The 284,775-nt window shown below is 41.4% G+C and overlaps 20 protein-coding genes across 31 annotated transcripts in view; 8 read left to right on the top strand and 12 right to left on the bottom strand.

Annotated features, from left to right (window-relative positions):
- The window catches only part of aspn (asporin (LRR class 1)), an 11,661-nt gene extending 8,966 nt beyond the window's left edge, over window positions 1-2,695 (bottom strand). Inside the window, exon 1 of the mRNA XM_084347715.1 lies at window positions 2,424-2,695. The gene's annotated coding sequence lies outside the window, so the exon portion shown is untranslated. The remainder of the gene's footprint in view (window positions 1-2,423) is intronic.
- The window catches only part of cenpp (centromere protein P), a 90,760-nt gene extending 51,275 nt beyond the window's left edge, over window positions 1-39,485 (top strand). For both annotated transcript variants that reach the window (XM_084347716.1, XM_084347717.1), the window contains exons 7-9: window positions 37,141-37,220; window positions 37,316-37,407; window positions 39,258-39,485. In XM_084347716.1, coding sequence (XP_084203842.1) covers window positions 37,141-37,220; window positions 37,316-37,407; window positions 39,258-39,388 — 303 coding nt within the window. In that variant the 3' untranslated portion in view covers window positions 39,389-39,485. The remainder of the gene's footprint in view (window positions 1-37,140; window positions 37,221-37,315; window positions 37,408-39,257) is intronic.
- Window positions 9,983-31,950, bottom strand: ecm2 (extracellular matrix protein 2, female organ and adipocyte specific). Of its 4 annotated transcripts, none has more exons than XM_084347709.1 (12): window positions 31,829-31,950; window positions 27,708-27,839; window positions 26,687-26,839; window positions 22,518-22,706; window positions 19,041-20,171; window positions 18,403-18,518; window positions 18,152-18,287; window positions 16,880-17,037; window positions 15,875-16,014; window positions 15,620-15,732; window positions 14,522-14,735; window positions 9,983-12,269 (listed from the first exon to the last, which is right to left on the bottom strand). In XM_084347709.1, exons 2-12 carry the CDS (start codon window positions 27,835-27,837, stop codon window positions 12,101-12,103), a joined length of 2,649 nt encoding a protein of 882 aa, XP_084203835.1. In that variant the 5' UTR covers window positions 27,838-27,839; window positions 31,829-31,950; the 3' UTR covers window positions 9,983-12,100. The 4 variants fall into 4 exon arrangements, with proteins under 4 accessions (XP_084203835.1, XP_084203836.1, XP_084203837.1 ...); XM_084347710.1 differs by having other exon boundaries at window positions 19,041-20,132; XM_084347711.1 differs by lacking the exon at window positions 22,518-22,706.
- A 2,000-nt stretch (window positions 39,486-41,485) lies between the features above and the next one.
- ippk (inositol 1,3,4,5,6-pentakisphosphate 2-kinase) lies at window positions 41,486-58,341 on the bottom strand. The gene is made up of 14 exons (XM_084347713.1): window positions 58,111-58,341; window positions 54,511-54,570; window positions 52,448-52,543; window positions 50,371-50,437; window positions 49,079-49,197; window positions 48,831-48,920; window positions 48,532-48,590; window positions 48,171-48,243; window positions 47,214-47,366; window positions 46,831-46,951; window positions 45,565-45,700; window positions 45,355-45,457; window positions 44,604-44,695; window positions 41,486-44,223 (listed from the first exon to the last, which is right to left on the bottom strand). The coding sequence occupies exons 1-14, from the start codon at window positions 58,189-58,191 to the stop codon at window positions 43,980-43,982; spliced, it is 1,494 nt and encodes a 497-aa protein (XP_084203839.1). The 5' UTR covers window positions 58,192-58,341; the 3' UTR covers window positions 41,486-43,979.
- A 1,272-nt stretch (window positions 58,342-59,613) lies between these two features.
- On the bottom strand, window positions 59,614-71,155 carry rbbp5 (retinoblastoma binding protein 5). Of its 4 annotated transcripts, none has more exons than XM_084349491.1 (14): window positions 71,020-71,155; window positions 68,062-68,087; window positions 67,792-67,964; window positions 67,422-67,562; window positions 67,107-67,269; window positions 66,631-66,740; window positions 66,394-66,513; window positions 65,955-66,108; window positions 65,777-65,848; window positions 65,458-65,575; window positions 64,797-64,866; window positions 63,612-63,847; window positions 63,028-63,252; window positions 59,614-60,024 (listed from the first exon to the last, which is right to left on the bottom strand). In XM_084349491.1, the coding sequence occupies exons 1-14, from the start codon at window positions 71,036-71,038 to the stop codon at window positions 59,969-59,971; spliced, it is 1,683 nt and encodes a 560-aa protein (XP_084205617.1). In that variant the 5' UTR covers window positions 71,039-71,155; the 3' UTR covers window positions 59,614-59,968. The 4 variants fall into 4 exon arrangements, with proteins under 4 accessions (XP_084205617.1, XP_084205618.1, XP_084205619.1 ...); XM_084349492.1 differs by having other exon boundaries at window positions 59,614-60,021; XM_084349493.1 differs by having other exon boundaries at window positions 63,175-63,252.
- A 2,430-nt stretch (window positions 71,156-73,585) lies between these two features.
- On the top strand, window positions 73,586-80,834 carry LOC311253206 (transmembrane protein 263). Its single transcript, XM_084347006.1, has 3 exons — window positions 73,586-73,900; window positions 77,762-77,849; window positions 79,443-80,834. The coding sequence occupies exons 1-3, from the start codon at window positions 73,892-73,894 to the stop codon at window positions 79,727-79,729; spliced, it is 384 nt and encodes a 127-aa protein (XP_084203132.1). The 5' UTR covers window positions 73,586-73,891; the 3' UTR covers window positions 79,730-80,834.
- A 1,364-nt stretch (window positions 80,835-82,198) lies between these two features.
- On the top strand, window positions 82,199-88,077 carry hgh1 (HGH1 homolog). Its single transcript, XM_084349315.1, has 10 exons — window positions 82,199-82,332; window positions 83,310-83,432; window positions 84,293-84,431; window positions 84,618-84,755; window positions 84,927-85,078; window positions 85,207-85,307; window positions 85,672-85,770; window positions 86,430-86,521; window positions 86,611-86,733; window positions 86,950-88,077. The coding sequence occupies exons 2-10, from the start codon at window positions 83,323-83,325 to the stop codon at window positions 87,169-87,171; spliced, it is 1,176 nt and encodes a 391-aa protein (XP_084205441.1). The 5' UTR covers window positions 82,199-82,332; window positions 83,310-83,322; the 3' UTR covers window positions 87,172-88,077.
- Window positions 88,078-99,095: 11,018 nt separating this feature from the next.
- LOC311253411 (uncharacterized protein) lies at window positions 99,096-100,903 on the bottom strand. Of its 2 annotated transcripts, XR_014621678.1 has the most exons (2): window positions 99,710-100,903; window positions 99,096-99,333 (listed from the first exon to the last, which is right to left on the bottom strand). XR_014621678.1 is itself a non-coding variant. In XM_084347356.1 (1 exon), the coding sequence occupies exon 1, from the start codon at window positions 100,465-100,467 to the stop codon at window positions 99,775-99,777; it is 693 nt and encodes a 230-aa protein (XP_084203482.1). In that variant the 5' UTR covers window positions 100,468-100,903; the 3' UTR covers window positions 99,361-99,774. The 2 variants fall into 2 exon arrangements, 1 of the variants encoding a protein (XP_084203482.1); XM_084347356.1 differs by lacking the exon at window positions 99,096-99,333 and having other exon boundaries at window positions 99,361-100,903.
- Window positions 100,904-104,418: 3,515 nt separating this feature from the next.
- On the top strand, window positions 104,419-128,537 carry nisch (nischarin). Its single transcript, XM_084348166.1, has 28 exons — window positions 104,419-104,620; window positions 105,635-105,718; window positions 106,429-106,611; window positions 108,514-108,562; window positions 109,224-109,387; window positions 109,492-109,587; window positions 110,320-110,415; window positions 110,800-110,952; window positions 111,095-111,163; window positions 111,418-111,603; window positions 111,881-112,009; window positions 113,225-113,338; window positions 115,085-115,265; window positions 117,444-117,562; window positions 117,886-117,974; window positions 118,366-118,665; window positions 118,903-119,189; window positions 119,990-120,201; window positions 120,537-120,982; window positions 121,114-121,298; window positions 121,409-121,472; window positions 122,458-122,596; window positions 122,898-123,048; window positions 123,178-123,297; window positions 123,425-123,586; window positions 123,672-123,844; window positions 124,274-124,464; window positions 125,836-128,537. The coding sequence occupies exons 1-28, from the start codon at window positions 104,540-104,542 to the stop codon at window positions 126,158-126,160; spliced, it is 4,548 nt and encodes a 1,515-aa protein (XP_084204292.1). The 5' UTR covers window positions 104,419-104,539; the 3' UTR covers window positions 126,161-128,537.
- Window positions 128,538-134,297: 5,760 nt separating this feature from the next.
- Window positions 134,298-188,374, top strand: stab1 (stabilin 1). Its single transcript, XM_084349317.1, has 70 exons — window positions 134,298-134,816; window positions 135,503-135,630; window positions 135,770-135,885; window positions 137,573-137,658; window positions 137,873-137,942; window positions 138,091-138,186; window positions 138,325-138,444; window positions 139,320-139,507; window positions 139,706-139,842; window positions 140,609-140,736; window positions 141,389-141,465; window positions 143,252-143,374; window positions 147,523-147,663; window positions 147,866-147,937; window positions 148,409-148,522; window positions 149,008-149,061; window positions 149,412-149,492; window positions 149,589-149,747; window positions 150,288-150,350; window positions 150,565-150,657; window positions 150,807-150,893; window positions 150,992-151,103; window positions 151,407-151,593; window positions 152,663-152,756; window positions 153,239-153,397; window positions 153,620-153,715; window positions 155,065-155,160; window positions 156,013-156,060; window positions 156,239-156,372; window positions 157,191-157,302; window positions 157,638-157,715; window positions 158,086-158,187; window positions 158,290-158,394; window positions 158,577-158,711; window positions 159,818-159,946; window positions 160,051-160,104; window positions 160,391-160,504; window positions 161,207-161,402; window positions 162,233-162,328; window positions 162,434-162,479; window positions 163,294-163,373; window positions 163,476-163,601; window positions 163,914-163,987; window positions 164,729-164,800; window positions 165,005-165,124; window positions 165,225-165,272; window positions 165,594-165,674; window positions 165,945-166,091; window positions 167,586-167,720; window positions 167,817-167,876; window positions 168,144-168,320; window positions 168,918-169,007; window positions 169,804-169,950; window positions 170,427-170,483; window positions 170,576-170,747; window positions 171,172-171,321; window positions 172,709-172,813; window positions 173,593-173,709; window positions 174,816-174,948; window positions 175,073-175,133; window positions 175,452-175,596; window positions 177,486-177,619; window positions 178,695-178,860; window positions 180,331-180,437; window positions 181,787-181,906; window positions 182,467-182,601; window positions 182,742-182,846; window positions 184,244-184,393; window positions 186,110-186,214; window positions 186,978-188,374. Exons 1-70 carry the CDS (start codon window positions 134,763-134,765, stop codon window positions 187,044-187,046), a joined length of 7,668 nt encoding a protein of 2,555 aa, XP_084205443.1. The 5' UTR covers window positions 134,298-134,762; the 3' UTR covers window positions 187,047-188,374.
- On the bottom strand, window positions 143,734-146,193 carry LOC311255122 (E3 ubiquitin-protein ligase TRIM35-like). The gene has a single exon (XM_084349318.1). The coding sequence runs from the start codon at window positions 145,970-145,972 to the stop codon at window positions 144,569-144,571; it is 1,404 nt and encodes a 467-aa protein (XP_084205444.1). The 5' UTR covers window positions 145,973-146,193; the 3' UTR covers window positions 143,734-144,568.
- Window positions 188,375-200,624: 12,250 nt separating the features above from the next.
- ccdc71 (coiled-coil domain containing 71) lies at window positions 200,625-217,757 on the bottom strand. The gene is made up of 2 exons (XM_084348189.1): window positions 217,507-217,757; window positions 200,625-202,928 (listed from the first exon to the last, which is right to left on the bottom strand). Exon 2 carries the CDS (start codon window positions 202,916-202,918, stop codon window positions 201,854-201,856), a length of 1,065 nt encoding a protein of 354 aa, XP_084204315.1. The 5' UTR covers window positions 202,919-202,928; window positions 217,507-217,757; the 3' UTR covers window positions 200,625-201,853.
- A 5,839-nt stretch (window positions 217,758-223,596) lies between these two features.
- kctd6a (potassium channel tetramerization domain containing 6a) lies at window positions 223,597-232,871 on the bottom strand. Of its 2 annotated transcripts, XM_084349319.1 has the most exons (6): window positions 232,765-232,871; window positions 229,310-229,412; window positions 228,249-228,418; window positions 225,720-225,972; window positions 224,816-224,974; window positions 223,597-224,401 (listed from the first exon to the last, which is right to left on the bottom strand). In XM_084349319.1, exons 2-6 carry the CDS (start codon window positions 229,334-229,336, stop codon window positions 224,291-224,293), a joined length of 720 nt encoding a protein of 239 aa, XP_084205445.1. In that variant the 5' UTR covers window positions 229,337-229,412; window positions 232,765-232,871; the 3' UTR covers window positions 223,597-224,290. The 2 variants fall into 2 exon arrangements, with proteins under 2 accessions (XP_084205445.1, XP_084205446.1); XM_084349320.1 differs by lacking the exon at window positions 229,310-229,412 and having other exon boundaries at window positions 232,765-232,852.
- Window positions 232,872-233,260: 389 nt separating this feature from the next.
- LOC311255087 (uncharacterized protein) lies at window positions 233,261-240,935 on the top strand. The gene is made up of 5 exons (XM_084349269.1): window positions 233,261-234,428; window positions 235,523-235,690; window positions 235,793-235,971; window positions 236,085-236,325; window positions 238,054-240,935. Exons 1-5 carry the CDS (start codon window positions 233,796-233,798, stop codon window positions 238,573-238,575), a joined length of 1,743 nt encoding a protein of 580 aa, XP_084205395.1. The 5' UTR covers window positions 233,261-233,795; the 3' UTR covers window positions 238,576-240,935.
- A 389-nt stretch (window positions 240,936-241,324) lies between these two features.
- pdhb (pyruvate dehydrogenase E1 subunit beta) lies at window positions 241,325-246,946 on the bottom strand. Its single transcript, XM_084346894.1, has 11 exons — window positions 246,842-246,946; window positions 246,689-246,748; window positions 245,183-245,290; window positions 244,940-245,002; window positions 244,795-244,830; window positions 244,406-244,596; window positions 244,080-244,174; window positions 243,647-243,757; window positions 243,227-243,318; window positions 242,996-243,137; window positions 241,325-242,392 (listed from the first exon to the last, which is right to left on the bottom strand). The coding sequence occupies exons 1-11, from the start codon at window positions 246,878-246,880 to the stop codon at window positions 242,247-242,249; spliced, it is 1,083 nt and encodes a 360-aa protein (XP_084203020.1). The 5' UTR covers window positions 246,881-246,946; the 3' UTR covers window positions 241,325-242,246.
- A 972-nt stretch (window positions 246,947-247,918) lies between these two features.
- Window positions 247,919-269,338, bottom strand: pxk (PX domain containing serine/threonine kinase). Of its 2 annotated transcripts, XM_084349246.1 has the most exons (19): window positions 268,995-269,334; window positions 265,478-265,528; window positions 265,210-265,257; window positions 263,603-263,789; window positions 263,330-263,407; window positions 262,071-262,144; window positions 261,709-261,783; window positions 261,247-261,351; window positions 261,028-261,129; window positions 260,768-260,929; window positions 260,472-260,589; window positions 259,714-259,792; window positions 259,321-259,369; window positions 259,118-259,195; window positions 258,157-258,243; window positions 257,758-257,821; window positions 257,279-257,338; window positions 256,568-256,596; window positions 252,595-252,660 (listed from the first exon to the last, which is right to left on the bottom strand). In XM_084349246.1, the coding sequence occupies exons 1-18, from the start codon at window positions 269,094-269,096 to the stop codon at window positions 256,580-256,582; spliced, it is 1,536 nt and encodes a 511-aa protein (XP_084205372.1). In that variant the 5' UTR covers window positions 269,097-269,334; the 3' UTR covers window positions 252,595-252,660; window positions 256,568-256,579. The 2 variants fall into 2 exon arrangements, with proteins under 2 accessions (XP_084205371.1, XP_084205372.1); XM_084349245.1 differs by lacking the exon at window positions 256,568-256,596 and having other exon boundaries at window positions 247,919-252,660; window positions 268,995-269,338.
- Window positions 269,339-270,037: 699 nt separating this feature from the next.
- rpp14 (ribonuclease P/MRP 14 subunit) lies at window positions 270,038-273,520 on the bottom strand. Of its 2 annotated transcripts, XM_084348261.1 has the most exons (6): window positions 273,435-273,520; window positions 272,110-272,256; window positions 271,813-271,897; window positions 271,389-271,465; window positions 271,223-271,301; window positions 270,689-270,876 (listed from the first exon to the last, which is right to left on the bottom strand). In XM_084348261.1, the coding sequence occupies exons 2-6, from the start codon at window positions 272,199-272,201 to the stop codon at window positions 270,820-270,822; spliced, it is 390 nt and encodes a 129-aa protein (XP_084204387.1). In that variant the 5' UTR covers window positions 272,202-272,256; window positions 273,435-273,520; the 3' UTR covers window positions 270,689-270,819. The 2 variants fall into 2 exon arrangements, with proteins under 2 accessions (XP_084204386.1, XP_084204387.1); XM_084348260.1 differs by lacking the exons at window positions 271,389-271,465; window positions 271,813-271,897; window positions 272,110-272,256; window positions 273,435-273,520 and having other exon boundaries at window positions 270,038-270,876.
- Window positions 273,521-274,054: 534 nt separating this feature from the next.
- Window positions 274,055-281,138, bottom strand: LOC311254229 (monoacylglycerol lipase abhd6-A-like). The gene is made up of 9 exons (XM_084347869.1): window positions 281,060-281,138; window positions 279,096-279,208; window positions 277,282-277,441; window positions 276,947-277,060; window positions 276,167-276,299; window positions 275,914-276,074; window positions 275,673-275,727; window positions 275,124-275,224; window positions 274,055-274,792 (listed from the first exon to the last, which is right to left on the bottom strand). Exons 2-9 carry the CDS (start codon window positions 279,197-279,199, stop codon window positions 274,613-274,615), a joined length of 1,008 nt encoding a protein of 335 aa, XP_084203995.1. The 5' UTR covers window positions 279,200-279,208; window positions 281,060-281,138; the 3' UTR covers window positions 274,055-274,612.
- A 617-nt stretch (window positions 281,139-281,755) lies between these two features.
- LOC311254713 (nuclear factor 7, ovary-like) lies at window positions 281,756-283,826 on the top strand. Its single transcript, XM_084348623.1, has 2 exons — window positions 281,756-281,843; window positions 282,012-283,826. The coding sequence occupies exon 2, from the start codon at window positions 282,029-282,031 to the stop codon at window positions 283,418-283,420; it is 1,392 nt and encodes a 463-aa protein (XP_084204749.1). The 5' UTR covers window positions 281,756-281,843; window positions 282,012-282,028; the 3' UTR covers window positions 283,421-283,826.
- Window positions 283,827-283,960: 134 nt separating this feature from the next.
- The window catches only part of LOC311254712 (nuclear factor 7, ovary-like), a 2,139-nt gene continuing 1,324 nt past the window's right edge, over window positions 283,961-284,775 (top strand). The window contains exons 1-2 of the mRNA XM_084348622.1: window positions 283,961-284,083; window positions 284,252-284,775. The exon at window positions 284,252-284,775 is cut by the window's right edge and continues 1,324 nt beyond it. Coding sequence (XP_084204748.1) covers window positions 284,269-284,775 — 507 coding nt within the window. The 5' untranslated portion in view covers window positions 283,961-284,083; window positions 284,252-284,268. The remainder of the gene's footprint in view (window positions 284,084-284,251) is intronic.

Raw genomic sequence — 284,775 nt, 5'->3', positions numbered from 1 at the left:
TTCTCTAGTCAATATTGATGCATTACCATGTAATCATGCAATATTTAATGTTGTAGTCGGTTGAGATGGAGCTGCTAATAACTACTTCATATTTGCTTGTGTATACCTCACCTGAAAGGTAGTTACTAACTAGTAACTACAGCTGCCAAATAAATGTTGTGGAGAAGAAGTATAAACTAGCATGAAATGGAAATACACAAGTAAAGTACAAGTACCTCAAAATTTTACTGAAGTGCAGTACTTGAAAAATATAATGACTTTCCACCACTGGTGGTCACAGTGGTTACATCATGCAAACATTTCAGCAGTGATTTTCCATGTAGTCAACTAAGTAACAACCACCACACAACTTCCAGTTAGACAACTGGTGGTTGATTTGCATTGTGGAGATACTTTATGTGCAATAAGCAAACTTGTTTATTTCCACTGTCATTTTTAGCTGTAACTGTGACCTTTAAAGATTTATCAAACACAGTGGTCCGACCTATCTGACGTTTCTGCTATGCTTACTTCATGTACTGCATTGCTTTGCTAGTATCTTTGATATCTACCCAACAGCGACATCTTGGATTAATTGCTAGTTTTAGGTAAATTTAAGCTGTCGTTTTCTTGTCTGTGGCCCAACAGACAATTAGATCTCCAACCTTACTTCAGTGAAGGTAGGTACAACATTTACATTAAATATGAAAGCATCAAACATGCATTTTAGATGAATGAGATGTATAGACTTTGAGATAACGTCATGAAAAAGACAATTAAATAGTATGTAAGCTGATGCACAATGCAGGGTTTTCTACCTGGAAACAATTGTAAATAAACTTTTTGATTGGTTTTATGTAAAACTATAGCAACCTTTATGCTCAACAGTGCCACCTCAGACCCACAAAAACTGATCTTAGTGCTCCACATGAGTTTCAGTTTGACAGCCCCAAATTAGCCTGATTTAGGAAGGTATTGCTAAAACGTGCATGGTGAAAGGGCATACAGAGTTCCTGGAGTGATCGGTTTCAGTTAGTGCTGCTCTTTTTTCTATCAGTGTTTCCATGAGGCTCTGAAAACCTCTACTGGAAAGGAGTTCTTGTTGCCAACATAAATGTTTCTCCAGCGCTCACCTATTCAGCATCTGTGGTGATTCACAAAATGATTTATATATCTTCCTCTGTTACACATTCAAACAGCCAGCAGAGAGGCTGAGATCGTTTGGTTGCGTGCCTCTGGCAATCTTGATGGAGTCTGAGTCCTCCACTTGAGCAGTTGGTCCACCCACAAATATGTGGTGGTGGTCGCACATCCTGCTGCGACAGCAAAATATCACACAGCAAAGACCCTTCCTCTGCACCCACACTGCCTTTTGTTCCACATGTGCAGAGAAAGGGCTGTTTTCTTGATGTTTGTTTTACAACTTGGTGGTAAGTTGGAGATAATTCTGCTATTATTGTGTGTTCCTTTCATGTAATCAAACAAGCCTTGCAATGCGATCCAGTCAATCTGACTTCACTCCAGTCAGACTGGTGCTGTGAAAGTCTTTTGTTCACAGTCTTAAATATATTCAGTTCTCTAGAAGTTCAAGCTCATAAAACATCCAAACGAGGGATGTCACCAGCATTTATCCCCAGCTCATCCCTACTGTCTCCATCGGGACTAATTTACAGTTACAGAGGAAATGCTTTATTTACCAACAGCTCAAATAGTGTCTCACAATATTCAGTTTACAATGATAAGAAAAACAGTGAATCCTCACATTAGGCACCTGGAACCATCAAAATTATACTTTTCTGTTGATCAACTAATCAATTAATTGTTTCAACACTCACACTAGTGTAACATCTGTCTGCTTTGTTGAAGTAATTTTTAAAATTTGGGGTGATTCAGATAATTTCCCTCACCTGTTTGTATTTACAAGTTTGTTCTGACTGAACTCCATGGAAAATTACTTAACATTTTTGTCAAATGAGATAAACTTGAACCAAGACTCCAAGACAGTAACACATAAATGACCACAGCATTTAACATAAAACCCCACTATTAAACACCAACTTCCTTTCAGATTATGCTCATTATGTAGTTAACTTACAATGTGAGCCAAAGTCTTATGAACATTCCTAAAAAAATGGTCTTGTTGTGTTCCACAATTTGCATGCAATCTAACTCACTCACAAACAATTGCACCTTCTTAAAATCCATCAGTTTTCCTGACAATTAAGACCCAGATCTGCTGGTAAAGGGGAGTTTTTCATGCTAAAATTTGCAGCCTAGTCCTGTTGCTCCACTACCTGTGGAGGTGTTCAGCAGAAGTCATGTAAACTGACCTAAAGAAACATGATATTCTGCATTCTCTGAAAATAAAATATGCCAGATCCACTAGTTGAAAATTGAAAAAGTCAAGGTAGATGTTTTGCAAATAAATCCAGGGTGTGTCCTACCTCAGCCGTCAGGTGTGTTTGTGTCCTGGTTTAAACCCCACGCAGTGAGCAGAGCAGCAGCAGGGTCCAGCTGGAAGGCTGAGAGTTGGATCCTCAGTCAATACATTCCCAGTGAACGGAGAACAGCGTCACTCTCTCTCTCTCTCTCTCTCCAGAAAAAAAAAAACAGACCCCAGAACACCCCCACCAACGGAAAAACCTCTTCTGTTAGGGTGAGAGGTTCAGTTTCAGTTAGGAGTTCTCGACTCTTTGTGTGATCACACCATGTGTACGTCTCCGAGGCTACAGCAGGATTGAAAAGGCATCGTTAGGACATTAGTCATGTGCTTTTCATCAGGAGCTTTAAAGTGATGCCAGGATAGTTAGCTTCAGACTCCTTAATGCTGAAGTCTTTATATAGAACATAATGATAGGTCTGTCACCTCCTCTCTCTCTACACGGCCGACTGCCATATTAAATATTTTACATCAACATGAATGGATCCTACATTAAGGCCTATTGGCACTGGGTTAAGCAAGGATAGTGGGGCCATACAGCTGCTCAAGCTGTCTGGGTTTTCTCAGTGAAACATCAACAGGATAGAGGTGAGCCGACCCTGCCAGGGATTTTATGGATGATGATCCGTCGTTTTGTTTGAGGAATTCCTTCATCTGGCTGCTCCATAATAACTGAATTCCCCAAACAAAAAGCAAAGGCTGCCGTGTTGACCCACAGTACATTTGGATGGATATCAGTGAAATGATCAGCAGGGGGATGTTTGAGATGTAGTGATGCTTGTCCTAAGGTAGCAGTTGATCTTCATGGTTAAGAGTAGAGATGCTCTATTTATATTTATATATATTATTGGCCGATAATGACATTTTAGCTCATAAATACACCCGCTACTACAAAGCCAAATTGCTTTCATTGACTCAACAAGTGCAGCATCTACACGCTCCGATACAGTAGGTGGTGGTATGTACCTTTTAAAGTTGGTTTTTGATTCACCAAATGTCAAAGAAGAGGAAGAGGCAGAAGAAAATGAAGAAGAAGACTAAGAAAAAAGACAAAGAAGAAAAAAAATGGAGAAGAAGACTAAGAAAATGAAGGAGAAGAAGAATACAAAGATTATGCAGAAGAAGAAGAAGACGAAGAACAAGAAGAAAGCGAAGAAGCCACGTGTTGAAGACCACAGAGCCAAACAAGTCATGGTCCGTATGGAAGTTCTTTGCAGTTTGAAAGAAAGACAACATGACTGAAGTGTTCAGAGAGGACGGAAAAAGAGTTTTACCCCAATAAATCTGATTAGAGCTATGGACTATTAAATCATCCATCTTTGCTCACTACATTGTTGCCCTCAGGTGTGCGTAAACTACAGCTTAGGAACTTCTTTTTGAAATACAAACCTGCAACATTTAAGTTACACCTCCATCTAATCTCAAATCGTGTTTCAAAATACTGACACTTATTTCTAGAAAAGTCTTAGTACCCAACTAGGAATAACTGGCATTATCACACAGGATGATAAATGTTATCTTGTGTTATAGATGGCTTCTTTAAATGGAAAGCAGAGACAGGAGAGACAGAGGATAAACAGAAGTGATGCTGTGCAACATCCAGTCATCACTGTATGTTTAGTGTTGTGTTCTGCATGATGTGTATCCTAACAAGGCACAGCAGGAAAGCCTGAAGCTTTACGTCTGAGGCAGAAATGAGAAATACCTCCCAAGAATGGAAAAGCTAACAGGAGCTTGCTCCCTCAGGGGTTCACGTGTTAAACTTTTCCTTTTTCCATCCAGTGCTGGTATTTTCTGCTGAGCTGAGCTAGAACTGCATTCTGAGGCACAACTTATGGCAGAGCCAGACCATCCAAATATGCCATGGTTTGGCAGGCAGACCAACCAAGCTGGGAGCGGGTCTGTGTTCTGGTTTTAATGCATCTTTGTGTTGAGGAAATCATATTTTCCAAACCGACAGAGATCTGGTTAGATGATCATCTCATCAACAAGAAGCCTGCTGAACTCTCCCATGTTCATTGGCTCTTTGAAGTTTCCCATTTTTTAAAGCATCTTAAGTTTGTTTTTCTCACCAGCACTTTCCAGCTGTCCCAGAAAACGTATAGTATTTCAAGTACAATATTTGGTTCAGATTGAATTTCATTTACAGACTTGTGTTTACTGAACGACTGTTGTAACATTGACATTGACACCCATTTATTGTTCCATACCACAGCAAAACTATTGAATATGTCTCCTCAGGCAAATATTTAGGAATCATTCTTAGATGACTCATGTTCTACAGCTTGTGAAATAACTGAAGGTAATATTCCATTTGTATGTATCCATGTATATAACAAAGCCTTCTCCCTCTAAGCGAAAAAACATATCATTTTACTACTTTCTTCCTAATGCTGGGCTCTGGGAATGTCCTGTTCCAGCATGCGAAGTATATTCTCAGTGCGTAACTACATGCAGGCAATGGCAGTGACACACATTGTCACTTATGCCATATAACCATAAAACAATATCCAACGTCTGAGATGATATCGTGATTCATAAAGGTCTCAAATGCCATCAACAAGTGACCATGAACACTTCAGCACATCTTTGTAAGTGAGCTGCTTGGTCACCAACAAAGACAGACACGGTTTTAGTTGTTTACCTGATGATTCAGACATCTTACCAGTCACAGCCAAAGTTTGAAAAGCACTGCACTGTTGCTGAAGTTCAACACTGAGCTGAGCTTTACATCAAGTCCAGTGTAAGCTCACTACTAATTGTCTGATATGTAAGTAAAGCCACATTTATGGTTCTCTCGTTAAAAACCTCAGGGTTAGTTTCCAGTGCCTCGTAATCACGGTTTCATAGCTCTGCTGAAACAATACTCTGTTATGAGCCAGATTTTGAGATTAAAGCATACCATTTTCGCAAACATTGCAGCGATCTGATTAGACCCTGATGTAAACTTGCTTGAGAGTTTTATGCTTTCTGTGAACTTTGAGAGGACGCAGTCTTTGTTCTTCCACAAATCTAACCGTGAATCCTATTGTATTATGCATATAGTATAGCCTGTTTGTCTTTTGTCTCACTACGTGTCCAAGTACAAAAGCATCCTTTAAGATGTTTAACTTTTGTTGTTGTGGATCTTTGTTGTGCCGTCATCTTCTCTTCTTTCCTTGTGCATGAAAACCTCAGCTGACTGGTCTGCCACAGAGAGATTTAATTCAGTTGCTCCAATAGTCCAAAGAGGGAAATTGCTTTGTGGTTGTGAAAAAAATATATGGCGTAATTGTTTGAATTACAGTATTCCAGTATTCAAACTGCAAATTAAATGTTAGAGATTATTTCCTGATGGGAGCTGGTCTGCGTTCCTGATGGGAGGCGGTCAGGATGTCTCTTGTCTCTCAAAGCCTCATACTTTCCAACCCATCAAATGTCTGTGACGGCTCTGCACTGTCTGGAGCTTGTTGTACTCTTATGTAGAGGAGAATTCCTCCAGCTGAGCCTTTAAAGCTGTGAGTCATCGGGGCAACTTGCAAGGCGACGGTGCCAAAGAGTTGCCTCAGCGCTGCTGTTGGTTTAGTGCCACAGGAACATCTTGATTCCAGGAAACATTTTAATAGAGCGACAGGGTGACAGGGTCACAGCGCAGCATGTTACCTGCTGCTGGGAGTGTTCACCATCCTCAGACTTATCCATGACCTCACCTCAGCATGAGTCCACCTGATGCAGGAGCTTTTGAGGCTGATTCCAACATTGAAAAAATCCGATAATTTATAAATATTTCGACATAGGCTTGGATTCCTTGAGTCCTGGGGAGCTTGAGCGCCCACAGATGACTATGTGCACCCACAGCAATATCATAAATTATTGGTAGAATAGTAATGTTATGCAAGTCACATAAATAGTTGTTTTTTTGCCTTTTTTTGCATTTTGTACTTAAATTGCTCTGTGATATACATTACGTTGTTATACATTAAACAAGCACACAATTCCTCTCAACATGCACAATCCTACACCTCCTTAACAACTCATTAGATAAAGTTAGGATTGCAGTGTTAAGGGCCCTCAGTTTTTTTTACCCTCAAAAAAAAAAATGTATAAGATCAGTGGTTTCCAACCTTTTTTAGCTTGTGAGTCCTTAAAATATAGTTCTACTTGTGGTTCATGGTCTCTGTTTTATTTGAATATCTTTCAGAGGGCTGCTAAAATAAGAGAATCCAGTGCATCCAAGATCAAATCAACAACTGAAAATAAAATAAATAAATACTTTTTTTTTTTAATTTTTCATTCATTTAAGTGATGTCACTAAAACTACAATAATAACACCCATGTTATAATATACTGACTTTTATCCTGAAATAATTCATCCTGTTTTGAAGGTGAATGAAGTTCCAGCCTTAGACCAATTATCTCTACCTGATGAAATATCTGCTGAGCACTTGAAGGTTCAGTATGTAGGATTTAGTGGCATCTAAAAGTGAGGTTGCAGATTGCAACCACCAGAGTACTCCCCACCTCATCCTCTCCAATGGGGCCAGTAAAAAACGCTAAAAACGTGAATGGCCCTCTCTAGAGCCAATGTTTTGTTTGTCTGTTCTGGACTACTGTAGAAACACGGTGGTGCAGCATGGCGGACTCCATGGAGGAGGACACGCTCTGTAGATACATAACGTTCATTCTCAGGTAAAGAAAATCAATGATTCCCCTTAATTACAGGTGATTATACACTAATGAATTTCTTTTCTGCCCCATAAATCTCCCGAAATCCTGCACACTGGAGCTTTAAGACTGAAGTTTTGAGTGAATTTATCAGCGACATGTCCTCATCCTGAGGAGCACTGAGGAGGTCATGTGACTACTAATGACTATTAGATTGCTCCTTCCTGTGTTTCCTTTGTAAGACTGATGACTGCAGCAGCTGTACATGTTGGCAGCCGAGAAGAATTCTCTCTTTTCAACAGGAAAAACTTTGATCTCTGATCTTCGGCTCATTGAAAGTTTTCCAGCTGAAGTATGATGAGACGATGATTGCCAGCTACTAGAAACTGTACAGACATACTGATTGTTGTTTTTATTGCTTTTCTACTTTTAGGTTTATTTTTGTCTGCATTTAATTACCTAATATTTCCAATTTGTCTTACCAAAGACGGAGCTGAGGTTTTGGTCCTCTTCACATTTTAGCTTTTCTGTTCCAGTCGTCCTTTAGATCCGTCTGCTACTGAAGTAAATGATCCTCAACCTCCGGCTTTCAGGGGAAAATATTATGATAAAGTTGGCTTACAGCTCTGATAATAACAGCTTTCACTGAATATGTGTTGCATAAGGGTAGACGACATGTGATGCAAAGACCACATTTTATCATGACTCATTCTTAAATAGTCATTATGGCTCCACCATCGCCCTGAGGACTGAGGTGCTAATTTGATAACACGAAAGCAAATGAATGAACTCCTCAACGTGCTGCATGTGCTGGCAGTGAAAGGGGATCAGGGAAACCAGAGGAATACAACCGAAATTCTTGTTTGGATTTGTGACTCATACTGTACACCTCACAGGTTGAATATTTCCACTCGTTGTCAACATGTGTCTAATCCTAAAAAGCCTCAAGAAGTTGTACAGTGTTCCAGATGGGAACATGAGGCTTGTGTAGTCTGATTCCAGACCTCTGAATCATCACTCTGAATTTTTCATCAATTCAAAGAGAAGTCTGGCGTTGTGATCATTGACAGCAGTTCCCAGATTATCAAACTGTGGCTTCTACAATTCATGATTCATGAAATCTTGCATTTTTGTTGTAAAGAAGGAGAAGAAGGTTAGAAAAATTTCGAGACAATACGATTTATAAAGTAGTTATTGCTGCTCTAATAGTCCATCAATTTATCTTATTAGGGGCAGCAGCGATTGAAACAGTTTGATTTTGTGAAACGGATCATAAACACCTGTGGAGTTTTTATGACTGTTAGAAACTGTCAGAAAGCAGTGGTTCTGTACTATTTTTGGTGTCTGTGTCTGTGTTCCTCACACTAGAAATCAAAATGTTGACCTACAACAAGAAGAACCCTTTGTGTAGTCCTCATGCATGTAGGTGTAGGCCTATTGTCATAAATTTTAGGTTAGAACCTGAGCGGCTGCTGAAATTGAATTCACAGGAGCTAAAGCTGTCCAATAAATCCGTCTATCACAGTCATACAGTGTAGCCTTGTTTCCACCAAGCAGTCTACTTCAGCTCATTACACATTACACATTACAATGGGTATATTGTCATTTCTATTATCAAAAGTTGTGGATGGTGATAAAAGAGCCATTCTGTGCCGTTCTGTTTTTCATCAGCCTTCTGTTGAGGTACCTAGCACACTGTCCTGAAACTAAGGGGTGGAGTTAAAACACTGCAGACCACTGACTGGCAGAAAAGAAACGGGAATTGAGAGCCGAAGTCACGCCCCTCATGGGACCTTATTTCAGGAGACTTTGTGTAATGGTGAATGGAGACAAATTATTTTTTGATCCCGTTTGAGTTGTGCCATGAATCACACATATGTTTGTCAATTTAAAAGATCATTTTCCAAGTCAAGAAAGTCACGTAAATAAAGAAAAATACCATCTATTGTTGTATTGTACCGCTCTGTGAACTATGTCGTCTCACTCGACATACGTCACCAACACCAACATGACCGCCAACTTGGCACAGAAAAGGTACCAAACAAAGATGAAAATCACAATAAAACTAGTCATATTGACAACTGAAGTTAAGTGAAAGGAGAGTTAGTCAGTGCTGTACGATGCTAATATACAGGAGCAGCTTTATAATGTTTAAGTTACAGGTTTCGGTGAAAAACAAAGTTTTTCTGAAATAAGGTCCCATGAGGGAAACAGGAAGGGACGTGACTTCAGTTCTCTATGCAAGTAGATCAAAGGACAAAAAGAGTTACCAGTTTGTAAATGTTGTCAGTTGGACAGTAATGTACAGTATAGGTCACAGTGTGACAGTTAATAAAGAAAGTGTTTTTTTTAATAGGAGTCATGAATAAATTTACCAGAAAAAATTATGTACCGGTACTTAATTTGTCCACCAGAGAGCACTGACAAGTTCATTATTACACTGTAAAATGTCCTGCTAACTACATATGTTGGTCCCAGTATGCATTTATTTTTACAAATTTATATCGACACAACATGTCTATCAGAGTTTCCAAGTATCAGTATCTGTATTCAGCCTCAAAAACCGAGCTTTGGTTGAGCTTTACTTATGTTCCACTCACATGCACGGCAAATCAAAATGGACTTCTCAACAACAAGAAGGAGCTCATATGCAGTCAATCGCAGGTAGACACGTACAGTCCCAGTTACTGCACAGATGCCCTTGCAGACCTTCCCAGTTACAAGGATGCCTTGTTGCTTTATATTTAAGTTTACATGGTAATGCCATTTGAAACATAATGAACATGACTACCAGTGCTGTGCGTGTCATGATTATACTTTTATCTTAATATTATAGTGACCAGAAAATGTGACGTGTTAATCCTGAAGTGTTTCAAATGGATAATGAATATAGAGAGTGAGACTTCATCAATAAGGCAGTAAGGAACATTGTAAAGTTTATTTGAGTTTTGCATTGTAACATTGTGATAATCTATAGTGTATATAAAATCAGATAAACATTTTTTCGTATGATTTATGCTTGTTGGCCAGCCAAGAGCAAAGTGAAGGGCAGATGTATTTCAGTTCAAAAGTTCAAATTCATGTTTTCAAGTCATTTTTGGTATTTGTCATAAAACAAAAAAAAAAAGTTCTTCACTGTAAATTTAACTTTTTTTTTTTTTTGGGCAAGCTGTACCTCTAGTCAATACTCTTTAAAGCAACAGTATAATCTGCAAGTACTGAAGGAGCATTTAATCAATATCTCTGCACATACATAAAGAATTTACTCTCCCAAGCTGCAGAAGCCTTCTTTCATCCACTGTCAGTGCTGATGTTGACTTAATAATACATGCCACTACAGTTACACAGGTTGTTACACAGGTTCATCGAGCCACAGTCTGGTTAAATTATGTTTCTGTGTTGAGGTATATGGAGCAGATAATTGAAAGAAAACTTTTAAAATAGGAATTTATAGTAGTGAAAATACTTCCAGAGCCAGTGGTTCCTCCCTCAGCTCACCTCTGTTCTGCTTGAGGAGAGTTCTTGGAAAGACCTTCACTATAAAAAGACGTTTGTTAGAGAGTTAGAGAGTCTGAGTTTCCTCAGACCTCATAGTCCACATACTGCAGCTATACTCACCTCCAATGACTCTATAGCAAACTCTCTGCTAACTGTGATCCCCACTCAACAATGCACGTAAGGCACGTAAACACACCAGCTGCACAGAAATCGTCTGCTATTCAGTAATGGGGCGTCAGCTGAATGTAATAGTTATTCAAGTATGTGTGGCCCACCGTCACTCTACAGTATATTACCAAGTGAGTATGACCTGATCATGCAAGTCCGATACCTGCATTTATTGTTGTGGAGCCATTAATAGGTAAAAAATGACACTGTACTTTAAAGAAAAACCTATGCCATATAGTGAGACCCCCTTGCATCAGGAATAAATCTGTTTTATTGCGCCAGAGGAAGTTACTTGTGTACACAAGTAGACAGAAACTAGTTAGAAATGTAAAAGTGCAGATTAATCTATAGAATAACATATACAATTTGATCTCACTCCAAGAAACTCACTGTTGCACCAACTACGGTCCAAAGAGAGATATGTCTGTGGTCAGTAAATTAAGTTTAACGGTATAAGACCTTAATTTAGTTACTCTCTCCTTTTTGTTTTTTGCCTTTGTATAGACATTATTCGCATTAAAAGATATTCAAATAGTTCAAACCAGTGGGTTTCTTTAAAAGGAATAAATGAGCTTCATTTTTGGCAAATTTTGTCTCTTTATCTGTAAGAAGGATGAGCTTGCCAACAACTCTCCTTTAACTGGTTTTAATCTTTAACACAAAGTCCTTGAACGATGTGTCACATGCAATCTCACTGCTTACAGTCCTTTTCGTGTCAGGGTGAAAGAAAGCACTGGAAGAAACAGAGCTGAGAAATGGAACATAAAGGTAGTGAGGTTGTTAAAAATAATGTGTTGGGCTTGCGGTCTCACTTCATAGAATTCTTTCCATTTCTTTATTAGCATTTTCATTTTACTGTGTATGGTGCTGGAATTCTTTCCGTTTTAGAGAGTTTAACATTTCATTAAAGAAGACAGATGTGTTTAATTTTGAAGTCTGAAGGTGTTCTGTCACCTTCACACCAGTTTAACTTGGGCCAGGCAACACTGCAAAACTACTTACCAGACCTTAAACGGTGTACTGGGGCTAGAGAAGATAAAGTCTTACTTTATGAAGCTCTTAATGGTTCAGTCCAAGGATATGACACTGCAGTACATTCCCATAAGGCATATTACATCAGCAGAAACTGTGTTTTGACAGTTTAATTCCTCTTTTTTTTTTTTTTCCATGTTTAACCTTTACATCAGACACGTGAGAGCCTCTTTTTTTTTAGTGTGATTTAAAAAACATAACATTTGAGGAGAGGCTAGTGAGAAAAAATATATCTTCTAGGATTTGACTTTTCTTGGCACATTAAAAACCAAAATCTTTGTCCTCATGTTTCTGATGGTTTCAAGTGTCTTTTATTTTTTCGTTTCGTGTGAACTCAGGTCACTTGGTTTTCTGGGGTTTTAAGATCACACTTGAGGAAGAGCGTACACAGGAAAAGGCTGTCGGTGAGATCTTCTGCGGGTCGATGTAGTTGTTTTCCAGCCTCAGGGCCACCAGACTGGCATCTCCATTGTGGTTCGGGTCGCAGATGCTTTCGTCAGGGATACTCCTGGCAGACACAGTATCAGGATGAAGTTAGATATACATTCTGTTATTATATCTAGAATTAGTTATTATTTCAAATGATCAATTAATCATTTGGTCTATAAAATGTCAGAAAATTGTCAAATTATTGTCATAATTATGTGAATCTCTTTAGATTGCATTTCCTGTCAACAGTGTCCAAATGTGTTCAGTATACGATCACATAAGACAAGAAAAACTTCACATTTGAAAAGCTGTAACAAAGTAATGTTTGGCTTTTTTTGCTTGAAAAATGACTCAAGCTATTAATTGATTATCATAGTAGTTGGCATTGATTGTGTCTTAAATGACTATCTGACTAATCCTTTCAGTTCTATCTAAGACTGCAGCCTCAGCTAATGAATTTTAAAATTCAATCAGAATTATTCTTGTCAGGGGCAACATTTGTTTATCAATCTAGCCAATTTTGTATCGCAGACAGTTAATACTGACGATGGAGTTCCAGACAACATTATCAGTCAACATAATGCCATTCACTCATTCATATCATTTATAACCCCAGCTCTTATTGCCTCTCACTGATATTAATATTTGGATGTGAAAAAATAAAAATAAATGACTAAGACACAGAAATTCTACTTGTTTAACGGAAAACAGAAAGACATATTCTGCACTGTAGGTTTGGCTATCTGTCAACACAGATTAAGACACAAATTACTGATCTGGTAATGATATGGACTAATATGTTTTACTTATTTTAGAAAGGTCACTAAAACATCTGTGACTTTTATGTCATAATGACACTGAAATGCTGATAGCTGCTTTTAGTACAAGTCATAGATTACTTCAATCCTCTTTTTACCAAACTACCTAAAATCAGTCAGTAGCATTCAAGAATTAGACAACACACTCCAAAATGTGTTCATAATTCCCTACAGGTTGTGCAGTGGCTGTATTTTTAAGAACAGATTTTAAAGCCATCCTTCCTGTTTTGAGGCGTTACATTACCTTATACTTTTATTTTATTTTATTCTTTGCTACTCATTTATTTTCCTATACACTGTAGGTTATTGTTCCTGTTTTGTACAGTACAACATATGTTAAAATAATCTGCAGAATTAGCTCAGTGGCTGGTTAGTTTACTACCTGAAGAGACGGCCAACTTGGCAGCGCAGATGGAGCTTAGTGCAGTGTTTAAATTGTAAAACTGCTTTGACATAAACCCCTGCTACAACCTGGACCGCTGTGTGTACCACACATGGACCTGTGAGTGAGTAAGAGGTGATTCAGGGTGACTCTCAGGTGGAAATATGAATCAACTTGTTTTGATTCCTCGTTGTCAAGACAACTCTCCGTCCAGTGAACTTTCAGCTTTAATATTGTCTGGCGGACTGTGATGAATGAGTCAGTCGTCTGGTCAGGCTCTGGTCTGTTGTGGGACTCTTGGTTGTTCCTTGTCTTCTGTCTTTCATCACCTGGTTTTATTGTTTTTCTGTATGAGGCTTCTGCTACTTAAATCAAAGGTCCTTTTTTTTTTTTTTATTCTTGTCTTTTGAGTTTGGGGGAGAACATTTCTGTCCTTATTCTCATTGTGCAATAAATAAATAAGATATACCAATATTTACATTTTTGTTTGATATGTTTATTGATAATTCCTGACCTGTTAATGACTAATTATCTACCAATTAACTTTGGTCTTATTTCTGTAGTTTTTTTTCATCATTTCTATCAGCAGTGATACTATTATACTGTATATAATATCAAGTTAATACATGAGATTTATGAATACAGTATGATCCCAGATCTCAGCTATTAATTTGGTCAAATCAAGTCATCACTTATACAACCAAAATCACTAATCAGTAATCTTCTTCTTCTTATACAATCTGTACAACATATGAAAACCTCTATCCTGAGACTCGTGTCTTGTGCATATTATGATGACTAGTAGAAATGATGGAAATGTGAAAATGGGATTCAAGTTCTGATAAATTTGGAATTATCCTTGAGTTGTGAATCCCCTGTGATAGGTTGATGACATTCACAGAAACTACAGTGCCTGTGTGTTGGGATGGACTTCAATCCCGGTGACCCTGAACAGGATATGTGGGTTGGAAAACGTGATGGATGAAAAATACTTTAACTGAGATCCTGATATTTCCCAGAAATCATAATGCAAATCTACATGCAGGAACATGGAAATTTTAGTCTTGATATCTTGCCTGGAAGAAGAACTTTTGTCTGTTAGATGGATATTTGTGGATGGTGACTTCATACCTGATCTTGTTATTGTTGAGTCTGAGAAAGTGTAAGTTGGTCATCTCGTTGATGCCAGACGGCACAGTGATCAGCTGGTTGTGATCCAGGCACAGTTCCACCATGGAGTTGTACGAGCCGAAAAACGACTCGGGTTCGATTCCCTCCCCATCCAGTTTATTGTAGGAGAGGTAGAGGTACTCTATACCGGGGTCCATGTGGGCAAAAACATAACCTGCGGAGGGATGGAAGGAAACAATTTCACTACATGTGTGTTTTTGTACTGTCTGCCAGCAATTGATTTGATCATCTGATTGATGGGCTATTGAAGTAAGAGATTTTGGGACAAAGATGATGGAACTGATATTGTTGATAATTATCTTTCACATTGCATGAAAATGAGATATGATGTCTGACAGAGAAGCCAGTTCCCCCTGGGACTGGAAAAATCCAGTCAGTTTCTGAAAACTGTGTCCAGCTTTTCAACTCACATTATTTGCTCCACTGCACTCTGATTTGTTATTTTCCTATAATCTTTTTTTTTTTCATATTTATAATGTTTCTTGTGCTGTTTGACTGTATTTCCCCATTTCTACAAGACGATAAGAAATCTTCTCATTATCTTCCTCTTCAATCTTCTGACTCAGACTTGGCCAGTTGAATGACCTTCTTGCCCGTTAATTAAGAAGATGAAAATGCTAGTTGCCCAACTGGCATTTTCTGTTGTTCCTCTTTACTATTGGTTGTCCTGCTCCGTACACTGTAGTTTGTGCTGTGTTGTTGGAGTCATCGTTGTATTGTGAAGTGACATCGTATCAGCTCAACCAATCACAGTCAACAGCTCAGCAGCCAACTCCAGAAAGTACCTTGAACTTTAGCTTGAGTTTAGTGCCCAAATTTAGTTCTAGGAGGAACCCATCCGAAAGCATGCAGTGGAAACAAAAACAGAATCAAAGAAAGTGAGTATTTAATAAAAGTTATGTTATATTGTTATAATTATCCTGTCTATCAACTACTACTTGATGTGCAGATGGAATTTTGTTTGGGCCTAAAAGTTGTTGAAGAAGTCCTCCAACATTTAAACCCCTCCCATTTGCTACGTATCAACACTTCCTTTACCTGGTATCCTCTCTATGTTGTTTCCCACCAGCACCAGATGCACCAGAGATCTGGGCAGGTAGGATGGAACCAGGTAAAGGTGATTATGTGAAAGGTCGATGGACTCCAGATTTCTGTACAGAAGCAAAAAGATAAGGGAAGGAAGGATTTATTAGAAATGGAAATGATACATACATAGTGATTGTTACATTGTTGGTAAATTTCTGTTACCCTGAAGAATAATGGGTGATAGTGACAGCTCTCTTTTTGACTGACCTGTGGTTGAACCAGGCCATCGGGGCAATCCTGGTCTCATCAAGCCTGTTGTGTCTCAGAGAAACTACGTTCAGACTTTGGGTCTGATTGAAAACTGTCTCTGAGATTTCCTCAATCAGGTTGTTCTCCAAGTACAGCTCCTGAAAGACAGCCAGAGCAGAAAAAAGAAACCAAATGTTTGATATCATGCGAGGCAAGAAAAATGTTAGGATTTGTGGAAACTGGTGGACAATTACTAGAATGGAATTGTTCCCAAAGTGTTGTACGTTTTCACTTTTTAATGAAAGCAATAGTGGGAGGTTACGAGTTTGTCATTTAAAAGTCGTGTTAACCGAGTGCTTTTGGTTAAGAGATCTTGGCGGACAAGTCAGTGGTTTGTTGGGACTGTTTCAGGTTGTAAACCTATAATCCACCTCAAAACTAAATTCACGTTTGTTCTACCTGTCTTTGTTAAAACTGGTAACTTAATCAACAGACAGGCTGGGAATGAACACCAGACACATACTGAGACATTCTGGGTGTTACTCTAAATCATCCTTAAATCATGATCATTATCACTGTGGGCTTTACAGTCCAATAAATCCTGAAATCCAAGACCTAATTAGGACTTCACATAAACTACTGCTGACAAGAAAAGTTTTAGATTTACAGGGTGTGTAGAAACTCTTCAAGGTCATAACGTAAAGTTGGTTTTTAGGGTGGATTTACAGCAGCAGCATGTCGCTGGTGTTTTCCACGTTTTGTGGTTAACCAGAGGCCGTAATTACAAGTTGGGTGGACTGGTTTCCCACAGGTAAAGGCAGAGTTTACTCAGTGGTGAAGTCTTAAACATCAGAGCCAAAAGGAAAATACTAACGCATCAGCAAACCTAAAATTCCTGACTGAATGACTAACTGCTGCTCAGAAGGCCTCTGATAATGTGACTGAATGCCTGATAGATTTTATTCAAGTCTATATGTTGTGGGTGGATGTACTGTATAAGAGCCAGAGAGATACAGTTCATACCAGCAATGTCATGGGAAGGCCCTGTGGTATGGTCCGGAAGTGGTTTCTGCCCAGTCGGAGGTAAGAGAGCTCGATGAGGGGAGAGAAGGCCAGAGGATCTACATTCCCCTCACTCAGCAGATTTGCCTCCAACTCCAGAATCACGAGGCTGCTCAAATCTGAAAGATTGAAAATAAATAAACGTCACTGTCACACAACTGGAAACTTGTCAGTGCAGCCAAGACACATCTGTTAGACTGTAATAGTCAAACAGCTGATCTGTCAAACAGACCTGCAGATTCTCATTTCAATGTGTAGAGCTGAACAGTTCAGACCCTCTGCAAATGATCAGATCAAATGTATTTAATGAACAAAACAATACATCTAAAGTAAAAAAAAAGAGAGAAGAAAACGACCATTTGTGAGTTACGTAACACAAAAGATGATTGAAGAGTAAAAGCCTGAAGATCAAGGAGCGTTTGGGCTTCATCCATCATGGGTCTCCTACATGTTTCTTCACAGACAGCTGTCTTTTTATTGGTTGTGCATTGAAAGGTCACCAACAAACAAGATCAAAGTTGAGCTTGTTGAGTTTGTTTTTCACCCAAAAACAAAAAATGCCCAACACAGGGTTTCCAAAGCCTTCAACCAAATGACAAAGTTGAAACTGATCAAGCTTTTAGCAAAACTTTGAGGTGCACAGTTCCAGCAGCGCTGAAAGTAGAGCTGCCACCAGTTTCTCTCCAGAGAAAAACAAAGCTATTCTGCTGCTGATAACACATAGAGCTCCTAATTGGTTCGATGTTGAAATTACACTTTGAACATTTGCAATTTTCAAATATCAAGAACCATGATTGTAATCAGGCCTTTTCATCTTAAGAGAGCAATATTTTAGTTGACAACCTGGGATAAAGACCAGATGAAATAATGATTGTCACTGCCAACTTTAGTCAGCTGTATTTAATTAACATTATCTCAGGGAGTTGGCCAAACTAAAAAATTGAACTCCCTAGCATCGCCTGGTTAATGTCTCTGCCTGCTGTCCGTCCTGCACTTGGACAAATAGGGTTTCCTGTAGAAAGACACACTGATGTGTTTCATTTAGACGTTTGCAAAAATCAAGTGAACTGTAAACAATTCAGAAAGACCAACCGAGTTCTGAGTCTATAAAAAGGGGATTACGTCATATCATTTTGAGGCAGGTTTTGTGTTAATGACTGGCAGCTTGGCTGAGTGTTTTGTGACCTTAAAGCTGATGTCAGTATGTTGGTGTATTATGGGATGTTGTGGTACCTCGGAAGCTGTTTTTTTTTATTTTTCTCAGTTTGTTCTCATTGATCTTCAGCTCCTGGATGGTGGGTGGAAGGCCAGAAGGCACGGCTTCTAGGAGGTTCCCATCCAAGTACAGACGCCTTAGCATCTTCAGAGGCTGACACACACACATACACACAGATACTGGTGATACTGGAAAGTATTTAATGGTTGTGTGTGCAAAGTTGCTGTTTCTTCATAAATTTGTGTAAAAGTTGGCTTTTATGTCTTACTTTAAAGGCTTTGGCATCAATGCCGGCAGAGGTGAGTTTGTTTTTCTTCAGGTTGATCCATTCCAGGTTGGGGATGCCATTAAAGGCTTCAGCTGGGATGCTGCTGATGTTGTTTCCTGCAGGTTAGAAGAAACTAAGAAGTCAGTTAACACTAAGAGTAGTAAAATTTTCCTACCTCATATGTATTTCAAATCATTGACTGTGTTTCTCAGTTGGTTTGTGTTTCCTATAGGATTTGGCCTCAGTACTTTTTTTATAATTCTGATTCCAGGTAAGCTGCAAATCTAACAAATTTTTAGTTTGGTCCGTTCTGATAAGTAATGATCAGTCAAACAATCATGATTTGACATTTGTTGGAATCTGTACCAAAAAAACTTGTTTTTTGTTTTTTTTTAATTTGTGAACAAGATTTTTATGCGAGGGCATCTCTGCAGCATTTAAGTAGTTCTTTATCATATTGTTTTGGCAATTTGGATATTGCACTTGATTTGATAATATTTCGATTAATTGTGCAGACCTTATCTAGTTAATGATTAATATGCACCCTCACACTACTGGTGTATGTGTTAAAGTGCTAAATATTCTTCATACACTGGGTGGAGCTCTTTCCAGCTCGTCTTGTCGTTGTCTTAACTTACCCTCCAGACTGAGAGATTTGAGCTCAGGTATGGCCAGAGGAGGAAAGTAGATTAGTTTGGCGTTGTCACATGTCACAGTGACATCAGAGATGTCGCAGCCTGGAGGGAGGCCTCTTCTGTCCTCTGCCACCACCTCATCCCCATCCTCCTCCGCCTCCTCTGCCTCTGTCTCCCTCAACTCATCCTCAGTCGAAGCAGGAGGTCTTGGGATCGGAGCAGGGAAGAAGTCTGGTTCCTCAGGTTCTTCAAGTTCTTCTGTGGGCATCTGAAACACATCTCCTCTCAGCCATACCTCTTCCTCCTCCTCCTGCCGCTCCTCTACCTCCTCCAGCAGCTCCTCCAACTGCTCCTCTACCTCCTCCAGCCGCTCCTCCTGCCGCTCCTCTACCTCCTCCAGCCGCTCCTCCTGCCACTTCTCTACGTCCTCCTGCCGGTCCTCCAGCTGCTCATCTACCTGCTCCTGCTGCTCCTCTACCTCCTCCAGCCGCTCCTCCAGCTGCTCCTCTACCTCCTCCTGCCGCTCCTCTACCCCCTCCAGCCGGTCCTCCAGCTGCTCATCTACCTCCTCCTGCCACTCCTCTACCTCCTCCAGCCAGTCCTCCCGCCGCTCCTCTACCTCCTCAAGCAGCTCCTCTACCTCCTCCCGCCTCTTCTCTACCTCCTCCAACCACTCCTCGTCCTCCTCTTCGACGAAAGCCAGTAACCCTTCCCTCAACATCTCCTCCTGCCTCCTTCTTTCCTCCTCTAGCTTCCTTTCCTGCTCCCATGCTTGTCTCTCTGCTGCCTCCTTTTGCCTTCTGTCTTCCTCTTCCAGTCTCTTCCTCTCCAGCTCCTCAATCTGCCTCCTCCACTCCTCCTCCTCTTTAACCACCTGCAGCCTCAGTGCTTCCTCCTCCTCCCTCCTCTTCTCCTCTACTATTTTCCTTTGTCTGTCTGCCTGCTCCTTCCTTTGCTTCCTCCTCTTTTTCCTCGCCTCATCCTTCCTCCTCAGGCGCTCCTCCTCCTCGTGGTGCTCCACTTCCTCTCGCCAGAGGATCTGCTGGATCTCCTCTTGGGTCAGTGGAATCACGGACTTGTCAGGGTCGTTGTGAACTGGGGAGTCACCAGAAATGTCAAGGCTGAGGTCAGGGTCTGGGGTGGGTGTAGTAGGGTGATGTGGGAGCAGCCAATCAGGGGGCAGGGGGTGGTCAAGTGGAAAGAAAAAGGTGACAGTGTAGAAAGATGGAAGACAGGAAAGGGGATAGAAATAAGCGAGTAGAGAAAATGACAGAGGGAGAAGCAAGAAAAAGGAGAGGAAAAATAAAGAAAACTAAAAGAAAGTGATTGAGGACAGAGATGGAGGTTGGTGAGGACAGACAGACAGATAAGAGGTGGACAGACAGAGACGGCTTTGTGTTAGTGTTGTAGACAGACAGGCACAAGACCAGCTTGTTGTAGCTACAGAGCAGACTGCTGCTGTAGACCAGTCTGGACTAGATCCCATTGAACACTATTATGAGCACAGTCAGGTAAAGTTGGTCTTTTTGTGTTTGCCCATGTTTTTTACCATCTGATATTGAACGTAAATTTGATATTTATTTGATTGAATTTGGACCAACTTTAGCTCACGTGTCTCACCAAATGCTGTTTTATACTCATAGAACTATGTCATATGACTACGTCCAGCAAATATTACACGAAAAACACTGAACGTGTCTCGTCTTTCATGAATGTGTTACTTATATTATATTTTTGATCCATGGAGGTTTTGTATTTGTGAAACTGTGGGGCCCTGGCCCTAGTTCTATTTTACATCTTATGGATATTGTAAGGTCGTAAGCATGCTCATCATTGCTTTGCTGAACTTTTTCTTACTTCCTTGGTGATTATTAATTTTACCTACAAAACTCTGATTGGCGCGATTGTTTTTTCAACTGGTCAAACGACTGTCAAAGAGCAGAAGACCAGACCTAATTGAATAACTGAACAAATCAGACATGTGAGCAGTGATTCAGAGGTCCTTTCGCAAAGTTGTTTCCTGACACTGAGGTATTCTCAGTGTCACTTAATAACAAATCTTTCTGAGTATAAAACAGCTTTTAGTGTTTTACCTTTACAGTTAACTCCATACATACACAAACATCATTTATACACAGTGAACAGTTTACAGATACGTATTTGTTTCTTCAGGTTAATGCTGTAACTATTGACATACAGTGAAAAGTCCTCAACAAAATGATTTTGAGGTTCTCTCCTGCTTCACCTCCATACATGCACATAGTGACTGTGCAGTGTATGACTGTGAGCAATGAGTCAGTTACTGTCAATTCAACTGCTGTAATTTATTCCAATAATTTCACAGTGGTTGTACAGACAGGTTTCCTGTTTACAATAAAGGATGCACGCACAGCACGGAGCGAGAAAAGTCAGTGCCAGCAAGTCATGATTGGTTATAAATGGAAAATTGCAGTATTCAAAAACTATTTGGAGGAAAATTATGCGTAAAACAAGTAGTGAGAAATTAAATGAAGTTCCCACTTTTCCCCATCAAATTATGCCAGATGTCTTAATGCAAAAACCCAGAAGGTTAGATGACTGGAGTGTATGAACTCTACACACCTGTTGGTGATGTTTTTCTATGAGGACGTAATGCATTTTCAATCCAAAACCATCAGTCTGCCACCTCTTTCAGCTGTCAGGAAGCCCCACAGTGAAACATTAAACGTATAAAACAGAGGCTGACTAATGTTTGCACTGCTCAGCTCCTACACAGCCATAAACACAGAGTAACAGTATGAGCTGTCTGACTGTAAAACAGGTGTTTCTTCTTCACCTGGTTTTGTACAAAACAATCTACCACCTTATTAAAATCCAAGGTCAGAGCCCTGGACTTAAGGTGGGCGATAGATTACGAGATGATAATAGCTATTATCCACGCTGAGCTAACAGGGGGGTTTCCTTCTTGGAATAGTGAGCAATTACTTTGTCATTTGTGCGGATCATAGCACAAAACAACGTCCCCATAAACTCACACTGATTTTGGTTTGTTTTCTGCCTCCAGCATGTGCACACATCTCACTGTAATGTTGCTCTTCAACCTTTCTATACGTCTTTTCAGATTCAGGTGTGCATCCAGTCTTAATTTTGCTGAGATTGAATTGACAGTAAAGTGAAACCAACTCTGGACATTTTGAAAACATGTGGTATCTCCCAACATACAGACATGTTAAATCTTGCACAACATGTGTGTTGATCTGACCAAAAATGTGCTAAACACATTTTTTTAAAGCCATGATGGAAACAGGAAGCAACATGCTGAGGCCTCAGAGATGGAGACTGTTCCTTTGATTTTTTTCCAGGAGGTTAAATTTCAACGTTATTATGATGTAAGGTGTTGAATGAAACCCTTCAACTACTGGTACTGATTGTCAGAAACATTGCTCATCTGTGTAGCCTCTCGATGTTGCGCCATGGCATTGCCACATGTTGTGTTTCTACCTGACTCCATGCAGACGGGGCAGCACTCCCCAGCGGGGGTGAAGGGAAAATGGCAGTGCGTTATGGGACAGGTGATCTCATCACAAACAACCCGCCCTCCGGCACACAGACAAGTCACACAGGGCTTTGGAGACCAGACGGCCAGGTCGAACATGGTCAGGCCCTGGTACACACACTGGCCCTCCTTACCTGAAACGACACACACACATTACACTTCACTTCAGCAGTTTACAGTAGTTCAAAACGTTTTTAATTTAGGATTTAGGACTGCAGGATAATTTTTTTATTTCTGTCTATACGATTAAGATGCAAACAAATTAAACATCAGTAATATGGCAGTGGGTCTGATGTGGGTAAAATCTGAAACAAACAAAGATTTAAACTGTTTACAGAGCTTCATATACTCAAAAAAGACACAGACAGTGGATGCCAACACGGTCCTATTAAGTGCTGATCTTGAATAAAGTTGTATTATTTCATAGATGTAGGTCTTGTTATTAGCCTAGCCCTACTGTAGTCGTACTACAGCAAGAAGAAAAACCCACCAAAGCTGCTACATCTAAGTCCAAATACTTAGATTATATTTTTTAATTATTAATATGGCCAACCACTGTTTTGAGTCATGTTTAATCCTCACATTTAGCTGGCTGAGAGCAGCTAAACTGGTTAAAAGTGGCTAAAATCGTTTCTGGCAGAATCAAGTTTTTCCCCCAAATGACGAGGGGAGTCGGAGGGGGATTAAGCCACACAACAAAAAGAAAACTGGGGTCATCCTCTGGCTGCCTTGAGAACATTTTGCTTAGACCAGTCAATGTTCAGATGTCTCAAACAAGGCAAATTCAACCCATCAACGGGTGGGTCACACCTTACATGTCGACCCTTGTCATCCCCCTCAGCAGCAGCAGCAACAACAGGCCCTGCTGAACTAATTGCTGTGTGCGTAAAGTCAAATCTGAAGCCTGTACTTTATCATCAGAACCAGACAAAGCAGTGGTTTGTAGCATTTCCACTCCTCCCTCTGCATTAACTCCACCTTCTAACAGGACAAGGCTGTGACTGGTAGTGAGTCAGTAGAAAAGACCGTAAACCACTATGATACAGCAGGAAGAGGCTGTTTGTGTCTATTTTAGGTCTGCCCTGCCTGTCATCTATCCTTTCTAATGGTATGCTCTTTGTTACGTCCATAGAAACACAGGTAGTTAAAAGGCTCAGTTTATTTCTCTTAAATACGGTCTCCTTTATCTCTGTCCTTTTTACTGAGACTGTCACCCTGTCATCTCTGCTGGAGCACACACAGCATCATACTTTAGAGCTTTTCTTTTCTCTCTTCATTGTCGAGTAATTGTAGGGTTTTATATAAATAATACAGCAAGCATCAGACTCTCCTCTGGCACCATCTTTCCATTGTCTTAACTTCATTTTTCATGTGTTTTTACTAGCAGTGTAACAATTAGTTGATTGAGTGGCAAACAATGAATTGAAAGCAGTTTCGATAATCTTTGAATGATTTTCAAGCAAAAACATCAATCGTTCCAGCTCCCAGCATCTCCAGTGAGAGGATTTTCTGCTTTTTTTTTCTGTTTTATATGGCTGTAAAAAATGTTTGTGGATGACGTAATCTACAATTACAATTTAGGTTAATTTCACTGAGGTCTGATGCAGAGCATGATGAAAATAGGTATTTCCAGTAAATAATAATTAAGGTAGAAGGTTGATGGAAACGCGAACTAAATTGCCAACAAAAATGTACCCTGTATCTTAATCTCTATAATCAGATATCTGCATATGAAGGAGACGGAGGATTTTTGTAATGGACGAGTTCTGGTTTCTGTTTGTAGTCTGATTGTAGTTCAAGTATTAATGACCAATCAGGTTCACTTACTAGCTTTTTTCTTGCAGCTGACAGGGATTAAAATGACGCTTTCTATACAATCACCTACTGAGGTTGAAAGCTACGGTGAAAGACTAGTAGGTTGACCAGCAAAATTTTGAATTAGATAGTCGAAATTGAAAGCTGGTTTTGATCGATTTTTCGATTTAGAATGAAAAACCGTGACACCCCCAATGAACTTCTGTTGCTCAGTTGTTAGAGCGTGCATCCCACGTGTAGAAGCTGTGTCCTCGTAGCAGCGACCCTGGGTTCAATTCCTATCGCTCATCGCCTGTCCTGTCCTTCAAATGACGCCATTAAAAGGCCAAACAAAAGTAAAGAAATCATGTCATCCCTACTCCACAGAGACGAAAGTGATTACTGGAACGGACGCTCCACCCAGTAATTGCGCCTCAGAGAAATACAGCATGCACGTGTTGTCTGCTGGCTGTCAGTTTTCACTTCAACTGTACTTCACAATATGATGGTCAAATTTTCCAATAATCTGGGGTTGACAAGTGTGCCGACCTGAGCAGCTTTAATTATTGGCTTAAAAAGACGGTCGCTTGTCATGTTGATCCGACATCTGTAACTTTCTGTAAACTGGCCTGTGGTCTGTTTGGTTGTTGTTACGTCAGTTTTGCCAGCTTGTCTGAACACAGAGGCATGTTCTCATACCCCAAGCAACAGCGAAAACTGAGCCAAGTGGTTTACATCTACATGAAAAGAAAATCCCCCTGCAGCTCCAAACAACAGACATCCACCAACACCACCTTCTCCTCTAATCACATAATGCTGACTTTATTGTTGGAAGCTGAAGGGCTTCCACGTGGCTTTGAGGTTCCTCTTTGGAGTCTCTGTCCTCATCTCTGCGTTGGATATTTTTTAGGACTAATTTTCTGACGAGTGCTTTTCCCACAGATGGTTTTCCCTTCTGTTCATGTTGGAATGTGATGATTTGTCATTACATTACTGAGCTGCAATAACAAGCAGCCTCATTATGAGAACAAGGCGAAGCCTCAGAGCTCAGCTGTTCTCCCACTGCGCTCATACATCCTGTTTAAATGAAATGTCCTGTTTTTTATTCCATTAAAGATTTTATTTTCTTGTATTAAGATTTTATTGGCTAGAAAACTCTCATGTAATGTACCACTTAAAAGTGTGAAATGCAAGTATACAATCTGCCTTTTTTTTTTTTTTCTCTTTACACATTAAGATCGTACGAATACTGAGAAAACCTTGTTAAATTGTGTTTTAAAACTGGTCACATTTGCTGCACAGACAACATTTAATCTAATTGAATGTTCAAAGTTTAAACCATGTTTTTATTTCCTAGATTAAAACAGGCTTTTGGAGGATTATTGTTGGAGCTATCAAAGATTTAATATGTACACAGAGTAAAATCAGGAACACGCTTCTCCATTTGCACATAAACAGACTCACACTGGTGTTACTCAACAAACTTTCACATGATTATTTTCTTTTATACTTTGGGTGTAACATTAATATATACACTTCATTTCCATTGTTCCATTTCAGGCTCTTTTCGGTCCAACTTGCCTTGACAGGGAGTTGGATCGGTCAGCTTGTTTGATTTGTAGCAGTGCGTTGTTATAAACTATTTTTGAGAAATCGATTGGCCTGTAAACAGAAAAATGATCTGCAGCAACTTTGATAAACAGGCTAAATCATTTATCAAGCAAAAATGACAAATATTTGATGGTTCCAGCCATCAAGTATAAGGGTTGGCTGATTTTCTCTGTGTTATATAACTGTAAATTGAACCTTTGGGTTGGTCCGATTTGAAGAAAGAACCTTGGACTGGAAATTGGGAAGGATACGTCCCCTATTTTTTAGGATTAACTGGAAATGATATTCTTGAAAGCAGTCATTGTTGCAGCTCTGTTTGGGAGGAATGTTATTCATACGACCCGTCTACCCAAATATCTGTAGTCACGTTAACATGTGTTGCAGTATAATTCCCACATAAAACAACACTTCAGGTTTCTCATCCAGAAATGTGACCACAAAAACCAACAGAGCAAAATGGGATCTTCATAATGATAGGTGGATCAATGGCAAAGCAAGCTGTGGTCATCCCTAGGTTTTCACTTTTAGCAGGTGTGTAAACCATCTAATGACAGAGAAACAGGCATGGTTTCTGCAGGCTAAAAAACTACAACATGGTCAGGATGTCACAGTGACATTAAACTGTAATTGGGATTAACCCTAAAAAGTCTGACGAGAGCATCTGTAGTAGTTACTGGTCTCACTGGGCTCAGGTATTGGTCTCACTGACCTGGGATAACGTTGTAGCTGGAGTGCTGTTCTTGCAGGTTCTCCAGGTACAAAGACTTTCCTTGGTTTTTTCTAGGCTCCACTGGGATGCCGGGACCAGGAAAACGTTTGATCTTCAGTGGTCTAGAGTGCCCCGCTTTGGTCTTCCCCTGACCTGCAACACAGTCACATCAATTTTCATCAATCTAGAAACTGCAACACGGCAGACAGATAGTCGCAAGATTCAAGGGATGGTCTTGTTATTACCCAGTGAGCAAAAAGTGGTCTAGATCACGTCTTTTAGATGTCATTTATGGACATCCAAGACGTCTAAAAGATGTCCTCTGGGGCGCCAGAATGAAAGTTTTTTTATACGTCTTTTTATATGTTTATATGTCATTTGTCGACTAATTCTGGCTGTCCGTGGACGTCCAGATCATAGCCAGTGTGAACGTCTATTCTCAACTAATTCTGGATGTCAGTGGATATCTAGATTATGGCCTGACTGGACGTCTTTTCTCAACGTCATTTACCGACTAATTCTGGCTGTCAATGGACGTCCAGATCATGGCCTGGCCCGACGGACATGATATCAACCTGTTTTGGACGTCCACAGACGTTGCCTGCTCAGTGGGTAGTTTACAGATACATTTTGTCCTTGTTTGTGCCAGGTTTTAAGTAAAAATAAATAAATACATTCTGTTTCAGCCAAATGAAGTCACAACGTCTACAAGCCGTTCTTGATGGGACTGAATTTCTCTCTTGAGACTGACGATAATGTATTCACATTTTTATGCAAAGCCAAAGCAAAAAAAGTTGAATCAGGCATTTAAAAATACATTTTCAGCAAGAAAACAAGATTGTTCTTTGAGTTGTTGGAAGGCAGTTGTTTTCACTTTCAATGGAGCTCTGCTAACATTTTTTCCTTCCTGTCTTTGTCCTGGCTAAACACATCCTATCTCTGTACTGGACACTGATATGAAACTGAAATCAGTCTTCTCAAATAACTGCACAATGGCTAACAAGAAGAAGCAAAGTTTTACCATGTCCGTCCTTCCTCCTCTTCCCCCGGCGAGTCGCGTCCTGGTTGCGAGGTCTGTTCCCGGCCTGGGCGTCTGGGACGGTCAGGGTCACCACCAGCCACAGACTGGCCACCACCAGCCACCACCTCATCCCTGCAGTAATGATAGAAAGTTTTTTAATACTGGTATCGATACAATACCTCTATGTACTGATCTTTACAAATCTACTTTTTTCAGTACCTCAGAGATTTTCCTCGAAACCAAAAGCCAAAGTTCTCAAATGTTAAATGTAATTTAAACTCCAGCAGAGATGCAGTTTTTAATACCCGATGCTACGAACACATTTCAGTAGCGAGCCCTGGACTTCACTGGTTCCTCAGAAGGAGACCAGCAGGTTAATCAGACAAAAGGAACATATAAAACAATTAACCCCTTTCGATAGCCATGGTTGGATATTAAACATTCAGAAACGCAGTGGCACCCCATGGCGTTGGGTTCGAGGCGCTGACCAGGAACCAATATATCCAGGATTTGATTCCGATCGGAGACCTTTACTTCCTGTCGTTCCCCCGTCTCTCTTTTTCGTCGTTTCCTGTCACCTCTCAATAAAAGCATAAAATCCTGAAGAGAAAAGATTGGTTTTCATGTTTCCTTTTGTTATTAGTATAACAAAAGCTAAAATGACTGGAACCAAACATACAGATCCACATTGATACTCCACCTGCAGAACAATAGACAGAAGACAAACAGAGATTTTACCTGCAGCAGCTCTCAGACAAAAAGAGCTGTTATTGCTGCCGCTGACACTCATATAGCTCTCTGCTAAGGTCCTAATGGACGGTTCCCTGTGGGTGTGTGTATGTGTGTGTGTAATGACTAGTCTATACACAACAGTCCTGTCATTATTACAGCAGTTATCTGAAGCTAGCACACACCTTCACACACCTGATAGTTTGTCTTCTGTATGATTCTCCCTCTGAATGCAGCAGATTGAACTCTTTCTCTATATAAGCCTCTACAACAACAACAACAACAACAAAATCATATTTTGTCACCTAAAGATAATTCTCTCCCAGCTAGTTTTCTTAAGAGATGGTGGAGACCAAACCAGAGCTAAAGAATGAGTAGATGTTGGACAATTTCAATAAGATGATAATGTTGCTCTGTGTCTGATGGATGTAGAAGTAGCAGTGGCGGCAGTTTGCGTTTACCATAATAATGTTATAAGTTGATATCAGTGAGATGATGTCCCCCTGCCCTCAGATCATGTTGATCAAAGACATGTCCGTTTAAGATTTGTTATTTCTGTCAGGCGACTTTAATCTTATCTATGGTTGTTTTTATTCTTCTTCTATTGTTTTTCTGTTCTCCGCAAATGTCTGATCATGTGAGAGAGAAAATGTTTTCCTCGTAACCTAATCCATGAAAACATAAAAACAATAGTTAAGATATATAAAAATAACCTGTATGTAACCTGTAACCTTTGTGTTGATACAGTTTAATAACAGGCTGAGCCTCAGTTTACTATTTTTATTGTTATATATTTCACTCTCAGAGCACATTTCCACATAATCCTAGATCCTGTGTCTGGTCCTGACTCTGCACTCAGACCTTTAAATAAAATTAAAGCACATGAAATTATCCACAACAGACTGTAATAACTGGTCTCAGATCAGTTGATGGTGCTGACATCAGCCTTCAACTAAAACTTGCTGTAATCCAACTCCAAACATCAACACTGACCCAAACAGCAAACACCTACAGTACTACTAGTCTGCCTTCTAGTGTTTTTGGAAGTTACCAAACAGCTTCAGGTGCATTACCACCACCTTCTGGGCCAGAGTAGAGTAGAGCTGCAACGATCAATCTATTAGTTAGTTATTAGTTGTCAACTATTAAATTAAGAGCAGTGCACATATCACATGTCAGGGTCCATGACATCCGCCTACACTGTCATCACATTAATCACATTAATCATTCACATTTTCTTCTGGATGAAAACAAAACTGAAGTCTGCAGCTCCACAGACTGGAGGTCTGAGCACAACATCAGCTGGCTCTGAGACCCGACCCCCTCAACTCAGCACCAGCCAATAAGAAACCAGAACTCAATGCTGACTGGAGACAGAGAGAGATCCAGTCCTGAGACAGAGGAAAGAAAGCAGGAGGGAGGGGATAGAAATGGAAAATATTCAGCAGTTCAGTTTCTGGATGAGCAGGCTCAGACGGAGAGACTTCCAGCAGGAACACAGAGGATAAAAATAACCTGGACTCTGTTAAACGAAACCAAGACAGATTTAAAGTTGAAGTTTCTTCTGCTGCTGTTTCTGTTTGCTTCCCTCAGTATTTCACTTAATGACTGGATTCCAGCAAATAGTTCAAATTACTTCTGAACACCACCAACTTCCTCAAGATATGTGTGTTTGTTTTACTTGTCAGTGACAAAAATAAGCCCCAAAACTCCACTTTTTGCACATTTTCTTCACAGTTAAGATTTTTCTACTCCACACATATTCTTCTTGTCATTGGTGTTTCAAATGTTGCTGTTCTCCCACATTTTTTGGGCACCACCCTGATGAAGACAAGATACAGAGAACAGTGAAGCAAAGTGATTTGGTTTTGATGAACTTGCACTGAAGCTAAACTAAGTCTCGCTTGGAGAAAAAAAAAGCTTGTTTGAAATGTTGAAAATAGTCTTGAGATGAATCTGACATCCACGTTTATCGTCACGTAATCTATCTGGGGTTCTGTAGATCCTCGACCTCTTCAAGGTCCGTTACCTCTTCATGTAACAGGCGGACAGTTTAGTTGCTGTTTATCCCATGTATCTTCACACACAGTTTCTGTCATGACTCCTTTAAACAATTGTTAAACAAATTGCACATAAAACTGAGTATCTCCAGAGATGTTTGCTGTTAAGACCTTTAAACCACTTTGTAGTGTTTCAGTTTGCTCTGCTGCAGCATTGTGATCTGTATTTTCTATCGTCTTGTTTCGTCTTTTGAATATTTCCCGCTCTGATCAACCTTGTGTTGTATCTGACTTCATCTCCACAAACAGTAGTGACTTCCCCAACATGTTAGTCCAGTGTTCTTCATAATGGCTGCTTGTCCTGCTCCATACAAATGCAGTGGTAGTGAGAAGGTGATCACTCTTGTGTTCGTTGTAGTCGTCTTTGTTGTGATGTAATGTCACATCTGCTTGAGGGATCATGTCCAGTCATCCAATCCAGCAGCGAACAGTGCAAACAGAAACAGAGACAACTGATAGAAGTGATGTTCCTGACAGGGCCAAGCTGACCTCAAAGAACCAGCGCCGAAGTGTTCGGGCCATTTTGTTTTTCGTAAAGCTTTGGGTTTCGGGTCGGTTTATGTATCAAATTTGGCAGAAGCACTTGGGTTTGGTCCGGTCATGTCTCATAGACGAGGGTGCAGATCAGACTCAGGAACTCTTCAGCGCTGTGAATCTAACTCAATGATCTCATCATAGAAAATGCAACTGACTGACTAACATTTTGCTTTGCTTTGGTAAACGTGCACATGACCAAAGCCTTGAGGAAGCCACTCTGTTGAATGAGGTCATTATTTTCAGTTGAATGTTTTTGAAAAAATCTAAAAAATGATTCTGTTTTTATTTATTATGATTACTGAGAAATTGGGATCCAGGCTATTTTTGCAAAACCTGAACAAAGATTTAGTTATTGCACTCCTCGAATGTCCTTCTTGTTCCTTGTCTGATGTTCTTACATAACAACAGAACATCATCAGGGAGCTAAAAGGAAAGTTTGAGAGCGCTGCATCAAAACCAGGAAGAGAACAGACATACTGATCATTTTAAAAGTTAAGAATCTGCTTCCTTGAGTTCTGTTCTGGTTCGGTTCAGGTCTGGTCTGCGTTTAAATGAACAAATCTTTATCAGGCTTTGTTCAGATCCTTTGAGTCACCGGGAGATTATTTTCTTTCCTTTGTTTGGACCTGTGAGGAAAATCATTTACAGCAACTGAACCAACTGATTACAAACCATCGCAACACAGACAGACAGACAGACCGACAAACAGACAGACGTAGCGACAGACAGACAGATGAACAGACAGGAGGGAGGAGCTGAATACAGACAGACAGAAGGACATTAACTCTACTTTACCAGAAGTTTGAAGGCGGCTGCAGGACTTGAGGCCAAATTCTTCCACCCTCTTTTCTCCTCCTCTGGTTCTGCTGGAGCTCCAGGAGAGGTGTGTGTGTGTGTCGCTGTGTGATGAGACTAACTGTGTGTGTGTGTCTTGTCCTTGGTGTGTCTCAGAACGTGGAGCGGTTGTGTGGAGCAGAGCGAGCTAATAGAGCTGTGAGGAAAGCCAGGATTTGTACGGCAGCTGGGACAAAACGATAGAGTGAGAGAGAGAGTAATAAACAGACAGAGAGAGAGAGACAGGTCTGACATCTGTCTGAAGGAGGACACGGCCAACACGCTGCAGGATATTGAGGAAAGACAGTGAAGCGAATCATCACAGGTTAAATATTCAAATGTTGCTCAGTGAAGGGGACGAAAACAGGAGGAGGGTTATTAAAACAAGCTGAGACAGATTATGAAACATTACGGCTGCTGCAGTTCTGCAGGGGAAATAACTGGAAGGTCTCGGAGGAGGTGAAGAAGAGGTGAAGTTTACATATGGGTCAGAGGTCAACCAGAGACCAAACATCCCAATCCAGTGTCAACTAGAAAGACTTCTCAGGAACACGTTTGAATGAAACCCTGAAAGATTAAAGTCCTGAAGTCATTCAAACCCTGAAACTACATGACAGTAAAAAATCAGCTTCCTTTTAATGAGTAAATGTGATAAAGCAGTTTGAAATAATTCAAGAGGAAGCTCAATATTTAGTGTTCAGACACAAAACCGTTAGTCTACCTGACTCTGACATTGTAAAAGAATAATAAGAAACATAACATCACCACGACAATGGCGGTCCTAACAAATACGATAAAAGTACAAATATTTCAGTATTTAGTTGCAGACTTCTGCTACAGTCAAACTGTGAATGGACTTGTACTGTACTTTATGTTTTATAATTAGAAATAACTAACAGAAAGGCAGCAGTTTACTTACTTTACTTCACCTTGGTTCCAGAGAGGATTCAGTATTTTACACAAATGAATCACAGTTGGTTTTAACTTGAAATCAATCGTGAACTTTTAGTGCGTACCAGTGATGAAACCGTTAGCTTGACTGATTCTGGAAAGGCTTAACGTCTCAGACAATCCCCGAAATTAAGGTGAAATGACACCTGAATGATTCTATTTGAGAAGTGTTTGTTTCTGAAATTACTCCCATTTGCTACCTGGCACACCTGGAGCTCATAAATAACCTCTTTAAATGTCCTAATTTGTCCAACAAACAGTCCAAAAATATTCTGTTTACAAGGATTAATGTCAAAGAAGAGCCGCAAAATCCTGACGTTGGAGAAGATTCAAACAAAGAATGATCAACTTTATTCACTGTTTTTGTGTGAAAAATGTTCTGTTGATCAACTAATTGATTAAATAACTAAACATTTCAGCTGTAGATGCATCGCTGTCCTGTTTCCCAGCATCAACACACATCAGCTCTCATTAAAAGCAGCATATTTGTCCCCCTGGCCGGCACGTCTGCTACTGTAGGTCTGTAGTTTGTACTTTATTTGTTGTTGTAAATAAAACTCTGTTAACTGCTCATGAACACATACGTGATTTTACACCGCTTTGCACCAGAGTGATTCTCATGTACCACCACCAGCAATGATAACTTTAGCATGTTAGCGAGCTAATTCAACATTAAACTAAATGTAATGCCTGAGGATGAAGCCCAGCTGAGACTGATGAAAGTTAATCAGTGTCTGACATCAGCATAAATCCACATTAATGACAACATCTGTCCGACATTTAACATGACTGATCAAACAGAGTGCTTGAGGCAGCAGGAAGTTTTTGTTTCCTCTTTACTGTCACTCGGCTCTGACCGGGCTTTCACCATCACTTCAATAAAGATTTTGTTCACCTTGTGTCAGCTGTTTGATATCAGCTCTCAGCCCACCTGTACGGTAGAAACATAACGCAAGCGAGACCCTGCAAGTTCGTCAGGTTGACTTAAGTAATGTAATGAGATGGCTGATTCTGTCTCGGCTTGTCTGCATCGACAGTGAGCTGCATGTGTTTAACACAGTTACCTCACAGACGCCCGTCTGTTTTCTGTTGAAGCTTAACAGGCATTCAAATCCATCAGTGTTACTAATGAGGTTGCTAGTTAATATGAGAGATATTCATTAAATTAAATTAAATAGTTTCCAGCAGAATTTCCAAATATCTAAAACTAGTTATTGTGTTTGGTCAGTCGCTAAAATGAGTTTAACCTTCTGGAGAACGTCTGTTCATGTCTGAAACACTGAGTTTTTTTGTTTTTTTTAACTTTAACACAACTTTATTTATGTTTTGTAGAGACAAGCTTTCTTCAAATTTGGCACAAATGTCCACTTGAACTTAAGGATGAACTGACTGACCTCATAAAACACATTTTTGGGCATAAGTCTAGAATTTATATGATAATTATGACAACATTTTACACAACTGTCAAGTTATGACATTTGATATCCAAACGCTCAGAGGTTAAATGCACTGTGACATCATAATACTCCTGCGAAATATGTTTCAGTCACTATTCAACGCCACAGCTCAAGAACAGCAACTCGACTGGAGCACTGAGGCACACAGCTTCAAGGCAGTAATCCTAGTTTAAAGATGTTTCTTAAACTATTATTAATAATTTCAGTGATTTACAGGCATACGTGAAGTTTTAATGAAAAAACGACACAAAGACGGGTTGCAATAAAATCACTTTATTAAAAAAGACTGGGTTGTAGTTTTATTTCTTGCATCGTTCTTCTGTGTTTGTGTTTAGATTTAAGATTTTTACGCTTTCATCAGACTTACAGCTGCATTTGTGCTAATAAAAGATACGATGCATGTGAGATGAGGTCAGATTAAAAGCTGCTACATAAAGACAAAAATGAGGCAGAGAAAGTCCGCAAAATCAACCTGGATTTGAGATGAGGGGTGTTGCAATATGCCAATGTGGACAATAATTGTGATATGTAAAAAATAAAATGATGATATTTTCGTGTAAACAATCCAGTGCCTGTTAAATCATTTCTGTTACTTTCTGTTCTCACTTTGTCACGGTAGGTGGCAGTAATGCACCTTCATGCTGGTTTTAAAAGAAGCCTTCGAGTAAAACCAAATAAAAAGAATAATGCAGTAACTGGCTCACTACTACCACAGTGTGTGAGAGCCAGACACCTTACCTGTAGTGCAGGTAGATATCACTGTACTTATCACAATAATCGTGCAGTGGAAATCTGATATCTCAACAGCTCTGAGATTCATTTCTGATGAGCAGGACGAAGACTTCATGATATTTATGCACCTCATCCTGTTTCATTGATCCCGTGTGAATCGGACAAACGTGGACAGAATAGAGAGAAAAAAGTGTGTGGGGTGGAGGTGGAGTCACTGCTGCTGAAAAATGAACATATGTTTGTTTTTTTATATCAAGTATGACGAATGTACTTTCTTTTCTGTCATTGTGATTTCTTCATGTGGCAAAAATCTGCTGCTTTCATTAAAGACAGGAGACGAACAAAACTGCTCAGTAGAAAAACCACAGGACAATAAAGACCTGATTCTGGTCTGATCTGGACTCATTCAAGGAGTAAAAACTGACAGCAGTCTGGAGCTGATTATAGACGTCAGCTAACACACACACACCGCATCACAGCTGCAAATGTCTCGAGGCTAATCACCTGGACACACCCCTCACCTGTTGAACACGCCCACAATGACTGAAGTATACTGGAGAACAGCCCTGTGTGTGTGTGTGTGTGTGTGTGTGTGTGTGTGTGTGTCTGTCCAGGCTGTAAAATAAATCACATTAACAGGTTTGTTATCAGATCAGATATCGCCTCCTTCTGAATGTTGTTTCAGATCATAAACTTCACAAACTGTTTCTTCATGGAAAAATAAAGAGAAGAGGTTTTTTTTTGTTTTGTTTTTTTTGGTAACTGGAAACTGAAGCAGCATTTTCATTTATCATTTAAAGTTGATGAATCTCAAACACGACCTCACACTACAAATATTCACTCCCTCTGTCTTCTTGACTCCTCATTACAGTTTAATGTTGTGTCTCCGTGTACAGACTTGTGTATTTTGTTTTGATGGATGAGGCCTCAGCATTCAGGTTACTAAACAGATGTTGTAGCGCCCCCCGCAGGCCAACTGATACAACCTTGACAATGGTGGAAAACATCAGTTTCCATGTCAGTTTGGCAAAAACTAACACTGAATCACAAGCAATTTGTTTGTTTGTTTGAGAAAAAGAGTAAGTTGACGAATGATTTGGTACAAAATGTTTCCTGAAAATCAAAACAGCTGGACTGAGAGAAGCTGTTTATCTTCTTTGATTAGGATCAGTAACTTCCAGCTCAGTGTTCTGAATGAAAGTATTATTTATCCGGTTATTGCTGTGATATTAAGTGCACATTTTCAGCATAACAAGTGTTTACAATAAGAGAAAAAGATAACACTTTTATATGTCAGAGAATCACAACTCAACGAGACGACAGCTGCTGGTTCTGACGGTGGGTTCATCTTCCTGCAGATGTGGGAACATATTGTTGCTCTGAAAGGAAGTTGTTGTTTGGTCAGTAAAAACTGATCATTAGAGAGTTTGAATAGTTTGTCACTAAAGTTGGCCTGTTCCCTGTGCTCTGTAGTCTCATTACACTAAATGATAACCACCGTTTTTAAGACGCGTAAGAGCTTTTATTCAATTGTGGGACATTTAATGATGTATTTTACGTCACAGAACAAAACGTGTAAATATTTTAAGCCTGTGGTAACCACAGTCCTTAGTTCAGACATTTAACCAATAACCAGTTCAAAAATCTCAGACTTTAAGACGAGAAAACCAGATGTGCAAAAATGCGAACTGATTTCTGGGTTTTCAGACTAAAGCTCTGTCTTGTGTTAACCGATTTTTGTTGTCCCTGTTTTTAGCTGTATGTCTATTTCTGTCTTCTGTAAATTGTTATTTGAACTGTAAGTAATTCTGATTAAATGTGAACATTTTCTGTTTTCCTTCCTATGACTGTAAACTGAATATCTTTGTGTTGAGGACAAAACAAGACATTTGAGGACGTCCTCCTGGACTTTTGGTTTTTTTCTCCATTTTCTGACATTTTATCGACCAAACAACTAATCGATGAATCGAGAGAGTAATCAACAGATTAATCAACAATGATAAATTGCAGCTCTGCATGCACTGTAATGTGAACTGGAGGAAGTTACAGAGATCTGAAACATGTACATGTGGGTGTGTGAGTGTTTAAATGTGTCCTTTAAGTGAGAATATCTCTCTCTCCGTCTCTCTGCAGGAGAAGTATCCGTCTGTCGTCTGTCTTCCTGGAGGCTGCAGGTCAGAGGTCATGACCCTGAATCATCCTGAACTTCCTGGGTAAATAAATACTGATGGATCAGAGGAACTGAGAAATCTGAAATCTGTCCAGTCTCCTCTGCTGACCGCTGACCGCCTGCTTTTATTGCTTTTAGCTGCGTCTTGTTCGTTCATTGGTCGGTCGAGGTTTCCAAAGAGGGCGGAGTCACTCCAAAGATTGACCTGGTGACAAAGATCCCTGAGAGAGGTGAGATGTCCCACTCTCCCATAGTTTACCTGAACTCTACAGACAGGAGGCTCAATACAAACCCTGACGGCACTTTAACACTACAGGCTGTTTTCTTGTTTTCTGTAATGTAGATTCAGTTTTAGACTGGAGCTGCAACAATAAATCAAAAAATCAACTATTAAATTAATTACCATCCTTTTTGAAAATTTTAAAACTTCTCTGATTCCTTAAATGTGAATTTTTCCTGGTTTATTTCCTCGTCTATGACAGTAAAACTGAGTATCTCTGGATTTTAGGGAAAACACTAAACATTTTCCACCATTTTCTGATATTTTACAAACTAAATTGTAAATTGCAGCCGTAGTTTGGACGTGAGACAGAATGAAATCAGAGAATCTTCAACTAAAGTCAATAAATCGAGCAAAAAACACATGATGATGAAACTGGTTGTTGGATTGTCAACAAAAATTTAAAAAACTACATGTAAATGTCTATCATTAATGATTAGTTTTGATTAGTTTGAGAACCTGATAATTGATGAGTTAACTTTGAATCTGTATTTCTAAAATCAGCACTGTACTCATTTCTGCATCTTTCACTCTATTGTATCTTTTTAGGAAAATAAAAATTTAAATATTGATTAAAAAATTTTCTCCATATAACAACATGCAGACAATGTCAGCCGAGTAGTGACTGACTGAAGATAGTTACACTGTAAAATCTACCTGCTTTTTCTCACACTTCCTTTTTTTTTTATTAAACCAAAGACACCAACGATATGTTGACACAGTTCTGACACACACTCAACAAAAACAAATTGTTTTTGCTCCCGATTCTCACAAGATGATATAAAACATTTAGGACTTTTTAGTGTTTTTTTACGGAAACCCTGAGGGGAATGGGAGAAAAAATGTTTCTGGTGCTCCTTTTTCTAATTTCTAAAATATTTTTTCATGCGTGAAACAGAGTGGGAAAAAAATATTTTTGTTAAAAAAAAAAAAAAAAAAAATTGTATGTGTTGATCCGAGTGAACTTTTTTTTTTTTCCATGTGTCAAGCCGAGAGAAAAAACTTTTTTTTCCACGAGTGAATTTTTTTTTTTCATGTGTTGAGAAGAGTAAAAAAAAAAGTTCACTCATGAATTATTTTTTTTCCAGAGTAACAAAGGCTCAAGTGTTTCTTTCTGTAATACTCATTTTCTGGAAAAATATTTTTTCCACTGGGTTTTTTTCACTCAGCTCGACACATGAAATAAAAAATGTTCACCCGTGAAAAAAAACATGTTTTCACTGTTTCACACATGAAAAACATATTTTAGAAAAAAAAATTTTCTTCATATTTTCTAATAATTTTAACCCACAATAAACTGTTTCCTACAACTCTGACCTAATTTATAAACAGTTTAGGAATGTTCTTGATACACAATACAAGCAAATATTTGTTAGATTTTTTTATTTTTGTCAGCATTATTGTCCATTTTGTTGATTTTTTTTATTCTTGTCTGCTGACACATTTTATATTGACCAGCAAAGAGTTGATGTATTAGTTTGTTTTATTCAATCCAAAATGAAAAATCCAAACTGATTTTCAGTTTACTTGTGTCAAGACTTTGCCTTTGTGGGTCTGGATCCAGCACATGAAAAATGACAACATTGTCAAAGATTTATCGCTGCAACGCTTCTAGAAATTTTTTGGAATTGATTCATTGAAAGTGTTCAAATTAACCTTAAAACCATAAAATAAATCATGACCAAAAAACACACTTAATGTTAAAAATCTTGTTTTTATGACATCACAGGTCAAACTGACTGTAGATTTGTTCTTGAATGATCAATGTGAACTGATTTTTTCCCCTCCATGTCTCTGCAGCGCTGCAGTTCTTCCCCTCTCAGCCTGTAGGCGGCGCTGCTGAGGCCTTTCAGAGCCTGCTGAGGATTCTGGGACCTGAAGCTGCCATCGAGTCCGTCATCATGGCAGTCAGCCTCTCACAGGACGCATAACTCACATCTTTGTCTCTAAAATGTAAATCATGAACCTTTTGTATGTTCTCACATGTCAAACCTGAGCTGATGGATAAATAAAGCAAACAAACAAACAGTTTAGTCTCTTAGAAATCTTTATTCAATATAAAGAGCACGACTGTGACAGCTGTTACAGCAGAGCTCATCGGTCAAAATCTACAAAAATAAATAATTTAAATACAAAATGCCAGACAGCAGTGTCGCCTTTGTATTTTCAAATAGTTTTCTTCTCTCAGCTATTTACACACACGCAGTTATTACAAGTCTGTAGTATCACAGTGCTGTGATGTTTCTGCACGCCGACGCTCAGGCAGCAGGCAAACGACCAATCAGACTCCAGCTCACCTGTCAGAGCTTCGACTCAATGTGAGGACGAAGTTTGTTTTCTTGTGATTACAAACAGCTGTTCTGTAATCTTTAACATAATCTTATCAGTGCGGCGTTTCGCCACAGTTTGTGTCCGTCTTGTGTCTTGAATCATGTCTGATAATGTTTCAGAAGCCTGCGAGGTCGATCTACAGACTATCTCCATGTGAAATAGAACTTGACTTAAATCTTTGTTGAACATTATTTCTTAAACCAAACAAAGATGGTATCTGGATATTAAATATGTCTTCATTTATATGCTGTGAGCTTAACTTTGAAGAACTGACAGAACAATTGTAACTCAGGGTTCTGTCACCGTCTTGTTCTGGAGCTTTTGACCGAATCACTCAGTTCTCATAAAAATGCAGATGTTTGAACTTTCCATGATTGTGAGCACCTCTACAACTTCTCACCCTGTTTTGACAACTAGCAAACCCAATCTGCTGATGATGTGTCAAACAGTTAAAAGCTCCACAACAAGAATTTCATCTTGAATTTATCTTCATTTACATTTTATATTTGGATTCACAATAACTGGTTAATGTTTTTTTTGTGTCTTTGTCTGGGTTAGGAAATTAAGTTGCAACTTGGGAAACAATGGGAAAAAATATACTTTTTAAAAATCATAACAGACTTTTTGAAGAATATTTTTTATCCAGATCAATCGATCACTCTGTCACATCTATCACAGTCGATCAGTGACTGATAGATGTGAGAGTTTCAAGCTCAGAACGAATGTTTGTGGTTGAAACGTCGTCATGTCCATCGTAGAACGTAATTAAATTGGTTATGAGATATCATGTGTGGTATTTTTCTGTCTTCACATGTAGATTGTTGTACTTAAGTTATCATAATAACAGTTTTCAAACTAAAAGTACTGTTTTCAAACTTAGAAACAGATCTATCTGACTTGGAAGTACCTGAAAAGCTGATGGCGTCAGAGCTGCAACAACTTACAGATCGAAAACAAACAATTAGTTGCCAATTAATTTGATAATTGATTAATCAATTCAGTCGTGTTTCGAGCAAAAAATGTCAAACATTTGCCGTTTCCAGCTTCTTAAATCTAAGAATTTGCATCTTTCGTGAGGAATTGTCTAAATTTTGGGATGTTTCAAATATAATCCACAGATTAATTGACAATGAAACAAATCGTTAGTTGCAGCTCAAAATAAGATGGACGCCTCATGTCGGCTAAAGGTGTTAAAGATACCTGATCACTACTTTAATGGTTATGTTACGTTATTAATGCACCGTATTTTTAACCCGACACTGCGGTCAACTGTCCTAAGCTGAGCTGATGCGATAACGAACACTTGTAAATCAAAAACGTGGGTGTTTTTCCATCTCGATCGTTCATCCAATGTGGCGTTAACACAGCTCTATCTTGAATGTGATGAGACACAAACTGCAGCTACGTGTCCTCGTGATCACACTGACAAGATTATTAAATCAGAATCCCGCTCGTGTCACAGCTACGACTCAGACGTAGCTGCGACATGGTGATCGGATGCTTTGGTGTAAAGTCTGTGTAGCTGTTAAACTATTTAGTATTTTCATTTAGTAGTAACATCAAATCTTCGACGCTACGACTGCAGAGGTATCCCCACCCTCCTTCCTCCACCTCCCATGAGCCTCTGCTCTCCTGTCATGCTGCCTGTCGCGTCTTCATTTCAACAGTTAGAACGATCAGTGGTTGGTTCAGTTCCACTGCCGTCCACTCTCCAGCCTTTCAGTTGAGAAGGGGTGATGTGATTGGTTAAAGGTCAAGTGTTAGGGAGAAGTTGGTCTTCTGAAATCTGTCTTGCTTCAAACCTTTTTAGTGTTTGGATTTAACAGAACTACTGACCCCATCACCCTGCTGCTGACTGGGTGGACAGACGTCTTCATCAGCTGAGGTTTCTTCATTGCCTGATGAAGGGAGATCAGATTTTCTGTCTTGCTTCAGTTTTGTAGTGTGATTTGATTACGTGAGTTTGATTGGCTGATGGAGGTCGTGGAGGTTGGAGAGTGGACAGTGAGCAGAAGAACTGAAGTCAAGTGTTACCAGTTTATCTGAAGCCTCCGTGAGCGCTGCTGGTTTGAGAGCACGATGAGAGGAAGTCACAGAGTCCCAAAACAATCCAAACACAAACATCTGCTCATGGTAACAAAGACTGGGCACAAGTCTCTCAGTCGTCCTCAGAAACCTCGCAGCGCTCCTGAACACATCGTTTTTCAAACATCAGACGACCATGTTGAGCTTCTGTTCGGGTCGTCAGGAGTTTGAGGTACTGAGAGTTCACGGCTGCGTCCACAGCAGCTCTGAAACTGAGCTGATGTCAGTCTGAACAGAGACAAACCGGAGTGGGTTTTGTCTCAGATCCGGGCTGTGAATGCAGCCTGTAACAGAGTGAGTTTTCTCAACACACACGCACACACACACGTGCACACACACACCCTTCTCCAGCCCTACCAGAACATTTAGGCACATGTACAAACATACAACAAGCCACTTATGGCACAAAAAACCAGCATGAAGCTCGGCCCGTCTGAAGAGGACTGCTCTCTGTTACCCAGCAGCCCTTGCTCTGGTGGGTCAGATTGATCTACAGCGGGCCGACATGCTGACCTCTGGCGAGGAGACAAAGTCCCTGTTCTGTTTCAACCACTTTAAAATCCTCTGCTCGACGGACGACTGGTCACATCAGCTCATGTGATGATGACACCGTTATCTTCCGTCATCCATCAGCTGATCACAAATCAAAGGTAAAGTCGGACCCGTGGGTGAATTTGTGTCTTGGGCCTCATTTGTGAACAGGAGACGGAGCAGATATTTGCAGGAAGTGTAACCATATTTTTACAAAGCTACGCGTCGCCAGATAAGTGAACGCGGGAGTGTTAGACAACGACTGAAACAAATCTTAATCTGACAACAACAGTTGTTAAAATAATTTGCTTCAGTCAAACACAAAAGGAGATTTTGGACAGGAAACCTTCCATGGAGTCCAGCAGAGAAACTGAAACTCCATGTGTCTGCAAAGGATTATGGGAACAAGAAACATCTCCTCCATTCAGCTGCTGAGATTCACACAGACCGATTGAGGATCAGATCAGCCAAAGTCTACCAGAGGCCCTGCGTACATTCAGGAAGTGACATCATACGTACATCACAGCTCAACGACGTGCTTTTCTCTTCTTCACGTTCAATCTCCTTCCTTACTTCTTTCTGATAGGAGCCGCATTTCCACCGCAGGAACTTTCCACAGAGACGAGGAACTTTTGCAGGAACTGTATTATTTTTAGAGCCTGACCAATATTATCGGCCTGTCACAGATACATCGTATGGCTGTGTATGTTGTCCGATATGGAAACTTTTTTTGAAAAGATAATGCCGACGAAGATGCTTGGGACAACTTAGAATGACTAAATTCCCTGTACAGTTTACTGTTTCAGTGCAATTATTTCATTTTAGACAATAAAGTAAAATGAAATACCCACAAATGTTTCATTATCTGCGAAAAAATGTGCATACATTGCCTGATATCTAATTTTTTTACAGCCCAATATCTGTACGGCATATGCCCCAAAAAACGACGATGATCATTGCTGTCAACGTTAAGTTGCACACAAACGCAGCAGTCGCTTTTCCATGTGTCAGACTAATTTGCCTAATTTAAATTAAATTAGCGCAAACTACAACAAGCTGAAGAATCTTTAGTTCCTTGAAAAGTATTTTCTGGGACTACTTTGTGTGGAAATGCGGCTCGAGCTTCGCTGTCAGCAGAGAGCGGTCAGAGGTCGTTGCTACAGTCCTGTCAGGAGGTTAATCTGTTGTCACCAAAAGAAAGAACGAAGCTCCCTGTAAGTATTCTAATAAATATGAATTATGACAGAAGAGAGCGGTGATGTTGGGATTAACCTCCTGATAGGAGCGAGGAGTCGCTCACAACGACCACACAAACACTCTGGAGTCAGTAACAAACATCTGGAAAGTCGCTCAGACGTGTGGTGATTTCGTGGCGACTTCCTGCCTGGAGATTTTAATTTAGCTGAGCAGCAGCAGCAGTCGGAGTTTGTAACGGTTAACATGAATAAAGAGAAGGTGCTGCAGGAAAGTCTCGATGACCCACTCTGGTGTTAAGTGATCCTAGACCTCTGCATCAACATGGCATCCCTCCTCTCTTTGAGGCATCAGCGTGGCATCAGTTTGTCTTCAGGGCGTTCAGACGGGGTGGAAGAGCAGCGTGCAGTCCTCTCTCTCTGCAGCTGAGAAGATGCCGGGGAGCGGCGGCAGAGAGCCCTTTGGCAAGGCACCGCCAGTTCTTAGGTAGCAGGAGACAATCTTCTGGTCCAGGCGCAGCTGGCGGGGGATGCTGTCGAACGGCTTTGGGTCCAGATCCAAGATGGAGACCGAGTAAGAGAAAGCAGGAGGTCTGGAGGAGAGGAAGTCCCTGAGCCGCCTCTGACTGGAGGGGAGGAGAGGAGACGAGGAGTATTAATGATCAGGGAGAGGGAAGTCTGATGGTTCAGTTTTAAAACATGTGGCGCTGATGTCTGGCTCCACCTGCTGGACTTCATCAAGCGCTACAGACCGACTCTAATTAATGGTTTACTTCATGAAGTCTTATTCTCCAGAAGTAAATGAACATGATTGTTCAGTTTGGACCACAGCAACAATCACATCTTCATCACTTTTGTATCGTTTCATTGAAAAATAAATGTTAAAACTCCCATTCATACTCAAATTGTGACTCGCTGAAATATCAGACTAAAAACATCAACCTCACATCATCGAATGTGGTTTGTCAAACATCTTAATAACCAACATGACTTTCAAAAGTCTTACCCATCATCATCCTCCTCTTCCTCACTGCTAGGCACCAGGGCGACCATGATGGAGCAGTCCTTGGCAGTCATGGCAACACAGTACTGATGGACCTGAGGTCAAAATACACAGAAGTTAGACGTGCTGCCATCTTCAGGTGTGTAAACACCTGAGCAGAGATAATATAGGCATCATATAATGTTCAAAGGAAATCTGCCCCATTTAACAATGATTGATAAAAACGTAATGAGCCACTGTTGTTAACGGACTGGTAGATTACTTTCAGGTTTCAGTATGAGGCTTGAGCTAGACGGTGACATCACTGAATGACCCTGATTGTTTCCTTCTTGATAAAGTTAGTATTTCTGATTGACTGCATTGCGGCCAATGAACTGAAACAAATTTCTGACCTGGATCTTTTTTTGACAGCACTGCTCTCTGGGACTTTATATACATCTTTGTTTTTTTTTCAGTGAAGCAGACTGTTCCAAGGCTGTACCGAGAAGTTCGAACATTATTTTGCACGTCTGTTCAATCTGTTAAAAACCTGTTATTGCTGCACAGCTGCAGATAAAGTTCAGGCTTAGAATGTAGACATTCAAAATTAATTTGAAAATCTCGATTGAAGCTTTGAATGTAAAACAAATTAAATAAAAAGACATTTGGCACAACTCCAGATTTTTGTCTTTGGCAGCTCAGTGTACCGAGTACTGATAATTCAACCAGCGTCAACCTGAGGTGAGTTTCAAGGAAACTGTGGAGCGAGACTGACCTTGGCGACAGCGTACTCCACAGAGCCGTCATCCTCAGCAGGACATTTCTGCAGCTTCTCCAAGAAGGCCTCGTTGTACGGTCCGTCGATCTGAAGACGAGTTCTGACAGACACAAACAGGAAGTGACGTCAGAGGCCAGACAGTGCCCCTCATAGGTGACCGATTAATTAGATTACGCTCCACAGACACAGTTACTGCAGATGTGTTACCTCTCCTTGGGGAAGTCCTGCAGGTGTTGCTCCACCCGACGGTACAGAAGGTAAAGTCCTTCAATGTCCTGTGTGTCCAACATCTGAGTCTGAAGAATCCTGAACAACACACTGTCGCTGGGCAAACCCTGAGAGCCTACACACACACACACACACACACACACACAGAAAGAGAAAGAGAAACAGCAGTTTAGAGAGGAGAGGTCAACATTCTGGTTTATACTTTTACTTCAGATGTGTAAATATAATGTAGGAGTATTTAATGAGTTGTTTTTCAGTTTCACATGTTTACATAATCAGATTCAGATGTTATGAGCAAAGTGTTGAAATGACACAAATGCTTCTTTCAAACCACAAACATTTCTGAAGGAGGCTGCGACACAAGAAAAACCTTTGTGAGAGAAGAAAAACAGGCCGACAGGCTGCACACAGATCTGTAAACTGCAGCGCTACAGTTCAAACTCACACCAGAATAAAATCTGTGTTGTCATGAAGAGAGAGAGAGAAGAAAACCGAACAAAACAAGAATAAAGTAAAAAATGAAAAAGATCTTTCAATTGGGGAACAGATTCTGGATGGTAACTGCCGTCTTTAAAATGTGATTGATTAGAACTGGAGCTGCAACTAACCCTTATTTTAAATATTAATGAATCTGCCAATTATTTTCTTAAGTAATCGATCGATACTTTAGTCTCTAAAAAAATGTCCATCAAGAGTCTTGGGTGAGGTCTTCAAATGTCTCAGTTTATAAGAGCAAGAAAATGATTTTAAGGAAATCACAGCGATTAATCAAATTAAAAAGATTAATTTTCTGTCGATCAACCAATCAATTTATTGTTGCAGCTCTATTAAGGACAAGAAACTGGTGCTAACAATGGTTTCTTCTGGTGTCATAGTCTGCATGTGCAACTTAAGCTGTTAAAGCAACATTGTGTAGTGAGCTCCCCCCACAGTTTTAGAGTGCAACACAACTGTTGTTGTCGTACAAATCCCAGGTATGTAACGACTAGTCAGAGGTAGCGTAGGTGCTGACCACAAACAAAACTCATTACATCATAACAATGTTGTGTGTTGAAAACTTAATAGCGGGGCGGAGTGGCTGAGACAGAGACACCATTCATCCTGTTACAAGACACTGTACCTTCAAAATGATTTAGAAGCTATTATTTTAAGGTAAAAAGTTACACAATGTTGCTTTAAATGATCGAAGGAATCACTAATTCCTGTCGGAGGGAAAAACAGACTTGTAGACAGGCGTGTCCTCACCATGGCGAATCCTTTCTTTGTTGAACAGACTCGCTTCACAGAAGCTTCGCCCTTCTTCTCGTCTGTCCGTCATCACCCCTCCATCTCCTCCTCCACCACTCAGCAGGGCGTTCACCAGAACCTACAGAGAGAGAGATTTCTCAATGAGGCTTCACCACAGCGTGTTTTTGTGTTGATCAGTGTCAGTTTCAGGATCTAAATCCTCCATCTTAGATTAATAAATGCAGAATAATTTAAACTATAGATTACTTCATTTTTTTAACATTACAAAGCTAAGTCAAACAGTACCTCTTGTCAATACAACTTGTTTCTATTCAACTCTGGTCCAATAAGACATTTACACATACTGTGTGGCTGCATATTTGTGTGTGAGCTGGTTTTACCTGAATGAAGTCGTTCAGGACGGCTTTGCTGGTCATGTGACTGTTGATTCTGTTGTTTCCATACAGGAAGTAGGGTCTGAGATGATGCAGCAGAGAGTTCAGGTCTAACGAGTCATCACTGCCCTCCTTACTGCTGTAAATACACTGACCGCCCTAAAAAAAAAACCACACAAACACCAAGGTCATGTGATGAATCTCATGTTTTTATTTTTATCAGTTGCTACTGAATTTCCACGTTTGAGGGGGTTTTTCTCAGAAGATCTGTCGCAGCTTTGGTTCAACCGAACTGAACAAAATGATAAGAATCAGCCCAGTGAATTGTGATTTCCTTCCTGGTGCCCAAAATTCACAGACCGGTTCTGAGCAAAAATACATTCTTCAGTCGATGTGAAGCTAATCTGAGGCTCCAGCAGTCTGAGTTGGACACACAGAGTTGTTATCTTTGACAGTTACGATCTTTTTAGTACAAATCCAGCCTTTGTGCTTCCACACCGGTGTTTCCATGATGATAACACCGTGGAGATTTTGTACTAAACGAACTGTAACTTCAGAAGAAATCTAATTGATTTTATAACCTCAGACTGGTGAAGCTTCATATTAGTTCCAGTTGAACTTTGGATTTTGTTTTGCACAGAGCGAAGAATGTGGACTTCTCTCCTCCTCGTCTTCCTTTGAAACTACTGTCAGAAGGAATCTCTTTGCTTTACTCTCCTGCAAATACACCACATTTAATTCAGATTGATTTTGTATCTAATTTGATTTAACACAATTTGATTTCGTTTAAATGTTCAAATGAAAACCTGATTATCATTTTAAGACCGACTTAGATCACAACATCCAACTGCGTCAACAACACGGTCGATGCTACTGGTTTGTAAACCCACGTACTAAGTAAACAAACGAGGTTGTAAATCATGTAGTGTAGCGGAGAGACAGGCGGGTGTGGTTGCGTCTCACCTTGAAGATTTTGAAGTTGTTCTGAGGTTCTTCTATCAGGTGTCTGATGGCAAAGTGCATTCTCTGTCTGTTCCTGAACAACACGAGAGAAACCAGACAACATCAGCTAAACAACAGTGAAGAGCTTCAATAAGACTGTCTGAATCTGCAGTGGCAAAGAAGAAATGCTCTGAGAAACATAAACAAAAACACTACACAGAGGCTGGTGTTTTGTATTAGACTAAATTACACTGTGTATAGTGTTTTCTAATGCTCCGTGGTGTTGTGTTTTGTTTGTATTGTATATACATTACTACAGTATAACTTTACATGAGTTCAACAATAGTAAATGCAGCCGTGGTGATGGCAGCAGAAATCTCACCCTGAGAACAGGTCGAGAGGACAGTACAGACTGCGTCTCTTCCACTTCCCATTGGCCACCTGAGACACAGAGAGAAAATATAAAGAAATAAAAGAAAGAAACGTCAAAGAAAAGTCAGAAAGTAAAAGAAATTCTATGACTTTGTGTTGTATAGTTGAAGGAATCAACTTTCTTTTTCTTCTGATCCCAATCCAGGTCCTTTTAATAGTCTATCGATACAGACGCTGATAATTTACCAGAATGTTCATTAGAAGTAAAGAAAGGACCCCCGACCCCCAAATGACTGTGGCTGTAATTACCTTGTAGTGTTGGTGCATGCAGAATCGGCACACTTTGGTCTTGATGTCTTTGCTGACATGTTTGGAGGACGGCAGGAAGCCACATTTAGGCTAAAAAAAAACCACACAAACAGACAAAAACACAGCAGCTGAGTAACGCTCACAGTCACACTCTTGTGATTTGCCGTTTCTGCTCAGTTTGTCTGGAACGAGAATGAATCACCGGCAAATATTTCTGAAAATGTGGCTGCGTGTTCCAGCGTGTTCACCTTGATCTCGATGCAGAGTGGAGGAGTGTGTGTTGGCTGGTGGAGGACTGGAGAGGTCAGGTTGGGCAGACAGAGAGCACAGCCGCTGTAGATGTCCATCACCTTATCACAGCGCCAGGCTGACACACACACACACACACACACACACACACACACACACACACACACACACACACACACACACACACTGTTATATTAGACATTGTCAGTTCACCTTCTGTTTAGGTGGATAAATGCCTTCCTGGTGTTGGATATTTACTGGCAAGCTACAGACTGACCACCGTCTATATTTAAACTTTTTCTTACACCACATTTTGGATTTCTCATAAATTATTTCAGCGTATTTGTAAACTTGCCTCAAAAGTAGTGCAACTAATGATTATTTTTACTGTTTACTGTTACCATTAATTAACATCAGAAGACAGTAAAAATGCCAGTTACACCACCCCCTTCATTTCATCTTCATCTTGTCTCAAACCTCAAAATATTACATTTTGTGTCACGTAAGACAAAGAAAAGGAGCATTCTGTCATTTTAACCTGGATCATCAAGTTTTGTCATTTTAGCTTTTCTACAATCAGATTTTTTTACAACCCTGATTCCAAAACAGTTCAAACGATGTGTAAAATATAAATAAAAACAGACTGCAATGATTTGTAAATCCTTTTAACAGCACCACGACAAGTATTTGACATTCAGACTGATAAACTTCATTGTTTGGTTTTTTGATATACACTCATGAGTTTGATGCCTGCAACACTCAAAGTGAGAATTATTTAAAAAATGTTATCTGTGTTGAATTAGAGCTCTAAGAAAGTAAACAGAGTTTTTAAATGTATCTACATCCCTGTGGACGTAACCTCACAGTAAACCGCTAAACGTATACTCGGAAGTTAAATGAGTTCATATCAATGAAAAGAGACGAGAGCTAATATCATGTTGATGCTGACAGGAACAATATAAAGTGACGCGAGCAGGAAGTTCACTCTGTATTAAAGTGTCTACTCTTGTTTGCATTCTTGCAGAGTGAGATGAGATGAGATGAGATGAGTGACTCTCTCATCGCTCCATCCAATATGAAATGTTCTATCTCAGGCACGATATCAGGGAAACATGTAAATTATCGAGCTTTATCGCAGGCAGATTTTATTACCTGCAGGTAGAACGAGGCTATTAGTTCCCCCGTTTCCATTCTTTATGCTAAACTAACCGAACGGCTGTCTGTAGCTCCATGTTTACATTCAGAAATGTGCAAATGTCAAACTGTTTAATATCATGTGTTTTGGTCTTACCTGGTCTTTGATGTTGAACTTTGATTGACAGTTGTCGCACAAACTCTAGCGGCAGTTTGACCACTTCCTGTAGAGAAAATAAAGTCAGTAACGTGCGACCAGTTCTGTTCAGTTATACTTCTGTTTCTGTTATCTACCGTATGTAACGGGCTGTGATCTGCTGGCAGCGTGCTCCTCATCAGTTTATTACGAGAAACAGCAGCTGTAACCAAATCAGCTTCAATAAACACCTCCATACAGTACTTTCCTTGTTCTGATTTTGAAGACACTCACAATCAGATTCATTCAAAGATATTATTTACAACCTGGTAGTTTTAATTTTAAAACGGAAGTTTGATTTATCTGTGAAAATGTAGCACTGCTAAAACAAAGTACCACACACACACACATCAATGAGCGTTGGCCTCATTTGTCTAATGTGTCACTCAGACAGAAGATTAATCCCCTGATCAGTGAATGAGACAAAACTGGTTATTTTCTGGGTTGGTGAGCTTTAACAACAGGATGCAGGTCATTGGTGTGTCCTGATGATTGACACCTGTTCACATACCACCACCAGTGTGTCAGGAAGTGTGTCCTCATTTGTGTTGCATTTTTTTTTTAAAAGAAAACTGGCTTTTTCAACTCTACCTGAAATGATTCGACAAACCTGTTTCGTCAGCGTCGGCTGGGTCTAAAGACTAGACAGTAAGTTTGGAGGTGGAATAAATCTGGAGGCGTCTATTGAAGTATATCACGGCCGAACTGTTGGCAACGGGTTTGCATTCTGGGTAATAAAGGCACCAGATTGTGTCAAGGAAGAGGAACGTGTGGAAAAACAAAAATACTTTGACCCTTTATGTCCATCGTGACTCTGATAATGTTACAGGAGTGCGATGCTCAATTGGCGGACTACTCTTTTAATGTTTTGTAAGATAAAACTTACAGGTGATAAACATTCAAAAGTCCAGAGCATGCAGAAGCAACAGTTTTGATGTAGTGTTGCAGAAATATCTACTCAAGCATGCTAACCAGCTAGCCCGCCCTGTCCTGTAGCAGTCTATGTAAACACCAACACACCCCAAGCTCCCACTCTGCTAACTAGCTAACGTCAGCTGCAGTTAGCGGCAGTTAGCGGTTACTTAAAAGTTGTTTTGTGTATTGAATTCAACAGGTGGACAGTTCTCACATGTTGCACCTTTAAATAAAGACAAAAGTGATCAAAGGTGTAAAAATGAGCGTACTGGGGGGCGTGGTCACTGTGGGCGTGGTCACGGCGCTGAACTAGGCGCACGTTTTTTTGTGAGCTCCGGCTAATACCTGAGTAAAATCCCGTAAATGATCCTTCAGCCTCAGGAGCAGTGATACTAAACGTTGGTGGCGACTGATTACAGCATACCAGCGACAATATGCCGACGAAGAAAGTACAACACAAGCTTAAAGCAAACTCTTTCTCCGACTGAGGAGGACGTCTCGGATGCTAACAGCCTAGCTAACTCTCCAGGCGATGCTAGCCCCGGGCTCCGAGCAGAGGGCGTGGACGCGGGAATGACCCAGAGACGATGGCTGTTATTCAGGATCAGAAATGACTTTGCCACGAAGATTGATGTGGTCTGTATACCGAGTCAAGACGTTAAGAGGGATGCGCAGGACTTCTCGGCACGCAGGGATGAAGCAGCAGTGCGCGTTAGCAACGTGGAGGACACAGTTAACTCAGAGCAGCCAGGGCCGAAGCGGAGTACTGTGAGGCGGTCAAGAGATCATGTTCTTCCCGGAGCTGTCCACGGAGCTCCACCGGTGACGGAGGTGTTTGGACGGGGTAAGACATCAGCTGAATATTCGCTACGGAGGCTTCAAGTGCCGTCTGATGGACAAACACGTGAGTTTTAAACCCCAGCAGGTTTTTAACTTTATTTAATTATTTGTTTTTATTTAATACTCTTTTCACAGTAAGTTAGTGACTAACTGGTGTTTTTTTAGTCCTTCTTAGGTATTATTATCATCATTATCATCATTATGTGTTGTTCAGAGTGTTGGATGTTAATGTATAATTGTAAAAACCAATAAATATATGTTTTTTAAAAATAAAACGACTTACTCCGCTGTGGATGAACTTCTCTCCCAGCAGGCTGCTCATCACGTTGGAGCTGAAGTCAACAATGTTCTGAATCTGCCTGTAGGCCTGCTCCACCGTCTGGAGGACAAACACACACAGTTATGGGTGGGATGCATACATCAAGATTTTATTGACTTGAAAAATTATCTTTTTAATTGACAAACATCATATATGTGATTCATGGCAGGTTTCCAGCAGGATCAAACACATTTTTTTCTAAAATAAAGCCCTATGAGGTCTGTGAGATTCAGGGTCTCGCCTATCTTTTCTGCAACAGTAGACCTGAAATCGATCAGTGGACAGACATAGACACCACACCAGCGTTTCACTACAGTTTTAATATCTTTATCTGTTGAATATGTCACAGACATTAAGAAATATACACAACAGGTGATGGGCAGTATTTTTCTGCTCCTTCCCGCTCCCCCTCTCTTTCAGTGAAGGTAAACGAAAATCACATCATCCTTATTGATAATTATCAAAAGACAAAGATGGGCTGGCGTCAGCGCTGCAGCAGTTCAGGATATGCGTCTCAGCCTGTAGACCAGCAGGTAGGTAAACACACAGGTAAACACCAAGTCGTATATCCTGTTCTAAGACATGAAATGTCGACAGAGCAGTGGAGTCATTTCTTCTCTTTGTGCTCAGAGAATAACAGTCAACTCAGTTCATTATTTGGCTTCCCTAAAAAGAAATAAACCAACATGTGATTCTGGATAACCAGCTGATCACCATCTGACTCTGTTTGCTCTGAGCATATTGCCAGACTGCAGACCTCTCCCACAATCTCAGTTTTCCTGTGACAGTAGTTCCACTTGTTGGACAAACAATCGAGCACTCAGGAGGTTTGTAGACAAGATTAAGAATATAGTCATCCTCCTACATAGATAGCTACCAAACGTCATTAAATGTAACCACGTGTGTTTTTGTTCATTCTGGGATCCTGACGCGACGGTGACTCCATTTTTCCTCCATAGGGCATTTGAAGCAAATATGCTATTCGATAGTCACTGGGAATTTTCAAAATTTTAATGCTAAATTGTTTATGTATTATCTTAAAGAGGTTAAGTTATGCTAGTCTGTTTTCCTGTCGCGTCTACAAATGATCAGAAATCAGAAAAAGTTATTGTGGAGTGTTAGGTCAGTAAATCAGCTTCAGAGTGATAGCAGCTGATGAGCAGCCCCAGGTAAATTTGAATTTGCTGATGGGGTGGGGCAACAATTTGGTTTACATTTGGATCAGGGTATGTGCCGAGTCTTTAATCTGACCAGGATGTAAAATCAGCAGCTGCTCCACTGACGATAAACAGAGCTGTGACTAAATGGAGCATTGTACTGTGGCACAAAGCCATTACACTAAATTAAGTTTCTATTTTAACCCCGCTGACAGGTATGAACCAGAGCTTAAACCTCATCGACAGCTCATTCAGCGTCTGTTTTCTGCTTCAGTCTGACAGACATTATCAAGACGACTGACACCTCTATTCTCTACTTTTACACAACAGAGCCAGCTTTAGTTTATTTCCTACAAAACCAGCTCAACAGTTTCACATCTGTGTGTTTTCAGGTGCAGAGTGGGATCACACTGTGCAGCTGTGAGACTGTTTTTATAGGTTGAAATTATTATTTGATTTGGTAAGGTGTTGTTTTATTAAACTAGAGTGGCACTGAGTAGAGTGCATACCTCCTCCTTTTGTACTCATTCATAAATACCAGCCACCAAAATACACCAGATTTTTTTTAAATCAAGATCCATGCAATGAGAAATTAACAAAAGTGTCCTAAAAATGCCTTATCAATGTTAAAGAAAGGGAGGAAAAGTTCCTGGATCCTTCCTTTTATCCGTATCTGCACCAAAAGTTAACGTGGTCTTCTCCGGGCTGACACCCTGTGTGTTATGTTGGTGTTTCTCTAAAACATGCACATTGCAAAAAATGTAAAATGCTTTTGTGCTTTTCACAACGCACTTAGCCATCTTTAGCCCTTGGATGGCCCTGGGCTAAGAACGTGCAGTGTGAAACGCCCTACAGACACATATCTCATACCTGTGGGGGGTTTTCAGAGTCCTCTGCAGGATACTTGAGCAGGCGCAGAACTCTGGAGAGCTGCAACAACACAAGAGAAGTTTAATTTAAACACAGGACAGAACTGGACAGACAATTGAGGAACATCTCCCAGATTTTCCTGAGGTGGCGGCTCAAATTACTGACACAGTTTTCCCACGGTGGAGCAAGACAGTAAATCCATCCTGGACGGCTTGGGGTGAGTCAAAAACTGCAGTAGGCCATCAACACTAGCCTGGGAACGTTTGCGTCAGACCGCAAGTTGGGACAAGTGTCTCTGTTTGTCCAAAGAACATCCAAACCCCATACTTAACATATATTAACTGTTATAACACACAACAGTGAACATCCATCTACCTGAGCATTCTGCTAAACCTGTTTGCAGGGTATTCTGCACAAACACTGCGATATGGGACTATGAGTTGTTGTAGTGCAACTATGGTGCCGTGTTTTTTGGTGAATGAAGTTTAGAGTGTGTGAATAAATGGCCATTGAGGCGTGCAGCCACAGGGAAAACTTGTCGGTCTCGTTTATCCGAGCGTCGTCCACAACTGCAACAATTTAATCGATTAGTTGTCAACTATTAAATTAATCACCAAGTATTTTTAGTAATTTATCAAGGGGGAAAAAATGAAAAAATTTAGATTCCAGCATCTTAAATATGAATATTTTCTTGTTTCCTTGCTCCTCCAGGACAGTAAACTGAATTTCTTTGGTATGTGGACAAACAAAAAATACTGGAGGCCGTCATCGAAACCCTTCTGACATTTTTTTTTTAAACAACTAATCGATTAATCGTAAAAATAATCAACATGATAATCGATGATGAGATTTTGGAGTTCCTCCATAGAAATCAGGTTATACAGGACACCAGACAGTGAGTTTACATAAACTGTAGTATTCTGGTTAACATAACAATCAACACTGAATTTAATTTTACTGAGCTGCTGCATGTCAAATTTCTCTCCTCACCTGACTTTAATTTAGAACAAAGCCTCGATTATTTTATGTGTGTTAGTGAAACACTTGTTTGGGACAGAGGCTGCAGTGAGAGGACAAGATTTCCCTCCAGTTTAATTTGTCTAAATTTAACAGTCAAATGTGGAAGTGGTGTAAACCAAATTAGACTTAAAGAGGTAACTCAGAGTCTGTTTCAGCTTCAGACTCTAATTAACTCACTGTGAATAAGAGGATGTATCTTACATGTTAAAATCTCTCCTTTTATCCGGCTACTCTGCTGTCACAGCGATACTCTCCCTGTCTGTGTTTTGTCCTGCGTGCTTACATGCAAAAAACATATTACAAACACGTTGCTATGACAAGAAATCGGCTTTCTCGGACAAATCTCGCTGCAGAAAACAAGGTTTTTGGTTTACTTTAAGTTTAAGAAATCAGATTACTGCAGAAATTTTTTAGAAACCAGGTTACTAATGTGCAGGTAAGATCACTGTATGACATGCATGGACAGATTACCACAGTATCTCTGACATTATCATAACTCCATTGGAAAAATACCAGGACACCAACATAACAATGTCTCGCTTTACGGTAACAACAATACTAATCATTGCATCACTCGTGTCTCAGAGTTTTTTCTTCTGTGACGCTCCCTTCTTACATAATCACACCTGTTGATGGGAGCGAGTGAACCGTTGGGTTTCGGGTTGGGCAATAATGACGATACATACCGGAAAACGTTAGCTTATGTTGTCATTACCTTTTGTTGTATTAGACCACTGTGAGAAATGTTCCAGACGGATGAGCAGGACCGATTATTGCAAATATTATAAGAACTTTGGTATGTCAGATATGTAATTTCCTGGAATGGCCAAAAACACCCAAATCTGTCTGGTTGTTTTTATCGCAAGCGTTGACACCATTTTCCAGAAATCCTCCCACCCATAACATCTAACATCTGTTGATTTCTCTCTTCTTCTCCTCCTGGAGTCACATCAACGTTTCGGTAGCATCAACAACTGAATGTCTGACCAGTTTCTGAACAAATAATCACTTTTTTAAAATCACATTTTGGTTGAAGAAAGGGCTGTGCGAAACAAGACTGCAATATTATTAGGCTATTTCATGATACACAATATAAATCTCAATCATTTCAAATCTCATAAAAGCTAGAATATTGCAATATTTTTAAACTAGATACTTTTATATTAACATTGTGACAAAATTGTTGGGATGACTGTTGGTACTTTCATGAAATATTAACACAATCAGATCTTATATAAATAATCATAATGTGGATATAATGACTAGGTGCATATTAGCACAAGTACAACAGTCTGAAAATGACGTCACTTAAATCCAATGGAGCCTTTGAAAGCAGGAAAAGCCAATATCAGGATATAACAACAACAACATCCAAAATCGAAGGCAATAAATAGGCTCATATCATGATAACAATATATATTTCATCATCTAGTTTTAGACTGTATCTTATTCTGATGAAGTTTTTGTACGACTACTTGTGTTTCTACAACACTGAACACTTTCTATTCAGTTTCCGTCTCTTATGTTTAGTGTAGAGAGGGACTGTGGAAAACATTAACAGTGTACCCTATTCAGTGCTCTGTTGGTATCAGGGCTAAAACTCTGGTATTACATCTGCCAAATGTGAATAAAACAAAATCTCTGTTGACCTGTGCCAACTTTGAATCACTATTTTTTGGGACTCACTAACTCAGCAACTTAATATTGTAAAGTGATCATACGGTCAGTAAACAAACCATTACATTTTTTCTCCAGCTCTAGAGTAAATGCATGTACTACATTGTAAACAGTCAAAACCACAGAGGAGCTTGACAGTTCCAGGCCTGATTACAACACCGCTGCTGTGATGTCTCGCCTCCCTAACATGAGCAGACCGGTCCCATGAGTGAGACTTTCCCCGCAGTCGGTCAGCGGTGTGTCAGTGGGTGCACCGCCCTGCTCAGGTCACTCCAGTGCCTGTCAGCACGGATTAACCTGCATATAAATCAACCCAAAAAGACCAGCCATCTGCCTCCGAGTCAGCTAACAGGCACGTCCGACTCAAAAGCAGCTTTGTAAAGTGTTGACTTCAACCAGCAGCTGGATGACAACCCTGAGGAGATGCTAACGGCTAAATTAGCTCCCCAAGCAGCCCGTTAGGATCGTAACGTTACTTCTATTAAATGACTCCACATCACAGAGTCAGTCCGTTAACTTCACTTAACACGCATATATGCGTTATTTCTGACTGTTTGCGGTGTTTTTGGTGGTGTTGTTCCAGCGTAACAATCTTTTTTCCATTGGTTGTTGGACTAATGTGAACTCTTAGCTGTTGGCTAGCAAGCCGGGTAAACTAGCAAACAGAGGCTAACGGTAACGATGATAAATGAAATCATGGCAGTTGACATTTCAACCTTTTATCATAAAAATGTTTTCCAGAGAACTACTATAAAGTTTCCATCAGAAACGACACTGAGCTGAAGCATATTTGACGTTAGAAAAAGTGTGAAGCGGGCGATGTGTGTCCTCTTGGAGCTAAATTTAGACTCCTCCTGCTTTAGCCGAACTTGGGTTAGCTTCATGTTAGCTTAGCCTACTCACCTGTACGTGTGAGACCACCAGGCTCTTGTTTCCCTCTCCGTGATACTTCCAGTCGTTCTCGTCCATTTTGTCCAGTTCCATTACACCAACGACGACGAAGTGAGCTCCCGTTAACGGCCAGAAAGTAACACACAACGGCACAGCAACATACAAGAGCTCCGACTGGTGCGACTGGCTGCTAACAGTAATTGAGAAGTACTATAGGGTGACTGCCGCCGCTCGGGCCGGCTCACCCACCTACACACACACAGATGCTACGTCCGGTTAGCCCTTCACAATAAAAGTCACATTGGGTTATTTTTATTTTTATTGAACGTTTGGGAACACACAAAATCACGTAAACGATATATACAAATAATACAGCCAAAATGAACCAAAAATGAAAGTTAAAAAAACATAAAGTGTATTAACAGTTGCATGAGGGTAAAAAACAAACAGCAGCTGTTCGCCTTGATGCTTTTATTTTTTAGCCGTTTCCGGGTGTATTTCTGGTTGACTCTCATCAGCTTGATTGGTTATTTGATCGACAGGTTGATGGACCACTCCCTGTCACCGCTATCCACTGATGTCCCGCCTACTCCGCTGTGATTGGTCCGCAGGAGAGACAGGTGGGAGCGAGACTTCAATGTAAATTTGACAGCGTGACAAATGACGTGAGAGAAACGCACAGTACATCATGTGAGTAGTGAGTAATGCCCGCATGTATATGGGAGAAAGCTGATTTAATCCTCAAGAAGATGTGGAAAAGTACAACTTTGTGTTCACACTTTGGGAAAAAGCTTAGAGTTGATCAAAATACCTGTAAACACTGATGGAAAGTAAGTGTATTTGCACTTGTACTGGAGTTTTTCCATTGTATACTACTTTATTCTTCACTTTAACTCAGAGGAAATACTGTAGCTTTGACTCTACCTCATTTATTTGACAGCTTGGGTTTTAAAACATGATATGCTTATAAAATATAATGCGTTTACAGATCAAACTTCCCAACAGTTTATACATTTGTAAAAATAAACTCCACTTTTACCAACAGTTAAGCAACAGGTGTCGGGAAGTATGACTGCATATGTAAAAAAAAATTGACATAGTGACATAATTACCTCCAATTATGTCACTCAATGGCTAAGTTGCATTGTGGGTAATGTAGGCACCAGGTTTTAAAAAAGGAGATGAATGAGTGGAATAGTAAAGGTGGCATTTCTGATTCTGCTGTATCGATTATGATCATTTGTTTTGTGCCACACCAATCGACTGCGTTTCAAAACCTGCTTTATTTCTTTTTTCTGTCTCTTTATGTATTTTTTCCTTCACTCTCTCCACCACTTACATACCATACTTGCTTACTTACTCTTGGACCAAAACTCAACTTTTTTTTTTTTTCGCTCTGATTTTCTTTATCCAGCTTTCCAATATCTTAATTTTCCTCAGAAATCCCTCATCTGTCAGGATCTACAGAATCTTCAGACATGTTCAGGCTTGCACACAGAACCACACAGCTGCATGTAATTTATAAATCAAAAATGTTTTAATACGTATAAAAACAACAAGAAAAACATCACCCACACGCACACACACACACACTATCAGGACGCAGGCGTTCTATACACGATGAATCCTACAGAGACGGAGGACATGTGATCTCTACTGCGACGACTCGACTGCTTCACGCTCTCCTTGTCGGCTCCTGTCATTCACACGGGCTGAGGAGTTTTCCTGTGACGCTGTGCTCTGATTGGAAGAGGAAACAGTCTGCACATCGAACAGGCTGCTCACTAACACAGTCTGTACATCACTTCAGGCTTCGTGTCTCTTGGTTTAAAGCCTGTTGGTGATTCCTCACAGCTGTACACAGCAGCGATCAGTCCATCCCTCCGATGTCGTGCTGTTTGTATGACTGCGAGACCAGACTCCCTGCTGAGGAACACAGATACAGTCAGACAGACACATCGTGGACAATAAAACTCCTTAGCTTCTTAAATAATGATCGAATCTCAAGAAAGTGGCACCAAAAGAAAAAAAAATACGAGTAGCTAATAAAGGCCGGTTAAAAACACTGGAGGAATTAACTGTACACAGATGTCATAGGACTCAGCATTCTGCTTTCATTTTCCCTTTTTCATTTACTGTATGTGCTTCTGCTAGATCACACCCAGGTATTTAATCATCAGCACTAAACACAAAGTACAGCTGAGGATGATTGTAAAGTTTTAAGTTTTCAGGTATGACTTTAAATGCAATCCTGTTTTCATTTACTAATTAATTATAATCACATAAATACTATGTCACTTTTTGTAAGCTGTTAAGTCACTATTAATAAAACCGTTTAAAGAAGAAGACATGTTTTAAGTAAGAAACATCTAATCCTTGATATGATTATAGAAATGGAAGAAAGAAACTAGTGGCTCTTGATATGCTCTCATTTTTAAAAAAGGGACAGTTCACCCTGGAGACATCTCTATGTCCTAATATCTCCAAAACTTGGCGACTCGCACCAAAAACCATCTAGATGAATAAATAGAACTTCAAGTAAGAGGAAAAATATGTATTTTTGATTTGAGGGTGAACAGTTTCATTTAATTTATCTGACAGACAGAAAATTGTGTCTCAAAATTTGGGAGTAACTACAAATTTGTGATTTGTGACAAAGGTTGAATCCAGGATTTTTAAACTTAGGCCCTATATTAACATGTTTTGGTGTGTAAATGATTCATACTTACCAGAAGTTTTGGATTCAATCCATTAGTTTGCCTCAGCTGCAATATAATCCTTTGGGGCAACTCTGACAATCAAAGCTATGTCCACTTAAAGTCCTTGTTCTTGTCACTGACAGGCTGAGGTTGTTACTCATATTCTCTGACAACATTTCCTCAACCATGCCTCCAGAACGGTACCTTTTGTTAAAGTGTAAGATCCTCTTTTTAACCACAAACACAAGTCTTCATGTTCAAGGTAAAGTCTCGATCTGAAATCTTGTGAGGTGAGTTGTACATACCGATACCTTGACTTTGATACCAGTTCAAGAGAGACATTTTTTCGATACCAATTCTATGAAATCCATTTTCCATGCTTCAAGACAGCCAATCACCAGCACTATTAGATTCTGGTAAAGAAATTTGTTGCCGAATGACAAGACATTTTACAATACTCGATACAAGTATAGTCGGCCATAGAAGTATAGCCAGCCACACCTCTCGCCAATTCTGACCAACATTTCCCCCGTCAGTGGCAAAAAACACTTGTAGTGGACATAACTTTGACGGCCCCTCAAGGAAAACGTTGCAGCCATTGCAGTCGGCTACAAGCTGAGGCAATGTACGGGACCAAATCCAAAACATTTAGTGAGTATGAATCAGTTAGACATGTTAATACAGTGCCCAAATAAAAAAATACCAGGATTCCCCTTTGATCTAACTGTTGGGGATTTTTTGATTGACGTTCAAAGTAAGATGAGACATTAACACCGACTGAACTTGTCATCACACATGTCTCCGACACACACAGAAACAGAAAAGACAGGACCTGAGCGGCGCTGCTACAGACACACGTTCATGTCACATGGCAAGCCCAAGGAGCGAGGTGGGAGCGGGAGCAGGAGGGTCAAAGGCCAAGCAGGAAGTAGATGTAGACTAGCCAGCTAGCCCGCAGGGAAACAAGCTGCACCATCCCAGTGTTTTCCACGTCAACACCCATCTGCCAACTACAGTCCAACTTTACCACAGTTTACAAATTAGTCAAAGTGAGGCTGAGGTTAGCAGAGGTTAAACAGTCATAAAGCCACAGTCTGGGAGGGATACAACTATGTATAATTTGATCATTAATAATAATGTTGTGTTTCTCCCACTTTTCTGTTGTTTCTGATTTCTAGTTTTGTAAAGATTATTTTGTAAAATTTGAGTAGAATAACAACCTCTCTAAGGATCATTCTGGTGTTATTCAATATTTTCCTCACTCTTGACTGGTTCGTCTGTGTCTCCTATGTCTGTTCCCCGTCCTTGTGTGTTCCCTGTGATCCTGATTTGTTCCTGGCTTTATCATTTGTCCTCCATTTTGGTATCACTCTTTAGTTCTCTTGGATTCTCCCTGTTGTCCTCATGCTGACCACTTTTTTGTCGCCTGCCTTTTCATTGCTTGTATTTTGGAGTTTTGGGACTTCTGCAAATTTATAATCATTGGTGCCTTCTTGTTAATTTGGTTAAATACACAACATTAAGATGTTTCTTTCCTGTAAAAAGCGTCAGTTTGTCGCAGCATCGTTGTAACAGCCTGTCTGTTCTCATGTCTTATAAGTGCATCTTTCCTCCCAGCCGCTGTTTGAACACACTGTTTCAACTGATTTCACCATTTACAACAAATTTACTAAAGACTACAACATATTGACAGTAAGCATTTTGCAGATACAGTAAAAATTAACTAATGAAGCTACTTCTCTGATGCCTGAGGAGAAAGTCCCCATCTCCCTTAAAGGACTGCTAGATTGTGAGACTTGTTGCATTAGGAGACAATTTAATAAACGCTGTCTACAACAAATTCTTAACTTATTTCTTTCTTTCTTTGTGTTCCAGTGTAGGTGTATATTTGCATATAGAGCAAGTGAAATCCGATCACAAGAGGTCACTCAAGATGCATTTAATGCCTGTGACTGGATCACCCCAGACGGATACTAAAACCAAACTTGAACAGCCTCTGTGTTCTGACCTCCAGACTGTGGCTTTACAGCAGGCGGGCCTCTGTCAGTGAGCTGAGGGGTTGGGGTTGGTGTGTGGGGGGGGTTTCACGTGAGGTTGAAGCAATACAGGAGGTAGGGTGGGGTGGGGTGGGGAGGTGCCTTGGAGACAGGCGGTGTCAGTCAGACTAGCAGGGCTGCAGGACTAGCAGAACTCCCAGACTCAGCAGCAGCAGGGGCAGTGGCGTGCTTACCTGTGGCCAGGCCCCCCTCTGCTCTGCCCTTCATCCCTCCTCCTCCTCCTACTCCACCTGGGCCAGAGCTGCCCAGGGCCTCCACGGGGAAGGAGGGCCGTTCGCCCCTGTAGGGCTTGGGCCTGAAGGGGAAGTCTTTGTCTTTACCTTTGGAACCTTTGGGCCGGCCTGCTGTCTTCTTCTTGGACTTGCCATCGCCTTTCACACCTAGCAGGGGGTGCACCTCTGAGAGGAGAGACAGAAGGTGGACTCTTGGTCAAATTTAATTTAAACACCTGAACTAAAACTCCCTTACATGCTAAATTCATCATAATGTACCTAATCATGTCATACTCACCACTCAGCTGCTCTCAGTTTTAATTTTTAACAACGACAGTGTTGATTTTGAATTTGGGACGGCGCTACGTCTTACTAAAACATTACAAGGGACAAAAACTTAAATTGGCTGTTCTCTTATACAACACTGTCTCTTATGTCCTGTATTGTAAGAAAATGAAGTCTCAGGGTTGGTATGGTGGGAACATTTTCAGTTACTGGCCTGACATTTCTCCTTGTCGGTGTATTTATTGTTGTGTTCCTCTCACCGTCACTGGGCACCCCCTGCAGTTCGATGGTGGTGGTGCGAGCCTTCTTCTTGGCCGGGCCTCCTTCAGATGAAGGCTGCCTCTGCTTCTTGTCGCCACCGGCCACCGCTTCCTCTGGGGCAGTAGTCTGGGCCGAGGCATCTGGCGGGGGGCCGAAGGGGTTTTCCTCTGGATCTTCCACCTCAGGAGCAATTGGCAGGTACAGCAGGGCCTTATAGTCCTCCAGCTCCTCATCACTGAAGGACACAAACACAAGACGGTCAGTAGTTGAATTAAGTTGAAGGGCTAATCAGAACTGTTCTGATGAATTTACAATTAATTAAAAGAATTGTAAATAAATAAATAAAACAAACTGTGGGCTAGTGCAATGATGCTAAAATCTGAGTAATGTGAGCGAGCCACTTATGATGTTTGTAGGGAAATCTGGGAGGAAAGTTTTGAACAAGCTGGAGTCAATTAATTGAAGACTTGCAACATTACTTGATATTACAAATATATGGATGACTTTCTCAGTGTCCTGAGGTGAACGGACTCAACTAGTTTAGATGTGACTGTTAAAAAATGGACATGAGTCAAAAGAGAATCCTAAATTCTTAGAAACATTGCACCGTGAGATAAGAAACTCGAGGAATGTAGCGATGTTTTGACAATAGAAGTAAGTTTCATATCTGTTTTGTCAACATTCATGTGCAGAAGTTTGTAATGTCATGAAGATATTCATAAAGAATCCTAGTCTGCTGGGATCGCTAAAAGAAAGGTTCAAGTGGGTGCCTTTCCTTTACTTAGATAGGCAACCTTTGAAGGAAAGAGATGACGTCAACTCAAAGCATGATAATGAAAGATCGCAGTCAGAAAATTGAGATTATAATACTGAACTCTAAATATTTTTCTTATTTTTCCATTTTTTTTACTTCAATAAAAATATTTAGAAAAAATCTTTAAGAATCTTAACTGAAGATCCACTTTTTTCCAGAAAAAGCTAGTAACTGGACCTTGAAGGAAGATTTATTTTATTGATTTGGCATACTGCTTTTAATTTAATCTCATTACAGTATTTGTGAAGACACGGTTAAAGAGTGCTGAACTAGTAACAAGCTGGTTTTCAGTTAGGATAACGTGACACTTGTCAGATCAGAGAGGGAACTTGTTTCACAGATGTTGCTGAATTGTGTTTTCGCTTCTCACCTGCTACAAAAAGCAACTATGGGGTCAACGGTGGTGACATCCACTTCTTCATCCTCTGCAGCGTCTGCGCCTGTAACATGAGCACAAGTTCTTGTCTGAGACATCCAGAGAGAAGCAGTGAGAGCAGTAAAACCAGCAGAACAGGTGATGGTCAACCTTCAGTCTGCAACTGGGTCACATTGTGATGGCATTACTCCAAATGTGTTTGATAATAATGAGGTTGTGTATGACATCAAGTAACTGATGTCTCAACAACCACCCTAATAATAAAAGAGTATACAAGGAGTTAATGTTCTTTACTACTTCCGACTGAGAGGAAATGCAAACAGACTTTGGATTGGCACTACAAAATAAATCTTTGAGGACAAAACTAAATGTTTTTCCAAAGATTTTAAAGAGATAAATGTAGAGCCATGTAGATTTTGCTTTAACTTTATTGCTTGTTGTTGATGAAGGTTCTCAGTCATCCAGCTCATGGTAAATCTGGGTGCCGTCTCATAGGCAACCTGAAACAAGTCCAGTTGCCTACGATACAGCACCTAGATGTATTGCTTGTTGTTTTGGTGTTTTGAAACCTGCCTAAGGATAATTCCTTGTATTTGGCAATTAAAGTTATTTTAATCTTGATTCTGATGTGGATGTGTGTGTTCATGTTGTCTACCTGTCTGCTCAGGTTCACTCTTGTCTTCGTCCTCGATGTCAAATTCAGACTCTCGCTCTTCATACTCCACATTCTCATCCAGCTCTTTAAAGTCTGGAGCAAAAGCACTCCAGTTTTCCTGCAGACAAAAAGAGCAGTCACACATCAGTCACACAGTTTTAACATCAACTCAGCTGGCAGATGTGCTTCATTAAAAGGCCAAATTCAATCGTTTTTTAAACCATAATATCGAACACAGAGCTGAATCTCTGAATATAAGGAGCATGAGAGTTTGACACAATTCATGTTCAACCTGCCTTTACTGTCACTGTCTACTTACCACTTGGTTCTGAGCCCAGATGGACACCACTCCACTGGAGATGGACGCAATAATCGGACGGACAGGATGCCACTGGACAGAGGTTAAAGTGAGATGGGTAAATTAGCTGTTTGTAAACAAAGGGAAAGACAAATCAATACAGCTTAAAATATGTAGACAGATTTATTGACTTCCTTACAGCGACATCAAGCAGGAGCTCTCCTCTGGTTCCATGCAGGATTTTCACCAGGTTGCCGATGCTCTTCTCCCAGATGTAGAGGGCGTGCTGTCGGGCTGAACCAGCCACAATGTACTCACCATCACCGGAGAAACAGCAGCGCTTCCACGGAGTCCTGAACACAGAAAACACAGTTGGAGGACATCAGGGAATCAGAGGAAGAGACAGATGCAGTGCTACATAATGTAACACTTTCTCAGCAACTGTTAGCCTCACGAACTTTGATTTCAGACACTGAAATTTCATCAGACCACGCAATATTTGCTGGTGGTTGCTATACTAGAAGAAGCTTGCCAATTATATCACTGCAATTTCTGACATAAAAATATTCCAATATAGCAACAGCATAACAATTTCCCCAATAGCACATGTCCTCTGCTCTAGTCATTTGGTAAAGTACCTGTTGACCAGGTCCTGTAGTTTCTGCATGGGCTCAGGTTCACCGTCTCGGCCACAGGTCAGTATCTCCCTGCCGTCGTACACCCTGATGATCCGGTCTGCTGTGTTTATGAGGAAACAACTGCGCAGAAAACAGGACAGATGGACAAAAAAGAGGCAGAATTAGAGAGAGATTGATAGTCCAGGCTGAGTTTATTCATCCAGGTCTAGATACAAAAGACATTCTGTTGCCTCTCACCTGCCCTTGCGCGCAAATTCAATCGATTTGATGGCAGTGGTGTTGCTGGTGCCGGTTGTCACTCTGAAGGAAGCCACCAGCTCCTGAGTGTTTGTGTTCAACACCAGAATCTGCAACAACAGACAGAAAGATATATTATGATGAAGGAAAACAGAAAAAACACTGGGCACCATTCCTAAAACACAAGGCCAGGTGTTTAGTAAATGATTCTGTTATTTCATCTGATGAAAATTACAATTCAGGGGGAAATTGGAGCAGTCCTTGTGGAGGGGTTTTAACCTTCATTGATATCCGCCACTTTTTAGATTCTACCAGTATAGGCACCAAAGGCAGTACATTTCTATTTCTTCTCAAATACCTTTAAGCACTGATGTTTTGTCACTGTAAAATTAATATTAACTTGTGTCGTCTTGAAGTACAATGGTGTGATTGAAAGGTGCGCTGTGGGTAAGGTTTTGTCTATCAGAGATACTGACCTTTCCTTTGGCATTGCCTGTGTAGATATACTCCCCCCTCCTGTCAAAGGCCGCCACAACATTCAGGTCTGAGTCGTCGTCCACAGGCAGGACAACATGTTTGGAGTCTGACAGAGTCAGAAGGACGGGGGCTGATTTCATGGGACACACCAGAACCTTGTCCCTAAGACAAAAAGATAATTTCTTGTTATTACAAAATAGGAACGAACAAGACAAATTTCATGTGAAGTGACTTTTCATGGTGTATCAGACCCACAGCTGAACCTCAGCACATCAGATGCATTATGTACAGACAGATGCTATCAGGTCACTCACATGTCTCTGGGGTGGCACTGCAGTTTCAGGATGGGTGATGGGAAGCGGAACCTCTGGTCACAATCTCCAGTCAGGACGTCCCACTGCGAGACAATGTTGTCTGTGGAGGCGCTCACCAGCTTGTGGCCGTCTCGACTCCAGCTGCGCACACACACAAACATATGGCAATCTTTAATTCATCATAAAAAGTGACAGAAGAAGTAGTGTGAAGAGTAAAAAAAAAAAAAAAGAGTGCATGGTAGGGACGTTCAAATCCCTCCAGTGTGGACAGGTAAAAGACGGATGTTTCTAAGTGTGCTGGTACATAAAATGGGACATGACCCAGGCAGTGATGCCCACACACCCTGCAGGAGTGTATGATGAGTCTCACCATAAAGAGCAGACTGGGTGGATGTGTGCACTGATAATTTTAGCGATGCCCCGTGTGAGGAAGTCCCAGATAACGATGCGGCCATCGTTGCAGCCCACTGCCAGCAGGGTACCCCAACGGTTGAAGGTGCAGGTGAGGGCCATGCTGATACAGTCCAGAGTGCCATCTGCCTCCTGACAACACAAACAAACACACAATTTATTTTCAGTCCACAAATATCAACCATGGCTTCTATTAGGTTATAGCATAAATTAATGGCTGGTGACTTACCTCTGGATAGTTTTGCCCGAACGATTCTAGGAGAAAATAACAAAAGAGACAGTGATGAGAAACCGTTAACAACATTCATACAGGACTATGTACTACAGTGACAGCTGACTCAGAAACACAGCCTGCAACTTATCATTATTTCATTCTAATCAACACAGTACATATATTCTGTGTGGTGCAGCAGAGCACTACAGTCAAGGACTTATTTCATGTGGAAGGTATTCAGAAATGTATATGGGAAAATTAATCTGAGATTTAAGTCACAAATACAATAAGATAAAAGCTAGAGTGTATCCAATATTAAAACTGGAATTAATTGAATTTTTCTCAGAAAAAAGCACATTCTCCATAAATCAAGTGAAATATTTATGAGGATAACAATTAAAACAGCCTTCAAAGTCTGAATCAATAATTCATAAGAAAGATCTCTGAATTTACCCGAGGTTAGAAATGGATATTTACCAGGGGAAAAGATATCTATTTAATATTTTAAATGTGAATATAAAAGTAAAAGTAAAAAAATAAGTATATCATGCAGTGTTCTTATGTCAAAATAATAACAGAGCACTAATGTAAGTGTTCATGTTGTCTGAGAACATCTGGAGAACAAAACAGGTGTGAAACAGATACTACTCAATCAATTTTCACATAGAATCGTGGTCAAAAGTTTACATACACTTGTAAAGAACATGTATATCATGGCAGTCCCCAGGTCCAATGATTTCTACAGCTCTCATGTTTCTGTGATGGAATGAGTGGACTTTCATTTGTCACAAAAAAACATCCATGAAGTTTTGTTCAGTAATGAATTTATTACAAGTCTTCTGAAAAATGTGACCAAATCTGCCGGGTCAAAAATATACATACAATAATTCTAATATTTGATTAAATGTCTCTTGGCCATTATCACCTCAATTAGGTGCTTTTGATAGCTATCCACAAGCCTCTGGTTGTCCTCCTTTAACCTCTCCTCTTAACAGAATTGGTCAACTACAGCTAAATTTGTTGGCTTCCTGGCACGGACTTGTTTCCTCAGCACAGTCCATGTGTTTTCGGTTGGGTTCAAGTCAGGACTCTGGGAAGAAAAAAAACCTCTCAATTCTACTCTGAGTGAGCCTGATTGAACTGCACCCACGACCCAAATAATCTGGCTTCTGGATGATTTGAGGTTTTCCTAATGAATTTGGAGATAATCCTTCTCTTCATTAATCCATTTAATTTTTTCAGAGCACCAGATCCACTGGCAGCAAAACAGCCCCACAGCATAATATTTCCTAAAAAGGCCTCACCTTCTGTCCACCAAAGATATCACTGGTCATTGTGGCCAAAAAACTAAATTTTTATTTCATCCGTTTTCCTCCGGGTGGTTTTTACTTTGTCCATGTTATCAGCAGCAAACTTTCTTTGACTTATAAGGTGCTGCGTCTGGAGCAAGGGCTTCTTTCTCACACTGCAGCCTCTCAGCCCATGGCAACGCAAAACACGCTTGACTGTGGACACTGACGCCAGTGCTCCAACAGCTTCTAATTCATTGCAGACTTGCTCTTTGGTGGTTTTGGTTGACTCTTAACCATCCTGACCAATTTTCTCTCAGTAGCAGGTGATAGTTTGCGTTTTCTTCCTGATCGTGGCAGTGACACAACTATGCCATGCACTTTATACTTACAAACAATTGTTTGCACAGTTGATCTTGGGACCTTTAACTGTTTTGAAATGGCTCCAAGTTACTTTCCTGACTTGTTCAAATCAATAATGGGCTCTTCCAGATCAATGCTGAGCTCCTTAGACTTTCCCATTGCAGTGTTTGTGGCTGAGTCTAGTGGGTGTCATCATCAGCCGTTATCAATCATAATCACTCAAAGGAAAATTAAGAGGCCTACTAAGAAAATGTGATCAAAACAACTTCCTATTATTACCAATATTGGTTATTCAAATTGCTGTTTGTATATTTTTGACCCAGCAGATTTGGTAGCATTTTCAGAAGACCTATAAAAAATTCATTATTGAACCAAACTTCATGAAAGCATTTGGTGACAAAGTATTATGTGTTTCACTGATTCCATCACAGAAAAATGAGAGTTGTAGAAATCACTGGAACTCAAGACTGCCATGACATACATGCTCATCACAAGTGTATGTAAACTTGTGACCACAACTGTATGTAACCCTCTTATTTCGGTCTAGCTCAACTAAAGAAGCACAGTACAGAGACTTGTCAAATCTGACCCACATTAGAAAATAAGCTAAACTGACTGGTTAACACTCAGATTTAGATATTATCCTACTACTCAAAATTGAAATAAAAAAAGTAAGATCTAACTGATTTTCATTCATTCACTCACACTTTACAGACTGTAGCGTTTTTTAAAAACATCTCTATATTTAGACTCATTAAACCTGGACGAGGTTAGCACAACAACTCTCTTTAGGTCTGTGAATCATTAATTTATTTGTATAGTTATTAGTACATTATGTTTCCTAAATAGTAACGTTGCACCCTATGGACCAGCTGTGTAATTACCCATGGTCCTAATAACGTTAGGATCTAGCGGTCCATAGGCTTGGTGAAATATAAAAATATCATGACATTTCTGATACAACGTATAATACCGGCATATCTTTTCCAGTTAAGAAACGTTTAATTCAAACACAATAAGAGACCGTGTAATGTATGGGGGCTAACGTTAGCTGACAGTTATTATAGTTGCTACCATTTCTATAACCAGCGCTTATATACAGACTCGGACGAATCCTTCGGAACCAATTTAAGCTAAACAACTTAACAGAAATTGCGAAAGTGCGATTTCAATAATACATGCATTTATTTTATTTGACTCGTATCGGTTGCTAGTAACATGCTAGGCTAACGTACAATGCTAACCATAACAAGTACACCGCGCTGACGATGTACGGAAAGTCAAATAAATTGAATATAAAAAAAACATTTTTGTTAATTACCGAGCAGTTCGAGATTCATTGTTCCACGACAGAGGATCCAAATTTCCTTAACGACTTGATTTCTCGGAGTATTTTACTAAATTTCGCTCGTATTTACTTCAGCTGCGACTGCCCGAGAGACTGGCGCCGAGCGTTCTCTGAGGACCCCAAACAATGCGACCTGGAATATGCCTGAACCAAATAAAAGGTGCATTACTGCCACAGATAATGCCTGATTAGAGAAATAAACCAGTCCTATTTCTTTCAAGTAGACAACACTCTGTTATAACCTCCTTTAAGAATACATAAATGTATTATGTCAGTGCATTTAGATAATACCTGGACTACTGGCAATGCTCACATAGATATGGATGTTTACCTATTAGATGTGTAATGTCTTATTTAGTTTAATGTGTCCCAACTCAACCTTGTTTTTATGTATTCCCTCTAGTTGTTCTCCCAGTTTTGGAAGAAGTATTCTACTTGAGTAAAAAGTAGTAATTCCAAAGTGTAAAAGTATTTTATTACTGCATTCAAGATCTTACTCAGGATAAGTAATAGTAGTATTAGATGTCATAATCAAGATATAGAAATACCAACAGTAAAAGGACTGAATGGGAAGATTTTCCAATTTCAGAATAACATGTATTGCATTGTTGAATAATAATTATTCATGCATTTACATGTGCACGAGTTTCTAATGTTGCAACTGGTGAAGGTACAGGTGATATCAAGTACTTCATACACTGCTTCTTAATGAGTTTTACTCCAAGGATCAATAAAGTCTCACTGATATACATCATAATATATTGTTGATTATATTTTGTATAATTTATCTGAATCAGAGTAACTATGGTTATGAGATCACATGAATTGAAGTAAAAAAAAGTTAAACATTATCCTCTGAAATGTAGCAGAGTCAGTACAAAAAGTACGAGTACTTCAATCAAGTATCAAGGACATATTTAGCCGTGGGGGTTCCTAACAGGTTAACCCTGACACTTATTCTGAGTGGGTAAAAGCTGCTGCCAACATCACCATGCAGAACCTGACCCTTGACTCTTACCCGTGCACTATCTTTATGGCTTCAGTGTACATGTAACTCTTTACAGGCCTTAATGTACATCCATGTGTGGGAAACATTCAGATGTCACACAGAGACTTTACACACTGTCCTATATTCTGAAACAACCAGCTGTGGCTGCTGGTGCTGCAGGATCCGGAGCTGGAGCTGCAACGACCGCCCACAAGCGACTTCCTGTCTTCACAATAAAGGCCCGACAGAAAACACTGAGTGGCTTCTTTTACTGTGAATCAAGCACCAACCATTAGAAGATGACAATTTTAATGATTAAAATATTGAGATTTTTATTTCCTGGTTAAAGAACAGGTGTTATTTCTTTCAAAATTGCTCCAAGTTCTTGTTGTGTAAATTCAGAGTTTGTCTTGAAGTTTGGTTTTCCCTGTAAATGTTAGATAAGATAAGATAAGACAAGATAAGATGTTCCTTTATTGATCCCCTTTGGAAGAAATTCCCAGGTAACACAGCAGTACAGAGTACTAATAAGTAGCAAAGAATAAAATAACAATTGGATAAATATAATAAAAATTATTAGAATAAAAATAAGCATACTTTATACAGTAACTGTCCTTGATGTGTGCAATATATAATAAATGTGAAATAGATGTGACTGTGCAAATGTGCAATGTGCAGGGATCTGAGATATTAAATTAAATAATAACAATGTACAAAAATGTGCAGGGCTCCTGAGATAATAAATAACAACAGAACAAAAAACAATCAGTCTTTAAGTGACAGTGAAGTGTATGGCTGCGTTGTTAATCAGTGGTTAATCAGTGTGTTGTCTGATCGCTGATGGTATGAAAGAGCCCCCCAAGCACTTTGAGGCACGTGGCTGGATGAGTCTGTGGCTGAACGTTATGTACCACATATACAACAGTGTAGCCCCAGTTAAGTACTCAGATCTTGTACTTGAGAAAAATACCACAGTGTAGAAATACTGTGTTACAAGGAAAAGTTCGGTGCACTCCAAGGATGTAGTAATGGCAGAGACCGTAGGCTCTCATAGCTGCCAGTCGCTCCCCTGACTGGATTTAAAGGAACAGAAGAGTCGACTTTATTCTCGATACTTCGGTTTTTTATCCACAAAATTGTATTTCAAATTTATTCAAGACATTTCGACTTTTTTCTCGAAATGCATAATGAAAAACACATTTTTACTCATTTACTCATTTACTTTCTCACCCCTGCTCTCCTGCAGACCTGTACTTGTGGAGATGCAATAAAATCGAATCGAATCGAACCTCAAACAGAAATAAAACAAAAGAAGGCAAAATAACAATAACATATGTAAAAGATGGGAACACAACAGAGGAAGTCGGCTGTTCAGTTAGAAGCGACGCTGAATAATTAACTTTTCAATCGTCGTTTAAAATATTCACAGAGCTCTTAACCCCACGTCATCAGGCCACCTCGCCACTGAGAGGGATTTTATTCTGAAGGTCGTAAACGGAAGTCCAGTGCGTGTGTGTGTGTGTGTGTGTGTGTGTGTGTGTGTGTGTGTGTGTGTGTGTGTGTGTGTGTGTGTGTGCTGAAGGCGCCACGTCGGCAGAACCAGCAGGGAGAAAAGAGAGCTGCGTAGCTCCGCTGTGTGAGGAGAAGTTAGGAAGCTGCAACATTAAAGCGATAAAAGACGCGAAGAGCGAGAAGAGACAGCAGCCGCTGACATCGAGAACCCGAGCGGCAGGCGTCTGTCCCGCATTTAGATCCACTAACATCCACAGCAGAGTTTGGTTCCGAGGCTGAAACAGAAGCTGCTCCTGTCTCAACTTTACTCTGCCAGGTGTGTTTGTGGGAGAAGCACTCGGAACAATGGTGAAGGTAAGGACCGACCAGCATCCTCATTCATGTTTGAATATGTGGGTCACAAGCAGCGTGTGAGTTAACTGCATGAAAATCAACATGTGTGACTCAGTTTTTCCGCTGCAGGCTCCAGGAGTGATGATGTGGAGTTTGAATATAATAACACGTTATGTTAGCAGCAGTACTGTGGCCTCTTTTCTCTTCTTCTCTGGAAAAAACTGTCATTTTCCTTCCAGTGTCGTTAAAGGAAGGTGTCACAGCTTCCTGCGAATGTTGCTCAAACTCTGATCCAGCTGTGCCAAATCCTGATTAAAAAAACCCTCAAGTTCCTGCATCAGATCTGACTTTTCACACCCAGCCGTGCCAACATTTATCAGATATCGTGCAGCTGTGTTTCTTATCTTTGGGATCTGGGCCTGTTTTGTGGGGCACAAGAAGAAGAAGAAGAAGAAGAGAAAAAAAAGGGGGGGGTGGGGAGATGTTTTGCAAGATGATTCAAATTATAGGACAGAGAACGGCTATTTTTGCAACAAGCATGTGAGATATGCAGTAATTTAAAGTCTCGTATGCTTTAGTTGCTTACAGGGTCATAAGTGAAAGAGGTTAAGATCACGATGACCTACATTGACGTGCACACCAGTCAGGTGGATCTCCTGCTCGTGCTCCATGTGGCAGATACCCATCTTTTATACTTCATCTAACTGTATTTTATCAAATAACTATATAAATCACGAGCAAAACACTGAACTGTATGATTATTTCATCATCAGTGATTTAGAAAAGACATGGGAGGAACACATTTAATAAGATATGGAAATAGATATATACACGAGGCATAAAAACAAGCTATGTCAGACACGCAAGTGTGAAATGTATACCTATTAAAATATATATATATACTCTTTAGAGTGTGATAAGTGCAGCTTGTTAGATAATTACAGGTTTGAATCTGAGCACAGCTGCCGAGACAGAGATTCAAATCTGTAATTGAGCTGAAATAAATAGATTTTCTTTCACGGGATGGCAGGGCGTGAAAGACATGTACAAATCTGGGTTTATCCTGCTGAGCAATGGGAATAGATGATTCAACCCAACATCAACACCCACAGTCGCAATTAATTTCTGTGAGATTTGCAGTCTGAAGTTCATGTTCAGGACTTAAAGATCCAATTTGTAAGAAAGCTGAAATTTGAGTTTCATTCCCACCGTGTCAAAAACTGAGGCTTAGGTGTCAGTATTTGATGAGTCTCTTACTAATACGACCTTTAAAGGAGACATATGCTCATTTTCAGGTTCATGATTTTATTTTGGGTTACCAATAGAAAAGGTTTACATGCTTTAGTGCTTCTGTTGTAGCTCCTGTCTCTTTAAGGCCCCCCACCCTCCTGAATGCCCAGTCTCCTCTGATTGGTCAGCTCACACACGCCTGAGCCAGCACCTCAAACGACAACAACAGAGCAGCTGTGCTAAATAATTTTTTTTGTGCCAAACTAGCCACTATGCATAAATTATGCAACTGTGTGACAAGGTGACATAGTGTGAGGTCACAAAGTCATAGAATAAAGGCGGGACTACTGACGAGGCGTTTCAGGAGCCGTGTTTTCTGTGGGAGAGAGGAGCTTCTGTTGCTGCAGACTTTGACCTTTTGTACTTTCAAGACCTTTTACATAACAGGACAAAACTCTGAAGGAAAGGAGAAAAAAGCACATAGGTCTCCTTTTAATTAAAATGAATCTTACTTTGAGAAATATAAACATGTTGCTCTACAAAACCTTTCATTTGACCAAAGGATTCACAGAGCGAAACTTACCCACCTGTGGATCAGCAGGTGCGTAGGAGAAGATCAAGGGCCGACAGAATCAGATAAAACAAACTCCTGCGCACCGTTCACCTCACTTGAGATCAGGAATACATTTTTAATAGCAATGTTTCGGTACAAAGACCTTCATCTGACTATTTTCCAAAATAACCTGAAACTAAAATCAGCCTTATGTTTTATTATTTTGGAAAATTACTTGATGAAGGTCAAGAGCAGTCTGCAGGAGTTTTTGTTCCGTTTCACAAAAGAAACCACAGCTGTCAAAAGTTAAATGTGCACAAATAGTTATTTCTTATTGCACTTAAGTGAAGTTTGGGAATTCACAGGAGACATATTAAAACCAAATTGGCCAAAACTTGTGCAGCAGAGGCTGAGATATGCTGATTTTTAATTCCTACTATGAGTAAACACTCTATCCTACATTTCCCATAATGCACGTGGGCATTATCCTTAAGGGTTATTTTACAGGTTTGAAGAAGCTCCTCGAGACAGTTGCAATAGTACTAACTGGCCAGGGAAGTAATGTGTAAAATCAGTTGAGTGCCCTTTAAATGTTGTCTAAATGAGAAAAAGAGGAATTCTGGCTGCAGTTTAATCCTTCAGGGCAACTGTGACCTACAAGGTACGTCAGGCTGGGGTTGTTATTCTAAGTGTCTGTAAAACATTACAAAAATGATTCCTACAAAGACAGACCTTTCTGTTCAATAATAAGATCCTTTTGTAACCAGAAACAAGTCTCGTTCTTGAAGAAGTCTCACTCTGAAATCTCGAGAGAGGCGAGTTGTTGTCGCATCGAGATTGTCAATATTAGTTCAGTTAAATTAAACTAATAAATTAAAATGTCTTCCTCCAACAACACGCCTTTCATGAGATTTCTGAACGAGATTTCTCCTTGAACAAGACTTGTGTTTCTGGTGGAAAAAAGTATCTCATTCTAACTAAAAGGTGTCTTTCTGTAGGAATTGTGTTGTCAATGTTCTCAGACACTAAGAATAACAACCTCAGCCTGTCAGCGACAGAAACAAGCACTCGGTGGGCGATTGCAGTTGCCCCAAAGGATTACATTGCAGCCACTGCAGCCCTGTCGTGGCTGATTCCATAACTTTTGGTTAGTATTAAACATTTACACACCAAAACATGTAAAAATAAAGGGTCCAGGTTTAAAAATACTGGGATTTCACTTTTAGGTACAGTTTTGGAGGTCCTTTAAAAAAAAAAAAAGGCTATAATCCAACAATCCAAATCTTAAAATGTCGGTGTTCTCAAACTTGATTTGAATTACGAAGTTAACGTTACTTTTTTAAAGTTGCATTAACTTAAGTTTCGCTTTTAGATGCGTTTTAGGGAAAAATTGTATTGATCAAAACCTACGGAAGAAATAAAGCATGGAGCCAATAAGCTATAATGCAAACTGAGCAGCCCGGTCAGAATTGATCAGAGTACACCCAGCTAGAGTGTGGCAGTGTGGTGTGTGGGGCTAACATGGCATCTCCTCGTCAAAAACAATATCTATTTCTAGAAATGATAAGATATAATGTGTAACGTTTCTGCATCAAAATGTCTAAAAATAACTGGACCTTTGTTACATATTTTGTTCCGTAACGGTGCGTTTTATTTGGTCACCTGTTGCTGTAACTTACAGGGAAACACCAGATGATACGTCAGAGAGTGACACACAGTTGATACAGATGAATATTCATGTTGAATGTGAATACATTAGTTTACCTCGCAAGTAATTCTGGGACTTTTTTTTCCCTTAATATCCTTTATATTTCTATTGCCAGTATGGACATGACAACGGTATTAAATTGCAATCATGGTGGTCTCAAAAAAGGTCTTAGAAATGCTTAAATTTGACTCAAAATACAGTCTAGAAATTGCAAAATTGTTATTTAAATCAGCAACTGTCTGATCAAAGAAGTCAACAAGATCATGACTGACATGAAGACATGTTTAGTTTACTCAGTGATGAACACGTATTAAAGGTAGAGATGTGTTGTGCAGGTTGTTTTATTCAGAGTAAATAACAAGCTGGGGGGTTTTTCTTCTGTGTTTTCCAGAATGTGAACAGCGTTAACGTGGAGCCCCAGCCTGGGACCAGCCTGGCCTCGGACGAAGCCGAACCCGCAGACAGCCAACCCACAGAGGGTAAGCGGTGACCTCCCGAGGCTGTGGCTAAATGCTGAAACATCATCGGGGAATATGGTGCAATCTGTGCTTAACCGTTGCGCGCTTCTATTTCAGAAACAGTTGGTCTGTCAGGGGAGTTTGTGTGTTTGTGTAAGAGCGGCTGCAGCTCCAACCTGCTATTTGTGTCCAAACGCTGAGACACTTTGCACCAGTTTGGTCCCCTGCTGCTGCTCTCAGTAAACATCAGTGTTTGTCATGAGATGAAACATAAGTCTGTTTTCAACATATCAGACCTGATGACAGTTTACCCACCAGGTGAATTATACATATCAGACCATCAGAGGGTTGTTAAGCCAGCTCAGATATAAAGATACACTCCTGGTTAAATGTTAGACTGTAGCACCTGATAAAACCACAAAGATCAAGATTTCATCTTAGCTCACAGTTGTTTTTTTGTGTGGTTTTTTTCAGGAAGGGGAAGACTAAAATATCAGTTACAGATTTACCATTTAGACATTGCGCACTCTTTGGTGAATCCACTGAAATATTTCAACATCTACAAGAGTGTTTTCTCCATGTTTTCATGTTGCCCAGACAATGTAATAATTGAATACTTTGTTGTCTGACTTTTCATCCACTGCCCCGAGGTCAAATATTTTAATTACTTAATGTCCTAATACCGGCAAAACTAATGATATTCCCATCTGCTTCAGCTGTACTTTATATTTAGTGCTAAATAGCAGGGTTTAAAAAAGCAAAGATATCGTACAAGGATTACTTACAATATCTGAAATTTAATTTTCAGTCAATAAATGTATTAAAGTGGTAGTTTGGGTCTTTTGTTGTCGGGTTGTATGAGGTACTTTTCCCTGGTCAGTGTGTTACCTGCAGTAGATGACTGTCAGCTCTCCACCTGTGTGGATAAGCAGAGCGATGTGCTGGCAGAGCATTGTACTGCTGCAGACTGAACCAGCAGCAAGACGTATTTTAGCCACCTGAAGTCCCACCTAAAGAATATATATTGGTTTTAGTATATCTATCTCTATATTTTGAACATTTTTGGAGTTTTACGTTGCCGTCAAACAGCCTTTTCCTTTAGCACCGCATCCCCTCAACGGTCATCTGCTGCAGGTACACACTGACTATGGATAAGTACCTCATGCAACCCCACATCAAAAGACCTGAACTGTCTCTTTAAGTATCAAAACTATAAGTAAAAGTAAATTCTACATATTTGTATTTATGTATACACTGTATACGTTTCTTTAAAAATGCGGCTGCTTTTGCTCTGATGCAGCATGTGATCTGCAAAGCAACTAGTGACTAAAGTTGCACTGATGGTTAAAGTCAGTCTTGTGACGTTGTGAAGGCGGCGTGCAATGACACAACGAGGAAATTAATCGATAATTCCTCTCAAATGCAGACCCCCTTCCAAGTAAATACAGATATTTGTGTTAAAATTTAGGGAGTAAAAGTTCAGATACCCAAACTATCTACTGAAACACAGTAACAAAGTATTTTTTCTACTTTGTCCAGCTGTGCAGAAGTACCTTCATGGCCCGTAGAAAACTGCATATCGTGATGCTTCATGTATGTTTGTTTTGTTTTCAGATTCTGGGAAAGACCACGTAGCACCTGCCCCTGGCATGATGTGGCGAGTGACCGGAGGCCTCTTCAACGTCACAAAGGGAGTCGTGGGCGCGGCGGTGGGCGGCGTGGCCTGGGTGGGCGGCAAGAGCCTGGAGATCACCAAGTCGGCCGTGACAACGGTGCCCTCGATGGGGGTGGGGCTGGTGAAGGGCGGGGTGTCCGCTGTGGCCGGCGGCGTCTCCACGGTTGGCTCGACGGTAGCCAGCAAAGTCCCGTTCACATCCAAGAGGAAAGACAAGGCCGAGTGAAGAGGAGGAGGATGGTGAGGAGGATGATGATGATGATGATTGATGATGATGATGATGATGATGGACTTGCCCCGCCCTGAGCCAACAGAGAGAGGCTGCCAGCTGATCTCTCTCTGCCAATCAAACTCCACAGTGCCTTGAATGTGGTCACCATACAGAGATCCAGACTTTGATGCAAATACTCCATTCAGTACCGCAAATATTCAGTAGAATCCAGAATTACAAGATACTTTGAGTCGCTGTCATGCTTCATAAAAAGTTACTCATGTGACTCTCGAGTGGGATTTGTATGTCTGGAAGTGAATATCTGGCTCCAGGCTGATCACATGGACCAGGATCCACTTCAGCACGCGGTGGACGACTTTTTATCTGTTTACAATCCAGACTGATGCTGTCGCAGTTCTTTCATCTCTTCACTCTTTACAAACTACACATATCTGGTGAAGTGTTTCTGAATTAAGATGCTGATTTTTTTGGTCTTTTTTGTTTTCGAAGTTATTGAAGTACTATTGAAATCTGTGTGACAAGAATAGTTTGTGGTAAGAAAAATAAAAAAGTGAAGGATCAGCAACATTCTTCAGCCCACAGCCTTCACTGCGTCTGACCTCCTTTTAATCCTTTGGAAGAGCCCAGGGCCGTGTTTTCCCCAGCAGCCTCGGATCTGCATCACTCCTCTGATATGCCTTTCTGAAGACTGTAGACACAATCAACACTGGGCTCACGCCTTTTTTCACAACTACATTTTTGCTGACATTTTCTGTGTGAAATGCTAAAATCGCTGTGTTCGACCTCGACTAGTCGACTTTTTGTAAGATTTAAAAGAAACAGAAAAAAACATTCAATAGCATTTCATCGTGATGATTGTTTGATAGGAAAAGTGCTCGCTGTTGTCTGAACTGGTCAGTCAGTGAATATTTGAACTGCTCCTTTAATCAGAATCACTGTACTGTAGTGCAGGCAACAATCGTGAACGTTTGTGTGCAAATATCAGCATTTCAATGCAACATGTGGAGCGAGTGGGATCTGTTGCTGATGGGTCTAAACTATTTGAATGTCTTGTATGTGTTATTTTGGATATATCAATAAAGTAGTTTGAAAGGTTAAAGGTTGTTGTCTTTCTGTGCTTATGAAACCTTAAAAGGCAGAATTGAAAATTTTAAAGGTCCCATACTATGCTCATTTTAAGGGCAAAACTTTTATTTAGGGTATCATTTAGAATTTTTACATGCTATACTATTAAAAAAATACATATATGTTGTATGTATACGTAACATACATGTTTCTGTATCAGCTCTGCCAGTGTTTTTGCAGCCACAGGTGTGCTGGGGATGTGGCCAAGGACTGTGGCTTTAACCTGTAGACTTGCGGCTTGAGCCCTCTCAGATACCATGACGTGTTCACTGTCATCACGTCAAGTTTGGGAGTATGTGAGACTGCAAGACAAATGTAATAATACAATAATAAAATGAGTAATGAAATGAATTTTGATTACCTCTACAGTCTACACTTCCAAATATTTCTGTATGATGATATGGTTAAATATTTCCAGACAAAACGATTCAAGTAACGTTATAATAAAGCCATTGTTTCAGACATTCATAAAAAGTTCTACAATGTCATGTCCGTATTGCAAGGAATTGTGGGTAATTAAATCAGTAAAGTCCATTGAAGTCTGTGGAAAGTCCCCTCGAGGATGAAATATTGGTTTAGACAGCCCTCAAGACTCGTGCGAAAGTCTGCAATCACGATGAAGTCCAGATATTTGGATGCAGCCTTACAGAAGTCTTGATGGCTCATTTGAAGGCACAGTTTCTGAATGTAGACTGTGTGCATTTTGATACTCTCACAGTATTTTACAGCACCAAGACCTGCTAAAAAAAGATTTGCCAAATTTTCATTATCTTGCTGAAAAGAATGCTACATACTTCTGTTCAATTTCCAGGCCACAATATCTGATGGCTTTCATTCTTATATGGTGTTTTAATGGTTTTATTCTGTCTTTAAAGAAGGAAAAAGAAATACCAAGTACCTGATAATTGCTGGATGCAGTAGTACAATTGTAGGATGCTCAGGCTGCCTCTCTCGGCTGCCTGTGGTCAAAGGTCAAAAGAAATCAACTCTATGGCCGATAATTATTTCACACAGCACACTAGAGACAGACATTTCATCATTCATGTGCAGACAAAAAGTTTGAGTGACTTGCGTTTGTTTTGATGGATGTGGTTTAAGTTCACCCATAATAAAATACAGATTATCAGAGTTTCGTTAAGTTTGTTTCTGGCTCATTCAAATAGTACAGAATGTCCTCAAAGCGCATTTTTGGACTTTATCCAGCTTCAACCAGTTCCAGCTGTCTCACCAGAGCGCACCACACGTGGCTGACACTAGGGGGCAGTCGCGTCCAATCAGCGGCGTTTAAACTGCTGAAAACAAAGAAGAAGAAGAAGCTAACCCGGAAGAAGGGCGGGCTGTAGCTTCAGCCTGTAGTGTCCACATGTATCCACACACCGCTGCGATTGCTCCCATGCTGTCTGATTTAAAAGCTGTATAGAAAGTGTTTAAGATCGAAATGAGACAAAGACAAGTCCTGTAGCTCTTTTAAGGTAAGATTTTTATACCTTACGGTCATTTTCGAGAACAGACATCAGTATCAGTGAGCTGACGAAATATTTCAGCAGACGAGTTTGTCAAACTGTCAGAAAATGTCTGTAAACTTTGTCCTCATGTGTGGACAGTTAAAACATTTTAAAGTAATTTAACTTTAGCTGCTGTCGCTAGCATTGTGTATAACATGTCAACAAGCTATCGTTAAACACACTTTTATGCTAACGTAAACAACAGCCCTGACCTGGCACTGATAAACACACATGATCACTTACAGTGTCGTCTTTATTTAATCTTAATTGTAAAGTCAGCTATGTTAAAATAACAACGGCTAAAACGTTGATGTTTAATGGCAGTAGTCAGGTAATTACACAGATCTGCAGTGTAATAACAATGTAGATAATGAAGCTGATCACAGCCTGAACATGCTGGAGACAAACACTCAGTCTATTACAGATCACACTGTAAGCGTTTTCTGTTTAAAATCCTAGTTTCACCTTCATTTGTGTTACATAACAGCTGGTTTAACAACAATCATAATAATAATTGAATACATTGAAATACATACACTAAAGAATAATCTATTTATTCTTATTCATTATACTATTGTGATTTTCTTTCATGTGGAGTTTAAATTTACTGATATCAGATCAGTCAGTGAGGCTTGTTTATTTGACAATACATATAGGTATTGTTACATATGATTAAAATGCAACATATGTAAAGCGTCCAGTTGTTACTAATTTGCATTCCTCGTCCCTGGTTAGGCTTCTGAGGAAAAAAACACATTATACAACACTAATACTGACATAAAAACTAACTAAACATAGACATAGACAGGCAGCCGCTACAGACGGTGATTGTAACAACAGTGACAAAGAACAACGACTCAAAATAATGACGAGAACAGACAAAAGTAGTAGTTAAATGTGCTGTTGTTTGAACGGGTGTTTGTGGTTTTATTTCTGTTCATCAGACGCTGTTAAAAGATGTTGAGTGATACTGAGGCTGCAGAGCTGCTCTCCTTCCTGGCCCGCGACACACGTCCTGATGTCAAAGGTCAGGCCACAGAATACATCCTGGGACTGTCTGGAAACAGGTAGGAGGAGGAGGAGGAGGAGGAGGAGGATGGTGATACCGTTGATAATGTTGATCTCCGCTCCAATACAAATGGTAGAATATTCCTCAACCAGACCAGAGTAGGGCTGCAACTAATATTTACTTTATTTTCGATTAACCTGTTGATTATTTTCATAATTAATAGCTTAACTGTAAAAATTGTAAAAAAAAAAATGCTTATCACAATTTCCGAGAGCCCAAAGTGACGTCTTCAATTTGCTTCCTTTGTCCAACCAACGGTCCAAAACTCAAAGACTCGCGTTTAAGAAACTGTTTGACATTTTGTTTGAAAAGTGACTGAAACGAATAATCGATTTTTAAGATAGCTGGTGGTTAATTTTCTATCAACGGACTAATCAATTAATTGACAAATCGTTGCAGCTAAAGACCAGACTCTGATTCCACCACAGCCCGATGTGATAAATTGATTTTATTTAAACTTGGAGCAGGATGCACCTTACAGATGTGTGTGTTCACAACACAGATGATGATCAATGGCAATATAATTAATACATTAATATATTACTGTTGTGGTGAACTGTAGACTAACTGGGCAGTGGTTATGAATAACTTAGAATTTAAAGCAATTATTGGTAAAACGTATTGTAGAAAATGCATCACTAATAATGTGTAGCACTAAAAGACTAGAAGTAAATTATCAATAAAAGTGTTCAGAAATAAATAAGTGTTTTCTATGTCAGCTGCTAACTTGTGTGATCAGACACACAAGGAAAATCATTTGTAGGATTTATTTGGACAGATTTACATCTTTGTGCACCGTCACTCAGCTTAAAGTTGGCAAAGTGACTCTCTTTTTCATTTGTGTTTGTTTGTTTTCAGGGATGGCTGCCGCTTCCTCCGCACTAAACCCGACGTTCTTGCCGCCCTGTTTGCTCTGACCTCTGACCCCTCCATCGCTATTGTGAAGGACTGTTACTACATCCTCGTCAACCTGTCAGCTGACGAGACCCTGCACCAGGTGATCAGTGAGCTCTTAATAAGTCAGCTGTCTGAGAGTGAAACACTGTTGTCAAAACAGACATATGTCAAATAAAGCAAAACAAAAACAACAGTACATCTAAATGGATGTGTTGGATTTGGTGTTGATTTCCTCCTTGAAGACAAACATGTTACAGGTGTCTGTTCTTGCTTTTGTCTCATTCAGGTTTTGGTGGCAGATATCAAAGTTCTTCCAGTGTTGTTGAAGAACCTTGAGGATCCGGACTATCCGTTCTCTGACCAGATCTGCACCATCCTGTCCAACCTGAGCCGCCATGACAAGACCTGCAAGACCGTTTTCAAGGTGATCGATCTAGAAATGGTACAGGGATTGAACAAGGTTTTGACTCACACAGCTTGACTCGACATATATAAGTGAGCTGCTGAACCTGTACAAAGACTCTCAGGTCATGAGAACAAGGCTCAGGTCAAAGTGCTGGATAGTGAGAGATGAGGTGTTCCTTTGCCGTTTCAGGTCCTCCAGGAGGGAGTCGGTCTGGCTCAGCTGGTGGAAATCTTCTGCACTGAAGATTTCAACAAGAAGGCGAAGCTCCACTACCTCGGCCCGCTGCTGTCCAACCTGACACAGCTGCCCGAGGCCAGGAACTACATAACGGACAAGGACAGGTGACTGATTACACAGAGGAGAGATCTGTGTCTCCCAGTTTTAGTAATTTATTTCAAAACTGATTATTCACAGTAAGTTCAATAGAAATGTGGACGTTGACATCATGTTGTAATCGCGTGTGTTGCAGGTGTGTAATCCAGAGGTTGTTGCCCTTCACTCAGTACCAGGCATCAGTGGTGAGGAGGGGCGGAGTCATTGGCACCCTGCGCAACTGTTGCTTTGACCACAGTGAGTCACACACGGAGACCTCATTCACACTTGATCACTTCGTATGATTGGGGAGTACTTATTACACTGGGGGCTCTCTGAGACACACAGACAATATTTACTTCTCCTAACTGTGTCTAAAAGTCAATAAGCCCTCTGGGGAAGTAGCATCTTTAGTCCCAGGTGAAAACACCAGTCAAAGTGAACCTGAAATCCGAGACATTAGATCCTCTAACATTTTGACTGAGCGCTAAAATCATAATAATAAAACAGAAAGAATAATTTAGAGAAATATTAGAGATGTTGCACCATGTTTGTCCTCCCCGATCTGTAGTCTAACAGTACTACGAGTTTTCTTATCCAAACCTCTCCTCAACCTGTCCAGCACATCACGAGTGGTTGTTAAGCGACGCTGTGGACATCCTGCCCTTCCTCCTGCTGCCACTGGCCGGTCCAGAGGAGCTGACAGAGAAAGAAAATGATGGTGAGTTTTTGATCTGATAGTAACCTGATTCGTTAATTCAGTCATTCAAATTTCAGAGGAGTCTGATGATGTTCTCTATTTTTCTGTTTTGTCAAAAAATCCAATTAACAGACAAAAAAACAACAATGACTTCATCCCACGAAAAATGTATTATGTGTTTATCTATAGCCTGGTACATCTTACAGGGATCCCTTGAACGTTTTTGGTAATAGACATAAATAGACATGGGTCATTGAAAGTGCTTGAATTGAAATATTTTGCAAGAAAAGTCAATTTAAAATTCTTTTGATATATTTTTAAATTGTCGTCTGTGATCTTCTGGAAAGCCTGCTCCTTCTAAATTCTCAGCTTTGTTACAGTAATTAACTTTGAACTATGCCATGTTGGGCCCTCCTGATCTTCCTCCTGCACAGAGCTCCATTTTTGTTGTGAAAGTATGACACAGTAAAACTCATTAATGAGTCACACTGTTTCACGGGTTTATTATAAATGAAACTTTATATTTTTGACAGCTTAATTAAGGTTAATGTCTTCAGCAGGAACCATTGTTGGTTCTGCTCGATTCTTGTTGAGAGAAAATGTTTTTAATGAGCACAATTTAAAAGTCCAGATGAAGTAATGCTGGTTCTGACTCTAACAGAAGTTGATGTGATGTTCAGGTCTGCCTGTGGACCTGCAGTACCTCCCAGAGGACAAGAAGAGAGAAGAGGACCCTGACATCAGAAAGATGCTGCTGGAAACACTTTTCCTGGTACGACACTGCAAACAAACACACATGCAAACTCAGTCATGTTTTCATGTTGTGTTCTTGACTGTTTTGTCTCTTGTGCACTTGTGCAGCTGACAGCGACCAAAGACGGCCGGCAGACACTAAAGGACAAGAACATTTATTATATCCTGAGAGAGTACCACAAGTGGGAGAAAGACGTCCATGTTTCAGCCGCCTGTGAGAAACTGGTCCAGGTAGGAATCATCAAACAATCTTCTCTGCTTAACCTACGAATAATGAAAAGTACTACATCCTTCAAAATTACCATTAAAGTAAATCGACACCTCCGTAAAACAGTCTCAAAAAAAGCTGAATTTTGTATCCCTCATGGGGGCAGGTGTTACTGTTTGATTAGACCTCATTAGTTTTAGCTTGGTGGACCTAATTACCTGGAAATTGTGTGTTTCCAGGTGCTGATAGGAGACGAGCCGGAGCAGGGGATGGAGAACCTGATGGAGGTGGAGATTCCTGAAGACGTGGAGCAGAAACTGAAGGAGGCTGACATCAAAGAAGAAGAAGAGCTGCGGAAGGAAGAGGAGAGGATGAGACAGGAGGAAGAGGAGGAGAAGAAGAAGAACAACAGTGAAGCAGAGGGGGCAGACAAAAAACAGGAGGATGGACTGATACGATAAATCCTGTGTTTGAATCTGGAATCTGTAACATTTGTCACCCAGACATGACTTTCAGTTGAATGTTCATTACAGTGTCATGCAGATGTGAGAGGACATCTACAGAAATAGACACAATGCTCCAGAGTGAGCTGTGTCACTGCTGGAGAAAAAGTAAAAGTAAGTGTCACAGGCTGCAGCTGTGATGGATTTTAAAATGTAATCTTCTGTTGAAGCATGAAAGATACTCACCATACCCCTCACATTGAATCCACTGATACATTTCTGTAGTTCTCTCAGTTTGAACAATGGCTGCACATCATGAAATTGATTGTAAAGGGTGTTGTTACTGTCAAGCTGTTTTTGATTGACTGACCAGCAGGGGGTGTCAGAGCATTTACTGTTTCTGTCATTTCTCTATTCTGACATTCAATCTAAAACCATTCAACAGTTGCACCGCTGCTCTCCTCTCTGCGGTTCAACTTTAACTTGAAAATAAACAGAAGAAAAAAAATTTAAGAATGATACAGATCTCACAAGCACCTCACGAGATGACTTAGTAGTAGGTCAAAAAGCTTAAAGTTGAATCATTTTAACGTAGAGTAAAGCATCATAAATAATTTTGTGACTATGTGTCAGAATTGTAATATTGATATGTGCTCTGATAACCTTGGGTTGAAACAGACTGATAGAAAACACAGACAAAAGAACAGAGGACACACACATAGGGTGGGGGCCGTTCTCCATCAGGGATAATAGCTTAGCTATCGTCCTCGTCGCTCTCTGGACGCGAACCTGCCACCTCCGTATCTCAACGGCTGAGCGCATGCGTACTGGGGACATTCGAACTTACATCTACTTAAACCGCTCGGCCATCGCGGATAAGCGGTCTGCCGCCGTAAAAAAAGGGGTGTCACGTGGTGCGCTCTTAGTGTCAGTGTCTCTAATGTGTCTAACGTACATGATGAATTAGATGCGTCATTTTTCCAACCTCCCAAATAGTTATTCGCTCCTCTGAACCGTTTACACATAAAGTGAAGACACTCAAGGAATTCATGGTTCAGCCTTATTTCAAGGTCAGGATGTGGGAGAAAGCAAAAAAAGTCAAACAAAATCAAAACGAAATAGGCTACTGATAATTGATTGCTGCTGAGACGGTCTCAGATGATGAAATCATCATTTTCTCATTTTGTCAAAGTCTTCAAAAATGACTTCTCTGTCAACCTCATCGCTAAATAACTCCACCGCAGCCACTCTGGTGGCCTCCGGCTGTCAGCCAGGACGGGTGTCCTGGGTCCGCGACTGGCCCCACGCTGCCCTGCAGGTGCACGCTGCTTGGCAGAGAGTGACTGTTGACGGGATCTGAATGCCAGTATGGATACCTACGCACGGGTGAGGGTGGTTGCCCGTGTCCCGGCATGTTTCTCAGCATGGCCGGGCTCGTGGGCACCCTCTGGGGGCCATGGCCGCGCCATCTGGTATATATCTTTGATAGATATCTATTGATGACGCGTCGGCCCCTCAGTGCGTGAAGAGAACTGCGGTGGATATCAATTCACTTCAGACTATTAAAGAGTTCCTGAGCTATTTAAAGGCCTCCAGCGTGTCCTCGTGTCACTCATGGTGCCAACTTTAATTTTTTTGCTCATAATTTTTTTATGCCTGACGCACAGTCGCAAACAATACTCCCTCATCACACAGTTTTCACATTTCAAATTGCTTTACTTTTCAAATGATCGGCCTCCATTTGGCTGAGATGGTCTGAGAAGAATCCTCATGAAGCAGATGCATTTTTTAAATTCAAACGTGTCTTTGTTTGTTGTGAATCTTATTTACGGCATTTTATCACGAAAACATCAAATGTCATGATGCTGATGATTTATTATTGATATTATTGCGATGATTATTCATTTTTAATATTATTATTATTATTATTATTCAGTCATGTTCTGATTGGTGAAGCGGGCTACAGCCTAAAGCACAGTCATTCAAGCCAGAGCACGAGGCGTCTGTCTGTTGTATGTGCACACATACAAACACACTGAAGGCGGTGAGGGAAGGCCTTTAGATTTACACTTGTTTGACTTTGGTGCCCTCTGGTGGCAGCATCAAGGAGACACTGTATGAACTACGAAGGAACCACATTTTATAATGTATTGTCATGTCTGAGATGGAGAAAGTGTTGCAGATTAGCATTATAACACCAACATTGTATCTATAAAGATAATTAGCCTCATAATAGCGTAAACTTGAACATAAAACTTGATACAGTCACTCAGAACACTTTAAAGTATCTTGTACACCTTCAAACCCAAAAGACCTTTCAACACAGTGCTGGTCAAAATGTACATAAATGATAACACATTCACGTTTTTAAAATCCTGGTCGGTATCTGTAGTCGAATAAAATGAATTTCTGCTCACTCAACACATACAATGGATAAGGTGTCGACCTGTATGTTCGTTTTTCCTGTGTTTTATTTTTTTTTTTCAAGCCCAGTACTGATTATTAGTGATCAAGCAGACAGATAACACATATTTGGAACCACGAAACCAGTAGAAATGTAAAAATCAGTGTCAATATTTACAATTTGGAATAACTCAGACTCCAACACAAAGTTCAGAAAGCGAGAACAGTTTCTGACAGTGTTGAAAAGTGAAGACATTTCGTTAGATGAAGAGTCAATTTTGGACATTTTTAAAAGTGAGGAAATTTTGTCCTTACAAAAAGAGAAGTGTAAACCTTTTTTTCCAGTTGTTGATTCACTTTCTGTGAGGTAAAAAGGTCAAGAAAAAACATAATTTCAAACAGCGACCTGACAGGTGTAGAGGTTAAACAGTGTGTGTGTGTTTAAGTCTAACACACTGACTGGCATCTGTCCTACAGTGTGTGTGTGCTGACCAGGTGTTTCTTTATCAGCGTCTCTGTGAGTTTTTCCACCTCGACACAAGGTCAGATCCTAACAGTGTAGGAACGTCATAGTTCACACTGAAAACACCGTCAGAGTCAATCTAACCTTCTGTCGAGTGAGGAAATTAAGAGAAACAAAAGTCAAACACCTCAGTTAACCATCAGCAACAGACACAGAGGAATGGCTGTTACATAAGTTAGTGTCCTCTTTCAAGTAAAGTCAATCCACATTGATCAGATGTCCTGTCGCCTACATATAAATGGTTTGACTCTGGTAGTATGTAATCTGCTCCATTACAGATATCTGATGAATGAGGACACCTCACAGTCAGTTGCTTTATGTCACTTCACCTCAAGAACTTCTACAGAACTTCTCTTTAATGTGTAGATCGGTGGTTTCAGTTGAGCCAGTGTTCGCCAGGAGAGCTGCCCTAGAGCCTCGAGTACATGTTGAGACTGAACACACTGCTGCATATTTGCTCGCTGGAGGGTGAACACAGGAAGGAGAAGAAAAGAAGACTTGTGTTGAACGGATGAGTTCAGCGTCACCAAGCTCTTTGGTAACTAGGCAGATCTGTGTGTCCCAGCCAGCCAATCGGAGGCTGAGGTTTCCTGTTTCACTTCCTTGTGTGTATCCTCTGCGCGCACACACACAAGTGTTACGTGTCAGACGTGTACCACACACCAACAGTTGTGCGTGTTGTTTGTATTGTCAAACTTCTGTCACAGCTGGAAATGAATGTACTGTGCTACTTTTTACTACACACGTATCAGACAGCTGGAATTACTGAGCGCTTTATCACAAGCTTTAACATGTAAAACATGATGCAAATCTTTATTTCAATATTTATCGTTGACTACGTGCCTTCACGACTGACAGCACCACTGTTCTCAAAGAATGAAAGACTTTGTAATCGTGCTACAAGTGCAATAACTTCATTTCCATGCTGATAGCGCTGTAAGCTGCAGACACAAGACACTTTGTCAACCACACAAATGTTACGACTCAAAGGACATTTTATCCTTAATGGATTGACCAGTTTTGTGATTGTTGTGTTGCAGCAGTGCAATTTTATGTTATACCTCTATGACCCAATCACATTACGGCAAAAAAACAGAAAAGTTCGAAGTCAACTTTGCTTTATGTTCCAACTTTACCTTTGTTTATATTCAATTTTCTATTTCTCTCTTGTCATAACGCTGCTGTGCTTATGGTCTGGTTAGGTTTAGGCACAAAAAACACTTAGTTGGCTTTATATTGCGGCCTGAAACCCCTAACCCTAATTTACAGTAAAGTTTTGTGCAGTGATGGAATGTTAATCAGCACGTTTACTGAAGTACTGTACTTAAGTACTTGTACTTTACTCGAGTATGTCCATTTTCTGCTTTCTGAGGCAGATATTGTACTTTGACTGCACTTCCTTTCTCTGATAAATTTAGTTACTAGTTACTTTGCAGATTACATGCTGTATCAGAGCCAAAGTAGCACATTTTTAAATTAATCCATTAGATTAAATATCAGAATATCAGATATGACAATCAGTCAACCCATACTATACAGTATAAATATCTTTATTTACTTGGAACAAACCGAGGGTTGAGTGAAAGAGTGTTGTCAGGAACATACTGTAGGCAAAAGCCAATATGTGCATCAGTGTTAAATGCCCTTAAGGTGCACAGTCGACAGCCTGAGGTGAAGCAGGTGTATGTGGACTGACTCTGTTGTCACACAGAGTGCAGTTAACTATTGTTGCGGTCCAGGAAGTAGCCGTTTTATGATGAGGCAGTGTTGGATTACTAGTTTTATATCCTGTCACAGTGTAAATATATGACCAATATATGACGCACACCATATACAGCCCTCGACAAGCTTTGCTGAGAACTGTTGCACAAATATCAAAATTATAATATGATCTGACGAGCCGTGGAACTCAGCACGTCTCTTCTAAAAGTAAACTAACTTTTAATCAGGGTCGGACCAGATTACTTTGAAATGTAGTTGGTTAATGAAATTTTTTATTTAATCAGTTACATAATCCATTAGATTACAAATAAATGTAATCAAGTAACCCATGACGATGTAACTAATCTAAAACGAAGAATCACACTGTACATTGCAGCTTATTGTAGCATTACTCCCTCACATGACTCCTGCTCTGCTTTCTCAGTCCAAGCTCATTACACACAGCCAGTGGAATCTGTGTGTGTGTGTGTGTGTGTGTGTGTGTGAGTCTTTGAGTGTGTGTCTGTACCTTGAGAGGATTGTCAGTCCTGTGAAACATTCACCACACTGCTGAGAGGATATCAACTCCCTCACTCTCTCTCTCTTCTTGAGTTGAGCTTGTGTGTGTGTGTGTGTGTGTGTGTGTGTGTGTGTGTGTGTGTGTGTGTGTGTGTGTGTGTGTGTGTGTGTGTGCGCGCAGTGCAAGCTGTCAGGTCAGTGGAGCAGCAGGATCACACACTCACACCGGTGAGTAGAGCTCAAGCGAGATCTGTGAGACTGAATTAATATGAATAAATGAATTTGACACACAGCTGAAGCTGCCCGGCTCTCACTGGTTACAAGACACTCGACTTCAGAGGCAAGAGAAAACAAGAAGAAAGCAAGAGGATATATGGTACTGCACGTATCAGATATAAACTTAAAGTGGCAACAGACAACCTCTCCACCCGAGCTTTTCCAAGTTATATTATTATTGGTGCTGCTGTTGCACAGAGTCACAAATACTGTTGCAACAACAACACAAGACGTCATGAGTTTATTCAAACACTGAGTCTGTAGTAGAAATGGATCTCCAATTAATCTTCCTTTACCCAGTTGACTGTGTGCCCGGGGGCAGACAACATCGTCCAGCGGTAGCAGAGTTTATAGGGAACCAATGTTGGAGACAGAGGATTTCATTATTCTGTATCCATTATCTGTCAATCAGTCAATCAATCTTTATTTGTATAGTGCCAACTCACATAATCCTTGATTTATTCATTTACAGTATCTACTTTTTCTGGTTTTATTTCCTTTTGTCAAGCATTTTGTAACATTGTCAAGAAAAATGTGGATAAATAAAGTTTATCGTGAATATTGTTGTTATTATTATTATTATTAGTAGTAGTAGTAGTAAGTGTCTGACAAACACGTGATCACACGTGTTCATTAACAGCAGCAGTGGTTCTTGTTTAACGAGAGCATCAGTGCTGCTGTGATTTAAACAGTCACACTTTTGTTCAGTGAATCTGTGAATGATCAACAGCTGCTGTGTTCTCTGTTGCTGGTTGACGGGAAACACCATCATGAAACAGGAGTGTTTCAGATTCAGTTGAACACCGAGGGGATTTGATGATTGGTTACACATATTAACGAAGGGGGACTGGTATAATCCTCACACTTTTGTTCTTGTGTAGGAAGGTGAGACTCACTACACCCACAAACCTCTTTGTTTACTTCCTCTGAGTGTGTCCACCTCACCATAGCTCCATGAACCACACGTTAACATGCTGGTGAAGCCAAATCTTGACATGGGGGGGAGGGGTTAGTGAACGGTTATTAATGATTCAGTTCTGATTGACTTTTTAAAGACTTTTTTTTAACTGTTTTAGTAAAGTTGCTTTAACATCATCACAGTTCAGCTCAAGAAAATATAAACTTTATCACAGAAAAAGCTGTTTCACTTCACTGGATGATCTTTGAGACCGAAGCTTCTCACTGGAAACACTAATCTAGAGTTTACATGAAGACAGAGTTCAGACTGGGAGCCTCACTGTTGGTTTGTCATGCTGCTGAGCATGGCTGTCAATCAATGTGTTTTTCTGCCTTCTGATTGGCTGGCTTGTGTATTCAACAGAGGAGTCTCCGCCTCTGGAGCGGACAGCTGTACTTTTCCACTCCAAACTGAGATAGCATCCAACTCCATCCACTCCTCCTGCTCCTCCTCCCTCCATCACTTCATGTATTCATAACACACACCCCCTCCCCAATCACACACACACACACACACACACACACACTGAGGTAACAGAGGTTTCTTCCAGGATTAACCACAACGGCTGAGTTTACTCTCTGATTGGTTAAGAGTTCTGGTCGAAAAACACAAACCAGTATGCTCCATTTCAGTCTGGTTCCAGTGCAGATGTTTCTTCAACGTGACAGTAATTCTGTCATTTGCTTGTCATGTCATGTGACCTTGTGAGGAAACACCAGGCAACGACCACGGCTTATCTTTCCAGGCATTTATAAAAACGTATAAAGATCACGGTCTTCATCCTGTCACATGAGAATGTGTCTGTTTCCTCAGTCTAAGCAGGATCCGGTACAGTCTTGTTGCGTTGCTGCAGCAGGTTTCATGTCAATATGTCTAAAACCCACAGCGGATCCAAGCAGACTCTATCAGCTCTGATCACGTGGTGCATCATCACCATCATCATCATCACCACCGGAGATGTATCTATTTAGTTATGTGGGTGTTTTCTTTTTATTGGACAGCCTTTAGTAGAGACGGACAATAAAACAAGTGTAAAGAGAAATCCTGACGTCACGTCCAATTTCCTTCTGGTTTTCATTCAGCACTTTTTTCATGTCTTTGTGAAAACATGCAGTATTATCTGTGTGATGTTATCACAGGCTGGCCTGAACCAAGAGCATCCTCTTCCATCTTTGGTCGGCTCTTCTGACGCACTGCGACTTCAAAAAGGTGCAATATGTAGGATATGGCTTTTGTGTTGTTTTATCAACTGAGCTAACCGAGCTAACTGGCTAACAGCAGCTAGCTCCAGCCACAGAAAGCTAGCTAAGACAATTGTGACCAGTGGTTACTTTGATGTTTTCCTGCCACCTACATTTTTGGTGCTAACTTTGAATTCTGGCCATGTTTTACACTTTGGCCCCTTTAAATACTTGATTTTAGTTTGCAAGTTGAAAGTTTCAGTAATCTACAACTCTGCAGTCGACCTATATATCCTAAATATATGTTGTAATAAATGTTCTATATTACCATATATTCCTCAATACTTTGGAAATGTATTTCGGGGCAGCCCTGAGGTCCTGAGGGGGTTAAGACAATAATATTGAACCACATTGTCTTCAGTTTGGATTTGGCTGGGGACTGTTGCATCTGTCTCTCTACTGGTTTCAGTCAGTATCTAATAAAAATATAACTAAAAGAGAAGATTTTGAAAGTACTCAGGCTCTAAAGCCTTCCCAGACACCTGCAGGCTGTCAGCATGACCAGGGTTTTTCAATCACATGTTCAACTCTCACACGCCAGCTTGATATTCAGTGTATTTCTGTTCTACTGTTTATCTGATCATTACCAAATCAGCTGCACAGCTGAGCTCCCTGGGAAAAAAGGTTTCTGGTGCATTCACACGCAGTGACCTGATTATAAAAGACAACAGATATAAATAAAATATCAAACTTTAAAACTCACATGGTGGAGTCTTGTCAGCAACAATTATAGGGCATTGTACATGTGTGTGTGTGGGTGTGGGTGTGGGTGTGTCAGTGATTTCTCTAACCGTCGTCAGACTATAGCTCTGCCTCTACTTGTTGTTGGACGGCTGCCCTTTCACTAACAATTCACACTTTATACGTGGTGATGGTCGTGTGTGTTTGTGTTTAAGAGTGTGTGTAAGAGTGTGTGTTTTCTTGTCCTTCTTTGTGAGCACCAATTTAGGTTAAAGATTATGAAAGGGAAAAAGATTTTGGGGTTAAGACTTAGTTTTAGTGTTAATCAGGTTTATATAAAAGTCTGGATGAGGAAGTGTCAGAGTGGGTCCTCACAAGTAGAGACACACGAACGCATTTGTGTGTACACAGATTAGCATTAGCGTAGCTAGCAAAGGAAGTGTTCTGAGGCTACTGATCTACTTTCTGTAATCTTCCACACACACCATCTTACTGCCATGGTGCGTCTCTGTCCGTGTGTGTGTGTGTGTGTGTGTGTATCAGCTCACTCTCTCTTCCTGTTTGGCAGAATCAGCTGACCAATCAGAGGCAGCATTGCACAACGACAACTCACACTCAAAAGCAGAAGCTGCTGCTGACTGATGACTGCAGCAGAAAAAATAGACTCAAGAGCTTCAGCAGGCGTTTTCTTCACAGGGTGGCAAAGTCACGGCCTGCCCTACTCTGATTGGCTAATACTGGTCCCCTTCCTTGGTTAGGTTGGTTAGGTTTAGGTACGATTAGTGACAAAGGCAATCAAATGCAAGGACAGGCAATGCCTTAGCCATCCTGGGAAAATAAATTTTTAGTAGAAAAAAGAAAGACATTAAAAACAGAAGAGCTTTGACCTGCCGCAGTGTCCCTGAGCCAGGCAATGAGACCTCTGATAAGATAAGACAGTACAAACACACTGTTTGGTCAATGTGTCTGAATGTATGTGTTCTTGGTTAACACGCCCTGATCTAAAGGTCAAAGGTCAGTCTGAGGAGGTCAGACCTGTTTCAAAGCCTGGTTCAGATGTTTGAATCAGCCCTGCCTTCAGGCAGTGGAACAGGTTGACGGTTCTGTCTGACGTCAGACGACCTGCTGCTGTCATGAGGTCACTTACACAGCATGTTTACTTTCAGGCGTGTCTTCATTGTGACACGTACTGTTGGATTTCTATCAACATAAGGTTGTAGGAGTTACTGTAATGGTATTCATTTCATATATGTATTTATAAGGACAATGAACATTAATCAATATCAATAAGACGTCGTAAAGTAAACAAGAGCAACAAAATTAAATCACCCAAAACAAACACTTATCCAAGACCTCCGATCTGAAGCTCCTTCCAATTTCTTTTTAATATTTCTTTAAAATATACTTTGTATGTTGATTGAAATAGGCGGTATTTTCTTTCCAGTTTCAAGTTTTGATTATTCTGTTGTTTATTCTCTGCCTGCTCAATTTTGCCCCAGGGCCCCCAAACTGCTCATCCCAGAGTCAGGTACTAAATTTGGTTGCACCACAATTACTCGGGGCATGAGCTGACTTGTTTGGAGATAAAGGCGTAAGCCAAGTGGCCAACCAAGAGTCCTAGCATCAAGTGTGCACGAGCTTTCAGGCTGGCAAGAGCAACTTAGCACATCGTAGCATGAGCTAGATCAATATTGAAACATCCTATCAATAAATTTGGTCTAGTGTGTTGCAAAATGGCATATAATTACTTAAGAAATGATGCTGTGGGCAGAGAAAACTGCTGTGTTGTGTGTAACTATTGTGTAACTTTTTAGTTGGGGCTTAGAGTGATGTTGTAATCTGTCTCTGGTGCAACCACTTTTATATTAGTTTATAATAAATAATGAGAAATGAAAGCCAGGCTAAATTTGAAGTTACACAGCTAATGCAACAGGCTGCTGCTCTTTTCTTACTTTTGAACTTTAATAAAAAAAAGCTCTCCACATTTTCAAAATTAAATAGACTATTATTGTCTTGTAAATCCTCTTACATCACTGTAAATCTGGTTTAGAGGATGAAAACTGAACGGAAACCTGCTCAACTGTCCAATTACAAAAAATATTAAATATAGCCTTAATATTCTGCACTACAAAGCCAAACACAGCAAGTAGGCCTATTTTGTGACATGTGTTTCCACAGGCTATTAGAAGTTGTTATGTCAAATAAATGTATAATTTAAGTAAAAGCAAAAAAAACAAACCTCTTCTACAGACAAACAGCCAACTAAAGCTAATTTTACTTTTTTCCCGATTCATTCATTTATATATATATATATATATATATATATATATATATATATAGATAGATAGATAGATAGATAGATAGATTAATAGATAGATGGATAGATAGATAGATTAAAGTTAATTGTCTGATAGGCTGCTAGTTCAAAGGTATAATAACATTCAGTTTGTAGATACAGCGTTCTCCCCTCACATGCCCTGATGTCTAAATGTACTGCGAGACCTCATCTGCATTATGTAGGACAGTCTATCCCACTGGGGGGTAAAATAATCTGGCATAAATGTAAGGCACTACAACATTTCTCTCTATCGTCTGCAGTTTACCAGCCAGCCTGAAATCCTACAAAGAAAAAATCCCTGATTTTCTTCACCATTTCTGCTGCTTTCCCACACTGAAGGGCAGAATAATAGATCTTATAAATCAGAGCAGAAACATTTACAACCTGCCCGTTCCTCACACTTTGACCCGCTACCATTATTAGTTTATGACACACCAACACAAAGAGGCTTATAACTGCCGGCCTGCCCACAGTGGGTGTGACCAGCCCACTTCACTTCATGTAATCCACTTCATCCACACAGGAACACAGTGTTCCTCCTGTCTCTCCTGCTTAAATGCCTCTAACATTCCTGAATAGAAAAATACAACTTTCACTACTGGTAGTGACAAGAAAATGTTGGATAAACATTGCCAGTTGCATTACTGTAAGTGTTTGGCAGCAGGGCATGTGTGTGAATGTCTAAAAAAAGTTTTATATATATTTGAAAATCTGTACATTTATAGATCTGTCTCTGTTAAAACACATTTCAGTAAATGGGGACCGAGAAAAAGACCAGCTGACTCGTTGATTTAAGCTACTGAGAATACTTTAAAAAAACTTTTTATCAAAGAAAATAGAAGGAGAAGACATGAGTATGTATGAATGACTGTATTCATTATGTAAGGGATCACAATGGAAATACGTTATATAAGCAAAAATTAAAGTGTTTTATCATGTGCCGTGCAATTTCATCACCTCATTTGTGTTACATGCTATTATGTGTTTGTGTTGATTTATTGCAGGATTCATTTCAAAATGTATTAAATTTAACCATTAAAAAAGTTTCGAAATGCTTATTTCTACACTTGTGTTGTAAAGTTTATATTTATTGAAAATGTTTTTCTTCACTGCTCGTCTCTGTTCCTGCTTCTCCTCTTACATATTATCATGTGAGTATTTACTTTTAAATAGTTTAACTGTTTAATTCAGTCAGAGCTGCCCTGGTGACTCAGTGACACACTGCCCCTGATAACACAACACTTCAAGGAAAACTCACTCAGTTAAATCCACAAAGAAACAATCCATACGCCCACATTACACCAATGAGATATTTATTTGTTTTTTATATTTTTTATTCTGTACAGTAAAGGTTTTCTTTTTTTCGTTAATGACAGTCTGCATCAGCCAATCATCTGCAGCCTAATCCAGGCAGCTCGATGCTGATTGGCTGTTAGGGCTCACTCCCACCACCGAGCCCATCTCCCTTTGTGTGCAACAATAACAACAGAAAGGCAGCACTTTACAGCATCCGGACACACTGAACATGACCAACCATGAACTGTAAAAGAAAAACAAAAAAAACATCTGTCTTAATAATGTCATTTAATCTTTACATTCAATAAAAGTTTGTCCTTAAACCTAGAAAAATACAAGCAGGGTGAAATAGTTTCATGTGGTTCCCCTTGTTGTAATCAGAACATCAGTGCCAGTATCTTAAAAAAAAGACAAAGTAAGGCAGGTTGATGCGTGTTAAGAAAAATGACATTTGATTTTAAAAAAAATGTTTTTAAAAAGTTGACTTCTGCTGGAAACTGATGGAATCATCACACTCTGCGACCATACTCTTAACACTTTAAGGCTAAACGAGTCAATGAGATGGAGCTTTTTCTTTAAAAAAACATTTTCTGTGAACATGAAGCAGAAACAAACCTGACCTCCTTCAGTCTGAGGTTTGAGTCTCACACTGCTGAGGACAAAATGGCTCCCTGAAAGTTTCCCTTCAGGACGTCAGGATGTCACAGAACTCAACAAAGTCCTTCTGCATGAAATTCTGGCTCTGAATCAGGTCGTCTTCAGAGGGGAAATACTGCATGCTGTCCTCCTGCAGACGCAGACTGTCCTCCTCCTGCAGCCGCAGACTGTCCTCCTCCTGCAGACGCAGACCGTCCTCGTGCAGTACCACGATCTGTCCTGGTGGTGTCGTTGAGCCGTGTGGGTTGGGACTGTCCAAGAGGGCTCCTCTGGCATTCTCCAGGACACCCAGGTACGAGTCCATGTCTGTGAGCTCCATGTCGCTGTCGGAGCTGCTGCCGCTGTCGCTCCCGACAGAGTCGGAGCGCAAGTGCAACATCTGGTACTTCTCGTGCATTAAAAACTGGTTGGTGTTCTTGGGTGCACGCATCCCCCTCGCTCTGTTTCCCTTGACGTTAACGGGCCGGAGGGACATCACCGGCCTCTTGAGTTGAAGGGGATGATGGTAATGAGGATGATGAGGGTGCTGGTGATTGCGCCCTCTCGGCCACCCTCCCCCTCCTGTCCTCCGCCCCTGCAGGCGCCCCCTGCAGCTCTTGGACCAGCCGTGCTTCCTGCGGCTGGAAGGGTCCCTCTGCGGAGCCCCTTTGCCATCCTGCTGCTGCTGCTGCTGCTGCTGCTGCTTCTGGCAGCTCCTCCTGCACATCATCTCTGAGAGCATTTTCTTGTCTTTCTTGCAGTCGCCTCCCTTCCTCCCTGCTGCTCTCCTTCACATCCTCCCTCAGTGGCCCACACAACAACAAAGAGAGGCTGGTTACTGGTTTTCTGGCTCAGATCACAAATGACCCCTTTGACGCTCTGAGTCTACCTTTTCACTATTCTGTCGCGTTTTTTCTTGACCTCTGGCTTTGGCCGATGCATAGCCTGCTCTTCCTCCCCTTGCAGCAGCAGCTTGCCTGCTCGGCTGTCTGCCTGTCACGCCCTCCTCTTGTCTCTATAATCTCTCTTCTTCACTTGTCTAAAAGTCAAATCAGCTCTTTTCAGCTCTGATTAGTGAAATTAAGTGAGGTTAAGGGGTTTAAAGCGCCTTCTAGTTGATTTGAAGCAGTTATTTTCTCTGATTTAGGCTGTCAGTGGGTGGTTCACTCAGCTCAGACCAGCTCTGACTGTGGCTCTGCCTTCGCCTCACAGCCAGGATAAAGACATGGAAGGATCCACTCACAGGTTTAACAGAAGGAGGGGTCAGAGTTTGTAGGTTTGTCCACTACCTCGTAATAACATTGTAATATCACAGATTTCTACTAGTTATTACCTCTACATGCATTTCTAAGATATTATAACATATGTGTCGATCTGTAGGAGCCTCAGACTGTGTGCTGTGGTCGTGATTAGCAGACAGCTCCCCCCCCCTGCAGCAGGATGGTTCACTCCGCTTCAGCTTTAGCAGCTGAAATCTGATCCACAGCTGCTGCTGCCTCTGCCCGCCCCTCTGAGGACAGACAGCTACAACAACCAGCAGATCTGGGGCAGGAGGGCTGGAGGGCTGTCATAGCAGTGACAGCAGTCAGTTATTGTGTCATGCACGTACAAGTACCACCCCCACATGGGCACCAAAAATACAGTTGCAGTGGTGAAACGTTTGTCTCGAAAGGAAATAGTTTCCTATTCAGAACATGAGATTGAAAACAAAGAACTTCCTGGCCAGAGTCAACACATGAAACCTGCCACAGATAAGTTTAACTTGTGAAAATACAACTCAAGTGGCAGCAGTGATAGTAATGACGCTCATTCCAGCACTTTGGTCCAGGCTGAGAGATCTCAACAAATATCAGATGGATTAAGTTGAAATCTTTTACAGACGTTAGCTACAGGATGTTGTCATGAAATGTGGTTCAGACATTCACATTCCCCTAAGTATGAATTGCTTTAGCTTCAGGATCACTTGACTTTGCATCAAGCGCCCTCATCAGGTCAAAACCTTTATTTGGCACGTTCCCATCAGCCTCAGTTGCACTTTGTGTTTGAAGGAGACCCGTGAGGCATTTTTGGTTGAGTGTTTTTCTCTCCGTCAGTGTGTTATGTGTGTTCCTGTGCATGTAAAAGTTTTTGAAAGTAAAAAAGGTCAAAGTCTGCACCAACAGAAGCTCCTCTCTCCCACAGAAAACACCGCTCCTGAAACGCCCCGTCAGTAGTCCCACTTTTAATTCCATGAGTTTGTGACATCACACTATGTCACATTGTCCCAGATTTGCTGATCATCGAGTTTGGCCTGTGAGAATGGATTTTGCACAGCTGCACTGTTGTTGTCAGCAGTGCTGGCTCAGGCGTGTGTGAGCTGACCAATCAGAGCAGCCTGACTGTTCTGGAGGTCGATAGTAACCCAACAATAAAATTATAAACCTGAAAATAAGCAGAATATGTCTCCTTTAATGCAAATTAGCATGCCAAAGAGATAGTGAACATGGTTAAACATTACACTACACTAAACATCATCATGTTAACATTGTGAGTGTGAGCATGTTAGCATGCTTACATCAGCATTTAGCTGCACAGCCCGTCAGACCTGCTTGGCTGTAAACTCGTAGCCCTGATTATAATCATCCAACCAGAAAAAGGAGTTCACACAAAAAAAATGGAAATTTAGTCATTGTCTATGCAACCTCATGCTGATGGAAAGTCAGGGGAAGTTTTGTAGTCCACAAAACATTTCTGGAGCTTCACAGCAAAACAACGCTTTTTCATTTTTGGTTGAGCTTTTCCTTTAAATCAACACATAACGATGAACATAAACTTCATGTTCAGTGCCACCTCAATCACATAACAAAGCATCTGCTCTTAAGGGAGACTATTATAACTAGTACTGCTTCGGACAGATCATATCCGCAAACACATTTACTGAGATTACCTCAGTTCAACACAACAAAGACCCCTGACATAATAACATGTCTATAAATTTGCAGTTGCACTAGTGACCCCATGTGGCAGAGATGTATATTACACAGAGCAGTTTGAGGCAGAAGGAGGGTGCTCAGTGTGGATTACAAGGGACTGACTTGCAAGTATTAATGGAGCTGTGAGTAACCTGCAGAACAAACACAGGGCGTAGAGGACGATGACACATACAGTAAACTATGTACTGACTACTTCATAATTATACCTTCTAATCCAGCTGTTGCCATGGCAAGTTTGAGTTTATGACTCTTAAAAGAGCACAAAAACTTCTTTTTTATGTTCTTTATTGGTCAAATGTTCAAGAACATAAAGTTACAATAAAAGTTAAACACACTCAGGGTTAGACGCTAACTTAAGTCAATAAATAAAACTAAATAAATATATCAGGCAGCCTAATCTGTCTGACACTTACAGAAGATAAATCACACAGAGAGCTGAACCCAGCACAAGAAATCCAAACTGTCCTCCCTTCGGATCAGAGAAACAGGTTTCCAAAAATTTAGGTGGGACAAGTTTAAGCTTTCATTTATCTTTTGTGCAATAAATACTTTAAATTCTTAAACATTATAAACTGCCTCAGAGTTCCCTGTACAGCTTTGTATTGTACTTTTCTCATCTTTAGTCTGTGTGTTGCAGCTTTCATTGTTTTTATCATACAGCCTTTAGTTTATTGTGAATTGCACGCAGCACTTTAAATCTTGTCAGTCTCTGTGTTTGTTTCGTGTTTTATGATTTAATGTTGCCTTGCTGTAGAAAGAAATTCCTTGTCTTGTGAGACAATAAAGATCAGGAGTGAAGGTTATGAATGCACAGAAATCACAAACATCTTTACCAAAATTAAGACGTGTTCGATATTATTTCAAAGCGGTTTCAAAAGAGGCAGCTGGTGTCCTCAAAACACTTGAATTTCCCAAATAACATATATGATTTTTTTAATCACACTACTGCTGTGGTTCAGCTGATCCTCATATTAACAAATTTATGATTTTCTAATAACTTTTATTGAAAAGAGAACAACTTACAAAGAATACAGGTAAACCAAACGGTAGCACATGCAAAACAAATGTAAGCGAAAATAAAGCTACATGAGCACATCAAACGAGGAGAATGCATATAAATATATCTACAAAACATAAGATGAAATTAAATAGAGAAAAAAAGAGTAAGTAGACAGACATATGGGTCCATATATGGATCAATATATGCATAATTAGACAGATCTCAGGATGAAAGGTTGCAGAATGACTCATACATGAATTAAATTGTTTTGTTATTTATTAATTTGAGTGATTTAACTAGTGAGTTTAGTTCTAAAAGAAAAAAATGTATTATTACTCAACACTGCTCCTCATAGATGGATGTATTAAGTCTATTACATCATACTGCACCTCCGCCCACTGTCTGTTGTTAATAAAGATAATATCATCATAATGCTCGCGATAAACACTTGAAAGACGAGGCATAGTCCTATTATCGGACAAAGGTCGGTGAATGACGGTCATATCAGTCGTTTCACTTTTTCTTTCAGATTTATTGTGGCTGTTAGTTGAATCACCTTGTCTGACTGCTCATACTTTGCACGTATGCTTCAGGAAAGTTAAACAAACGATTTTTTTCACGGAATTAAAACCGTACTGAGAAAATTGTCTCGGAGCTGTTGTAAATAAAGTTTGAGCGTTTTTAAAGCGGTCAGCTGCTTCGTTCGGCATCACAACAAACATGGCGTCGGGAGGCGGCTAACTGGGAAGGAGCGCAGGAAGATCCTCCACAGCCGTTTTAACTAAGAGGTTTTTTTTTTTTTTACTGAATCGCAGATTATATTTGCTCGGCCCGATCCCAAGATGGAGTCCACCCCGTTTCCAGAAGAGGTTTCGGAGAGGACAGTGTGTGTTGTCGGGTCGGAGCTGGTGGAAAACTACACTGTAAGCTATGGCTACGTCCTGGTTCTCTTTAGCTTAGCGCTAGTTAGCTTAGCTTGTAGCTACCCTAGCTTCAGGTCTGACAAAGTGACAGTGAGTTATTGTTTCATGAAATTACTTTATCAGTGAATACACAAACTGTGCACTTATTATACTTATTTTTTAGTGAGTCGTTATGTCTTAATACAAGTGAGGAAGGACTAAAAGGACACAACAGAAATGTCATGCTAACTGCTAACCGCCGTGTTAACCGAGCTGTCACTGCCGGTGTCAGTGTACAAAGAGTTTCCTCTGCAAGATACAGACGTGACAGCCCACTGCAGGCTTTTACATCTTTGCTAGGAGTTATATTTAATGTCTACATGAAGTAACGGTCTGTACTGTAAGTTTTGACACTCAGCAGCCAATTATATGGCTAATTAGAAAAGCATGACAGTTCACCAGAGCCGCAGCTCCTCTACCTTTATTTTCTGTCCTCACGTTTAGACTATTTTTCATGAAAAGTCATTTTCGTGCTTGGAAAAAACGGCTCAGTTAGGAATGATCATTTCTAGCGTACTGTACCTTGACATTGCAGTTTTATAAACAAGTCTTTACACAATGTCTGCTTACTGGATATGATTATAGAGCTTTGAGCCTCAGTGGATGGAGACTTGATGGGGATGGTTCAAGTGTTCATTAGACTTAGTTTCTCTGATAATCAAACAGTTTATTACATTTCATTTCATTACAACTAATTATTTTGCACCTCGGTCTTAAACAAAATATTCTGCCTTCCCTCCCGAGCTTGACAAACAAAGTCTCCTGCAAAAAATGTTCCCTTCCTAAAGCACAGCTCAAGTTTTTCATCATCATCCAACCGAAAGAAATCATCATCGATGGAGAACATTTAAGGAAACAGTGTTGTACATCCTTTACATCATCAGAGACAGGACAGCAAAACAAGAAATGAAACCCATTCTCAATTTCACCAAGCTCACACAACCAGGTTGTCATCCCTGATTGTCTGTTTTTCAGGTCTATATCATCGAGGTGACAGATGGAGAGCACAAGTGGACTGTGAAGCACCGCTACAGTGACTTCCACGACCTCCATGAGAAGGTAAGAGAGATAAACTGGAGCAGGTGAGCTAGTGGCCATTTGCCCAAATCAGTCATTAATGTGCTTAATGTTACAGGTGTGATCGCTTTCGTTACATATTTATTTTGTAGTCAGTCCAGGTGAACTAATAGCAGAACAAATGTGATTTTGTTTTGACTTCAGGTCGGTGCTGTGATGCATGAAGCAGTGTTTTCTTGTTGATTTGAAATAGACTTATTTTTATGCTGCAAAGCTTAATAGTTGATGCTGTGTGACATTATACTTATGCTAATTATACTTGTGGCGTTCATTCCCAGTCACAAAGGAACCACACCCAACAGCTGTTGTAAGAAGAGACTCCGTGTTCTCGGACATGATTATTTCCTGAAATGCCATTATCAGAACAATGATTAATAATTCAAAATTTTCATCTACTAGTGGATAATACACAGACCACAGATATATCATTCAGCCACACTCATTAACAGCCATAATGCATTACGTCAGTGATGCACCACATCCTTTCATAGAGTGCACTTTGCACAACTTGGACCAAACAACGTTGACTTAAAGTTGTCTGTGTTTGAAAAGCAATCTGTTATTTCAAAAATGGTAAGCAATGGTGTAAAGTAAACATGACATAAGTTACAGAATGGCCCGACTGCAGAAGAGACAGGAGTCTCTCAAAAAAGATTCATGTTTTATGTGATTTGTGATGTGTTCCCCTTCAGCTGACCGCAGAGAAGAAGGTGGACCGGCGGCTGCTTCCTCCAAAGAAGATGTTGGGGAAGAACTCGAAGAGTCTGGTGGAGAAGCGGCAGAAGGAGCTCGAACTCTACCTGCAGACGCTGCTGCTGCAGTTCCCACAGGCCACGCCCACTCCACTCGCCTGCTTCCTGCACTTTCACCTCTATGTGAGTACACCTGAAGCTACTACAACTCTACAACCTCAGCACTTATACAGTAAAGCTACGTTTACTCTACCAGATTTTGGCCCTGATTTTCTGCCCGCAGGCGGTTGCTTGGAGACAAAACGCCCCGGATTAGAAGCAAATCAGTGCCCGCTCCCGTGTGTGACGATCATCATGTAGTGTGCAAAACTCCCGATTACACAGAAAGTTGTGTAGTGTTGTGTCAGCGATCCTACAAATTTGAAAGTCATGCAGCTTGGCCAAGACATTACCTGATCAGATGCTTCAGCCTTCTAGGACTACACCCGACAGTACTTAGCCTGTAGGTCTTTAATTATGACAAGAGGAAAATATAACATGAGTATATGCTCAGATACTCCAGATTTCCTCCCATTCAGCCACAAAAGAAACAGCAAGATTCACTCCTAATGTTTGGTGATTGAGCCTGGCTCACACTCCCACAGATGATGGGTGAGTTCGAGTTCAGGACTCTGCAGTCCACCTAAGTTCTTCCACCCCAAACTGGAAAAACCATTTCCCAATGGATCTGGCTCTGTGCATGTTGAAACAGGAAAGGACCTCTCCCAAACCGTAGCCACAATACTTTTGAGAACAACAGCAAATTGCTGGAAAATCACCACTGATTTATTGTTCTGCAAAGCTGGATGACTATATAAAGAAAAATTGACAAGCATTCAGTGGCTGCTGCGTGAGGATATGCTACTTTTTCTGTTTTATACAGTTGTAAACTGAATCCATTTTGGGTTTTGACTGTTGGTTAGAGAAAATGAGGAACTTGAAGTTGTCAACCTTGGGAAAGTTGCATTGTTGTTCACTGTTTTTAGACATTCAATAGATTATACAATTATGTTGATGTTTTTGGAAAAATATTTGACAGATTTATTTATCATTTGTATCATTTTGAGTGTTCGGTGCGGTAAATCCCAATGCTAAACGCAACCTTTCCAACACTAAAACCAGTTCAAATTGTTTTTGTTTCACTTTGTTTAGTTTTGTCTCAATTTTTTGGTGTTCTGGTTTTAAACATGTCAAAGTTGCTGATAGGCACAAACGGTTCGGACAGTGATATGTGTGCACACAGTAAAAGATAGTTTGTTTTTCAGTCCAGTAAATTACTATTATTTACCAGATTTAGAAGTGCTGCTCCAGGATGCTGTCAGCTGTACTTTATGGCTTTGTGGTGTCAGTGACTGTGATCATATGATGTTGTCAGTAGAACAGCAGACCAGTGTTTTCTGAGTCCTCAGGTCTCTGCAGAATAAACCGCCAATGGAAAATAATTCTCATGTGACCTGAAATGATCAACACATCGCTGTCACAGAGGAGTTTAAACGATCACAGAAAACAGTTTTGTTGTTGCGTATTATTCAGTTGCTCTAATGCTGCATTAGGACATAACTACTGTGTAATGTCACTGTGATGAAAACAATGATGCTCACAGTCTGGTGAGGTGTCTCACTGAGCCCTGTTCTTTGAATGTTGTGTAACTAATCAAGGATAATATCCAGCTTTCCAGCTTTGCTTCACTTGTTTTATTTTTTGGTTTTGCCTCTTGTTCTTAGCTGGTTGTCTGCTTTTAATGTCTGTTGCTCTCTCTTATCTTATTATTTTTCCTAATTTCTTTCCTGAGGCACAACATCTGTTTGTGAATGGTGCTATACAAATAAATTATATTCTTATCGTAATGACTCAAACACAGTTAGAGTTTTTGTTAATCCTTGATAAAGTTACCTTGAAAAACATTTTTAACAAAAAGCATCTTTGAACATCATTAAAGAGCAGTGAAGAAATGAGAGTATTTAACTCTACAGCTCGACTCTACTCTTACCTGTTTGTTATTTTGGAGTGAATCCAGTTTTTAACAAACTCTCTTTTCTCTTTCAGGAGATCAACGGCATCACAGCAGCACTGGCTGAGGAGCTGTTCAACAAAGGTTTGCTTCCTTTCTGACCTTTGACTGTTTTTCTCTCATCTACTGTTTCTACGACTCTGTTAACAATTAACGAGACTTCTTTAGAGTGGTGTGTTTCCACTCCTTGTCGCTGTAGAGGATTTCTCCCTGTAGTTCTTCATATACTTTTAATGTAAGAGATCATCAAGAGATTATTTAGGAGAACATCATAATGATTGTAAACGTGGCACATCGACTGGGTTGACTCTTTGATTTCACAATGACTTGATGTGAAACAGAAGCCGTTAAGTTTACATTTTTTCTCCTGAAAGACTGCTGCTTTTGTGTTTTCGTTGCTCAGCGCCCCAAAATATTTAGCACTTTTAAAAGCTTATGATCTGTTGCAGCTGAACCCTGCTACTCTCAGCAGCTGTACCGATCCAGTTTCCACAAAACAATTATTCAAGTTTAATCTCTCCCTGGTCGCCAACAGTTCATGTTTGTGCACCAAAATACAACTTGACTACTAATAAAAAAACATTATTGTTGTAAGTTTCAGTTATTGTCAGCATCTGGTTTATAGATGTTCTGTGAAACAACAGCTGTGAACAGTAAACTGACTAACCTTCAAAAAATGTAATTGTTCGGATGAAATCTTGCACTGTGAGCAGCTTCAGACCGCTGTGTGTTTTGTTTCTTGTAGGTGAGCAGTTGCTGCAGGCAGGCGAGGTGTTTTCTCTCCATCCTCTGCAGCTTTACTCCGTCTCCCAGCAGCTACGTCTGGCCAAACCAACCTGCTGTAACGGAGACGCCAAGACAGACCTGGGACACATCCTCGACTTCACCTGCCGGCTGCGATACCTCAAGGTCACACACATCTCTTTATTTAACTCAAGTCAACTTCATTCAGTGTAGTGTTGTTTAAGGAGCAGAGCTAGTGATTGTTCTGACTGGTATTTTTCTCTGTTCAGATGTCTGGTACCAGAGGTCCAGTAGGAACCAGTAACATCCAGGAGAGCAGTCTCCCCTTCGACCTGTCTGTTTTCAAAGCACTTCTGCAGATAGAGGTACCTGTCTGTTTTTCTGTCTTCGAATGACTCCTGTCTGCACACACGTAGAATTGCTGCCTCATTCATGTCACACACCACCCATATATTTGATAATCGGATAATGAACACTATTTATAACAGACTGTGGCCCCCGGTTAGTGCAAATATTATGGATGGATACGAAGAGGAAATCTCTGCTGGCGTTGCTTCTCATTAGACTGAGCAAGGTTTTATCAAAATGGATGGTATGATACAACCAATATGATAATTTACTCCATTCCCTGCAGTGTTTTATCCTGGTGGGGTTGTGACTATCTGTGGTATTACTCTAATCTATCTTTTTTTTTTTTTTTAACTGTGCACCAGCAACAAGGGAATACTAGATTCTGAGTGGTTACAAAAAATATTTAATAATCAAACAGCTCTCACACAGCAGTCGAATGATTCTTAATTTGTATTTGCCACAAAATATTAATCATCAGTAATTTTATTTTTATTGCTGGCAAGCAGAATAATCTACTTTTTTTTAATAAGAGACTGTTGTAAGAAAAAATAACACATTTGATTGCATGAAATAGTCTCTTTATATATATTATTTTTCAATAACTAGTTAGACACCGCTGCAGTTTTGAGTGTATTCATAATGGTGTCGATCATTAACCATATCGACAGAGATTTTACTTTGACTTTACAGAAATTATTGAGATATAGATTTGAACTATAACTTCTGTCTCTCCCGTCTCTCTTCAGATCAGCGAGTGCAGCTCTCAGCAGATTCGAGGTCTGCCGTCTCTGAGGTCGAGCTTGGCGACTCTGAGTATCCACCGCTCCACGGAAACTATGATGGTACAGTTTGGACTAAATACTACTCAGCCCTCTACCCTAACCCCGATTCCCAAAAAGTTGGCACACTGTGTAAATCGTAGTCAGATGTTGTAAATCAAACATTCCACAGGTGAACAGGTTCATTGGTAACATGTGATAGTATCATGATCGGGTATGAAAGGGGCATCCTTGAAAAGCTCAGTCGTTCACAAGCAAGGATGGGACGAGGGTCACCACTTGTGACTGTATATAGGGTATTACTACATGGGCTCAGGAACACTTAAAACTGTTGCTGGTAAATAGTTTGATGCAAACGATTGGAATTTATTTAGGTTTTACGCAACGTCCCAACTTTTTTGAATCAGGTGTTGTATGTTGTGTGATATGTGTTCTGGCGTCCTCCAGTCGATCCTGGTCCCGGAGGCGAGCGAGTTCTCACAGTGGGAGGCTGAGGGGGCGGAGTCTGGCTGTCCCGTCACAGCTGTCATTCCTGTGTGGAGAAACCTGACCACGCTGGACATGAGTCACAACTGCATCAGCACCATCGACAACTCAGTGGTGAGACGTGCCCACCAAACCTAAACATAGTTTTAATCTTCAGTCAGATTACAGTGTTGTATCAGGATGTCGGGTCGTTAATTTGAAATTTGAGGTTCTGTACAGTACATGTGCGCTGAAACAGGGTTGTTCTCTGTTGTAGAAACTGATTCCTAAGGTGGAGTTTCTGGATCTGAGCTACAACCAGCTGTCCACAGTGGAAAACCTCCAGGTACGTGAACATGTGATGACACTCGTCCTTTTTATATTAGTATCATTATCATTTCAAAGGTTGCAGAAAATCATCATTTTCACTGATTATTGTGATATACTGGTGTGTTGTTTTTAGATTGATCAACATACCAGTTAGTATTATTTTACACTCAAACCTAGAATCAAAAGGCAGCTGCTTCTGACAGGTGCAGCTAGACATCCCTACAGTTTGTCATTAATAGCTGTACTGAAGTAACTGTTCTGTGCTTGCAGCACCTGTACAATCTGGTGCACGTGGATCTGTCTTATAACAGCCTGAAGGTCCTGGAAGCTGCTCACACCCGTCTGGGCAACATCAAAACCCTGAGCCTGGCCGGCAATCAGCTGGACCAACTGACCGGCCTCACTAAGCTCTACTCTCTAGTCAACCTGGACCTCAGCCACAACCAGCTGGCTCAGGTGACCACATTGTGGATGTCTTGATGGTCTCATAGTCAAAGTGATGTAGATACATGCAGCGATATCTTTCTTTTTCCGCCTTTATCATTGATCATTGATTATCCATATTAATTGCAACAACCCCAAATGTTTCTCTCTCCTCGTTTTCTGTCATTTCTCAACTGTTCACTCTCCAATACACACGAATTAAATAAACTTAAGACCGTGAAGAAAAACATCCGACCATAGCTCTTGTGAAAAGTCCAGAATTTAACGAGGGACTTGTGTGTGTTTGCAGTTGGAGGAGATCAGGAACATCGGCTCTCTGCCCTGTTTGGAGAAACTCAACCTGTCCAGTAATCCCATGTGCATCATTCCAGACTACAGAACCAAAGTCCTGGCCCAGTTTGGAGACCGTGCAGCAGAGGTACACCACCAAAACAACAACGCTGTTAAAATTCCTGCTGAGCTAAGCAGGCAACTGAACCAAAATGTTTTTCTTCCTGTACTGTTACTGTTGCTCGTACGGATAATACTAGTGGGGTTTATTTATTTATTTAACTTTTCTTATCTCAGGAAGTTCCTTGAGATTAAAATCTCTTTTAAGACCTGATCAAGAAAACACCTGATTACACAGTTGCAACAGACAACAGACAAGTCCGGCTTAGGAATAGCACTTCTACATTTTGATTACTCAGAGTTTTATCTGACTTTTGAACTCTCCCAGGGAGACCAAATCATTAAAATGGTCATTCCCTGACTAGGTTGCAGCCGAATTGTCACTATTAGTACTGCACAAGTAAACAACCAGCGCCACCACACTGCTTCTCTCTCTGGGCTGAATAAGACCGTTCCTATCAAATCAGGATCTCATTAAAGTTGTTAATGCTCTGGTCTATCCCCTGTTCGACTACTGCAACGCTCTCTACTGTAATATAACTCAAAGTCCATTACATCACCTGCTGCTGGTACAGAATGCGGCAGTCAAGACTTATTACTGCTACAAGGAGATTTGATCATATCACTCCATTTATTTTTAGTCTCACGTCACTGGCTACCGGTCACATTTAGACATGATGTTTAACTTTTAAAAGACCTTCCTGGTCTGGCACCTAGCTACCTCACTGAGCCTCTGGTCCCATTTGTGCCAAGCTGTAACCTGAGGTCCTTTTTAAATACGGCTCTGCTGGTTGTCCCAAAGTCTGGGGTGGTGACTAAGAGTGACCGGGCTGTTGCTATAAATGCCCCCAGACTCTGGAACAGCCTGCAGGCGGGCCTCCGGTTGGCTAACTCAGTAACCACTTTTAAATCACATTTTTACATAAAATGGCTTTTTATCATTATCCAGGTTTTACTGGTTTAATTGCCTTTTAACTCATCTGTGCAGAATTGTATTTCATTTCACTGTTGAAGCACCTTGTAACCTTGTTAAAAAAGGTGCTATGTTAATATAGATATGATGATGATGATGAATATTATAAGTATTAGTGTTAGTATTAGTATTAGTACCAATACTAACGCTAATATAGAAACAGCTTATGCTACTATTTGTAGTACTTCCACAACTGTTTATGCTACTTCTGATACTAAGAAGAATGTGCGCGCCTGTGTCTCTCTGTCTTCTTTGACTTTGTGTCCTCAGGTTTGTCTGGACGGTAAAGTGACGACAGAGAAGGAGCTGGACACAGTGGAAGTTTTAAAAGCCATTCAGAAAGCCAAAGAAGTCAAAGACAGGATGAGCAGCGGCGACAAGAAGGTACGCTCTGTCACACTGAATCATACCGCAGAAGGCAGCACCAGACCTGCAGTGATCAGTTTTTGTGGTCAAGTTGTTATTATTTAAGTCAGTTATCTTGACATACTGGTTGTACACATGTTAAAATGTTATTTATGAATCTCTTTTCAGACTTTGACACTGTAGAGCTTAAACCAAGGCTGTTTACTTTAAACATCTTTGTGAGGTTCTCCCTGAAACCTGCTGTAGTGGTTTTATAATTCTAACCTGATCATAGTACAATAGTCCTGATATCAAGTTAATTACTAACAGATCTCTGAAGCCTGAAGCCTGACCAGCTGTTATGAACACGCACTCTGTCAGTCACTACAGCAGCCTATTTTTGTTAAGCACCGTTGTGTAATAAGCTGCTGACGTGTTTGTTGGAGTCACAACCTGCAGATCAGCAAATACAACTGGACACCAAAAACAAAACAAGTTGACCTTTTTAGATTCAAGAGATGCACATCAGCAGCAGAGTTAATATAGTCAGTAAATTAAGAAGTAGGGACATAAAGACAGGTACGAGTGTGTGTGTGTGTGAGGTTGTAATCTTGCTTGGAAACTTGTAACAAAAATGTACCAATGTAAACTTATGAGCTAAATCTGTGCATTTAAATAGAGACTGCCAAACTGTCGGAGTCTGTAGTTATATATTTATTTTTTTCTGTAAATTTTTAGTTCGTGGACCCTTTTTTGTAAGAAGCTTCATTTATTTTTTCATTTTTTTGCAAAGAGAACATACGTGAGCCACATGGTTTCCTCCTGCGCAGGAAGACTGTACGTTTTCTGTTTGTTGACCATTGTCAGGGAGTCCAGAATAAACTTAGTCTACTTCCTGTTTGAATGACGAGACTTTCAGGGAAAAAAGGTAGTTTAAAGCTCCTGTTAGTAAGATAGTAATACTGACGCTTTGGGAATCAACTAGAGTGACAACCTGTACAGGAACAACTTTACCTACAAGGCTTTGATTGACAAATCATAGATGTGGGTAACCATTCAGAGCTCTGGGACCAGACTGGAAAGACAGACTTGAATGTGGCCAAATTATCTTTAGTTAGAATTGTATTTATTCATGAGATACGTCTGTGCACATCACTGATGTTTTTTGTCTTACTGTAGATAAACTTACAGGTCCGAAGTTTCTTGATTTTGAAACAAAAAATAGACGTCGCAAGGAATCAGGAATCATTACTGAGTGTGTTTGGCTTTCATCTTAAAACTTTGTGATGATAATCTACAGTAAATAACCTGAATCATTATGTATTTTAGCTTCATGTTCTATCTTTAAAACAAAAGGTACTACAACTACTACTACTACAACAAACCTCTACAAAGTCTTTCTACTCAAGAAAACTGTTGACAACAAATGTTATCAAGTGTTCACAAAAGCCAAATATGAATTGCAGTTTGTTCACAGATTTCTGCACGTTTACAGATTTACAGAAAACCATAAAACCTGTTCAGAAGATCTGAAGGTTATGTTTAAAGTGTCAGCACACAGATTTAGCTCTTGAACTCGGCTTGGTTTTTCACACAACCTCACACATGTACAACTAGAGCAGCACTAGGCTAAAAATCACGTTGAAGACGTCTGTAATAAGCCCCGACTGACTGCTGCTCTGCTGCTGATGGAGCTGCTGGTCGCAGGTTTTAGGATGTGATCTGGTTGATGATGTAGGTGACTTCTTCTCTCTGAAGGCTTCCTCCTCTCTGTCCTCTCGTCAGATCAGTGAGGAGACCAGGCTGTCTGCTGCTGCACCTCCTCACCTCTCCTCCTCCTCTCCTCCCTCCTCCTCCTCCTGCTGCTCCTCTGCTGTTGCTCCTCCTGCTGTCACCTCCTCTTCCTCTTCCTCCTCCTCCTCCTCCTCTTCCTGTCCGGCCCAACAGGCTGCCTGCCCCAGCCAAGGTAATCATGTATGTATCAGGCTGTGCAGGGCTGAGGGAGGGGGGACAGTGATTTTTACTTCTGCTGTAAGGCAGCGGTCAGACAGACCAGCATGTTTCTCTGCTGGAGCTGAGCCGCTGATAATTATCAACTTGTTGTTTGAATTGATCATTTCCTGTCCGTCAACTAATCAATTGATTGACCTATCATTTCATCTGTGCTACTTTAAATTTAAACAAAAATATTTTTCAAGTGTATTAACATTCTGCTCTTAATGTGTGTTTCTTGTGCACCTGTTTGACAGATAGCTCACAATTAGTGAAAGCCAGAGGCTTAAATACGTGTTCAGTCTAGCTTAGCACAAAGAAAGGGAGCAGTGGGAAACTGCTAGTCTGGCTCCATCAAAAGTTAAAATAATAATAATAATCCACCTTCCAAAGCAGTCTGAGGTGTGGAGAAAACATAAGATCTGTCTGGCTGCTGCTTTCAGTGAAGTTTAGTTTAATTCTCACTGACTTTGTCTACTTTCTTCAGATAAGGAGGATAAACACTAAAGCAGCTAACAGTGAAATGTTTTTCCATCGCAGTCATGTGATGATCCGGGTGGTTAGGCACAGGGTGGGATTCTTAAGTTTTCCTTTATGATACGTGTCATTTATCAGAGCTGTTAACATATGAACAAGTCACAGGACGTCACGTCTGCTGCTGTGGAAAGATCACAAAAGTTTCATCAGGTTAGCTGATGAAGCTAACCCGGTAAAGAGTGTCTTGTTTTAGCCTCTAAATCAGATCCGCTCAGCTGTGTATTACCTGTTGTAGATGCTTTGCTTCATACTCAAACTGAGAGGAAGACTGATTTTTTTTCACTGTTTATAACTTAATGTGATCAGTTGCATGTTGTTTCAGCTGTTTATATGTTCAAACTCTGCCTGTCAACATAAGTGTTCACTAAGCTGACATTTATTCATCATGAAAGTTGCCAGTCAGCCATTAGAGTAGCCTGGTTCTAGACTTCCTAATATGAATTAAGATAAGGTGAAATACATGACATTCACTACCACTCGATATCAAACTCTAAAGCACCAACATCTCAGACCAAAGCAAATATTGCATATATATTTTACTCAGTAGAGGTGAAGGAACAAAAGAAAGCAGCACCTAAATGCACAATTCACATGAGCTCAGATCACACTGTCAAAAATGAATCAAGATTCAGTTACTGGATTGTTTATTTCTCGCCTCAAATGTTTTCAGAAACACGTTTTGTCCACCAGGGAGCTCTGACAAGTTTATTCCTGAGGAAAAAAAAAAAAAATCCAAGGCAGTCTTCTGGCAGAAATGTTAAAAAGCCCTTTTTTGGATGGCTCTTTCATTCTGAGTAGCAACCCACGCGTAGCGGCTGAAACCGCCAGAGCCTAAAAGCGCCTTCATCACATTTTTTTTGAACTTCCTAAAAGCTGTAGACTTTTTCTTTTGGTTTATTCCTGAAGAGTTTTGCAAACACACACTGAGTTATGTCTTTAAAAACAGCTGGTGGAGCACAACAGGCGAATGGTTAATCAGATCTGATATTCACTAATGTTTGGCTGGAGGCTGTGTGACACCCTGCTAACGCTCACTAACCTCCGTCTGTGACACTAATATTTGTTCTGGCTTAGAGCAGGATGCATTCTCTGTGAATGTGAATCTAAACCGTAAGAACCGAACGCATGTCTGTGTTTTTTAAGCCTGATCTGTAAAACAGGATCTGACTGTTCTGTGGTGTTACTGTTTTGTTTTTCATGAAATTTGACATTTGTATATATTTAAACTCTGCATGATGCCCAGTACCATGTCAACACATGTCAGAACCGAGTATGCATGAATTTGTAAAGCCTCTTGTGTAGGGTTGTCACCAGTGATCATTTTATATTTCATTAACCTGCTATCCATTATTGTCTTGAATAATCACAATTTCCCAGAGTTGTTGTCTTAAAATGTTAAGTCAAGGAACAGAATCAAATGTTCATATGAAGAAACTAGAGCCATGAAATCATTGCAGCATGCGAACACAATTCATCCAGTTAAAACTTTGTGAACACTTGAAATTATTCTGATCCAAGATAGTCGAGAAATATTGACATCAGCAGCACCAACGCTGTCAGTCAAACTTTGCTCCTCACCATCGAGGTCACTGATCTGTTTGGTTTCCTGTTTCAGAAGTGACGAGCAAAGAAGAAGCCACCGTCCCCCCCAGTGTCCTCCCTCCTGTGGACGCTGCCCCTCCCCCTGCAAGCTTTAACAACACTACACACCTCCTGTCTGCTGACCCTACGCAGGTCAGACACACCTGAAACACCTGAGTATATGATCAAATACCTGCAGAGCTTCTGACATTCCCATTTGCCTCAGCTGTACCTTGACTTTACTGCTAATCTGCATATTGCCATGTAAGTTAACCAGGTAAACATGGACAGCATAACCTGCTAAGGAGTTCCGACATAGGCATTGTGAAGTTTGTATGCTAACATTTAGCGTTTAGCTCAAACGTTGCAGTGCCTAAGGAAGGCAGCTGAACACGAGGTGCACAGATGGAGCTAGATTCTGTTGTGATGTTTGTGTTCAGCGTGCTTCTAATGTTGCTTCATGTGTTTGTCTGCAGGTACAACAACCTATTGTCAGTCTGTCTGAAAACACACACTGTGGAGCTCCCACAAGTATTACTACTACAACCCCTACTATTACTGTCTGGTCAGTATCAAATAATAGTGCTACTACCATAATATTAATTAAAGACTCTAAATAACTATATAGCCGCTTTTACTTTAATCTACCGTCTGCAAACTAAGCTTCTTGAGCCATGGAAAGGCTTTTAATGTGAAAAATCTGTGCAGGAAGTGTTGATGTTCAAAGAAAAACATCTAAGAAGTGTCTGAAGACTGTGATCTCTGTTGCATGTGTAACTTAATTGACCTTTTTATTGACCCACAACAGTAAACAAAATAATAAAAGTTAAGAACAGTACAGATACAGTCGGTTAAATAGTGGCAGACATGTTTATGAAAGTGAAATTACGAAATCATCTTTCGTGATATTGTGAGCAATGAAAAGAAACCTCCACCTCTGTCTCTCTCTCCCCCAGTTGTGTCTGCTGCTCTTCCTCCTCTTCCTCCTCGAGACCAGTTGAAACGACTTGCTTCTCCTGCAGCACAGCCTCGTGTCCTCTCCTTCCTACTCATCTGCTCTCCCTCTCCTCCTCCAACAAAGACTTCATTACCCAGCTCTCCCATCGTCTCAGCTCAACCCTGAAGGAGCAGAAGAGGACAACAAAGGAGGACGACGACGAGAATGAGGAGGAGGAGGAGGAGAGGGAGGAAGAGAAGGTGTCTGAACCCATAGAGGTTCAGTCCCATGTGGAGGGCACTGAGGTGGGAAGTCCCAGGTAATTTAACCAGCAACCTTCCCTAACTTAAATACCCCCCTTAAATTCCTGCTGTTTGATGTTATTCCTTTAAGTTATTGCTCATTTGTGGGGTTCCCAAAGGTTTCTGAGATTCTCTAAATGTTAAGCTTGTTTCTGGCACTATCATAAGTTTCTAGTGGTCCAAATGTTTTCTGGAGCTTCTTTAACTTCCTTCATTGTCAAGGGTGTCTGACAGTTTCCTGCTCATTTTTCCAGTCTGGGCTCCAGGGACGGATACTTTGAGATGGGTCTGGATGACTCTGTCGAGGAGTCGGTCTGCTCCTCCTCCACGTCGCTCCCTGTTCCTCCCGCAGAGGAGCCCGGAGGCCACCAGGGGGAGCTGTGTGACGAGGAGGAGGAGGAGGTTCAGGTCAGCAGGGTTCTGTGGTGCTACTGTCTTCAGGTGAAGGAGGAGGTGGAGCAGAAGGAGGCATGTCTGGTGCTGACAGACCGGCTGTTTGGCCTGCTGTACCTATCAGATGACATCACCAATCAGGATGCAGGTAAGCACCAGTTCAGCCTCAGTTAAACTTTGTTTCTACACTTGATGCAAACACATATGGAAGTTGTGGATGTCACTCTTTGTTAGCATGAATTGTGTTTTTCCCCATCTTGGATTGAATTAATTTATCATCAGTTCATTTGTCATCCTTAACGCAACGGGGTTGGACTGACAACAAACAGAAATCTTAAAATGTTCCGGACAATTGTAAAACAAGTTCAGTGTTCTTCAAAAAACAAACAAATCTGATGCAGATGCAGCACCAGACCTAATGCAGAACTTTGTTTAGTAACTGGAAGTGAAACAGAGCTCGAGTTGTGTGAAGACATTTCAGAAAAGCTAGTTAGCCTTCCTTAAAAGATGGAACAACAACAAAGACATGGAATTATTGAACATGACACAGATGACCTTTTTGTTTAGAAGTGAACAGAGGAAATGTGTAACAAATTAGGACATGACTGTTGTGTTTTTTTCAAATAAAATGCCAAACATTTTCTAGTTTCAGCTTCTTCGATGTGACGACTTTATGCTTTACTTATTTTTATGTGATAGCAAACTGAATATATTTTGGTTTTAGACTGTTGGTTGGCCAGAAACGAGCAATGTGAAGATGATATTTTGGAAATTAGACCCAACAATTAATCCATTAATCGAACAGAAAACAATCTGAAGATTAATCGATAAGAATCCTTAGCAGCAGCCTTTATGTACAGCAAATGACATGATGTGGTAGAACTGTAGTGCAGAAATGATTTTGCTACATGTTGAAATATTAAGAGCAATCTGTTCTCCTGCTCTCAGACCGGGAGCAGAGTCCTCCTGTTGAGGAGGTGCTGTCCAGTCTGCAGGTGGACCTCCTGGTGCCATACTCCGAGCTCCTGCTCTCCTTCCAACCCGAGCTCCCCGACTCCTGCCTTGCCTTCGGCCTCCAAGCTGGTTCGACCCGCTGGTACATCTTCTCCGAGGCCGATGAGCTCCGGCAGACCAGGACCGAGCTGAAAGTGCTGATCCAGGTCAGAGAGCAGCACCTGAGTCATTAAGGGCTTTAAAATAAAAGAACCATCACTGTTGATTTTACAGTTTTGATGAAATTGATATTTAATGAATATATATTATATAACGTATTTTCAAAATGTGAGGTGTTAAAAACAAATGATTTTATTAAATACTATATGTTTCTCCCAGTAGAGAGCAGTTAATGACTTTATCACCTCAAAAGTGAATTTTAATTTGCGTTTTTGGCATAAAATTGATTCAGTTAGCTTTAATTTCTGCTGTATAGTTGTGAAAATGATGAACCTTGAGGCAACATCTGTAAAATAAAAACCTTCTCCTGTTGTTTCTCCAGGCAGCAGGGTCTCAAACTGACCCGGAGCCTCCCAACACTCCTCAGCTCCTCCCCCGCTCACTCATCAACTCCTGGGAGCTGGAGGAGAGTCAGGGTGCCCGGGGAGGCTATCCTGCCCACCTCCTCCCATCCTCCTCATCTTCCTCCTCTGCCACAGACACCCATCCCCTCCTGTCAGACATTTTACCCAAGAGTGAGGATCCCATCCTCCCTTCTCTCCTCTTTCTTACCCACCGACACCTCTGGGTGCTGAAGACAAACTTCAGAGAGCTGGCAGAAACGGAGAGGAGGAGTGTTGACCTTCATCACTCTTCCTCTTCCTCCTCCTGGTGCAGGCTGGTCCGTGTGCCCCTCGGCTCTGTGGTGCTTCACCCGGGAGAGAGAGCGTCTCAGGTCGGGGACAGAACCAGCAGCACCGCCTGCCCCGACCCAAAACACCACCGCAGGTACGGAGGCTTTGAAAGTACCCCCGTGTCAACTTTAAAGGACTGGGAAAACTAATTATCCTCTATTCTTCAGTGTCCTAGATCTGAAGTATTGTTTTTAATCTGCTTTTTAACCATCATGTTGTGTCCAGGAGGAGTCACACCGTGGAGCTGCTGCTGGGCGGCCAGAGGCTGCTACTGCTCTTCCCTCTGGCCCAGGACAGGAGCTCCTTCCTGGTGGAGTTGAGTCAGCGGAGAGCCTCTCTGGAAGGGCTGAAGATAGTGGCCCTGCCCCGGGTCTGCACTCCCTGTCCACACCAAGGACAACACACACAAGGTGAAGACCAACTTCCTGCTCATACACTCGGACCAAGAAGGCCTTATTTCAGCTGATGGTTTCGTTGGGTTAGACCCTTGTTTGACACCTCCTTGTTGTTGTGTTCTCAGGCCGTCACAGATCCAGAGACCAGTGCTGCTGTACCAGTACCGGGAAATCACACAGCAACAGCAGGTGCACGTCTGAAGCTCGTCTGTTCAGTCCAAGATAGATTGCTTTCTCTGCATGTAACAGCAGCTTTCATTGTGCCTTCGTTTACAGCTACATGCTAATACCAAGCTTGTACTTAGATCAAGGCCATGCAGCGTGACTCAGTTACACTGCACTAGTACTGTAAACACAATGTACTAATCATATCATTTATCTGTGAGTGTATAAAACAATTATTTATCTAAATTACACCATGAAGAAGTGCACATGCTGATCGACGTCAATGAAGCTGCAATCTCAGCTCTTAATCATGAGAGTCTGACTGATAGATTGGCATTGCCGATATTATGGGCTGATTACATTGATCACATTATCACAGATAAGCATGTATGAGCTTTACGTGTGTTGGGTGATAAGTAATAAAAAACATCAGAGATATGTTAGAAGTAATTCACAATCCGTGTCTCACTTACAGATGTTGTTTAATAGGTTTATTTTTACAGTGTTGAACTATGTTCAAGTCATATGTTATTGTTAAAAAACGAAAAGTATTAGAGTTTTTAAAGTCTAAAATAATAATATTATTGGTATCAGTCAGGCTGTGATTATCACGTAAAATGATTTATTTTTAGTTGTTTAGTTAATTTATTGTGAAGTTATTTGCTGGAGCCACTGCCTGGTATTTTTTTCATCTCATTCCAGTTGTGATTTGTCGTTCTGTTGCCATTAAATGTTGTATCTGCCAACTACACTTAACATAATAGTCAAATAATTATAATTGCAGCGACACTGTGAAACATTTGTCTCCTTGATTGTACAATCTGACAATCAACACAGTGGTAGAGGCACAATGCTGTTACATTCTGTGCAGTATTAACAGTTTATCACCTCAGAGTTCTTCACTGGGTCTGATTAACTGAGACCTGACCGCATGACCTGAGTGGGACAAGGTCCAAATTATATTTAATCTGATCTGACACTTTTTTCCTCGCTCCTCTCTCCTCCTCAGCTGGGACTCTTCTCGCCTCCAGATGGAGGACAACCAGCCGTCCCCCCACCTCACTCCCGGTCTGTCCCCAGGATTGAAGCTCCTGGCTGGGCTCGGAGGACAGCAACTGCTGGCCTACTTTCACAGATATATAGCAATGGTAGGACACACAAACACACACACACTGTTGTCTTCCCGTGCTCCCTCAACCCGTGTCTCAGTGTCGAAGGATGTGATGCAGCTGTTTGACTTCGAAAGCTGCTTTTCCTCCATCAGGTTTCTATTTTAGACCCAAATCGCCTCACTGCCGACCAAAATAACCACAGCTGTCCCTTGTATGTCAGGAAATGACAAAAAAGTGTCAATCAGAGGTGCAAAGAGCCCAAAGTTCTTCTGGAAATGTTCTTGTGCCATCTTTTTATTTTTTTATTTTAAAATTCAAACAATTATGTCTTCTTCAGTCTGAGGCGGAGGAGGTGAGACAGGTGTTGTGGCTGTCTGTGGTTCTCTACAAGTCTCCAGAGTCTGAGCTCACCTGCTGTCTGCTGCTCTCCACTGATACGATCTACTTCCTGTTGGAAGACTCTGCCTCCTCACTCGGTCATCACTCAGGTAGGACAAACTGACACGACAGGTTCAGAGTGTGAAAAAAAGATTACATTTGAGATCACATAATGTAATGGGAGGATGCTTCTGCTCCTTCTCTCTTTGTATCTCTCTCCATCTCTATATCTCTGTCAGTGTTGGACATCATGGACTCTGGAGATCCGGATGTTTGTCTGTGCTGCTGTCTGTCCATCAGACTGTCTGAGCTGCTGTCTGTCAATGTGGGACTGTTCGACCAGTACTTCAGAGTCGTAGGTAAGTGGAGATTCACACTTTTCAGTGTTTGCAGATGTCATAAAAAGTTGTATCAAACTGCTGCTTAGTGTTCACATCACTCCATCTCATCCTCTTACCTTCTCTCTCTCTCGTTTTGTGTCTGCAGGTCGTTCGGCTGATCACATCGTGTGCTGTCTCAGCAGGGACAGCTATGGAACAGGCATCTTCCTTCAGGAGCTGATGTCGGCTCTCAGTCTGCAGCAGCAGCTTCCTGCTCCAGAGCCGTCAGATCAGGACTTCTACTCTCAGTTCACCAACACAAACACGGGTAACTACACAGGGTATCTCCCTTTTACACGTAAACTGATTATTATACTAATTGCTGACCAGATGATTTTTGTCTTCCTCCGCAGGTAAGATGCAGAACTACGAGCTGGTCCACAGCAGCAGAGTGAAGTTTATTTATCCGAGTGAGGAGGAGATGGGAGACTTGACCTTCATCGTGGCAGAGAGGAAAACTCCAGTCAGCACAGCTTCCTCATCCTCACGCTCCTTCAACGTCCTGCTGTACCTGCTGGTCTTCCAGGTCAGAACTTCTTCTCTTATAGTTTGTGATTTTTGGGGGGAAGTTAGTTAAGGTGCTGGAACTATTTCTAGAAGAGCTGCAGTGTATCCATCTTCTGCTTCTTCTGTGCATTGTTTCCAGCCACAGTGCAGTTTGCCAGATATGATCAATGCACATTTGGTTTTGGCCTCTGTACAGGCTTGATGCTGCCAAACCTGGCAACCTCAGTGTGGCGACAACAATTCGGGATGCTGCACATAGTGACTGTGCCAAGCTGTATGAAAAAATTGTTCCCACACATAACTGGAGAGTTAATGTTGCTCCATATCTGCTGAATGTGTTAAAGAGCAACTGTTTGCCACAAAGTTTGCAGTATCTGTTAAGTTATTTTAAACTCACTCATGAGATCATTATTATTCGTTTCACCTGCTGATCGCTCGTTTCCTTCAGGTCCAGATTCCCAGCAATCTGCCCAGCCAAGGCTCGACTCTCTCAGGCCACTCCCCCTCTGTTTCCAGCTCCGCACCGTCCCCTGTTCTCCAGCCCAGGACTTTGATCCTGACCAGCACCGATGTGTTCCTGCTGGACGAGGACTACGTTAGCTATCCTCTACCCGACTTCGCCAAAGAACCTCCCTCCAGGTGAGCACACAGACCATTTTAGAAACTTTACCTAATCTTTATCCAAGGGAGTGACTTAAAAGCAGAATTGTTTACAGGGATGGCCGCTGGGCTTAGGAGGCAGAGCTGACAAACATTGAACAATATAAACTGTCAAGCATGTATTCTCCCCTGAATGCAGCAGATTTCTAATTTGGCAGCAAAAAAAAGAAGAAGAAGCTTTTCCCTCATGTTTGTTCTCGTCTGCTGCAGGAAAAGAGGAAGTAGAGCAGACACTGGCTGGCAGGCAAAATACTGTGTGCGAGTGTGTAGACCGTTCAATCACAAATACTGATGGTGTCACAGGGGAGATGGAGCACTCAGGGAAGAAAGCAGTTGAAATCAATATAAACTGAAGCCTAAAAACAGAGCATCAGATCAGTTGCTGTGAGGAGGAACGGGAGACTGAGCAAGAAATCAAACATCATGGTATCTTTGTTACAGACTCACCAGTAACTTTGCCAATTTGTAATTATTTTGCAAATCCATCTTGCCAGGCTTCAAGCTATTCTCTTACGGCTGAACACATTGAGAGTGAACCAAGCATCATCCTATGAGGAACTACTAGGAACCACTGGGGGCATGGTTTAGATTGTGAGAGAAGCGACTGTTCGTTTGAACAATAAGAGGTTAAGGTAGCTGCTTCTAAAGCATCGGCATCACAACTGCAGCAGATTTCTTTAATGAAAGAAGAGCAAAGATCGACACTGAAGGCTTTTCTCACTGGAAAAGAAGTTTCCACTCTTCTGTCAACTTCGGCAAGAGTTTAATTTACCAACACGCTCCCCTGGCAGGGCTCCCCGACTGTTGATCTCGTTGGTTGAAGTTAGCCAGTGATAAAGTGCCTTTGCCTGCCCTTTTCCAAACAGTTTCTAGCGGCGCCTTTCCAGATGGTTGTGTGAAACGAACCATCTGGTGCGTCAGGTTAGTTAAATTACTCTTGAAACATTTTTTGCAAGCTTGATGAAACAGATGCACAACACTCTGCTCCCTCTTCTACCAGCAGAACATGTATAAAAAGAGGTTTCTGGGGTGAGCCAAGTTTTTATTTATTTTTCAGTTTTGAGTCAAGTTCTTTAAGATTTGACTACGAATAATCCAACACTTTTATTGCCTTTCATTTTAATGCTTTCTGGACTCCGGGGAATTGAACCCTACTTGTCACTGAAGATTTTAACACATCAGTATCAGCTATGGACTATCAAAAATCTCCTACACATTAATATGATGATTGAGCCCCTTTTGTCAGAGAAAAGAAGGATTACTTGATTGAAGTGATGTCTTTAAGGTTATTGTGATGGTTTTTGACAGTGTGGCAATTTTTCTCATCATCTTCCTCATTATGTCTTGCAGGGAGCGGTACCAGCTACGCGAGGCTCGGAGGATCCGCGACCTGGACCGGGTCCTGTTGGGGTACCAGACCTACCCTCAGGCTCTGACCCTGGTGTTCGATGACCTGCCAGGCCCCGACCTGCTCTGCCACCTCACCATGGACCACTTCGCTGCCGCAGAGGAGGCCCCACTCAGAGGGGGCGGGGCCAGTGGGGGAGCGGAGGGCGAGGTCCAGTGGTGCGTGTTTGTCCCGGGAGCCGACAGCCGAGAGAGGCTGATCTCACTCCTCGCTCGCCAGTGGGAGGCGCTGTGCAGCCGGGAGCTTCCTGTTGAGCTCACCGGTTGATTGGTCGAAGAGGATGACAGACAGATGGGTGACTGCTCAGCACCTGGGAGCTCAGCCTGCTGGTGGAGTCGGCGTGTGACCGGGATAGTTTACACAAAGATTCAGGGCTCGTTGTCTGTTTAAAGGGCTCAGTATGCTTCAAACAAAGTCGTTTGTACAGGAGCAATAAATCAACGGTGCACAGCGATGCGTGCTGTTCACATGAAAAGATACAGATGTTGTGTGAAGAATGATAAAAGAGAGCTGGAGATTGTTTTAAACCACCAGTGCAGAAACTTTTGTCTCCCCCTTCTGGCAGTGACAGTGATTGCACACAATTAAAAACCGTTTTGACTCCAAAGGCTCCTCCATACTCTTTGCTGTAGCTTAGTCGCTACAGTTGTGTTCCCCTTCAGCCCGGGCAAACTAAACTTAGTTGGTTAAGTTAAACGCATCGCTACAAGGATATCAGCGCGGGAAAGTCGCCTCACACTCCAGATTTAAAAACTGTGGTATAATGCAAAATACAGAGAGATATACCTGGAGGTAAAGTCTTGCACTCCGGCTTTAAATACAGTCTACATGCACACCTCCCCACAGGTGTGCATGTAGACTGGACAAGTCGCCAATCACATCATGTCACTGCATGGTAAATTAGTTTTAATCAGCTGTCTGTGGAGATTACTTACAGGAAGTCTGCTAGAGAAAACAAATAAGGGGGTTATCTTACGTTCGTCTTGACATTATGTTGCAACAAAAGATGAACCAGGATAAGTGTTTTGACAGATAGCCCGGTGTTTTATTGTTCTGCTTGTCATTTTTATACTACTTTCAAACCAAAATTAGCGTGTATACATGTTTTTTTAAACAAGCGTAAACCCGCTAATGATTTGCAATTAACTCTTTTCACATTGCGAGTGGACGGTGTTGCCTCTGTTTTTTTCATCAGAATACATCCAGAAGGCGTTAAACTTGTTTTAAAGTCTTTAGCAAAAATACTCCATACTTCTGTAGCTCTTGACAGAGAAAGGCCTTGACCTCAACACACGTCAGAGCACCTGAGAGGGAGAGTTAATTAGTGTGTTCACCCGGTTGTTGTGTTCGTATCATGGCCGAGCCGAACCAGAGGAGATAACAACCTGTGACTGCTGCAAGGGATCCGGGAGTTAATCCCAATAAATATACATTCACACTGCGCACAAAAGTCAGATGTTTGTAGTTGAAGCATACTGGGGTCTTTAGCATTACTTCTTAATGATTGAAAGGGATGTGACTGAAAAAAAAACAAAAAAACTGAGGGCTTGAAGGACTCATCGGACACCAGGCCGCCATTACAGTCAGAAGAAATGGTCTCTGACTTCACACGAAGCCGAAATATAGGGAGTTTCTGGCACAACCTCATTTTCATGTAAACTGTCTCACACGGAGAAGATTTACTTGTTCGGTGGATGACTTGATTGACAGACAGACAGACAGACAGACAGACAGGCTGGTGTTGCACAGCAGGGGGCGCTGCAGACAGTCCACAGAAGTTCAACTACATTTTAATCAACATTTCCTTAAAGGACCAGCTTGACATTTCTGGTAAATCCTCTTGCCCTCTCCAGAGTCAGATTAAAAGATCAGTTTCATGTGTGTGTGTCCAGGACAACGATAGGTCCAGGATGTGTTAGCCTAGCTCAGCACAAAGACTGGAAGCAGGGGGACGCTGCTAGCCTAGCTCCATCAAAAGAGAAAATATCCACCTTCCAACAACTCCAAAGCCGTCTGATGTATATGTTGTTATTTATGTAAAGTTGCTCTTAAAACCAAAAAACACTTTTATATATTTCCATGTGTACATCTGTGCAGTCTGACTCTGGGTAGGGTGACAAGAGGATATCCCAGACTGATGTTTTAAGTAGGACACACACACACACACACACACACACACACACACACACACACACACACACACACACACACAGCTGCTCAGCACAATCTGCTCTCTGAACGTTTTATTCCTTGCACATTGTAATTAATTAAGCAGTATTGTTGAACTGTTTATTGTTATTAATATTGTATTAATATAATTGTTTTGGGACGGACGGATGTTTTCCATCCTGAAGCAGATTTTGTACTAAACATGAAGGTCCTGATGATGTTTCCAATATGAACTCTGAAATGTCATATTTAGTATTATCACCGAGTATTATTTTTTATATTTTCTTTGTGTTTAATTTTTATCATTTGTTACGTGTTTTTGTACTCAACTATCGACGAATGGGAAGCCAACCAGTGTTGGACCGCCACCCCCCCCACCCCTCACCCTTCACCACTGTTGTTTATGTCCTATGTTGTTGTCTTGTTAAAGGGGAATGCCACTGAATTAAAGTGTAAATGAAGACATGTAACAATATTCCTGTTTCGTTATGTGACCGCAGTTGGGTTCTCTGAAAATCAGCAGGATTTGACCACAGTCTGCGCGCTTTTCAGCTGATGCAGCAATGAAACCACAAAAACCGAGCCGTCTGTTGGGCTGAAGCTGCAGGAACTCCATGACATGCTTGACATGCTCGACAATATGATGGACACAGTCACTGAAAAAAAATAGATCTTAACATGTCTGGAAATGTTAGTCGCTTACAACAAGTAAAAAAAATAGCAGGTGGTGTAATATTATTCGCTATTTAAATAAAACTGATTTAATAAGATATTCTCATAGTAGTGCAGTGATCAAAAGATAAAACATTTCAGAGGCGTAAAATCCCATCTCACAGTATTATAAACATCTATGCAGCGTCTGATAGGCCTCGTGTTACAGGCGAGTTGCTTCAGGCAACGGTGAAAGACGAGGCGAGTTCAGTTCACTCTGTACCTTACCTGACCTCACAAACAGTCGGTTATGTCAGTTGGTAACTTGTTGAGTAAATTTTTATTCGCTCCGCACAGGAAGTTGAAAGTTTAGCCGGATTGGTTTGTCAGCAGGATTACACAAAAAAAATGGGTCTCAGCCAAGATTAGACCGTTCCAGGATTTTTTTCATTGTGAAATAAGGTGCTTTTTGACAGTTTTTGTAAATTTTTCAGGAAATAATGCTAAAAAAAAATCTGGCGTAATTAGGTGGCTGGTATCTATGAGTGAGTACACAAGGGGACTGTCGGGCCTTGGCGAAGGTATTTACAATGATGGACAAAACTACCGAAAGAGGATTTAAGTTGTAATCAAGCAGAATGATCCTTTAGGCTCAGTCTCAGAGGGTCCACTGGGGGTCAAGCATTCAACAACAGATGATGTTTCTACTGTTTTGAAGACAATTTTGGGGGCTTTCCCTCGTAACCTCAGTATTTCTAAAGTCGAGAACCTTTTGTCTTCCCGAGGAAGACAAACAAACACCTTTAAAAACTTACAGCGAAAGAATTTACTCGAAGTTCCCGTCAGCAATTCACCGCTCTCTCTGCTCAGCAAGGTTTTGATGACTCGGCGGTTCAGCAGCACGAAAAGCACCGCCACCTTTCAACTCGTTCAGCTTCCTCTATTTCCTGTCTGTTGGAGCAGCTCGTCATGAAATTCAGCTGATTTCCTTTTTCACGGACACTTTAACAGACTGGGGACAGAGATACTGTACCAGGAAGTGTCTGATCAGCAAAACCGGCTATCTGACCTTTGATTGGTGTTCTCTGGGTTCCAGCGGGTCAACTGACCAATAGGAAAGAATTTCAGTCCCAGACTTCATTTGAAGATAAAACTGTCGTAAAACAAACAAATTAAGTTGCCTGAAACTTCATGACACGGAGAGGCTGGATCCAAACAGGATGATGTGCCGTGATGACATGACGATGCGTTTTGAATAATAAACAGGGTCGACAGTCGGGCTGGGAAGCGGTGTTTATTAGCTCTGCCCAGGAGGTTATGTGTGGCTATTTTCTCATGAAGTGCTGCACTTGCCTAAATGAAAACAATTAGCTCATATAAGCTATGAGTGTTTATCATTATCTAAATAAGATTTTCTGCTATCAAAATACATTTAGAGGGATGTGCTGCCTTGTTGCCTAGTAGCCTGTTATGTACTTGGGCTTTTTCTCAGGCTATATGAACTTAAGATTACCTCAGCGTGTAGCTAACTGAGGCCTTTAGAGGTCTTTCGGGGTCAAAAACATTTCACCCAACCTGAAAGTGTTGGGTTAGGTTAGCTAATAGTTCAGCTAAGCAACTAAAACTTATTCATGTGAGCTAACAGTTCAATTCAATTGCAAAATACTTAGGTACAGGTTAGCTAACGTTTTTAGCAGTAAGTAGTTTTATTCATGTTAGTTATCTGTCCTGTACTCAGATTAGCTAACAGTTTAGTTTAGCAGGTAAAATGTATCTGGTTAGCTAATGGCCCCGTTTAAGAGAAAAGTTTGGATACAAGTTTGATTTAGCAGCCAAAGCAGTTTGATTCAGATTAGCTAACAGGTCAGATTTTCCATTTATATTTGGTTCTGCTGGACTAACTGTGCAGTTTAGCAGCTAAAACAGAGTTTGGTGGAAAATCTCTGATCCAGGTTGCTAACAGTTGACACTGACAACAGTTTGGTTCAGATTATTAAACAGTTTAGCTGCTAAAACAGTTCGGTTCAGTTTAGTTGACAGTTGAGTTTGGCGGCAAATCTCTGATTCAGGTGAGCTAACAGTTGACACTGACAGATGTTTCATGTTATCTTAACAGTTAAGCAGCTAAAGCAGTTTAGTTCAGGTTAGCTAACAGGTCAGAACAGTTTAGCGTAGCCACTAATATGTGCTTTAGGTTTGTTATGAGTTCAGTTTAGCAACTAAATCAGTTTGGTTCGGTTGAATTTTGGGTGGGTTTGGTCCTATAGTTTGAGATTCAACTGGCGACCCAGTGTTGTTGAACATTTAAGTACATGTATTCATGATAATGGGAGGTTTTCCGGATATTCTGTTGAATCTCAGAGTCCTCATTGATAAACAGTTGGAGCGGAGAGACTTCAGGGAACACCAGACGGATGTGACACTGATAGTAAATCCTCTCTCACTTCCTCTTATCTTTCATGCCTTCTTTTCTTGTCTGTTCAGCTGTTTTCCAGTTCAGAGTGCTGATTGGAGGCATTTAGTGAGGTTGAGACGGTCACCGGGACATGGGCCGAGAGACATCCACGACCTCTGGCTCCGGCCCAAGTGTTTCTCTTTACTCCTCGATTCATGTTTTTCCTCACATTTTCAGGAGTCAGCAGTGACAGCGAGTGTGTGTGTGTGTGTGTGTGTGTGTGTGTGTGTTTCTTGGTGCCATCATGCCACATTCAAAGATAATAATTATCATGGTGTCCTTCTCACCATGTTTTATTTATTTGTTCTTAATCGTTCAGGCTCAAGGCATCACAGATATAAAACCACATCACGAGTCAGGACACCGTATCAGCCGGTCGGCAGCACGCAGGGACGGCCATTATCTCAAACCGTTGATAAAACAAGTTGTGTAACAGAATTAAGCCTTGCGTGGTCCGACAGTAACCCCTTTTTATAATGTCAGTATGTACACTGATCAGTACACATCATGCAACCACCGTGACCTTGACATTTCTGGTTCTGAATTGATTGTAATAATTTCGATAATCCCCTTTATTTATCTTCTAGCATCACTGTTGTGACAAAACACCTGTAAAATATGGACTTTCCCAGCAGCCTCAGCTGTTCTTTGCATATAATGCTAATTAGCAAATCTTAAAATGCTAACACGCTAAAGCAAGATGATGAAGATGGTCATTTTTTTTATGTTTGCATGACTGTTTATGCCCCCTTTAGGTATGAGAATAGATGCGTACGTCACGAGCCACATACTTCCACGCATCCTTCACTTTGGCATGGATGTTAAACGATACAACCAGTAGAGGGCGCCGCTCAGAGTCAAGTCGATCCTGCACCGAGCTTTTCCTTCACCACCGTCCAACTCACATTTAATTCCTGTTCAATCTCCTCCCAGTTGTTCTGTAGTCACTGTTTGTCTCTGTCAGGGCGAAGTAACAGCATACAGATGTTGAAAACTTCTCACCAATTTGCATAACCTCTCCTCAAAAAGCCATTTTTTAAAAAGTTCCTCTTGCCTCTTGGCGTAAACGGTTGGCTAAACAGCTACGCCTCCCCCCAGGACAACTGGAGTGTGGACAGACGACTCCATCTGCATCCATAAGCGTGTCTAACGTTGAGCGTAAATGAGCCTTTAGTCTCGTTAGGGATGTAATTCTGGAGGACAAAATTCCTGTCAAAAATGTCTCTTTAAACTGAGAATCAAGTACATTAACCATTTTTACTTTGTGCTAAAATTTCTAAAAATAATGTCCTTAAGAAATATATTTCTCAGTGTCATCATATAACATTTAGAAAATGACCTTTTAAGGCCGTCACTTTGACATTTCATATATAATTTATTTTAAACTCTAAAATTTAAAGGACAACTGGATTTAAAGTCAGAGCAGAGACAAGAAGAGACTCTGGGAGGAAGAAGTGAACATTAGCTTCACAGGTTTGAAAGGCACAGCTGCTGATTATGTAGAAATTCTGGTGAAATTTGTGGTGAGCGAGTGACTGTGTGACTGTGTGACTGTGTGACTGGAAGGTTGCTGATTAAATCTCCCATCTGTGTCTGGAAATCTGACAGGAAGAATCTACTGCAGGAGACCCAGTGAGCAAGGCAGTAAACCCCGGCGTACTGCAGCAGTTTATAGTCCGCCTGCTTCCTGCAATTGTTCTGCCTGTTCGCAGTTTGACCTTTGACCCCCCCCCCCACTCTCCTGTCAGGCTCACCTCGTCGCGTCTATCATGTGATCATCACACTGAATTGAAACGGGACAGAGACTCGGCTTCCACATTTGTTCCCTTTCATTCTGAGAAGCAGACGAAGAGTTGTGTGAGTTGACGAGGAAATCCGTCCAGATCACGCCGCCCCGCTGGGACGACCAGGAGGGGAAATCCGCCAAAAACTTCCTGTCAGGAAGAGAGAGGACTTCTCACAATCTCTCTCTGTCTCTCTCTCCCTCTCTCGGCAGACAGACCTCATCGTTAAAAGCAAAAATAATATAATGTTATTTGCTTTTTGCAGTTACTCAGTAGTAGTGATGAAAGAGTTTTCTTTTTCTATCCATACATCCACTTTATTTGAATCATCCAAGAAAGACAAAGAACAGTTCCTCAACAAAACCCTGAGCAGGTAAAGAAGAAAAGTAAGCATCCTCAGGAGAGGGAAGATATCCCCGTCCTCAGACAACCTGATGTGCAGTGGGAGCAAATTACAGCTGATTTTTATTTGACATGCAGTAATCCCACTATAATAACTTGAATCCAGGGTTTGAATAAATAAGAGGCTATGTAACAGATAGAATAAGCCAAACAAACATTCCCAATAATAGCAAAAATAATAGTGTATTGTTTTATTATGTCATATTAAATAACTGTTCAACTTCCAAACAGTCAGAATGTTTAAGGGGCAGGGTACAAGAAAATAAACAGGGCTTCCCAGAGGGCACTTTATCATGTTTGATCTACATATAGTCGTACAAGTGTGTGTGTGTGTGTGTGTGTGTGTGTGTGTGTGTGTGTGTGTGTGTGTGTGTGTGTGTGTGTGTGTGTGTGTGTGCGTGTGTGCATACCGTGTGTCTGTTAGTGTGTGACAAGTTCAATCAGTGTGACATTCCCGCCTCAGATTGTTAAATTGGACTCGTTTTCTCCAGTTTTTCAAAAGTAAGAAGCAAAGATTTGATGAAAAGTCAGAGAAATAACCATCATTTGTGAAGTCGCAAGTTCATTTTCTTTCTTTTTTCCTCACTTGTTGTTTATCTGGTGTCTGCTTGGGTGTCCCAGTCCCAAAGTTGGAAACCAGTGGCCTATAGGAGCTGCAGTCCATGTACAATAGTCACCAGAGCTCTTGATGGAGGGAGGGAGTGGTGTTACTTTAACTATTGTGACTTGAACGAGTGCTACTGTTACAGCGGCTGCTGCTTTGCCAGAACTAATACAGCTACTACTCGTCCTGCTGCTGGTACAACAAGGGGAGTTGTAGGAAGAGATGACCTCTGCTGGGAGGTTCCTACTGTGCCAGTTTCTGTTGTGTTTTTTTTTCTTTCTCTTCCTCGATTAGAGAGGAAAAGACGTGACGCCAGCAGCAGCTCCAGCCTCTCTGGCTGCTCTTTGCTTCGTAGGACACTGAGCTGAGAGTTAATTTGTTGGCTGTAATTTGTTTGTTAGTTTCTACATTACAGGGTTTGTCGCCTTCAGGCTGAACATGAGCAAACAATACTGCTGATAATCCCAACTCTGCATGGATCCACCCTTTAGTTGTTTTAGTTTTTTTAAAAACTTTTAATTACTTATATTTTTGCGTCTATTCACAGCAGGTAGCTTTTAGTTTTCCTATTGCTCCCGGAGTTCAAGTCTATTGTTTTCTAAGTTTTTTCCTGCACAGAGGATGTTGTTATCTGTGTGTTTTTTCCTGTAGCGAGTAGAGCTGCTTGTGAGAGGAGAAAACTGATGTAAAGATCCGACGCTGCCTGAATACGTTCCCTACTTTTTCTGCTGTTTCATTGTACCGACTGAGGAGGACGCCGGGCTGGTGGATTAATTGTTCCCCCTGGATGTGCCACCGTGAGCCATGCTGCTGCTCCTCCTGCTGCTGCTCTGCCTGCAAACTTCACTGCAACAACAGGTATCACACCTCCAACAACATCACACTGAGATACTGTACCACCTGTTTATTCTCTCAAGGTATTTTTTTGCTTATTTCTGCAGAAACTAAAACCATTTTGGACACAACTTTTCACTGAATGAATGAAACTTTGTGGATCATATGGACTCAACCAAAGCTTTTTTAATAAAAGTGAAAAATTTAGGTGTAAATGACTGTGTTGTACAATACCAGTAACTAATACAGTCCTGACAAAAATACAACGTAATGGAAGTGTAAAAGAGTACTGTAGCAATTCATGATCATACTTCTGCAAAGTTGGAGGACTCACATGAGACGGATGATCATTAGAGGCAGAGACATGCTGACATAGTCTCTAGAAAAGATCAAACTTCATCCAGACTAAATCTTTCAGCCGTGTTTGTGGCTCTGTGCTGAGCTAAAGGCTTCGATCAGCATGCTAACGTGCTCGCAGCAAGTGCTGATGTTTACTCATCCAAAAAAGTGAAAGGATCTATGTTGTCGCTAACACTGGTGGAAGTAAATCTAAGAGCAAATGGTTGTGTATTAAAAACAGGGCTGTTGCGATGCAGCTGCACCATCTTAGAAAAACAAGTTTCTGCAAACATGAGGAGAAATGTTGAGAGAAAGTGATATCAGATTGTAAACATTGGTCGTGCAGTCATAGATTTCCTCTGCTCCCTCAGACTGCTCCTCCTGGTCGGTGTGATGTCTCACAGAGGGAGAGCCTGGACACCTCCTGCACCTCTTTGGCTGCCTGCGCCACCAGCAGCTGCCCCCATGGCTTCAGCAGCGTGAGCATCACTAACTGCAGGTATGTGACGGGTTACAAACACACAGATCTTTTAAAGTAGCACACGATTGTTTTCCCCCTCTAACACACACGCAGACCTTCACCGTACTGTAGTCAACTGTGGCTGAGTTGTTCACCTCATGTTCACTGTGTGCTGCAGTTACGTGGTGCAGATCGGTGGCAGGGAGATGGAGCTGGAAGGATGTCAGCACATGTGCGTGAGGAGGTACCTGCAGCCACGATGCTGCCCACAGCACTGGGGACCTCTCTGCCTCCGTAAGACACACTAACACACAAAGAGTGAACTCACATTAAACATGAGTGAAACCTAGACCCTTTTTTTTTTACATTTTGTTGATGGACTTGCATTACTATAGCGCTTTTCCAGTCTACTGAGGCTCACAGCGCTTTACAACACATGTCATGTTCAACCATTCACACACACATTCATTCACTGATGGCAGAGACTGTCATGCAAGATGCAAAGCAAGGGGTTCAGTATCTTGTTCAACTGAGCCAAGGATGCTTCGGCACGCAACCAGGGATTTGAGCCAGCGACCTTCCGATTACTGGACGATCCGCTCTACCTCCTGAGCTGCAGCCGCCCCACGTTTTGCTGCCTAAATGACTAATAGCTACAAAAAGTTTTGTAGTTGGTCTAGTGCATCGTCTCAGCCGGCAGCTGTGACGCAATTGTAATGGCTGCAGTGTAATCCTTTGGGGCAACTGTGGTAATACTACAAACTCAGAAATATTTATTTTTTCCATAACTGCATAATCCGCAACTATTTTGTTAACTGATTAAAATTTTAAGTAAATCTTTCAGCAAAAATGGCAGCCAGGTGCTCTCGCTCTAACGTGATGTTATATCCTGACTCAGAAGGTCGCAAACAAAAAGGGCGACCACACAAAGGCAAACGTTTTAAATAATATTTCCCTAAATCAGATTGATTGGACCAAATCTAAAGCATCTCTTATTGAACACAACCAAACTAAAACCGTGCTGGTCGGGAGCACGGGAGACAGAGAGAGAGCAAGAGGGAGATATCCCGCCATCTCTTGCTTTTCTCAGTTTTCTATCATTGTAAACTGACTATATAATATAGTTAAGGTAGTTGTTTATTTAGATAATTACTACATCTACACTGTCAAGAAGAGACAGAGAATAAGCTGTCGGACAGGACACTGTAAGCGCCATTTTCCAATTGTCTTTTAATATAAAACAGTTCTGGCTGTATGGCCAAAGCTTGTCTTTGTTTGGCAAAATTTTTAAAACATGAGAGTCGTGCAGATAAAGCTGAAGACTCATCTCTGCTTAACGCTTTTTCTCTTTACACTATCATGCTGAGATTAACCAGACATTCATCTCACAATCTGATGTCCCTCAAAACTGGCCTCTCATAACCTCTCATTATAATCTCACACAGTGTGATATGACGTGTCATGCATAGGTTGTTACTAATACTGATACTAAGTGCTTTTTATGGTTGTCAAGGCCAGAGGAAGGATGCGGGCCAACCTGAGTCGTCGTCTCCCACAGCCGCTGCCTTCAAGGGGGTGGCGGGAGCGTGACACGATGTCCTCTAGTCTGTCATCACACTGTGCACTGCCTGCTCTCAGCTTGGCATTGATCTCATTTAGGTTAGCATCTAAAAGCAGACAGAAGTAAACTAAAATACTTCAAGGATAAAGGCTATTATTCACTGTCATCACGGTCTCAACAGAAAAATTCCACTCTATCTGTAGCACTTTCCTGCGTTTGTGTTTCCTTCCTCCTCTCTCTCTTTCTCCTGCCGTCTGCCCTCAGACTAATCAATAGGACAAATGGCAACCATGTGACCGGGACACATGAACCTGCAAGATTGCAGTTATTGCACAGGAGCCTTAGACAGACACAAAATTGAATCTTTTAAGCAGTGAATAGTGATCGTTTCTAATCACCTGTTCACCTGTCTGTCTCTAGCCTGTCCCAGCTGGTCAGGGAAGACCTGTAACTTCCATGGAAACTGTCAGGATGGAGACGTCGGTAACGGGACCTGCGTCTGTGATGTCAGTATCCCGTCTGACTGTCTGTCTTCGACTGTCTTGCCTCTGACAGGAGTTTTAGATGTTTTTTGTTGTGTGTTTGGTGTGTTTCGGTTATTGTGTTTGGGTGGGGAGGGGACACGAGGGAAGTTGGAAACATTGTGGGTTTGTAGGTTCAGATTGTTGACATGTTGGTGATACTGCAAAAATAATAATTAGGAAACTTTTCTCTCTTTAGGAGGGCTTCACAGGCTTTGCCTGTCAGGAGTGTAAGAATCCAAATCTATATGGAGACAGGTGTGATAAAGGTAGGCTCTCTCGCTCCTGAAGTTTCTGGCAAACATGTGGTCTTAAAAAATAAAACAATAACACCTCCAAATGTGAAGACTACTGTATGTTTAACAGCTGCAAAAACGTTCCACAGTTGTTTGACTGTTTGTGTGTCCGTCTGTTCAGTGTGTGACTGTCAGCATGGAGTGTGTAGTAGTGGTCCAGAGGGTGATGGACAGTGTTTGTGTCAGCCACCGTACACCGGGACACGCTGTGACCAAGGTGAGACCATGACATGCTGGTTTGTCTGTATTTGATTACATAAACCAGTGATGAGTTCATAGTAACAATTGAACACAAGCTACATGATGTTTAATTGTTGTCCACACTGAGCTGCTGTTGTGTCTGTGATTTTGGCAGTGAGTACCAGCACCAGGTGCAATAACTGCAGCCCCTACTCATACTGTAAAGGAGAGGGAGACGCTGCCAACTGTGAATGTTTGCCTGGATACAGGAAGTCTCCGCAGGGAAAATGCGCAAGTAAGCACACGGTTCAAAAGCCATCTCCAATTCCTGTTTGATTTCATCCCAACGTTTTAGTTTAAGGTGTCATTAATTTGGTCCATTCGTCCAATTTGTGTTAGCATGCTAATATTAGCATTCAGCTCAAAGCGAATGAGGCTGATCTTAGCCTGATGAAAGTTAAGGTAGGTCTGAGATTTTAGAGCTGAGATCAGGTAGTCTGAGATGTCCTAAAATGGCCACCATACACGGGATACATCGATAGCAACAAGACCTTTCCTGTGGTGCTAGACTCAGGACCAACTTCATCATCTATTAAACAATCTTCTTTTTAATGAACACAACAGACGGCTAGTCGCGTTTAATCTATGATTTTATTAAGTTTTGATAATGCTCCTAAAGTCCAGAACGATTTTCTTATACTTTTGTACAATTGGTCCAGATCGAGAACCAACTCTAGAACCAGAACTACAACTAGAACAAGGTTTCTTTCTTCCTCTCTCTTTCCGTTTAGAATCAGAACTAGAATCTGGACTAAGACTAGGACCACGACTAAATTTAAAATCCCCCAGCGTCTATAAACAGAAATACGATCAGGACGAGAACTAGAAACTAGAAAAAGAATAGAAACAGATACGGACTACAGCCAGAAACAGTTGTGTATCTCTTTCTTTGTATCCAGGGCTCGACCCAAGGCCAGAACAAGACCTTGACTCAGAACGATTTCCTCTGTCTCACTCTCTGTTTCTTGACCACTAGAAGTAAACTAAAAGCAGGACTAGTATCGAGCCACCTCTTGTGTTTATTATTTATTTATTTAATGAACATGGTTTGTCTTTGTGTTGAGGTTTCAACTCATCTGGACCGAGTTAGATCTTCCTTTTCCTCGTCAGGTTATTGCTCAGCGAGGGACTGTGACGTAAATGCCCAGTGTTCCTCACAGGGGTCAAAGGTCAGCTGCGCCTGTAAGCCCGACTACCAGGGCAACGGCAAGATCTGCGTACCCAGAAACCCTTGCTCTGAGAACAACGGCGGGTGTCCCATCAACTCCACCATCTGTGTCTTCAAAGGACCCAACCAGGTAAGGACACCTAGAAAGGCAGGACGAGGACGAGGACTATAACCAGGACTAGAATGACCATCGGTACCAGAACAAGCAACAGAGAGAGTTGATGTCAGAACTAAAATTCACAAGTCCGAAATCAAAACCAGAGTGAAATCCTGACACCGTTGAACCTCACTGTGTCTCTGTCTGTCTGCCTTTCCATCTGTCTTTCAGTCCAGTTGTGAGTGTATGTACGGGATGTCCCCTGTAGGTGGCAACGCTGCGTTTGGTTGTCAGCTGGTCTCTGCCTGCTCAGCGGACACCTGCGACCCCACAGCTGTCTGTCAAACTGAACTGAATGGACAACCCAGGTCAGACACACCAACAGTTTTACTGTAGACACAAGACTAGAACTAGACGACCGTTCGAGCCAGAATCAAACCCAGTGCTAGTGTCTTTGTCTTTCTTTGTCTGTCCCTGTTGCTCTTTAGCAATAGAACCGGGTCTCGAAGCAGTAGAACCAGGTCTAGAACAACACCCGGACTCCAAAACTCTTCGTCTTCTCTGTGTCTCTGTTTCTTTCCCTTTCAGAAGTAAACAAGAACCAGAGACCAGCACTAGAAGTTAACACAGATTTTTCTGTATCTGTCTGATTCTTGATCTGTACAACTAGAACCGAGTCTAGAACCATTGATAGAACCAGGTTCTAAAACCAGAAATTGAACATGGTTCTCTGTGCCACACTGTTCCCCTCTACAACTATATTAGGACCAGGCTAAAAACCAGAACCATCAAGACTCAGAACAAATTCTCATTCTCTGTTTCTTGCTTGTTCTTCCCCCTTAGAAATAGACCAGTCTGCCTCTCCTGTGCTCTCTAGGACTACAGATAGATCCAGAACCAGGACTTGAACCAGAATTACCACTAGGTTTCTGTCTCTCCCTGCCACAGGCCAGAAACCAGAAAAGATCAAGGACTAAATCTAGACCCAGAGCCCAGACTCGGGTCTTTGTCTGTCTCTAGAACTACAGACGCTGATGTCAGACACTGTTTCTCTCTCTCTGCCGTCAGCTCTTTGTTGGTTTGTGTGAATGTGTGTGCATTATAGTGTCATTAATTCACCCCCATCTCTCTCAGGTGTGTGTGTGATGTGGGTCAGATCGGTGATGGCCGGCGTTGCTATGGTAACCTGATGGAGCGGCTGATGGAGCTGGACAGGAGTGGGAGCCAGAGAGAAAATCTGACCGGAGCCGTTGCCCTGTTCGGTAAAAAGAAACACAAATACGCTGAAAATAATGTTCGACAAAAATGAGACTTTTGAAGTTGATTACTCAAGTTAGGGCTGGGAGATGTCTGCTCGATCGGCACATGACGATGTCTTCAGTGAAACATCGTGGTGGACGATGACGCTGTGTTTATGAATGCGAGGGAGCCTGTCCCCTCGGTGTTGTCACAAGGTAGCAGTTGCGTGGAGACGTAACGTTAGTGCGCTGAGCAGCAACAACTTTTCATTTCCTCTCCCCACATATCACAAACAACAACAACTCTTGCCCTACGGCAACTCTGAGGGGACATGCCTCTTAATTGTGCTCTCTGGTCGGGAGTTAGTGATTTTATTCGAGACCAATTATTAGTTTCCTTTCATGATTTTATTTTGGAAAGCACAATAAGGGCCCTTACCAGCTTTCTAGATACTTATAAGATAAACAAGCGATAATGTGGGTCTAACTTGTGAAATAGGAATAACCATATTTGTTCGACTTGTTGTTATCATTGGAACGCTTTGCTCTAAATATGAACCATGTTTACATTTCCATCTCAGGTCAGGATGTCTGTCTGTCTGTGTTTGTTTCTATGTTGAATCTTTTCTTTGTCCTCTGCCCTCTTTATATGTGTGTGTGTTTGTGTGTGTTTCAGAGAAAGGCTGTTCACTGCTGCTGAGTCACAACGGACCCTTCACAGCGTTCTTCCCTCTGCTGAAAACACCTCTGACTGTAGGTCACCTGTCTGTCTGTCTGAATATACTATTTCCAGCATTTTATTTGAATGATTGCTTCAGTGTTGCTCAGCACAGACACACACGTCTCCTGGATTTCTGTAATTTTGGTGAATGGCTCTACAGTGGTGTGAATCAGAGCTCTTTCATATTCAGATCAGTTATTCATCTCAAACTGATCCAGAATGTAAAAGTGAACAGATTTGAAACAGCTGAATGTCTTTTCAGGTTTCTTTAAAGAGCAATCTTTAGCCTCAGCTCGGTAAGTGGAGCCCACAACAGCGCCGTGATTGGATGTTTCTTACATAAATGCACTTTGGGAGCTGTTTTCTCTCCCTCAGTTCTTCAATAAGGAGAGTTTTGTGTCCATCCAAGTCTCGAAGAGCTCCAGCTATAATGAAATTAACCACGCTGTTACTGCAGAAAGCCTGGTTGCTCAAAATAACTCACACTTCACTGTATTGTTTTGTCTGAGGTGTTGCTCCCCCATGCTGTGGGATATGTGACTCACAAGTTTAAACTTTTCAGTCATCATCAAGCTGCTTTGCACATCTGATGCCTCCCTGTGTAGCAGGCATCCATCTGTGTGTAACTGCATGTCTGAACGCACCACGATGCCTTCCTCGTAAATCATCAACACAGTGAAACAGCATCAGCAGATAAAGCAAATAAATGTCATATGATATAAATTACAGTCCTCTCCTGTCGCCTCGTCCCATCCCAGTGACACACACACACACACACACACACACACACACGCACTCAAACACTCAGCTCGTGCTGAAAACAGACAACTAGTGACAGATGGTCAGTGCAAACTAGAACAAACAAGAGTGTGAGGCCTCTGGGCGCACACACACACACACACACACACACACACACACACACACAGAGAGTCAACCTGACTAAAATCTGAGGTAACCATAGAAACCTGAGTTAGAAATTTAAATTTTCGATGCGTAAAGCAAGAATTCAAAAAGAAAAATGTATAGAAGGGCCTGCAGACTGTAAAGGAACGGTGTGTGAAGGTTTCCGTCTCAACTTGATAAAAAATAAAAAAAGACTTTGACTCAGTAGTTCTGGTACCGGACTGAACAGCACTTACAGAACTTCAAGTCATCTCTAGTTTTTGACTTATGTTTTCTAATGAATACTACTGGAGCCTCCACAATCACTAGATGTAAGTAAAATAAGTCAAGTAGTGAAACTGCACCTTTAGACGCCCCCTACTTGCTGTACTTTGTGTACACCTTTGCCTCTGACTGGTTCACAGACGGAGCTGCTGAACCTACCCCTCTACCTACCCCCAAGAGTCTGAGCAGATGTTGTTTTAAATGCTTTAGCAGTAGCCAAAGATTTGTTCACACCTCCATTACAGGAAAGGAACAAAATAAATCAAAGAGGAGTTAGGGAAGGTTTTGTCTGGGATCTGTTTAATCCTGGCTGAGTCTGTCTGACATTAAAAGACCCAAAAACCCTGCGATCCCAGGTTACATCACGAGTGTGTGTCCTTGTGCATCCTAGGGTGTGTCTCAGATTCATCAGGGCTTTCTGTTGGATTGTCTTCGTTTCCAGCTTTATTTCATTTTCCAGTTCTTTAAACATTTGCACAAATAAAGAGTGCAGTGAAGTGTCCCCTCGGTTCCCGGGCCAACTGTCAATTTGGTAAACAGCTGTAACGTACAACACACCTCTAATAGGCTGTTTTCACCCACTAGAAGGTCGTAAATCACTAATAAATATATTACAGATTACTGACGTACCTAATTACATTGTCTCTACAGGGTGTTAATGAAGAGCTGGTGTGTAAAAACCACTTGATCCTGGGTCAGCACCTCTACAAGAATCTGGAGGGGCGAGACTTCAACCTGTACGGAGGAGCCAGGCTGAGGACCAAAGACAACAAGGTAACACCTCCTCTCGAGAAGACACAACCATGTTAACAACCATTCAAACTGGACACAAGACAAAGCTGCATGCTTGTTTCTTCAGACAAGTATAAGATTAGGACTTGCAGTGTTTTGAAATATGGTTTTCAAAGGGCAGTGTTTGATTTTGATGTGTGGAAACTAAGGAAAACCATTTCTTTTTGACATCTTTTAAAAGAAAGAGTATTATGAACGTATAGCAGTCGAACTGAAGATGGAAAAGTCCTCATGAGGCCTGAATGTTCAAACTGTCTAGATAGTTGAAGATCATTAGAAATACAGAAACATCAACGTAAACTGTCTTTTTAACTTAATTTTTATTGGTCCCCACAATCAGAACGATCCAAAGAAGCATAAGAAGCTGCACAATGTGCGACAGAACATTTTCATTTCATTAGTTTTTGCCATTCCTACCGTCAACATACATTAAGTAATAACACCCTTCTGCCAGTCTGTCTCTCATTAACTGATTTTCCAGTGACAGTGTTTTGTCCCGTCACAACATCCTGCTTCAAAAGAGAATTGCATCACACAAAGAAAGTAAACATGCAGTCTCATGGTATCTGTAAAAACATCACGGCTTTCTCACCATCATCACCACTGTACATATCATAAAAGATCATTATACTTCATTATACAATCGGTATTATCTACAGTGTGATCATCATCCACCGCTACCTGCCACCACCTGAAACTTAATAACACCTTTATCATCTTAATCATCATGCCACACTGTTTTTCAGCATCATAAACCCCATTGATCCCATCATTTCCCAAGTTTAAGTCTGTAAATTAGCAGATTTGTTAAGCAGAACAAGTACATTTACATACATACACTTCTAGCATCATCGTCATCATATTTAATTATCATAACCTGGAGGTTGTGGAAAGGTATGATACCCATCACAGTATAAAACATTTCATTTCATTAAATCAATAAATGTATAGTATTTTTTTTTTTTGGAAACTCACTCAAAGGATAGCTCCACAGATTTTACACATTAAAGTGTTTTTTTAAACAATTACATATGTGAAAAAGAAGTATAAATCCATTAGTATAAAGCTGCATGTAATCTGAAAAATTGCCTCCAGTGATGTCACTCGGTGGCTAAGTTGCATTGTGGGTAATGTTTCTCTGTGACAGCATCACACCCAACACTATCATAATAATCTCTACTTGGGCTTTTCCACCTTCACGGAGACCTTCACTGGTAAAATCTTCAGAGGGACGTGATTCTCGGTGTAGATGTATGGAAACAGGATGTCAGTGAAGGTGTGTGTGAAGGTGTGTATGTGTGTGTTTGTGTCAAGATCGGAGAACGACAGCTTCCCTTTGTCAAAGTCCAGACGTACTCTGATCTTCTGGAGCTTCTTCATCACTGTCAAATCTTTCTCGGGATCTGAATTGGAGAACGCTGTGAATTTACCGTGAGAGAACATAATTCTCCACAATCCAGACTGCAGGCGTCCGTTCATCAGGATGTACTCTCCCAGCACGCCCACTTCCCAGTCCTTGTTGTCTCCGACCTCAACGTCCCAGCTGTGAGTCCCTGAGTTAAAGCCTTCAGAGCTGTGGACGCAGCAGGAGAATTTGGTCCTCTTCGGGTTTTTTGGAAGCTTCTGTTTCTCTCCAGATCTCACACTGGTCAGATCTTCAGAGATGATGAGTTCTGGGTCCGCTGTGTTTGGATCCAGAATCACAGGAGTGTAGGAGACCAACTTCTTCATCTTGTTCCAGATGTTGAAGGTCAGGTTGCCCAGGTGTTTGGCCACATCTATCAGAGCTCCTGAGACCAGCTGTGGATCATCCAGCAGGGGGCGCTGCTGGACTCTCTTCACTGCAGCCTTGTAGTTCTGCAGGAATGAGACGTCTTCAGCTCTCAACTCCCTCTCTGTGGCTTTGATTGTGTCTGACAGAGCTGCTATCTCTCTGCTCAGAGCCTCAATCTCCTTCTTCATCATCGTACTCTTCTGCTCCTCTTCCTCCCTCAGAGCAGTGATCCTGGCCGCCTCCTCCTCTTGTAGAAACTGATGAAGCTTCCTAAATTTCTCCTTAATCTGCCCCTCTGTGCGTTTAGCCTGGACTTTAATGTATTCTGCAGTTTGATCAAAGTTTCCTTTAACTTGTTCAAAGCACTTCAGTTTGTCCTGTAAGGGCTTCAGGGACTTCTGGAGCTCCTCTTTGTGATCCTGTGCAGCTTCATCGATGGGTCTGAATTTGTGGTTGTTGTGTGTTTTTGAGTCTCTGCAGACGACACACACTGGCTCCTGATGGTCCAGACAGAAGAGTTTGAGTTTCTCAGAGTGCAGACTGCAGACAGCCTCAGACCCGGCTGAAGCTCTCTGGTCTCTCTCCCGTAGGAAGGCCTCACACAGGTTCTTCAACGCCAGGTTACGAGGTGCATCGCTCCTCGAGTGTATTGTCTTACAACATGGACACTCAAATGTTTTTTTCCCCCTCCACCACTTCTGCAGACAGTCTTTACAGAAGCTGTGGCTACATGACAAGACAACAGGATCTTTGAAGATGTCCTGGCAAATAGGACAGGAGAGATTGTCCTCTGATCTGGAAGACATTTTGTCTCTGAGTTTAACTGAAAATGCAGCAAGCAAACAGGGAAGTCACTATCGAACGTTCTTGAAAGTTACTTTCACTTTTAGTTTTGGCTCATCCAGTTTCTTACGTAAAATCAGCAGCAGGTTGAAGTGCAAGTATTCAGTTTTCCAGTGAATCCAGTGTTCCCTCCTGCAGCTGTCCTCTCTCAGGAGACGTCGTGGTTTTGGTGTGAATCTTACAGCGTGTCTCTCAGTATGTGTCTCCCATCAGGAACAAGGAAGATGTGTTTCCTGTTTGTCTGTGTTGAGTCTAGGAGGGGGTGGAGCTTTGTTACGACATTTCTCCCGACTGCACTTGTTTATTATAGCAGGTGTGTGTCGCAAGCCGCAGTCTATATTCATCCCAAGTTATTGCATGTTAAAATACAAGTCCAAGGCCATGTTGTACTTCTGTATCAACATGACTTCCAAAGTTCAATCAAGTGAGGATTTCAGAAGTCAAAGTCTGCCCAAACTTTCACAGGTTAAAATCTTTTGTCTTAAAATGTTTAAAACCTGTTTACAGATATATTTTTAAAATCCTAACCTGATATTTACAGTATACAGACAAAGAAAAGACATGCCGACTCTTCATTGGAGTTGTTTTGTCCATTGTTAAAATCTAGCTTTTACAAATCAGGAGTTATTTGATTTCCATATTATTATGGCAGGAAGTTATTATACTTATACTGAAAGCATCAACACTTACTGTAATTAGAAAGTTATGACCTACATATGACCAATCGCTAGTGAAGGGTAAGAGCGATACAAGGACAGACACTCGGGAAGAGGTGGATTTTTGTCTTCACTATGACTATTTACTATTAATTTTTCCTTAGTAAAAAAATATTGCCAGAAATTTAAGAAGAATTTGAGAAAGAAAAGCTGGATGGATATTTAATTAGATTTTTCTATATATTGCTCTCCTGACATGATTTTTTCTGTTTCAGAACAAAAAATAAAATGGAAAAAAAATTGCCCTCTGCGTTTCCTCCGCTCGTTTCCAAGCACCACTTATTTAATACACTGGAGACAGTTTTCATTGGCGCTGTGATCTACCAAAGAAATAGTCCCCGTGGGAGATCATAAAGGATTGTTTGATTCTGTGTCATCGTTACTCACTGACCTTCACACTTCCAGGCTACCTTAATAACGAGCTAAGAGACGACATCGGCCATGAGTTACACGCGTTGTCTGGTGCCCTGGTGATAGAAGAACTGTTAAGACGTATTAAACACTGTTTAAAGCTCAGCGAATGACATAGAGAGGCCCAGTCCCTCCCTTTACTTCTGAAATATATGTACAGAAGTAAATGGCAAGAGGCAAACGTTTGTTTCATCCTGTTGTCGTCTGTTTGAAGATGCTGTCACGCACATTTTCACTTGGAAACCCTTGTTTGGAAGCAGGTTATCAGCCTAAACCTGGCTTCTCGTTTCCACAATGATTAAGTAATCAGATTATTGTCTCAATAACTACAACATACTAGTGCTTATAAACACACTGATCAGTTTATCTGTGTGTGGTTGCTTTAGAGGTTCATCCTGATGGACAACCCCAGCAGACTGTACACCGTCATCCAGGAAGACCTGCCAGCAGCCAATGGGATCATCCACATCATCGACCGGCCAATCACAAGCACACTTTCTCCTGACAGATCTCCTCGTGATGAACAGGTGGATTAAAGGGTCACTTCACTAAATCCGAAAAAACAGACAAAAATATAACATCGACTCAAGTGTTAACTAAAATACTAGATGGTTCCTGGAGTGTCACCTGCATTAACACAGCGTGCAGTCTAAGTTTATATCTTAACTCAGGTGATTTTACAGCAGATAATAAGAGTCAGCCATTTGATCATCTTCTCTTTGTGTCCAGTTTGCTGATAAGACGATTGGAGAGATTCTGACCAAGGATACGAAATTTAACCGCTTCCTGTCTCTGGTTGATGTGAGTATTTTGTTAGCTTGTAAAAGTCTCCTCAGTAAACACGCAATGGCTAATTGTTTTCAACAGGTCATCTAGAAACATTGAAAATTCAGCTGGAAACATTTCAATCAACTCATGGAAGTAACATTGCTTGATTAGCCAGCTAAGCTACAGCTGCCAGCAGTTATCATTTTAGCAAAATCCTTGTATTCTGGCTTTAAATGAGAAGCAGCGCTTGTTTATTTCTCTCTGAAATCAAGGACTCATCGTTTTTGAAACGCTAATACATGTTTTGAAGTTCAAATCCTCCACTGCTCGTGTCAACTGCATGTTGTGGGAGAATGAAATGATTGACAGCCATAGAAACTGTAACCAAGGAGGCGTGGCTTTGCGAGCAGTCAGCTGTCAGACAGGTTGTAGCCAGCTGTAAATCAGATTAGATGCCAGATCCTCGGCTCTAATCAAACACGATGTCATTGTGTGCGATTGCAGAACTCTGGGTCGCCCCCTCCTCTCCGGGGTCCAGGACCCCTGACTGTGTTCGTCCCCACCAACCAGGCTGTGGACCGATCCAGAGATGGCAGCTTCTTGTACATGCTGAGCGATGTAGGTGTTGTTAGTATTTATGTTTTCATGTATTTATTGTATATGTGGTTAGTGCAGATAACATACAGGTTACTTTAAAGGTGCAATATGTAGTTTTGGAGAAGAATTTTAATATTGACAATATTAATGAGGTAATAATTCAAATTAAGAAATATTATTTTTTTCCATTAATGAATAAACAAGCTGTTCTCAGAAGAAAATAAGGTCCCAGAACCCTGTTTGAAGCTAGAAAGGTTGCAGGGTCCGCCAAATATAAACCATAAAAGTAAAACGGTGTGAAATTGTGTTGTCCTTTAAGGTCAGTTTGTTTATTCAGTTTATTCATGAAGACAGAGTTTGTTTATTTAGTTTGTTTAGGCATAAAAACAGCAATGGAGATTTTTCTTGTCTGATTTAAATGTTTTCCCCGAAACTCCATAGTGCAACATAATTACGCTATGTGAAGGTGCTCCTGATATTTTAATGATGTTCTGCTCTTTTTCAAGGCCAAACATAAACTTCAGGAACTCCTCAGACACCATGTTTACTCCCAGGCTGTGGTAAGAGTCTCCACACTGCCTCCATTAATCCCTTCTACCATCTGTCCTTCCCTTCTACTTCTGTCTTCTTGTCGGTCTGTTTTTTTGGTCTAACAGTGAAGAAGGTGAAGAAAGATGTTCCATCTGGCCAACACTTAAGCATATTGTCGTATTTCCTGATCCCATTCCTGCTCTACACAGGATGAACCCTTTATATTTACTGATATCTATGACCTTTCCTTTAACGTCACCCTCAGGACATTTGTAGCTCCACCGCTGATAAGTCCTCAAGAATAACAAAACTCCCAAACATCAGAAAACAAAACAAAATAAACCTTTGAGTTGATGATCTTTTTTTTTTCTGTCCATAGCTGACTGTCGATTCATTGGCTGCTCTCCCTCGAATTCAGACGATGGCCAATCAGATTGTCACCATCACTGTGTCGGATGATGTAAGTGTCACACAGTGTCTCTCATAGTTAGACTTTTTCTCCCCACACATTAGCAGGATCACATTAACACTAGGTGTCCATCTCTTCCCTGTCCAGGGTGAGATCCTATTGGGCGAGAACGGCATCCATCTGGCGAGCACCAACATTGTGGCGTCCAACGGGATCATCCATATGATTGACGGGATTCTCTACCCGCCCTCCATCCTTCCCATCCTGCCTCACCGCTGTGATGTCACTGAGAGCAAGATCACCATGGTGAGCAGGGGGAGGCTGAGAGTCGCATCAAACTCTGAACAAACAAACAAACAAACAAACAGGAGAAAACAGTAACAGATACAGATCATTAACTAGTTAGCTGACAGTGGCTAATGTTAGTTTGCTAATTTATACTGTTGTCAGGTGTTTGTCCTGGTGGAGGACGTTTGATTTGATTTGGCAGGTAAAATGGTTTCAGGTGGTTTTGGATAACTTTGGCTGTTTCCCCCAAAGAAAAGTTTAATTTTAGATCCCAATGAATTCAGAGCGATTTGACAAACAATCACCCAAATAATGTTTTTGGCACTGATGGCTTCTATGAAGGTTGTTTTGGTGTCTTTTATCATGATTGGCAGGATATTTGAATTACAAATTCTCCTAAGCTGCCGACACAGATTGCACCGTGCGTGCTCGGCACCACTGGACGTTATCGTTCATCAGTGTGGACGCTCTCATTGTTATCTTTATAGTTACTTTTACATGCTAAGAGTTAAAGCTGATGCTCATTTTTTGATATTCAGTGTGTTTGTGTGTTTTCAGGGTCCCTGTGTTCACTGCAGCTACCTCTATGAGACTGAGTGTCCAGAAGGTACCGTTGAAATGGTAAACACACTGTTATTACTGCAACGTTTCTATTCTGTTCTGTTCTGTTCTGTTCTGTTCTGTGCAGAGCATCCCAGGAGGGGTCATACGGTAGATTCAATTTGAGCAATTTGTGCACAGATTTTCCCACAACATTTTTTTCTCTACCCTGTGATATCTGGTGAGTAGCATAGACAAGAACAGAAAGCCAACACATGTGTGTGTTTGTCTCCAGGAAAGTCATCAGATTGGCTGTGGTTACACCACATCTCCTCTCAGACCAACACTGAGTACAGGCTGTGCCAAATACTGCAACGCCACCAGAAAGGTGAGCGTGAGATCAGTGAACACTTCATCAGCAGCTTTATGTGTTCGCTGTCTTTACCATGTTGACTTTACGATGATGACTGAGTGAGTACATATGAACTGTGTGTGTGTGTGTGTGTGTGTGTGTGTGTGTGTGTGTGTGTTTAACAGGTAGCAGAGTGTTGTAAAGGTTTCTATGGTCCGGACTGTAAACCCTGTATCGGAGGATTCCAGCATCCCTGCTACGACAAAGGAACGGTGAGCAAATCACAAACTCTTCTGTCACTAAAGCCGTGTTTCTCGACTGATTTGTTTAATTTATTTATTCATACTGTTTTTTTTCCCCTCACATGCAGTGCTTTGACGGTATCCATGGCAACGGCTCATGCAGCTGTCAGTCAGGCTTCACGGGTGTCGCCTGCCACATCTGCTCGGATCCGTCCAAGCACGGAGACAAGTGTGACCAAGGTAACGGCTCCTCCTCGCTAACCGCTGGAGAACAGCGTAATAACTGTGTTTAGATTGAGCATATCTCTTCACATATTCAACTATACGTAACTATATAATAAACACTTACACAAACACACTTTCAGAGGGAGATTGATATTTTTGACACCTGTTAATCATTGTCATAAGTGACAGCTGCCAGCCCCCAGCTGACAGGTGATAAAACTATACGCCTGGTGTGACACCATTGAATAACCTGAAAATGTCACATGATGTGTGTGTGTGTGTGTGTGTGTGTGTGTGTGTGTGTGTGCCTGCATGCAGAGTGTACCTGTGTCCGCGGTGTGTGTGACAACCGTCCAGGCACCAGTGGTGTGTGTCGGAGAGGTTCGTGTTCGGAGGGCTACCAAGGGTCCAACTGTGACAACACGGCTACGCCCTGCGACTCTGACGGACTGTACGAACACTGTCACATCCACGCGTACTGTATAAACACAGGATTGAATACCAAGTAAGATACTCCCGCTACTGCAACTTTCTACGTTAATATGCCACCTGATTTTTATTCTTTTAAACCTTTTAAGTAGTGTGTGTTTTAGTTTGAGTCACATTTCAGTCATTTTGTTAGTTTTAGGTAACTAAAACAGATTATTCTTTTTAGTCTCATTTTTGTTGTTTTAAGTAATCACACATCCCTCACCATCTTGATGTTGAGTGCTCATATCACTCCTAGTGCAGTGTTACAGCAGAAAACCTGAGTGAATCCAGCTGTCATCACAAACTCTGGCTGTTTGAACAGAGCCACTCGGTCCTCGTCATATCGGCTGATATTACCAGATGGTTTGGTACAAAAAAACCATCTGGGAAGTCGTCCTTGAACATTTTTGGAATAAGGTACTTGGCAGATGATCGGACGAACCATCTGCCTATCATGGGCTAACTTCTACAAATCAGATCAATGGTAGCAAGTTGATAAATCAAACTCTTGCCAAAGCCCGTCGAAAGTCGAGTGCATACTTCCCTCCATGTTCTCTGTGCTTCTGAATTTCACCCTGCAGTTGTGACGTATGTTGTGGTGCACCATTGTTGTTTTTGAATGAACAGTAGCTTCTGTTGCCGGTCGTCACATTGAATCACACTGTAGATTCTGATTCTGATTCTGATGCCAAACACTAACTGTCGCTGTTCGATCTGGAAAGACGGATTCACAAGATCACATTTTCACTTGATCTCACAAATCCAGCTGCCAAGCTAACTGCTGAGCAGGCGATCATTCGGGAGCTTTAGTCACTTTTTGTTCACCAACAGCTGATCACTGTGTAGGTGAAGCTTCAGGTGAGCAGCGGAAATTTCAGATAAACCGCACCAACTACACATTTATACATGTCGCATGCTCATGTGACTGCTGCCAACTGCATGCTGAGATGATCCAGCTTACCGTAATCTTCCTTTACCATGATTTAAAGGAGCATTCAGTCATTTTCTGCGGGGCTTCACAAGTGATCCACTCCAGTAACTCCTGTCACCTCAACAGCTGGTGAGTTTGTTCATCAAAAATCTGTGTGTGTGTGTTGCACCAGGTGTTTGTGTAAGGATGGATATGAAGGTGACGGTCACGCTTGTTCTGCCATCAACCCCTGTCTGAAGAGCAACCGAGGAGGCTGCGACACCAACGTAAGACTTTCTCTTATATGTGTGTGTTTGTCTGTATTGTCTGTGTGTGTTTGTATAGTAATAAGTGTTGTGTTGATGAAGGTTCTCAGTCATCCAGGTCCTTGGTTTTCTAAGTGCTGTATCGTAGGCAACTGGACGTGTTTCAGTTTCTTGCAGACGTTTCATCTCTCATCCAAGAGGCGTCTTCACTTCAAATAACTTGAGGGATGTTGCAGGCTTTTAAACTCAGTGTGGGAGTGTCCTTACACGTGTGAGCTCTGAGTTTCAGAGTCGTTAGGGCCACTTGTGAGGTCAGAAATAACTAAACTAAAACTCAAAACCACGACAGTCTGACTAGCAACTTAAAATCTGCTTCAAACATCAGCAGTATTGGATATGGAAACGGATTCATCAACAGAAATTTTCTGTGTTGTTGTGTTGTGTTGTTCAAAGCTGTCTTCCCGTCTTTACAACATCCTCTCTCTCACCACCTCTCTCTACAGGCAGAGTGTGTGTACAAGGCTCCAGGCAGCGCGTCATGCACGTGTGGTAAAGGTTGGACAGGTGACGGGACAGTGTGTATGGAGATCAATAACTGTGAGTCGGACAGTCGAGGAGGCTGCAGCCCCAACGCCAACTGCAACCACATTGGACCCGGACAGGTCATTTACCAAGAGTTAATGATAAATGATAAACTGTTAACTAGACAGCTTTTAACACTTAACGGCATCTTCTTTGTGCCTGTTTTGTCTCTCAGTCATGTCTGTCGAGCACTCCTCGTCTTTCTGAAGAGAAACCGCCATTATCTCCTTTTGTCTATATGATCAATAAAGTAGTTACTATTCAGCTGTCTGACTGTAAACGTCGTGTCCGTGTGTCTCCAGAGTGAGTGTGTCTGTAAAACAGGTTACATGGGAAACGGCATCGTGTGCGACCTCATTAACCCCTGCATCAAGAACAATGGAGGCTGCCATCAACTGGTAAACACACACACACACACACACACACACACACACACACACAAAACTTTTGGATTACCTTCATACCGACCATATGCAAATAAAGACAAGAAATATGACAGGAAATATCAATAAGATCAATTTTGTTCAATCTTAATACAATTCGAGATCAGAGTGATGTTTTGTGAGACTCGTGAAGTGTTTTTTACTGAATATATCTGCAGTTTAATTATTACTTATTTTTTCTTGCCTTCTTGTCGAAGTGCTGCTGCAGAGATGAGACTGTCACAGATGGTTTCCCAAACTGGAAGTGCAGAAACACATAAGAGAGGGAGACACACAGAAACAAACTTTCAGAATAAGTGTCTCTGGATTTCCCAGAATATCATCCAGAGAATATGTTGTTTCTTTCAGGGGGTTTGGGGGGTCCTGTTGTTGGGTGTGGGATGCACCCTCAAGCCAAATGTAGAGGAAGCACGGAGAGATTTCTGGCCTCAGGCAAAATCTTAGCTACATGTTAAAATCCAGTCCATGGCTTTATAGTCTCTTTGATCTGACTGCAACAGCGGGGGTCTGCTTTGTGTGTGTGCGTGTCAGAGACTTGAGTTGATCTCCAGCTAAAATAATCAAAGGAATAATTTTATCTTCTTCACATCCTGCTGTTACATTGTGATCTTCACAAGACATTTATTCTCTTTATTGGGTTGAAGGGCCGCTCGGTCTGGCAAGTGTCAGATTGATACTTTTACTATCGAGAGGTGAAAGGGCCAATTCGGCGAGACACTCGTCTCCCTGTCAAAACAAATCGGTCCTCCCCACAGAACTGAGAATTGTGAGTAAGGCTGACTTTGCACGCACCACTCAAAGAAAATAATCACCACAAGCTTCCTAAAACTTTTCCAAACATGCCCCAATTTTTTTCAACAAGCCGAGTGCCATCATTAGAGAAAACATCTCTATGGACAGTCTCTCCATAACTCTGTAACTCACACCCAAGCAATCTAGACGGATAAATGAAACTACAGGCAAGAGGAAATATGTGTAACTTTGATAAACTATCCCTTTAATGGTGGTTATTAGTATGTGAAGTCCAAAGCACCCACAAATTACAACTGAAGCCGTGTCCTGATCTGCTCCTTACCATTCATGTCTGCGGAGCACCCAGGACATTTATTTTGGAAAGTTCATGCTGCTCTTTAGTTTAATTTCAAATTCTTTTCCCGACTTTAAGAGATTAAAACTGTGGTATTTCTTCATCTGAAGAATATGATTGTGTTATTAGTGGTTGTTAGATTCAGATAATTGTTTGTGATTGCTGCAGTGTCAGTAGGTCAAACACATTTCCCATGATGCCTCTATGCTGTACTCAGGCAAAGTGTGAGAAGAAGGAGGGTGGATCTCACACCTGTACCTGCCCTGACGGCTACGCTGGAGACGGAACCACCTGCTATGGATCATTACTGGATGTAAGTAGTCAGACCGGTGTAATATAGCGACCTCCCAATCGAGTTGTTTTTCTCCCCATTTAGGCCCCTTAACAGTGTGTGCCTGCCAAGTCCGATTCAGTGTTGACTAATTATGTATCCAACAGATTGAAATTATTCCTCACAAGCTAATTAAACAAACTACTGGACGTTCTGGTTGAGAGCAATTCAATTGGTTGCAATTTGATGCATCTCAAACTGAATAAACAAAATAAATAAAATGCCTTGCTGTCCGGTTAATGGCACCGCCAACAGCCTTGAGCAATCATACTCACACGTTAACACCAGCGTGTCTTCCCTTTCTTTGTGAACACAGTACCAGCCTAGCTTGTTAGCCTCAGCTAGCTTGTTAACTTGGTCCCACTTCCAGTTACCGGGCTTGATTCGGCTCATCTCAGCTCCACCCACACTCCACCTCTTTGCACCTTTTTGGATTTACCGGGAGTTGGGTGGAGTCAGCAGTGCCTGATTGAGCCCAGAGCCCTTGAGTAGAGAGAGTCACGTCATCTCTGGAGCATTTTTTTTTAAAGCAATGGCAGATCGTGTAGCCTCTCAATATTTCCCAGACGTTAGCTGCAAATACTAGCAGCACAGTACTATTTATCCATCCATCCATCCATCCTAATGGCCGCAACGCCAGATTCTGTCTGAATGCAGCCCGACTCCAGCGATGGAAGATGGTGACCACCCAATGAGCTTCACATATGGCTCTTCTGAAACCTATGGTTGACATCACAGAGATGTCATGTTTTGTACACTGCAACCTATATTTGTCTACAGTGTCCAGTCTGACGAAACCCTATAATAACTGTGTGTGTATGTGTGTGTTTGTAGGAGCTGGACATGAACATAAAGCTGTACAGTTTCTACCGACTGATCCAGGTGTGTACGAACCAGACTCACTGATCTATATATAGTCAAACTAAGCAACATTATACTTAGCTGGGCAGCCAAACTCATTTTCCCTGTGAGGATTAATAAAGTAGTAGTTGGTTCAACAAATAAATAACTCAGCAACCATAAAGATGATGACTGTTATGTGTGCTGTGTATGTTTTCAGAAATGCAGTCAAGCCGCAGAAGACCTGAGTGGGAACCTCACAGTGTTGGTTCCTTCCAGAGACGCTCTGAGGAACATCAGTTCATCTTCCAATACCTTCTGGACCAGCCGACACCACCTGCCTCACTTCCTGCGGTGAGTCACATGGTGGTGCTTGGAGTTTGTGTGTAAGGATGTGCAGCATCCATCAGACAGACATGTAATAGTATCCACTTAACACTATGCTCAGAAGCTTGCACCGGAGATATGATGTGCTGCCATCGTACATGTGATGGATGGTTGTTGTTCTGACTGTTCTGAGCAACTTTATGTTATGACTTCATGTCATGTCAAATCCCTGAGTGATGTAGAGTAACATTAGAAGAGCAGGAAGGATCATTTTCAAGCTAGCGTGCAGGTCACGGACGTTGATTTATCTTTGTTTTCATCAACATCTATGAGGCTTTTTGCTGACAAATGTACAGGTGTTTTGTGTCAACTTTAGCCTTCTTAAACTTGGACGTGTGAATAGTAAACTCTTGCCATGAGTATAGTGCTGCAGCTAGCTCGATGTGGCCAACAAGTGCTCTCATGTTCCCGTTTAGCTCACCAGCTACAGTAGTTCTTGACAAGTCCTACAAGTGAGGAATGTGGAAAACTCCCCAACAACAGTACGATTTCCTTTTTGATTAAGCTACATTTGGTGAAAACTAAATTTCCCATCTGTTCTAGGAGTTTTTTTCTTCAAGATGATATGTATCTGTGGGCCATTTTGACAAATTAATGTAGCACATTGGTTCATCTTATCAAGATCTTTATTGACAAAAAGAAAAATGTAGACGCAGCATTGTACTTTCTCAATGTCCTTTGACCTGCTCAGGAAACCTGCTGTTTTTCTCTGATAAAGCTGATGCTTAATCATGCTTTACTGGATCCACCAGGAACCCTAACCCTTTTCCACCTCCTGGTTGCAGGGCCCACTTCCTGCCGGGCATCTACTCCAGAGAAGATCTTGACAGACTCGTGGGTAAAAGGCTGCCCACTCTGAACCCTCCGACCTACTGGGAAGTCACCAACAGCAGCGGGGTGAGAATGGGGTAATTGTGACAGACGACTGACTATAAATGTGGGTGGATTTACCAAAACTCATATTTGTGAGAAGGTTGTGTGTATAAATTCCCCTGATGTTCAAGTGCAAATACAACAGATGTACTGAGGGTTGCTGTGTCATGCTTTGCGCCGTCTCCTATGCAGCCAAGAACACGCCGTCTATACACACACATTTGGTTTCTGCAGCCTCCAACAATACGTTGTGAGCTACTGCCTCAGGAAATCAGACATTAGTTAAATATCTCAATCGCACCTGAGATATTTTCCGACCTTGGATCGGAGTTCGATTAAGTGTTGTTCTTTTGTTCCAGGTGATCCGCATTGGAAACGCCTCCATCCTCACCCACAACCTGCCTGCGCTCAACGGCTACATCCACGTCATCGACAAGGTGAGAGTCAGCCACTTCACAGTCAGGGGGATCCAGGGTAGAGCAAACAACATGCTGCTGAATGACTTCCTCACTAGAGGAAAGATCATGGGGTTGTTGAGGGCTGATCCTCTGGAGGCCACAAACATTTAAACATGTTGTAAACACGACTATTTACAGCAAATTTCCTGACAATGTGATGAAAAGGCAGACGACATTATCCTTAAAAGCTTAGTAAAACAGTCTTGGTTTGCCAAGTTTCATGAGTGAAAATGAATTTGAGGGCAAGTTTTTCCCCTTTTGGTTCCTAAATAAAACTGATATCCTGTTTGTTTGTTTGTTTGTTTGTTTGTTTGTTTGTTTGTTTGTTTGTTTGTTTGGGTGTGTTCAGATTCTCACCCCATCACGCTCAGACCTCCCCCCCGAGCCGCCCACCCTGATGGCAATCCTGAACTCGTCTTCCAACTTTACTCTGTTCAGACAGTACGCCCTGGTAAGATTTCTGTCTGTCCGTCTGTTTTCTGTCCGTCTTAACACGATCTTCTAAATTGTTCAGTGTGTCTTAGTGTGAGTGGATGTGTGTGTGTTTTCACAGATGTACAATCTGTCAGATGAGCTGGGTTTGGGTGACTTCACCATCCTGCTGCCAACAGATGATGCCATCAGGCAGCACCTCAGCAGGACCAACACCTCCCTCCTGGTAGGTCCACACACACACACACACACACACACACACACACACACACACACACATTAGTCTGGCTCTGTTACGTGACGATGACGTTCTCAATCCCACCGAAAATGCTCTAATTGGTCTCATCGGTTAGTTGTTTCTTCCGACTGGGGAATTGAACTGAACTTTAAAACACTTCTTCTGTTCAGGACTCTGATGTGTTCAAGTACCACGTGATTCTCAATGAGCTGCTCTTCCCTGACCACCTGTTTGACGGCACGTTGAAAAGCACAATGCTGGGCATCGACTACCAGGTCATGTTCCACCTAAACAACGACAACAAGGTACTGTAACAATAGCCGGACCAGCGCAAGCTTCACGGTCATGTGACCAACTTTCCAGAAGGTGTCTCATATCAGAACATTGAAGGCTTGTCTGTTAGTTTAAGAGGCTGCGTCCACCAAGGCATTTTTCCCAGCTGAAAACACCCAGCTAGGAATGCCTGAGAGGGCTTTTGAGCTGCAGTGCTCAGCTGAGATGCTTAGACATGAATTATATGCAGACGTAACAGTTAATCTATGTGTTGCATGTACATATCTGCGAATCTGAAGTCTTTGTTTAGCAATTGTACATGTTGGACGTGATTCTCCACTGTGATTGGACGGCACGACGGCTCCTGGTGACCGAAAAAAAACCAACTTGTGAACTTGCGCTCAGCAAAGAATAGATGCTTAGCGCCTCATCACGCTGCTGGAGTTTGTACTATAGTGTACATATTTGCACACAATTCAAAAAAATAAGCTGGCCTTGGTAACACAGCTCCTTTTGCATTCAGAGCAATTTTTGAATAGAGAAATTATTTTTCAGTTCATGCATTTTTAGTTAAAGTGAAATGCTTTTGGTGGAGCAGTTGAGAGCAGTCGTTTCCTCACATATTTACCTGGTGGTGTGTTCAAGGGCATTCAAGCACCTGAGTCCATGCTGCAAAACAGCAGAATTAATATAAGAAAAACAAGTTAACTCACATTACCCTTTTCACAACATCCATATTTGCATAACATTTATCTTCTGAGTTTGATTTTATGACAACAATCATTGTCAATAAAATGCTTCCCGGCAGCAGACTGTCAGTTTGAGGAGATACTCGTCTCTGAGGAGAGTTCTTGCTCACTGCTGCATTATTCAGGTGATGATAACAAAACTTTGACAGAAAATTGAACCTTCCAAAACGTTGACTGTAATGGACTATCTATATGCAGCAAGCTTTAAATCTCTGCGAGTTTATTTTGATGGAAATTAACTTCCAGCGGCTGCCTGGAAAGAGAGAAGTTGATCTAAAAACGGACGGGATGGTTGGAAAAAATGAGCTTTTTTTTATTTGTACTTTTAATAATGTATAAATCAGACAGAGTGAAGAGTCTGATCAGTTTCTCCTCCTCTCGTCCTCCAGACAGTTGTGAACGAAGTTCCTCTTGACGGCACTTTCATTGAGACCCAGACCGGCATCATCATAGTCCTCCCTCAGGTCCTCAAAGTCCACCGCAACAGATGCAGTAAACAGGTCACCGTGCAGGTCAACGTAAGGATGGAGGGAGTGAACAATCAATCGATGGATGGATGGATGGATTGATTGATTGATTGATTCCAACCCTTTTGTCTCTCTCTCTCTGTCTTTGTCTCCAGGGAAGGTGTTCAGACTGTGATGGACCACCTCGATGCTTATTCAGCTACAAACCAGTAAGAAGGCTGCTAGTTTACAGGGAGTGGACACAAAAACATGAACTCCTTTTTTTCAGCATTCTCCAGAAACACAAACTACAGCTTCAAAAGTGACCGCAGAGATAAATCACCTACCAAATTCTAACATTCACAAAGTAAAGCTTGTTGGTCAGCTGCTGCTGTTATCTGCACTGCACTGAAAATAAGCTGTTTCTGCGAGTTATGTCTTTACTTTTTGAGCAGGTTAATTTGACAAACTAAAGTCAAAGTTGTGTTTCTGTGTTTCTGCTGTGTTTCACTGCAGATCAGAGAAAAGTTTCCAGTCAACATGAAATCCAACTGTAGATTCAGGAAGCGAATCGGATCCAGGAGGAAGTCGGTGCCAGGCTGTCTCCTCAAATGTCTTAAGTTCATGACGGTATGCAGACACTCGTACTAGGACTTCAGTGCTACAAATATAAAACCGGCTCTGAGTCGGGAGTCAATCTTATTTAATTATACCAACAACCACTAATCATTTCCGGTTTTTTGTCAGAGGAATTAACTCTCAAATAAGCAGCTCATTTGATTTGGTCAGTCATTCTCAACACTTTTTAGTCTCCGTTTTCATTTTAGTCTCAACGCTGTTTTGTAAACTCTATCCAGAGACTTACAGTCTCAGGTCTAGTACTTAAACTAGTAGTAACATTATTGCTCTAATGACTGCAAAGACTACAACTACTTGCAACAATAAGCTAAGAGTAAGAGTCCGTCAGCCAAAATGCTGTTGAGCGATCAAGATCAACTGCTCTGATTCTGCAAGAACTGAAATACAATTTGATATTATTTTTGTTGTTTTTATATAATTATTAGTTTTTATTAAGTTATGTTAATTTTCTCCAGAAAATAAACTCATACATTTTATTTTCCTGGTGTTACACATTGCTCTTGCCCATGTAAAGACATGTGGGTTGTTAGAGTGAAGGTGTAATAATCATTTATATCACAAACACTAACAAACAAACATCACTTTACCAAACCGATGAAGATTCCAAGTCTGAAAAGGGCGTAATGACGATGACGATGATGATGATGATGATGATGATGATGATGATGATGATGATCATGGTCCGTCCTGCAGGATCATGCCTGTTGCCCCGGTTACTATGGCCATGAGTGCTTCAAATGCCCCGGAGAGGTTGGCAGCTGGTGCTCCAATCATGGGGAGTGTCAGGATGGTAACGATGGTAACGGGGAGTGCCGTTGCTACGAGGGTTTCCATGGCACTGCGTGTGAGGACTGTGAGCCAGGACGGTATGGAGTCAACTGCTCCTCTAGTGAGTAACACACACACACACACACACACACACACACACACACACACACTTTCATCCTGTCAGAAACACTCAGTCTGCCATGATGAACCACAAGGGGGCAGAAATACAAGGCAAATCCAGTTTTGCTGTCTTGTACACCAACAGTCACATTTATTGAGCAACATAACTGATACACAGCATTATCATGGGCAGCGACACAGACATTTAAATAAAATTTGCAAAGCTTACAAATCTACCACATTAAAAAACCTCAGACAGTTACACACCTATAGTATAAGGCTAACAAACCTGTGATGCTAGCAAAACTGTGAAGCACAAAACTAACAAAACCATGAAACTAGCAGAGGCTGCAAAAAACACACTTTCTGTACTCAAGTAAAAGTAAAAACTTTCCCTCTGAATCACATTTCTAACGCCCATTTCTGTGCGTACTTGACTGAACCTCATATCATATTAATATAATTCAAAGAGTAAGTAACTGAAGGGTAGATCAGTGGGATGGATATTTGTGAAAAACTGTAGGGAGTAAAAGTAATGAGTTGTCAGAAAAATAAATAAACACAGATACCTAAAAAAATGACTTAAGTAAACTTGCTAGCCGGCTAACAAACCTGTCACACTAACATACCTTTGAGGCTAATAAACCTGCAATGCTAACAGTCGCAAAGCTATCATGCTAACACACCTGTGGACTAACAAACCCATGAAACCCCTTAAGCTCACAAACCTACAACTTTAATCAACAAACAAAAACCAATGATGATGAGAAGCCTCTGAGGCTGCTGTCTGCTTTCACAGTTAATCGGTGTGTGTCTGTGCGTATGTTGCAGAGTGTGTGTGTGACCATGGGAAGTGTGAGGACGGTCTGGCAGGAAGCGGCAGGTGCGTCTGTTATAAAGGCTGGAAAGGAGCTTCCTGCTCTGTAGGTAAGACGCACACAAACACACACTCGCGCACACACTGAAATGTAACTACACTCCATACCCTGGTGTCACCGCAAATCTGTTTGTGTGTGTGTGTGTCTGTCACAGAGATTAAGGATGACGCCTGTGGAGGTGTGTGTGACGAGAACGCCAAGTAAGTCCTCCTGTTGTTGTGCCTACAGCTGGTTTGTGTGTGTGTGTGTGTGTTATAACTCTAATATAACAGAATACACTGGGATGAAAAATCCTACCTGGCTGGAGCTGCAACATTTTACTGGTTAATTGATTAGTTAACTATTAAATTAATCACCAACTATGTTTTCAGTTAATCAGTGTGAGTATTTATATATGAAAAACGTCTAAATTCTCCATTTCCATCTTCCTAGAAGCGAATATTACCTGTGTTTTTTTACACCATAATAACAGTACACAAAATGTATCGTATCTGTCGTATCGCATCGTTGTGTCGTATCTGTCGTATCGTATCTGTCGTATCGTATCTGTTGTATCGTATCTGTCGTATCGTATCTGTTGTATCGTATCGGACGTATCGCATCGTTGTGTCATATCTGTCATATCGTGTCATATTCTATTTTTCGTATCACATCGTCGTATCGTTTTGGGAAAAACACAGATCAACATTTCTAACTATTTTTTGACATTTCTTTTCTATCAAAATACTAATCGATAACTTGAGAAAATAATCAGCAGATTAATTGACAATAAAAGTAATCGTTTGCTACAGTCCTACCTGGCTGTCTGAAAGCATTCATATATATATAACAATGTAATGCGCACTTCAGATACACAGACGGTAGTTGTTTAGTAGGATCAGTTCATTGATTTGTTGATAAGAAAAACAGAGATTGTTGCTAGACTTTAAATGTGGCAAAATGGTTGCAGTTGATCGCTGCTGTCAGATTCATCACGATGTGTCACATAGTTATTAAACAGTTTCTCCTCTGCAGCTGTATAACAGGTCCACAGGGTACAGCTGCTGCCTGCGTGTGTGTGGCTGGATATGTAGGCAATGGAACGCACTGCAAAGGTAAAAATGTTGACACACACACACACACACACGGACATCCTATACAAATGTTAAATATTAAATCTGGTTTAACTAATCTTTTTTTCGCTCGTTGCTTCTCAGAGCTGGATATGTGCAGCTGGTCTAACGGTGGATGTTCAGAGTTCGCCATCTGCACAAAGGTCTCAGCAGGAATGAGGACCTGTACCTGTAAAGAAGGGTACACTGGGGATGGGGTCGTCTGCCTGGGTATGTAGTCCTGACCGTTGGTGCGTTGATCTAGTCCAGTTATACTGTACGACTCTGTAGATACTACAGAAAGGATTGACGATGTGAGACTTCACATTATGCATTTATTGCTCATTACTCCTTTCAAACGCTCAGAGAGTACACAGCTGCTCTTCCTGGCTGTGATGTTTGAACCTGTGGCTGTGGATATGGTTTATAATGCAATTAATATGGCTGGGATTTTTTTTTTAAATGCCACTGTGACCTCTTGGAGCTCGGTAGCTATTGTAATGTGTCATAACAATTCATTTCCAATGTGTTGTGTGTTCACAGAGGTTGACGGTTGTCTAGTCAACAATGGAGGCTGCCATAAATCGGCAGACTGCCTCAGGACCGGCCCCAACACTGTAAGACTGCAGTAAAATGTCAGATTTTCATGGCACACACTGACCAAACACACAAGCCATCACTGTACCTGAGAGTCTGTTCAGTTTCAGTCAGGTGAGGGCACGTTCAATCACGTTTCAGGAGTGAGGACCAAGAAGCATCTGCGAGCTTCCTTAAAGTAAACTTTAGTTTTTTACAATCTTGGCATTGTTTTTATAGTTCTGGCAACCAGACCAGACTTTGCCAGGTCCGAGTACGTCCACGTGACGCTGGTTACATTTGTCTTTTCTTCTCAGATGTATAAGCGAGTCCAGAACGCTCCAACAGTCAAACAAACTGCTTATTTAGCCAAATTAACTAAACCACATTATTTGCATGGCGAGATTACCAACGGGCAAAGTGGGCAGCTGGTGCTGCGAGTGCCACTTGGTCTGTGCAATTTATAATTTTGTTTGGGTGTATGTACATCTTAAATAAGGGCCCCCTACTGGCCGCTGTAGATTGTTTAATCTGTGGATAAATGGGTGGTGGCGGCAGACGATTGCCCCAAAATTGCAGCGGGAAACAATTATTACAAAACCCTGTTTAAATGTATCTAAAATAAAAACCCTAATAGCTGGAAGAGTCATTCATAATTACAAAGTTCAAATCAGTTGTGGAGTGCTGAAATAATAATATTTTATTCATGTCTCTAAGTTTAAAAACAGACGGATGAATTGATCGTTTTACTGACTGTTTTCTTACTGTTTTGTCGTCTTTAGACGTCCTGCCGGTGTCAGATGGGCTTCCGTGGACCAGGGAGGTACTGTTACGCTGTCAACCCCTGCAAAACTGTATGTATACTGTATGTGTCATTTTGCTGATTCTTCTGCCAGCCATCTGTTGTATTCTGCACTATTGTAAGATACTGATACGTGTTTTCTTATAATAAAAAAGATATATATTATTGTATCAGAAAGGAAAATGGTTGTAGGGCTGTTAATGCCTGTCCTGTATCAGTGATTTAAGGTTGTGTGTGTGTGTGTGTGTGTGTGCAGGACAATGGTGGCTGCAGTAAGCATGCTCGCTGTGAGTACTTTGGTGATGGTCAGAGGAACTGCACCTGCCTCAGAGGTCACTTGGGCGATGGCTTCGAGTGTCGGGGAAACACCCACAATGTGAGTCACATGACCTCTGACCTCTCTCTGACTTCTGACCTCCAGCTGCCACACCCCTCCCCCCCCTCACAGGAAGTGTTTTTGTCCATCTGTCCTACAGGAAGTGTTTCGGCAGCCAGAGAATGCCTTCTTCCGTCAGATGTTTTCAGTGAGTCATATTAAAACCCGCCTTGTTATTAAAACTTTCACTTGCTCTCTGAACTGTAGGTTGGACTTCATTTAATTTTCAGGTGGCACAGAGCTTATATGAGGGACAAAAACATGACAGTATAATGAAAGTATAAATAAATGAATACATGCAGAAATAAAAGACCTGCAGGAATAAATAATGAAATGCAGAAATAAATAAGTAAGCAACTGCAGAAACATATAATTAAATACAGAAGACCTTTCAGTCCAAAAGGAGCATAAGTTGATCTGAACCCTGATCTGTCATGTAAGTTAATTTTGTTTCCTTTGTGTTTCTCAGAAATCGGGGTCTCGTGGTCTTTATGGTGACGGACCGTTCACTGTCTTCAGCCCTGTAGAGCAAACCAACAACGACTCCTCTGTATGTGCATCTACTGTTTGAATCTTATCTAATGTAGCAATAATTATACGAATCATCTTATCCCGTGTTTTTGTTTATCCTTAAGATTCAGCGTCTTACCCCAAACAAACAATACAGCCATTTAAAGCTGAATCACAACATTAATCGTACAATAAGTCAATATTTTTATGTGAGTCATCAGGCTGGAATACGGTTGCTGATGCCTAATGTGTACTGTACGTCACTGACTGGTGTGTGTGTGTGTGTGTGTGTGTGCGTGTGTGTGTGTAGTATTATGAATGGGACCAGTCCGGTCGTCTTGCTGATCTGGTTCGGTACCACATCGTTTCCTGTGAAACTTTGACCTTGGCTGACCTCAAAACCACCAAGCTCGCTGTATCAACGTCGGGACACATGCTGAGCTTCAGCCTGCGAGAGGTAATACACACAGACGAGCACAGGCACGCACACACCATAATAAATAAACACACAAGTGGTGGACTAAATAATACAGAATATTGATCAACTTAATACAGCAAAAGTCAGCCCCCTCTGGTCGACAACCGGAGCTTATTTCAGAAAAAATATGACGATTATTTTATATATAAACATCTGTCAACTTAAAACTGGAGAAAGTTGCAGTTTGTCATAAAACTAATGAAATATAAGAAAATATGTAATTAGAGAGACTAAATACTCAACGGTCTCCTAAGTGATGATGTCTTGTTTAACATTCACCAAAACACCTAATAGAAACCTTGTGGAGCTGGTCCCGCACATTAGCAAGCTCACAAAACTGCCCAACTGTCCTTTCACATAACTGCAGTCGTCAACATGAGCAGACTTGTCGTGATTTTTACCTTTTTTAATACTTTTTCTGAGCCGAGGGGACGGCCATGAGGCAAATGGAGCTCACTGAGCAGTTTCACACAAAACTCTATGGTATGTTATTATCTTGGGGTCGATTAATTATTTGTCTCTCACCATCTCTCAAAATGTTTTTCCAGAATAAGGTCGCATGGGGCGCGTTGAAAGGAGCGTGACTTGGCCTCTTTATCGCTTTTTTTAGGTTTTAATAAAAGGAAACTTACAACAGTTTGTCATGGATCATAGCGGAGGGACCAAAGAACAGGGTTTATCCAATTAAAGGGACACTATGTAGTCTTGGAAAATAACTTCAATATTTAAAATATTAATGAGGTAATAATATTAATTAGGTGATAATACAAACTCAGAAAAACAAACTGTTCTCAGAGGAAAATAAGGTCCCTAGAACACTGTTTGAAGCTAAAAGAGACAAACACATGAAAACAAAGAGAGTTTGTTTATTTAGATTGTTTAGGCATAAAAAAATCAGTCAATGAAGATTTCTTCTGATTAAAAACGTCCCCCCCAAAACTTCATAGTGCACCTTTAAACAAACAGTAAGTTACATCCAGTGGAGTATGTAGTCCATTGTTCCCAGTGTCTTAAGGAAAGACTGCAGTTGCCTTAAAACATCCATGATAAGAATCCGCTTTAACTGCTGTTGCTCTTCAGCGTCTGTCTTCTGCAACAGAGCCAGAGTCAAACATTTCACAGGAGGTGAGTGAGTTATTGTGATTTTCAGTGGAGTATATCTTTAGTAGCTCCACATGGAACAGGTTGTCATGGAGCTGTTAGCAGACAGTGTGACCTCTGATGACATGTGTGGCTTTTTATAACTCAAAATGACTCAGGTCTGTTGACAGATAACTGTTGAGAGTGATGAGTATGCTTGAGTTAAGTTAAAAATCCCTCTCTCTCTCTCTCTCTCTCTCTCTCTCTCTCTCTCTCTCTCTCGCTGTTTGTCTTCACCTGTCTCACAATCCAACTTTCCACTCACCTCGTCTTTGTTTCTACCTGTCTGCCTCACTTCTCACTCTCTCCATCACTGTCTCTCTCTCCCTGCAGGGCTCCGTCTGGATCAACAACAGATCGAGGATCGTGAAAAGTGATTACACCACATTTAACGGTGTCATTCACCACATTGACACGATGTTGACGCCCTATAGGCTGCAGGGCAAACCAAGCATCAAGTCCAACATGGTGCGCTGAGTTCGGTTGAAATGAATAACTGATCTATGATCAATCAGGCTTTAGAGACAGGCAGTGTGACCCCTCTCTCTCTCTCTCTCTGTTTAGATGAACCTTACCTCAGCAGCTGTGTTTTATGGCTACACCCGTTTCTACAAACTCGTGGAGGTACAAAAAAGATGAAAGTATCAATAACCTGAATATCAATACAGCAGAATAACTCTGCAATGTTTTTTCCATTCAGTTTAATATTGTACAGTATTCTGAGAGTTAGCCTTATACGTATAAATGTAAACGTAATTATTAATATAAATATATATGAGGTTTGACTTGGTATCAGAGTGGATTTGGGGCAAAAAAGCCTCAATGTATTGTAACTGCATCTTATACTGCTTACTATCCAGCACTGGTCTGTACCGTGTATTCTTTGTGCAGGATGCAGGGTTACTCCCGGTGCTCGGGATGTCCATCCACCAGCCGTTCACAATGTTTTGGCCCACAGACGAGGCTCTCAACTCCCTGCCAGCTGAAAGACAGCACTGGCTCTCCAGCCCCGACCACCAAGACCTACTGGCCGCCCTCGTGAAGGCTCACATCATACGCAACTCCAAGGTAGGAGGAGGAGCGAAGATACTCATTCATACTCTGATACTCAAAAGGGACTCTTTTGATATAAAAAGTTGAATTTAAAAAGGGAAAAAGGCATCGGTATCGTTCTGCAAACTACATAGAAAAATACTTTGCACTCTTGTTTCATGAGACAGGTGCGTAGGAGGGACTAGTAGATCAAACATCGCAAGCCATCTCCCGCACACTGTCCAACTTGCAATAACACATTTATTTGCAACATTTCGGTACTAGACCTTTATCAGGCAAACCCGACGCCTGAACCTTTGCCTGATGAAGGTCTAATACTGAAGTGTTGCAAATGTATTTTTGTAAGTTAGACAGTGTGCAGATGTTTGCTTGCAATTATTGCATTTTCCCAATTACTCCTTTTGTTGAGAACATGTCAGAAAATAGTCAAAATGTAAATCACAGTTTCCCAAAAACCGCGACTCGAATGATTATCAAAGTAGTTGCTGGTTAATTGCCTCGCAAATGACTAAGCCATTGAACAGCTAATTGTTTAAACTCTACACCTGTGATCAGTGAGACGATGTGTGTGTGTGTGTGTGTGTGTGTGTGTGTGCGCATGTGTGTGTGTAGGTGATGGGTCTCAGTCAGCCGGAAAAATACTCGTCGTATCGCACCATGCACGGATCCACCATCAAGTACAGCTGTGACAAGACCATGGTGGTGAGAAAACACTCACACACATATCAAAAAAGCGGTCATGTCGGCTTCTGTATCCGGCTGTTGCTATAGTAACTGATGTTGTCTCATGTTACCATGGTGAAGTTGGAGAGAACAGTGTATCATACTGACGGCGACAACTTCCTGGATCCTCTCAAACGTTTTTTTTAAGTTTAGTGCCGGTCCAAAGTGATTCAGATCGACAGGTGACTCATTGATTGGTGATCGTTGGTGATGTCTTCCTGCTTTATCAGCACCTCATGGACCCACAGAGGAAAATCAAAGCTGTGAGACTGACAGCAGGTCATGTTGTCCTGAACATGATGTTTGTTTATCTTCTCTGTTATCAAAGAGAAATAGAGAAGGTAACTGTAACTGGACCTCACACAGTAGACATCTTGTGCTCTCATATTACAGGGTTTAGTTGCTGTGTGGTCACTATGTCACATCAGCTTTGCTTGAACTGATTTTCACTTTTTGCTCTATCAGAGAAAGTTCTCACCCCAGGCGGTGACGTGTTACTGTCATCAGCAAATGATCTCACAGAAATTTTAAACCCCAATATACAGATGGCTTTCTTCAACATTCACGATAAGCAGATAGATTTAACGATAATTAACTTGAATTCAGATCAGACAGACAAATCGAACCGAACAGATCAGATGTGAAAATGTGTTTTTTTCTATTTTATCTTGTTTTTATGCCCTTCTGTTCTGGTTGTGTTATTCTGTGAGGCTGTTTGAAAAGAAATTGATTTTAAGTTTTGTGTGTGTGTGTGTGTGTTTCTGTGAGTGTTCAGGGGGCTGTATTGATTAATGAAAACGCAGCCAAGTTAGTGGAGCGCTTCCTGACCTTCCAAGAGGGCATTGCTTATGGCATCGACCAGTTACTGGAGCCACCTGGCCTGGGAGCACACTGCGACACCCTGGAGAACAAAACCACTTACGTTAGTAGTGCTAAGAGTATTACTTTAAATACTGCTGCTGCTTTAAGACGCACAATACAAATGTTAACTCTTGCATTAGTTTATGATAAAATAATTACTGTTATTATTACAACTATTTTTACCTCTGTTTAGGGCTGTAAACATATTTATTTATTATTATATGTGTATTCATTTTACCATGGGCTCTTAGGGGATTGACTTGCTTTCGGAGCCAGCCTCAAGTGGAGGAACTTTAAGCCCCTTCAGTAACTCTTGAATGATGACAAGTGAAAAGACAACCCTGAAAATGAATATACTGTATAATTTGATACAGACACAACAGAAAGAAGCTTGGAGAGCTATTGTGAATGACTCGCTTCTGCCATGTCTCCACTACTGCAAATACCGTTACCATACAGCTTTGTTGTTAACTCGATGTCAGTCTTGGTCCTCGTATTGGAAGCTGGACTGAAGTTTTCTGTCTTTAAATGTCTCAGGGACGCTGTGGTCGCTGCATCGTCCCTCCATCGTGCCCCTTCAGACACCAGGACACGGTAAAATCTCTGCTTAAAAAAAATCTTCACATTATCAGCCTGTTCAATACATAAACTATGCAGAGATACATCTCAGTCCTGCCGTCTTCCAGGGAAAGACGGAGAGTTGTAATAACTATCGCTCCAGGTTTGGGGGAAGTTACCATCTCGACTGGTATGGTGGCCTGGGCAGTTCTTTTGGCCGAAGGGGCTGTAAGAGGGTTTGTCAGTATCCCTCCTGGGTCCAGAAATGCTGCAAAAACCACTACAGCCGAGATTGTCAAGGTATGTAAGGAAGGATGGAAGGACGGCACGTAGAGGAAATGCTCCTGCTGTCCCACAGCTTGGTTTATAAATCCTCACCTGAGGCAGATTGGGTATAAGTGTGAAAACGTCTCCAGAAAACGTTTGGTTGGTTTTGTGTTGGTTATGAACATCTTTGTCGGAGTGTATTTTTCTTAATGGCAGACATTTTGACCTGTCGTAGTGTTAAAGGTACAGTTCATCGCAATATCAAAGTCATTTATCTCTTACCTTTGTCCTGTTTAAAGTTATAAATTACGTGTGTTTGACAAACCAGAATGTCAGCCATGATACGGAGTATATGGTTTGACGCACCGTGACAGTTTAGCGTCTCTTTTGTAACCAGGGAGCAGCCTCCTTGTCCTCACTGTGTTTTCTGATTCCCCGCCTTGCTCGTGTGTTTCAGTTTGCCCAGGTGGCGTGGAGGCCCCTTGTAGCAACCACGGTGACTGCGATGATGGCTTGCGTGGTTCTGGGGGATGTCGGTGCCACACAGGATTCAGAGGAAAAGCCTGCGAACTGTGCTCCACCGGCTTTTATGGCCCCAACTGCACAGGTAGACCATGAACAGGAAAAACACACAGTCGGGTTGGATTTTAAGCCAAAGTAGAAGCTGATGAAGCTGGTGAATCTGGGCAAAGACTGGGCGGTGATGGGAAGGTGGAGGGCGCTTGCAAAACAGCAGCATGAATGAACTAGAGGAAGGAGATTTAAAAAGACAGCAGCAAGATGATGGGCTGACAATGAAGGTGTCTCGCTGTGCTGTTGGACAGATGTGACCGGCTGACGTGAGCAGCTGATATCAAGTGACGGCCCCAAATACTGACAGGTCATTCAGAGTGAGCATCAGTGAGAGGGGTGAATGAAAGGATAGTAAGAGAAATAATCTAAGGACTGAGGAGGCGAAAGAGTAGTCTTCCTGTTTGAACTTTCGCTAGAGCTTCATTTTACTAGTTAATGTGGGATTTTCTGACAATCACAAGGACACGTCGAGGCAACACGTACTAGCCAATCACAGCACAGTGGAATGGGACTAAAAAGAAATCACTTATTAATTGATTAACTAATTAATAACCCAACCTAGCCTGTACACACGTAGCCAACATAGTTACAGTGTAACCCCTCACGATTATAATGACAGCTATACAGCCATAACGGACATGAGAACTTTTTTTTATCCTCAATTAAGGCTTTTTAATGAAGTCGGCGTACAGTCTCACCCCCATCAGCTCTTCTGCAGTCTGTCGCTATGGCAACGCTCCATACTCACCATCACACAGCTGGGTGTGTTTCCAGCTCAGGACAAACCCGCCAGCTGTCTCCAGTCAGAGTCACCGGCTGCTGATCGTCTTCTGTTTAGTTTCAAACTTGTTTGCCAACACACGAGTCTCCTCGCTGCGGAGAGGAAGCAAGTCAGAGGTGTGAATCAGTTGCGAATTCAAAAAAACTCTTGGTTGTCGCAGTGGGGACCAAAACCGGTCACCATGGTTACTAAATTAATCAGAAACTGATCAAAGTCGGAGTGTAAACTGATTTAAACTGCTGAATGTTTCATCGGGTTTCCACAAAATTACATTTCTAGCTTCAGCGTCGCTGCCAGCCGAGCACACAGCAGATTTTGAATCTTTGTGATTGGATGTTTGTCACTGAAGTGCACCTTGGGAGTTGAAGTTAAATTCCTTCCTTGGTGTTTTATTCGCACATGCTTGTACATTTGACTTTTACAGATATTTTCCAACACAGTTATGAATTCATATTTTTGTACTGGCGGCTCAATCGAGAATGTTTCACGTCTGTCTGTGCCTCAGAGAGCTCCCAGTCACCTGAGATTGTCTATGAAGAAAACTACTGTTACTGCAGGAACCCTGACCGACTGAAAATACTCCTCCATCCTCACAACTCTTTTGTCACGGAGGTTGAGTCATGTTATTTCTCTTTCTCAGCCTGCAGCTGTGGGCGGCAGGGATGGTGTGATGAGGGCATTGAAGGTTCTGGGAAGTGTGACTGTAAACCGGGCTGGAAGGGTGATCACTGCGAGATTGATATAGGTGAGTTTCCCTCCTGAATGTGAGGAATACATGTGATGTTGTAGGATACTGAAAGGGTCAGTCTGGTGATTTTCTGTATCTTTCTCATCATCAACAAATCCACGAATGGACCAAAACTAACCATGTGTGAGTCCGTCTCCTGATACTTTGACTTTGCCCCAAGCACATTTAAGATGTAAATCTTTAAAAACAGCTTACAAATATTATAGTTTGATTTCTAAAAAAACAAAAGGAGTTGTGCAAAACATTTGTTAAAATACATTAGTGAGCTCTTCTCCCGTGCCAAGATAATCCATCCATCTGACAGATGTGTCATATCAAGATGCTGACAGGTGTGCTTGAGGCTGGTCACCATAAAAGACCACTCTGAAATGTTCAGTTTTATCTTGAAAATAAAAAACAAAATTGTCAGGCACTAAACTATAGATTTCACATGACCAGGGCTACATTTTGAGACATGGAGGATGGGGTTACGGGTCAGATCAGTCAGTGTCTGTTGACTCATTGCCTCATGCAGTGTGACACATCTCTTCACATAGTTTATCGGGTTGTTGATGGTCTGTGGGATGTTAAAACAGCTTTTAACTACTTTGTGCTCAAAATTTAGGAGAAATTATTCATTTGTGTGCATGAAAGAGTCTTTAATCTCAACATTTTATCTTTTTAAAATTAGTTGAGAGGCTTGTGCAGCCCTTTAGATAATTCTGTTCACTCTTGTTTTTGGTTTACTGATCTAAACCTCCTTCATTGATGAATCATCCATTTGTCTGTCTGTCCAGGCTCCATCCCAGAGGAGTGCCTGCAGTGCCACGCTCAGGCCGACTGTGTGCCAGGTGTTGGTTGTCAGTGTAAAACTGGTTTTCAGGGGAACGGCACCTTCTGCAGTCCAGAGCCACGTGAGTGTTCTGCAGCTCAGGACGATTTATCAGCCGGAGCATTTTTGTCTGCACGATGATAGCGATTTTTTTAATAACACATATAAAACAACCAGAGCATGGTAATGGTGTCGTAAAAATAATACATTGAAGAAAGATCTTTGCTATGAAAGATTGAGAAATTGGAAACGGTATAAAACTCTGACCTTCAAAACTTGACAATTAAAACTAATTGTTTGGCTGAAGGCCTGCTGCAGGATGTCAGGTCAGCCTGACCCTGCTGTGGCTCGAACAAACAATTTTTTCTCATTCAAACAAAAAAAGGTGTGAATATGAAGCGGTTCAGCTTTGAGGGAGTTCACAACTGTAGCTCTTCTTTCACAAATCTCTGGCACAAGCTTACATAAACTTTGATTGAGTCTTCAGACTGCTGTTGTCTTCCCTGAGATGCTCTGTCAGGTCTGGAGCACAGCCAGCTTCTCTTCCTGCTTGTTTTCAGATTTTTGCCTCCAGTCTGGTCTCTAGCAGTGAAACATATGATCAGGTGGTTTGAGGCAATACGTGTGACATTTGTAAGACTGATTAACTTCAGTTTCCACACCCGGTAATGATGCAGCTGGTCTCAACATGGCTGCAACAGAAGGTGATGAGGATGGGGGAGGGGAGGCGAGGCGAGGCTCGCTTTCTTCAGGTGTCTGTGTGACTGTTTTTTTTCCTACATGCCGAACAGTGTTAATCCAGTCTGGATATAAAAACCTTCAAAAGATGAACGGCCGCACTTAAACTTCAATATTTCATTTAAAATCCAATGTGATAGAGTGCAGAGACAAAACAATAAAAAGTAAATCAAAATACATTAAAACTGATATATTTTCCTTATATTGTATCTTTTCTCTGTTCAAAAATAAATTGCGTAAAAATGATACAAATCTGTAAAATGTGAGTTATGTGTATTGATATCTGCTGTTTGCTCCCAACATTGTGTGTAATAATGAAATGGATGTGTAAACATGACGATGACACACACACACACACACACACACACACACACACACACAGATCATCATCTGTCACTCGCTCTGACATGAACCCACCGTGTGACGACTGTTTTATTAACCACTCTGCAGCCCCAGACCTCTGCGCAGAGTACAATGGCGGCTGTCACCTGAACGCAGACTGTAACCAGACGGGACTGATCGTCAACTGCACCTGTCAAAGTGGTTACCAAGGAGACGGCTACTCCTGCCAGCCCATCAACAGGTGGGCGTGGCACATCCTTTTCTATGAATTAAGTCTCTGTTTCACTTCTGTGGTTTTCTCCTCTGAACAAAGGAGCTTTTATGTGAATGTTAGAGACGTGACATCAGGATGTTTCTCTGTCCAGGTGTGTTGAAGAGCAGAACGGGGGCTGCAGTGACTTTGCCTCCTGCAAGTTCACCGGTCCAGTGAGTATAAACTGTTGTTTATCTTTTTCTTTAAAACCTTTTTGTTCATCGTTGTTTTCCTGTGTTATCAGAGTTTAACAATGAAGAGAATGTGTGTTTTTTGTTTGTTTTATGTTGGACAAATTAACCTAAATAGGTTTCTTATTATGCCTGTAATATGACATAACATCTTACATACTGTACATATAAAATGCTCCAGTAGTGGTTCAGTAAACAGTTGGATGAAGGGGGAGAAACAGGATCATTGAGGAATAACATCTCAACGCGTAACCTCAATTCCTGCTTTAAACCGATCACTCAGTAATCTGGTTCTTCCAGAACGAGCGTGACTGCGAGTGTCTGCCGGGGTACGTGGGTAATGGAGTCCAGTGTCTGGAGAAGGTGGTGCCCCCTGTTGATCGTTGCCTGGAGGACAACGGAGGCTGTGACCCTGTGGCCACCTGCAAGGACCTGCATTACCATGGTAACTAGGGCTGGGCATTATGTTGATATTACATACGATTTTGGATATGGTGATATGTCATAAACGTGACAAGTGCTGTCTTCCCTGGTTTTAAAGGCTGCGTTGCAGTAAAGTGATGTCATTTTTTTTTAACCTACCAGTCTTTTCGACTAGTTCTAACACTTTTCTATACTCACTCGGTCATTATATCCACATTACTGATTACTATTTATCCAGAATGTCAATGTGTTAATATTTTGTGAAAGTACCAACAGTCATCCCTACAATATTGAGGTATTTGGTCATAGCATTTATAAAGTGCTTTTATCAGAATCAGTGTTTTTAAACAATCTAAAGTGACTCGTAACTAAAGTCATCAAATAAATGTAGTGGAGTAAAAGGTACAATATTTGCCTCCAAATCTCGTGAAGTGGAAGTATAAAGTAGCAGAAAATGGAAATACTCAAGTAGAGTACAAGTATTTCAACATTTTACTGAGGCACAATACTTGAGTAAATGCATCACTGCTTTGTAGTAACAAATCAGTAACAAGCTGACAATCCATTATGTCCAAAGTATCCATTTTGTGTCACCATGGTAACACTAGACAGACCAGACCAGCACATACAGGTAAATCGTCATGGCTGCGCACTATCCTATAGATGTTAAATAAATCTGGCGATTGACGATGTGTTCAGATAACAAGTCTGTATAGATTCCTTTTCTGTTGAACAAGCCTTTGTCTAATAGACACGTCTAATGATAGTGTTGATTGGTCAGTCGTCATGCTCCTCCAGTCTCCCCCACCCAAGGAGATGATTGACCCAGCACAGTGGCCAGATGTTGTTGTCTGTAAATGATCCACCTGTTAATTGCCAACTGTTAAATCCGGGCCTTAGGCTGAGATTTAGTGAGAGACGAGGCTATCCACCAGTCAGAAGTAGTTGTTTCAGGTTTCTTATCTAACATTATTAAATGACGAAAGCTAGTTACTACGTATTGTTATCAAAAAGAAATGTACGCCTTTCTTTGGAGCCTCACACATTGTTACTGCTCTCTTCATGAGATCTCTTTTCTTTATAAAAGGGATAGTGGATTGGAGATCTGGATTTGTTTGTTTATTTGTTTTGCAGCTTTTCAGCCATTTCCCATTTCTATCATTATGTGATAGCGCTTTCCACCTAAAGGGGGCGCTGCCTTGGTGGTTGGCTCTTGATGACCTGATGGCAGTCTGGTCTATTAAAGGTGTTACATCAAAATGAACCATAGCTGCAGTGTAATCATGAGTATAATTGCCTCTGCTGAGCAGGCGCCATCTTGGTTCCACAGCCTACTCCATTGATGTTGGCGTGGTAACGGGTAATTCTCCAGCAGGTGACGCTATAACGTCCAATCTTACGATGGTGACGTAATGAAGAACTTTGTTTCTTAGTTGTGGGTTTGAATAGTGTTTTTTTTTTTCTGGGATTGGTAAACAAACGTCAACAAGCACTCAGCTGGCGTACAGCAGGCAACGCCCGGAGCTCGTGGAGGCCCAGAGCTCGTTAAGGGGGCATGAGCTCATTAGTGCTCATTATACATGAAGCTCGTTAAGGCTGAGCGCCTGTTAATACCCAGAGAAGGTTCCTACCTGGAGCTCATTAATCAGGGCGTATTCATGATGCAGAGGTCATGACTTGATACATACTGCAGTTCTGTGGTCAAAGTTCATTATGTTTTTAATGAGGCAAACCAACACCTCACAGCCAATCAGAGACCAGTAATTTATTTTGCTGTTTTATAATCCAATTAATCAGTTTAAACATTTAATATCAGTAGATTGTTTCATCCTAACTTCAATGGATTGCCTTTTGTTGTCAGATGCAGAGATTAAAGTGTTAGGTAAAGTTAACATAGGTGTTGTGGTTCAGCCAACACAGCTGGAGTGTTCCACCTGCGCTCTCCAGAGGGGAAGTACAAGATGAACTTCAGTCAGGCTGACGCCGCCTGCCAGGCCGAGGGCGCAACGCTGGCCAACTTCACACAGCTGGGAAACGCACAGCAGGTAAACCCACCTACAGAAGGCGTTTCCATGGAGACGCCACACAGGTCAATACACCTCACTCATACATACACATACAGTATTTCTAGTTGTTTTTAGTAGAGAATGAGTCTGACCAGCACCTTGAACTTTTTAATTCCTTGTTTGAGTGACTAAAAAAACTACAGATGATGATGATGATGATGTGACATTTGTGTTGGGCTCTGTTTTCGTACATTTGGAGAACAATAATTGTAGGCCAGGGCACCGCTGTAGCACCACAGTACTTGTACAGCCCTGGTAAAATGTTGTGTTCATGATCAACAATCGCCACCAGCATCAGAAACATGTACTGTAGGTTAAATCTCAAACAACCAATCATAGTCCCCGGTCAACGTGCTGTCTCAGTAGCTGAAGTGCATCTACACATTAGCATCGTTGTGGTGTAATCTCAGAACCGGTACATGTAGTTTCAGGTGGTATGACGTCATATAATGTATAAATCTCGCTTTACTTTCAGTAGTTTTTGATGTATCTGACTATAAACCGAGGAATCCCTGTCTGTCTGTTATTTTTACTGAGGACACCAGGGAGTGGTGCAATTTGGACATGTTCAGGATTTAAGTTTGTAGTTTTGAAGAAGGAATTCAAACTCAGAATTATAATATTTACAACATTAATGTAAGTAAAACAGTATGAAACTGTGAAGTCCTTTAAGGTCGGTTTGTTTATTCTGTTTATTAAGTCATGAAAACAAAGCGACTTCATTTATTTAGTTTGTTTACACATAGAAAGAAATCAGTCAGTGATCTTTCTCTTGTGATTAAAATTTATTTCCCAAAACGACATAGTGCACTTTTTATCGAGTCGGTCCAGATGAGCCTGAGCAGTTCAGGAGGCTTAAGGCTAGAGCTGTAAACCCCTCACATTACCAGATAATCTGTCCTGAACAGCGTGTTTTGAACAGCATGTCTTAAAAACCTCTTCCAGTTAATTGTGGGTATTATTTTCCTCTTCCACCTGTTCTGATCGCAGCAGTCCATGCTGGGACTTGTGATCCACCATTTATCCTGCTGTTGTTGTTCTCTGGCCCTGACAGCTGGGGATGCATCTGTGCGTGGCCGGCTGGATGGAGGGGGGCAAGGTGGGATACCCGACCCGCTTCCCCTCAGCCAGGTGTGGGGACTACCATGTGGGCCTGGTTATCTACAAAGAACCTGTGGACCAGAGCTCCAAGTACGACGCCTACTGCTACAGGCTCAAAGGTATGTCAGCAGCACAGTCTCTGTGTGAAGACAGAGGCAGGTTTTCATAAACGCTCTGTTGTTTTTATCACTGGAGGGTTTAGTTCCTGAACAGTGTTTGTTGTGTTAACGTGTTATTGTTTAGTCTGCTGCAGCATCACAGAGCTCTCTGGGGACTCAGCTCCGACACAAACAGGCTGTTTTTGTTGGTTTTATAGTCCAGAGCTGCAACTAACAATTATTGTCATTATTTGTTCTGCCACTTGTACTTTTAACTAATGGATTCATGTCAGAATATGGTAAAGCAGATGCATGACAAGTTTCCAGAGCTCCAGGCAACAGTTTACAATATTATTTAGTTTGGTTTATTGACAATATTGTAATATCATATTTGTACATTCCAACGTATCAGATGTAGTCAGGGACTTAATTCCATCTGTGTTTGTGTTGATGGAGAAGTCGATGTCCGACATCATAAGAAATGTTAAAAAAAGAGAGCTAAGCACTCCAAATATATCAAACAAGGCAGGAAATAATTAAAAAGCCTTTATTAAAGTGGCTAAATGGTGTTTGGAGCCCTGATGAAGGCCTACTGATCAAAACATGTTGGCTTTTTTAATGACCTTTTAATAATTAAGCCCCTATAAAAAAGGATTTTTAATTATTTCCTTCCTCGCTTGATACATTTTCTTATATTCGGAGTGCCTGGATTGCCTCAGGTTTTTGAAGCTTTTTACTGTTTTTCCAGAGCACTTGACAGTTTTTATCTACACTGAATTACGAAGAGCAACCAGCCATGTCTTTCTCATTGTAAACAGTGTTGTTTACTTTGTTTCTGTCCATTGGTTTATCAATTAGTTTACAAATTGTTTCAGCACCGATGTAATAATTTAATTATTTGGTGCAATACACTTATACAACAGATCAATGCATTAAATTTGTGTGAGGCAGTGAGTCTAACGGCTTAGAGTGTAGAATAGAGTTTAATTCACTGCAGCAGGAGTGAATAGTGAGAGTAACGTGACGTGCCAGATTGTTTGTTACACAGAAAGTTTTGTTTGGAAAAGGGCAGGAACTTTACTTGGCAGGTGATTGGACGAACCATCAGTCCATCACCGTCTAACACAAGAAGTTAAGCATCATTTCCATCAGGAACATCCTTCAGTGAAGTTCTTCTCTCCTCTTTATAATGAAATATACTCGAGTTATGATGCAACTGATGCTAAAGCAGCTAAGCTAACCTCTTTAAGAGCCGCCATTGTTGTTCTCAAAAGCTTCCCCCAGAGCCGTCGCTCTAACCCATGGCTGTAGCTGCCAGTAGTTACACAAAGGACAGTGAATGGTTGAAACACTGTGGTCCAGACACAAGGGCATAGCTTGAAGCCCGTCGAGATGGATTCATTATCTCTCAAATCAACACAGGAAACACACATGATGCTGCACACAAAAACACACTGTTAGTCATGTCTGTATGTTTGTGTGTGTGTGCAGATGTGTCATGTACGTGTCCCGCCGGCTACGTGGGAAACGGCGACTTCTGTAACGGCGTCCTGAGCAGCGTCCTCGCAACATACAGTAACTTCTCCATATTTTACAAGGTGAGTGTGACAGTCGGACCATTTACTGTAGTGGTAATACAACAAAACAATATACATACTGTTTAATTTCACTCAGAACTACCAGTGCAAACCTGCTGGTGGCGATCCTCTTCTCTCTCCCCGTCTTTGGATCTTTGTAACAGAGTTCATGGCAGTCAACAGTCAACAAACTAAAAACATTCCTAACTCAACACTACTGAAAAACTTTAAAAGCACAGAAATACAGAAACACTGGCATGTAAAATAACCAAAACGGTTGCAGCTGTTGCAGAAAACAGTGTGTCCCATCACTATCTTGAGTAAAAAAAAAAAAAAGTGCTTGATTTATGACAAGTACAGAATACAAAACAGCTTATCTGTAGACATCATGTTCCGACTTCCTGGGTCTGATCCAGGGTGGTTTCATCATGGAGTCATTTCTTCTTCGTCCTCAGACAAAGAGACGTTGTTTTAGTCTTTGTAACAGAATAGTGACAATGTAAACACTGTATCAACAGCTGTTTTTAGCATAAAAACTAGGTGACAGTAGAAAGCAACATGTACTCTACAAAGCAGACGACATAATACAACAAGAACTTTAAACTTAACACGAATTAGTACATTTTTGAATCAGTATACAGTATATTCATGTTAAGATATACTAGTATAAAAAGACAGCAGGATGTTGTTAATCAGATGTTGGTGAGAGACAACACCAGCGTCACCTCCTGAAGGTAACTGAGCTTTGGAAGACTTCCAGCCAACAATGAGACGTTTTTAAAAAAGGAGCTGGAGGAGGGTTCAGTCCAAGGTCTGGCTTATAAAAGAGATTAAAGTGTGGAGCTCTAAAAATACAAAACTGTGAGGATGAACTTGTGAACTACAGATGTCTTCAGGTTTTGTAGTTATGGAGGAAGGTTGAAAAGCTCAAAGCTGTTGTGTTAGCAGAGCTGAAAGTGGTCGATTTTAGCCTCGTCTCTGTATTAGTTTACAGTTCTGTTGTCTGTGCAGGAAGTGCTGTTTTGTCTTTTAACTTCCTGTTTACAACAAAAGCAGGATAGTGTCGCATTGTCCAGATTAGCATCTGCTGTTTGTGATTAAATGTTTTTTTTATTAAACGTCTAAATAAAATGAGACTTGACAGCAGTCAGAGAAAAATCACCCACCATTTATATAAATGTGCTAATTAGATGAGTTCTTCCCCAAAATACCAGGATCAGTTGTTACTGGTACACTAGTCATGGCTGATCAACATGTGTTGGTATTTGTGTGTTTTAGAGTCACACTGGACACACATTCACAAGAAATGTATAAATCTGAATAACTTCACTGTCCTCTCTCTCTCTCTCTCTCTCTCTCTCTCTCTGTAGATGTTGTTGGACTATAGCGGCTCGTCGTCGGACGGCAAACAGCTTGTTGATTTTCTGTCTCACAGGACGTCCGAGGTCACGTTGTTTGTTCCTCATAACTCCGGCTTCACCCAAAATAAGGTGCAGCCCAACCCTTCAATCATAATTACTTATCCATTAACCCAACATTTAAAGTTGTAGCTCAACGACGCATAATAATAATAATAATATTGCCTTCAAGGAAAAGTTAGTAGTTATAATTTTAATACTGTTAGTTTTGTCTTATTACATTTTCTCATGATAACTACGTCTGTATTCTCAGTAGCCAGTGACAACTCACCCGTCTGATTGGAAAATATTTAGAGCAAGCGACCACTGTGTTTGTTCTGCAAATTAGATGAAGCTACGAAGTCTGAGTACTTTTTTATTTATACTTGGAACATGTGCTACAGAGTTTTATTGAAGCATGCTTCAACTATGTGCTTGGATTTTCAAGAGACCGACAGATCCACACTGATATCTATTAACCTTTACTTTATAGTTCCTAATTAAATTGTAAACCTTTACAACTCAATTGGTCCAATCAGAATACCAGCAGGTTCCAAGTGGCCGAGCTGTCAATGAAATCTAATCTATGTCAATGTACTGTGTGTGTGTGTGTGTGTGTGTGTGTGTGTGTGTGTGTGTGCCCGCGTGTTTAGACTCTGTCTGGTAGAGATCTTGAGTATCACATCACAGCCAATCACAGCAGACGGCCATTCAAGGATCTGAAACACAAGGAAGTCATCATATCAAGGCTTGGGTTCAACCTGACTGTTACCCACGGCAACAACGAGGTCAGACACTCATTCACACACACACACACACACACCTCCCAGGTTTATGAATCCAATGAAAAGATGAGATATTTTTATTTTATTAAAAATAATAATAATTATTATTATTATTTTATGTCTTGTACTTGATCTCTCCTCAGAGCTATAAGCTGGTGAACCAGCGGCTGCTGTTGGATTGGGACATTCCTGCTGTAAACGGGATCATCCACGTCATCGAGGCCCCGCTGACAGCGCCCCCCGCACCAGTGGGTGAAAATAATTTATCCCAGAGTTGCTTTACAATTATGCCGCGTTCAGACCAAGTAACGTGAATAAAAATAAACGAGAAACACATCGGTATGAACCCAAAACGAAGATATTTCTAGGTGATCTGACTGCAATAAATACACATACACAACAAAACACATTTTAACTTGAAAGTAATTTAATCCTGGTAAAACCTTCTTGCTCTCTAGGGAGAAACTGAAATTTTGTCGCACTGAAACCAAAACTTAAGTCGTCGCTAGCGGTGAGATATAACGTTTGCCGCATCGTCAGCAGCTGCAGTTCTGACCACAGCCACCAGGAGGCGTCGTGAAGCCTGTCCCTCCGGTCTGAAGCACTTCCTGTAAGAACGTCCTGTCCGTTGTTGCCAGGCAACAGCTACAGTTGTGGGCAGAGAGCAGATGGCTGTGTTTAGTTTTCAGGAAATGAAGATTCAGTCAGCTTCAGTTAACACTCTGATAACATCACAACTCTGATCAATATTCATGACCTGAGACACAGACGATGATGCAGACTAGATCACAAGAGATTAATCTGAATTAAATGATTTTATTCCCCCAAAACGTTCACAGTTCGCCTCATTTCCACTCGTGCTCATTCCCTCCACGTACTGACTGTGGACAGTTGCTTTGACTCATTTTGATCTCAGAAGTGAAGTACGAACTTTAAAGAAAGGGTTAAAGTTATCTGTGATATTATCGCCCACATGAATTGCAAATTGACTCAATTGTTTCGCTCATGTTCTGTCTGAATAGTTCTGTATCAGGATCTCCCGTATTTGGATCGAGTGGCTGGTGAACCCTACGGTGTAAAACTTAGTAGCCTGCAGCTGTTACTACAGTGTGACGATCCATATCCTGTACGACCACATGATTACAGTGATGTTGACGCAGCTGAAGGATGAAAAGTCACATTTTGGCTATTATCACAGGTCAGGATGTCCTGTTGTGACGTTGCAGTGGAGAGGGAAATGAATGAGAATGAATGTGATTAAGCTCTGGAAAGACTACATGGCATGATGATAAATAACTGTGTTGTGTTGTTACACTGTCGACGTCACACATCGCACCTATAAACGTTCAGACTTTGGCTGAATCCAAATTTCCACTCTCTGGACTTGCGGACTCAGCCCTCGTGGACTTGAGTCATACGTACCGTGACGTATTCACTGTCATGACGTCAGGTCTGCGAGTGCCTGAGACCACGAGGCAAGTCTAACAGAGTCACGTCTCCATGCCAACAGTACAGCACAGTGTGGCTGCCATGGTAATAGGTGCTGGACAGATAACGTGTGTGAGTGCTGAGGGTTAAAAGGTTTCATGTGATGTCCTCATATCTCCATTAATTCTCATTTGTTTGTGTTTGTCGAACCTGTCAGATCTCCCACCATGATGCACAAAGCCACGCCCACAAGACTGGCACTGTGTCGGCCATCTTGGTGTCTTTGTTGCTGCTGTGTGTGCTGGCTGTGCTCGGCTACTACGTCTTCAAACACAAGACCGACGCCTTCCGCTTTCACTACTTCAGAGTGAGACACACACACACACACACACACACACACACACACACACACACACTCCCATCTCTGAAGTTCAAGAAAGCATGCTCTGAAGTCAAACGTTAGAGGTCCATAAACTCAGTTATGTGAAGTAATGAAGTACAAATACTTTGCTACTGTACAAAGGTAGATTTGTCAGGTATTTGTACTTGTATTTTTCAGACAACTTTTTACTTTTCCTCCCTACATTTGAAATGTATATATCTGATATATCTGATTTGTATATGTATATATCACATACATCATATCTGCACTTTCTCCTCCCCACATTTTCAAAAACAGGCTCGTTGCTTTAGTTTTGATGCATTTGAGGGGAATTATCGATTATTATTATTTTGTGTCATTGCACGCCCCTTTCCCAACATCACAAGACTGATTTCAACCTATCAGTGCACTTCACGCACAGCAGACGCAGCAAGACGAAACAGACAGAGAGCGAGACTGGAATGGGGAGAAAAGGCGTGTTAGTGTCTCATATCTGCAGAGACCCTGCAGCCCTCTGTCTGGATTTTCTTATTTTCTCACCTGTTGCTGCTCAGGAAGCTTTACCAACCCAAATTGTGGCTATTTGACATGCTGGGAATGAGACTCAACAATCAACTATCTTTGTGGAGCATACCCCAATATCCCCAACCAAATTTGTGTAAATATTGCGGGGAAATTCCTTCATAAAGAAGAACAGTCAAGATTGTCTATTTTTGTCTTTTCTAATATTACAAGTAATAGAAGAAGCAGTGCACAACAGATGTTGGAGGCAAGATTCTCCATGAAACAAAGGAGCCTCTAACATTTATGGTCTTAAGCTGATTGGTCCCCTGTGAAGTCATGCATTAAGATAAGAGGAGAAAAAAGGGAGTTTTGGACAAACTGCAGAACAGCAGTAAATTGTAGCTCATGCCCCAGACTGTGACAAGCCAAGGTCCATCTGTAAGAAAGAAGGCACTCTGTTCTGTTCAGTCTGTCAGCACACCAGTAAAGATTAGATGATATTATGTGGTTGACTGGAGTAAAGCACATTTATGTGATTTTAGCTGAAGCTTAACGTGATGAAATAAATAACCATTCCTCCAAAATATGTGAGCGTTTCTACGCTTGCTGTTCATTTTCACGATATTTCTATTGTGCTCCAAAACAGCAAGTTGTCCTGTTTCCCTCAGGCCCGTGTAGGAGAGGTTTTGCCTCAAAGGTGTGTAATGAAACAAACATGCATCCGTGTTCGTTGTGATGACGTAATGTCCATGACAACGTCTGTGAAGCCTCACTTAGACACTTGTTAGCAACCACGGTTTTTAGGACATATAAAAGCTTTATAATTAAATTGTGGGACATTTAATGATGTATTTTATGTTGCAGAACAAAATGTGTAAATATCTTCAGCCTGTAGTAACTAGACCTTATTTCAGGCATTTTAACAGGCAGGTTTTGTTCAGTAGAAAGAAAATAGTTCCTACATCAAACTTCTCACAACAAGGTCTTTTCAGTTGTATAAGCTGAGTGCCATAGTTCCATTATATTTGAGGGAAAGCAGACATCTCTGCAGCCGATATTTCCATAAACTGCAACTCACATCAAAACAACAGATGAATAAATAACACTACTGATCAGAGGAAACCTCTGTATTTGTATGTGTTTCATATGCTGTGTGCTTACAGCTGATAGTCATTCCTGTTGTTTCCTCTGTGACAGAATGAGGATGAGGACGGTGCGACGGGCGGCAGGAAGAAGCCCACGCTGGTCTCCATCCCAAACCCTCTGTACAGCGGCTCCAGAGCCTTCAGCGAGCCGTTTGGGGTGAGTTGCTCAATCAGAGTCTGTCAGAGTCGCTGTGAAACTGGAGAGTGGAATATCTTCGTTATTACATTTATATTTATTAATATATTTATTATTATTATTTGGAGACACCAGTGAACGGCCGCTGACCGTCGCTTTCACCGTTTAAAATGAAGGGAGGGTAACTCAACAAGGAAGCGCAGTCCGGGAGCAGTATAAGGAGGAAATCCTGTACTAAATAGACTAAATAGACTTCAGGCCTTCACACGCCAATTCAGTTATTGTCGTCCAATATTGCAGAACGTTTAAAAATACATCCGTTGTCATTTTCTCAGAACAAGTGCAATTTTCAGCGTTTTTTCAGTTTCTTTCCTTGATGTGATGTGTGCATCCCTATCTCAGAGATATACTGCCAGCTGATGTTCAGGGTCAACTGATTAGCAGAAAAGGGATGGTCTTATTTTTGATATCTGGTTTCAGTATAGCCAGCAGTTTATCAAACTGGACCACTGACATCCTGAAGTACCACCTGGAAGCAATCAGGATAATTCTGCATTCTGAAGACTGACCTCGCTCTGGTCTTGTTTTCAGGAAAACTATTATCACAGCAGGTTTTAAGACAGACTTGAGAAATTGTGACTTTGAATCTCAGACTGGCTTCTACAACATCCAGCTCTTCCTGCACTCTGAACTGCAGGAGATCGTCTGAAGTCAGATTTCTTGTATAATTCTGTGCATGTCAGAACCTTTTTCCTGGTCTGACCGTGTCGTCTTCTCCCTACAGGACCCCGGTCAGGGGTTGGAGCCAATAGAACCTGAAGAACCTCCAAAGATTCTGGACCTGGACCAGTAGAACCAATTGAACCAGTAAAACTGGAGCTGTCTGTTTACATACCACAATAGCTTGTTTTAACATGGTTCAGCTTTTTCTCAGTTCATCTGTATCCAAAGAAGAAATAAAGCCTGTCTGTTTACTCAACCCAGATGCTCTCTGGGAGAAAAACCAAATCACTGTTTTGTATTATCGATGGATCAAATGATTCTGTGCAATGTGAAAGTCACCAACTCTGCAGCTCTAAGATGCACTTTAGCCTCTTTTAGCTGCAAGTTTTACATTTACCATTTGGTTCAGTCTCAGTGTTTGGAGCAGCAGCTGTTTCCATCAAACAAGCTCTGGTTTGGTCTCCACCAACTCCTGATAACATGTTATTTTGTCCACAAGATGTTTTACTTTCTTCACCAGCTAATCTGAGTTTTTGCTGCTTGATGCTGGCAAGGTATTGTACAGTAGGTTGCTATGAGCAGGCTGCTGTGAAAACGTATTTACAAGTGATGTTTTGTCAGTCCAGGACGCCAAAACAAGCTGCATAGAGGTGCAGAGTTGGTTGATAATTCAAAGCCAAAGCCTGATATATCTTTTTCCTCTGTGTCATAGACCTCGACTGTTGTCCAAATAATATTAAAACATCAATGAACCAACAAACGTTTAACTGTATGGTGTGTTCCTTCATCATCACCAACACAGTAAATGTGGATTAACCCTCCGCTGAAAAAAGTCCCCAGCAAATGTAGTGTTTCCTCCTGTCTCAGTTACTCCTGCTCCAAACTAGTAACCAGATATTTTAGAAAATCACAGACCTTTAAAAAATAAAACTACATGGACCAATCAGGATGGGAAGAACGTCAGCCTTATCCTTCAATGTGACACACAGAAGAAAACTGGCAGAACCAAAATCTGCCACACTTGAACAGCAGCATCATTTCCTCATACAAGCCAGAACGTCTGCTGCAGTTTTGTCATTAATCATTGATGGTGTTTGTCTGTCAGCAGAGCGGCTCTGTGGACAAGCTGAGTTTGTCAGGAAACATTTAAATGACCGTTGAGCGTGGAGGAAATCACTGCAGGCCCATCTCACACCCGTGACACCGCCGACCTCCACAAACCTCACAGACAGATGGCGGTCTGATGTCATTATGCACTGACATCACGTGACAACAGATGCTCCACGATGAATCACCAAGTGACGACAGGCCCGACTAACCTCGAGATACTCACACAATCATGAAGAGGAAACAAGATCAAACCTGCAAATCTGGGCACAATCAACCCTGTCTTTCTGAACTCATTTCTGACATCATTAACTAGTAGCACTGGAGAACAATAAAAATGTCCGATGTGTATTGAGCGAAGGAACTACGTTTATTACATCATCCAAAGAAAAACAAGATGGTATCGTCTAGTATCCAACAAACCAGGCACATACAGGCTGTAACTTGAACATTTCCTGAACACCAGAACAGTCTCATTACAGTAGTTATCACACAAAGACAGAAAACCTTGAAGTCAACACAGTACAAGTATCTACCTATGAAATAAACCACTGAAACACCAAGGCGTTGTACTGAATGATACAGCCAGTGAGTATGAGAAATGATCAAACGATGAAGGAGTAAAAACATATATACTACAAGCGCTTTCACATAAAAAAGTTTCCAGGAAATTAAAATAATCTGTCTTGGGAAAATCTACAGTCAAAACATCTGGGTGGGTTTCTCATCCCTGAAGCTGTATTTAGACGTGTGGCACTTCATTTTTTTTTATCCAGCACCAAATAACTTCCAGATGTGATAGAGCCATATTAATACTACGCAGAGTGAAAACCAGTGGACATGTTAGATCTGAAAATAATGATTGATGAGTAAAACTGATTTGTTGTTAATCTGATTGCTGTAACAACACGTTAAATGAATACATGTTGCATGTTATCGTCAGGGTTTCTTTGGACGTTCAGGACTAATTCCAATTCAGTCCAACTAACTTTTGTCTCATTAAGGCTCGTGTCCACATAGCGGTGTTCACGGCTCTCAGTAGCGCTGGGATGAAGAGAGAGAAAACGCTGCACGTGCATCTCTACGACAAGATCTTGACAACCGCCGCTGTATGACCGTCACCGCCCCCTTGCGGTTCCACTATCCATTTTTTATTAGACATCGGGAGATCAGAGTAAGGAGGATGTGGCTGGATGACACGATCTGTAGGAGACTAAAATACGGTGAATATTATCACCTAGGCCAGGAGAAAAGAAAAAGAACAACGGTGATGTCCCCAGCATCTTTCTGAAAAGTTGAGAGATTTCCAAATCGAAGCGTTAGGAGCGGCCACACAAAAGATACATGCTGGGTGCTGCACCTTTTCTCTGGGCAGCCACCTGGGAAAAATTTTTTGCTCATCACTTAACCGACTCTGGCCAGAGTTTGATTTACCAACTGGTTCCACTGGTGGTAGCTCTCACCTACTGCTGATCTGACCGGTTGAGGTTAGCCCGTGACAAACAGTTATAGACAGATGGTTCGTCCAATCACCTGCCAAGTATTTTTTGAAAGTGCCTGCCCTTTTCCAAACTGTTTCTAGCGTGGGTTCCCTAAAGCTTCCTGTGTAATAAACCATCTGGTGCTAGCTTACTAATTAACACATTATGTCTTGTTTGTTCAATCCAGACCAAAAACTGATTTAGATTTAGTTTTAGGAGTTTGTGCCGGACGACTTCTTGGCTCTGAGTAGTTCCTGAGCGACCAGGAGAGACTCAAAGAGGTTACTGCTTCTCTGGGCTGTGCTTTTGTAAACTACTCCAACAAAACAAAAAGCTGAACCCATAAGACTCTACCTCATCCCGAGCTGCATCCCAGCAGACAACCAGGCAGCTAAAGTACCAAAAGTCACTGATTAAGAATAAAATGCCAAACAAAGTCATCAAGACATTTTTCTCTATTTTCTGGACTCTTCATTGGAAAAACTAAACGTTGCGATCAGACTGAATGCGAGACAGATTTTACAGGGAACTGGTAAATGGTCACACTTTGCTGTCTTAACAGACAAAGCTCCTTCACCCATTCACACACATGGGAAGGTGTGTCAGTGTCATGAGACTTGAATTTGCCCCAGGTGATGCAACTAAAATGTTTCACAGCAATGTTTCATCACGACCCATCTTATAACTGTTGAGATATTTCAGTCTGAACCAAAGTGATGGACCACCAACACTACCATCCCTAGCATCATGCTGCTAGCATGGCTAGTAATCAAAAGATAGATTGATTGTTAAAGTAATTATCGGTTTCAGTCCTGGTCCAAGGCAGATGGTCGCCCCCCCGCTGCCTGGCTGAAGGTTTCTGCCCGTTTAAAGGGAGTTTTTCTCTGCTGCTGTCACCGAGTGCTTTCTAATGGTGGGAGTTGTTGTCTCAGCAGAGATCGTTTCCAGATCTGGTCACATGAAAAGTGCCCTGAGATAACTTCTGTTACAATTTAGCACTTTATAAATAAAATTCCCTCGACTTGAAACATATGATGGCAACAGCTGTTAAAGCCGAGCCTGATGGTGTTCCAATAAAAAAACATGAAGTTTTGATCCTTTGTTGGCTTTTCTCTTCACGTCTCTGCTGCTGGAGCTGAATATTTACCCGCTTTGTTTAAATCAAAACCACAGACGTCTGCTTCAGTCTCGTCGCTGAGTGTATTTGATGTGCCTGTGTCTCTCGTTGGCCTCCACATCTGTTCTTCTCTCACTTCTGTTTCTCCTCAGTGCTGTCTAAACAGAAGAAACGTGTTTTGTTTACACAGCCAGCAGGTTTTTTTCTTTCTCACGCTCAGGTTTGCACTCAGGTTCTTTGTGAAAGCAGCCATGTTGTTTATGATGGCAGGAGCCAGTTTGTGTCTTCTTCTGTCTCTTTTGAATCTCCAGGCAGAAACAGAGACTGTTGTTATTCTGCTTTGCCCCAAAACCCCAAATGCTTCCTCTGTCTGTAGACCTTCACTTAAAATCGCTTTTCACTTCTGCTGCTGCCATTCGAGACAAAGGCTGACCTCCTCCCTCTGCTGTCCATGTGGCTGTCTGACGGTTTATTGTTGGTGTGATTGTTCAGTACAAAGCATTGCACTCATTGAACATCAAGTATAATTGTTACATGGACGCCATATTGAGATTAGAATATCTGTGATGAGGTAACCAATCCAAAATGGAGAGCGAGCAGCTGTGGAGGTTACTGTTACGGCTGTTTCTCTGCCTGCTGGGCTCCCTTCCCCCAACACACAAAGAGCTGAGCGGCAGCGCTGGCTGCAGAGCAGAGCAGCTTGGAAATGGTTCTGCCTGAGAAGCAACGCTGTGGGGGAGAAAGGAGGGGGCAGTGAGGACCACAGACCCCGACCTCCATCGCTGCAGGCTGGCTGCCGCCACTGCAGATCCCATTTAAAACTGGTGTTGTTGGTTCATGCCTGACCTCGTGTCTGACGTAACGTCCTGATCATGTCTGATGATCAGCTGAGACAACACGGAGCAGAGTGTGACAGCTGGTTTCTGTGCAGAGGAAACGGAAGAGCTGATCTCTTCTGGTGCATTCACACATACACAGTCAGTCTCTCTCTTCTTCCTCATTAGTCTGAGGCTTGCAGGCATGTTTGCACTGAGCACCGAATTTACATTCTCAGCTCTGATTGGACAGTTAATTTCTCATGTGGCACAAGCTCGCACACAACAAAGTCATTTCTCTGTCTTTTCGAGCACCATTTCTCATTTGTGGCTCAGTCCCATTTCCAATTTTTACCCCGACCCTTCGTTCCCTAGAACGCAGTTTACGACGGGTCGTAGTAACGGGACAACTATTCAACACCCTCATACATCATCTGTAGTCCTCGATGGCGTTGGTGTAAACAGATGCGACAACCGGAAACAGACAACTTTTCAACGTTTCAACGAAACCTCCCAGTTTACACAGTTTCCCTGTTGGCTCAGCTGTAGCAAACACAGCATTAACAACATGGCTACCATTAGCAGCTTGGCTACTGTCCTGAGCAAAACACAACCGTGAGACAAGGCAGATTGAAACACCAACGTCGTTTGAACCGTCTCGCTAGTTAGAGGAAGCACATATCTGCGAGGTAACAGACCTCCACGTAACACCAGTGCTTTCCATCAAGTGAATGGCCGTCCTTTCACCCTTTTTTTTAAATCACTCTCCCTCTTCACCTCCTCCATCAGCTGTGTTCTTTTTTGTTTTGCAGTGCTGAGTTTCCAGTTATTCCAGTTGTTCCATTGTTACCTGATGGTCATGACCAGGGAGAACGATGCCTCTTCCTGTTTTGGTTGCACAATGGCAGACATGCGTCCTTTGTGCCCTAATTCGACCTTATTTTTTGCAGGGGAGAGAATCGAACCCGGTGGCAGACCAGACAGCACAGTGAAAGCGAGGTTATTGGGATGTAATCTTACTATTCTACAGGCCAATGGTGTCATTTTTTCCGAGACTGTCGTGCGCAAATCAGGAACAAGTATGTAATGTTAGCTAGCTGGCTACCAAGACATCAGCAAACTAGTAGTGATAGGACCAAATGGGATCAGATTTTCAGCCACGCAATTCGTAGTCTTCAATACGACAACCATAAAACATACGATTTATGGAGATTCCTGGTCGACAGATAACAGTAGCTGTGCTGCTAAAGTAACTCCAACTGCTGCTAAATGAAGGTAAGTGTAGTTAAAATTAAACACAGTAAAACTTCCACTTTTATATCTTCCTTAACTCCTTCTTCTGTGGGACACTGATTATTACGCAGATGGTCCCTTCCAAACCTACACTGCATGACTACCTTAATAAAAACACCATTTATTCATCACCTTGAATGTTTTCTCTTCACAGACTTTGACATTCATCTCTGTGCAAGCAGCGTTCCAACATCGTTCAGTCAGCATAAGGTTTGAAAGACTGACTGACGTAAAAGTTATAAAAAGCAACCACAGCAACATTGTCACTGGCATCTGTGCGACACACACAAGACAAAAAACAGAAAGGTAAACTCGTCTACTGGCAATTGGAAAGAAGTCAACGACCTATTTTGAACAGGTTTACCATGTTTAAAAAAAAAACATGCATAAACGCACCAATTTTGGCATTAAAATGGTAATGTTGCAGTTACTGCTAGATGCCAATAAATCCTACGGACTGGCCCTTTAACAAAGTCGAACGTAGTAGAAAACTCTGTACTTCTGTTACACGAGGGAATCAAATTGGTCAGCAGGTTGTCGCTGGATTGATACAGAAACACTGATACTTCCAATCCCAAACATTTCCGCTCTAGGGTCGATTCTCATATTAAAAGATTGATATTTAAAGGCAGGTTTTTGGGGTAAATGTTTGTTTTACCATCAACAGAGACACAGTAACTATACAAACACTAGGATCTCGTCTTACCAACACAGAGTGATATGAACTACTACTGCCTGTCATAATCATAAGCAAACTACAGGTCTATAAATGCATGAGGTGCTACTGAGAGTTGACGCTGATGGTTGACCACAAACACAGTCGTGTGTGGAGCTTTTTCAGTTCTCAGAAAGGACGCTGTGTGTGGGAGGACTGTGAGGTGCTGTGGCAACACCACAGACCTCGCTAAACCTGAGATTTAATCACAAAAAGTGATGAGTAAGCAGCTGCGGTCGAGGGAAGAGAGGATGACAGGTGGTGAAAGACAGACTTCAACAAATGAGTCCATTATCTAGGTGGAGAGAGAGAGTGTTGCTATTGGCGACGCTAAGGGCTGTTGGAAAGTGATTCATTTCTGTCGAGGCTTCAGTTTGTCTGTTGATGTTCAAACAACAGGAGTTTCGAGTTTGTTGTTTCGAGCTTTTGTTCAAAATATCTGTATCGTATTGGTATCGCCGTTGCTGCTCGGTGACTGCATTCAAGGTTCAACTCAAAAATGAACGGCATCCTGTCACGTCCCAGCGTTTGAGCCTGTATGTGTGAGCAGTGGGTGAAGCTTGCTGTCGGGTTCAAGTCCCCAAAAGTTAAAATTGCTGTTGAAGTGTTTTGATCACAAACTGTATGTCTCCCTCCAGATCTCAACTGTAAGCCAGTATCGGGCACAACAACGCACTGATAACCAGCAGCACTGATAACCAGCAGCTTCTGCATAAACACCTCCGGATCAAAGCCGTAAGCGACTCTGAGAACGACGACAGAGGCCAGCTGGAGTACCGAGGTGATTTACGAAGTTTCCTGATAGACAGATAGCATTGTTTTGCTAAAGTAAGCTCTAACTGCTGCTTAATGTAGTTAGCTGCCGTTGGCTGGGTAAGGGGCACTTGCTGACCCAGCCACAGGATGCCAGGTTCCAACCTTGGTACCGTATTCCTCGTCAAAATAGCCTCAATCTTCTCAGAGGCGGTGTGTTTCAGTCCTGGTCTGGCTGAGTTCACTGGGAGCTGCCAGTCCAGGGAGAGTCAACTTGGGCGACACAGTGTTTAGTGGTCGGGGTCGAGCGTATCGTACATTCCACGTTATTGGCTGCTGCCTGTTTTCACAGGAAACACGTAACTTTGCCAAAACAGCTGCTTCGTAGGGACTTTAAGTGTTACGCACATGACATGCCTACTGAGCTTCTACTGTCCAGTTATTTTCCCACTCTGTCACTATACCGGCTTTCAACAACGTAGTTAAGCTGCTGTTTTTCTTGTTGTAACCTTAGTAGCTTGTCACAGAGAGCTGCTGACCACAACAATCAACTTTTCCTTCATTGTTCATAGTTGTTGTGGTGTTGCACCATGGGCAACCACTCAGTCTGAGTCACAGTGGTCAGCACCAGCACACACTTACACATTAGGACTCAAACACTGGGGGCATGACAAAATACAGAAGGCTGCATAAAGTTAGGGTTAGGGTCTCTCAACTTCCCCACTTACTGCTGAGTTTTGAGTAGTGAGGAGTTAAAACAAGACATATATCCAAGTTTATTCACAATTATTGATATCTTGTCTTGCCCAAAGTGTTTAAAAGTCTCCAAAACTACCTGAAACATTTGTTAAATTGTCACTTTCTTCAGCAGATACTGGAGTTAATATTCCATTCTGTGATGTATTTGATACATTTAATGTTTTTAAAAAGGCAATTCAGATTTGTTTCTTGCATGACCCAAACCACTTGGTCAGTTTTCTCACAGGAACGAAGACCTGTCATCTTATGAGTCAAGACCTTTGGGAAAGTGTGAACCAGTGCCTCCCTGAACAGAGATGGAAGCTGCAGTCCAGATGTGGCCAGATCACTGAAAAACACAACACATGGAGGGCAAACACTGATCACTAAAGAACTGTAAAACATGGGTGGGTATTCTCATTTTTCAGGCTCCATCAGAAAGCACAAAGCATCGACTCCCCGGAGGCACACAGGTAAGCCTCCGCCTTGGTGGAGTAGCATCAGATTTCCTTAAACACCCTGGGAATGAATTCTCCACTGACTCATCTGGAAATTAACTCCATCACAGATTTCATTGGAGAAACTGCCCTGCGAGAACGAATGTACTGACCAACCCACAGTGTCATCAGAATGTGACCAGTCATGGCAAGTTTTTGTTGTAACTGTTGAGGTGGTGATTCAACTATGTGGTCATAGGTATAGGATAGGACTTATAATTTACTTATAAATTAATCTAGTTCAAGTTCAACTTTACTTGAAGGACAATTGGTTTTGCAGCATAGAGCCCGACAGAAAAAGAAACAAACACCACATCACATCACTCAACACAATACATAGAGATGCTCGATGAATATATCAAACCGATTAATAATCTAAGTAAAAAATTTAAATCTCAAGCTGATCCAGATTTTAATCAGAGCAACTCATAATGTGACTCTGTCCTATGTATGGCCCCTGCGTGCCTGTATGCACTCCCGACAACGTCTGGGCATGCTCCTGAGGAGTTGGCAGATGGTGTCCTGGGGTATCTTCTCCCAGACCTGGATCAGGACATCAGTGAGCTCCTGGACAGTCTGTGGCAGTACTTGGTGCCGTCGGATGCACCGATACATAATGTCCTATAGGTACTAAATTGGATTTAGGTCAGTTGAATGAAATGGCCAGTCAATGGCATCGATGCTTTCATCATATTATTGAAGATCCTCCTGAGTTTCTCAGATATAACATATCGTTCCATATGTCAAAATGGAACGGACGTTTTTGAACAGAGGAGGTGGCCTACGACATTACTTATCATCCAACTACAATGCAGTACTGAGTTCCCTCCCCAGACAGCTTCACAACCATTCACACCTGGGCTCACCCACCCTTAGCAACCCACATGAAAGCCGGTTGGGTCCTAATGTCTCTGAGACTCAGAGCAAACACGCGTCCTGCCCCCGCAACACTGCTGCAATGTAATCCTTTGAGGCAACTACGACTATCAAAGTTATGTCCAGTAAAAGTGCTTGTTTTTGTCACTCACAGGCTGAGGTTGATATTTTAATTGCTGACATCACTGAAAATGTTCTCTGAGCACATGTGAAAGAGTCTGGAGACGGCGTGGTGGACATTACCTGTTTCCAAATTCAGGGGCTGCATCCTTCGAAGGAACCCGGTCTTTGCGGCATCCGAAGGCGGGTCCTTCGGAGAGACCTTTGAAGGCTGCGTCAACTGTTGTTAAATTGGATGGTCTAGCCTTCGCAGTATTTCCTGGTTGCGTCACCAGATGTTCCCGCCCTTACCCTTACGTCACGACTTCTGCTGCCAGGGACCGCGAAAGAAGTTGACTGAATGGATTTTATGGTTTTCTGAACGTCTAACATTTTGAAAGTGAAGGCTTTACTTTCAACAGCATAATGCTAATTTATGCCGTATGCTAATGCATTACCAGTGTCATGTATTTTAACTGAAAGTTAAAATTTGGAGGTTGTCCAAGTCCCCTGAAGTTTAACATATCTGGCGTTGGATGTTCAAATGAGTAAAAACCGAGTATAAACCCAATACTTACATTTAAAAGTCAAGTCTGCGCCACTTGATGTCGCCATTTTTCTTGCTTTCCCTCTTCTTGTCTTAAAATGCAAAGCTAACGGTTTGAAAGCAAACCTATCAGTTATGCTAGGCTAATGGCTAATCGCGATTAGCGACACACATCGTTTTACACTATAACATGTAGTCACAGTATATAAAAACCATACAAACACTCATATTAACCTCTTGTAGATCATTAACATCAAAACCCTTAGGATAACAGGTCGTCAATCCCTGCAGTTTGTAGACGTTATGACTTGTTAATTTTCCTGTTCACTCTGCGGTGATAAATTGCATCTCTCCAAAACCCGGGACTAGCAGTTACGACTAGGCCCCGCCCCTCTACCTGAGAATGGAATTGGGTTGGCTGTTTGTTTTAGGACGTTCCAATTAAAACAAAGAAAACACATGATTGACATATTGGGTTGTAAAGCATGTTAGACTGTAGGACTGAATACCGCGCAGGCTCTCTGACTCAGGTACATTTCAAATAAACTATGCTACTTTGCATGAACTACGAACTGATTTATGAACTATAAAGATTAAGACTATATTTCTAAAAACTTAAACTTTATTTATGTCCATGTTTTTACCATATTTAAACATTTTTTAAACTAGTTTTAAGGCTGATGTGTCTACATTAATTAATCTCCAGATGTCTAAATGTATTTTAACCAACTGAGCTACTGCAGCGTCTGAAATTTTGAGTGAGACCCCTCCTCCAGCAAGATTTATGTTTCTAGTTACAAAAAGGATCTTACTTTCAACAAAAAGGTCCATCCCCATAAAATATTGTTGCTGTACTGTTTTCAGACAGAGTAACAATCTCAGCCTCATATTCTAATCTTTTATCAAGATCAAGAAATATCTCCCAAATTCAATCTTGTTAAAAAAAAAAGGCAGTTTGAGATTTTTCTACACATAATTTAAATCCCCACATCAGAAACCAATTTTCACCTTCAAGGATGGTTTCCTCTTGTGAGAAAACTGCAAAAATCTGGACCTTTCCTTCAAGAAGTAGTCTATAAAATGTCAAAATAAAAGAAAATGCCTTTCCTTTTCCTCTCAAGGCCAGCGTGACGTCTTCAAAATGTGCTTATTCTGTCAGACAAGCAGCCCGAAAATCAAACATATTCAGTTTCCTGTCACAAGAGAATAAGACAGGCAGCAAATCCTTTCAAACAACAAGTTGGATTCAATAATTAATGCGCTTTTGTCAGAAAAAAAAAAAAAAATGACACTGACTTGATTATAAACATTGTTGATTAATTCCTGTCGACTGGCTAATCCCTTAGTTGTTTCAGGTCTATCAACACTGTTGGAAAAGAAAAAGGTTCAATTCCCAGATGCCCAACAACAGCAAAGTGACACTGACTTTTAGCCTGGTGAGTCAGGGAGCCAAGAACACAAACAGGCTGATCCCATGATAACGGAATGTAACTTTCTCAACATTAGATATCTTCTTTAAAAAAAAAAAAACCCAACAGATTCTTTTCATATCAGTTTTATTGAACAAAAAACTTTTCAAAGATCATGTAGGAAATACATTATAATACAAGTGTTGCACAAACAAGACTAACAGAAAGAAGATCTAGAAAAGGGAATTGTTGGTGGAGACATGACTGTATAGACACATCGGAGAGGGAAACCGAGAGGAAACCGAGAGACTCTTCCAGAACGTAAAAATTCACCAGAACAGAGACGTGGAAATCTGCAGGGCCGACCAACAAACACAACTGTCGCCTCAGTTTAAAAGAGGGGAACAGACTGCTAATTCATGGTGAATGGATCTAAAGTCAGAAAGCACATATTTCCACTTTAAATCTGATTAGTTATTTCTACCAAGTGGCCTGTAACAGATTCCACAGCATTTAAACATGAAACAGATGTTTGGAAATCCAGTTTTATTTTTTTGTTGCATCTTTTTCACAGTTTTCTACTGTCCTAATGGTGGTTTATTTACCTAGACCTTAACATATGGTTCATGTAGTAAATATTTCTGACACTTGTTTTTTTTTTTTCCTTCTTTTCTGGAAAAAAGGAAGAATTAAAATGTAGTTTAACTGAAAAATCTTAAACCAAAGTCTGCTCACTGGCTTTTTACAGAGCATTCATCCACATTTAAAAAGGAGACATATTATGAAAAACTTACTTTGTCAGTGCTTGTGCGTATACATTTGGAGAGCCTACCGACCCTAAAACTGTTACGGTTCAGGTTTTGTGGGCTGCCTAGGTCAGAAAACACAGGATTCGGCAAGTCAATCAGATTCTGGCCTCCTTCCTATGCAAGGTGGAGGCAGTGGATCAACTTTGTTTTTAATAGAAATATATCCACTCCGCAATTGTTAAATGATTGAAGCGTGTGTTTGAGCTAACTTCCCAAGCTCAAGGATGTGTGAATTTTACCGACGTTGTGGACTACATTACCAACGAGGGCCAGTTACTACACGAGCTGAAGAATATATACCGGCTGTCTGACCTGACTTCAAACTTAGACGCTTTGAGTTTTGCCTTGTCGCTTTACTTATGTTGCTTTACTGTTTATTTTGTAGCTCAACCTGTTGAATCAGGTTAATGTGGCAACTCCCACTAATGTTGTAATACTGAGAGACAGTCAAGAAAAACTGTGAATGTTAAGCCTCATATGAAGCCAACTAAATAGCAAGTAGTAGGTTTGATTCCAGCAATTATTTTTTCATGTCGCTTTTTCTGTTTGTAATGCAGCGCAAGCTCTGTTAGCTCTGGCTTGCTTGTTAAATGAAGTGCGTTTTAATCCGGGAACCTCACCAGTATGTGTGTCGCTGCTGTGTGTAAATGTACTTGATAGAAATGCCCTGAATTTAATTGAAACACGTGAGCAGTGGTGGTTCAGACCTGTGAGAGGTAACCAATCAAAACACACTGGGCTTGTTGGGAGGGGGGGCCTTAAAGAGACAGGAGCTAAAACAGAATCTCAGACAGAAGGTGAGTACAGTGCTGCAGCACTGCACAGCATGACAAAAAGCAGCATGATGCATATTTATTTAACATCAGAGCATGTAAACATATTCTTGTAGTTACCCAAAATAGAATTATGAACCTGGAAATTAACATAATATGTCTCCTTGAATGCTTTTAAGATGTGTGAACTGTGAGTTAAGATCTTCAGTTGAAGCACTGTTTTGGAGGTAGCGCTCAATAATGCGTTTGTCTTCTGTAAAGTGATTTTATCCCAGACATCGCAAACAAAATTTTCAGGGGAATACACGGGGGTTTCTCACAGATGACAACATGACAATGGATTCAGGTGGTTCCTCACAGAAGGAACCCTTTGGAAAGCACACAAGGCGGTTTGGCATGCTCATCCCAACCTGCAGGGGCAGCAGTGCTAAGAGTCCCCCAAAGAATAACTCACAGGGAGTAAATGCTCCTTAATGCTAAACCATATCTGAACTAGAAGAACATTCTTGTGCCTGTCATTTCATTCAGCACCAACGTTGCAAACTTTGCACATGTAGCGAAACCAGTGTGGGTTCAAAGAATGTCAAACCAAATTTTACAGAGTGTCAAACATTTTCCACATGTCACAGGAAATAAGAATAGTAACGACTTCCATGGTCAGGAACAGGCGACGATGAAGCACTGTCACACCCCCAAAGTGCATTTTTATTTTTATTTTAAAGGTGAGCAACAGTTTGATCACAGCTGAGAAATTCAAGAGACAAAACAGAAAAAATTGATAATTCTTGCCATCACCTTAAGAGAACAGACCACTGGTGAGTTCTGATGGGAGATAAAACCTTCTAATGCTGCATTTTTTTAATTGAACAAACAGGCCTGAAGCTCAACTTAAGAAACATCATCACAAACGTTTTCAAATCAGCCAAACAAATGTCTTACATTGTACGCCAACTGACAGTTGGCTGCCTGTGTAGTACAGAAAATGACTGCACAAATTAATCCTGAACAGCATTAGACTAGTAGCTGATGGCTGTTTCCAAGCCTGTGCTCACATCTTGGCCTTTTTGTATCTGGTGTAAAACATCTTAAACTTATGGAGCTGGACCAGAGCCATGTCATGGAATGGAAGAATTCTGAGGGAAAATTCAGAGAATAAATTCTGAAATTACAGGTATAAATGTGTAAAAACAGGATTCTGAGATCATTTTTAATGATGAGAAAATGTGAGAAAACTTAGGATCCTTCCTGATTTCCAGTGAAGACACAAATTACAAAAAGGAAGACAAACTGAAAACATTTCTCTTTTTCCCTCCTTTTGTTTAGTATGTTTTGGTGAAACCAACCAACACGTCTGCTCGACAGAAGACTTTTGAAACCTGCCCCTCTCATCCACCAGTTCATCTGGACGTCAAATGAAAAAATACTTAAACAAAATTGGCGCTATACTTCAAATGACTTATAAATACTCTTAGAACAACTGTGAGTCACACCCAGTGCCTTATTGAAGGGCAGAAAATTCACCTTTGACATAACAGTCACAGTGGATGCTGCATCCCAAAATTCAGCAACATCGGCTAGCAGCCAGTCAACCCAAAGCAGAATGATGGTTGGTTGAAGTACTGAGTATAGTAAACTAATGTTGACAGTGAAAATGTACCAGCATTTGGTCGATAATCATCTCCCAGCCTGCTGGGAAAAGCATCACCTAACTTCAAATGCCTTTCAATCCCGAGTGCCTCTGTCAGGAACCAGAACCTCCACAGATTCCCTCCAACACTCAGCAGAGATCACAAAAACTCATGTAAGACGTCTGCTATGAACACTGGGGCTCAGTCAGGTAGAGGCTAATGGATGTAAAACACTAACATCTGCTAAACGAAACAATGTGTGTGGTTGTGAGTGAAATAGTCATTTATTCTGGTATCTGAAGTCTCTCAGCACATGGTTGAGAGGTTGGATCTGAATCACTGGAGACAGGTTGACCTGGAGGATCTTCTGAGCTTTTCTGCGGGCCTCAGCCACCGAGCGAGAGTCATCCACCTTTATCACTTTCCATCTAAAACTGTTCTTGTCCTTCCAGCCATTTCTCTGCCGGGTCAGTTCCTTGGGGCCCCGACCATCCCGGTGGAGGCCGTTGCTCCTCCAGCCGTTACTGGTCAGCTCTGTGTGAGTCTCTGGGAATGCCCTGCCATTAGCGTAAAAGACTGGAGCAGAATCTCCGATTAGGGCACCGTCCAATCGGAGGGGACAAGACAGGCTCTTCTGGCTGAACAAGGCCACAGCTTTGGTGGGGGCCCCGCCACCGTTCTGAGAAGGCTGCAAAGGTATTCCTGAAAGCATTGGAGGGTGCTGTTGCTGTGAAATGGCAACAGAGGGCGCCTCCGAGGACGAGTCCCAGGAAGTTTGGATCTGGAGTCTGGCAGTGTGGTAGCCAGACAGGCCTTTAATGCTGGTCAGTTTGAGGCACGGCTGCAACTGCAGCACCTGCGACATCTCTACAGTTCGACCAGGTGTCCTACTGCAGATGAGGGCATGATGGTCCATTAGCTCCGGGGGTCGGACGCCTTGAATTCTTGGACTGCTCTTTTCAGAGGCGTTCCAGGATGGGTGCACCTCTCTCTTCTTGGTCAGGGGCTTCTTCCCCCTCCTCTTGGCAGTGGGTCTGACATTCCTGTTGGGTGGCCTCAGCATATCTTCAGTCATGGGTTGGGTGGTGCAGGATCGGTAGCCGTAAACGTCCTTGCTGCGCAGCACCGTGGGCTTGTGTCCCTCTTCGCTCAGGTCCTGCAGGAAGTTGACCAGCTCCTCGCAGCTGGAGAGGTCATGGGACATCGGGCTGAGGATCTTCAGAGCATCCAGGAGGACGTTGTGCCCCGCTGACGAGATCCGGGACCAGGAGTGAACCGCCCTCCGCTCTTCATTGGCGTATGCCAATGGCTGGCCAACCACGGGACCTCGTGCCGCGTCAGCCATGTTTTTAATCCTGCCAGGAAAACACAAAAACCATTCTGTTAAACAAAATTACGAAGACCAACTCGACCGTTTTATTTTTAATCTTAATTCAACACCTTTTACTCACACTTTGGTATTTTGCAACCTCATATTGTTTCACCTTTTTTTGTCCCCATTTGCCATTTTCATATTTATTTTCTACCTAACTGATGAGTATGATGGTAGTAGTTGGAGGTCGATCTCACTGTGGTAAATTTTCCCAGAGAACCAGACAGAAGGTCATCAACTGTTATCTTATAACCCAAGACATTAATTGAGCACATACATTTTAAAATAAAAAACTTATCTCTTGAAAGTAACTTGATACATATCAAGATGACTGTCATTTAACAGAAACTTGTTATGTTACAGCATTACCTACCAAGTAACTCCTCAGTACTTTTACATTACCAAAAAAACACTATTGGGCAGGACAATATCGTGGTATGAAACTGGATATCGCCCAAGCCTAATGTCATACACATAGAACATACTCCATGACTGATCTCTAAACGAACTGGAGGTTACACACTCCACATTTTATGCCTTTATAAGATAATGACAATGGACAGGAAATGAGAAGGAGAGAAAGATACCTAATGACAGAAAAGTCCTCAGCCAGTGCATTAACCCTGAGGCCACCAGAGCATCCCAGAAGTGCTTTTAGAAATGATTTCTAAGCAGATTTATGGATGTTGATCCTTGATTACCATCGGATATACTGCCATTACAGGACAGAGTGAGTTTCACTGATTCCTCCAGTTAAAATTATGGCAGTTACATATGATGTGATTTTAAATATGACTTCATTGCGACTCTGACACGACGAGCTGAGACAGTGAGGCAAGTTTTGTCAATTGGGTAACACAAAAAAACAAACAAACACAAAACCAGATGTGTTTCGCATCTTTTCTGAGTGCATAATCTGTTTAAGTCCAAACAAACTATTCAAATTCTGTTACCCAGCTGGATAGTGTTTGGAAAAGTGGTAACACTGTGTGTGTGACACAAACAAAACAAAAAGACAAAATTAGTTGTTCGAGGTTTGACTCTTCGAGACATGTCTCTACTCTCTATCACAATCATTTCTGCTGGTTCTGGGCGCTGCAACCTTCCGACCTCTGACCTTTCTACTACTCGTTAAATCCAGAAACTGAAGCCCGTTCTCCAGCTGAGCCCACTGCAAGATGTCAGTGATAAGAGTCACCTGAATATAAAAAGTGAACTGTGTACTGCTGCAGGCTGGAGACTTTTACGAGCTTGATTAATGCTCAGGGGAAAAACCAGTTTACTTTCAGCAGCATTGTAATCAGACACCTTACATAGCCAGACCAGCAGACAGTAACAACGTAATTATAAAGAAACAGTAAAGCTCCATATCCACCGAGGAGAACCCCAGCTGGCTCGTTACTCTGAGCCGACGAGCGGAAGAAACTGTGACCTTCTCTCAGTTCAGCACCAGATCCACACCTTTACAGCCTTCATCTAAGCCTCGTTGGCTACCATGACAACCAGGACCTTCGGGAAAGGAGAAACAACGCCCTGAGATCCTCTTACAACAGAAAAAAATAAGAAAAAAATTCACCTGGTAGTTCCCAGAGTCTCTAGGGAAGGAAACCTTCAAATATACCATTCATCATCTTTGTACATGAAACATGAAAGGAAACGCTGAAAAGATCAAATTCATCTTTTGGTTGTCAGATCGTCAACAGTTCCTCTCGTTGGAAAGAGTGTTGCATTTTTTAAATGTCCTCCTGCGTCAAATGGTCAAACAGAGTTGCAATCAAACCGAAAGCAAGTGCAAAGCCACAGTACAAGGGCCGTCAGTGAGCGTCTTTGGCCCCAGTTGTTCTAGTGTATCCCACACCAGTGGTCAGAGAAATCACACTGATTGGTTGTTCAGCGAAGCTAATCAGTGCACAAGTAGAGAAACGTGAAAAAAAAAAAGGGAACGCCCATTGAGACCATCGCTGTAGTATCCATGATTTCATACATTCGGTGCAGCTTCTCCTTATTTCTGCCTCTTCTCCAATGCCATTTGTAACTTTTTAAATCAGACACGTTCTCGATTAGAAGTGGTTATTTCAACGAGAGTGGCGCACGCAGGAACAGAACAGTCAAGCTGGTTGGCCAGAAGAGTATTTTATCTTTTTTAGAGTTGCATGGGAAATTCTGTCTTTAGGAATATTTGTTCAAATGTATCTCTTCATATCAATGGTGCAGATTTATTGTTGTTAACTTCACAATCTAAAGGAGATAAGAGAAATCAGAAAGGTCTATGTCAACAGTAGCAACCATGTAAGATCAATGCTATTGTTATTTTTAGATCCTTTCCACTAGTGGGACAAAAGGGGAACGTGTGCCCTGAGATTAGCACCAAAGTCGACCCACAGAAAAATCAGAAATCAACAGCCACATTTGATAAATTGATTAATATCTTTATTAAGCAAAAATTCCCAACCTCCTACTCTCTTCCCTGCTTTTCCTCTTTTTATATCATTGTAAACCGAATCCCTACGGCTTTTTGGGCAACGACATTTGAAAGATATCTGGTGGACAGCTTTCACTTTTTTGCTACATTTTGTTGACTTAAGTTTAATTTTTCAATAAATGGATAAATAAATATGAACAGATTAGTCTATGATGAACATAAATGTCAGTTGCAGCCCTAAATCAAGGGTTGATGCCGTGTACATTTGCCATTTTTGGGCATCTCAGACTCCGCGCTCACCTGTTTGATACGGTTACACTTGAATCAGTCTTAAGGTTTGTTCCGACTTGCACCAGTCTCTGAAGGAAATCATCATGAGCTCATTGACAACAGTGCTACAGCTGAGACCGTCTGCTACATGATACTCTGCTTAATATTTCCTGGTTAAATACAGGAGACCTGTGACAGATCCTGTTTCAGTGCAGCCCATCTGACGAAGCATTCAGCTGTACTGAGGTTAAGGCGTCTGTTGAGTTAGCATGCTAATGTGAGACTGTTAACATCTTAACAGTTTGCATGCTAACGTTTGGGTTGAAGATTTGTGTTTCTTTTCCTGATAAACAAGTCTATAAAATGTTTTCCAAGAATTTCCAAAAAATGAAACAAATGTTTATTTTACATTTTCGAGACTGAAGAAAAAATGAGTCCTATAAATAATTTAACTTCACTTCACTCTCTTCATTTTCTCAAAACCATATTTTGCTAATGTGGCCTGGATCCTTTACCTCTAAAATAATTCAAAAAATGATGGGCATACATTTTTCATAGTCATAGGTGAAAAAGAGGAATAAGTACAAAGGGGTGAAGAGGAAGAAGAGGGACAGAAATGAAGGTCAGAAAGAGAAGGAGCAGGAGGAGACAGAATAGGAGGAGGCGGCAAAAGAAGTAAGAGAAGGAGAAAAAAAAAAATAGAGGTGGTAAAATCCAGAGAAAGATCTGTGGTGCCACTGCAAACAAGCCGACTTCCCAGGATTCATCGTGACTGTAGTACGCTCACAAGGAGGCTCTACATTAGCAGTTTCCTCACTTGGCAGGCAGTGATGGAGGGATGAATGGAGAGGGGGATGGGTTGGAGGGTGAAGGCCAGTTTGTGGTGGGGTTCCTCATTGACAGTACAATGACAAACTGCATGGACTAATTTATTAATCATCATTTATATTTAATAATATTCACTTAGTGTGATTTTATCCATGCTTAACCTTCCGGATATGCTTTCTTGTCAAATATCGACTTATGTGAAATACTAGCCTGTTTCAAGACCTCTGAATCACCACCCACGACTGATTTTTTGTAATTCAAATAGGTCTGCTGTTGTGGTCATTGACACCCATTTCCCCAGCGGAAAAAACAACTAGGTGAGAATGGGAATAAGAACTGGAACATCACCTTCCTACATACAATCAATCATAATGTTTTTTTACAATAACATCCAGTTCGAAAATCGCTGCATCACACATTAATTTAAACAAATTATTTGTCCTATTTTATGATGATATTTCGAAGTGTATACCTCTAATTCATCTAAAGTATATGTTTGATAATTTTCTTACCTTATTGATCATCTCATAATGATCTATATTCATGCTTTGACCCTGGCGAAAAACATCACAGTGACCTTTTCACCACCAAAATCTAATCAATTAATCCTTGAGTTAAATTGGACATGTGTGCCACATTTGAAGAAATTCCCCCAGGGCTTGAGATATCGCATTCACACGAATGTGACGGATGGAGAACCTGAAAACATAATGACTCCGGCTGCAGCTACTGCAGGTGCGGAGGCAAAACAATGACAGCTTGAGCTTACCCAAAACTAGCATTCCTAGATATCAGTATTAGGTAGATTTTGAAGACACTATCAAAGCAACACAGTTCATAAAATACACAGCTGAAACGTCAGACAGGTCGAACCACAATGTTTGACTAGATATCTTCAAATGTTACAGTTATGACTAAAAAAATGACAAGAGAAACAAACATCTTTAGATTTCACATATCTCCACAATGCAACACATTCCTCAAAACTTCCTAAACCATAATATTACCACAATCTGGAGGACCGAATGAAATCAGAGCAAAATAAATTCTCCTCTTCTGCAAATACAGTTTGGTTTTTCTTGCAGGTTGCCTTCATAGTGAAATGCCTGCAGCTGCAGTTGAGTGGTTACAGAGCAGTTAATCAGAGTGAGATGCCACAAATGCCTGTGATTGGTCAGTTAACTGGTGAATAGGGAGTGCTTCATTTGATGCGTCACAGCAGGAACTCTAGATACAAAGCATGACGTGTTACAAGCTAGATCCAATCCAAGTTACAGCTGGAAACCAAAATCATTCATACCGCAGCCCCATACAGTATAACCGAGTATGCGCACGCATACGTTTATGCACACAGTCACCTCTCACTCCAGCACCTTAATAAAATGTAACCTAACCTGTCACAGGTTTTGCCTTTTATTTCCACTTGCTTTGAGCCCCTGACACAAAATGTGGGCACTCCTCAGGAGCCGATTTTTAAATCGAAGTTCCAGGTACTTTCAGGGGTAAGCAGCAGTGCCATTGTGATCGGACGAATGGATGATTGCGATCAAAACAACAGTAACTACCATTTCTGTACTGCATCTAATGGACGTACCACAAACATTATGTCAGATAACATTAGAAATGTTACACTTTCACAGACTGACAGGACAAGTTCAAAATAACTTTGTGATGTTCAAGTTCAGTTCCTGACTATATATTTGTGAACACATACCACGCCAACAGGACCAGCACTGGGCTTTGAGGTGACTTTGTCCTAGAGGCTACAGTTAATATTAAGTCCAGCACGGACCAGTAGGTATTCTGTGTGGATTGGCCCAGGTGAAGTTCGAATGGACTGGACCAAAAGTAATTGGCTGGGAGAGAGAGGCTAGCAGTTGCAATACCTAAATGCATGCATCCCACTCGCCCGGGAAGGTCAGCCACACAGCACTCGGTTATTGTTATTTAAGTGTGGCTGGGGTTACTTAAAAATATGTATATTTTGTGCTGCCCCAGTTGAGAAGCAGCTCATCGGAAATCCCCCAGTGCTCCTCATGGCCAGTCCTCCTTTGCACTTGTCACATACAAGGCCTTTCTAAATTCCAATTGACGGAAATCTGTCAAAGCGATGGAAAACATTACTGTGTTCCACAGACTGCAGCTGCTCCGGTGAGCGTGTAGAGTTGTGTTTCGGTGTTTCACGGTTAAGACTGCCAATAAAAGCTCAAGCATTTTTAAAGTAGTTGAAAAATTAGCAAAACAACTCGAGCAACTAGAGAAGCAATTGCTGGCTTTAAACATTGAATAGCACGAATAATGTACGAAAGCTGTGGATATTTTAAGGCTAATAGAAGAGCTGGTGCTAAGCTGAATTGTTGGCTTCAATTTGTACGTAGATGCAAATGAATGAGTATGACAAGTTGGAAAGGGTCTAGTTAGTATGGATAGGATTTAAAAGTTAAATTAGCTAAAACACTAGCACAACACCGGATATTTGAGACTGACTGGACGTCTTACACCAGGTGTGGATGACGGACCAATTACACACCCCACTGACATCACATGACTGTGACTACGCTCTGCACTACAATAAAATAGTACCATTATATTACATCACCCCCCCTATGGTGGCCATAAAAAAATGCAAAAAAACTGAACTGGTGTCAAAACAGCACTCACATTTATGCTTAACCTTATCTCCTTTCAAGTTACTCCCAACCAAAACCTGAACTTTGGACACAATGATGTCATTTTTACGTACTCAGTACAATTACATCATTTTAATTTGGCTTATTACTTTTTATCTGCATGGAAGCTAATCCTTATCACATTCCCTTCTGGTCCCTGTTGATGTCATTACCTCGCACATAACTTTTTTGGTCTGGTTCTCAAGGGAGTACCTAGAGATGCTGCTTGGTACTCACTCTTTACATGGCGCCCTTATCCTACAAGCTGTCGTCATTGCTTTCCTCCTGACTGCTCTCCTCACTATCTTCTTTTCTCTCGAACGCGGTAGATAATGATGTAGGCCTGCTACTTTCTCCCTGGTTGAGCCTGAGATTTGCTGTTTGCATCCACAAGTCAACAGCTGGCTTTGGGTCAAAAGTCTCTGTTGTCATCTTAGACAAGTGAATGTGCATCAGAGATGAGAGGCAAGAGTCTGACAGGAAGGGTTTCTGTACTTGCTTTTGATTGTATTGAGACTTGAAAATCCCCTCTTGCATGCAGCACTACTCAGTGGAAGTGTGAGTGACAACACAAGGACTTTCTGAGTGTTGGTGTAGATATCTGGATTGCTTGTCTTCACTATATTGACCAAGTCATTCACAGAGGAAGCAGCCAGACGTTTTCCTTCTTGCTTCAAATGCATCCATTCTCTTACAGTGGAGTCTCTGTCACCAGATAACAGGCTTCATATTTCAGAATTATGTTACCAAGTGTTGTGTTGCCAGAACTGTGCAGAGCTTTCATTTCCTGAGACCAAGTTGAAGGATCAAAAATTAAAACGTGATCACCTGACTTGAAAGATTCATATCTGTTTTCAAACTCCTGAATGAGACCTCTCAATACATAAATTTTTTTCCTTGTCTGCATCAGCATTTGAAACAGATTCTTTCCTATACTTGCCTTCACTATCAAGCAGAAGTGTCAGCTGTCCAATAGCTACCATGAACTCATCTTTGCATTTACCTTTAGTCCAGTTCTCTTGCTGGAACCTGAGGGAGATGAACTGCAAAATATTTCCAGTGTCCAGCATGTTGGCCAAGAAACACTGAAAACGCTCTGTGCAGATGCGTTTCAGGTCACTGTCTTGGAGCCACGTGAATTTGAATGGTAGGTAAAAGCCTCCATATTTTCAACAGTGTATCTTGCCTCCATGCAGACCATCTGATATTGTGAAACTTTCAAAATTTCACAAATGCAATTCCTTTCTCAGCACATCTTCTTTAGTTGTTCTGTTCTTTTTGGACCCCCTTTTTGTAAATAAACGCTTAGCAACTTGACAATGGAGCAATTGAATGTTGAACAGTATGGAACTATGCAATCAGCAACCAGAGTGTGGGTGGTACACAATATGCACACAAGGAAAACCCCGATGGCCACAATCTGACGCAATTTGGGAAAGACCCCGTTATGAACTCCCACGTTGACAGCAGCTCCGTCAGTGCACACCCTGACCAACTTCTTCTTCCGCTCATCCCCTAAACCACAGGTATGGAAAAGTTGCACAAGGCTGTCCATGATATCCTGAGCCACTCGATGAACACCCAAATTAATTAATCTGAGGAAAACTCTCCGCTGCTGGACATCAACACAACGTACACAATTTCTTGCTCTGCTTTTGTTATTTCTTCTGACCAGTCAAAGAGAATATCCCAAAATTCAAATTTTTCACTCAACTCTGAGCTGACTGTCTGTGGGATGCATTGCATAGTGCGCGTGCCCCCTTCTCATAAGTGATACATAGCCCCGACCTTGACTCCAAGCCTCTTGAGAAGTGGGATATCATCCTCAAATGAGCGCATAGGACGTGCATGTTTCGCTTTGTGAAAGGCCAACAGAAAAACATTACACAGTGCTTGACGCTATTCTTCCTTCATGTTGTCCCGCCACCGGTCAAGAGGATGAATGGATGTCTGACTCTGCCTGTGCATGTTATCAATAGTTTGTATTATGTTCAAGCTGGATGACTGGATTCTCCCGCGAGATTGCGATTGTCACAGCATATTCTGCACCACATCTCAGTCTGGTTGTCATCCGCCTGAAGCCACTTTTCCAGAAAAACACGTTTTTTACTTTAAGGTTCAGTCTGGCGTTTCTTTTTAGATGGTTGAACACTAAAGTAATTACTTGGCGTACCTTGCTTCTTGGACATTTTGATGAATGATGGCAGATCCTAAAACCACAGAAATAGGCGAATGTAAGCTAGTTGCAACTTAAGATAACTATTTGCTGGGTTTAATGTCTCGCTAACTTCAGCATTTAGAAAGAAATTTAACAGCTAATAATTAATGAACACACGTCATCATGATTGCTATCTTACCAGAGAGGTATGGAGAAAAATCCCACTCCAGTCAGTCCATGTCCCAAAAAAATGCCCAAATTGTTGGTACACAAAAGCGCTTCCCTCCGTGTTTTCTGCTGCATATTTTTACCGTGCATGCACACCAGTTATGTGCACCCCTGATTATAAACCATTATTTCCATAATATCCTTGTAATCCATCCTTTTCTAAAGTAAGCACACTCCTTCTTTACACTATTATTTATTGCTGTCTATTAACAGCAATTAAAAAAATATTAAACTTGACTTTTTATTGATTATTCATATATTGACCTAGATTAACAATATACTGATAAAGTCAAACAGGTTAAAATATTTCCAACAACCTGACGCGTCTCAGTCAGGTTGAATAAAAGCAAACCATTTTAAACTGATACACCGGACCAGATCAGGATAACCGCTAACCTACCCCATCCCTAGTGGTGACATGACTGTTGTTGTACTGATGAATAATGAGTGTATCACAACAGGTTACAAAGGAGGAAGTGTTGAGTTTGCATCAACTTTAATAAGAAACTGAAGCAGAATTAGAAATAAAGGCCTGTCTCAATTATAAACATTTAAAACAAAGGACTGGTTCTATCTGTAGTTGGGAGCACTATTTGAGAATTTGTGGCAGTTTCCAACATCATTAACAGAAAACACAATCAACTAGGTTATAACTTGTGAAGAACAATTGCATGTAATTGATTATCATGAACACAATTCACTAAAGCAAGATGTACATAGTCAATCTGTTGATTGACGTTTCACTATAAAATCGACTGTAATTTCCATATTGAGACTGCACAGTCCACATGGACTCTGTCTGTCCATCCAAGAGACTGACAACATCCGTGATCTAATCTCTGCCTTCCTGTAAGAATACGCCTACTGTAACAATTTCTGTCCTGGAGACAACATTATCTATCAACACAGGAGGACCAACTCCTCAGGTCAAGACTCTGCTGTCCACTTACATCTGAAGGAGAAAAAACATTCCTTTGAGGACAACAATATAAACATCTTGGCCAGAGAAGACAGATGGTTTGAAAGAGGAGTGAAAGAATCCATAGATGTCAAACTGGAATGACGGGGGGAGGAGGTAGCCTAGGACATTACTTATCACCAACCTACAATGCAGTACGGAGTTCCCTCCCCAGAGAGCTTAACAACCATTCACACCTGGGCTCATCTAGCCCTAGCAACCACATGAAGGCCAGTTGGGTCATCAACCTACAAGTGGCCTTAATTACTCTGTAAGGACACTCTTACACAGAGTTTAAAAGCCTGCAACTCCCTTCCAGTTAGTTAGAACTGAAGAAGCCTCTTGGATGAGAGGTGAAACATCTTCAAGAAACTGAAACACGCCCAGTTGCTACAATACAGCACTTATTTCAGGAATTACCATGAGCTGGATGACTGAGAACCTTCATCACCATGTTAGTAAAACATATGCTGTCAAGGAAAGTCAACAGAGCAGACACATACTGGGAGTAGAGAAACAGAAAGGCGAGGCAAGCCAGTGCACACTATGTAGGCAAACTTTTAATGCAACTCAAAATATAGGAAATGGGTATTTCAGGGCAGCTAGTTAGTCCTAGTATTTTATATGTAATATGGAAAAATGTAATATCAGACCAAGATCTTTCATACTAAAAAACAATCAAAAGTAGTTTCTAACAGTGTGACTCACTTTTACATGGAAACTCTTTGAAGATGAGGAGTAACTGTTGAGACTGGCAAATGCCATTTCTCAAGTAATGATGGCAGGGGTTCGCCTGCGTGCAACCCTCTGCAATGACAAAAAAAACAAAAACAGGAAAGCACTGCTAATGTTAGCCTAAACTCTGACAGTACCACTCAGGATTGGTTCCAACAAAGTGGCTATTCCAGCCATTCACGGGAATTTTCTTATGCAACTCGTAACCCAACAGAACAACATAGTTAGTTAATATTAAAAAAAGCTAACCATTGTGTGTAACACAAGGTACCTACTACCTGTAGATAGGAAGATAGTTAGCCAGGCATGCTTAGGTTACATTACATTACATTACATTAAATCACACGGTTCAATGTATTCATTACATTTTTGCGTGAGAAGAAACTTTACAGCTTGACAGGCCTGCTATGTCTAGATTAAGTTGCTAGGCTATGATTGGATAGTTGCTGTTCAGGGGTTTGGGGCCAGAACCATCAACTTCTATGCTCACACTGTATGGATCAGAGGACCAGCCTCAACGCATGTGCTCACACTGAACAAAAGTACTGAGACCCCGATCTGTTTTTATCTCTCGACAATTCAAGTAAAACATATTCAGACAAGACAATGATAACAACTGAATCCTCAACCATGTTGACGAGAAGAGAGAAAGGCGGCATAAAGTGGACTTTGTACGGTGAACAGAAAGTAAGAAGAACCGTAACCGTAAATGGCTGCAAGGTGTTAATAACATGATCACAACATGTAAAATACTACTCCTGTTATATCAAAGAAGCTCACTACATTTTATAATGAATCAGCTCAAACTACTAGACAGCCGACCCTAAATTCCTACATGCCAGATATCCATCCGATCGTCCAGGAGCCAGAGCTGTTCAAGTGATTAATTAGCAGGCCCCCCTTAAACTGCATGGTAAACGACAACCAATCTGGCAGACACTCTAAAATTAGCCAGGGGCAACCAATCCAACGCAAAACTGTGCGGCTTTAAATCCCAGTGAAAAACATGGTTAACAATGACAATCGACCTCAGAGCAACATCAGTGAGATGGTCCAAGGATTTTGTATACCAGTGCAGAGTACAGGAAGGTAATAACCAACCTTTGAAACAGTATTAGAATTTCAACAGAAATATATAATTTTAACTACCTAATTTATCTTAATTAAAGAAAGAAACTGTAACTGGTGTCTTTAGTAAATAGACTGTTAGTGGTTTGGTGACTTAGAGACTGCTCAGATGGTTTGAGATCAACTACAGCTGGCGATGTAACAGCTAACACACCAGCCAGCCAGTAACATGCTAGCGCCAGTACGTCATGTCTCAAAGCTTCTTTCAACATTCTCTGTACTGCACTGCCATTTTGTTGTCAGGATTGCACACCATGTCATTCAATCAAAACTATCTTGCATCTAACAGTTTGCAATAACTTCTGTGTAAAAAGAAAAAAAAACCCTGCATAACACACTAGCTTACATACAATTTTACAGTCTTTTTCATAGTTATTTCAAAATGTATACATCTTATCCATTTAAACATGCACGTCTGAAGCTTTCATATATCCTTCATTAATAACAAGACTTGTTGGGCCACAAGACAGAAGAAAATGATAGTTTCAGTTTAATTAAACTAACAGCATAGGATGTCACTGTCGTGTGGATATCAAAGATGCTAGCAAAGCAATACGGTACATAAAATAAGCACAGCAGAAACGTCAGATAGGTTGGACCAACATGTTGTCTTTACAGCTGAAAGGACAAACAGAAATTTTAAAAAAGTCTGCTGATTTTCTCCTCAATGCAAATGAACCGCCAGTTTTCTACCTGGAAGTGGTTGTTGTTGTTAGCACAACATCATGGTGTTCAGTCAATAGCAATCACAATAGATCATATTCACATGGAGGCCATTTGCCTGTTGGGTCAAAAGAGTCCCGAAAATGGGCCTGTAGAACCTGGTTCCTGCTCCAGCACTTAACCAAAAACTAAATCTATCTGAGTCAGAGAAAATACTCAAGAAATCAGACAGACAAATCAGACAGCAACCTCAATAAACTCAAGCCAATACTGGGACCAGACTGAACTGGAGCTTTTGGGACTCTTGGTTTTATTCTTTGGGAGATCTCGAGGAGCCTCCACCTATTTTCTTAAAATACTCCTTCTGAGATGTTTTTCTATGGGTGTCTGTACATCGCATCCAACCTCCGTTCCCATTATTTCCAGTATTCCAAAGGGTTTTTTTTTTTTTTCGTTGCTGTGTCTCACAGAAGTACATAGGATTACTAATACCGCCCCTAAACTAAGTTCACTCAGATGTCACACTCGAGGCCGGAAGCATAAAGTTACGCTGCGGTTTTCTAGGTAGCAAGTTGTACACATAGGGAATCTGTCAAACTGAAGTAATTTCACCAATTACCGATTGATCAGCAACTGAAAAAATCATTGATAATGAAAAATTAGAGGGACATCAAGCCATATTCCAAGGTACAATAACAAATTTGATAACACAAAATTATTGTTTTGTTTGACTAAGAATTCTGAAGGTTGGTTCCAACATCTAACAAGGTTCGTCAGCCAATACTATAGCACAGTTGGAATCACAAGGTATCTGTGTTTCGTCAATGTCAAATCAAGAGTCTTGGTAGTTGCCAGTTTGTGGAAAATAAACATAAAAGTGGCTGATTTCTACATTAAGTGCCCGGCATACTGTACTGCTAGCTAGCAGCACCACATTACCAATGTAATACTAGCTAGAGGAACAGTATACTATTAGCTTAGCTAGCAAGCATTAGCTAAATTAATGTTAGTAAGTGTTAGCGATGTTAGCATAAGCTTCATTAACGTTAGCTCGTGGTAGCAATGCTTGCTACAATAAACTGGCAACCACTTGATGGGGCAAATGATTCGAACAAAACAGCAGCATTGTGATGAGAATGCAATAGACCATTTTCCCAGCAGACAAAACAAAGGTGTGACCAGTAACGTTAAGGATGACTCTATTCTATTAAGTGGCCGAGTAAATCATGTCAGTCAGTGAGCAAACACGAAAACCAGAGCCCTGAAACGAGCTCACCTAGAATGGAATGCGGCCATCATTAATGATAGAAATCCCACCTGTGCTTTTCCTGCTTCATGAAGTCAAAATGTCTGCCATGAAAAGGGTCGATGGGAGGGGGAGATGGAACGCCACATTCAGTGATTGAATGTTATCAATAACACCTTTAAATAAATGTGTCCAAGATGTGTGTTGATATTTCAGACTTAGCTGAAAAGCTAGTTAGCTAGGAAGAATTTGAATGCCTATATTAGGTGTCGTCTATTGGAAGCTATCGGGTTATCAAGTACGTCGTTTGACCTTGAATTACAGTCCTCTCGCTCTTGCCTTTCAGTTGCTGATCAAACAGGAAGTGGTGACATTATAACAAATTGTCAGATTCATACATTTATGGGACTTTCAACCTGGAACGCAGCAGTACATGATTCGAGCTTCCCACTGTGAGCGTGATGTCAGAAGAAAATGGCCGCCATGTGAATGTGGTGTATTGTTGATTCAGACCTTTTTCTGACAAAAGGTCAGCGATGTCAAAGACAATATGCTTTCGTAAACAACAATGTCAAAGTTCACCAAAGTTGAAACTTGCGCGAGAAAATTTGGCACGGCTTTGCCCACGATTTCACGATTCACGCACTGGTGTGACCAAACCGCAGGAACCCGTCAACAGCAGCACTCCCAAGGTAACGTGTTAACGAAACATACACATTTATGTTTGTGCGATTGATAAGAACAAAGAAACCTAAAAATACTGTCACCGCACTTAAGAACATTTTGGTCAGACACATTTAAAAACAGACTAGCTAAGAAGGCTAAGGTAGGGTCAAGCTACAAAACGTGCGCAATCCCACGACGTTCCGTGCTGTGAGCTCTCGAGCGCCCCCCTTACGAACACACTGCTCAGACTCAGTTGTATTTGTAGACACTGTTACCAGCCACACTGTGGCTGTGGCTCCACACGCATCCATATACTCGCCACACAGACGCTTATTTACAACTTTACGTGGTTTGCTGAAAGACGTCGCCATTTTTAACACAGACTTGTGAACTGCCAGCGACAAGCCTTGGCCGCCAAACACTCTCCCAGCAATCTTTCCTCTGTCTGAGCAGCTAGTTGTGGAGGATCCCTCAGCCCCTCCGGCCGGCCTGGCCATCAGCTCGCCACACATTATAGGACGGATTTGGCGAGTCGGAAGCGTGAAGGTTAGCGACGCGGACGAAAGTACTCCACAAAAAGGCAGAATTACCTTTTAACGGTGCTGTTTCGGCATCCTCCGGTCGCCACTGTGCCGACGCTCCACGGTAAAATGGCTGCAACAACGGCGGTGTGGATGACAGACCAGCGAAGAGAGGCGGAGGCTGCCGGGGAGAGAGGAGAGGGGGCGGGCTCTGTTAACCCCGCCGAGGGGTGGGGGTGGGGATGGGGCACAAGTGACTGAAAAATAATCTTAGGTTTAGCCAAGAAAAAAAAACAACAATCCACGAGAAATTCAAAAAGAATGTAAACATGTGTGTTATTTCACAACACAGTGAGTTTGGAAGTAAACACTGGCTGTCCAAACCTAGAAAGTACGATGTGGCGTCACGACTGGGCGGGGCTTATGCCTATTTTTGTGTTTGTGACTGAAACTCTGAACATCAGCAACCAACAAATCAACCCAGTGACCTGAAGTGTTCTGGCTCATACTCTGGTAACAGAGCAATTTGTACTGAGAAATGATTATCTCAGTGTTTTCTTCCAGTCCCTAAAATAAAATTAATGAGGATTTTTTATATATTTATTTATTTTATTAAAATGTAGTCTTTTATGCGAGAACAAGAATTTGGGATGACTGAAATAAACCGCTGGCACAAGAAAATCAAAACATAAACATAAATTGTCAGAAATCACCACTGGGTGGAGCTTATGCTGGTGCTGTCGCTGAAACAAATATTTATAAACTAATCTGATGATTTCAACACTGACACTGAAAATCTTTTAGAATGAATAATTATTTTTTTAAAATAATTTATCGTAAATTACCTCACTATTTTAAGTGACCAAAAAGTAACCCAGCAAAGTTCATTTCTCAAAAAATAGGTGGCACTGGAAGCTTTCTGACCAATTGTTGACTATTTTTTTGTCCTTATTTTAGTTTAGTTTTTTTAATCTTGTTATTTCGTTGTTGTCTTGACCAATGGGCCATTCAGGGTAGGGGGAGGAAGGAGGTGAAACCCTAAAAACTAACGAGCAAATAAGAGCTCGTTTGTGAAGTAGTTACTGAATGTCATATAATAAATGGATGAACAAGAATTGTGCTTGTATAGTTAGGCTAAAATGATCAATATCAAGTATTACCAATTAGAGCCCAACTGATATATCAGTTGGCCAATATTATCGGTCGATATTGGCCCTGGTTATGTGCTGATAATAAATCTCTTTTTTTTTTAAAGATTATAATGCAGAGAAAGATGCGTGGGATAACATAATTATCCAATTTCCTGCAAGTTCAGTAAGTTTCAGTGTACTGATGTGATTTTAGACAATAAAGTCTATTGTTGAAATCTGAACTATCCTGCCTCTGTTGTGTAAAACTCCAGTGTGATCAATTATAATCAAGAGTGTTATTATATACTATTTACTATCTGACAATACTAACTGGGTGAAAGGTACTTGTTTTCCATTCCTCCAACATTGCAAGGGAAAGCACATTCCAATGTATGACCGCCATATGATATATGACCGCCTGCTACCTAACAGGTTATGTTTATGCCATATGGTTTACTTTTAGAACTTACACACCCGCTGACCATGTACAAAGCTAATAGAGTCAGGTGTTGGTGTCAACCAATGGAAGGAGCCATAGACAAATCAGGCCAGAAATGGTCCCCGGGCAGGTTTTTAGGAAATAGGTGAATACTCTTCAAGAAGCGAAAGGAATTTTTTACCACCTATTATCGGCAACTGCCCCAAAAATCAAGTATCTATTATACATGTATATCAAGGCTGATTATTTTTTGTCATACATAAACTTCACCTCCAGTAGGTCTACTGGAAACATAAGAAAATTGATCACACAAATATATTTTGTAATTGTCAAAAACCTAATGTCACCACTGGTTGGAGCTTATGCTGGTGTTGTGTTGTTGCAGTTGTGTGAGCTGGTTTTATGGCTCGGGCATTGTTCAGGCACACCCACTGGCATCGCTTACCAGGACGCTTAATGGAGTGGCTCCAATGTTGACTTTATTCGTCCCACCTCTGCTTTTCCAGCTTTGACAAGTCAAACTGTCTGCTGTTACAAGGGTTTATGAGAGACGTCTTGCAGTTCTAACTGACAAGCTACTGTAGCTGGCAAGCAAGCCGGTGAGATGCTAGCTAACCAGGAAAATGCTAGAACTAGCCAACCACAATAGCCCACCAAGCTGTAGCAAGCCTTGTCACTAACTGGAACAACGTGTGTGTGTGTGTGTGTGTGTGTGTGTGTGTGTGTGTGTGTGTGTGACTGCATTCATGCTTCATTTGTGGGCCAGATTATACAGCACAGGATGGTCCGACACAGCTAATATGACCGCTTCCTGCTTCCGACCGTCTGGCTCTCCATTCACTCAAAGCTTAGCCCAGTTAAGACATTTTACTCAAAGTTAAATGTGAAAGGTTTCTTTGTAGTGATCACATCTGCATACACTGCCAGCACCTCTAAGAAACACCTATAATATTCACTACTTATATTTCCTTTCTTGTGAGGACACTGTGCTGATGTTTCTTCCCGACTTCTTGTTACAGAGATACAATGTGTTATAGATGAGTGTCTTACATGGTTGCATGTGTTATGATACCATCATTGTAATTTGGGATATTTGAATATTTAGACATTTTGAGGCAGCCTCTTTTATTTATGTTTATTCTGTTGGACATTGCAATTTGTTTTCATTGTTTGCATTTCACAATATTTCTGCATTGCTGGTTGCACGTTGAAACCAATCAATTTCAAGAAAGCTTATGAGACACATTCATATGTGTGCTTATATGTACGTAATTGGTAAATACAGCTTCTTGCCGAATAACGTCGCATTGTGTTGACACCGGAGTCTCTCTGTCAGAACCCCTGCTGAGTCAAGATAGTGAATCCATTCAAATGAAAATGGGTCTGAATTTTTCACGCTGTACTGATGACGGTGTGAATGTGGGGGTGTCACAGCGGCACCCACACGAGGAAGAACTTTGATGGATCTGAAAGGGCAACTCCACCAATTTTACACATTTAAGTGTCGCTCCAGAGGAAGCTGTATGTAATCTGATAAATTGCCTCCACTGATGTCTGTTTGTTAAGTACAACCACTGGCTCTTGTACTTGTTTTTCCTCAAGGTTTGGATCAGGCCTGAGCCACACTAAATATAGATGGGATATAGAAATAAGGATGTATTCACAAAGACTTCAGTCCATACTGCAAAAATGTTACCTCTGGGGTATGATGAGAACGGAAATGTAATCAGAGGCCAAATGGCAGCAAAAACAAACAGGATCTTGTTTGCGAAACACTGCCCTCGTTTGCATTAATTATTAAGATTTAATTCCACTGGTTATCAGCTTTTATTAAAGTTTACGTGTCTGCATTTGGGTCCTGTTTTTGTATATCTGATAGTTTCCTGTTTTATTATTATTTGTCATTGGAGTTTATTCTCTTTTGTCATGTTTTACTTTCCACTTCCAGCCTTTGTTTGTTGTCCCGCCCTTTTTCTGTGTACACCTGTGTTTCATCTGATTACCAGTCGTTGTGTATTTAAGACTGTGTTTTTCCTTGAGTCTTCGTTGGTTTGTGTCTCGCTCCTGCGTGTCACACCTGTTCCCCGGTTCTGTGTCGCTGCCTGTCTCCTTCATTTGAACTGTTTTGTTGCCAGAATTTTGCAGAATTTTGATCACCCGCTTTTATGGATGTTCCCTTTCCTGCCGTTTATTGTTTGCAGTTTGGATTTTTGTGCTTTGGCTTACAGCTCATCATTAAAGCTCACCTTTTGTTCTTTTACCTGCCTGTTCCCCATTTGGGCCCTCTTTTGTAAATCCTCACATGTTCATAGGCTGTTTAGGATCTAGCTATGTACTGAAACAACAAGCTGTTATAAATGACACCAAGGTGAGGCTGCCTTTGAACCAACAATAGTGCTGCGTCACAACACTGCCTCATTCAGTTTAAAGAAACAGCTGTCACAGAACCTCTGGCAATAAAATAAAGGGAAAAGAATTTGAGCTTCTCAGTAGATACATTTTTAATGTGAAATTGATAATCGCATGATTCTGTGCAGCTTGTTTGCTTTGATTTGCCACTTGGTAAGTCTTCAAACTCAAGGATGCATCACTCAATCTGACCCGCCTGGTATTTGATCTTCTGAATGAAGTGTTGGTCTCGTTTTTCTGGCTCGTCCCAGGAGCTTATGCAATCTGGCCTTTTCTCCAATATGTTTCAAAGTTGCATAAAATCAGTGAAAACACAATCATGTTTGTTACCTAAGGAAATCAAAACACGTTGGTTGTCACCAGGTTATAACCCTTTCTTGTGGACATATGCTTGAGTTTAACCATTCTCAACTTCTCCAGTTCACTTTACTAAGACACGGAGATGCCACGATATTGCTGTAAAGAAGACCCATCATAATGCTGGCTTTGCTTTTTTATACTCAACCAGGAACACTGGTACATTTCTCCCCCAGTGTGTGATTGAAGATGCTGGTGCAGTGATGCCCCGATCACACAGAGACCAGTTCGTACAGGTGCAGTCGCTGCAAAAACACCTTGTTGAAGCATGTTGCCAAACAGTGGTATGCACCTGTGGAAGGAGGACTTTGAGGAAGTTGGAAGTGAATCCAGAAACACTGGTATCAGGTACTGAGCTTTGCTTTGTGTTCAGTGGAGTGTGTCCAGTGGCTGAGGCCAATAATTGAGGAATGTGGATGCTATTAATTTCAATGACAAGTGAAGGTTGGAAAGTTCAACGGTGTCGAGAGGAGACGGGTCGAACTAAGAAATTAAAATAGGGATGTGGCAAAATTTAGACCACCCCACTTTTTTTTTTTTCTACAAAGACATGAATTCAGCTTTTTTTACACCTCCTTTGCCGGCTTTAAGGTGAAACAATGATGTTCGACACTCCATTCAATGTTTGAACGTTTTAATGGGATGAAATAAAGGCGCAACATTCACGTTTTGAACAGGCTGTGTAAAAGGGGCATTTGAGTCTTGCTGGGAAGCGGTACCAGGGTGCTGAAGTTATATTCAGCATGAATGGCAGCATATTGTGCCAGTGTTTATGTTTGCACATCTGAACATGGCTTACACAGCACTGCAACTGAAGAAAGAAACTGTTGAATAAACTAAATTACCATTGTCCTCACATTTAACTGTTTTGCTTTAACTTATTCTGAAGTAAATACTGATTGTCCAGAGTAATGGCTGAAGAAAAATGACACCATTCAAGTATAGACTGATTTCCACAAGGCCTTGTTTTCACTATGATATTTGATCTGCCACGAGTCTGGACTTTTCCAATATGGTCGACTGCTTTTCAAGTCACACCACTGGATATTTTTAAAGGACACCTGGGAACATTTCCAATCGTTTTTGTGGTGACCAAATCCGGCTATTGTTCACGGGACGTTGAAGCATCTCTATTTGTGATTGTTTCGACCAAAACAGGCATTTTAGAGCTGGAGTGTGGAACTTTTACAAACAAATGAAAGTTGTTTACAGTCAAACCATTGCCAAACGAGTTCACAAATATAAAACTCATGAGTGGAAGGGATTTCTATATATGCAGTGTGAACATGAGAAATGGTTACAGATGGAAACACCTGTAAGCCTATCCTTTAAACGGGTCTAAAATTGGCCTCATGCTGGGAGAATGGTAATCAAATTACCTTGGGAGGATGGATTCAGGAGATCAAGTGATATTGTGATCTCGAAAATCCGTCTTACCAGGTTTCAAGCTATGCACTTGTAGCCATATCACATTGACAGGACCAATCAGCGTCCTGTGAGGAACTAGTTGCGGCTACTGGCGTGGTGGGAAAAGATGTTTTCACTCTTCTCTCGAGTTTGATTTACCAACTGGCTCTGCTGGCAGCGCTCGCCTCCTGTTGATCTGACTGGTTGAAGTTAGCCCGTAATAGATGGTGATAGACAGATGGTTTGTCCAATCACCTGCCAAGTTTTTTTTTTTTTAAGTGCCTGCCCTTTTCTTGACAATTTCCACAAAGTCTTCGCAGATGGTTCTGTGTAACAAACCATCTGGCTTGTCAGGTGGGTAGTCAAAAGAAGAAGTGAAAAAAAAGGAGAAGGTGAGTAAAAAATTACACGAGATCATAACTTTCAAGATTTTTTTTAATTTAGCAATTAAAAATTCCTAGTCATTGATGTGCAACTGATTTGTAATAGTGCTGATATGCCAGATTTACACTGTGTGGCCAAAAGTATCTGGATGTGATAGTTGAACATGTGATTCCAAAACCATGTTCATTAAAGTGCTGCTAAGACGGTCTCCACTTCTCTGGCTTCAGTTTTTCCACCAGATGTTGGCTGCAGGGATTTGCTCATATTTACACAGCAGCATTAGTGAGGTCCAACACTGATGTTTGGTGAGAAGGTCTGGATCACATTTGGCATTCCAGTTCATCCCAAAAGTGTTGGATGGAGTTGAGGTCAGGGCTTGAAGCAGACAAGTCAAGTTCTTCCACCTCGAACCAGGAAAAGCATTTCTTTCTGGCTTTTTTTGCGGGGTATTAAGATGTGGAAACAGGATGATGTTGAATTGACAATGTTGTAGCATGAAGATTGAAGCCTGTCCACATACTTTTGGCCATACGTGTGCTAGCCAATAACCTCACCTTGTGCTTCAACTCCATGAGACTCATGAGACCGAGGGAATGATCCAAAACAACTCACGTCTTACAGAACATTAACACAAAACAACCACCACCAACAAGTCTGTCTGTCTGTCAGCAGGCACTATGATCACATCTCCTGTCTGCCAGCAAAAGTCCATCCATCATCTCGTCTGCTAGTCGGCGACTTTCTGAGCTCGTCGGCAGAAAGTCCAGTGATGTTCCACTGTGTTCTCATTGGCCCGTTCGCTCATGTGGTGAACACGCGTGTTGCGTATCGTAAAACCCTGGAACGAAAAGAGACAGGGGTCATCTTACCACATGAATTAGCTACATGATTTACAGCACTGGTCCAAGCAGTTGAGTCCTCTCATTGGCCCTTGTTGACGAAATTAATCTGTGCCAAGTTATTATGTCACCAGTGTTTCTTTACACCAAACGTTTTTCTCTCACATCCTCACTGAGTGTTTACAGGGTTTTCACCAAAGGGCCTACAACTCATTTCTAAGCTATCCCGCGCTGACACAAATATCCTGCCGGTCTTGGCTACTGTTAACAATGAAATAAATCAACCAGATCATTCTGCTATCCGTCCAAATGAGGTCAAACTTTTGCTGCGGTCCACTGAGCATAAGTTGAAATATGTAGGTAAAAGGTAATTTACAATACAAGATGTTAAAGATTATATAAAAGCCACTCACAGCTTTGGAAATGAAATCGAGCAGGTGGACACGCAGGCTGACTTCCTGTTGGTGGTCACATGGTCCAAAGGTGAAGGACACCTGGTAGTCTCTGGTGTCCATCATGTGTTTGTTCCACTTTGTGAAACTGCTCGAGATGGACTCCAACACTGCATGGACCTAAAAAACAAGAGAGAGTCATGTGACCACTTCTTTAAAAAGTATTTATTAGTCTTTTCTACGTTGTGTTATTTATCAACTATGGTTCTGGTTTAAAATACATTGCCATTTTTATACTATACTTGATTCTTGTTATACAGTACTTTTTAAATGATATATTTTCTTCTTTTTGTTCCCAGTTCTCCCTCAACAATGAGATCTGAGTCCTCATAGAACTTGACTGATTCAATAAAAGCTAACAATCCTTATAATAAGCTGATAACGTAGATTAGCTTATTATAACAATTGTTAGCTTACTGCTTCAATATTCTGCAATCAAATCAATTTTATTTATTTAGCCCAAAATCACAATCACAATGCCTTTACAATCCGTACACCGAACGACATCCTGTGTCCTTAGACCCTTGGTTCGAGTAAGGAACTCATAAAGGTGTTTTTCAGTTAAATAACAAAACTTTATCATGTAGAACTAAATCAACATGGAGCCCCAAGACTGGCAATATTAAAAAAATATAAATGAATTTTAAGAACAAATAGTTACAGTAAGTCATAGATTGAGAGTGATAAAAAAAAGTTATACGTTGGCCACGCCCACCTCATTATATATGCAATAGAAGATAAAGGAAAAGTGACAACGTAAAAGAAATTAACTGACTGCTGGAAAAAAACACTGATTAGATGTTAAAACCTATAAAAACTAATGATGATATATTGAAGGACGCCTGCCAGACTTGTTCCCACTGACCTTGGTGGTGATGGTGAGCTGTGTTATGATGACTGCCACAGGGTTAGAGTACTTTGACAGCTTCCTGGTGCTGGACAGCTCCACCACCTCCTCGTAGGTGTCCTTTGGGTAGGGCAGCAGGGGTTTGGGGTCTCCCAGGCACTGGATCAGGGGCTCAATCTGATAGAAGTCAGCCTCCTTCCTGAGCAGCTCAGTCTCCTTGAAGTCGCAAGGCAGCGTCAGCTCTGACGTCCGCAGGAAGTTGAGGATGTAGCTGACACAGCAGAAACAGAGACAGGATCAGTCCAGGCTGCTGAGCTGATGATTCAGTGAAACTCTGAGCTGTCGGTGTAAGTCAGAACAGGAGGGGAGAAAGCTGCTGTACAACTTGAGAGTGAGAAGGGTTTGTTTCAGTTTTTTTGACACTTGAGTTTTGTCTTTATTCTCAAAATTCGATTTACTTCTCTCTTAAGGGGCAAGACTTAAGATTGCTGTATTTTCACATTGTCTGCAAATCGCATAAAAAACAAACAATGTGTTAGTCCGTCTCTCAATACTTTCTGACTTCCCTACTCTGTCTGTGGCACTCAGCTCCAAGCTCAGTGATTTCTACTGAAGATGATGAAGATTATCATCATTAATGTCCTAAAACAGCTGATCCAGCAGTTTAGCAAATGTTGGAGGAAAAAAGTGCAGTTTTAGGGACTATTTTAGGGACAAGAGTGAGTAATTATGGCAGCAGGATGGTTTCTGCGGGGTTGAGTACAAAATAAAACACAGTGTGTGTGTTCATTGTAACAAAGGTGCGTGTCAGTGCAACAGTGTGGCTCATTGATTTTGTTTGTTGATTTTGATTGTTTGTTTTTTTTTAGGTTTGGATAACAATAGAGCTCTGGCATTGAGTAATAAGCTATAACAGTCTTTGATACACAGAAAACACTTGTTTGTAGAATCCATTCCTTGTTGGTTTGGGCCTTTCAATGGGACTTGTTGACAGAAAGAAAAATATAGGTCAGAGGAAGAAGACCAGAATCTTAATTTCTGCTGCAACATTCAGATGGTCGTAAACAATATGGATCCATGGCTGCTGGTGGTGGTGTTATGGTATGGGGAATTTTTTCTCGGCACACATTAAGCCCCTAAATACCAACTGAGCATTGCTGAAGTGCCACAGCCTAGCTGAGTATTGTTGCTGACCGTGTGCATGCCTTTATGACCACAGTATACCCATCTTCTAATGGCTACCTCCAGCAGGATAATGCACCATGTCACATAACACAAATTATCTCAGGCTGGTTCCATAAACATGACAACAAACTCTGTGAACTCCAACAGCCACAACAGTCACCAGTCAACAAAATCTGCGGCATCTGTGTGATGCTATCATGTCGACAGGGAGAGGAAAATCTGAGGAATGTTTCCAGCTCCTTGTTGAACACATGGGACCAAATATTCAGGCTGTTCTCGAGGCAAAGACCTACCCAGTATTAGAAAAGTGTACTTAAGGATATAATATTTAAGAACTTCTTCCTTAAAATGTCTAAAAAAGACTAGACCTCTGTTATATATTTTGTTGAGTTGTGTACTTGCATTATGCCACATGTTTTGAACAGCAAAAATCAAAGTCAGAGAAATCCACACCAAGTAACCAAACATTTCATTTTGACACCTGTCGCTATAACATCCAGGAAAGACACAGAGAGTTAGAAGGGAAGTTGACAAAAAAGACTAAGCTTACATTAATTTTTAGTTTATTTACCACCAGCGAAGCAAGACTGCAGAATCATTTGTGTTAATTCGTGTTACTTGCGCAAATGTTAGCTAAAGCAACAGCACACTGAGGGTGTGTGTGTCTGTGTGTTTGAATTCAGGTCCACCTCACACTAAACTCAGCACTCACCAGAGACTCTGGTTCCCTCTCTTCTTTTCCCCTCTCCTCTCTGTAACGGTACACTCAGAAAATACAGTACATTCCCCCTCCAGCTCCAGTCAGCAGTCAACATTACAGAACATAAACACCCGACAATAGAGGTCGGCTCTGCAGATCGCTGCAGCAGTCCGGTTGATAAACAGGAGTGAAGATAAATCAACTTTTGAATCCCCAAAAAAATCAAAAGTAATCTCAGATTTATTTCCAATCAGTAAATGGCTCTGGTTCAGAGCAGAATCCGATGTGAGTCCAAGTGTTTATTCCTCCAGAGGGTCCAACTCTCTCCTCCAAATCTGGACGGCTCTGAGCAGCAGCTCTGCCAATGTCAGACTTTCATCATTCTAGCAGGTCTTTAACATGTAAAATTTGCATGTCAGTTAGCATTACAGAGATAATCCAGTTTACTGCTGGGTACATGTGATCCGATCAGCTAGCAGCAGATTTTACTATTCGAAAATAACCACATGGACGGACACTCACTCAACATCTATTGCATGACTCTCCATTCTGGAAGAGAGATCCCTCCTCAGTTGGTCTTCGTGTGGTTTCTTCCACTTTTTCCCCATTAAAAGTTTTTTTGTGATGCTGGGTAATATGAATAAATTTAGCTCGACACTCACCGAAACAGTGGCCCGTCGCGGTCAATGAAGTAGTTTCCGTGTGCGTCCCTGACAGTGGGGAGTTCTCCTCTGAACATGGCTCCCAGCATGGAGTCTGGGTAGCGCTGCAGCGTGGACAGAGACGTGCTGTACACACAGCCGCCCACGTTCAGAGTCACTGGCTCCCCCATCTGGACAGAGCAGAAACAGCAGTCAGAGACGTGTTGTGGACAACTTATTGACTTGCACTTTATTCTAGACAATGTTTAATACTTGAATTTGTTTTTCTTTCCAACCTTTCATTTTTCAGAAACAATGTACAAATAAATAAAAGTGAAACTAAAAAGAAAGCAGTTAAGTCGGATGGTTGTGAAAAATAAAAACGTGATGTGTCACAGTTGTCCTGATGGATTGTGGTGCTGCTACACTCTCATTCATGCGCTCTCTATACGTTCCACTCATGAGCGGCTAAGTCATGTGAGCCACCTAGTGGTAAAATTTGGTATTACCAGTCCAGGATGATGAGACAACTCTGGTTACTCTGTATCGCAAAAGTGACGATTCTCTCCGACCAATCTGTAATATGCAGTGTTTTAACTCCACCTTTTAATATTGGCTTGCTAGGAACAACACCTGGGATGGTACCACAAAAAGTACCAGGTACTGTAAGCGAGTCATACCGTGCGGTGGAAATTAGGCATTTATGGGATAAAATTCAGTTCCAGCTATAATTGAAATCATCAAGGTACAGGAGGCCTGAGTTATCCACAGTGAAGATTTTGAATCGAATTTAATAAAATGCCGCGGAATCAAACCAGCAACCGATTACTGGACGACCCGCTCTACCTCCTGAGCTACAGCCAACCCACACACACACACACACACACACACACACACACACACACACACACACACACACAGCATGAAAGCATGTGCTATCATCATTCGAATGTCTAACATTGTTCATCTGACCAAAAAGCTGAACTGCCAGACAGTCAAATTTCTGAAGCAAAGCAGAGAAAAAACTTCTGCATGCACCTACACGCACGAACGCACACACATGCACGCACGCACACACGCACCATGTGACCCAGGTCTCCATTCTCCATCTGCAGCCCTGGGCTGTCTGTGTTGTTTCTCTTCAGGTCAGACTGTTGAAGATCATTTCTGTGTTTCCACCAACACCTGCAACAAGAGGATGAACAGCTGGTGAGATGGTTGCCATGGAGATAAGCAGCCAGCTGATGCTGCATTGCCGTGGCCCAGACATCATCTGGCCGATTAGTCTCGCGTCCCTGATGTGTCCACACTCTGCCAGCCAGTGAAAACCGGAGGAGGAGCTGTGGACCTGATTTCTTGAATCTCAGAAATAAACTGAGATTTAAAACACACGAATGACCCTCGCTGCGGCTGATTAATGAAACTCACACAGCATTTTAAGAAGCTATGATTAAATCATCACTAATCAGACTCCGCTGTGGTTAAAAGGCTGTGTGCCTGTCAATTTCAATTTAAATGTTATTTTTAAACCAGCGTGCTGCAAATTGAGACAAAGACCATTCTCAATTAACTGACTGTTGAAAAAAAGAAATAACACAGATGCAGCAGAAGTCTTTTTAAGCCACACATTTTCCTGCCTTGTCAAAGCCTGGCACCTTCGCTACCCACAATGCAACTTGCCCGCTGACAGTTTGCTTATAGATTTGTGTGTGCGATGCTAGAAGTGACTGATCGCCTGGAGTTGCAGGCCTAAAGAAGAGACATCTTTCTAACTCAACACCCTCATTTTTCTTTTTTTCAAATTTCAAACTTGTACTCTTATGCCGCAGATGATGTTGCCTCAAGTGACCTCACCCGAGGCAATCCATCAGACTTTTCACAGCTCCCTCTGGAGCCAAAAAGCATTAGACAACATTTTCACATATACTGTAGTCCTCACCAATGCCTGTTATCAGACTTTGATGGGTAAAACCCCCTTAAATAACCCTCAAGAGAATAATAAATCTAGTTGCCTCTTGTTAGCTGTTTTCTTTATCTTGGAAGCTGCTACGATCATTATTCTTTACATTAACAACCCACAGAAAAATAAATTACCACACTACTCTGCTCTCTCAGCTCTACTGAGCTTCATAGCCTCTTTCATCTCTTTGTTTAGGTTTTCTGGCCCGCAACTTTACCGTTTCGTGTCTTGCTCACTGATCTCATCAAAGGTGTTTCCAGCAGCAGGCAGCTGTTTTCATCAAATGAGCTCTGATAAACCTGCTGTGCACTTCCTGCACACCACCAAACTGCAGACAGAATCATGATGGATTTAAAGGTATTTTAAAGGCAGGACATTCCTAAAAACAACAGCGCATAGACTTATACAATCAATCTCAATTATTACGCATGATTCACTTCAAGTGTGTGGCGTGTTTGTATCTGCAGAGTCCCTATCCTCTGCCTGTAATTTCTTAGTATTTTGATGTCTTTTTATTTAGGACGTTTGGGGGCATCAACCGTTGGGCAGTGATGTGTAGCTCCCAGGCAATAACAACACAAGATTGGGACCAGGGTGGTGAATTTGATTAACCCACAAGCCACAGTGGCAGGTTAGCAATTTGGACAGGAGAGTCTAAGACAGAGAGCACTGAATTGAGTTACACAACTGACCTGTTGGTGCAGCAATACGCCTGTGCTGCCGCTAGTCTGTAGCAAACGCCATTATCAGTAGAAGACGAAGTAGCAAAAGAAAGCCGAAGAGCGCGAAAAGAGCTGACAGTGGCGAGTTGTGTGACTGGCTAGTTTTTGATGAGAGCAGCCAGTCTCAGTACGTCTACTCATACCGAGTCAAGGAGCTGCCGTGGAGGGAAGTGAGCAAGAAAGTCAAACAACCTTGTAAGTTTTGGAAATCTGTCTCAGCACAGCATAGCCGTGATCGTTACAAACTCCATTCAGGGAACAAGCATTTTGAAAGTTGTTTGTCCTCTAGCTGACAGACCTGACGAAGAATTATGAGGTTGTTATTTTCTGTGTCCTTTTGATCCATCTATTGCAGTCAGATCACAGCGAAATTGCTTCGTTTTGGGTTCATACCAATGTGGTAAAACACATTAATTCAGTCTACGTCTACTTGCTTTTCACAATATACACAAAATGATGATGCATTGGCTGACTGCTGAACCCCGAAGCTGTTTCTGTAATAACAGTCGGGGTGCAATCTGGCGGATATACAAAGGCTGTATATTCACACTGTTGTGTCTGAGGACATTCCTTTCTGTCTGGTCTGGTTTGCTGTAGGTGTACAGGTGTGGCCTACCACCTGTTCTACAGGTTTAAAATCCCCTCCTCCACCAAGCAACATCCCCTATCCCTCTGTTTGTTCTTTGTTTTCTTTAAAATTATTGAAAAAAGTTTCCAATTTCGTTTCTCTTTATGTTGTTTCTCTTGAGCCAGGGTCGTCAACAACATGTACCTGAGCTAATATGCTAGCATGAGAAATTCAGCATAATGGATGCGAGCAGAATATTAACTCATCCACGCAAGAGCTGATTAGTGATTATCTGATTAGTTGTTAGACAGAATTTTTTTTACAATGATTAAAGGCACTCATCAAGCACAAATGCTAAAATTTCCCTGTTTCCTGCTTCACCAATGTGAGGATAATTTTTTAATTTTAAATACATTTTTTTTTCTTCACATTTTTTAATGTCATTTTACAGGCTTGAGACTTAAATAAAAAAATTAACCATTACATTAATAGATAGTGAAAATATTTGCAGCCCTAATCAGTAACAGAGCAGAAAAAGTTGATCAACTAATCAATAAGTGAGAGAAAATGTAAAGGCCAAACAATCATTCGTTCCAGCTCCTCAGTTGAGGGGATTTTCTGCTTTTCTGTGTTTATATCACTGTAAACTGAGTATCTTTAATTTAAAGACTTACACTACTCAAAAGTAGTTGTGATATTTTAGTGTTTCACTTGATTGTTTATTCTGTGAGATATCTGAATTTTTATTTGGTGTTTTGTGAATATTTTTGGCCCCCCAAAATAGTATGACACATTTCATTTTATCATACATGCACCCATTTCCCTCACTAATTTTGAGTAGTGTAATCTTTGGCTTTAAATTGTGATATTGTTCATGATTTTAACTATTTAATTTCAATGTCTCCATGTTCAGACAATGAAACATTTGCACCACTTTCCAGGACAACAACATGCACTGAGGCACCAGTTTGTTATACAGTACCACAGCAGTACAATACAAACCCTGAGAGGCATGATATTAAGTCAGCTGCTGAACTGGACTGCGTCACACTGTTAAAAATAATTCTAGTTTTTCCCAGATAATCTCTGAACATGAGAGAGATGATAACCTGTTGTGTGTGATGGTTAGTTAACACTGCTGTCTCTCTGTTCGTCTGAATGAAGCTAATCACTGCGGTTAACGGCTAGTTAGCATAAAGTGTACGTGATGCAGAAAAAGACGCCACAACGTCAATTTCACAGATTTAATAACATTTTTTTTTTAAGAAAAAGTCTGTTTGGTCTTACCTATAACATCTCCATCACTGCTGACTGCTGCTGTAACACCACACACAGCTGGAGGAAGAAGCCTCTAGCTAACACGTCTGTTTACCTCCATCAGTTACACCGTCACTACCGCTGGCAGCAGACTTCCGGTAAGACCTGTCAAAATAAGACCTGAAATAAAAGAAGTTACTATGAACATGAGAATAATACAATAAAATGTGTTATAGGGTAAATACTTGAAGAAATCCATTCTAGTCAATATCAAATTAATAAATGAGTGTATGGAATACATATATATATGTAAATAAGTGGGTAGGATTTTTTTCAAAGAAGACTATTAGTATTTTCAGGGCACTTTTATTTCACCATGACACATTAATTTACACAGTGATACATTTAATTGCACTATGACACGTGTATTGACACAATGACACATTTATTTATTTCAGGGGACTTTTATATCAGAAGAAATGTGTCATTGTGAAATCAAAGTCCCATGAAATAAATAAAAGTGTCCCTTGAAATGTTTTGTTTTCCAAACCTATTTTTATATTTAATGCACAATTAATCAATTAGCAAAAGTGTTTCAGATTTATCCAACATTCAGTTTAGTCCTCTGTCCTCTGAGCGTGTAGCTTGACAGACATGTAGTGTCTCCCTCCCAACACCCGGGGGCGCCAGCGGCGGTCTGCCAGCTAACAGCAACACGGAAACTATTTTGTTTATTAGTGGCTGCATCCTGTTGGTCACAGCTGTACTGTTTTCTATCTGCTCTGCAGCTACATCTGCCCACTGGTCCTTCTTCGCAGCATTGTAGGTTGAGCAGACTTTGCTGCACACTTCGCTTAACGCGCTCGGGAGAGTTTTACACTGAAACATCCGTCTGAAAGTCCCTGACTTTCTGGCGGGCTTCAGTGTTGGCTAGTGCTGTTGGCTAGCACTGTTAGCTAGCACTGTTCGCCTGCTGCTCCGTGGACAGCGACGACCACCGACAGAGTTTTTCTTTCTGCGTATTTCGATTGTTGACTAAAACCGGAGCCCCTCCGTGTATTATGGCGAGTGAAAACACCGAGACAAACGCGGGGAACGATGAGGAAACCGGTCCCCCGTCTGAGACAAACGAGCACGACTATGCCCACTCCGCGGCTAATACTTTCGCCTCCACGGATGCATCCTCCTTCTCTGGTACACCGGCGGCTGACGGTGGAGTCCCTGCACAGGGGAGCTTTACTGCGGCTGCTGGAGCCGAGCAGAGCGGGTCAGGTCAGCCCACCATATCTGTAGAGCTTCCCGAACCAGCCGTGGGTGCGGAGGTGGACTGTCCTGGTGGAAATGATGTGGAAGCACCCTCTCTGCCGCAGACCCCTGCAGCCTCTGACCTCGCTGATGCCGCCGCCTCCTCCGGCGTGTCCCGAAGCGGCCGCCGGCGGTCCATGCGGCCGGAGGACAGACACTGCTGCTGCTGCAAGTCCGAGTTCGAGCGTCAGGGCCGCAGCTTCAACCGCAGGGCGGTGTTCACCTTCACCACCCCAGAGACTGTGCAGTGGGCCTTCCCGGGGGCCACGGTGAACGAAAAGTCCTTCCTGTGCGAGATCTGTGCGCAGGTCATCAGGAGCAAGTGCAAGTGCAAGCGTAAACAGAGTGGGAAGAGAGTCATGTGGCTGAAACCACCTGCGTTAAAACCGGTGTGTGTCTCTCTGTGTGTGTGTGTGTGTGTGAGTGAGACTCATAATATCGCGATATACCGATAACAGTGGTATCACAATTCAGGCGATTCAGACATATAGTCCCAATACTGCCTCTCTACTGTATTATTAGTATAGTCAAGTACAGAGTTTTAAGTATCACTTTGGTTTTTTTGTGAAAGATAAGCAGGACTGTAAAAAGTACACAAAGGTCGGACTTGAAAAAAATATCACTTCGGTAGACGTGACAGTCACTTATATGAATAGTACTTGAGTAAAAGTCTTAAAATATCTGATAAAAATATACGTTGGTATCAAATATACAAGTAAAAGTAGATTATGCATATATTTATGTGTGTTTATTATATGTGTGTTGACTGGTTATCAGCCTAGCCAGTTACTGGATGGATCAGATATTCAGCATTTTTCTGATTAAGGATGCACATTTTAAACAATTTCTTCAATTGATAGTCGGCTGCCTTAACAATCAGTTATCGGTTGACCATTAAAAACATGAAATGTGTTGGATGTTTTTCCATCAGAGTAGGCTACATTAGGATTCAAAAGAATAGATGAAGTCATCATTAAGTTACTTGAATGATATACTAATTGACACAAAATAGTGACCTCTTTTTTTAAGTGAAAGTATAAAATAGAAGAAAATGGAGTACCAAGTACCTCAAAATTGTGTCTATGTAGAGTACCTTACTATTTAGTATGCATTTTGTAATGTTGCCACCAAATATCTAATGACAATCATTAGAGTGAGTGTTTAACATTCAATCTCTGTCCTATAAAATATAATATTGGTCCAGCCGACTCAAGATGTCCAAAAAGTAGTGTACAGTCGATGGTGACAGAAAGCTTCGAGTCTGCAAACTGCTTGCCAGATGAAAAGGAAAGAGTAGTGTCCAAAAAAGTTCCTTTGCTTTTAACAATAATCCTCTACATAGATGATTTTGGACACAGCCATAAAGTGTAATATAACATGGCACTGTGATCTATAGTGATCATGTTTCATTCACTTGTCATGTTTAAATATGATTTCTGTGTTTTGTTTTTGTTCGTTTTTTTTTTTGTGTTGCTGAGTGCAGTCAGAGATTAGGGACAAAAAGAAGAAAGGTCGCAGGATGGGGAAGAAGAGCAAAGCGGCGGAGCTGGTGAGCAAGTCCTGCTACAAGGCCGCTTTCAAAATGCTCTGGTCTGCCAAAGGTGCCCGGAAGCCCATGATGGATTTCTGGGTCAAACAGTTGAAAGAGGAGGTGAGAACAGAAGCTCCTTGTGGTGGCTTTAAGTTTTCAGAAGTAGTATTTTTTTTCCCATTAAGTAATCATGGCTTCATTTGTGTCCTGGTGCTGGTGTAGATGAAGACGCTGACGCGACAGACGGATAGTCCCTTCCATCAGAAGGTGTCGAGCAGGAGGCCGCTGTCGTCGTTCCCCTGGCGGCGCTGTCTGAACTGGTTCCAAGACAAAGCTCCACTCGTCACCACCTGCCTCACCTCAATGTTCCCAGACATCAGCCACCTCTCTAAGAGCAGCCAGTAAGTCTGAGCCAGGTTAGACTGGCGCTTCGTTCACACAGTCCAGAGTCCAAATTACTTACTAAGAACTCATCATGGGTGGTGATTGAATCTATGTTCTGTTTGTGTGGCAGCCAGATGTCGGAGGAGCAGGCCCAGACGCTGCTGGAGCGCCGTGTTGTGGTGGCACTCTCCATCCCGCTCTTCACCAGGAACATCTGGAAGAACAACTACCTGCAGGCCGCTCTGGGGGCAGAGCTACGCCTGCAGGGCTGCTCCGGCTCCGCTCTCGACGCCCTCAACACCATGGGACTGTGTCAGAACAAGGACACCGTCAGGTTGCTGCTGCAAAGGCTCCGAAACGGCAAGAAGAACGTGAGTATTATAATTAGGTGTGCTGGGAGTGCTGGCCCAGAACTAACTTGGTACTCAAACAAACTTAAGTCAAGTTTACAATATCAGGTTAGTTTAAGAAGCATACAATTTGTTCTCAATAAAGGGGTTGACAGATTTTGGAGTCCTTCATGTGTTGAAGTCAGTAAACATGAGTTTTGTTCAGATTGCCATCCAATATTGTTTTTTGGTATTCCCAGATGGATTTTAGGAAGTCTGCACAGAAAAAAAATGCATGAAATGCAATTTTTGCAAATCGTTGGTGGTTTGATATGTAATAAACAATAAACAATTAACAAATTTTGCTGACATGGGTAGTTTTCTTGCATAAGGCCAATTATGTGCCGTTATTTAAGCTAACATCCATCTCCTTACCAGGGATATGCTTTGAACTCGCTTTGGTGCATTTTGAGGCCTCTGGCCAATGAGGTGTTTGTCCTTGGGTGCGTTTTGTTGTGTTTCACAGCTGCGCCTGTGTGAGTGAGTTTTGCTGTATTCTTATCAGGACCTCTTGGATGGCGTCGATCCAAGTACTCATTAGCGCTCCGCAGCTGTGGCCTTGAGCCTTGTCTGAACTCCTCTCTGACTGCATTTTGGTTGCTTCTTTTAATCTTTGGTTACATTTCACACTCACGGGTTTTACAATACAGTGTTTCAACTGATAGGTGCTCATTCAATCAACTGATGTGGAATTACATACATTTTTAACCATCTATCATGATTTCTTCACACATGATTATCAACAAACACAGCAATTATCAATCAATGATTACTATTTTGGTTATATTATTCTACACAACACAGAAAACAACAGTCTTTGTTGTCACGCTGGAAAAATTGTCTGCTTCATGACTTGACGGTGTGATTGATCGTAGAACGAGATGATTGACCATGCTTTGGTGTTGGAAAGCTGCGTCAACAACATACGGAGTGACCATAGGAACTCGTGCAGACATGTGACATAACTTGCAAATTATAATGCAGTTATAGACATTAGGTGGCTCCCAACCTGAGGCTCTGAACACCAAGAAGTTACGAGATAAAAAGCAAGTTCGACTAAAGAACAAGAAAAAAATTCTACGAGATTATTTTCATTACGTTTTTTTCCTCTTTGGGAGATAAATGATTGTGAAGAGTGAACAAAACCCTTTGGTTGAACTGTTCACAGCTCACAGACCTGGAGATAAGTGAATGATCCAAAGCCTGATATATATTAGTCCTCTGTGCCGCAGAGCTCCATTGTTGTCCAAAAGCTCTTTAAAAAACATCAATGAGCCACACCATGAACACAAACACTGTAGTTTATGTTGCCTCGGTCAGACACACACAGTCCTGCTGCCCCAAATACTCACCTGAGCAGCAAATGTGGATTAATCTACCACTGAAAGTAGTCACCAACAAATTCACTATGTCCTTCAATTTGAGAAACATTGCTTAAAAAGACATTGAGCACCTGTTTAAGGAAACTACTGAGCCTTCACTGAATGTTTTAAGATTTGTATTTTCAGCCACTGGGCCTGAGGCCGAGTGCAAAAGTCCGAAAGTATTGAGAGATTAACTCATTGTTGGTTTTTGTCACGTCAAACACATCAAACACGTTTTTTTAAATCTGAGAAGCAAGTTTGTCTCTTAATTGTTTGTCAACCCCAGATCATTTAATTTGAAACAGCCGATGTTAAGTTTCTTAACTTTGTGCTCTTTTCTTTTCAGGCCACACAAAACGGACAACAGAGGATGAAGATAAAACAAGAGCAGATGAAAAGAGAACACATGACAGACATGGATGATGAGGAAGAGGAGGACGAGGAGGATGAGAATGAAGAAGAAGCAGAAGAGGAGGTGGACTTGGAAATGGAGGAGGAGGAGGAGGACGAGGAGGAGGAGGAGGACGAGGAGGATGATGAAGAAGAGGAAGAAGAAGAAGAGGAGGAATTGGAGATGGCAGCAGAGGAGGAACAAGAGGAAGAAATAGTGGACGGAGTGCAACAAGAGGAGGTAGAGGAGGTTCAAGCAGCAGAGGAAAAGAAGAGGAGGAGGAAGAAGGCAAAGAAGCAGAGGAAAGAGGAGAAAAGGAAGGAGAGAGGAAAGCGAAAGGTCAAGGAGACTGAGGAGGAAGAGGAGGAGGAGGGTGATGAAGGGTCGGAGGAGAAGAAGAGGAGGGTGGTGGTGGTGAGACTCGGCCTGCTGAAGGGACACTCAGAAGTCGGACGATCCGACCTCTCAGCTCCTTAAGACTCTGTAGACTCCGCCCAAGAACTAAACAGGCCCCGCCTCCAACCAGAGAGCAGGCAAGAGGTCCCGCCCTCTTCTCTGGGAGGTGTTGGAAGGCATTCTGGGAATTGTAGGAGGTCAGTAACTGGGGAGGGAAACTAATAAGAGCTTTACCTTATTTTCATTTTCGTGACATTTAAAAATAAGCCAGAAGTGAGAAACTGCTCCACTGATACTGAGACTAACAATTACACATGATTATCTGCGTCATTTTTACCCCTGATGGTCGTTTAACAACCAACCAACAAACCTTTTGATGAAACATTGGTAACATTTTGTTTTACAGCTTCCACAACTCCCTGGTAATTCACAAGAAAAGGAAATGATTTATCATTTTCAGATCTTTGAAATGCTTGAGGACAGATCTACGTAATTTGGTGCTAATTGTAGGGACATATGATGGAGTACCAGTCATAATCCAGAAATATAAGATCTGTTATGAGATGAAAGCCATAGTGTAGTGAAACACAGAAACACTGACTATAGCCAGACTTGAAATTAGGGCTGCAACCAAAAAGTTGATTTAACTGTCAATGAATCCGTTGTTTCCTCGATTATTTGTTTAGTTGTTTGGTCTGTAAACTGTCACACAAAGATGAAAAATGTTCCCTCAAACGTCTTGTTTTGTCCCAGTGATCTTCAGTTTACTGTCAAAGAGGACGAAAGAAACCAGAAAATATTCACACTTAAGAATCTGCATTAAGAGAGTTTTTCCTTTTATTCCTTTTAAGAAATGTCTGAAGCTGATTTGACGATTATCAAACTAGTTGGCGATTAATTTAATAGTTGACAACTAATTGATTCATGGATGCAGCTCTACTCGAAGTACCCTATGCAATTCTTCATTTCCAACATTAAAACACGATATTGCATTAAAGATAACTCTCATCCCCCATGCTGCTCTCTGTACCACATGTTGCATTGCTTACATCACCCAAGGAAGAGACTGTTAAGTGATTGTCCGATCAGTATAACCATCTAATTGGCTCCGTCACTCTCCATTTGTTCACGTAGCTTTGATCTGCCAGTCAGTGAGGTGAAATGAAGCTTGGATTCAGAAGTCAGCGAACATTAAAGGGCAATTTCTACAATTTGCCTTCATGATTGACCCACACAAAAAGAACTGATGATATTTTTTATTGGCTACTGGAGGCAATATTTAACTTGTCTCCTGCTGTATCATTTCCTGGTTTCCTTTTTTGAAAACTGGGCATTGACTATGTGTACTCTCTCAACATATTTCCGTATAGTTAGAACCAAATTACCTGTTACTTCTTTATGTTTTACAAACTTTGAATTTTGGCCTTCAGAAGGGAAAAACAAAACTCCACCCGGGGTGAACGATATGTAAAGGAAAGTAAGGTACAGATAAGTGTCCAGCAGCCGGAGCCTCATCTGTTCTTAATGTTTATCCAGCTGCTGGATGATGGTTATTATTAAAGTTATCAGGAGGTAAAAAGTGCTAATTTCTTAATCCTGTTAAGGGGTTAAACCTCATTATTAAAAGTGACTGCAGCTCCTTCAGTTCAGAGTTTGGTTCCACTGACATAAAGTTTATGAACTCACAGGAACAGAAAACGGTTCATTTTTCTTCCGAACGCTGTAGATGTTGAGGATGTTTCTGTTCATCGACTGAAGCTGTTTGTTTGTTTTAAACGATGTGTGCGAGCAGAGTGGAAGGACCTGGAATTTACTGCATCTTTTTCTAAGTTTTATTTTCTTTGTTAATTGTTTGTCGGCCACAGTGAACCCAACAGAACAGAATCACGGCTTCAGTGTGCTTGTGTGAAGCACCATTCAAACAGATTTTGACCAACAAGGTTAGTCTAAGGTGTCTGTATATGTTTGGTTTTCAGGCATTTACAGATTTTTAGGAGACAAATCTGCAATCTGGCATTGCTCTCTATTTTAGTAAAAGCACAGCACTGAACATGGGACGATGTGAAAGTCATCTACAGATTTATACGCAGAGTAAAGTTTCCAAATTTTCTGAGTTACGTTACTTTTCCAGGAAGTCAGAATATGTATGTATAGACGCATAAAATCCATAAAACAAAATGTGTAAACTATCCTGTTCTGTGGTGTTCACTGAATAATTCGACACTTGGCTCAACTTTTCTCTCCTGGTCAGACTGTTGAAAGTTTCTGAACCAGGAGACGTGTAATATAGTTTGATTTGTAACGAGAGCTTGTTCTTTGAGTTCCTCAAAGCTTCTTCAGAAAATCTGACGGATGTATTTTCTGACTGTTGGTCTGATGCAGATCATCAGATCTGTGTTAGTTCCTGTAAAGGTTTGCCAATAAAAATGTTTAAGGCTTCACCTCGTTTTGTCTCATCTGTCACTGACTCAGTTGTGTTCGCTCCTGCTCACCACTAAAAACAAGCATTATTTCCAAGGCAGGAATCATATCACTGGATAACTTCATTACTAAAAGTCACCAAGAGCTGTTGCTTGACAGAAGGCCCTCATCCACCGTGATTCTGGTTTGTCTACAGACCACTGATTACCCTAATGTCAGGGTAATTATTGTAATGTAATAACCTAACCCCATTTGTGACCTCATTGACACAAATACCAGATTTTAACAGGGTCATCCTGATCAAAGATCATCTTGAGTAAACATCTGAGACTTAACCTGCTAAGGACACAAAGCAAAACAGGAAGGATACCGCAAGGACAGCATAAAACTGAAAGAATGAAGCATCATGAAGGACTGAAAGGTTTTTATTTCTGTAACAGAGTCATTTACAGCAACAAAAACATCCACAGAGCTGCTGCAGCTACAATAAATATTCCCGACCACACTCCACCTCCAGCACTCAGCTGGCCCATTCTTCGCTGCTGCTTTTAGAGACGAACCCGAGTCAGTGTGAGGAATTACGGTAAGTGAATAGACTGACTATACAATATGTTTGGGTGGTTAGAAATATGTTGGAGTTAATGGACAACAAAACTACCGAGTAATTTAGTCTGCAAGTGTAAATTTGAGCGCACACGGGAACAGATCAGGACTCAAAGTACTTTTCTCAATACTTAGTTTGGGGAATAAAAAACATTTCGACCCATGTTTTCATTTGACAAAATTAAAAAGGTTTGGCATCAGTGTGAAATAAATATCCAAATAAAATGTCGCGCTGAGCAATTTCTTGAAATTGCAATATGGTCAAGTGCAACATCCAAATCACCTTTTTGATAAAGGTAAACTGTGTCACAAAATACTGTTATAAGTGAAGCACTGTGCTACAGAAACAGGATTCTTCACACAACAAACCTGCACACTGATCCAACGCTGACATTGTTTTGAGCCCACTCAGCAGTTTTGTTGTTACCAAACATCCTTAGAAACACAGAAAAGCCTACAGGAAAGAGCAAGTTTTATTTTGAAGGGGAGGGGGTGGAAAGAGCAGCCAGAGTCGCACACAGAGTTCGGTCAAGTTTGTCTGCGAGTTGACCGAGCCCTGTGTGTCCACCGCTCTGGGTGCAGATAAACAGCTGTGCGCTTCTTTCACCAACATCTGGTTGGAAACATTAATCTGGAGCGTTTTTAAAGGACCCGTTTGGCTGTATTTACACATGGTTCAAATGTTTACAATGTCTGTGTGAACGAGACAAAGAGGATTCTTGTGTGTTTCAGACGTTTAGGGTCTTTTTGATAGAGAAGATGATGTCTTTGATCTGCGGCAGGCTGTTGTCCTCCAGGATTTTGGCGTACGGCATGGGGATGTCGACGCCCGTCACCCTGGTGGCCGGGGCATCCAGGTAGTTGAAAGCGGGACCTGAAAACACACAGAGGAAGTTTACAGTTTTATTCAAGTGGCCCTAAATGTTCTCCAAACTCACTGCTGATATTTCACACCAAGGAGAGTTGAGAGCTGTATGTCATAACAAAATCTTAAAATCAAGACATTCCAGGTTTAGCCTTTCGGTCAGTCTACTGGCAGACCAGCCAACCACACAACGAAAAAATTTGCTTTGCCAAAACCTGCTTAAAAAACAGTCTGCATTGATCTATAACTTAGTGAGAAGAAGACACGCAGCAAAAGGCCATTGGTGGAAATCAAACCCGGGCCACTGCTGAGGACTCAGTACAGTCCAGCTACCAGGTCGCCCAAGCGATGCATGTTTTTAAACGGATCAGTGATGCAGCCAAACGGAAAACAGAAAATATCCTTAAACTTTTCAACTCAGAGCCGTTTTCGATACCACAAGGTGCTACATACTGTACAAGCATTTGGCTCTTTCCATAAATGTTCTGTCATGTCTCGATTAAGTTGTGAGGAACATTAAATGATAGATTTTTGTCATTCAGACGAACAGTAGCCACATTAATCAGGCTGACGGAGCAGCAATAATCAAAGTAAGAACCAGTCAGCAGTTACCTTCCATGACCCTGGCGCAGATCTCAGCTCCGACCCCGAACTGAGGCCAGCCGCCCTCCACCGTCACCAGGTGGTTGGTCTTCATCACGCTGGTCTCAATACAGTCGACATCCAGAGGACGGATGGTCCGCAGGTTGATCACCTGACACAAAGACACACAGGAAAGTAGTTAAAAGGCTGTTCACGCAGGTCATCTGTGTCACACAACTACAGGTGTGTTCCTTCCTCTACCTCGCACTCGATTCCTTCCTTGGCGAGGACAGCGGCGGCATCCAGGCAGTGACTGACATACCGAGAGTGAGTGACCAAAGTGACATGACTCCCTGAAACACAGACAGGAGAAGAAGTAGAGAGTAGTTCAGACACATACAGATTTCTGAGTCCAGGTCACCTTTAGTTCAACATCCTCACAGACCTCACCCCACACTTCCCCAAAAGTATCATCACCATACTAAAAGTCTGATAACAAAAAAGGCTAATATTCAATTTTTTTATGTAAACCATCAAAATCTTAATATTTTCTATAAAACTATTACAGACTGCTGCACCTCTCCTGATCAATATAAACCGTATTATAAGCTGAATCTGTTGTCGTGTGAAGCTTCCTGTCGTCACAGTGAGGTCATCATGTTTGGTCCCATCAAGTCTCACCTTGTCTCTCAACCTTGGCCTTGCCGATGGGAATGGTGAAATCTTTGGACTGTGACTCTTCTGACATCTCGAAGGGAACACCGTACATCAGCTCGTTCTCCAGGAACACCACTGCAACACACACACACAAACAAACAAACACACACACATTGAGGCAGATCTCATTTACATTTAGTCACTTCATGCATCCTCAGAAAGCTACCCGATGTTAAAACAGTGGAAACTTTCAAGACAGCTTGGGGCCAGATGCTGAATATGTGTAAATGCATCAGTTTCCCCCAGGTGGAAACATAAGCTTTAAGCTAAAGTTACACTGAAATAAGCCAAAGCTCTTCCTGTTGCTTGAGACAGGAAGAATGACAACTGACTGATAACTAGCAAACCACGAGCAAGCCATTGTCTCTGTCTTGTCAGCTGTAATGTGGTGTCTTACCTGGGTTGTCGTCTCTGATGGCTGATTTCAGGAGACCTTTGGCATCTTCTGCGTTCCAGGGACTCACAACCTTCAGACCTGGACAGTGACCATACCTGTAGAGACACATCACACCACTGATACCAGGACTGTCACACCAGCATCGCCTACTGTTACTTCAACTACTACTCTCACCATTAAAGATTGGATCCTTTCAAAGATCTCGGTTGTTAAACTTACTGATATAATGGTGGAAAAAACTCAAAAAATATGTTGTGATAAAGCTTACAGGACACTATTCAGAGCTAAGTGAAAGTAATAACAGTATCAAGTGTAAGTGAACGCACCATGCAGCGAAGCACTGTGAGTGCTGTGCGGCGACGCCTGCTGACGCTCCGTTGGGTCCTCTGAAGACGATGGGCACCGACTGCAGACCGGCGGACATGTAGTAGGTCTTTGCCGCAGAGTTGATGACCTGGTCGATGGCTTGCATGGAGAAGTTAAAGGTCATGAACTCACAGATGGGTCTCAGGCCGGCCTGAAGGGGACAGCAGTTTGACATGAGAAATTAATGTTGTCTTTTTTTAATAATGTATACTTGTTTTGTGTTACAACAACATATTTGGTTATTGAGCTGTAATACAAATTCATCACGTAGAGTTCTTCACAGGTCTACTCAGTCCCAGTAACCAAGACCTAGTAACCGATGTCGCCATGTGGATAAAAAGAAACTCACCATGGCAGCTCCGACAGCGATTCCGGCAAAACCCATCTGTACCAGAGAGAGAGAGATGTTGCCAGCTGAGAAAAGTTTCTCTGAAGGAGTGTTTGGATCACAAAGCTAACACAGTTTACAACAGAGAAAGTGAAGAGTGTTTCACCTCTGTGATCGGAGTGTCGATGATGCGTTTGTCTCCATACTTCTTCCACAGACCTCTGCTCACCTACACACACACACAAACAGGGTGTTATCAAGTAGTGTTTATCTTATCCTGACCACTTGCATTTCCCGCCTTGCTGGGCTTCTTTTTAGTGATCTTCTGTCTTATGAAAGGCTAGTTTGAATCTCAGCATGTTGATGTGCTGAAATAAGTCAAGCTGTCTTCTACTGAGCGTCTTCTCACCTTGTAGGCTCCGTCGTACTGGGCCACCTCCTCACCCAACAGGAACACACGCTCATCCCTCTCCAGCTCCTCGTCCATCGCCTGGTTCAGGGCATCACGGACTGTCACCTGACAAAAAACAACAGCGCCACAGTCAGTACAGACCCGCTACTGCCACCCACAGTACAGAGGTCACGCTCATGTCTTTCACATGTGAAGACGTCCGATCGGTGAAGACTTTATAACATATTTCTGTGGTTATTTCTGCTGCCGTTACCAGTTGTTTCCATCATATTCCCCCTAAACCCTGTTGGGCGTGGTGACAAGTTAACCTGTACTTTCACAGACATTTATGCATTCTGACTTAAAACAACAGACATCCCTGATTTCTCTTCACAGCCATTGGATGACAGTCAGATATTAGGCAACCATGTCAAAAGCATCTGAAAATTATAGCCAATCACAATGTGGGACATAGGACAAGGACACAACAATGCTGTGCAATGCCACATAAAATGGGACAACTGGTCACCCTGGGTCAAAACTAAATCTAGTGTACAAGTGTTCTAGGTTTCTGTTTCATATGGTTTTAAACTGAATCATTGGTTTTTGGTTGCTGGATGAACACAAAACATTTAAAGAAATTCTTCTACCTTTTTCTGACATTTTGAAGATGATTACACAAGTGATTAGTTCACAGGTTGAATTTAAATATTCACCATCCTTTAGTCTTTAACTTTAATTTGTTTGTTACATTTTTGTTGTCCTCGTCTCTAACTGTATGTCTTATCTCTAACTTATGTGTAGTGCACAGAGAGCAATGTAAAACAGAGGCCAACAAAGCGGATTCTGATTCAACAGTATATATGTGTAAAATGGTTAGTTAAGACTCAGTGAACTAATAATTTCACTGCACTGATACCTTGTTTATCTCTTCATATGACAATAAAGCCTTTGAATCATGTCAAAAGTAAAAAAAAAAAAATAATGTGGCCATTTTAGGTTAGGTTTTTGCAGTCTGTGACCTAATATTGTCATCCAGTGTCAATAAAAAAAAACAAAGAAGCAAAATCCTCATTAATCTTACAAATACTACAAAAATTGAGGGACTAACGTTTAACATTACCATTAGATGATTATCTATAATATTTAGTAGAGAAAATAATATAAAATACATTCAAGAGGACAACTAATCTTTGTCTTTTTGCTTTAATGTCTGCTGTTGCTACCAGTCACCAGTTTTACATGTAGTCTCAGTGGTTTTATCCAAACCTAAGCTAGCAGTTAAATCAGGTTTGACATGATGTGACAGCCCACATCTCTGCTCAGTGACCGGACAACAGCAGAAAAAACTCTTAAAATGACTCGTTACCTACTCCGACAAGGACTCCACTGACAATAACCACTGCCAACTGTGCTTTGCCATTTCACTCTTTAGTTGTAACGACTTACAAAAACAGATACAGCGAAAAACAGCTGGGATGGTTAGCTTTAGCTAAAGTTAGCCTGCTAGCTGCTAACACTGACCTGCACAGCGGCCGGAACACTCCTGTGAAATTCCCGCCGCCGCAGAGCCGACACGGCATTCTGTCGAGACACAAAGAGACGTTAGAAAAGATGTTAACCATCGACGAACACAGAATGAAGATACAAAGGGTCATTTCTTCAATTATCCCAAACCTTTCCTGTGCGGAGAAAGCACCTCAGGGACGCAGCCATGTTGAACCTGTCCTCTGCCGGGGAGAGGGCGGTGACTCTAACGAGGTCGTAGGATTCCAACCAATCACAGCGGCAGTTTACGAGCCGGTCGGAACGTGTCATAACACAGAGCCAATCGCAGCCGTTCAGCTGAGACGGAGGCGGGGTCAACAGCCAAAGGGTGAAAAAAGGAAACAGAAGCCAAGGACATTGTCCTGAGCTGTCTGTGTGTGTGGAAGATCAAACCTGACACGAGGAAAAATACATGAAATGTGACAATGACAAGGGTAAAAATACTAATGAATGAAATACTGGAACATCAAGCCTTTTTCATATAGTGTCAAGATAAACATGTGCCCTTAAACCAGATGTGTAGCAACTCCTATCGTGCAGATGTGAAAAGTCCAAGCTTAAAATGATGTTGCCTGCGCTGCCAACAGTAAGTGGAAGCTAAAGATTTCCCTGTTGGGAAAACTGATAGTGTAGTGTATTAGTACACATCTATTGATCTGTTTGACCAATGCAGCTGAAAATAGCACTGATGTAGCTGAATGTTGACTCCAATGTACCTGCCAAAGTCCGATTCCCATCCACTGGAGAGCCTCTGAAGACATTTTAAAAAAAGACCGCTCCTTAAATCAGCTCATCTATCTATCTATCTATCTATCCATCTATCTATCTATCTATCTATCTATAAACCTGAATATTTCAAAGTTTTTTTCGTCATGGAAAATAGAAATTGTTAGATAAACATACAAACAAACTCACTTTCCACTTCTCCTACTGCTGGAATATTTCCATAAATTTAAAAAATATTTAATATAACTCATGTTGAAAATGATCAAATAATAAGTCAAACTTTTTATTAAAAGTAAAAGTTATAAGAACTTTGACTTATCATAAATAAATTGTCATACAAAGTGTTTTGTATTTTACTTCATTTTCTTGAATTGATTTTTTTTTTTTAGGCATTTTATCTCCAAGGTTGGTTGAAAAAAAACAAAAAACAAAAGAAAAAAACAGTTCACCAAAAGTATTCGCAATAAACACAACTTACTCTCAATTTTTCCTGAACCATTTTTATTCAAATATTCGGTTGATACAGTTATCATGTCATCACAGCAGGCTCGCTATTTTTTATTTCAATATTGATGATGAGGATATTCGCAGCTGCATTAAATGTAGAGGAGATGATTTTACCTAAAGGTGAGAAAACATTTGATGCATCTATTGTGTGGAAACATTAAATGACCTGGAGATTGAAGAAGAGTGTTTTTTTTAATACCAATTTTCTCTGGAAGTCTGAACTGAACTGTTTTCACAAACACAAACACACATCTGGAATTGTCTTCATGGGTAAAGTGCTGCAGAGAAACATTCTGATACAATTCAATGACCATTCAAGACCATCGCATTGGACCGGATTGCACTGAACAATACAAACAAACGATTTCGGCAAAGAGCGGTCGTTAAAAACACGCTCCGAGTGCTAAAACTTGGACTGTCGTGATCGGAGTCACCAGGCGGCAAAATTCACCTGAACTCAAGATTCACGACAAAATCTGCTCCAATAGCCGCTCTGTCTGCCACACAGACTAACACTTTAGCACACAGTATGTCAGGTAACCACAGGTGGGTGGGATTCATGAGAGCTGCTACTGCCACTGTCAATTCTGCTGAAGTTTAGGAGAAAAGTAGATCCTGGCGGCCTTATGATGATGTGTTTCTACCCCGACAGTCCACGGCAGCTCACACAGGAATAATTCGACATTTTGGGGAAAAGCTTTTTTTCCGCTTCACAACATCCTGTGTGCTAAAGTGTTAATATCTTCTTCAGACAGAGCTTCAAACATACCAAAGATGTGGTCACAGATATTGTCACACACACTATTATAACAAAAAAAACATTCAGATTTCCATTAGGCACACGGATCCATATGGCACAATAAAATAAAAGAATCTCAGCTCTGTGACAACGACAAACATTAAAATACAACACAATTAAAACAAAAGCGAAACACTTAAAAATAATAACAGGATTCAACACGATAAGGGTCTGAAATTAACCCTCAACGGCCGTCGAATGAAGGTTAACTGAGCTCTGTGGAAGTGATCAATGTTAAAGTTACCAGGACGTGTAACTATTTCTGTCTGCTTGTTAAACATGTCACGTCTCTGATGACCAGGATGTGACTGATGTTCTTCCTTCAAGGCTGCCAATGAATGAAAAATGTGAAACTTGCTGCAGAGAGAAAGACTTATTTGCTTTTATTGTTTATTTTTATCTTATATAAATGACATTATTGTTTTTCGTGATACTGCACTTGTGAGCAGGGACTGTTTGAAAATCATTCCTCGGTGATGAAGCTATAGACACATCAACATGTCATCTGATAAATGAGTCGTCTCGTTGACAGATCTGAATTTTTCAAGCCCAAACCTGCTTCTTCATTTTCTCTTGTCTTGTGCTTCAATTCCTCCTTTTTCCTTTTCTATTGATACATTTTGTTTGTTTTTTTTGTTTTTTTTTAAAAAACCCTCAACATTAATACGAGTGTGTTCTCATCAGTGAGTTATTATGAGTACTAGATTATTCAAATTTCGACTCGAGGGTGCCTGACTAACATTTTGAACCTCCAACATTCATAAATGCCATCTGACAGGACTGAATCAGTCACTGAAAAGTTGCTTATTATTAGAAATTCAAAAACAGAAGAATGAGTAAAAGTTGCTTTCATGATTGTTTAATACAGTCCCTGCAGGAAACTTCAAACGACCACACGACTGTAAAGTAATGTTGACTAAATGTGCGACTGTGACGGGTTTTCACTCTGAAGCAAGTTTCAAGTCTCTTTTTCTTTTTTTCAGAGAGGCAACAGCTGCCTGGAACACAGGAAGTCTAAAAACGGATGAAACGTTTTAAAGTTAGCGGACCCAAACATGCAAAAGCAGCTGTCTGAGGTCTTGCATGTTGAATAATGACATTTAATTCTGTTTTTTGAAAAATCTAAAACTTACATTTTGGTATTTTTAATCTCCTGCCACCGCTACGGTGGCAGGAGATTAAAAATACCAAAATGTAAGTTTAAGATTGGTGGAAGAAAAAAAAAAATCAGATTAATTTCAGACCCTTAATACAATCAGAGCCGAGCGGCTCGTCACTGTTGGGTCCGTGTTGCTCTGATCTGGGACAGAATGGACGTCAGAACAGAATCTGTGTCTTACAGGCTTTCACACCAAAAAGTGCAAGTTAGACATCGCGTAGAGCGAGGACACTATTTTCCAATGGAGAGAGCAGCTGCACGTACACTTCTTTCTCTGCCACGTTTAGCAGCCAAAGTTCAGCTAAATTGACCTGGAACGACGCGTGTCCAGCGGTATCCTCTTACTGATGCGAGGCAGAAGTTACGACGGTGATAATTTCACTGTAAGAATGGCGGAAACGTTCATTGTGCTTCTCTGGCATCGAGCAGTTTTGTCGTCTTATTCTCCAGTCCTACCAGAACTCGACTTAAAAAAAAATAAAGAATGAGAGGATGAGATGTAAGAAGATTTATATTATGATTGTTTTTACATCCCGTTAGTCAAGTTTCCGTCCAAATGTAGGCGCAAATATTGAACACATTTCCAGAAAATTGGCAAAAGACAACGTGAATTAATGTGCCTTTCTATCCACTACTGTTAACGAGTACTGGGAGCATCGAGATCAACAGCTGGTGGCGCCCGTTATTCAGTCGGGTGCCATTAAACCTTTGCAGAAGAAGAAGACATCATTAATAGAGTCAAACTGGAGATGGTGGATATGACATTTCTGTTTGTCTCGTGTATTAATTTGAGGAAGGTTACAGTCTCCTCATCGCTCCACACAGATGTGAGGTTTGCATCTGTAGCTATGTTTAGTCTCTTTAGTGGAAGTCTGAGTGGACATATATTAACGTATATTATGATTTATCCATTGCACAGTCGTATTCTGTTTTTATCTAAGCTCCCACGTTTCCATCTCAGCCAAGCGTAAACATTTTTTGCAGCGTTTTTTCTTTTTTAAATCCACTCAGTTTTATTATGTGCAAAAAAACATGTCAATGACGGATGGAAACACACTTGGCGGTTAGCTGCTTTGTAGTATTATGTGCTGCTCTTCATTTTGCACTCGACCTCGTGCGAACTAGTTCGCTCTCAGGTTTGGTCTGAAGCTGCTGCAGAGTTTCATTAGATTTTATCTACAGCTGACCGATCAGGACGTCTCACGATGCCACCGTGGCTGTGGCGACAGACTGTGACACATTGCAACAAACATCCTTCTTATTAAGTCACTTTTGTCTATAATTTGAGTCGTAAACAAAAACATAAATCTGCCAATTTCTTTTCAATGCAAATCAACTCACGTGAATATTTTTTAAAGATCAGTTTCCTGTTTTCTTGTTTCCAAAACAGCGCTCTGCCTTGTTTTTCTCTTTTCAAGATGCAGAAACATTTCAAGACAATTTAATGTGTTAATACGACATTTATTTTTATCAAAGCTACTACAAGGAACTCTCTTTTTTTTAAATTGACTCTTGTGTTTTATCTGTTCTTTCCTTCTCAATTGATCCTCAGCACTTCCCCATAAAACATAGTTTTGATTTTATAACTCATCAGCCCGGATACGCCAGAATCTGACCCGCTTACAGGCGCCAAGAATAACTACAGTGTTTATACAGAAATACCAGTCTCCTCGCTGATGGTCTCGTTTGCTTTTTTAGGTCATAGAGAGGCATCAGTATTAAATCAACTGTTTCATAACCAGTTAAAAGTTCCTTCTAGTACCTTTAAATTGAAGAATGTTTCCAAGAAAAGTATGTTTTTGGTGCTTAATTATAGACAGAAATTGCTTAATAATGGTGCATTTTGTTTGCAGGGTAGCTCTGTTGATTTTCTGGAGTTCGTTGTCACTTACGTCCTGCAGTCAAACGGTCCCAGCAGAGCCTCGAGTGTTCAGGGATGGTTTCAAAGACGGAAAGCTGGAGTTTGGGCCGATTTATCTGCTGCTCCAGGATCAGGATCAGTACAGCGCCATGACAGTGTCAGAGCACTGATGTTTTGAGTTTTGGATCCAGGAAATCCAACCTCATCATCCAGCGGCCTCCAAAAGCTCCATTTCCAAACGTTCAGCATCCACTTTTATAAAGCAGAAAAAAACCAGCGGGCCACCTGCTGAAGCAGCACCTCAACCAGAAAAGCTCACCACACTCAGATTAGAGTTTACCACCTTTTTTTTTCATCTGGAGCCTGGTGGCTGCCTTCTCGTGACACAGCAGTCAGAGGAGACAAACCTTCAGGTGCCTAAGATTGTCCAGAGTTGTTGAAAGGGCCGACTGAGAGCCTCCCTCTCCTCTCTCTAACCACAGCAACAGATTTTTAAAATTTAAAAGCAGAAAAAGCAATAAAAACTAAAATGGTAATTGGATTTTTTTTTTTTTTGTTAGTGATTCCTTTTCACATCTCGAGGAGCGACGGCGTGAACCAGTCCGGACCACAGTGCAGAACCAGCGGGTCAGTCATGTTGCCGTAAGTGACAGTTTCCCAGTCGAGGACGGGTCGCGGAGATGGGCGGGGTCAGATGATGGGCTTGCTGCGGTCGGTGGTCTCGGCCTTCTTCAGTTTGCCCTTACTGAAGCCCTGGATGGAGCTCAGCAAGGCGGAGCGGCCTCCTCCAGCTCCGTCAGAGGAGGACAGAGGAGGAGGGGGACAGGAGGAGGAGTTCAGCATAGGAGGGGGAGGAGGAGGCGGAGGAGGAGGGGGAGGAGGAGCAGTCTGGGCTCCTGGATGGAAGAGAGAAGAACGAAAGAGTGTGAGACAACAACACGACTGGTTTCTGGTGACAGCTTCTCCAGGAGCTGGTTACACAAAGATGCCTTAAACTGGTCGACTGATTCACGACGTGTTGTAGTTTTACTGTAAGAGAATTTATGTGTCTCTCACTTCAGGTTAAACACTTACAGGCTGCAAGAAAATGTGTCCGCCTCGAGTTTTTTCTTCTTCGCTTTTATAAACAAACTCAAGTGACAGAGGCACTTAAGTCAAGTCAGTAATAAAAGGTTACAGGTCATTTCTCTTCTCTAAACAGCAAAAATCATCTGCAGTAATAAATGTTAATGTGCTGTTAATGAATGCAGTTTGCTCCAAATGCTCTGTAGCTTTTATCTAGAAGGGAGGTGATGCAGTGATCCACTTGAGGCTGACGGAGGATAATCAAAGTATTTTAGAAAACCTAAAAAACTGGCACCATGAAACGTACTGTCTGCCAAATTAGCGAGGCTCTTCAGCGATGCGGATCTCTCAGGGATGTCCAACAGTTTGACGCTGAAGAGAACCTACAAACCTGATGTTTTCAGGCAAGTTCTGGAAATAAAAGCTTTTTTTCCTCTTTGATTTCTCAGCAGCTTTATGGACGTTTCTGAGAGACGGACATCTGAAATAATGACATCACTGAGAAGCGTGAGTCACACAGATATACAGATAATTTTGGATCAAGTTACGACTCTAAGGAGGAGTGTGAGGAGGCGTGCTTCAGCCTGTTGTGATTAATTACTCATATCCGTTTTATAAAGCATTAGTAAATTATTTATTAATAATTACTGAAGTCAACAGTTACTTAATACAAAGTGTAGCTTCTCAAGAGACACGTTTCCAGAGCGAGATCATCTTTGTGTAACCAGCAGCTGCAGATCAGCGTCCAGGCTGAACTCAATCCACCATCAGTTTCAACTCAACTTCTAACTTCCAACTTCCAACTTCAATGTTTTGAACCGACACATGTTGGTTCCCACAGTAAATACATTTAAAGTGTTTCCTCTGTTTTTTTTTTTTTGTGTAGTACCTCTGAAAACTACAGTACCCATGAGCCTCAGCAGCTGTTGCTAAGGAGAAGGAATGAAATCAGAGTTCTAGATGATTCAGATCAAACTGATCCGAAATCCAAACAATCTATTTTTTATTTTATCTAACGAGGCTCAACCTCTGAATTCACCTCACCAACAGCTGCCCGGCAACAGGCTTAGCCAATCAGAGAGCTTCAGATTCTACCAGCAGTGCCCTGTCACAATAATTAAATCATGAGGTAAACGTACATATCTTATCAATTTATTGATATATGTACATGACCTGGATTATGATTGATATTGTCCATTTAATTTATTGTTTTAGCTTTTTGGTTTTATCTCTATCAGAGCTTTATTCACGATATTTTAACATTTGTTTCATATTACAATTCCAAACATTTCTCCTTGTTACTGCAGTATTATGCTGTGATATTATCTTTAGATTAGTGGGATAAAATGGTCTTAAAACGACAATATCATTTATCACAATTATCTCTGGGACAAGATATCGTCCAATAAAAACAGTGACCGTGACAGATTCCCTCATAAAGGTGTTGTGTCCTGGACTGAATGAGCTGCTGCTTCGGCTACAGAGATAACTGATGGTGAATTGAACCTAAGCCTGGTTCATCTCTATATTCAACTGTGCCATTTTGCATCCCAAACTGAACCCAGTAACCCAGCGATTGCAGGCAGAGAAATAAAAAATGTTGTGAAGCTCCAACATGAAGGTAAAGCAGAGGTCAAAAGCTGCGACTGGAGTCCACAGACTCCACCTTCTGTCTGACTGCACAGTGAAGCTTCTGCAGCGTAATGAAAGGACATCCGTCAGTCTGACAGATGGTCACCAAACCTGGAGGAAACTTGTCACTGCAGAGATAACTAACATGTTTGAAGATGATGTTTTCTATTGGATGTGGTGACCACATTAGAGATTTTCAACAATTACCAGAACCACTAAGGTCTGCAGCGGGGACAGATTGTCTCCAGGATGGATGTGGAACAAACTTTCATTACATTAAGCAGCCACAGTGACCTTCAGTGTTTGGACTGGGACTCTCCGTCCACAGTCACACCTTCAGTGAGACCTCTGATCAGATCAGAGCACAGCTGTGGCAGCATTTCACATTCAGATGTGAAATCTGTGTTCAGATCTGCGATCACATGCTGACACTACATCTCCAGACTCACATAAAAAAAACCCTGAAAAAACTACAATATTTTCCCTGCTGTCAAGGCGAGATTTTGTTTTTCTCATTTTGCATCCTGCACAATGTCGGTGACCAGAATTATTTCATTATTGTCATCAATGAGCATCTCTCATCCTCTGCTAGTGGCTCCTATTATCAGTGAAAATAGTCTTTTCCTTGGTTAAGAAAGTTAACCAAATGATTTTACTCTTAGTCCTAAAAGAAGAAGAACAAAAAAAGCCTCACCGGCCAGTTAGGACTGATTTTCTACTCGGACAGAGCTGATAAAAATGGGCCCAGATCTCCAAAATCATCATCAGTGATGTCAATTATAAAATATTTGCAGTTGATATTAAGATCTGGCGGTGTATAGACACCACAACAAGTGTGATCTGGCTGGTTCAGATCACTGTGGACAGACTAATAACTGAATATTGACTGAAGGGTTTGTTCAACTGTAGAGCAGCTCCATAAGACTGTGAGAAAAATCTACAGGTGACAAAGAAACCGATATTCCCTCAAGGATAAACTTGGAGGATAAGAGTAATAATCAGTGTCTTCACCGTGACACCCGTCCCAAAAAACAGACACACAAGCAGACGAAACAAACAGGAACAGACATGCTAAAACCGACTGATCGAGCAGACAGACAGAAATGACAGATCACAATCTCCAATGAGAACAGCGGGTCTGAATCAGCTGGACTGTCTGTGAGGTTTGGACGTCATTGCAGATTGTGAGGTTTTTATAAAGATGTGCGTACACCCCGTTCCAGGCGAGCAGAGACTGATTGATTCAGAGAAGAAGCTTCTTCACTCCAGAGCTCATCAGGCATCTTCACACCGACTCATTTCTACTTAACCGTCCTCAAACAATGCTGAGCATCATGTTCTTAATATGCACTATGATGTTAAGATGGTAGAATGAGGAAAGACTGTCACCATAATGTTGTTTGTCCACCAGAGAGCACTGACAGGTTTATTTTCTTGTTTCTATACTGTAAAAGGTCTCACTCAGCACCTTCTTGTAACAGAGACAATAATAATAATAAAGCTTGCTTTCCAAAAATAACATCACTGCACCGTTAGAGTAAACTTTACCAGAGTGAAGTTTCATATCAGTGACTATTGTACAATATATCCTCCAATATCGATATATTGTATCTGTTGATAACGAATCGGTCAACGAATGTATCGGTCGGGCTCTACTACGTACAAAATTGCCGTGTAATTTGTATTCAGTAGCTGACTACAAAATAAGCTTAAATTCCCAAATAGTGATATCAGTATCAGCCACAATAGGCGGTATTTTTAATGTTTAGTGTTTCATTACTGACAAATTATTCTTACGCAAGTTTCAACACTTTTCCGTGTCTATAAATCACTCAGAGTTAAACTAGAGACATAAAGAAGAAGGATTTTAGGGCATTTAGTTTAGGGGAAGCTCTAATTTCAGCTGAACTGGATCCACACAGGCTTGTGATCTCACGCCTTCAATTTTTTTAAGCTAGTCTATTTTTCATTACTTGATCGTAAGCATGTGGCCGGTCTCTGTGACCAGGAGCTCGCCGGGAAACGAGGGTGTACGACAGCTTTAAAAACCGCCAGAGACCTTCATCATCATCATCATCGACATTATAAATCGACATTTTACTTTACCCAACGACACGGTCAGAATGGAGCATGCTCTATGGTGGAGACAGCACAGGAAGAAGAGAGAGAGGGAGATGACAGTTATCTGTTCAGTGGACCAATCAGCATTTACACACAGTATCACCGGGACAAAGAGGAGAGGAGGAGACGAGGAGAGAGGAGAGAGGAGAGGAGGAGAGGAGAGGAGACACTAACAATACCCTAGTATCAGGGTGGGAAACTGATGCTGCACTCCTGTCAGTCTGGTGATATTCTGTATTTTTCTCAGGAGTATCACCAGATGTATACTTTAAAATATAAAATCAAACATCAGTGTTTCCCATCCTGCGTCCAGCTAGCTAAAGACACAACAACGTGAATAAGACACACTGCTGTCACAGAGACAGATACCTGTCTGAAAACCAGTTAAAATCACATGACCAGAGAGGAGGTGAAGAGACAGACAGAGACAGAGACAGAGACAGAGACAGACAGGTCAAGTTAAATAATTAGTCTTCATAATCACACAAGCAAATTTCAGATGACAAGTGAGGGCAGAAATTCAGAGTTAAAGATAAAGATGCTGTTATTGATCCGGGCAACGTGCCAAGACACACTTCGCACCACAAGGGGGAGCTAAACGGTCTGTCCAATACTGTCCCAAACTGAGAGACGGACAGACAGATGAGAGGACAGACAGACAGACAGACAGACAGACGGACAGACAGAGAGCCATACCTGTGGTGGATGGGGGAGTGGGGGAGGAGGGGCATGTGGGAGGAGAACTGGCTCCAGAACCTGAAGACAGACAGAAAAATGAACATTAATCATCATCTTAATCAATCCTGATGACGATAGCAACGCGCCAACAGAGGCAGTGAAGAGAACTAGCAAGCTAGCATGCTAGCAAACATGGACGTTAACAATGTTGGTGTCAGTTTATTTTTTGCGTCACACCTGCAAACAATTATTTAAATGATAAACACACTACCTACTTGGCCTTTTTTAGCCAACTTTTAAAGTTTTTGTTATGTTGTAAATTTTTTCAGTCTAACCAAATAAAACACCACCAACAACATGAACTCCTCAGGTAACCAAAACAATACCCAACAGGCTAACTGGCCATTTAATTAGCTTTAGCTTTAGATTGCTATCAGGCTGACTAAATAACTGAAGAGTGTAAGTGTTTGTGGAGGTGAGCGTCAGCAGTGACCCACCAGAGTTATTGTTGTTTCTGACGGAGACGTCTTCTTCATTTTCATACGCCGACTGTCTGGACTTCTGCAAGGACAAAAACACGACACTGTTTTGGACTTCACTGTGTTGTTACTTCACTATAGCTAACATGCAGCTACATGTACGACTTCTAGTAATCTTGGTACAGAGTTAACAAATGCCTTGTCTTTCTAAAAAAACAAAAAAAACAATGACAACATATCCCATGAGTCTTAGTCACACAGGTACTGATAACATTTATTTTGATCTGAAGTTGTTGAGTGCCTTTAAAATAATCTGCTTTATTGCAAAACTGACGAGCAATCAGCCAACACGTAATCTCGATATTCAGATGTGGTGAGGTTTATTTGTATTGCTGTGTGTGGGAGACTCTTTCCTACCTTCCTCGCCAGGATCTTCCTCCTCTTCTTCTCCTCCTCTGAGCCGTGGTGGGACTGAGCTCTGGTCAGCCTCCTGTGCTGGTGGAGCTTCAATCAAACATTAAAACACGACTTTATCCTCTATACAAAGAGCAAACTCCATGTTTACAAGTTTCTATGCCGCATTACGCAAACTTTGCCTCGGCGTGGGAGTACATTTCAGCAGGTGAAATCTGGTAAACCCACTTGATGTCACCCTGTTGGCTTGTGGATTACCATTTCGAAGCCTCAAGTTTGGAATTACAGCATTACGCCTGTTGTCATCCTGGTTTTCAGGAGCCAGAAGTGAATATATTTGGACTAGAGGGTTGAGCTGGGGAGGATATCGTGACTGGATCCGAGGACACAGCGACTTGTCAATCACAATGGTAGCCACGCACTAAAGCAAACCCTGCTTCGTCGTCTATTTTTGCCTAAATGGGACCATAATTTACAAAATGAACATCACGCTGTATTGAAGAAGACTTGAAACAAGAAACTGAGGCTATAAACTCATTTCGAAAACTGCTCACTGAGGTAATAATCTCATGTGATTTGTCATGCAAGTAGCTGCTGAGGGTTAAATTGCTCTCACTTTCACTCCTGCCTGTTCCTGGAGTCTTTATCCAGCGACCATTACGGGAAGAACAGCTTAAAATATTCCACATTTATGTCAGCACAGAGCGTTTGTGTTTGCAACATGTAAAGGTTGTGGGAAACTATGTGGTAAGGATTTTCCACAGCCGCAAGACGCAGCTAAAATTCCTCTGTGAAGCAAGCCTCGTGTCCAGCTCACCTAGAAGGTCACTGATTTGAAGTATAGAGATTTGTGGATTGTTGATGTAGCCCTGAGGAAGGCACATGACCTCCTAAATGTCTCCAGCTGAGCAGCTCAGTGATAAAAAAAAACAGAGAAGGATGTAAAATGAGCGTAGTGACGCACCACTCTCTGCTCCTCGTGCAGCCTCCTCTCCAGACTCTCCTTTGCCGTCTTCAGTGCCTCTTTTAGCCTGCTGGGAACCTGGAGGAGTGGAGAGGGAGTCAGATAAGTGTTTTAATTTGTGTGTTTTTTTGGTATTAATCAGAGTAACTATTCTCAAGCAAACCCATCAATGCATGAACAAACTCTCAAACCGAGCCTCTCACCTTGATCTGGAGTTTTTCTGAGTGTTGGAGATGGACGTCACTGAACAGCCTGCAGAACACAAACTGTGACTCATCAGATGACAAAAAAAGATTAAGTTCTGCTTCCTGTTTCATATTCAAGACATTTGTTTATATTCGATGAACTTTAAGGAGTATTTCAACACTAAATCACCGGGACAAGTGTCTATTGATCGTATGTTAAATGAATGACAGTTTAGAAAATTTTGGTAAAAACGGAACTTGTAATTTGAGAAAATTGAGGATGTAAGAACACAAATGGAGAGAAAAGGGGCATTTTCAGTTTCAGTCAGTCTATTTAAAATGTCGTTTTGAATCAAGCTCCACAAACAACACACTGTGTAACGAAAATCTGGCTGAAACAGGTGAACTCACGGTGTCTGTATGAGCTCCGATACTGTTGGCATCCCGCTCTTACAGGCTTCTGTGGACAGGATGGACTGCAGCACTGACACTGAACACACACACACACACACACACACACACACACACACACACACACACACACACACACACACACACACAAATAGATCAATATCAAATAAACAGACAGACACAGCCACCTTTTCGACTTCGTACCACCTTAGAAAATATAAGGCTCTCCAAGTCCCACCATTATGAATACAGTTAAATACAGTCACGTAGGTTTACTCCACCCAGCCGCTGTTTAAGTAGCCATTAGCTAGCTGGTTCATGTTGTCAAGCTCAAAATATTCTCCTCCTGCTCTGCACTTCCGTCCCTACACGTCCCGTTCGGAGCCATTTTTGGACATTTCATCTTAAATAAGCGCTAAACTCACGCAGGAAAAACAATAATTACACTTTCAGTTTACATATTCTAATTCAAAATTCTGCATTTTGACAGAATTATACTGTATTTTTTTAAAAAATGAACTTATTTCATTTTCAAAAAACATTTCTGGGACTCCTAAGCGTACCACTAGAGGGAGCTCTATAGTTTGAGAGATGTTGTTTTAGGACATTTCAGTAAATTTAATGTTTCAGGTCAAGATGTCAAAACAACCTGAGGTACAAAGAAGCCACATGAAAGTGCCTGTGTGTATATTATGTTAATCTGTGTGTGTGTGTGTGTGTGTGTGTGTGTGTGTGTGTGTGTGTATAAATATACTGACCCACAGTCGTGTAGGGGACAGCAGGGTATTGATCGATGGGGACGCTGTCTGGCGGACGGCCGTACGTCATCTCGTACAGTAAATGTCCGAAGCAGAAGACGTCGATGCTCTCTGTGGACTGCAGACACAAACACAAACACACTCAGGTGAATACATCATCTCTCTTTTTTGTAATCTAGATATTAAACACAACACACACATATAAAATAAATAAAATAAAAATAGTTTTTTAGTTTTCCAGAACAAAACAAAAATGTAAATTCAGCATCACATAGTTGAGCTCAGTGTTTACGTACGTTGATCTTCCTGAGCTGTGTGAAGGCGGGTCGCAGCGCTGAGGGGACTCCCAGCATGCCGTTCTCTACGTCCATCAGTCGGCACACGCCGTCATCCACGATTACGTTGGACGCATGCAGGTGACCGAAAAATACGCCGCCGTCATGAAGGAGCTTCAGGCCCTGCACACACACAGACACACAGACAGCCAGACTGCTTTAGTGACGAGTAACAGTGTGTGTGTGTGTGTGTGTGTGTGTGTGTGTGTGTGTGTGTGTACCTCCAGGATCTGACGGCCATACTGTTTGATTTGCTGCAGTTCGAGGCCCTGGCTCTTCTTTGGGTTACAGTACTTCTTCAGGTAACTCTCTCTGGGCTTCACCTGGAGGGAGGATGATGACGAGTCAGGTGCTGTTCAGCCATCCAACAAGCACTTTGGTTGAAGCGTATTGTTGTCTTTACCCCCCCCCCCCCACACACACACACACACACTGTTTACCTTACAGATGTGGTCTCTCAGAGAGCCTCTCTCACTGAACGGTCGGATGAGCAGAGCTGAGGACTCACCGGTGCTGGAGAACAGCAGCGGACAGAGATATGGAGTCTGGAGAGGAGGAAGAGGATTATTTACAGTCCAATATCAATTAGAATGACATGTTTTTCTGTTTTGTTAAGTGCCTGTCTGTCTTATGTTAATAATCATATTAAAAGGCATCCTAAAAAAACAACAAACCATATAAAGCTGGAAAACACTGAGATGACAGTCAACACTGTTACTGTGATTTACTCTATTGTGTTTAAAAATGCTATTTTAACAGAAATGATACGATTGTGTGGCACAATAAGTGTTTCACTTGATAAAACAGATGCTAAAAGTGGGACCCTGGTACACACACACACACACACCGACACACACACACACACACACACACACACACAAGCAGCAGCAGCGTGTACGTACAGAGAGGCTAGTCAGCAGCTTCATGGCTGACTGCAGGTCTTTGTCTGACAGGAATTTATCAGGACCCAGGTCCACCTACAACACACACAATCACACACGAGGGATTAGCCATTTTAATAATTAGAAAAAAAACAAAACTCTAGTTGCACAATTATTAATCAAACTTAATCTTTAAGTGCCGGTTAAGGTAATACAATGAATTCCTTCAAGTCTGTTTTCAACAAACCCTCACCAACAGCATAAGCTGCATTTTCTCAAAACATTTCTTATGATCTAATCACTGCACATTATATTTTGCATTGAAAGCTTGTTTGAAGTCAATAAGAAGAACTTGAGTGTCACATGATCTCTGTTGTTCTCACCCAGCTCAGCAGGTACCTCTCCTTGGGCAGCTCTTTGTTTTTGATTAGAAAATATTTCTTCCTGATCCTCCAGCCTGAAACACAAACATCATGTCAATTCATTTTATCTCCGTGTTCATTTCTGACTCCGTCTATAAGAATTAAAAAACAAAGTGTGTGACGTTTATTTAAAATACGTGTTTATTGCTTTGGAGCGACACAATGTACCTTTTGAGATAAGAGGAAACACATCCTTCCTCCTACAAATGAAAGAGCTGATAAGCAATAAAATGCACCGCTGCTAAATTCAATACACTGAGTGATGTGACTGCTGCAGCCTGACCTGGTCTGATACGATCAGTAGCTTGTGGTAGTGAATGTTCAGAAGCGTCAGTTAAAAGTGCTGACTGAGTGCATTTGTTAACCTTAACGTCATTATTTGTTGATCAAAGTTGAGAATGAGACTCAAAAATCAACTTTTCTTACAAACAGCACCTTTAACATTCATCTCATAACTTTATCTTAATGCCACACTAGCTGTTGTTCAGCGGGTGTTAATAGTCTTGCTTTAAACGTTGGTGTGAAGCTTTTCTGTCGGGTTATTTCAGGTCTTATTTTATTTATTTTCTCTTTTCTTGATTATGAGCCTCATCAGATCATCGTGTCGTCTCAGTGACGACAACAGCTTGATTAAATGTTTGACAGAGTAGATGCAGGTTTCACAACAACACATCTCACAGCTCATCTTAAATGGAGAGTTGAAAACAATGACTGTTAATCACTGTGTTTACATTTCTTCTAATCATTTGCTTAAAAAACAATACTCAGGCTGAGGTCTTACTCTGAGTGACTGAAACAGCCATTACCATTCAAATGAATCTTGTTTTGTCCAAACAACAGCCTGGTTTCTTTTTAATGATTTAATTCAACAAAGGCAGAGAGTAAACAGCATGTTTGAATGAATATAATGAGGAGAGATGAAACAATTAGGCTCCTAAAATGTGAGGAGTCACTTCTTTTTCCACATCATTGGATAGTTTGAGCAGTTTGACGATATCATCTCAGGCTTTTTAAGAAACTGTGACAGACATTTGTCACTAAACTACAAGTTTGTTGACTTATCGAAATAATCAAGGAAATTATAGGCAGATTAATCGATAATCTAAATAATAATCGCAAGTTGCAGCCCTGATAAAGAATATACAGTAGAAATACAAAAAAACAAAACAAAGTAAAAGTCAAACATTTTCTGTCAGGTTCGGGTCGACCCGGAGTCTTACCCATGTCTCTGAGAGGCTCCAGGACCTCCCACTTAGGGTCGGACCTGAAGAACATGGAGACCTGCTGCAGGGCGATCTCTGAGGAGGACAGGCAACGAGACACAGACAGAGAGACAGAGTACACTTTAATGAGCTTACAAGTTAGAAAATGTCTAATTTTTTTAAGAAAGGACAGAGATAACTCAAGTGGAAACACCGTCTTTGCCTACTGTTGTCCTCCTTTCACCTCTGAATAATACAAAATAATCTCTCAGCGAGGACGAGGGGACACACCTGTGTAGTTGGCAGAGTAGTTGTTGGGGTCCAGAAACTTCTTCACATACAATGAACTGCAAAGCAAGGGGTGCTGGGTAATTGAGTCCAGATAGGTCTGCAGTCCTCTCTGCCTCTCTGCGATGAACTCCCTGTCCATGTTTCCAATAAGCTTCTTGGGTGGAAGAGGGAGAGTGATGCCACACACCTGGAGGGACAGAGAGGAAGAGAGAGCTGTTGACACATGCTGCATGTTTGTTTGTTTTATTACCATTAAATGTGTTTTTTAATCAAATGTTGCCTTTGCCCTAAATGTTTCAACCACGTATTTAAAGATGAACGTCAGGTTTCTGACAGTGTTGCTGTATGTTGACTGAAGATCAGGGGCTGACTGGAGGTTGGGGTCAGTGCGAGACCCCAGAAGGAAACGAGCAGGCGAAACGTCAGCAGAAAAACTGCTAACTTCCTGTTATCCAAGAATGTGACCTGACCATAAGACAAGTCACAACCAGTAAAATCTGGCCATACATCCCAAAGTCAGATCCACTTCAGTGTGGTGCAGTGCAGCTCCATTGATTACAGATTAATTACAGATGGAAGACTTGTTTCCTAGAGCCACATGGCTAGCATGGCTAAAGATTTATCATAAAACGAGCTCCATGTCATCAGTAAGAGCGGTGCAGAGTGAGCAAACTGCAGCTTTTTGAACAGATTCTCCTGAAGAGTGCTGCAGTGCACCCTTAAAATCAATTCTAAAACCAACACTCATCAAACTGCCCTCTGACAGCACTGCCAGGGGCTTCTGGGAAATCAATGACACAACAGCAAAGATCGAGCATGTTGTAACGACCCGCCACAGAGATTACCCAAACAGGAAGGAGATTGGCTAAGACGAGGCTGGTGTGTGTGACAGTGAGTCTGTGTGTGTGTGTACAGAAAGACTTATCAGCATAACCAAAAGTATGTTGTACATTGTAGAAAAGAGTATGTATGTTCACCCAACTGTGGTTGTATACACAATGTTCTGACCGCCCACGGACACTAGTTGCTTAATCTACAGGGCTGAGTCACTGTGACCCGCTCTCTCGCTTCACTGTATCAAACACCGAGAGCTGAAAATGTGTCTGGGAAAAGTTTGTAGTTTCCTCCTTCAACAGCAGACGAGCAGCTTGACTTTATGTCAGACACAATACATTTCTCTGCTGTCCATCAGAATGTCTCATGGTGCGTTTATGTGCCGTCAGAATTATCAGAACAATGTTTTTCAGGTGAATGCTTTCTCAAGTCTGAACAACAACTTGTAAAGTCTGAGAAAATGTAGGTACACAAGCTGCTGAGTTCACATCATATGATGCTGAAACATGGCAGAAGAAATTAAACATAGTCATTGTATCGTTTCCTTTCCTCGTTACTCAAATGCTGGAAAAAACTGTCAATGTGCTGTTTAAACTTTCAGAGCGATAAAATGGAAAACAACTTCTTTTAGGCGTCCATGTTCCCGTAATCCAACATGACGCACATGAACACAACAGAGTCAGAAAAACGACTTTCCAACTCGGGAAATGGGACCGATCGAGGAGCACGTGAACGCAGCATTAAACACGGAGAGTGATCGATGTGGGACTCACCATCAAGCTGCTGTTGAGAACATCGAAGTCACTGTAACGTCGAATCACCTGCAACACACACAAACACACCTGTTGGTTACAGACAAAATGGCTGTGATTGGTCAGTTCATCTCCAAGCACATTCTCATTTGTCTAATGATCTGGTGCGGACATTTTCGTTGGTCGGTATTTTTGCCAAACAATCTGGCTCATTGGCTTTGCAGAGTTGTCAGGTGAATTCTAATTGGTCAACCACCTGACCACCCGAGGTTATGATTGGTGCATTTACCTGCCAGCTATTCTCTGAAGACACGCCCCTCTGGACTCGGACGATATATTCCTGAGAGAAAAGAGAGAACACAATCATCATTATACTGTTTTTTCTATTAAAAAAAAAGGAAAATGACTCATAATAATTATCATGAATAGTTAAAACATTACGGTGGGGGGATCTGTTGTAAGAACTGAAGTGAAAAAAGGTGAAATGATCCTTTAAGGTTTAGACAGCAGTCACTGCATGAGTCCGACAATCAGCCAGCCGTGAGCAAAAATATGCATTGTTACGACATTATTGGGTTAATTTTGAGTGAAAAATGTCGTAATATAGTAAAAAAAGTGATTTTAGAATTTTAAAAAATCTAATTTTTGGGGAAAATATCTAAATTTAATGCAAATAAACCAGGTTTTATAAGAATAAAAGACAGTGAAAATCACTGACAACACTCAGAGTAGGTTTATGAATTCATAGTTCATTCATATTTTGTAAAATAGTCATAGAAATACACAGAAGATATTAATATCAATAAATATTATGAATATCAGATTGTCATTTTTCTTAAAAAGTTGCAAAAATTAAGTGTGACTTTTACAATAAAAACCTTTAATTGAATTATGTCATCATATTAGTTGAAAAGTGTAATTTGGTGATTACTTTTCTTGCGACTTGATTCTTAAAATGTCATGATTTTTTTCCCCTTTTAAATTAATCTCCATAAATTAAAAAAATCTAACTTTGTCCTGAGAGTGGTCCCACAACCCTGCAAAGGATAAGGAAGTTATGGATCATGAATGGTTTGATGTGGTGCCAGGGGAGAGGCCACGCTGAACCAGGAGAGATCACATTTCACATTTCAGAGTTCACTTTCTCTTTCATTTCTACATAAATGGTTCAGGTAACACCGTTGAGTCGAGGATCTGTGGACCATGTCGCCATGTTTACGGATCTCTGCGACGGGGCGGCAGCGTCGATGGACAAAATTATGAAAACAAGAAGCACGGTGTCAACATGGAGTTTTTCTATGATCTAATCCTCTCAGTCCTCTTACAGTCTAATTCCTGCTACAGACTTTGGTTTCTGACGTAATCCTGCATTCATTCATTCAATCATTCATGTGTGCTGAGTGGCTACACAAATAGCCAGGAGGATGTAAACAGCTGACTTCACTTCCTGTCCAGCTGCTGTGGCTCACAACACTCTCTCATTAGAAGATCTCTTTCATCAGTCTTTCCGACAAAGTTATTTTAAAAAACAATTAGGCAATGTGACATTTTCTGACAGCTTTTTAAAGTCTCATGTAAATAACTTATAACTTCCTTGTAGTCCATGTTGCCTTCCACCCTCACAGCTCTCCACTTGACTTGAATCTGTCAAGCTTATGACCTTTAACCTGCACTGCTTTTGGGCTCATTGAAGCCGTGAATAACAGGGATTTAACAATATAAACGCAGCATTACACTGGATTGATAACTTCACCAGTAGCAACCTTACTAAGCAGATCAGGCAATCCACATTAAATACAGTTAACCCCCAGCCCTAACCCAGTGACATGTAATTGAGAGTTTCTGCTGCATTCATTCAGTCGTGGAGAGCTGCTGACTCAGTGTTTGGTGCCACAGTAATCTCCGGCCTCATGTTACTTAACATAGAAATGATCTTAATGAGCTCCACACCGTGTGAGCTGCACAGATTTAAAGCGTGGGAAAAAAATAAGAGCACTGAGTTGGAGTATCAATATTTGGAGAATAAAAACCAAATCAATGCATTCCTGTTGAACTGTTGATGATATTTTATCTTTTTGAGTTTTTCTTTCCATCCACATTCAGACAGATGGAGTAAAAAGGTTATTATTCAGTCCTGGATTATTTTAAATCTTTTTTAAAAAATGTGTGTTGCTAGAAATGTCAAATGGTGGCGTGACTTTGAATTGGGGATTTTTTCAAGTAATTAATAATAATTTTGCCACTGCCTGTATAAATACTGCATTTAGTTTACTATATGTTATAGCAAACGGAGGGAAACACACAGAGAAATGCCATCTGTGGAGTCTATCTGACTTTCTTTCCTTCTAGTCAGTGATTTGTAATTGGTTACTGGTGGTAAATAACTTGTCCTTGGCGAGAAGCCTGAAACAGATGTCAACTTTGTCCTGTGGAGGCCCGTCCTCACAGTGTCACATTCATTTCAGAGCTGCTTACATGTTGAGAAACTCTGGAAAGTCATCTGACAGATTTTGCATGAGGCAAATCTGCAATAATGCTGTTCTGAGTTACAGGAAAGCTGCTGCTTGGGTTTATTTTCAAGAGGGGACTAATTACACTAACAGTAACTCTACAACCACTAAAAACACAGACACGTACACATATAAACCATCAGTCATCAGCAAGTCTCTCCTGCGTCTTTATGGTTCTGTTTTACAGCAGCAACATCATCAACGTGATGGCTGAAATTAGCATGCTAAGCTAACTGGCTCAGCTGATCTCAGCCGGACTGTCAACAACAAACCCACGAGATATGCGCCCATTATCGGACACACGGCGGATATCCTGCTCTATCAGGCACATTGTTGAAGCGCCGTTTTCTAAACTTACACACGCGTTCAAAGTTCACATTTTACTAGAAAGCAACGCTAAAACCACACTTTGCCCCGACACTTGACTTTTTAATGTTGGGAGAGTTGCCACACCAGACTCCGTAAGAAAATCATACTATTTAACGTTTCCGTGCACTACAGCAGACGCGTGATTTTTTTTACGGTACTTTTCATAATTATACACACACAACTAGTCTCTCTTCAATTCGGCATAGATAACAAAATGCAGTCACTGTTTTAATGACATCTCGCCATTTATGCCCGCCTCATGGTCTTGAAACAGTATTACCAGAAAGCAGACGATAGGCGCGAATAATTAAACTACGTGTTTCATTACAGGTATCCGGTGGACACAGATCATTACAGATTAAAAACTGCCATGAATAGTGTTTTAAAGAGCGTATTAGTTTGTCAGCATTCAAATGAATCAAAAAGACGCAGATCTTTTAAGGGGACATCGTTACAATGGAGGGGATAGTTTCAGCTCCGGGGCCTTTAATCAGTCAATGATCCACTGCAAATCATTTTATATCAGCAGCTTGCCGAGTGGACGAAAACCTCCAGGAAATTAGTGACAGCGCTTCAGATCCGACCCAGCGAGCCGCCCGCCATGGAGCCACGGTTGCATCACATCCCCAAATACTGACTGTCATCTGACCAGCGGGAGCGACAGTCGTGCCTTTAATTGACCGGTTTGTGAGCGATACACACAATTTACAGGAAAGGAGACAAAATGAAGCGTCTACATCTGTGTCCGATAATGGAACTAGTGACGCAGCGATCGACCCAAACGCCCCCCTTAAAAAAAACATCTAATTTCAAACACACCACCAGCGACGTGTCGGTGTGTCTGTAGTGGCTCACAGATGGACGTTTAGCCGTTAAATGTTCAGGCTGTTAACGGTTAAGTGACGCTGACTTCCAGTACTCACTCACCGTGTGGGACTGCAGGTTCTGGCTGGCTTCGATCACCGCCGTCAGGGGCACGGTGTCGTCCAGCAGCAGCCTGCCGGGGGACGGCTTCTCCAGGAAAGACATCCCGGAGGATTAGCGGTGAAAGTCTGATCCGAGTGTCCGTCTGTCACCGACTGAAGCCGCGGGGAAGACACTGAGGAGGAACCCCGCCGAGGGGAGGAGGAACACCAACAACCCGAGAAAGCGAAATAGCTGCTAGCTTTAGCTTTTACCGTAACCAGGAAGTGCTGCTCCGCTCTGACGTCACCAGGCTGCTCTGTCATCATAATTGGAGGATGGAAAACCACGTGAGGGTGCGTCACCGCCACCTGGTGGTGCGGAAGAGGAACTACCAAAGAAAATGAATGGGATAAAATAAACAATTTAACTAAATAAATACACAGAATATAAGAGATTATTATGAAAATTAAAGCTGCAAGCAGCGATGAATCAACATGATTTTGAGTCAATTGATCACATGACCTGGGAGCTATTGAGCTAAAATGTAAAAATTAATAAAAATTAATAAAAAAATATTTAGAGATGTAAAATGTTAAAACAAGAGGCGTATCTCATGCAGCCAGTGTAGTTACATGATCCCAACATGATTTTGAGTCAATTGGTCACATGACCTGGAAGCTATTGAGCTAAAATGCTAATATTTGCACATAAAAATTAATAAAAATTATTAAAAAATATTTAGAGGTTCAAAATGTAAAAACAAGAGGTGTATCTCATGCAGCCAGTGTAGTTTCATGATCCCAACATGATTTTGAGTCAATTGATCACATGACCTGGAAGCTATTGAGCTAAAATGCTAATATTTGCATATAAAATTTTAAAAAAATTAAAAAAAATATTTAGAGGTTCAAAATGTAAAAACAAGAGGTGTATCTCATGCAGCCAGTGTAGTTACATGATCCCAACATGATTTTGAGTCAATTGATCACATGACCTGGAAGCTATTGAGCTAAAATGCTAATCAGATTAACTCAGATTAATTGACAATTGTTTGAAAAAAAGAATTGTTGTTTAGCATTTTTATTCCACACATTAAACAACATACAGAATACAAATTAAACACGCTAAAAAAATAAATGCTCAACGACTAACATGTTTCTGTGGTAAACACTCTGTCCAGTTGCACTTCTTGTTGCCAGGATTCAAGTACACGATCAATAAAAAACAAAAATAACAGCATCGTGGAGCAAATTCCATCGTGCAGAAAAATCTTTTTCAGCCAAATTAACCTGGCACACACCGCGCAGCACGGTGTGTCCTCCTCCTCTCACTCCCTCTGCTGCTGATCCTCGGGCATCATCACCATCACCTCCCCCTCCATCACCACTTTGTCCTTGACGGAGCACGTCACCGCAATGAAGGCGAACGACATCTTGATCTTGCGGACCTCGGCTTCAGCCAGCACCTCCTCGCCGATGTAGAGCGGCGCAGGGAAGCGTATCTCTTGGTACAAGAAGACGCAGCCACGGCCGGGCATCTTTGTGCCGAGCACGGCTGAGATCAGGCCGTTGATGAGGACGCCGTGCACGATGGGTGTCTCGAAGGAGGTGGTCTTTGCGTAGGCCGGGTCCAGGTGGAGGGGGTTGGTGTCACCTGTGAGCTCGGCGAACAGCTCCACGTCACGGGAGGAGAATGCTTTGGTGAGGGAGGCTCGCTGTCCGATGTGGAGCAGCCGACAGGAGGACGGAGCTGCTGCGACGGACGAGAGGCAGAGCCGAGAGTTATTAACAATACTGCTCCACATGAAACTCATCCTGAAGAAAACAGTGATCCTCCTCCTACTCCTTCAGTCCAGCTGCAGCTCCCGACTGTTTCCTGTAAGCGCAAGCAGGAACGGAGACACCTGAAGTTGACATAAGAGAAAGATAACACAGTCTTGAATGTCCGAGAGGGAGGTTTGTTTTCACAGCTTGTACAGATTCAACACTTCAATATAAACACAATACATGCAATATTATACAATTTACCACATATACATTCACGCCCCAGACTGTATCCAATCCATACGAGCTCCTGCAAGAGTGAACTCCATCCTGAATCTACAATCCTGATTCCAAATAAGGTTGGGACACTGCGTGAAATGTAAATTTAAAAAGATTGCACTATCCTGCTGTGGAGAAGTGCCTTTAGTCAGTCAGCCTGACAGAAAGATTATTTCTGGACACTGAGATGAAGTGAAGTCTGCTGACCTGCAGCACTCTGAAGGCACAGGCCTGGTTCTGGTAGGAGCCCAGCAGAGTCAAGGAGCTCCACAGCTTCACCAAACCCCTGAAAACAACAACAAACATTTACAAAAAAATAATCTAATCCGGGACAAATAAAAATGTCTTCCCATTCTGCTGGTGTTGACCTCACCTGCTGTAAACACGCAGAAAAGCAGTGAGGGTGTCTTCATCGTACTTCAACAGGTCAAAGGTCAACGCTGCTCCCACCTGAAGAAGATGTATACAAGTGTATGAAAAACAATGTCTTGAAAACAGACGAACAAAACTATGAACTTCTCAATCACAAGAACTGGAGGGCGACAACTAATGAGAATTTTCATCATTGAATTATCTTCTGACTATGTTTCGATTCATTTTTCGTATGTAAAATGTTAGAAAATAGTGTAAATGCTCATTAAAATTTCCTTATGTCACCACGGTCTGTCTGATCAACACTTCAAAACTCAGCTATCACATAAGACAATAAAAGGAATATCTGGTATTATTAAGTTTCTGTTTGTCCCAGCGTCAGAACAGATCACACTGTGTTCAGCTGACTGTGGTGATGATCTCACCTCTCCATACAGACTCTTCAGACCTGAGATGATAAACTGCTTCAAATCAACTGCGCTCAGTCTGGTAGATTCATCCTCCAGCACACTAAACACACACAGAAATATTATGAGGGATGAATCTATAGTTAGTTACTACTATTGACATGTATTATCTACACATTTATATAACCTTTTAAGGCATACAAACCACAGTATCACTATGAAAACTTTTTAATAATAAATAATAGTGAATTATATGCGCATTAATAAATAATTTAATATTAATTAACACCCAAAAAACATGTCACGGTGACTTACAGGCAGACCTTCATGTAGTGATACGGCGAGGCGTTCTTCAACACGACCCGTTGGTAAACTGCAGGTTTGTCCTTCTTGTCTGTGGGGCTCATTCTATTAAAGCATCAGTGACTCCAACAGGTGAAGAGCAGAAGGTCGATCAGCTGACTGGAAAACAAACCACCGAAGGTCAAACAGACATCAAGAGTGTGTATTACGTAGTTCAAACCTGATGAGTGAGTCTGTTGTTATGAGGTTGTCGCATTGTAATTATTTCATTAAACTTTGTAAACAACAGAATTAAATCAGCACAAGCCGGACAAAGGATGTAAATGAATGTATCCACATGGGCCTAAATTGATTTCTGTTGCCCAGGACAAGCCGTTTGCCATATTGAAGTATTAATTTGTACAGAACAGAACACCAAACCCATTCAAAGATCCTGAACAACAAAAAACTGAGAAAAAATGTTAATTGTTTTAAAGACAGGAATGTAAATTCAGAGTCCCCCAACAAAACAAATGGAAGTGGTTCACAAATCCTCCACAATGCATCCGACTTTAGCTCAATTTATTAAAACCTGACCGATGGATCAGTTGGCTGATATTATCAGCTGATATTGGCCGAAGTATGTTGCCTGATATGCACACGTGAAAACTTTTTTTGCCCCCCAATAAAAGAGATTATAATGCAGAAAGAGATGCTTGGTGTACTTTAGAATTAATAATTTCGTGGCAAGGTTATTGTTTTGGTACACTAGTGTCATCTTTGCAATAACATATGTATTTATATTAATATTTTATTATTTATTTTTTACCATGGTAAGATTACATACTAAATAAATACAATCTTGCTGTTTTCCTTCTTCCTATAACAAAACGGTATATGTCTCTATAGTATTTTTGATATGAAGGTCACAGGACAAAAACAAATGAATAAAAAAACAACTCTGTCAGACTTATTCTTTATAAACATAACTGAAATTGTATTCGTGGACACAAACAACGTATGTAAACATAGCTAACAAGATAGCAGCTAACCACCAGGCTTAAGCTGTTGAACTTAAAATATTTATAATTTATAAATAATTATTTTTTATTTACAGGCTCCACATATCTGACATTTCCACGTGTAAGTGTCAGACACTGCAGTTTAGCTACACGGCTGCACAACCTGAAGGTAAAACCAGCTAACAGGAGGTCAAACATTAGCTAAGTTAGGGTGCTAACTTCAGCTATGCTAACTCGTGGCTGCTACACTGACGGCTAAACACAGCTAACAGTCAATGAACTACCGTTTGTTATTGTTAAATATCTTATAAAGTAAGAGTCAAACATTTAACTCACCAACTAGATCCACGTGAAGAGATGACGGCGTGTTTTGAGCCGTTCAGCCTCCATGCAAACTTCAGAGTACGCAACCTGTCTGCGCATGCGCAGTCATCACAACCGTGTTACATATCAAAGAGGTGTAAAATAGTGTGATGTGTCACACTGTCAGATCTTCGGACGTTGAGGTATCACGCGAAGGTAGATCCAGTTTGTATGTTTATGCCATGAAGTTTTAAATTTGAAATATTCGTATTGATGACAACATTAGACTCACAGAAATAAACATGTTTTCCTACAGACAGTAAACAGAAGTCAAGCTATAATGTGGCATTTGACAACAATTTTTCAATTTGAGGACACGATCGAGTTTGTGTCTCTTTTTAATCCTTTAAAAAAATCATGCAGATGAAAAAGTAGGAATGGTAAAAAATACACCAAATTTCTCACCATTTTTCAGTATATGAAAGCAAATCATTTTCAACCTTAAAAGATTGAATGTTTCTGCTGTGGAGTGGTACATCACTATTCAAATATCTACTCTTCGATGTTGATAAAGCTGTAGGGATGTGTCGCCCCCCAGCGGCCTGTTGACGTATTACTACATATAAACAAAACAAACCAGCACAAGTTTCCAATAAATTTTCAATGAAATTATTTACTTCAGGAGATTTATTTTCATAATCCAAAGACACTCTGAAATTATAGAATCATCTCGTTTAACAAACAGTAAAATAGATGTGACATCTTTCTCACTTACAGTACTCAACACCCTTCTTTCCTGAATTTCAATCTGAATGTGTTTTTATGAGGTTAAATATGCGGTCGGTTCAGAGCAGGAGACTTCACATGAAACAAAAGACTGAAATACAGTTTCTTATGGAGGCAACATGTGCAAAATCCCAAAGCAGAATGTTTTCATTCAACATTAACATAAAAAAGAGACCACAGCCACCTGCGACTAAACAGGTCAGCACTTCAGCATTATCCGACAGTCTGTGATATTTTTGTGCGTTCATTCAATTCTCACAGATGCCAACACTGTCATAGAAAACTTTTGTTTCATCACCTTCAGTGTTTACATCCTCATCATAACCTTCATTCTCCTCGCCTTCATCATCCATCGTGAGGTCAGGGGTCAGCATCATAGACGTATTAAGTAGAAACACGGTAAATACACGGTTAAAACTTTTTCTTTAGGAATGTTTCTTAGCATTTTCACCGTCGGCTTCCTCCACAGACAGGAAGTCCATGATGAGCTTTGCAGCTTTCCTGGGCCGCTCCAGCGCCACAGAGTGACCGCAGCTCTCCAGCAGCTCCACCTGGCAGTTTGGCAGCGTCGACTTCAGCACCGTCGCCCCCGACACGTCCACCACCTGAGACGGTAGACAGGTTTATCAGCAGCTTGATAAGTTTGTGGATTTTGGTAGCACCTGAGGTGATCAGCTGAGATTGTTGTGGATGTTATATTAATTTTCTACTTGCTACGCTAGCAGCATGGCTGTACTGATTTTGATCGTTTTCATTGCTGAAAATAAATCAGGAGCCACAGTGGGCCTATATCGACTACGACCTGCTGTTAGGCTATTTCTATCCTCATTACAGTAAAACTTATAGAATAATCAATACGTGTGCGGTTATGCCTTTTTCCTTGACATATCTATATTTTTTAACAACCTTCGCTGCATCGCTGTGCTTCTTTCATACCTGGTCCTCCTGCCCCCAGATGACCTGCACAGGTGCTGTGATCAGATGCAAGTTCTCCTGCAGCGAGTGACGAGACTTCTCCCCGACGATCTCCATGAACACTGAACAACGGACACAACAGGTGCTATCAATGTAACGCAACACTTCATTATTCTTTATTTGGATCCCAAATATCATGCGAACACACTTGTCTCTGAGCTGCTGAAGGGCTTTTAATGTGAAAAACCTGTGCAGGAAGTGTTTAGTTTCATCTTCAACATCTTGACAGAGCGGTACGATAGAAACAGTCTAGGTGTTAAAAAAGATGGAGTGGTGAGTACGACATGATTCTGTAGGTGTACTGGCTGAATTAGTGCTGTGCAAATGTATATTATTCTGTATTTATCAAGACAACAGTTCACACGGAGGAAGTGTTGATGATCACAAAACAGGGGAGGCCTCAGGAAGCCAAATAAAGTGCTGACCCGACATCGGAGAACTTATGGCTCATCAATTAAAAGAAAGACAGAAAACCAAGGCAGTGTTGGTGATCGATATGAGCAGACTGACCTTCTTTGTAGAAACCATTGTTGGGGATCCTGTTGTCAAGGAGACCCCGCATAGCCTGACAACACACACACACAGTGTCAATGGGTATTCCCCAAATAATGCAGTAACAGTACTCGCTGTAAAATACTTGTTAAGCACAGGTAGTTGCACTGATATTCTTATACTGTATGGTACATGATGTTGTGTGAAGCCTTTAAAGTGTGTTTATCTGGATTTTAGAGCAGGTAGCGCGGCTCTGTACCGGCCGGGGGAGGTTGATGGGGGTGTAGCAGCAGAGTGTCAACATGTCCTCCAGCTCCTTAATGGTGGAGGGGATCAGAGGGATCGGCTCCTCCTGCTTGTCCTTCTTCTCCAACTCCCTCAGACGACTGATGAACTCAGAGTCCGTGGGATAGACAAGACCTGGAGGACAGATAGGAGGACAGAGACACATCTGTAGTTCTGCTTCTTGTAACACTCTCAAGGAAAAGATATCAGGTGTCTGCTGTGTTTACCTGCCGGGCAAATCAAGGTAGCGCTGCACAGATAATCGGGGTAATGGGCAGCGTACACACCCGCGACGTTCCCACCCATCGATGTCCCGACCACGTGGAAGCGTTCTTTGTCCAGACCGATACTCTGCACAAACTGATCGGAGACGCAAACAGAGAAATGTGTTATCTAACTGATTATCTCTCAGGAGAACAACAGTTTATCCATCAGGTCAGCATCTACACTTGACAGATACAGAAGCTAAGCTAACCATGTCCTGCCTCCAGCTCCAATCTAAACATCTCATTATCAGGAAGAAGAAGAATGTGTGTGTTTCCCTGAACTTTTCCTTTACGTAACTTGTGACGTAGCAACAGCTAAACTAACAGCCGGACGGCTCTCAGGGATCAGTCAATCTGCGGGGCACAGCTGAACAAAGGTGAACCTTGACCTCAGATACTGAACCAGAACCAAACCTTAGCTTGCAGAAATCCCTGACCTGCGTGCAAAGGTGACTGAGCAGAGGCCGCCAAGGACACACTTCACAAGATTAAGATTGTAAATCACACTGAAGTCGTTGTCAAACTAACCGAAACAAGGCAAAAGATTTGTGACATGCTGGTTTTCCATCAGAGATGCTGATGCCGTCTCAACTACAACAGGGTCCCTCAATCTGCATCACTACAGCTCTTATCCCAACCTAAACCTAACTCTAACCAAGTCTCATCCAAATTCAACGTTTTTGAGACCAAAATGTCGCCAAAAAGCAGAGATGTCGTCACGATGCCGTCGCTCGTACAGACCTGGTGGATTCGGCGGACTTGGCCCTGGATGCTGTAGTCCTCTGCCCCGGTGCGACTCGTCCCCTCGTGTCCCGGCATGTCCACACAGACCACATGCTGGTTTCTGGGGAGATACTGGAGGAGAAAACAAACACACCCAACTGAAATGAAAGGTGGTCCACACTTCTTAACACTGAGGCAGGTTTGTAGTATCTTCATCCATCATTTCTGTCCCTCCTTCCATCCGACCATCTCACCTTCTTTCTTCTTCCTGTTTGTTTGAGAAAGATACTCGAAGTGCACGATCTCACATCCCTAAGAGTGTGTATGTGAGAAGAGTTGTGTGTCTGTGTTACCTTGACAACAGGCAGCCACATGTCCTTGGTAGCGGAGAAGCCGTGCAGAAACAGCAGTGTCGGCGTGGCGCCCCCTGGCGTCCCGCGGCTGGAATAACAGAAGCGGTAACTTCCATAGTTGGAGTAACGGACCGCAAGGCCCAGCCTGCGACGCCAGTACCTGCAGAGGATCACAGCAGGATCATCATCAGTTATTGTCATCTGAATTAGTTTGCAAAAGCATAATGTGTATAATTTTATCATCACCGCAGGATTTAGTGTTTATTATTCCACACAGTCCAAAAGCTTGATCTGTAGTTGTGCTACGGAGACACGCATGTAGCCACCGTAACTGACGTGCTTCACTATAGATGTTGTTAAAATTTCTAAGGTTTCTCCCAATGGAGAGCAGTGTTGAACGGACCAGTTCATCAAAACGGCCGTCCTCTTGGGGATAAAAGTCAAAGTCGGACGTCTGACCTCGACACGTTCCAGCAGCGAAACGCCAAAAAGTAACAAAAAACTTGGCTGACTGTAACAAAATCACGTGTCTCTGACTAGTGTACACACAGTTTTACCCTCAGTAGTGCTGCCTCCTCGCATATTTAAAGGTTTACAAAAAAATTACACCTTCGAATAGTAACGTCAGCATTCAACTAGTATTAATTTTCTCACCATTCAGACTTTCAGAATACTTGTTTAACCGTTTATAAAAGCTTGAATATGTCGTTTCATCTGCACTTCTCCTTGAAAATCCTGTTGTCATTTTGCCTAATTTAAATCTAATCTTATTTCATGCGATGTTTCAGTGTTTCGTAGCATTTTATAACTTCACAAAGAGGTTATTATATGACAGTGACTCAGCTCTGTGTGTGCCTGTGTGTGTGTGTGTGTGTGTGTGTGTGTGTGTGTGTGTGCCTGTGTGTGTGTGTGTGTGTGTGTACCTCTGACGATAATCTGCCAAGTAGCCAACAAATAAGCTCTTTTTTTACAGCTTGGACGAAGTTCAGTAGGCAAGGTCACAGTCCTGCCCCTTCACAACATAATTATATTCTGGAGACAGCAGCGTTACAGCAGCAGAAGCAGCTGTGACTTCACATTCGATCACAAAACTATTATTATTAAAAGAAAATAAATAACAGCTTCAGAATCGTGTTGATGGTCCAGTGTCTTGTAACAGGGCGAACGGTGTCTCTGTCACTTGTTCCTGCACTATGTAACCTCAGCGAGCGGGTCGGGTCACAGTGTCACATGTTTCAACACATCACATTGTCATGATGTAATGAGTTTGTTTGTAGTTAGCACCTACATTACATCACACAAACTGTTACAGGGATTTGTATTTCAACAGTGGTGTTGCACTGCAGAGGGCCCCATATTGCACAAAATGCCAATTTCTACATACTGTTGCTTTAAATGTGTTTAAAACAGCAAGATAACATGCTTGTGGAAACATGACTTGAAGCCCTGCAGGACCTCTGTCTCTCTGCTGCGGTGCTAGTAATTTTTGAGGGTTGTTGCTCTGTACCAGAGTTAGACAAACTTCTTACATATGAAAATAAATCAAATTTTCTCAAGTTGTATTTGTTTATTTTCTATATAAGGACAGTGCGATGGACGAGAAGAGTAATTTTATTTCTATTTATGCCTTAGATTACCTGAGAGGAAAGTTCATTGGTAGATATTGTAAATAAGCCTGTGATGTAGGAATTCATGGGTACATTGAGAGCCAATGAAATCTCAAATTCATTATGTTGAAATTGTCATTTTGTGTGCGATATTGCGCCCGTCTATTACCAGTCTGACCAGTTTGGGTGTGAGTGTGTTGTTTTTACCAGTTGTAGGCCTTCAGGAGCTGCCCTGGCCAGAACAGGACGGAGGTGATGAAGGCGAGGACGGGGACGACCAGAATCCCTCCTGACAGCATGATCAGCTCCATCGCTGAAGCCTGGTTGAAATAAACAACAACAAAAACCCCACGACACACAAACAGACGTCATCATTTACCCACACAGGCCTCTTTGAATGCTGACTTGTGTTCAGATGAACTGAGATGTGCAGTTCCCTCTGATCATTCTGGGAAGCTAATTCCCTGAGTCACACGGGAAGGTGAATGTCAGTGTCATGAAGTACAGATGCGGTACTGTGATTCGTCTTTAGCCTAGCTTAGCACAAAGACTGGAAACAGAGGCAAACTGCTAGCGTCCATGAGCTCATTTTCATGCCCGAGCTGTTAATTTACCACAAATATTCAAGACTTTGAATTTTAAATGTCCCACTGGTCAATCATTGAGCCGTTGTGTCCTCATAAAATAACAGTGACTAACTGCAAACCGTTACCCACTGGCAAAAAATACAAATTAAAAAACAACTCAAAACTACTGTCATAGTAATTAAAGGGGCATTCCACAAATTTACCCGAGGCCATTATTAGTCCTAGTCAGCCCGTGAAACAGTTGTATAACATCTTCTGTGCCTCTGGCGGAGTTTCATCAAGTCTGAGAAAAAAAACCCCAGATGATGGCATAACGATGTCATCAAGGTCATTTTCAGCATGTGATTAACGATATGTAATTTCTGCTGCTCGAAGGTTCTCAGGTCAAAACACAAACACAAAATTTGGCAACACGTGCACAGCATGCAACAAATGAAATAAATACAATAATCTTTTTCATGTGATTTGTCTGTATGTCCAGAGGTTTTCAACACAGGGGAAAATATCTTTATATAAATGAACAGAGGAGGGAGGGTCTCATGCAAAGCTAATACAGTCACAGTGCAAAATGATGTCTTGCACACAATCTACATACAAATCCCTAAAAATGTTTCTTGTGTCATATCTCATTCCAGTTGTAAGAATGTTAAGGTGGTCAGTTTGTTTTTCTATCTACGACTCCTGTACAATTAAACATTATTGATTAAGGTATACAAAAGTCGTACTTTAATAAAAGCAAAGATATCGTGTTAAAATACTACTTTGGTGAAAGTGAAAGTCGTCCAAATGAATTGTACTTGAGTAAAAGTCTGGAGGTATTTGCTCTTCAATGTACTCAAGTATCAAAAGTACAAATAAAAGTAAATTCTAATTGTATTATTTTTAATAAATGTGATACTTTGGAAATGGAAATACTCAAGTAAAGTAAAAAATACCTCAAAACTCTACTTAAGTACAGTACTTGAGTAAATGTACTTAGTAACATTTAATCACTGCATTTCAATGATATGATAATAATTTAACATATCTGATCTTGAGGTGTTTTTTCCCACAGATTGACATCATTTAGGATCAATACTGAACTTTGCTGCTTTGAGCCGACACACACACACACAACAGGTGTCAAACTCCCTCCACTGATGAAGCCCGTGAGTAAAGCTCCAGAGAGTAAGAAGCCTTTGAGTCGAGACCGTTTTGTAAGAAAAACAAAGTTAAATCAAGTTTTTACAGAAACGAGTCATCGGCGACCACAACAAGGTGTGGGAGTCTAAAAGGGGAGTAGATGTAACTTCCCTTTAACAAGAAACGCCGCTGCTTTCATGTTATTGTAGAGGAACTGTTCATATTTTCATACTGAATGACTGAATAAAGAGAGGAGAGTTCAAGATACACAACAGGTTGTTTCAGACACACGTATGATTCCTGTTGGAGAAAACATCACATCTCAAACACGACACAAGGAAACTGCAGGTTGGATACAAACACACTGACTGAGAGACACAGTCCGCCGCTGAGGTGACGACACATTATCTTAATGTTCATGATATCATGTTCATAATGAGCTGGGCAGCAGCAGCACTGTACCTGTGTGAGTCCTCTTCGACCTGTCAAAGGAAACTGCCCTCCATTCAGCCCGCTCCTCCTCCTCCTCCTCCTCCTCTTCCTCCTCTTTCACCCACATTACACAACACACACTTTCATCTGCGTTAAAGGGGCAGTACAGTAAAGGCCGAGCTGCGTTCAGGCACTGTCGGAAATACCACAGTGGAGAGAATACACAGCTTCACGGTTGCATTTAACAGTGTTGATGCGCCATCTGTCCAGGAAGCAATATATGTATTTCTGAAAGTATCTGTATCTCTTAAAGTAACTGTATTTCTTAAAGTATCAGTATATCTTTAAGTATCTGTATTTCTTAAAGTATCTGTATTTCTATAAGTATAATGTGTATACATGCGTACATAATATAATATTTTATTTGTATCTTTATCTCTATATCTTATCAATATTTTCTTTTTTTCTGACCAGCTATGAACTGATATCTACCTTAAGTGAATTACACTGTACCTTGTATTTTAAACAGTACTTGTATTGTAATCTCTGTGTATGTGACAAATAAAGAACCTTGAACCGTGACCCAAAAACATTGAATGGGATTTAGTTTTCAGTGTGAACATGTTATTATCCAGAAGGTGGCAGTAATTCAATGCATATTGATGCCAAACACCATAAAAGAAGAAGAAAGTTGTCAAACAGGAAACAGTTTTCCTCTGTTCACTTGTGACTGAGAGGAGACACAGCTAAAGACAAAGTGAGATTTACCGTCATTACAAAGTTTCTGACTTCAGCTGAGAGAGGACAGCTACAGGTAGGAGTATTTAAATAATGAAGTAATGAAGTAGTGAAATGCTTCAGCCTGCTGCTGACTGGAAAAACACACAGACTCAAAGTGAAAGTACCTGAGGCAACTCTCTACAGCAGGGAGGGGACACACACCTGACGTCCTGTTTTAACGTGCTGTCTGCTGTGTTTTCAGCTCCACTCAGAGAAGACATGGCTTCCAGATCAGAGGAGGATCTCTGCTGTCCGGTCTGTCAGGACATCTTTAGAGATCCTGTTGTCCTGTCATGCACCCACAGCTTCTGTAAAGACTGCCTGAACAGTTGGTGGAGAGACAAACCAACACGCGAGTGTCCAGTTTGTAAGAGATCTTCAAAATATGAACCACCTATTAGTCTGGTGTTAAAGAACCTGTGTGAGGCCTTCATACAGGAGAGAGACCAGAGAGCTTCAGCCGGGTCTGAGGCTGTCTGCAGTCTGCACTCTGAGAAACTCAAACTCTTCTGTCTGGACCATCAGCAGCCAGTGTGTCTCGTCTGCAGAGACTCAAAAACACACAACAACCACAGATTCAGACCAATCGATGAAGCTGCACAGGATCACAAAGAGGAGCTCCAGAAGTCCCTGAAGCCCTTACAGGACAAACTGAAGGTCTACAAAGAAATTAAAGGAAACTTTGATCAAACAGCAGAACACATTAAGGTCCAGGCCCGACTCACAGAGAATCAGATTAAAGAGCAGTTTAAGAAGCTTCATCAGTTTCTACAAGAGGAAGAGGAGGCCAGGATCACTGCTCTGAGGGAGGAAGAGGAGCAGAAGATTCAGGTGATGAAGGAGAAAACTGAGGCTCTGATATCAGAGATAGCAGCTCTTTCAGTCACAATTAAAGCTGCAGAAGAGGAGTTGAGAGCTGAAGACGTCTCATTCCTTCAGAACTACAAGGCTGCAGTGAAGAGAGTCCAGCAGCGCCCCCTGCTGGATGATCCACAGCTGGACTCAGGAGCTCTGATAGATGTGGCCAAACACCTGGGCAACCTGACCTTCAACATCTGGAACAAGATGAAGGAGATGGTCTCCTACACTCCTGTGATTCTGGATCCAAACACAGCTGACTCAGAACTCATCATCTCTGAAGATCTGACCAGTGTGAGATGTGGAGAGGAACAGGAGCTTCCTGAAAACCCAGAGAGGATTGACTTTCATCTCATGGTCCTCGGCTCTGAGGGCTTTGGCTCAGGGACTCACAGCTGGGATGTCGAGGTTGGAGACGGTACTGACTGGGAACTGGGTGTGATATCAACATCTGCCCATAGGAAAGGAAACATAGGGTCTGGATTATGGGGAGTAGGGTTTGATGAAGGTCAGTACTTCACATGCTCACCACCAGGTCTAAACACTGGTCTCGTACTGCAAAGTAAGCCCCAGAGGATCAGAGTTCATCTGGACTGGACCGGAGGAAAGCTGTCGTTCTCTGATCCTGACACTAACACACACATACACACCCTCACACACACCTTCACTGAGAGGATGTTTCCATACATTTTCTCAAAGGATGAAGTGAAGATATTACCACTGAAAGTCTGTGTGTCACAACAGCAGGTCTGATGGAGTGCTTGGTTAGAAGGTGGTGATGAGTAAACAGTTAACTTCTCTAAAGTTAATGTGTTCATAAACGTGTTTGTGGAGGATAATACATGTAAAGAATCAAATCAAATAAATTGGTCTCAGACTAAAAATATCCTTTTCAGGCTTTTCTTTCATGGTTCAGGGTTGACATTTCTGAGTGTGGATGAAGGTCAATGGGATCAACTTTGTGTATAGTGTATATTGTGCTTATGTATTTATGTTCAGTGTATTTGTTGTGTATATAGTATGTGTATACATGCATACATATATAATATTTCATTTGTATCTTTATATCTTATCAATATTTTCTTTTTTTCTGACCAGCTATAAACTGATATCCACCTAAAGTGAATTACACTGTACATTTTATTGTAATCTCTGTGTATGTGACAAAAAAAGAACCTTGAACCTTGAATGGGTTAATTTAGTTTTCAGTGTGAACATGTTATTATCCAGAAGGTGGCAGCAATACAACGCATATTGATGCAAAACACCGTGAAAGAAGAAGAAAGTTGATCCGAGTCAAACGGGAAACAGTTTTCCTCTGTTCACATGTGACTGAGAGGAGACACAGCTCAAGACAAAGTGAGATTTACCGTCATTACAAAGTTTCTGACTTCGGCTGAGAGAGGACAGCTACAGGTAGGAGTATTTAAATAATGAAGTAATGAAGTAGTGAAATGCTTCAGCCTGCTGCTGACTGGAAAAACACACAGACTCAAAGTGAAAGTACCTGAGGCAACTCTCTACAGCAGGGAGGGGACACACACCTGACGTCCTGTTTTAACGTGCTGTCTGCTGTGTTTTCAGCTCCACTCAGAGAAGACATGGCTTCCAGATCAGAGGAGGATCTCTGCTGTCCGGTCTGTCAGGACATCTTTAGAGATCCTGTTGTCCTGTCATGCACCCACAGCTTCTGTAAAGACTGCCTGAACAGTTGGTGGAGAGACAAACCAACACGCGAGTGTCCAGTTTGTAAGAGATCTTCAAAATATGAACCACCTATTAGTCTGGTGTTAAAGAACCTGTGTGAGGCCTTCATACAGGAGAGAGACCAGAGAGCATCAGCAGAGTCTGAGGCTGTCTGCAGTCTGCACTCTGAGAAACTCAAACTCTTCTGTCTGGACCATCAGCAGCCAGTGTGTCTTGTCTGCAGAGACTCAAAAACACACAACAACCACAGATTCAGACCAATCGATGAAGCTGCACAGGATCACAAAGAGGAGCTCCAGAAGTCCCTGAAGCCCTTACAGGACAAACTGAAGGTCTACAAAGAAATTAAAGGAAACTTTGATCAAACAGCAGAACACATTAAGGTCCAGGCCCGACTCACA

This window comes from Pagrus pagrus (assembly GCF_965226575.1).
Source record: "Pagrus pagrus genome assembly, chromosome: 3".
NCBI classification, from domain to species: Eukaryota; Metazoa; Chordata; class Actinopteri; order Spariformes; family Sparidae; genus Pagrus; species Pagrus pagrus.
Note: the sequence above shows the minus strand (reverse complement) of the source record. Positions and strands in the feature narration are given on the sequence as shown.

Coding starts and splice junctions, on each gene's coding strand:
- LOC311254713 (XM_084348623.1), top strand. CDS start 282,029: ATGGCTTCCAGATCAGAGGAGGATCTCTGCTGTCCGGTCTGTCAGGAC.
- pxk (XM_084349245.1), bottom strand. CDS start 269,096: ATGTCTTTCCTGGAGAAGCCGTCCCCCGGCAGGCTGCTGCTGGACGAC. Junction 259,196..259,320: donor CAGAAAAACTCCAGATCAAG/GTGAGAGGCTCG, acceptor CCACTCCTCCAG/GTTCCCAGCAGGCTAAAAGA. Junction 258,244..259,117: donor TGCACGAGGAGCAGAGAGTG/GTGCGTCACTAC, acceptor GTTTGATTGAAG/CTCCACCAGCACAGGAGGCT.
- ippk (XM_084347713.1), bottom strand. CDS start 58,191: ATGGAACTGGACAAAATGGACGAGAACGACTGGAAGTATCACGGAGAG. Junction 50,438..52,447: donor AGAAGTTCATCCACAGCGGA/GTAAGTCGTTTT, acceptor TTTTCTCTACAG/GAAGTGGTCAAACTGCCGCT. Junction 48,244..48,531: donor CCTCTCGACCTGTTCTCAGG/GTGAGATTTCTG, acceptor CGTGTTGTTCAG/GAACAGACAGAGAATGCACT.
- LOC311255122 (XM_084349318.1), bottom strand. CDS start 145,972: ATGTCTTCCAGATCAGAGGACAATCTCTCCTGTCCTATTTGCCAGGAC.
- ccdc71 (XM_084348189.1), bottom strand. CDS start 202,918: ATGGCTGACGCGGCACGAGGTCCCGTGGTTGGCCAGCCATTGGCATAC.
- stab1 (XM_084349317.1), top strand. CDS start 134,763: ATGCTGCTGCTCCTCCTGCTGCTGCTCTGCCTGCAAACTTCACTGCAA. Junction 143,375..147,522: donor TGAGGACCAAAGACAACAAG/GTAACACCTCCT, acceptor TGGTTGCTTTAG/AGGTTCATCCTGATGGACAA. Junction 150,658..150,806: donor ACTGCAACGCCACCAGAAAG/GTGAGCGTGAGA, acceptor TGTGTTTAACAG/GTAGCAGAGTGTTGTAAAGG.
- rpp14 (XM_084348260.1), bottom strand. CDS start 270,786: ATGAGTTTCATGTGGAGCAGTATTGTTAATAACTCTCGGCTCTGCCTC.
- ecm2 (XM_084347709.1), bottom strand. CDS start 27,837: ATGAGGTGGTGGCTGGTGGTGGCCAGTCTGTGGCTGGTGGTGACCCTG. Junction 18,288..18,402: donor TTGATGCCAAAGCCTTTAAA/GTAAGACATAAA, acceptor TGTGTGTGTCAG/CCTCTGAAGATGCTAAGGCG. Junction 15,733..15,874: donor ATGGCCTGGTTCAACCACAG/GTCAGTCAAAAA, acceptor GCTTCTGTACAG/AAATCTGGAGTCCATCGACC.
- LOC311255087 (XM_084349269.1), top strand. CDS start 233,796: ATGGCGAGTGAAAACACCGAGACAAACGCGGGGAACGATGAGGAAACC. Junction 235,691..235,792: donor TCAAACAGTTGAAAGAGGAG/GTGAGAACAGAA, acceptor GTGCTGGTGTAG/ATGAAGACGCTGACGCGACA. Junction 235,972..236,084: donor CACCTCTCTAAGAGCAGCCA/GTAAGTCTGAGC, acceptor TTTGTGTGGCAG/CCAGATGTCGGAGGAGCAGG.
- LOC311253206 (XM_084347006.1), top strand. Junction 77,850..79,442: donor AGACAGCCAACCCACAGAGG/GTAAGCGGTGAC, acceptor TTTTGTTTTCAG/ATTCTGGGAAAGACCACGTA.
- pdhb (XM_084346894.1), bottom strand. CDS start 246,880: ATGGCTGCGTCCCTGAGGTGCTTTCTCCGCACAGGAAAG. Junction 245,291..246,688: donor GTGTTCCGGCCGCTGTGCAG/GTCAGTGTTAGC, acceptor GTTTTTTGTCAG/GTGACAGTCCGTGATGCCCT. Junction 243,319..243,646: donor GGCCAAGGTTGAGAGACAAG/GTGAGACTTGAT, acceptor TCTGTGTTTCAG/GGAGTCATGTCACTTTGGTC.
- kctd6a (XM_084349319.1), bottom strand. CDS start 229,336: ATGGAGAATGGAGACCTGGGTCACATG. Junction 225,973..228,248: donor CGCGACGGGCCACTGTTTCG/GTGAGTGTCGAG, acceptor CTGCTGTGTCAG/CTACATCCTCAACTTCCTGC. Junction 224,975..225,719: donor AGCTCACCATCACCACCAAG/GTCAGTGGGAAC, acceptor CTTGTTTTTTAG/GTCCATGCAGTGTTGGAGTC.
- LOC311253411 (XM_084347356.1), bottom strand. CDS start 100,467: ATGCTCTCAGAGATGATGTGCAGGAGGAGCTGCCAGAAGCAGCAGCAG.
- rbbp5 (XM_084349491.1), bottom strand. Junction 65,576..65,776: donor TCTGGGCTCAGAACCAAGTG/GTAAGTAGACAG, acceptor TTTTGTCTGCAG/GAAAACTGGAGTGCTTTTGC. Junction 63,848..64,796: donor ATAGTTGCTTTTTGTAGCAG/GTGAGAAGCGAA, acceptor TGTGTCCTTCAG/TGATGAGGAGCTGGAGGACT.
- hgh1 (XM_084349315.1), top strand. CDS start 83,323: ATGTTGAGTGATACTGAGGCTGCAGAGCTGCTCTCCTTCCTGGCCCGC. Junction 84,432..84,617: donor CTGACGAGACCCTGCACCAG/GTGATCAGTGAG, acceptor TGTCTCATTCAG/GTTTTGGTGGCAGATATCAA. Junction 85,771..86,429: donor GACAGAGAAAGAAAATGATG/GTGAGTTTTTGA, acceptor TGTGATGTTCAG/GTCTGCCTGTGGACCTGCAG.
- nisch (XM_084348166.1), top strand. CDS start 104,540: ATGGAGTCCACCCCGTTTCCAGAAGAGGTTTCGGAGAGGACAGTGTGT. Junction 112,010..113,224: donor TTGGAGACCGTGCAGCAGAG/GTACACCACCAA, acceptor TTGTGTCCTCAG/GTTTGTCTGGACGGTAAAGT. Junction 123,298..123,424: donor CCAGTACTTCAGAGTCGTAG/GTAAGTGGAGAT, acceptor TTGTGTCTGCAG/GTCGTTCGGCTGATCACATC.
- LOC311254229 (XM_084347869.1), bottom strand. CDS start 279,199: ATGGAGCTGATCATGCTGTCAGGAGGGATTCTGGTCGTCCCCGTCCTC. Junction 275,728..275,913: donor CCATCAACCTCCCCCGGCCG/GTACAGAGCCGC, acceptor GTGTGTTGTCAG/GCTATGCGGGGTCTCCTTGA. Junction 274,793..275,123: donor TCTGGGGGCAGGAGGACCAG/GTATGAAAGAAG, acceptor CTACCGTCTCAG/GTGGTGGACGTGTCGGGGGC.